Raw genomic sequence first — 288,358 nt, 5'->3', positions numbered from 1 at the left:
CAGGAGACTCTCTTCAGAATATTGTATATGTTGCTAAAACAAAGTAATGCAGCTAATATAGCTACAAAGGAGAAACAGTTATTCTTAAATGTCATCTATTTGCTGGACCTGAACTGGGTAAGGATTCAGACTTGATTCATTCAATTACCGTTCCCAGCAGTGTTCCCACCAACATATTGCTTTTTTGGCTGCTCACGATAACTGAAATAAGATTGGGCTGTATGCAAAAAGGACTGCAAGGAAAGAAAAAGGAGGTTACTGGCTTTAAAAACTACTGACAGTCCATTTTATAACTCATTTATTTGAACGAATTCAGATATAAAGTTTTTTTTTCAATTTCAGAAAACAAAGCTTATAGAAAGCCATAAATTTGATATTAAATCCAAAACATGAGTCTAAAATGTTGTCTTTTGTGGATTTCAAAACAACACTCTAGTTTTATGATATATTTATATATTTTATATCATGCAGTGTAGAAAAAATGCGTAAGTTAAAAACTAGTAGAATTAGGTAAACATGTTTTCCATCACTATTACGCCCATTTGCTCTTTATAAGTCAAATATTGGTAAAGATGTCTCATGCATCAAAATTATTTTACTGTATTTGAAACAGTTTGCTGTGTTCCTAGAAAATTTCTAGGAACTTGTTTATTTCCTAAAGGCATTTTGTTTATTAATTTTTGTAGTAAGCCTTGTCTAGTATAGTTCTAACTACATAGTAAGTTTTCAATAAATTTGCACCAAACTGGACAAATTTGAAAGCTTTCTGACTTTAGACATCTAGACATAAGTTAAGTATAAAATGAGCACCATTTTATAGTGAAATAAAATTTTATAGTAAAATTTACTTGAGCATTACTTGCAAATTTAAGGAATTACCTATTAGGAAATTATTGACTGTGGATTCATTAAAGTTACCCAGACAAATAATTATTTGGCATCTTTTCTCCTTAATGTGCTGAGATGTATATTTTAAAAGAGTTATTTATCTCTAATCTTAGAGCTGTACTTAGAATATTTGTCACCAAGTGGATCTCACTGATAGTGCAGTATTATAGCTGATTGATTATTGAAGTTATTGTACTGGTTCAAGACTGTGCCAAAATCACAGAAAGTATATTTTGAGGGAATCTGAGCCACTTTATGATGAGAAAATTCCTCCTGTGAGTCATTTCCTATTATATTCTCCTGTAGTGAGTTTTAGAATTTTATAATTTTAATGAAGTTTGTAGGAGAGTATTTCCTTAGAGGGCCATTAGTCACATATAAGAATTCTGTCATGTTTGACAAATGAGTTTAACAAATAAATAAATGTGAGTGAAATGTGGTATTATTTATAGCTGTTTTTCTGCTCGGTGATTTTTATTTTCTAATTCAGTAATACAGAGTTCCTTAGCACCTAGAGAATGGAGATTTGAACCTTGTTCTTGTTTGTCTTATTGTACATCTCTGACGGATTACAGTTAGAATTACATCCATTAAAACATAACATTAATACAAAACTAGGTTTCGTAAAAGCCCTTACAAATCACAGGTGGATTATGAAGCGAATATTAATCTTCCTCCACAGCCATTTTTTCTTTTTTTTTCTTTTTTAAAGATTTTATTTATTTATTTGAGAGAGAGAGAATGAGAGAGAACACATGAGAGGGGGGAGGGTCAGAGGGAGAAGCAGACTCCCTGCTGAGCAGGGAGCCCGATGCAGGACTCGATCCTGGGACTCCAGGATCATGACCTGAGCCGAAGGCAGTCGCTCAACCAACTGAGCCACCCAGGCGCCCTCACAGCCATTTTTTCAAGGTGTTTCTCTGGTCTGGGAGTTAGGTAGAAAAGGTTGATAACATGACTGGTGGTATTTTCCCCATGAGGTTCTTGGGAAAGAAGCCTGATGACCTTCAGGGAGTACCCATTACCAGCCCTAATGGAGCCTAGCGCTCTTTGAGCCACTGCTTCTTTGCCTTGTGGCCCCAAATTAACCAGCCATCACTGATTATTTTCATTGGTAATTTCCCAACATCCCACAAGTGTATTACACTAACTCAATTTAATAGACTAGAAGAAAACAGGTTCTATTTATCTGAAAGAGTTAATGAGGCTCCATAGTAAGTCACTATGATGCCCAAAGTAAGCCACCTTTAGGAGCCTGGGGAGTTGCTTCAACACTTTAAGATCAGTGTCCTAGAATTTGATATAAAAACAATTTAAAGTCTTGATTAATTCTGTATCTTTCCAGGGACACCTGCCACACTCATAGAACAGTTATAAGTCCCTATTAATAACCACAGTGACTTTATAAGTGATTTTATAAGACAAGGATGATTGCAAATATTTGATTCTTATAAATATATTCCAGATGTGTTCTGAAGTAAAAATGCTAAATAGGATTCCGAGGTCAAATAATATGTTGTTGTTGGTTGTGTGAATATTTAATCAGAAATCTGAGAGCTTTATTATGCTCATATACATTGTGATTCTCCAGGCCTTATTTGACTATAGATCTTTATTTTTTATTTTTTTAATTAAGATCATCCATTTACTTAGGAAGTTCATCTGTAAATATTCTTTTCTACTTCTGATGCGGGCAGTAGGTTGGCTGTATACATAGCACATTTTCTCAGCTACAGATTTCCAAGGCATGGAAAATAAAGAATTCATGATCTCACGTATTGACAAAAGCAGAGTTTGCGCATTTGTGGTTTAAGCACTACAAACCACAATGTTAGCAATAGATTTTCCATGTTAAAGTGTTCTTGTAATGAACTATGTGGTACAAAATATTGCTACAAAGCTGTCTTTAATTCTCTTACTGCTTTGGCTTCATTCTTTCCTTAAGGCCAAATATTCAACTTGAGATTTGGAAAATGTCTTCATTATGCTAGAATGTAACTGTTCTTTCAGTTATACAAGGAGGCAATAAACATTGCCAAAGATCAGGATAACTATTTTATAGTATATACCAGTCCAACAGAGGTCATCTGAAGTTGATAAAATAGCTCCTGTGGGAACAGAGACCTTTGACTTAAATAATGAAAACAGCTATAATGTCTCCAGTGAATTGACCCACACTATAAAGTTGTTTTAAAATAAAAAGCATATATATATATTTTCTGCTTGGGATGATCTTTTTTACCAAGTACTGCCTTAAAATTTTAAGTGAGCTTAGACCCAAAGCCTTATAAAACAAATGATTTTGTTGTACCTTTGACTCACTGGCTAGTAGTTCACCTTTGCAGAAACTGCTAGAAAAGCACATTTGCTGCATCTGCAACAGGCCTGGGGCTGCCACTCTGTCAGATTGCAAGTGAAGCTTCTCTTCCACTCCTCAGTGTGCCTACTTCCTTCTGTCCTATACCATCCTCTTAAAACTCCAACTAATGGTAGCATTTCAGGCACATTAAAAGTCAGGGATGGAAATTCTTGGGAGCTGGAGCCCTGACCAATGTTCTGAATATGAACACCTTTTCAGTCTGCTGTGAGGTGGGACCGAACAAGGAGGCTCTCTTAAGCCCACTTTAAATGGATGGCCATACTGCTGTCTACAAGCACCATTTTAGCATCAGCCTTACTATTCAAGTAACTCTTATGCTAGTGGCAGCTAATTTACTTTATTAGATGAATGCACTAATGAAACTATTTAAGGTGTCCCACATGAATTCTGTAAGTCTGTTAGTCTTTAGTCTGGTCTGCCAGGTGAAGTGAAGGTAAATGGTGAAAGGAGGAATATGAAGATAACGTCATGTCAGAAAAAGGCCCTGCAGAAAAAGCCATAATCTCCCCTCTTGTGTCTTTGGCTACTATTTATGCTGCTTGTATTTATAGGGGATCTAGAGCTCTGTGCTGCTTCTTTTTTTTTTTTTTTAAAGATTTTATTTATTTACTTGGCAGAGAGAGAGAGACGGCGAGAGAGAGTTAACACAAGCAGGGGGAGTGGGAGAGGGAGAAGCAGGCTTCCCGCCGAGCAGGGAGCCCAATGCGGGGCTCGATGCCAGGACCCTGGGATCATGACCTGAGCTGAAGGCAGACGCTTAACCAACTGAGCCACCCAGGAGCCCCTCTCTGCTGCTTCTTTCCATGGAATCCAACATGAGTGTCAGAAGATGATGTGTTAGGGGCGCCTGGGTGGCTCAGATAGTTAAGCGTCTGCCTTCGGCTCAGGTCATGATCTCAGGGTCCTGGGATCGAGTCCCGCATCGGGTCCCCTGCTCAGTGCAGAGCCTGCTTCTCCCTCTCCCTCTGCCACTCCCTCTGCTTGTGCTCTTCTGTCTATCTCTCTGTCAAATAAATAAATAAAATCTTAAAAAAAAAAAAAAGAAGAAGATGATGTGTTAAGGTGACTCACAGTCCTTGTTTGCCCAGGATTGAGGAACTTCCTGGGATGCAGGAAACCTGGGTGTTAAATCAGGATAGTCTGGGGCAAGCTGGCCATCCTGGTTAGTAAGCAGCTAAATATTCTTTGGCCTCACCTCCCTCACCCTGCAACTTAGAGCTATGATAGTTCAGTGGAACGAAAAGATCATGGAATGAAGAGATCATGGCTCATGATTTTAAAAACATCAGTGCATCATCACTTACTTTGTGACTAACCGAGACAGGGAACATTTCTGACCCTCAGTTTTTATCTTTGTAAAATGAGGATGATAAAGTTTATTTCACAGGATTAAAGGAGTCAACCCTTGGGAAAAGCTTAATACCAGAGAGCACTAAATAAATGTGAACTTCTTCTCATTTTCACAAGTGTTGTGATCCTTGAAGCTGTAAGACACATTTTTTTTTTTTTTCAGCTAATTTTGGTTTGGTTAGCCCAGTAGCAATAAGTCAACTACTGCTTAAATTCCCAGTAGGAAAAAGTCACCTACAGCTTTCTTGATTTTAACGTGTAAGTTTTGTCAAAGTGGTAGATCTGGTCACTCTAGGATGAATCCTTATGAATTTATAGAGCAGCTCTGGGTTATATATGGCACATTTCAATAAAGACATACCATTTTATCTTACTTGCATCTGCCCCCGCTAGTCTAGTGGACTAGACTCACTAAGTCAAAAAATATAACACCTTTCTGGTATAGAAAACACACTTGCTCTGTGACTTTTAACGATATTTGGTCACATATTTATATTTCTGAAATTTATGGACTTCTTTTCCCCACATACTTTTGTTGATCATGGACTTTAAGGCATGTAATTTTTGCACATAATTAGACATCTTTAAGAAGAAAAAATAGAGCTTAAGCTTTTATCACTAAAAATCAATGGACTTTTTCATTCTTTAAACATCTTTTTTGTTCCTTTTTGGTTCTAAGCATGTATTTACTTTTAAAAAGTCAGCAGAAGTCTTATTATCCTCTGAAAGCTGGCAATATTAAACATTTTGTATATATATATGTGATACAGGGAGTCATTGTGGGGACTCCTCATATGCTCCACTGACTCCATCACCCTGTGCTCCATCTACTCTAAAACTGTAACTGTCTCATGCTCATCACTGCCTCTATGCTTTTGCACATGCTGCGCTCCCTTCCTGGAATGCCCACACTACACTCTTAATTACTTAGCACATTTTTATTCATCAGTCAGTACCTAGCTCCAGTGATCTCCCAATATAGAGCTTTCTCCAGGGAAATTTAATGTAGTGACTTTCTGGAATTACACAAGGCTACGAATACCAGGAGATAGGGATTATTGGACATCAATTTTTGGGCCCGCCCGCCATAACAGGTGCGTGCCAAGAGTTGTGTTAGAACATCGATGGTGAGTTTCTATTGTCTAAATGTATTTAAAATACCTGAGCAGTGGGGCACCTGGGTGAACTTAGGACCTATGTGAGGCAACCTCAATTCATAGGGGTATGTCTTCTAATCAGTTTGTCATTGAACTTTTAGACCAGCCTGAGCCACCCATACACATACACTTGACAGCCAATAGAAACTCATCATAAATGTTCTAGCACAACTCTTGGCACACCTGTTATGGTATTCATAGCCTTGTGTAATTCCATTTCCTAGGGTAATTTGCTTCTAACCAGCACTGTATCTCAACCTTGAGGGGATGCCACTTCTGCTATTAGATTTCAGAAGATTCTCACTTTTGTTTTGGTAGCAGACCCTCTCCTTTGCTAGCTTTGATGAATCAGCAAGCTATATGGAGAGCTTCTACATGGCAAGTAACTGAGTCTGACCGTCCAACAACCTGCAAGAAATTGAATCTTGCCAACAGCCATGTGATTTTAGAAGCAGATACATCCCAGTCAGGCTTTCAGATGAAATGGCAGTCCTGGCTGCCACCTTGACTGGAGCTGTGGGAGAGAGATCCTGAAGAAGCAAACCCAATGTGGCTCCTGACCCACAGAAGCTGTGAAATAATAAATGTGTGTTGTTTTAATCCTCTAAGTTTGTAATTTTTTACACAGAAATAGTTACCTAAAATACCTCTGATTTATTCATTCAACCATCTGTTTATCCACTCCACAAATGTTGATGGACTGTTTATTATATGCTAGGAACCATGTTGGCACTGAGGATATAACAGTGAACAAAGCAGACATGGTTATTGCCTTTTTGGAGCTTATTATTTAGTGAAGACATACTGCCAGGTAGTATGATAAAAAGGTACAGAATGGGGATCGTGGGACACTTTGTGTATATATGGCAGAAAAACCTGACTAGTAATGTTGACATTGGGAGGCTTTATATAAGAAACTGACCTTTCATTTGAGGTTTGAAGAATAAGAAATACATCAAATGATAAATGAAGGAAATGCTCCAGGGAAGAGGAAGGCATGTTTGATGACCTAGAGATGAGAGAGTTTGAGGAAAGGGTAGAAATTCTCTACCTTTGGATTTGAGAGAGATAAGCCTATTAAAATAGGTTGAGGTCAACTTTTTGAGGAACGAAATAAGTCAAACAGAGAAAGACATGTATCATATGACCTCACTGATATGAGGAATTCTTAATCTCAGGAAACAAACTGAGGGTTGCTGGAGTGGGGGGTGGGGTGGGAGGGATGGGGTGACTGGGTGATGGACACTGGGGAGGGTATGTGCTCTGGTAAGCGCTGTGAATTGTGCAAGACTGTTGAATCTCAGATCTGTACCTCTGAAACAAATAATGCAATATATGTTAAGAAAGAAAAAAAGAAGAAGAATGTAGCAGGAGGGGAAGAATGAAGGGGGGGAAATCAGAGGGGGAGAAGAACCATGAGAGATGATGGACTCTGAAAAACAAACTGAGGGTTCTAGAGGGGAGGGGGGTGGGAGGATGGGTTAGCCTGGTGATGGGTATTGAGGAGGGCACGTTCTGCATGGAGCACTGGGTGTTATGCACAAACAATGAATCATGGAACACTATATCTAAAACTAATGATGTAATGTATGGGGATTAACATAACAATAAAAAAATTAAAAAAAAAATAGGTTGAGGTCACACCCTGAAGGCCTGATAAGCCCATTTTTCAAAAAGAGGACTTTATCCTGAAGGAAATGGGGCATCATAGACTGCTTTTAACACTTAAAGAACATGATCACACTTTGTCCTTAGAACATTTTGATTGCACTGTGAAGAATGGTTTGTTTATTGGTCAGAGTTCAATTGAGGAAGCAGTGCTATGATGATTTTATAGGATTAGAGATTTGCTATAGGAAATGAGCCTTATACAAATGTGGGCGAACCAGGGACAAAAAGATCTGGAAAGGGAGCTCTGTGAGGAAATCTGAGAAACCAAGCACACCCAACCACTGGGGGGAACCTGAAGGGGTTGTTCATGGAAAACTCTAAGGAAAGTGATTGTCTCTGTGTGGCGATTTCCAGTGGGGTCCATAGAAAAGAATCTGATGGTGGACCTCGGGTGAGAAGATGAGCTGGACATTCTCGTGTTCTTTTCCACTTTTTCTTTTGTCCATAGCACTTATCACCTGCTAACCTACTATATAATTTCTTTCTTTATGATCTTTGTCTCCCAGTTAGAAATATAAGCTCCATGAGCATAGGGATATTTGATTGTTTTGTTTATCCTTCTGTCCTAAGTAGCCTAGATCTAGCCTAAAATAGTACCTGGCTCATAAGAGACACATAAATAATACATTTATGTAATTTGCTATCAAGGTGTATTTGGGGTTTTTTTGGGGGGGGTGATAATTCTCCAGATTCATTAATTGGCTCTATTTTGCTTATGTAAAAATGATAAAATGTTATCTCAAACACAGAATTTTTTTAATGTTTGTATACCAGGATTACAAGCATTTTATTTTAATTCTTTACGTCTTACTCTAGAGTTGAAAATCAACCTAATTTGTCAAAAAAGAATTTTTTTTAACTTCACAAATTCATATGGTGATGATACATGTATTAAAATGAAAGGAAGTTGTGCTCCTGAGTTAATAGTCATATAGGAACAAAGATCATTTTTCTTTTTCTGTAATATTTATTTTCAGTTTATATCTGATCAATCTATTTTGGATGATTCACTTTCCAAAAATGAAGCACTCTTTGTGGTTCTGCATTTCCATATTATTAAACTCTTCCAGCAATGGTAATTTTCCTAATCTCTAATCCTTGTAAAGTTCTTACGCTTGTTCTGCATATTGGGACTTAGATCAGGAAGTAGACGTTTTCTGTTTCCATTAGAGATGATGTCTTGCTAAAATAGAATCGATTTCAATAACTTGTTCTCTGAGATAAAGCCACTTTGAAGTTTCTTGAATAACTTGCCATCACATTTCTCATTCTTGGTAGTCAACAATTTCTTCTGCCTTGGAAGTCTTAATACATATTAATGTTGTGAAGATATGCCTAGTTTTGATTCATAGATTCAGGTGCGTTGGTTCATTCCTTGCCTCCTGGGAAGCCCAAAGAAGGGGTCTTTTTGAACATGAGCTTGTTTTCATACATATACAGTGACTTCCTGGGGCTGTATTTGTGAAAATTTTGCTGGAAGTGAATGCAGGGATCATGGAGTGGGGGTGGGGTATCATTAGGAATGAGGATTCTACTTATATTTTATATCTTCTTTGCTTTGCTCTTTCTCCTTTACCTCTACCTTCATCCTAATTCATCAAGTCCTGTGCCACAACCTAGAGCTCTAGACTGGCACTGTAAGATGAGGCATTGTGATGAGATAGAGTTTGGGTTGAATTACAGCTTTGCCAGCTTTGCCATTTTCAAACCACATGGCTTTGGGCATTTTACTTGGTTTTGTTGACTTTGAGTTTTGTCATCTGTAATAGAAATGATATCTGTTTCAGTGTTATATGAGAGTGTGTGTACATACCTGCAGTAGGTGCTCAAAAAATGGTGGTTACTAATATTAAAATAGGATTGAAAACTAAAAAACTTGCATGTACACTGAAACCAGCTTATTTACTAACTGTAGAAAATCCACAAAGGATGGAATTTAAAAATGTGGGCTTTTTTACCCCTCCCTTTTATTGTAATTTTTAAGGAAGCATCTCTCATTGGATTATGTGGTGTACTTAGGCCAAACTTGTTTTATTTTTTAAAAGCTGTTATGGAGCAATCTTCTCTCAATTTTATTGTTTTTTTTCCCTCTCAAAGATTTGGACCTTCTCCCCCTGCCCAGCAATCACCTAGTTACTAAGCATTGAGGTATCCTTTACAATGTGCCTAGAATTGTTTTTACCAAAAAAGTTGGCACTGATTTCTTATCAAAAAGACAGTTTTATATGCTGATAAACATTGAACTCAGGAGAACTAGGGAGGCAGATGAACTCAAACATCTAGTTTACAGAGTGATGTTGCGCCTATAACATATGTTTGATGTTGACTACATTCACTTTTAAAAAATATCCATCCCCTTCATCGCCCAGTTTTCCAAAAGTGCTGCCTATACAGTTGTTTGGATTTTATGTAAATTCAAAACAGGCAAATTTTAATGGTGTGGCATGACTTATTACTAACATATCTATGTGCACAAAATTTGAAATAATGCAAATCACTACAAATGAAATATTAGTCAGGAATCACTTTAATCCAGAGTTGGTGTGTGGAGTTAGTTGTAAAATCTGTGTTGCTAAGAGAATAGATCTTAAAAGTTCTCATCACAAGGAAAAAAATTTGAACCATGTGAGGTGATGGAGGTTGACTAAACTTATTGTGGAATCATTTTGCAATATATGCATATATCAAATCATTATAATGTACACTTTAAACTAATGCAATGTTTCATGCCCATTACATTTCAATAAAACTGCAAAAAAGTTTCTTCTATTATTCATGTGTCAATACCACTTTTGCTATATACATAAATGTCTATCATGCTTTATCAGAATCTGTCTTGAGTTACAGCAGTCTTGAGTTATGCAAGTCTTTCAAGAAAGTTTTCTTCCCATGATGATCAACTGTGCTATCTTCTTTGTCTCCTTGTCTTTATCATCTCTCATCACATTCTCTCCACATCACATTGCTGAACCAGCTCTTTTGATGAATTCTGTACCATTAAATCTACTGGATATTTAGTGTTGTTAAATGTCCTCTCCTTCTTGAAACACTATCTTTCCCAGGCTTGGAGTTCTTCCTCCCTCTCTGGCTAATTTCTGTTTTCTTTTGCAGGCTCATCCTATGAAATATTACAACCATAATTTAGCCAACTGTGAAATATTACAGTTCTTTTGGGCTTCATCTTTGGCTCTCACTAAACCTTGCCGTGGGCAGTCTCATTCATGTGTATGACTTTGGTTATAACAGGCAGGCAGAAGAGTTAGAAATACCAATCTGGTCCTCATCTGACATGATATCTTCTCATCTTCACTGATGAATTTGTTCACTTCTTTCTAATTCTAGTGCCACCATACTTGTCTAAGTTACCATGAACTCTCACCTGGATCATGCAGTAGGTTTTGGATTGGTCTTCTACACTTATCCTTGCCCTTTTTCCAATTCAAAACATGGAAGCCAGCATAATGTTTTTGAAATGCGAATCTGATTTCTTCTCACCCCTGTCCCATTAAATCACTTTTTAATTCCATAGCTGTTAGGATGAAGAACAGAATTCTCAACATTTTCTATACAGCCTGGCATGGTATGTCATTTAAGTATATCTCCAGACCATTTTGGTACTACATTTCCTCCTATTATATTTGGAACAGCTACACTAGCCTTAAAATCTTTTTTTTTTTTTTTTTTTTTTTTCTTTTCTTCTTAGTGCAGATTTTCTTCTTCTATATTCTGTTCCCTCTGCCTGGTATACTTGCCTCACCCTACTCAACCTTAGCCTACCTAACTTCTTTTCTTCAGTTTTTTGTTGGAAAAGTAATTCCTGATCTACTTGGCCAGATCAATTGTCCCTGTTGAAAGTTCTTATAGTACAGTGTACATCTCTGTCAGCATTGGTGGCTGTTGTCAACCAACAGTTATGCCACTTGAATCCTTGACAAAGTTTCTCTCTAATTGGTAAGGTCCAGAAGAATAGAAACCCTGTTCAATTTCTTATTGCTGTCTAGCTTCACCACCTAGCACAGCATCTAGCACAAAGTTGCCCCCCCCCAAAAAATAGCATTTGAATGAGTGACTGAATGCATTAAGTGAGCACATTTCAGATTCCATTCTTTAATTTCTAGAATAGTAAGTGTAAACTCCAGCTATCCCTTTACGGCCAAAGCACATGAAAGAATAGAAGTGTTGGGAGAAAGTGCTAAAAAGAAAATAATGAACTGGCTAGATGTCAGGTGATGCAAGTTTGGGCATTGAATCTTCAATCTGATACTTATACCACTTTAAGTAAGAGTCTGCCATAATGTCATCTTTAAAATGGAAATAGTAATAATGACAATAACAAGAGACTAACCTTTATGAAAAATTTACTATACGTGGCACACATCAGACTAAATGATGTAAAGATATCATCTAAATTCATCCTCAGAGTCTCTATGAGCTACATATTAATATAAAAATAAAAACAGTAGCATCTAACATTCATATAGTACTGTGTGCTCAGCCCCCTTTTAAGTATGTTGCATATATTACTTAATCTTACTTAACAGTGTTGTTAGAATCAGATTTGTGCAAGACTGTTGAATCACAGACCTGTACCTCTGAAACAAATAATACATTATATGTTAAAAAAAAAAAAAAAGAAGAAGTAGAAGATAGCAGGAGTGGAAGAATGAAGGGGGGGAAATCGGAGGGGGAGACGAACCATGAGAGACGATGGACTCTGAGAAACAAACTGAGGGTTCTAGAGGGGTGGGGGGTGGGAGGATGGGTTAGCCTGGTGATGGGCGTTAAAGAGGGCATGTTCTGCATGGAGCACTGGGTGTTATATGCAAACAATGAATCATGGAACACTAAAAAAAATTAAAAAAAAATTGTAATCAAAAAAAAAGTTTAAAGGGAAAGTGATAAAAAAAATTTATGAAAAACACTCATAAAATGTACATCAGAATATAGGTGTCAGATAATTGTGTTTAATCTGATTAAAAAGTACATTTTATATAATATAGGGATTAGTGATGCTATATTATACCTGGTATTATACTATTTGCTTCTTTTTGATTTAGAAATTTAGAACAAATTCTGTAGGGTTAAAAGTTTTTTGACTAAAACTATTTTTCTTTTATGCCCTCTTTTACAATGATCCATTGCTACTCAATTTTCACTTGTGAGAATTTTGGCATATTCGACATTGCGTATTTAGTATTCACTACTCTTTAATGCTGCATGGCTAGAGGGAAATACTATTTTACATTCTTACCATGTGAGATAACTGCAGAGAGTCGATAAATTATTTTTATACCCTTGAGGCCTATAAAATTAAATTTTAAATATGTTCACAGGCTTAAAAATCAGAGCTATTGGCATATCATAAACAGGTTTCTCTTACATGTATTCTTGAGATATTTCATTAAATTAAAAATAATTACTCATTCATTTCACCAAACCATTTGAGATAAAAGAGACAAATGACCTATGGTCATTTTCAACTATTGCAGAAAATACTTTCAGTAGTAGCATCTTTTCTTAGACTACATAGAATCCTATATTTAAGTTGAATATATTTTACAGTTATGCACTAAATTGCCTTCTGTATGAAACCTTATGGGAAATAAGAAGCATGGAGGAAAAGTATTAAAATGTTAACTTATTTATTGCATGAAGACTGCTCTTCTATTTTTCTTTAAATTAAAAAGGTATAGTTTAGAGCTTTCTTCAAAGCACAAGTTCTTTATTTACCATATTTGTGTCAGCCAATCAGTGCTTTAGTAGTTACCTCTAAGTATTTCTTCATCTTTGTTTGTTAAAATTTATTTTCCTAGCAAATTTTTCATACTCCCAAATAGTGTGTAAAATTACATTGAGTTTACTTCCCCAATAAGGGCAATCCGGGAACAGAAAGACTTGGTTTTAGTTTTGCTGTATGAATAATTGAGTTTTTTTATATTTCATCATGTGTAAAACAAGGAAATTGTATTAGAATTTCATTTACTCATCAGTTAAACAAACACAGGATTAGTGAATGTTACTGTGTACTAGGTACTGTTCTAGATCCTGGGAAAGACAAAGTTCTTCATGAAGCTTATATTCTAGTAGAAAGATAATGAATGATAATAATAATAATAATAATAATAGTCAATGATGGAATAGCATTGTTATTCCCTGTTTTTTTGTGGAAATATTTTTCGCCTTCTTAATCTGAATAGGACTTCGTGTTTACATTTATAATTTCACTTAAGTTTTGTCATATCACTTGTTTATAAAGAGTTTCTTTTTGTGACTTCCTCAAAAATTAGAATCATGTTCTAAGAATTTTTTTTTTATAAATTGCAATACTTAGAGTTATTGGACTATAATCCCTAATGAAAGTTTGTTGAATAAATGAATGCATGGATGAATGAATTGATTAATGGAAGAAGAGAAACGAGTAAGATTTTTTTGGCATCATCTCTGGGCCATAAACTCTGTGTGTAGAGTCTTCATGAGTTTCTGAAGTCAAAGATACATTCCTTTATCTTAGTCCCTTAAGAAAGTGGAATAGTGCACCCCACAGATGTTCTCCCTTTAGTATTTCACTAACATTCTCAGCGAGGTTAAAGAATTTTGGTAGGCAGTGAGGATACATATACATATACCTATATATAAAAGTTTATACAAAGTTCTATATATATGCACATATACACATTTGTAAAAAAAAATATATAGATAGATAGATAAAATTTAAATTAGATAATTTCCAAAAAATAAATATGGACAAAAGGCTCAAAGTCCTTATCTATGAAATTTCTTAATTTCAGATGCTTTTTAAACTTCTTAAATAATTCCTATCTATATGCTATATGCTTCCTCAAAATCTCATAAACCACCATTTTTCATATGACTAAGTTAATTATTCTATTTTCCTATATTCATTGATCATAATCACTTATTTGGCAGTATGATGAATTTAAAAGACTAAGATATTATATAACCATGATAAATACAATTAAGGACCATTTAAAAATATATGAATTAGAAGTGGGCTTGAAGAACTTGCTTGTGGACAAAGATAATCAACATTATTAATAGCCATTCTCTTGATCTGGTGCAACAGGAATTGAAACCTGGCATCATGTTATCAGCCAGGCAAGAAGGCATGGTCATGCTGGGTTTCCCATTGGCAAGAAAAAGGATTGTAATAAGGAAACATCAAATGAAATGCCAGAAGACCTGGCAATCCTCTCCAATGGACAGTGAGTCCTAAAACATTTTAGAAGGACTCTATTTAACATTTCCCTCTCCCTTACGTAGAGGAAGACTCTACTTCTCTTTCTGTTACTGTTCTCTGCACAGTAGTCAGTTCTGCCTAGGAGCAAGGCTACTCTTTCAATACTGTTAAACATAAGAGGGAAAAAATTTTTAAGGAGTAATTACCACTAATTATATTGGTTTTATGAATATACCTTTTATTGTTTTTAAAAATGGCATTACTTATTTTTCATCTCTTTTTGAAAAAATTTTTAAAAAGATTTTACCCCTTTGAGAGAGAGAGAGAGAGAGCATGAACAGGGGGAGGGGCAGAAGGAGAAGCAGACTCTCCGCTGAGTAGGGAGCCCCATGTGGGCCTTGATTCCAGGACCCTGGGATTATGACCTGAGCCGAAGGCAGATGCTTCACCGACTGAGCTACCCAGGTGCCCCTATTTTCCATCTCTTAAATGCATTTGGATTAATAATTTTATAAGACACCTATTTTGGTATGAACCTTTTATTCCAAGTAACTTTTATATGTGTATAGATATGTATACATACAATAGGTGTTATATTCCTAAATATTCTGAATTATTTTCTCAAGTAGAGCAATTTAATTTGGATATGTTTTATATCAACTTTTTCAGACTGTGATAATCATTAAAACAACCCAGTAACACAATATTAAATTCTTATAGAAAAACAACTGTTTATCTAAATGTGAATTCCTCTTAGTACAGATTTAGCTTTTCTGTATTTGCAAACCATCTCTAAAGGTAAAGGAGAATAAAAAATTCTTCCATGTTCTAGCATTATTTAAATTTTTGCCTGAATACCTTCCCTGAAATATAGACTTTGGTTTATCAAAAAGTGAAATCAGTAAATCACCCGGGCATTCGTAGAATCATTCTCCCAGAACTAAGTTCAAAGTGTCAGATTTGAATGGCATTATGCACAAGTCATGATGAAAGATTTGTGCTTTGCTGGTGCTAGTGGGATGGGGTTTTATCTAAGGGATAGAGTCATATAACAAATTCAAATACCAAATGGTAAAATCTAATGTCATTTTACGGTGAAATTGGGCTTGATTCAAGCCTTGAGAGACAACTTAAAGGATTTCTCTAGTTGAAGGGTATGGCAGCAGGAGATCCAAATGCCAGTATTTGTTTTAGCAAACTCTGGGTTTTTTTATATTGGTTTGGCATAGGACTTTTGTAGGTAGTTAGGATATGGTAGATAATGGTTCATTATCTCCACAACGTGAGCCATCAACAACTAAACAGACATCCTGGGCTTTAATCTAGTGAGCTGGGTATTTTTCTTAGGTTGGTTTGTATTGTCAGTATCACATCATACTTAACTACACATTTACTCATTCTGTTACTCTATTCTTTCTGATGTCTCCAGGATTATTTTGATACTTTCCTAGTAACCTCCCTTTAATATTCTTTTCTGTGCAGGTCTACTTGGTGGCATTCTCTCAGTTTTCTTTGATTGTTTTGTTACATTTGAAAATATCTTTATATCATCTTCATATTTGAAGGATATTTTGTATGTGTGCAGAAATGTAAATTGACGACCTTTTTAGTGCTTTAAAGATCTTGTTCAATTGTCAATTGAGTTCCATCATTTCTATTAAGAAATCATCTGTAAAAATCTTCTATCTTATTTTCAGATTTTCCCATTTGGCTTCATCAGGTTTTCTATGATGAGACTAAATGTGACTTTCTTTGTTTTTATTGTGCTTAAATTTTGCAGTGCTTCCTGAATATGTGGATTACTATCTTTTCTAGGTTCTGGAAAATTCTCACTCATTTTCTCTTGAAATTTCTCTCTCTCTCTTTTTTTTTTCTGATTTGTTTTTGGACCTCTGACTACATTTACTCTAGAAAACTGGCCACATTCCACATCTCCTATGTTTTTTCTCATTTTTTTCATTTTTTAAAAATATATACTTTTGTTTATATATTTTGACTATCTGCTATTAAGGTCTCTCTGTTTAAAGTCTTACCATTTCTTTTTTCAACACCTTTTCTTTTCAAGAACATTTTCTTTCTTCATGAAACAAAGTTTTAAAATATATTTAGTAATTTTTTTGATGGTATATTTTACAGTTTTTGTCTTTTGAAAAATACTTTAAAATTTATCTTCATTCTTAAATGATTGTATTTGGTATAAAATGAAATATTGGCAATTATCTTCTCTCAAGACTTTGAAAATATTATTTCACTGTCCTATCTTCCCTTGTTGCTGAGTATTCTTTTAATCCCATTGGAATTCCTTTACATATACTCAGTTTTTGTTTATTTCTCTTGGATATTTTTAAGAACTTCTCTTTATCTTTTTCTTCTGAAGTTTTGATATGAGGTTTCTAGATGAGAATTTTACTTCCTATACTTGATGATTTGTATATTCATTAATTCTGAGAAAGCCTAAACCTTTTTAAGCATTTTATTGAAGTATAATATGGAGGCAGAAAAGTGCTTTTAGCTGTATAGTTTGATGACTTTTTGTAAACCATGCATATTGATCTCTAATCAGCCCACAAATCAAGAAATACATCATTTATAGAACTCGACATGCACCTTTCAAGTTCCTTTCAGTCACTATCCATTATGCAAATCCTGCCATTATCTTTTCAAATATTCTCTCTCTCATATTTTCTTATCAAAATCCAATTACATGTATGTTAGACTTTCTTATTTTGGCTTCCATATATTCTATCTTACAACTCATTGTTTTTCTAGCCTGTGTTATCAGTAATTTCTTACATATTTTTCAATTCACTAATTTTTCTTTGAGCTATTTATAATCTGTTTAATGTGAACATTTATTTTAATCTATATCTTTAATTTTAGCCATAACATTTTTATTTCTAGAATTAATATTCACTTATTTTAAAATATGCCTTTTTTTAAATATTTTTTTTAAAATTATTTATTTGCGAGAGAGAGAATGAGAGACAGAGAGCATGAGAGGGAGGAGGGTCAGAGGGAGAAGCAGACTCCCTGCTGAGCAGGGAGCCTGATGTGGGACTCGATCCCGGGACTCCAGGATCATGACCTGAGCCGAAGGCAGTCGCTTAACCAACTGAGCCACCAGGCGCCCTTAAAATATGCCTTTTGAAAAACAATTTTCTTGGGGTGCTTGGGTAGCTCAGTCAGTTAAGTATCCAACCCTTGTTCTTGGCTCAGCTCTTGATCTCAGGGGCGTGAGTTCAACCCCTGCATTGGGCTCCACAGTGGTCATGGAGCCTACTTAAAACAACAACAACAACAACAACAACAAACCCAAGCAAGCCAGTTATCTTATTGCTCTCAATTATTATTCCATTTTAATCTGTTTAAATATTTAAAAATACTTCTTTTACATTCTGAATCTTATAATTACATTATATGATGTTATAGGATATTTAATTCTGCTATTGGTTGTTTCTGCTGACTCTAACTGATGGTATTTATTTTACTAAAGTGTATGTAGTCTTATGTGTTTACTTCATATGTAGCATGGATATTTTTCCTCCAAGAATCTAAGGAGTTCTTGGTATTTTTGTGCTTCTTTCTTGGGAAAATTTGCCTTTGATTCTTCAGAATGCCACCATTTTAATTTTCTCTTAGATCTTGCAGATAGAATGAAATAGAGTTACAAGCTTAGATGTGATTGAAAAGATTTCTTTTGCATCTAGATTCTACAAAAAAGCTAAAATTTCCTTTTTTTTTTTTTTTTCTGATAGTATTTCCCCCCCCACCTCAGTTTTACTAAGACTATACATTTCTGAGTCTTCCACCTTTTTGTAAGGATCTCATTTCTAACACTCCACCTTATGAGATCCAAGATTCTCCTACTTGTACCATAAATGGCCTAAAAACCAAAGACTGTTTTACTGAGATGAATAAATCATCCTTACTCATGACTTTGCAGTAAGTGTATATTCTTGCATATCCTTGTATTCTTCCTGTTTTTGCCCTCTTTCTTAAGAATTCAGCCATGTCTTTATATGACATTTGTTACACTTACAGATCATTTCTAAATTTTTTGTGTTGGGAATTTGTATAGGTATCTATTTTGCCATATAGAAATAGAGGTTTTCTTATATATTTTATTGAATATACTCTTTTACCAGCTAGCTCCTCCAGCAATTAACTGTGTGATTGTGGGGAAGTTATTTAACATTTTTGTACTTTGTTGTTTTTTTGTCAGTAAAATAAAGATGATTAACTTGTCTATTTCTTATGTTCTAAGGGTCTAATGGTATAATACGTACATGTAACATGCTCTGAATAGTGCCAGACACATACTAAGTTGTCAGTAATTGTTAGCTATTACTACTATCTGTACCATTACTGTTATTGACCTTTTGAAGAGATTGATTTCCAGGTATTTAATTATTATATTGATAATATATTGATAAATATTGATAATAATTACTGATAGCTTTTCTATGCCACACTTTTCACAAGTGCCTCAATCCATGCTGCTAACTTTTCTTTGTTATTTTCAAAATTTGAAAATGTCATCTATTCCAAATTCCAACCCTTTATAATAATGTCAGACAGATTACCATCTAGTCTGTCTTAACACATCCCTGGATGTGGAACTAAAGGAATGTATTTGGTTTGTAGTTATCTCTTATAATCTACTATCACCTGTCCTTCTGTTTCTGACTTATGGAAGTGATACATACAATAATATAATGAGCCATATGTAAAGAAAAAGGATGTGATTTCTAATAGTAACCATTGGACCCTGACACATCATTCCCTAGGAAGAGAGAGAAGAGCACTCAGTGAAGAAATAAACAGTGAGTGTGTTGTTTCTCTCATTTATCTTTGGACTTTCTCAGGCAGCAGTTCAGAATGGTTTCTAGATCCAGTGAGACTGTATGCTTGCAGCTCATGTGCTTATAAAAGGTCAAATAAGAAGAAAGTCTGCTCGAGAGTGTTTCTGTTGATTCATTTAAGATTCTTTTTTGATTTAATGCTATAGAGACCAGGATTTTTATTTTTTTATTTTTTTATTTTTTTAAAGATTTTATTTATTTTTTTGACAGAGACACAGAGAGAGAGGGAACACAAGCAGGGGGAGTGGGAGAGGGAGAAGCAGGCTCTCCGCTGAGCAGGGAGGCCGATGCGGGGCTCGATCCCAGGACCCTGGGATCATGACCCGAGCCGAAGGCAGACGCTTAACGACTGAGCCACCCAGGCGCCCCGAGACCAGGATTAAATATCCTTTGGAATTATGCTCATGAATATGACGTGTTTTATTGATTTATGCTTCCCAGGCTAACACAGTAAAACAGGTGTAGTTTTAAGCCTGGTAAGTTTAGGCCAGTCATAACATCTAATATTTTTGTTTCTTGTTGTGTTACCCTTACAGTGGCATTTTCACTGCTTTGCTTGAAAATATGAGAACGAGGAGAATAGATTCGATTTTGTTTCTCTGCTTCTGGCATAGTTTTAAAACTCTCATAAAATAATCAGGGAAATTGTCTCCATGAACAATTATGAAAAAAGCTATTCAAGCTGAATGCCTCTAAGTTAAGTGTCAAGAATGTTGCTAATTTGCTGTAAGATACATTTCTGATGAGAATTATTATAAAGGAAGACAAGAAGACAAACCAGAACTCTAGAAGCCCTAAAGAAGTAGAAGAGCACTCATACCAACAACTTCCTTTTCCTCCTTCAAAATTTTGAATGGAAAATATATGTCTCATTTTCACTTATTGTGTGTGAAATAGGCATTCTCAGATGAAGCCTGGCTCTTTTAAACTGTAAGCTCTCTCCTTAACTGTTACAGCAGAGATGAAGCCTGCCACTTTCCTGGCAATTCCAGCACGTGGAGAGAATCTAAGTTTTCACATCAGCACTTCAAAAGCTCCATTTTCTGGTACAATAGTATATGATTTTTCAAGGACTAGAAACACTTCTGGTCGTGTTAAAAAAAAAAAAAAGACTTTTTTTTTTCTTTCCTTCAAGGAGTACATCTCTAGTAGGTACCTTTTTTTTTTCTTTTTGAGAAATCCCATTTATTCATGAATGATTTAAAAATCTTTTAATTTTGGAAATGCAGACCTGTGTATACAGAGGTTTTCTTTTGAATGTCACATGGATGGGTCTAAATTTGAATTCCTTGTCTTTCCCCAACCTCTGCTCTTCTCATATTGAATGAGTATTTCAAAGCTGGACACACTTCCACCTGCCACATCTACTAAATCCTTTCTGCTTTTACCTCCAACATAGATCTTAATCTTCTCTCCATGCTGATCTACCTGCAGTTCCTTCTACAGGACGTGGCTTCACAACTCACTACCTTTTCACACTACTCCCTTTGCCTGGAATACAAGTCTCCTTCTGGGCCCCTTTATGTGTCCTACTCATCCTTTTGGATTCCTAACTTTTTTAGGAAATGATGATAATTTAAGTTGCTCTTAGTCCAGAAAGAGAGACAGGCAGATAAAAGAATATTTTAATATAGAAAAATGTAGAAACTCTTTTACGATAATTTGCTTATATGATCCTTTCCCCTTTGAATTTTGAACTTTTTGAACTCATGGGCTGTGTCTAATTTATTTTTGTATGTTTGGAGTTTCACCTAATAATAAATATCATTATATGTTTATTGCTGAATAGATATTCAGTGTTTACTGAATCACTGTAATTCTCATGACTGAAAAAAAAAACTGTTAGAGGGAATCTGTAAGGGATGATATACTTTCCCCTCAAAATCTTCCCCTGAGGCATTTCTTTCTGTATGTTTCTTAAATCAGGAAGTTCCATGCATTATCTTCCCTCTTACTCAAATAAGAACCATTGGGATTATTATTTAATTTTTCTCTCCCTCATTCCTACTTTTGGTCCTTATTCCATTCAGTCAGTTACTGTGTCCTGCTCTTCTACCTCGAACATACTGCTTGATTCAGTTTTCTTCTCTTCATCTCCTTTTCACTCCATTAGTCCAAGCCAAAACAATGCTTTGCTTATAACATAGCAAACATCTTTGAATTGGTTCCATTGAATCGACTTTTCATTCCTTTTAATTCATTCTTTTACAGCTAGATTGAACTTTTTACATTACAGATTAGATCATGCTGTACCTTTGCTTCAAAGTTTGCGGATTCCAGTTATTCTTTGAATAAAGTTCAAATGCCTTCACATAAGCTTTGAGGCTCTGTATGATCCAGTTTGCTGAATCTCCTATCATACTATTTTTCTCTCATTGTATGCCTTTTAGTCACATTGGCCTTATTTCAGTTTAGCCAATGCCCATGCTTCTTCCAGCATTGGAAACATATGCAAGAAAATTGCTCTGCTTGGAATGCTTTGTCACCCCCGTCATGTCATCTGGCAGATATTCACTTGTTCTATAGGCTGCACTTTACGTGTCAATTCATAAGGGAGGCATTCTTTGATCACCCTAGATTAGATTAGACCCCTCCATTAGTTGCTCTCACAGCATGCTGTGTTTTTCTTTTTTAGTAGCCTAGATCACAATAGTTTTTAATTATTGGAGAAATTATCTGTGTAACTAAAGTAAAACCCAAACATTTTGTTTTCCTTATATCCTTATCCTTACAACTGGGCTGTGTGAAAATAGAATTGATTCCCCTCAGAAGGTGAAATAGATTATACATAACCATGCTCCAAAGTTTCCTCTGTCATTCCTATTTAGTATGTGTTAGTCAGGATTTTGTTTATTGCTGTGTTGTATGACTGTAGCAGAGTGCCTGGCACAGAGTGGGTGCACAGGGACCATTTAGTAACTGTGAGTACATCAAGTTTCTCTATGAATCGTCTAGCGCTCTTGAATTCTCCCTAGGATAGAATAAAATATCATGCAGGTATTCCTACTTACATGAAGGGAAACTATCCCTTATTAATTTTTCTAAGAATCAAGGGCTTTTCTAGCCACTTATATTTGTCATTTTCTCTTATCCTTGATAATTAATGTATTTGTTGATTTTTATCGTTTAATTCTAGAGACACAGTCTGAGTTGGATGTTATTTTTACAAATGAAGAAAACTAAGTATGGCAGAGACTTCTATCCACTCTCCATAGCCTTTCTCTTTTTCCATAAAAATAGAATTCTGGTGGGCACATGGCTAGACTACATTTCTTTGACTCTCTTGCATTGAGGTTTGGCTGTATGGCCAGTTCTCTCCAATGTCTTGTAAGAGAAGCACCGTGTGCCACCACAGCCTGGAGCTCTTCAGAGAATGGTTATGCTTCCTGCATCCCTGTAAACAGGAAAAAAACTTCCAGTATACTTGAGCTGTGGCAATTTGGGGTTCAGTTTTGCAGCAGTATGGAACTCCAGTAGACTCAGGAGCTTGTTACTCCCTGAGGCCACCAGGTGGCAACCAACCTCAAGACTGCTTGGCTCGAAGACCATCCCTCTCTTCCAAGGACCTCTGTGCTGTGGACGTAATTTGGAAATGTCTCTAGTTTGTGCACCTGTTTAACCCTGGTCATCTATCCTAGCTTTTATGTGATTTTTTTTTCCTCCAGTGTACTTTTTAGGTGTTAGCATGTTTCAGTTATTCATTCAGTTTCTTCAATTTACTTTTAATGAATGACCTTCTGGAATAGAAATAAAGACCAGTTAAATAGAGTCCCTACTCTCCAGGAACTCATACCTGTTGGTGGCCAGGAGGAGAGGTAGAGATTGTTAAATAATGAGAACACAATTTAAAAAATAGTGCATGTAGTAGAAATGTGAATACAGGTTTAAATGCTACAAGAAGGAAGTGCCTGTCATGTTTCTAATAATATTAGCTGATGATTAATTAACCAATATCCTGCTTAATTTATTTTCTGCCTTACAACTCAGTAAGGGCAGAGCACTTCTGACATCTCTATTAGGACTAGAGCAGATTTAAGCTTAAAAGAGGGGGCCTCTGATGAGATTCTAGCCCTTCATCTCCTTGTAACAACCCTTATACACCGAGCTCTACAGGCTATTAATGAGATCTAAATTGTGTCATTAGGCAGGTAGTTTGGTTTCATTATCACCAATTCTTTCAATGTGGCACAGCTAATCTTTCCAATTAACTAAGGAGAATCACTGCCAACCAATCATATAACTGGACTAATGAGAATGGTTACTCAGAAATGATTGGTTTAAACCATAATAGTTTGTTCAAAAGACTTTAGAGGAAATAACAATTCGAGGGGCATGTCTAGATATCAGTAGTTTTAAAAATAGATCTGAATGTTGCCTTCATTTTGGAAAACTCACAAAATAAAATATTTTCAAAGGTATGATGAAGTATCTTACTTTTTGAACTCTTGCATCTTTTCTCTGATTACATAGGTATTCTTAACCATAGAGTGTTATCTCCCCACACACATTGAGTTCACATGTTCACAATACACTTTTGTTTTATATATAGTATTGTCTATATTATCAAGAGAGAATTACTATATTCGTTACTATAATGAATTCATTACTTACTACTACCTTTTTTTTTTTTTAAAGTAGGCTCTATGCCCAGTATGAGGTGTGAAATCATGACCCTGATATCAAGAGTCACATGCTCTCCTGACTGAGGCAGCCAGGTGCCCCTCCATACTACTATTTAAGATGTTTCTTATGTAATAATCCTCATTCTTCACATGTTCTTCTACTGCAATTATAGGATATAATAGTTGTAAACTAAATCTCACATGCCTATATAGTGTTAAAATTATTTTCTCTAGAAAGAAGTGTTTTTATTTATTTTTTAAAAGATTTATGTTTAGGTAATCTCTACACCCAGGGTGGGGCTCGAATTCACAACCCTGAGATCAAGAGTCACATGCTCTACTGACTGAGCCCCTGGAAAGAGATATTTTATTTTATTTTATTTTAAAGATTTTATTTATTTATTTGAGAGAGAGAGTGTGTGAGCGTGAGAGAGAGAGAGAGATCATGAACAGGGGAGAAGGGTAGAGGGAGAAGCAAACTCCCTGTTAAGCAGGGAGCCTGATGTGAGACTCCATCCTAGGACCCTGGGTTCATGACCTGAGCCGAAGGCAGTTGCTTAACTGACTGAGCCACCCAGGCACCCGAAAGAGATGTTTTAGAGTGAGGTCTTCAGTACTATCTTAGACTCATTTGGGACTAACTTCTTGAGAATCAGCAATTTGTTTTTTTGGAACAAAACAAACCAAACGGCATGGATTACTTACCTAGTATTAAATGCAGTCTCTTTGGTCTTACCTATCTGTTCATGCAAAGATTCTGTCTGTCATATATGTTTAGGCAGAGAGTTAGAGATGATTGAGAGAAAACAGAATTTAATGGTATTAAGTGACAATTTGAATGAGGAGCCTGAAGACAGACCAAGAGGTCTGATGGGAATTCCTTCCAAGAGATGTATTTAATTGGGATTTGAACATGTTTTAAGAGCTGAGATGAATAATTCTCCTAGGAAAAATGCATCTAATAAGTAAAATTACTAATTGAACTGTAACGCTGACCTTTAAAGTAACACAGATGATTAAGTGCGTATTGTCAGAGTGGCTTTCTTGTCTAGATGTAAGGCTTTTAAGTGTTTCATTCTTTGCTTATTGACTTCGGTTAATATATTCTGTGGATTTATACTTGATGTATTCAGGAAAGTAGAAAATAATTAACCACTACTTAGGTTAGTGTCAAGAATGATGAAGTAACAAAGATCACAAGGCTTTCATGGACCACTGGTTTCACAACATTTTAAATCTTTGGGATCTCATCAGTATTACCTCCAGTGCAGCATCTTTGAGATGAGTCTTACTTCTGCTTTATGAAAGGGACACATGATGTCTTGTACTTTTTACCTAATAGGAACAAATTTCAACAAAAGTAAGATTTGATTGACAGGTACCAGCTAGCACTTGAGAGATACAAGTGATTGAACTCTAAGAAGTGAATGATTGCTAGGATATTACAATTTTGGAAAACCGATAGGTGTAGGAGGGGAGAAAGAGAATCTCAGGAGTTAAGATGGCAGAGTGGTAGGGGGACCCTGAGCTTGCCTTGTCCCTTGAACACAGCTAGATCAACATCAAATCATTTTGAACAACTAGGAAATCAGTCTGAGGATTAAGAAAACAGTCTGCACAATCGGAGAGAGAGAACATGGCAGATGGGAGATTCAGAGCTGTGAAATGGGGGAGAGAAAAGCTGTGGTGCCGCAAACGGGAGGGAACCCCTTTCACAGGACAAAGCCAGGGAGACAGCAATGCGTAGGGTTCACACAATAGGCTGCATTGAGGGGGTCCCCTGGGTCGCACTGGGAGAGATTGCTCCCCTTCCTGGAGTACATTTGGAAGAGGGTTTTTGCCTCTCCAAGGACAAAAGGCCCAGCGGGAGCCATTGAGCTCAACAGCAGGGGACAGAGGCCCATGCAGAGGGCAGATAACCTGGTCGCAGCTTTTCCCTGTGCATCACAATAGACTCCAGCCACCCTGTGCACACCATGCAACTGCTTTTCTGGGACAGAATATGCCAGATGCACTGTGAATCTATCCTCCAAGGGGAGAGGAGCAGGTCCATGCTTTGTTGTGCCCTTTAAGATTTAAAGTTTTGAATCCCAGCCACCTGCCGGAAAAATACCACAGAACTGTGCCGGGTGTGCTGATGGCCAGGCACAGACAGGTTGGGGGCAGGGATCTGACGAAAGCCTGGGACACAGTAGAGGAGATTGTTTTCTTTTCTGTGAGGACCTCATGAACAGTGGTGGCCTCGAATTCCCCTCCCTGGGGACAGAAGGGCAGGGTGGTGCCATTGACATCTCCCACCCCTGCCTACCAGCACAGTTGGACTTCAGAGAGAAACACAGTGCCTCCAGTGGAGTGGAGGCTGGAGTCCCTTACACCAAACCCTGCCCCACTGGGCCCGGCAAGGGCATCTGACAACGGCAGGTCTGACTGAGCCAGTGCAGCAGGCCTCTCCCTCAGAAGATCAACACAGGACCTCATCATGGACCAAGTCTACCGATCATGTAGTGCTCTAAAGCCTCAGCTTCAGTTCTGGCAGAAATAGGACCAGACTTTTTTTTTTTTTCTTTTTTCTTTTAATTTTTAAATTTTTAAGTTTTTTAACTTATTTAATTGTATTTTTTATATATTTTAATTTAATTTAATTTTTTCTTTTTTTTTTCCCCTTTGGTATCAGACTTAACAGTTTTTTTGTTCATTTTTTGGTTTGTTTGTTTCCTTTTCTTATATTTTGGATCAGGCTTCTTTTTTTTTTCTTGTCTTTTTTCCTTCTTTTTTTCCTTTCTTATTCTTTGGAATTGGGCTTATAGTTTTTTGTTTGTTTGTTTGCTTTTTTGTTCCTTTTTTTTTTTTCTTGGATCAGGTTTTTAAAAAAAAATTTTTTTTTATCAGGCTTATCTTAACAAACAAATCAAAGCACCTCTAGTTAAAGGTCCAGCCACTCCCCAACTGCAAGTAAGGAGGAACTCTGTAGAGGACTGACTTGTGAGAAAGAGCAGCCAAAACACAGAGCAGAGTGCACACAGCATATGCCAGAAACATTTCCTGAAACGCCAGGCCCTGGACAGTGTATGACCCATTCTTAATATAGTATTACTCTCAGGAGCGGGAAACATAACAAGCTTTCATAATACACAAAAGACAGGAACCTAGATGTTATGACAAGATAGGAATTCTCCCCAAAAGAAAGATCAAGAAGAAATCACAGGTAGGGATTTGCTCAAAACAGATATAAGCAATATGTCTGAATAAGAATTTAGAACAGCAGTCATAAAAGTACTAGCTGGGCTTGAAAGAAGCAAAAAAGACACCAGAGAAACCTGACTACAGAGAGGAAATACCTAAAAGCTAGTCAGGCCGAAATAAAAAGATTTTATAACTAAGATGCAAAACTATCTGGAAGTAATCACAGTGAGGATGGAAGAAGCAGAGGATCTAATAGGTGCTATAGAAGATGCAATTATAGAAAATAATGAAGCTGAAAAGAAGAAGGAAAGAAAACTTTTAGATCATGAATAAAGACTTAGGGAACTCAATGATTCCACAAAGTGCAATAATATCCGTATCATAGGAGTCTGAGAAGAGTGGGAAAAGGGGTAGAAGGTTTATTTGAAAAATTATAGCTGAGAACTTCTCTAATCTGGGGAAGGAAACAGGCATTCAAGTCCAAGAGGCACAGAGAGCTCCCCTTAAAATCCACAAAAACAGGTCAGCACAAAAACATATCATAGTGAAACTTACAAAATACAAAGATAAAGAGACAATTCTGAAAGCAGCTAGGGACAGAAGGTCCTTAACCTACGAGGGTAGGCACACAAGGTTAGCAGCAGATCTGTCCACAGAAACGTGGCAGGCCAGAAAAGAGTGGCATGATATATTTAACCTGCTAAATGGGAAAAATATGCAGCCAAGAATACTTTATCCAACAAGGCTGTCACTGAGAATAGAAGGAGAGATAAAGAGTTTCCAAGACAAGCAAAAACTAAAGGAGTTTGTGATCACTAAACCAGCTCTGCAAGAAATATTAAAGGGGACCCTTTGAGCGGGAAAGAGAGACCAAAAGCAACAAAGAATAGAAAGGAACGGAGACAATCTATAGGAACAGCGACCTTACAGGTAATACAATGACATTACATTCATATCTGTTAATAATTACTCTGAATGTAAATGGACTCAGTACTCCAATCAAAAGACATAGGATATCAGAATGGATTAAAAAAACAAGACCCATCAATATGCTGCTTACAAGAGACTTATTTTAGACCCAAAGATACCTCCAGATTGAAAGTGAGGGGATGGAGATGGAGATAGATGGAGAACCATCTATCATGCTAATGGACATTAAAAAAAAAAAATCAGATAAACTAGATTTTAAACCAAAGACTGTAATAAGAGATGAGGAAGGGAACTATATCATAGTAAAGGTGTCTATTTAACAAGAAGATCTAACAATTATAAATATTTATGCCCTCAATTTGGGAGTAGCAAAATATATAAAACAGTAACAAACATAAAGAAACTCATTGATAATTATGCAAAAATAGTAGAGGACTTTAACACCCCACTCACAGCAATGGACAGATTAAGCAGAAGATCATAAGGAAACAAGGGCTTTGAATGACACGCTGGACTAGATGGACTTACAAACAGATTCAGAGCATTTCATCCTAAAGCAGCAGAATACACATTCTTTTCGAGTGCACATGGAATATTCTCCAGAAAGATCACATACTGGGTCACAAATCAGGCCTCAACCAGTACAAAAAGATTGAGATAATACCATGAATATTTTCAGACCCCAGTGCTATGAAACTTGAAGTCAACCACAAGAAAAAATTTGGAAAGACCACAAATACATGGAGGTTAAAAAACATCCTACTGAAGAATAAGTGGGTTAACCAGGAAATTGAAGAAGAAATAAAAAATACATGGAAGCAAATGAAAATGAAAACATGACAGTCCAAAATCTTTGTGACACAGCAAAGGTGGTCCTAAGAGGGAAGTACAGAGCAATACAGGCCTTCCTCAAGAAGTAAGAAAAGTCTCAAATACTCAACCTAACCTTACACATAAAAGAGTGGAAAAAGAACAGCAAATAAAGCCTAAGACCAGCAGAAGAAGGGAAATAATAAAGATTAGAGCAGAAATTAGTGATATGGAAATGAAACAAAACAAAACAACCAAAAACAATAGAACAGATCAACGAAACTAGTAACTGGTTCTTAACAGCTCTTAATTGACAAAATTGATAAACCTCTAACCAGACTTATCAAAAAGAAAAGAGAAAGGACCCAAATAAATAAAATCATGAATGAAAGAGAATTCACAACGAAGACCGCAGAAATATAATCTATAAGAGGATATTATGAGCAATAATATGCCAACAATTGGGCAATCTGGAAGAAATGGATAAATTCCTAGAAACATAAACTACCAAAACTGAAACAGGAAGAAATAGAAAATTTGAACAGACCAATAACCAGCAAATATATTGAATTAGTAATCAAAAATCTCCCACAAAGAGTCTAGGGCTAGGTAGCTTCCTAGGGGAATTCTACCAAACATTTAAGGAAGAATTAATACCTATTCTTCTGAAACTGTTCCACAAAATAGAAATGGAAGGAAGACTTCCAAACTCATTCTGTGAGGCCAGTATTATCTTGATTCCAAAACCAGGCAAAGACCCCACTTAAAAGGAGAATTACAGACCAATATCCCTGATGAACATAGATGCAGAAATTGTCAACAAGATACTAACTAATCGAATCCAACAGTACATTAAAAGGATTATTCACCGTGATCAAGTGGGATTTATTCCTGGGCTGCAGGCATGGTTCAATATTTTCAAATCAATCAGTGTGATACACCACATTAATAAAAGAAAGGGTAAGAATCATATGATCCTCTCAATAGATACAGAAAAAGCATTTGACAAAATACAGCATTCTTTTTTTTTAAAAGATTTTATTTATTTATTTGACAGAGAGAGAGTGAGAGAGCACAAGCAGGAGCAGCAGAGGGAGAGGGAGAAGCAGGCTCCTTGCTGAGCTGGGAGCCTGATGCAGGGCTCGATCCCAGGACCCTGGGATCATGACCTAAGCCAAAGGCAGACGCTTAACCTACTGAGCCACCCAGCTGTCCCTATTCCCATCCTTTTTTTATTTAAACCCTCAAGAAAGTAGGGATAGAAGGAACATACTGCAACATCATAAAGGCCATATACAAAAGACCCACAGCTGGTATCATCCTCAGTGGGGAAAAACTGAGAGCTTTTCCCTTAAGGTCAGGAACATGAAAGGGATCCCTTAAGGTCAGGAACATGAAAGGGATGTCCACACTCACCACTGTCATTCAACATAGTACTGGAAATCCTAGCCTCAGGAATCAGACAACAAAAAGAAATAAAAGGCATCTAAATCATCAAGGAAGAAGTCAAGGTTTCACTATTTGCAGATGGCATGATACTCTATGTAGAAAACCTGAAAGACTCCACCAAAAAATGGCTAGAACTGATACATGAATTTAGCAAAGTCACAGGATATAAAATCAATGTACAGTAATCTGTTGCATTTCTATACACCATAATGAAGCAGCAGAAAGAGAAATCAAGGAATCAGTCTCATTTACAATTGTACCAAAACCCATAAGATATCTAGGAATCAACTTAACCAAAGAAGTAAAAGGTCTGTACTCTGAAAACTATAGAACACTGATGAAAGACAATGAAGATGACACAAAGAAATGGAAAAACATTCCATGCTCATGGATTGGAAAAACAAATACTGTTAAAATGTCTATACTATCCAAAGCAATCTACACATTAACTGCAATTCCTATCAAAATACCACCAGCATTTTTCACAGAGCTAGAACAAACAATTCTAAAATTTGTTTGGAACCAGAAAAGATCCTGAATAGCCTAATTAATGCGGAAAAAGAAAAGCAAAGCAGGAGGCATCACAATCCCAGTCTTCAAGCTGTATTAGACAGTATGGTACTGGCACAAAAACAGACACATAGATCAGTGGAACATAATAGAGAACCCAGAAATGGACTCACAACTGTATGGCCAACTAATCTCTGACAAAAGAGGAAAGAATATCCAATGGAGAAAAGACAGTCTCTTCAACAAATGGTGTTGGGAAAACTGGACTGCAATATGCAGAATGAAACTGGACCACTTTCTTACACCATACGCAAAAATAAATTCAAAATGGATGAAAGACCTAAATGTAAGACCAAACCATCAAAATCCTAGAGAAGAAAACAGGAAGCAACCTCTTTGACCTCAGCCAAAGCAACGTCTTACTAGACACATCTCCAGAGGCAAGGGAAACAAAAGCAAATATGAACTATAAGGACCTCTCAAGATAAAAAGCTTCTGCACAGCGAAGGAAAACAACAAAACTAAAAGGCAACCTACAGAATGGGAGAAGATATTTGCAAATGACATATTTGATAAAGGGTTAGTATCCACAAAAGTCTGTAAAGAAGTTACCAAACTCAACACCCCAAAAAACAAATAATCCAGTTAAGAAATGGGTAGAAGACATGAATAAGCACTTTTCTAAGGAAGACATCCAGATGGCTAAGAGTCACATGAAAAGATGCTCAACATCACTCATCAGGGAAATACAAATCAAAACTTCAGTGAGATACCACCTCACACTTGTCAGATTGGCTAAAATTAACAACACAGGAAACAAGAGACATTGGTGAAGATGCAGAGAAAGGGGAACCCTTTTGCACTGTTTGTGGAAATGCAAAGTGGTGCAGCCACTCTGGAAAATAGTATGGCGGTTCCTTAAAAAGTTAAAGATAGAATTACTCTACACTCAGCAATTATAGTACTAGCTATTTATCCAAAGGATACAAAAATGCTGATTCAAAGGGGCACATGCACCCCGATGTTTATAGCAGCACTATCAACAGTAGCCAAATTATGGAAAGAGCCCACATGTTCATCTATTGATGAATGGATAAAGAAGATGCGGTGTGTGTGTGTATATATAGATACACTATATATATATATATATGTATATATATATATATATATATATATACACTCACATATATATATGTGTGTGTGTGTATATATATATATATATATACATACACACTCACATACATACATACATACATACATACACACAATGGAATATTACTCACCCATCAAAAATAATGAAATTTTGCCATTTGCCACAATGTGGATGGACCTAGAGTTTTTTATGCTAAGCAAAATAAGTTAGATAAAGACAAATACATGATTTCATTCATATGTGGAATTTAAGAAACAAAACAGATGAACATAGAGAAGGGAAGGAAAAATAAAGTAAGATTAAAACAGAGAGGGAGGTAAAACCATAAGAGACTTCTAACTATGGATGAGAAACTGAGGGTTGCCTGAGGTGGGTGGGTAGGTGGGGGATGGGCTAAATTGGTGATGTATTAAGGAAGGTACTTGTTGGGATGAGCACTGGGTGTTGTATGTAAGTGATGAATCACTAAATTCTCCTCTTGATACTATACACTATATGTTAACTAACTTGAACTTAAATTAAAAAAAAAAATCTCACTGCTCTTCTATGGAAAGCAAATTAACTAATGATGTTTGTAAGGATATGCTGTATGCCAGAGATATACATTTAGCAAATAGAGTTTTCACAACATTATGAAGTAACACTTGTTATTTTATTTTTTTTGACAGATGTAGAATCATTGGCTTGCTGGGTGAGGTTAAATAACTTCCCTGAAGTCATAGTGCTGGAAATCGAATACAGGTCCATATGGCTCCAAACTGACGCTCAGTTCAACATTGGTTAGAAAAGAAGGCAATAGATTTTAATCAGTGAAAAAGAGTGGAGATTGTCACTTGAACAGAAAGCTTAGGGATTAAAGGGAAGACAAAAAGGAACAACTTTCACAAGGGTAAGGTGAAGTAGGAAGGCTTTACCACCTGAGATACTTTGAGCCTCAGAGTGCGGGCTATTTCATAAAGAATGAAAGACACAAATTTTACATTTTCTGCTATGCTTCATTTACAAAAATGCAGAAAATTTGAATAGCTGCTCTCATTTTTTACTTTGTTCTAAGAAGAGACGCACTTAAAGTCAGGTGTCAAGTCAGATATGAACCAGCTTATAATTGTTTTACATATATTGCCTACTTAACATTCTTTAAGTTATTTCATACTCATATGATTTAGCATTGTTCTTTTTTACATAATTAAAATAGGATTCGCTATGGAGCTCCTACAGCTACCACCTTCAGCTCTTAATTAAGAAGTCATGCAAGTCAGAGTGGTGAAATTTTGATGCTGAGTCATTTCTCATTTCTCATTTTGTAAAGATCATCAGAATCACCCATAAAGCAAATAGTGAATTATTTCAAGTTGTACAATAAAATTATTTGGAATATAATGACAGTTTGGTATTTCAAGTCAGTCTTTGTCCATGTATGTGCTGAAAATTGGCTTGGGGTGACAATAGTAATTCACATGGTGCTTTTCTGATGGTTTGAACATCAGAATGATTTACCACGAATCCGTCGTTTTGTTCGCGCTGATACTTTTTTTTTTTTAAAAAAGATTTTATTTATATATTTGAGAGAGAGAATGAGATAGAGTATGAGAGGGGGGAGGGTCAGAGGGAGAAGCAGACTCCCCGCTGAGCAGGGAGCCCTATGCAGGACTTGGTCCCGGGACTCCAGGATCATCACGTGAGCCAAAGGCAGTTGCTTAACCAACTGAGCCACCCAGGCGCCCCTCTGATGCTTATGTTTTAAGAGTAGAACATATAATTGTGAACACTGCCTCAGCCATAACTTTCATGCATGGGCTCTCAATTTACTCATATTTGGAGACCCTACTGGCATGAGAAATAGATGAGAAAGCAAAAAAAAAATCCATTTACTTTCACTTAGCTCAGAAAACAGCAAACTTTTGTTGTTAAAGGCCATAGGGTAAATGCTTTCCACTTTCCTGTGGTTTGTCTTTGTCATAGTCACTGGACTCTCACTGGGGAGAGGCAGCCATAGATAGGACATAAACAAATGGGTATGGTCATATTTCAATAAAACTTTATCTATAAAAATAAGTGGCAGGAGCATTTAGCCTCTTACTGTAATTTGCCATCCTTAAATTACATAAACAGCTAATCTACTGGATAGATGAGGCTAATAGGAATCAGAATTTAGAAACAAGAAATTGTAGAGGTTTTCTGGCATTCCTTATTCATTTTTAAATGAGAAGACTAAGGCCTGCAGAGGATGGAGTTGCCTACAACAGCACAGGTACTCAGTCACAAAAAGAAAGGAGGAGAATGCTCCTGCATCATTCCTGCTTTGGTTGCCCAGACAGCCACAGAGAAAGACGACCTACCTGAATGTGTGGAAGAACACCTTTTGGTAGTCTGGTAGTGTATTTTTCCTGCATGTCAACATATGCAAATATATGCTAATTTAAATGGGATATTTGGCAGGCATTAGGGAACCCCATTTAGCTGCTACTAAGGAAGTTATCCCCCAAGAATACAAACTAGAATAAAATTGTTCCAAAGTCTGATTAATTTTTTTTTTGTGGTCTGCATAGAGCTGCCTGCTCATTTATCCAATTCCCCAAGCTGGGCCTCCTCTGTGGTCCTTTCTTCATTTTTGCAAAGATCACACAGCAAACATGCTCAGACTCATCCTTTTCATTCAAGCACGCAGCCACAATGGCTCACTCAGGCTTTGTGGTCCCGGGTGTGGAGGCAGATGCTGTAGCTCCTTTCAAGCTGAAACTTTTTATGTTTGGAGTTGAGTGATTTTTTTTATCTTGGAGTGAGTTCTGTGGATTAAAGGAGGTGGTTGACTTTGGAAATTAGACTTATCTTAGAGTAGGAGACCAAAAGTGGCAGCAATTTCCTTGCAGTCTGTTTCTGCAAAGACAATGCCTTGAAAATACTAAAGGCAAACTCAATAGTTTAGACATTTGAATATGAACATGAGTAAATCAGAACAAACTGAAATACAAATTCTTATAAAAGGAACAATAAATATGGGTCTGATAAAGATGATGATGACAATAAATACTACTTACAATGCCTCTACTTACTATAATAAATACTGCTCACTATATAGCAGACACAGTTCTAAGCGCTTTCATATATATTAAATAATTTGTTATATTTTGTATAAAAACCCTCAAGGCTCTTCATTATATACCGAATAAATCCAAAATCCTTAGTATGTAGAACAATATTCTTCTGCATACATTTTTAGTACTTTTATTATTCTCTTGCATATTCCATATGCCCAGACATTTGGGCAAGTTGCTATTTTTAAAAAGCTTTTTATTATCTCCATTGGGGCAGACATTGCTTAGGTATTCCAAATACAAAAAAAACAGAAACTACTTTTTACTTTTGAAGAGCTTACTGTCTAGTTGGGGAAATAACTCTCTGCTATTTCTAGACCCTATAAACTCAACTGGAAGGAATGGAGGTTGATAAGGCCTATGTTGTACCCTCAAATAGTTAACTAGTGAATCAGAGCAACTATATTGTACATTTTGATCTTTTCATTCAAATCTTAGCTTCTACTTATTGCCTGAATGCTATCCAAGGTACTATTAAATAGAAGAATACACATTAAAAATATTAGTTTTTTAATGCTTGTTCACATGTAGGGAAACAGAGGAATAAGCATATGGAGAAGCTATTCCAAATGTAGATGGAAACAGCACATATGGAGAAGCTATTCCAAATGTAGATGGAAACCAGAATTGAGTGTTTGCATAAGAGAAAGAACTACCAGAATAAAAAAATATAGTTTTTTAAAAAAAGGGATATTGAAAAGGGTCAAAAAGAACGAAGACTGAGAAAAGACCCTTTGATTAATAAAGAGATCTTCAGGAAAGCATTTTTAGTAGATTAGTAGTAATAGAAGACAGATGTCTAATAACTACCAAGGAAATGAATAAGCAGGTTCTAAGAGGTAGTCATTTAAGTAGTTTCACTGAATGGAATTAGCCATTTGTAGCTAATTCAGAATCTTCAGAATCTCCATCAGTTACCTGTGTTATCCATAGGAGGATCAATAGGCTCTGTTTAGATTGGTGTTTCTACATGACGTTTGCATTTTTAAAATTTCTTATTTTAATATTGTGAAGACACTTGTAAACAGATAGAGTATATTTTTGAGGAAATGAACCCTACTGGACCTTTCAAATCAGTTTGATAATCCAAAGCCAGCTATCTTTGGGGCTATGCAAGAGCTTGAAGCAGTCTATAGAAAACATAGACAAAATGGTGGGATTATTTTGAAGGACAATCTTGGCTCCTTTTTCAATGGTTAATATACCAATAAATTCTTTGCACCAATTTCCAGTTACAAATACAATTTTTAATAAGAAAGTGTTCCCACTCAATTCTTTTTTTTTTTTTTAAGATTTTATTTATTTGAGAGAGAGAGAATGAGAGAGAATGGGGGGAGGGGCAGAGAGGGAGAGGAGAGAGAGAAAATCCCAAGCGGACTACATGCTGAGTGCGGAGCCCTATGCACTGAGACTATGACCTGAGCTGAAACCAAGAGTTGGACACTTAACCCACTGGACCACCCCGGTGCCCAATTCTCACTCAGTTCTTAAAGAATATCATAACATTAACACTTTTTTACTTATCAAACACAGAGAACATTCAGGTTTCAGACAATACCAGGTCTCTAATTGGGGCTTCTTTGCTCAATTTAAGCATAGTCTGATTTAGGAGCGGAGCTAGCATAATGGTTGGACATTTCTTTTTCCTTTATTCTTTCAATTTTGATAGAAGTAAATTAAAATTTTATTCGTAGACAACATTTTTAGTATCTGGTTTGCCTTTGTATTCTAAAATTTGGGAGGGGGAGTTTAATGGGCATGTTTGGATATTAGCGAAGAAAAGTTGGATTTTGAGATTTGTAAATAGCTGAGAAAAAAGGAGGCAGCATTACACAATACTTAGAAAATTATTATACTTTGCTTAGACTTCCAAAGATTTTTATGTTACTACTCAGTAGTAATCATGAAATTTTACGCATTATTAGGGCATGTAGTCTAACAGCAACTTCTAGCTTTGGGGATTTGAGGGAGTTGCAACTTTTTTTCAAAGTTAGGAAACTGATACAGCATTATCAAGGCATTATTTCGGCAAGACTAGTGGATTGCTGATGTTTCTATTTAACTCAGAATTATTTACCTTCTCTCTGGAACCTGCACCCTGGTTTTCTTAGGGGGTCATCTCTTTCTTTTGATTACTGCGTTTTTTTTTTTTAAGATTTATTTATTTATTTCAGAGACAGAGAGAGAGAGCATGAGAGGGGGGAGGGTCAGAGGATGAAGGAGACTCCCTACTGAGCAGGGAGCCCAAGGTGGGACTCAGTCCCAGAACCCTGGGATCATGACCTGAGCCGAAGGCAGATGCTTAACCAACTGAGCCACCTAGGTGCCCTACTCTGACTCTACCTTGGGGCTTATGAATGGACAATTAGACCATTGCATCTCTGGTTAAATGACTGGTTCCGGGTTAGTCATGTGACTTAAGCACGCCCAGTAGGATTTTCTGGAACTAGTGGGAAGGACAGAAGTTTTCTTCCTACTGGTAGGGTTAACAGTAAGGATGATGTAAGCGTGAATCTTCTTCTTCTTCTTCTTTTTTTTTTTTTTTTAAGATTTATTTATTTATTTGAGAGAGAGAGACAGAATGAGCACACACAAGCGGGAAGAGGGGCAGAGGGAGAGGGAGGGAATCCTTAAGCAGACTTTCCACTGATTGCAGATCCCTTCGGGGTTCCCCATGTCAGGACCCTGAGATCATGACCTGAGCTGAAATCAAGAGTTGGATGCTTAACTCAGGCTCCTAGGCTCCCTTGAGTATGAATCCTCTGAGGCTGTCCTGTGAAATCTGAGAACACAGCCTTTAAAAAATAAAGCAGAACCAAGAGATGGAAAGAGAACAAGTCCTGAAAACATCAGTTGAATCCTGGATCCAGCTACATCTGAACCTATGATCATGGATTTTATATATATATATATATATATATATATATATATATATTTTTTTTTTTTATTCCATGTGCCAATAAATTCTCCATTCAGCTTAAACTAGTTTGAGTTAGGTTTTAAATATGTGCAACAGAGGGAGTTCAAATAGGAAGAAAGACCATCTATAATCATTTTTATAACCATCATTTAATTTTTAAAAACATTTTTCACAAAAAGATAGGACAAATAAAAGTCAGTCCTTCAAAATAATAATTATTTACTTTTGTAAAATTATTGCCCCTTAATATTTGTATTTCTTAGCGGACAAGTGAAAATCTTACTGCAGGGCACTAGGAATGGCTGGTCCAGTAGGATAGTAACAGATCTGAAACTCCAAAGAGAAGGTTTAAATTTCACTTTTGTGAGTAAGTGTTGTATTTTATCAGGGAGTTATTTAAATTATCTACATCTTGACCCCTCAGTTTTTAACGGGAACGAATGATTTCTGTACAGCTACCCCATATGCTATTTACGAGGAGAAAAGAAGGCTAATTTGTGTAAGAATGTGCACAGTTATTACTTACCTATTATTATGACTTGTGAGCTGGAGAAGTTTTAATTTAATCTCTACTGACTTTGGCAAACCAAGCTGTTCCTCTGCATTCATGCAGAATTTTTCAAATATTAAACCATTCATAGCAGTCACTACAATATACGGTTTCAATTTTTTGCTAACGTTTTTGGGTGCAATTTTATTTTGATGTTATAAAATGCACATCCATTGAGGATGTTAGAGTTAAATGAAGTAAAATGATATTTTTCAAGAATGCTCACATTGTGTGAAGAAATGAACATCTGTTTTATAGGCTAATTATGTGATGTAGAAGGCTTTTTGTTGTTCATACTATGTTTTGAAGGATTGGTCAACGAGCCATATCATAAACACTGTTGAAATGGGGTTTTGGTGCATGAATAAATCAAGTTCTGTTCTATATTCTCAGCAGATTTTTTAAAAAGACTTGTTTTATAATGCATTTTGTAACCAGAATAAAACAATTGACTTTAAATAATTTCAACAGATAAAAAGTCCGAGTTAGTGAAGCGCAGTGCTTCTTTACCAGGTGACTATTTTTTTGGTTTTGCTATTTTCGAAGGTCTGGACAATAAACTGAGTTTCTGTGAATTTGGGGCCAGTGGAGAGAGATGCAGAGTGTTTTCTGTGAAAGAAAACTTGCTTCATCATGGAGGATTTGCATCACATCCAATCACATTTGGCAGAAGAAAGAGGAAAAATAGGAAAACACATAAAGTAATTGCTCTGACTGCTCTTGAGGCCCCCAAACCTCCTCCTCCCCGGATCAGCACAGTGTGTCAGTTTACATTGTCTGCTTACTGGCAGCTTGCCATTCGGATGACTGTTTCCCCTTCTGCTCTCAGCTTGCCTTTGAAGTTTCCTTTTGCAGGGACCAGAGGTGATGTGCCATTTTGCGCAGTTTATAGGAGCAAAGTGAAAGCAGCAATTTCTCCTTCAGAAAGCTACTGAAATGTCACCTGCAGTGAGCATATGTTTGGCAACAACAAGGTCATGTACTTGGCCATTTAAACAGTTTGATCAGAATAAGAGTCCCAGTTTTTTGGAAGGGCTACAACTTTCCCAGAGGTATTATGATGTGGCCCAAATATGTCAGCACCTTTTTTTTAGGCTGGCGATCTGGTGGGTGCTATTTCAATATTTTTCTGAATTGAGCTGATCCACTAATTCTACCTATGCTGAATGTCTTCCATCACTGTGAGTTTGCTAGATAACATGGATTTAGCTGCTTTTCAGCTTCTAAGGTAAATAATGTGGTTGATAAAGCACACGGACTCTGAAGCCAGACTGTCTTGAGGTCCAAGTCCTGGTTCTGTCACTAGTTAGCTGTATGACTTTGGGAATCTAAACTAATCTCCTTGTGCCTCAGTTTCCTTACATGTAAAATGGAGGCAAAGTTTGGTTGTGAGGATTAAATAAATTAATGCATGTGTAAATGCCTGGCATGTTGTAAGCACTTGATCAGTGTAATTATTATTATTTTAAATTATGATTAAACTTTGATACTTTACTCAATCCTTTTTTTTTTTTTTTTTTTTTGGCAGATCCAGGAAAAATCACGATATTGCAAAATTGATTCTGGAATATTTATTGGCTTCATATACATATATATGTAATGTCCTTATCATTGTGATATGTGCTGTTGAAGATAGTAAATCAGATTATTAGCTCTTGAATATCTGTGGTGATTTTTGACAGAGGGATATATGTGACACAGAATAAACATTGGCAGTTTTTAAGAGACCTTTGCAATTTGTTTTGACGGAATCAGTTAAGCAAGCAAAACATCTTTAGCACTAAATGCTATATTGAAGGCACTGGGCAAGGCATTGGAAGGTCAGAAAAATAAGTTGAGTCCTTTTGGGTTGATTGAAGCACCTTGAATCTTAGGGCCTCATCTCTGTGCATTAGGTTTAAAATAAGAACATCTGGTTTGTAAGACAATGCCTGACACATAATAAACATTTGTTGAATTACTGTCCTTTAAATTTACAAAGCAATTTCACATATACCATCTTATCCAGAATTTCTCAAGCTTGGCACTATGGACTCTCCTGGGCCAGATAATTCCTTGTTGTGGAGGATGGTCCTGTGCATATAGGATGTTTAATAGAACCCCTGGTCTCTGTCCACTTGATCCACCCTCCCCCTTAGTTGTGATAATCAAAAATATCTCCAGACTTTGTAAAACATCCTCTGGGGGGGGTCAAAATTAACTTCATTTGAGAACCACTGGGTCTCATTTTATCCTCAGACTTTCTTGTGGGAGTGATGGTCATACCAGGTTTCTAGTTTACAGCTGAGAAAACTAAATTCTGGTGTTTAAGTGGCTTATGCAGTGTCCTTTGGCTAGTGACCTGTAGAGCTGACAAGTACAGCTTGAACTTGGCAGGGCTTTTGACTGAACCCTATGCCCTTCTGACTGAAGTGACCACACACAGCATAAAGGTAAATTCAGTGGAAGCAGGCAGAGTTTCCATGACTCAGTGGCATGCCAAGGACACCCGGCTGATTCAGCTGGGCTTTCTGGAGTCATGACCACACAGCAACTCCTCAGCTCTGTTTCCATTCTCAGGGTCATCTTCGGAAAGAATAAAGAATGGCCATAGTGATAGTTTCTGGGGATACTCCCAAAGGGAACATTCTGTCTACTTATATGATAGGGCAGCAAACTGTCTGTCTTACTGAGAGAGATGGGAAGATTAGCTTCCTTAAGTTTTCTTTTTTTTTTTTTAAGATTTTATTTATTTGACAGAGAGAGACACAGCGAGAGAGGGAACACAAGCAGGGGGAGTGGGAGAGGGAGAAGCAGGCTTCCCGCTGAGCAGGGAGCCCGATGTGGGGCTCGATCCCAGGACCCTGGAATCATGACCTGAGCCGAAGGCAGATGCTTAACGACTGAGCCACCCAGGCACCCTTCCTTAAGTTTTCTTGGTGATGGACACAGCTTGTTGATATGGAAGAACATTCTGATTTTATTTATATTTGCAATAGTCTAATTTTCTTTCCTTTCTCTTAGAGAACAAAATATTCAAATCTTTCCTGGGGGGAAGGGTGAGGAAAAGAGTGCCTGCTGCCTAGAGTCTGGTCTAAATCACTTGTGCAGACCAGCCTGTGAAATACAATTGCTGTGGCTTCCAGGAGGCTTTACAGACACAAGAGATCTAAATTTTACAGAACTGTGAAAATAAATTAGGGCTTCTCCAGGTGATGCTCCCTGAACGATAAATCTCCTTTGCAGTTTCAAATTCTATCTAAACAACTTGGCATTAAAATTCATTCACTAAGATAAGCTGGGCTAGAGCAGGTGTAAGCAATGATCACGATTAATATAAAGAGGCCGGAGAGAAAGAGATAAAGTGGAAACAACAGACACAGAATGAGGAAGCTGAAGAGTTAGAGGACACCATGAAAATGAATTCGTAAGAATGATTTATATGAAGAATTTGGTTAAAAAAGAGAGAGAGATCAGAACTCTCAGTTTTTAAAATCAGATCTCTTTATGTGCATCAGAGTGAACATAAAGGCACTCAGGACAGATTTTAGCTAAGACAGCAGACGCTGACAGAAGATAATTCAGCAGAGGTTTATCATTATTTCCAAAGTTATTAACATCCTCAATAAGACATTCATTTATTACATCAACACCAAAACCAAGGTACTTGAAGAAAAGATGGCACTCAAAGCATGGAAACCAAGGCTTTACCATCAATATAACTCTATGAACTTAGACCAACGGTTCTCAGGTTTTAGCCTAACTTGAATCATACGGAGGCCTTGAATATAATCTGTTTATAGGCCTCAACCCAGAATTTCTGATTCAGTAGGTCTGGGGTGAGGGCACAGGATTTGCCTTTATGACAAGCTCTCCTGTGATGTAGATGACAAGAGGCCGTACTTTGTGAACCGAGGGCTTAGGTCATCATTGGACCCTACAAGACATTGTTTTCCTTGGGCATAGAATGTGCCTGAGGACTATCTACTACCACATCATTTATGTGTGAGAAGTCTTTTAGAAGTATAAATTAAAATTAAAATTCTTTTAGCTGCAATCTAGGGCTGTTCCACTGATTTGGCTTATTTTATTGGGAATATAATCAGATTATTCTAGCACACCAAGACTATCATTGCTAAATTCCAGTGTCTTCCTGATTATTTTTTATTATCAAAAAATGGACATAAATTTTATTTATTTTCGAGGGACAGAATATTGGCTCTCAGACCTTTTAAGATGGCCCATCTCTGGCTATGCTTTCCTTTTGCTTTCTGACTGCTTTTGACAGAAAATGGGAAACACTCTTGTAACAGACAAATCATGGAAATAACCCTTCCACAGATTATTGATAATCCATTTCTCAACTTCTCAGAATTCTAGATCACCGGTAAGTACTATCCCTCTATGTAGTGTTATCTTTTATACTCACGCACTAACTTATAAGCCCACTTTATAAATGACCCACGGAGACCCCTAATTTAGAGAGTGGCTAACCTGAATTGTATGGATTTCTAAAAGACAAAAATGTTATTAATTAAAAAATAATGATGATTTGAGTATTTTACAATCCATTCCTCAATCATTTATGTAGTTACATAAACAAAAAGAGACACTTCAGACATCTGGGAAGTCAAATTATTATTCACAAATTTGGAGCAATCTTCTACATGTTTAACCAAACATATTGAGTCATGCTATGTTCTAGGCACTATGCCAGTTGCTGGGGAAACACATTTAAATGAATAATTGATCCTAGTTTTTAAGAAGCTCACAGTATATGAGGCAGACAACTTACAAATAACTAATTATGTATAATAAATACAAAGTGGAAGCTGCTGCAATGGGAGTATGTACAAAATAGTGTGAGAACAGATAAAAGGGAGTAGAAAATACAGTGTAAATGGGAAACTGTTATTAGAAAAAAATACGTCAGGGACGCCTGGGTGGCTCAGTCGTTAAGCGTCTGCCTTTGGCTCAGGTCATGATCCCAGGGTCCTGGGATCGAGCCCCGCATCGGGCTCCCTGCTCCGCGGGAAGCCTGCTTCTCCCTCTCCCACTCCCCCCGCTTGTGTTCCCTCTCTCGCTGTCTCTCTCTCTCAAAAAATAAAATCTTAAAAAAAAAAAAAAAGAAAAAATACCTCATAAGTTACCAAATAAGCTTCCCGAACTACTTAGGTTATTTAAAAACATAAAGACTATTATCTTTGATGGGGCTAAGCCGCAGAAATAAGAAACTGCCAGGAATTTCTAAGAGATTCTTGTTTTGCATACTCTTAAGGCCCAAATAAGTATATTCATGCTTTATTCCATATCTTTCTATACATCCTTACATACTTCTAAGTGGTTCTAAATGGTTCATTGTATTTGAAATAATGACCATTTGCTGATGAGTAAAAGAAGTATATCCTGATGCTGACTATAATTTACCATTATGTGTTACTATTATTCCTCAAACACATATATTGAACTGCTTGTAGTCTTTCTTTTTTTTTAAAGATTTTATTTATTTATTTGACAGAGAGAGACACAGCGAGAGAGGGAACACAAGCAGGGGGAATGGAGGAGGGAGAAACAGGCTTCCTGCTGAGCAGGTACCCTGACGTGGGGCTCTATCCCAGGACTCTGGGATCATGACCTGAGCCGAAGGCAGACGCTTAACTAACTGAGCCACCCAGGCGCCCCATGCTTGTAGTCTTTTAATCACAGATATTTTTGAATCTGGATTTAATAATAAAAAATTGCAGCTGAAGAGGAAAGAGGTTATATAGTGTCACTGAATGTCAGAGCTAGGACTCAGTTTCAGATCTCTTGATTTATAATATGAATGAAATATCTGCTACATGATATTTCTCCCTTTTGAAAGTTGAAACTGAGTGTGTTTTGAACCTACTAAAGGAGGAATAAGCTTCAAATGAGGAGTTTTCTAGGGTTGGAGTGGCAGTTGTGTTGGTGCGTAGGTCTGGGTAGGGGTACATTGTTTGAAAAGTGGAACTTCAATTAAAATTGAACAGTGAACCACAGAATTAACCTCATTTTAAGGAAATAAAGATTTTTTTAAAAGATTTTATTTATTTGAGAGAGAGAGTGTGTGAGAGAGAGAAAGCATGAACAGGGGGAGCAGCAGAGGGAGAAGCAGGCTCCCCTCTGACCAGGTGACACAACGTGGGGCTCAGTCCCAGGACCCTGAGGTCATGACCTGAGCTGAAGGCAGATGCTTAACCGACTGAGTCACCCAGGTGCCCTAAGGAAATAAAGATTAAAAAAAATTTTTACATGTGTATATATGTCATGTCCTTCCTGATCAGGATCATCTCTGTGTGTGGCTTCCTGGACATAGCAATAGGTCTTTCCTTCTGTTTTATTAACAAAGATGGAAATTACTTGTTATTGACTGAATTGTAGCCTCTCGAAATTCATAGTTGAAGCCTTCACCTCCAATGTGACTGTATTTGGAGATGGGGTCTTGAAGGTTAAATGAGGTCCTAAGGGATGGGTCCTAATTTGAAAAGACTGATGTCCTTATAAGGAGAGGAAGAGACATCAGATATCTCTGTGTGCATGTAGAGAAAAGTCCATGTGAGGACATAGCAGGAGAGCAGCCATGTGCAAGCTAAGGAGAGAGGCGTCACTAAAACAACCCTGTTGGCACCTTGTTCTTGGACTCCTAGCCTCCAGAACTGTGGGAAAATAAATTTCTGTTACTTAAGCTACCCAATCTGTGCTCTTCTATTATGGTAGCTGAAGCTCATACCTTACTTAACAGTGAGAAATAGCATAACTTGAGGCGTCTGGGTGGCTCAGTTGGTTAAGTGTCTGACTCTTGATTTTGGCTCAGGTCATGATCTTGGGATTGTGAGAACAAGCCCCACACCAGGCTTTACACTGGGCATGGAGCCTGCTTGAGATTCTCTCTCTCTCCCTCTCTGCCTACCCCGTGTATGTGTGCTTTCTCTCTCTCTTTCTCCTCCTCTCTCCCTCTTTCTTTCTCTCTCTCTAAAAAAAATATATATATATATATATATATATATATAGCATATCTTGATTCTATCCCTTTGACCTTATTGATCTCAAAATCTACACATTATGGGCCTAGATGAGACTGGCAGTTACTTTTTTCCAAATGGATTTTTCTAAAAATATTATTTTTGAAAGGGCTTAAAGGCTCATTGTTTGAAAGGTTAGAAAGCAATGGTAAGAAAAACTGCCTTGCGACAAAGATGGGATGATTCTATATAGTAATTTAATATGATGATGGACTTTTTGCCCTTGAAGATGTCTAAATATTCATCCCTTGGATAATGACTACTTCCTGGTATATTTTAACTTTGTTTGCTCAATACACTTCTTAAATTCATGTATGGCATGTACTGTGACTAATGCAAACAGAGCAACCATCAGATCCATTTCATTAAGAGAAGATTAGGTGGAGATTCTGAAAATTTCCCATGAAACTTTGATGCACAATTCATTCCTTAATTAAAAGCAAACAGTGTTGCTTTCTGGGATTAGACCACCTAATTATGTAAAAAGAAAAAAAAGAGAGAGAGTATGTTGATAAAGAGTGTTTGAGTAAAAATGAAAGAAAATGCAACCAAACTTTGCCCTAAATGAATGCCATCCCAGAAAGTATGAGGCAAGAATGAAAATCAAAAACATTTTTTTAATAATCTGTGGATCAGATTCTTCTAACTCATGAAGAATAAAAATCACCAATGCTCCAGCAACAGGCTGGAGTTGAGCTGATAAGCTGACCTAAGGAAAAGTGCAGAGGCTGAGAGACTCTTGCTTCAGACTATAAAGAACAGTCTGCCCAAGATTTCCGGGTTTATTCTGACCTCCACTGCTAACTCGCTGTGTAACCACAGGCAAGTGAGTTAATCTTTCTGTGACTTCATTTGTGTCTTTGTCAAATGGAAATAATAACACCTACTTCATGGGAGTATTTGGGAGTTTAATTAAATTAGTGCTTTCAGCTTCTTAGATGAAAGTTGCTATAGAAATGCAAAGCTCAATTATTGAAGTCATTTTTTTTTCCTTTTCTTGTAGGGAACATGATGATTGAAACACATTTATTTTAATTGGAAACTTGACTAATTGCCTAAAGAAACCTTTCCTCATGGCATGTAATACATGTGACAATAGGTCAGACCTCTTTATAATAAATTGGATCATAATCTAATTCTTAATTTAACAAAAAAATCTAATCTGTGTCAAAAACCAGTTATTTCAGAAATCATTCAATATGTAAAAATTGTTATACTTTGAGGTAATAGCAGTGGAATCTGGCTTATAGTCTGGTCTAGGAACGTGGTGTCTCCCACACCACTATTTATAGGGTTGATTGAATTTGCCAGCAATTTTTGTGGTGAATTGGTTAGTTTTTGCTTTCTGGTTTAAACAAACAAAAAACCAGTGCCGTTTAAGAGAGGAGGGTGCCAACTCTTTGAAGAGAGGACATTTCCACCAGAAAAACAATTTGATAAATATAGTCTTGTCTGGGGTGTGACCATGTGAGCAAGTAGCTCACTGGTAGAAAAGAGGTCAAGGAATCGAGAGGCTCTGGTATTGGAAGATTATCTAGAGTGGTAGTGTTGGAGAGAGTGGTGATGAGCCAGGGTGCAAAATTCTGAAAACAAGGAGTGAGAGAGATCTGAGGGTCTATAGATGATTCTATAAAGTAAGGTCTGATGACAAGAGATTCAAAACTGAGTCATGGCACCATTAGGATCAATGGCAAATGAGTAGTAACGAAGAGCAGAGAGTACCCAAACTCACCTCCACGCTTGGGCATTTGAGGGTCTCTGGGAGAGGAAATAGCCCTCTGTTGAAAGGGGTAGTGGTATTCTTCAGGGAGAGCTAGGTTTCCATTAGACTCAGCAGAGGTTCTCAGCTGAGAGCACTGATCATATAGTAGAATCTTCTCTGGAACTTTAAAATCAATACTGCTGCTGGGCCCCATTGCCAGACCAATCAAATCAAAATCTATGGGGATGGATCCCAGAGAACAGACTGAAAAATCAAACAAAACCCCAAATACCTCTCTAAGATATTGAGCTGGGTTTAAGAACTAGTACTGGAGGCAGGTTTCAGTTAGATCAAGAAGGGGAATGGCACATTGAGAGGAGAGGTTAGAAGGGTAGGGGATTTTGGGGCGCCTGGGTGGCTCAGATAGTTAGGCATCTGCCTTTGGTTCAGGTCATGATCCTGGGGTCCTGGGATCAAGCCCCACGTCCGGCTCTCTGCTCAGTGGGGAGCCTGCTTCTCCCTCTCCCCTGCTCATGCTCTCTTTCTCTTTGTATCTCTTTAATCTTTTAATCTTTTTAATCTTAATCTTTTAAAGATTAAAAAAATCTTTAATAAAAAAAAAGAAAGGTAGGGGATTTTGCTTAGATGGATTTTGAATTCTAGAAGAGGCTCAGTGGGAGTGAGAAGTCTGAAAGTCCTGGGATTCCTGGACCGTATCAATGACCACAGGCTGTGAATGTTGGACAGTGGGGTGGCAGGCAGGAAGTGAGTCCTTGCCAGGTGCATGCAGAGTAGTCTGGCTTCCCTTTGACTCTTCACCATTAGGCACAAGGAGAATAGGGGAGAGAAAAACTTTATTCTTAGCAAGCAAAGCCCCTTTTGACCACTGCCAATGGGACTAGTGATGAGTACAAACACAATCCAGACTATCTTTTTATTTACTTTGCTTTATTTCTAATTCTTTTTGGATAGATACCCAAATATCAGCCTTGTTATCTATCTCTGTTTTCCTTAAATTAGCATTGATTAATATGCCTTATAAACATTGTGAATTCTTGTTTCATGGTCATTTTTTTAGGCTTAGAAAACCTGTGTCTCATGCAGGTGGGCACCTTAGGCGTTAATGAATGAGGACTCAGTAGTAGCCAGTTTATGGATGGCATTCAATAAAAGTGAAATCATCCTGACACAGCCTGTTGTGTTAATGATAGAAAGGTAGAAGCAGGTGTCTCTGCGGGGGACTATAACTCAGCATGATTCTTCTGAGGATTAAATTCTGCAGTCTGGCCACTTGAATTATCGGTAAGTTGCTGGTAATATGAGACTACAACTTCTGTGGCTCTGAAAGAGTAAGTTATAGAAAGAAAAATCTACATCAACATCAACTGAAGACTCTACATGGTTTGATTTAAGAATCTGGGAAGTCAGTAAAGTGAACATAGCATTTACATGTAGAGGATAACTTTTTGGAACTTAACTTTTCTTATCCCCTTTTTATGCTCTAGTACTTTTGTGGCATTTAAGGAAAACAGAACTTACACAGAATGGAAACATCAGCAAATGGCCCAGTACATCCAATTTAATCAGAATAAATGCCTATGTCATATACACCACTGTAAACTTTATGCCTTTTTTAAAAAAAAAGATTTTATTTATTTGACAGAGAGAGAGAGAGCACAAGTAGGCAGAGAGGCAGGCAGAGGGAGAGGGAGAAGCAGGCTCCCCACCAAGCAGGTATCCTGATGTGGGGCTCGATTCCAGGATGCTGGGATCATGACCTGAGCCGAAGGCAGCTGCTTAACCAACTGAGCCACCCAGGCACCCCAACTTTATGCCTTCTTTACCTGACTGTATTCTGTTCCTTCAGACCATCACATCACTCTCACAAGGCATTTATCTTCCTTTTTTTTTTGGTTGAAACAGTGGGTATAGGCAAAGCTCTGCAGGATGTTCTGGGGAGACTCTAAAGGCAAGTTACTTATGACTGCAACAGATGTTGCTGATTTTTAGGGAAATGCTGACTTTATATTGTGAATCTCTATCTCTCTTAGGGAAAAATAAGGAATTTCCAATTGCCTGCTAGCTATAAGAACAGAAGGGCTAAACAGCCTAGCTATAAAAACGGAACACTAAAATTCTGACAAGGAAAAAAAAATGACGACATCTCTGTTCTTATTAGGAAGCAAATTTCTCTCTCAATAGTTCATTATTTGGTTATGGCTTTGCAGATATTAAAGGAAGAGGTAGAAATTTAATCCTTAATTCAAAATGCTTGTTATTTAAAACAAAACAAAAAGGCTGATCCCAAAAGTGGGAACAAACACAATCTTCCCTACTATTGTCAGTCTAGCATTGTTATTAGTAGTAGGAGTTGTTGCGGGAATTGTTATAGGAAGTCTAATAAGCATAGTGTTCCACTGTTACCTCTTACCGGTAAAAACCTGAGATATTTGGCTTTGTGTTATTGCAGACATAAGACTTGAAATTTCTCTTAACCTAGTTAATCAGTGTGTTTAAACAAACATATTTAATCCTATTATGAATATAAATATAAAAAAATTGAAAGCAATTCAAAAGTTATTGAGGAAATAAGCAACTAACATCAGATGTTGAGATATACAACCTGGAGTTTTGAGCGAGATAAATGTTGATTTTTTAATTTATTTATTAAAGATTTTATTTACTTATTTTAGAGAGAGAGAGAGGAAGTGTGTGCGCATGACAGCAGGGCAGGGGGGCGTCGGGGAGGAGCAGAGGGAGAGGGACAAGCAGACTCCACACTGAGTACAAGCCCAAGATCATGCCCGAGCCAAAACCAAGAGTCGGACGCCTAACTGACTGAGCCACCCAGGCACCCCTAAATGTTGAGTTTTTAACAATTGATTGCTTCATTCAGTCACTGAACAGTTACTTATTGGGAAACTACTTTATTCCAGGCACTAATTTAGGCACTGCAGATAAAAAGAGGAGTAAGACAACCGTGATCCCAGCCATGATGGAGTTTACTTGCTGTTGGGCACTGTATGAGAATTAGATAAAATAAGCAGATTCAAGGACATGAAATGGAATCTTGCAGCTGAGTCAGAAGAAGCATTTAACAATGTGCTGAATATCTACTTCCTGTTCTTATGAAATTCAAAGCACACCTAGTCAAGTACTATGTACTGCAAAGTTCATAATAGGGCCTAAGTCTGCCTTTAAGTAATTTCTGCATCCATAGTTTATTTAATAGATACACTGTAAATACTACTGAACAGAAGGAATGCATTGTCTCAGCTGAGAATCAACTTGTGTATAACCTAAATTTCTCCTATTGCCTGTTTTTTTTCCCCTTCCTTTCTTTATTACACATTCTGATTTGAACTGGCCTCCTCTGTTTTGGGGGAGCTGAAATATAGGGTTCCAGGAAGCTCTCACTGGATGCTTTGAAATCAGTCGAAAGGACAGCCTAGGGAGGTTAAGGTCCTTAAGTAGGAATTTCAGTGTAGTCCACACCTGTTTATGCTATAATAAATATGTCAATTTCTTTTCCTGCTGTTTCTCAGGACCATTAGAAGTTATATCATTCCTCCAGAGTAACATACCCAGTAGGAGTTCATGCAGTGAAATGTTGGTTCAGATATGGGGTTTATTTGAGGAGACTTTATAGCATCATTAGTCAGCTTCTACAGAGGTTGGTCTAACAGAACAGCTTACACATATTTGGGAAAGTGATTTATTGGACTGCAGAGTCAGGGGCAAGATTTTAAGTCTGTTTGTTTTATAAACATGTGAGCTGGTACTTCCCTGAAAATCATTTCACCAATACCACTATATACTTCTGCAGAGAAAAATCACATGTTTCCTTGCAAATTTCTCTGACTCCTATTCTCAATTACTTTTTTAGTTGTAGTTAACATACAATATTACATTAGTTTCAGGTGTACGACATAGTGATTTGACAAGTCTATATATGTTATGCTGTGCTCATCACAAGTGTAGTTACCATCTGTCACCATACAACACTATTGTAATACCACTGACTATATTCTCTATGTTGTACCTTTAATCACGGCGTCTTATTCCATAAGAGAAAGTCTGTATCTCCTACTCCCCTTCACACGTTTTGCCCGTTCCCCTCCCCCTCTTCTGGCAGCTACTAGTTTTCTGTATTTATGGGTCCGTTTCTGCTTTTTGTTTCTTTGTTTTGTTTTTTAGGTTTCACATATAAGTGAAATCATGTGGTATTTGTCTTTGTCTGATTCATTTCCCTTAGCATTATACCCTCTAGGTCCATCCATGTTGTTGCAAATGGCAATATCTCATTCTTTTTTATGACTGAGTAGTGTTTCATTGTATTTGTATGTACGCACACACACACACACGCACACACTCCACATCTTCTTTATTTGTTTATCGATGGACACTTGGGTTGCTTCCAATATATATAGGGGTGAATATATTGTAACTATATTGGCTATTGTAAATAATGCTGCAAAATATATAGGGGTGCATATATTTTTTTGAATTAGTGTTTTCATTTTCTTTTTATAAAAGATCTTATTTATTTATTTGACACAGAGAGAGAGAGAGAGCGCACAAGCAGGGGGAGCAGCAGAGGGAGAGGGAGAAGCAGGCTTCCTGCCGAGCAAGGAGCCTAATGTGGGGCCGATCCCAGGACCATGGGATCATGACCTGACCCGAAGACAGATGTTTAACTGACTGAGCCACCCAAGTGCCCCAGTGTTTTCATTTTCTTTGGGTATATGCCCAGTAGTGGAATTATTGGATCATATGGTATTTATATTTTTAATGTTTGAGGAGCCTCTGTACTGTTTTTTTTTACAGTGGCTGCAATAATTTATATTCCACCAACAATGCATGAGGGTTCCCTTTTCTCCACATCCTCATCAACACTTGAACACTTGTTATTTCTTATCTTTTTGATTCTTGCCATTCTGACAGGTGTAAGGTGATAGCTCATCATGGTTTTGATTTGCCTTTTGCTGATGATTAGTGATGTTGAGCATTTTTTCACCTGTCTGTTGGCCATCTGTATGTCTTCTTTGGGGAAATGCCTTTTCAGGTCCTCTGTCCCTTTTTTCAACAGATTATTTGGATTTTTTTTGGTGTTGAATTGTAATAAGTTCTTTATATATTTTGGATATTAACCCCTTATCAGATATATCATTTGCAAGTATCTTCTCTCATTCAGTAGGTTGCCTTTTCATTTTGTTGACTGTTCATTTTGCTGTGCAGAAGCTTTTAATTTTGCTATAGTCCCAACAGTTTATTTTTACTTTTGTTTCCCTTGCCTTAGGAGACATATCTAGAAAAATATTTCTATGGCCGATTTCAAAGAAATTATTGCCTATGTTTTCTTCTAGGAGTTTTATGGTTTCATGTCTCACATTTAGGTTTTTAACCTATTTTGAGTTAATTTGTTATTTTTTTAAAGATTTATTTATTTATTTTTTAGAGAGAGAGCTAGTGTACCCAGAGGGGCAGAGGGAGAGGGAGTTGGGGAGAGAGAATCTCAAGCAGACTCCACACTGAGCATGGAGCCCTATATGGGGCCCAGTCTCATGATCCTGAGATCATGTCCTGAGCCAAAATCAAGAGTTGGACGCTTAACTTACTGAGCCACCCAGGCGCCCCTTGAGTTTATTTTTGAATATGGTATAAGAAAGTGGTCCAGTTTCATCCTCTTGCATGTGACTGTATAGTTTTCCCAGCACCATGTTTTTTTTTTTTAAATATTTTATCTATTTGACAGAGAGAGACACAGCGAGAGAAGGAACACAAACAGGGGGAGTGGGAGAGGGAGAAGCAGGCCCCCTCCTGAGCAGGGAGCCCAATGTGGGGCTCAATCCCAGGACCCTGGGATCATGACCTGAGCCAAAGGCGGGTGCCTAATGACTGAGCCACCCAGGGGCCCCTTCCCAGCACCATTTATTGAAGAGACTTTTTTTTCATTGTATATTCTTGCCTCCTTTGTTGTAAATTAATTGACCATATAAGTGTACATTTATTTCTGGGCTCTCTATCCTGTTCCACTCATCCATGTGTCTGTTTTTGTGTCCATGCCATACTGTTTTGATTACTACAGCTTTGTAGTATAGCTTGAAGCCTGTGTTCTCCCTTACTTTTTAATATTGATGATTCTCTTTATGGAATTATTTGGACTGAGTGGGCTCTACATTTGGCCTAGAAACATAAGCAAAGATTCTGAAGGTAAGAGAGGAAAGAGGACATTCAAAATGTGGATATAAACTTGGAGGAAAGAAAAGTAATATTATGTATGTGGATAAGGAGGAGGGCTTTATGACTGGATTAGAGGGAGTATGTTGGGTATTAATAGAAAATAAAGTTATAAACATCAGGTGTATTCAGTCAGAACAGCCTGAAATTGATGTAATGGGAAGCAGAAAACTACGGTTTGCTAAAGAACAGGGAATGTCATAATGTTTCATCAAGATGAACCTGACAGAAGAATGCAGATTAGATTTTGTGAGGACGGTCGGAGACAGAGATACCTGACAGCAGAATTTTGTAGTACCTTTTGTAGGTAGAAGATGGGGAGACCTTGTATCACTTGTGGCACGGGGGTGAGTCAGGAAGGTGAGGAAAAAATCTCTTGAAAGAAGAAACAACAGATTTTTATATTTTAGTAAGGGTTTGAATATAGGGAATGAAGGTAATGGAAGAATTAATGATGTCTAAAACAGTGCTATTGGTGAAATGTAATGGTTTGACTGGTCAAGCCAGCAACATAGAGAACCTAGAGTTTACCAGAGAATACTATGCTAATATAGATGACATTTATGACCTCAAGAGCTCATAGTCCAGGGTGGAAGGCAGAAAAGAAAATGAACACTTATTTGTAGGAAAAGTACTATAATTGAGGCAAGTATAAGATAATATGACAGTACAAAAAGAGATCAGGGAGCATAGTTGAGGGAACAATTAGGAAAACTTTCTAGAAGAAGCAAGTTCTTAAGCTCATCTTTGAAACACAGGCGGGAATTAATCACATAAGAAAGACACTACGTATATTGCTATAGGTAAAAGGAATAGCAGGAGAGGAATGATGAGGAGTGAAACCTAAGTGTTTATTTGTTGAGCTAAATTATGGGTGGTTGTATTGTGTTAAGGAGAGTAGACTTAAGTAGAGTTATCCTCTAGGGAAACTAAGGTAGGAAAGATTAGCTCACTTATGGTTATGCTATCTTTAAGTTAATGGAGTATTTGTGTATAGGTATCACTTAGATAGCTAGAAATTCTCAACTTGGAGATATGAAATGGATTTAGAAGTCATTCAGTAAGCTGAAACCATGTGAGAGGGTGAGTTCTTAAAAGAAGTGTGAAGAGGAAAAACCCATGGATTTCAAACTGAGTTGTGTAAGTGGGGGGATATCCTGAGATAGGTGGCAAGTTTTAGTCTTAATTGGCTATATAAACAATATGAAATGTTTGTCTTAGCTTTTATATAATATAGGTAATTCTCTAGAAACTACTTGAAAACTTTGGAAACTGAATTAGTAAACTTTCATTTTTTGTCTTTCCTTTCCTTCTTGTATTTTACCTTTCAATCTGAGCTATACAAGGATCTGAGTCCCAGTTCATGCATAGCTTTATTGATCATTTAGAATAACAGATAGGAGAAAGAGCTTGTGGACCATCTAGTTAAGTGGTTTTCAACTTCTTTTTTTAAACAACAAAAAATGTTTTCCGACAATAAAACCTAAACGTAGGAACATTTTAAAAGGTAGATAAAAGTGAGGTTCTTTATTGGAAGTGGTGAGTGAGGGTTGTGGTTCATTTTCCCACCTCAATTAAATTTGTCTGTTTTTTCGTGGTAGATTCGGAAGGATCCCTATAAAAACCTCAAGCTCTAAAGGGCAGCTTTTGAAAACTGCTGATAAAGCCTCCTGCTTTCATTTACAGAAACCAAGAAATTTTCTCAAAGGCATATACTTAAACCTAACTTCAGAACTAATATTCTGCCTCTGCAAGAGTTGCTTGCAGTAGATGAATAACCCATCTTCACTAATGCTACTTAGAAGGCATTACAAGTTGCATTTACTTAGACTCACAGGCAAATTAATGACCATCAGATTTCTTATTGGTGCGTCCTTTGAAAATACAGGATAAGGAAGGAGGGGGTAACACGTGAAGAGGGGAGGAATGGCTCCTTTACTTTTCCCTGGCCTGGTAGCACATGCCCTTTTGAGAAAACCCTGTTGTGCCAAAGACAAAGTCTTTACTTATAGGAAAAATAAAGGCAAAATAAGAAATAAAGAAGTTGAGTGGGTGAAAACTTAAATGTTTTTTCCTTTTAAAAATGAGTGTGAAGGGGAGAAATAAGGCAAATAATGAGGGTAGCCCTTTTAAGGTATTTTGTCCTGTAATAAAATTCTATATCATGGAGAGAAAATTCACCCAAGAGAGTAAATTAAGCCATTTTTATCTTCTTTACACTTCCTGTATTTAAAATCTTACTTTAGTAAGAGATGGGGATTTGTTTCCAATAAAACAAATTTGGAAAAGTTAATTTCTCATGATGTTCTCAGAATGGAACAAAGTTTTTAGTGTTTTTAGATAATGAGAAGATACTCCATCTTATACTTCTTTGGTTATTAACATTTACTGTGGGATTATTCTGTGTTAGAAACTGCCAGGATATATAAGGAAAATAATTAATTGCCCCTACTCTTGAGAAGTCCATACTAACTTGGAGGAAACAAATAATGTGATGTGATAATTTCAGTAATACAAGATTAATACTTTGGGAGCACAAAAGAATGACTTTTTTGTAGACTTCAGAAATAAGGTAATATTTTAAGTGAATTCTAAATGACGAACAGGAATTTAATGAAAGGGAGTAAGAAGTCAGTCTTGACTGTGGATTATGAAGGAAGGTATAAACTTTACCCTTTAATCCGACTTGCAAAATGAGGGGCTTGCTTGGCCAGGGAGCATTTCATAAAGCCATAGCTGATGGAGGTAGCCCTTGGCCAAAGCAAAAGGTAAAACTGATTATATAGTAGAGGAATCAGGTCAATATTCATAAGAAACGTTTCCAAATAGGGCACCCAATTCTGAGTATAGAAATGGAGATGAGAGGGTTGATTGAAGAGAGCTAGGAAACACTGAGTGAACCGAACAAATTGGAAGGTAATTGTTGAGAACAAACATCTGAAATAGGCATTGATTGAGATTTTAGACATGTTTAAATTATGTCGTATTTTATTTGTCATAGAAATCCCATAATGTGAGGGAAGGTGCATTTAAAGAGCCAAAGGCGTGGTAGGAAGCAAGGCTGAGGATGGGATGATATTTTTGTTAAGTGAAGTAAGAAGGAAAAGCGGTGGGGGCAGAGGGCAGGTGAGGGAACGATAAGTACTTTGGTTTGGAACATATTAAGTGTTAAGTGCCGTGGAACATCTATGGAGAAGTATAGACATTGAAACATAAATATTCTTTCTTTTTAGGGATAAAAACGTTTGCCCTCCCTATTCCATAGGGCTGTTCTAAAGCCTTACATGAAAGAATAGAAATGAAATAGCCTTGAAAAATAGAAAGCCATGTACAATGGAAAGAGTTCTTTTGGTTATGTTTGTTCAGTGCACATACTCTAAGGAAGAATGGCAAGAAAAGCTAATCACAAATTAAGTATGCATATTAGCCACTTTGCTGGGCCAAACTTTACCTGAAGGGCAGGAATATCACTTATATAGAAATTTATTACTTATATAAAGACATGTTCTGTTTCTTTTTCAATGCATACTGCATATTACAAGAGTAGTTTCTAACAGAGTTTAATAAAGACACTGGAGGAGAGAGAATAAAAATACTTCTTTTTATTATTTTTGGTTCACATTGAAGTAGAAGCTAATGGATGTCTTCTCGAGTTCTTTGGTTGGGAGGGGGGGAAGAAAGCATCACTGACAGAAGCAGATTCAATACTTTACTGACTGGAGGTTTTTTTTTTTTAATAAAAATCTTTTTATTTTCTGTAGCTGTAGATTGCATACATATCAAAACCAAGGCAAGTGTTATAACCTTTCTTTTTTTGCTGTTTCTGTGTTGCCACAGTTGCTAATTTCAGAAGAGGAGTTTGCAGTTGAATTTGATGAAGCACACACCACATCTAGTCAATTTCAGTCAGATTCTAATGCGGCTGCCAAAAGGCTATGCTAGAATTGTAAGAAAATGTTCTCGAGATTCAAATAGTTATAGGAGCCTTTTAATAGAGACCCTGGGTCACTGAATCTGGCAAGAAGGTGCCCTGAAGACTGGATCACAGAAAAATAATTAGATTTGGACAAAATATTAAATCCCTTTAAAGTTTTTATAGGGAACAACTTAATCTTGAGTTCTTCTGAGGAAAAAAATTACCAATAATATTAGGGTGTTGATTTTTTTTCCTCTCCGAAGCAAGCTGAAATTCTTGGATTGCAAGACAGATAACAGACATTCAGTGCTTATCATAAAGATGTTCAGTAAATTTGTGATTAAATTAGGTTGCATTGACAGAGTGATGATCTTTTGGTCATGGTTCTTTGGGAATGTGATGAAAGCTGTGAATCTTCTACATGAAAGAATGTACAACCACATATATACACTAAATTTAGCACATATTTTCAGGGTTCAGCCATGCCCAGAAGTATATCCTCAAACTCCAAGTCAAAAAAATAACTTCTGCAATAGAGACATATTAAGAAATATTTGATCCATGGATTCTAGCAACATAAAGGAAGATGTTCAGTTTTGTATGTGGATTGGACTTGTGACAGTCCATTCTTTGACTGAATTTACCATGGCAGGCTGCTTCTAAAAGAAATCGCCCTTTACTGTTCTCTCTTATACATCACTTTCTACCCCAATCCTGCCCCTAGCAAACATCCACTCACTTTTTATGACTTAAGGTATTTATTTCCTTCACAACAATTAGTACAATTAGAACTTTTTTTTTCATTAATATTTTCGTTGCAGCCTGTTCTTACTAAAATGTAAGCACATGAAGAAAATCTTATCTGTTGACAGCTGTATCCTTAGCATCTAGAAATTGTCTAGACACATAGTTTGCTCAGGGATTATTTTTCAAATAAATGAATAAGTAATGCAGTATTACCTAGCTGGAAAGCCCAGAAACTACATATTGGTAACATATATGAATTCATGAAGTTAAGAATTACAATATAGACAAAGAGCTTAGCTGGATATGTATTACCAAGTTCAGTATGATAAATTTCTATAACATGCTTGAATTTAAAATGGCTGATGCTTCTTTTTGCTCATTTTTTTGAGGTCTTTTCAAGGCCTTTGTCATACAATATTTATTTTCTGGAAATGTCTGCTGATAATATGATATTTCTAGGTCTGATTGTGGTAGGCAATGATATATTATGGCGATATTTTGGTTGGTTATTTATTTATTTATTTATTTATTTATTTATTTATTTATTTTAGAATATGGGTGTGAGCTCTTAGAGGCAGACTATACCTTTGGTAGGGATGCAACTTTGTACTGAACTGCATTGATGTGTCTGGTATCAGCAAATTTCTTGTAGCACTAAGGTATTCCTGAGAAGTTCTCCTTATTTACCACATTGCTCCACATCTCTAAATAGGAATAATGTTTTAAGATAGTTATAGTTATGAAAGGTACTAAGTACTCTTGGCAAGGTACAGTTCTAGGTCCTTATATCATTTTCAGGACATGTTTAATAATAACTTATACTTGTAAAACTTATTTGGCAATCAATGAACTGAGCTTCAAAGGGGATAAGTTTTCTGCCAACCAGTTTGACATTTTGGAGGCAAAGCAGAATCCAAACAGGATTAAAATTGCTCTAAGCGTAATGGAACAGGTCACCCAAAAGGGATAAATTAACATAATTTTAAGATGTGAATCTGATAAATCAGCTTGGTAAAGTAAGTTTGGGAGACTTTCTTTCTGATTGGTTAAAGGGTAGAGCAGTTTTCTATTAAAGAGACTGTCATCAGTTGAATTCATTATTTCATAGAAAAATAGCTAAAAGATTTTGAGGTTGGTTTTCCTTCCATAAACTGTTTTCATTGTATTTTTTCTAGTATAAGTTAAATTCAAAACAATATATTTTACAAAGCCCCAGACCTTCTCTGAAGAGTCACTGATTATGAAAAATTATTAGCTAAGAGATTTATTTATGCTAAGCTTACTTAATTTTAGAACCAGAAACCATTCCATGATCTCAATTTCAGTATGGATATAGCCTACTGAACTGAGTGATATTTAGTTCCTCTGAGACTTTCTAGAAATCAGTGTTTCTCGCTATGAGCAGTCAGAGATGAAGGTTTTGTGTCATCCTGTAACAGCTAAATTTTTTTAATTTAATGCTCCCTGCCTATAGGGCTAGGTAGACCACTTTATAGTAGTTCTTCTTGTGATCCACTTATCGTGTGATGACGGAGAAGGCTAAGTAAGATTTGTCTGTGAATGCCCATTCTTTTATAATGCCATAGGGTCTCAAGGTGTTCATAAAGGATATGATGGTACCTTCCTGGTCAAGTCAGCAAGGTGCCATTTTTAAATTCTGTCTTCAAAAGAAGACAGAATTCAGCTTTTAGAACTCTGCAATGTCTATTTTTTCATATTTGCTCTAATTCGAAGGAATGGTTTTAATTTTGCTATCAGTTGCATTCAAATTTAGCATTTGGAGAAATGAGTTGGTAATCCTGAGTGCTAAGGAGACCAGTAGGGTTTTCTTTTCTTCTTCTTCTTCTTTTTTAACCTACTCTTTAAGGAGAATAAAGCTAAAGGATTATTACATGTAAAACTTACCTTCGGAGGAAAATAACTTTTATTTTTAGGAGAACATAAGAACAATTTTGTATAGTTACATTTAAAAAATAATTCTTCTGTGTGAAAAATTTATACTTGTAAGTTTGGTAGTGATTTGAAAGACCATTTTCTTATTAGGAATAAATTGTTTCTGAAGACCAGATTTCATTAGAAGGAGTACTATGGATTACAAAGGATGAAATGACTCTGAGTATGGTGATAAAAACCAGAAATTCTGAATTTATGATAAATCTTATCTAATCACTTGTAATGTTATTTAGGCATATCATTATTTTCTCTTTTATCCTACATATTAGTAATGTACTGAAACACTATCATTTTGTGAACTAATAGATATAAGTGTAGATAATAAGTATTGTGATTCAAGTGCCACAAATACAAATGTCACACAAACACAATCAGACCATAATCATGTTATTATTTGAATGACATGGAAGTTTGTTAATGATCTGGTTAATTCAGAAAATACCAGTTGCACAGTTCATTTAGGATCAAGCTTGGATATCTTTACTGATAAGATTATGTAAATGATTTTAAAGTAGTAAATTATTTCCCTCATAAAATTTATTTGAGATTTAAAAAAACCCCAGTGATTAGAGTAAGTTATTATTTCAAGCACAAAACTGATGATAATTTATTAAGAAAAATGCTTTTAAACTGTAAATCTTTAATGCAAATCACATTTTTAAACTCATGTTACCCCCACTTCTATGACAATAATAAAATCTGTGCTTGCCCTAGCAGCACGTACAAAGAAATTGGAAATGGTGATGATACCTTACAAAGAAAACAATAAAGTGCTTTACAAGCTGCACATCTCACAAAAAAGCCGTGATCATCCAGGTTTTGAATGTATGTGATACTATATTACATAATTCTTTTAAAAAACAAGTAATGAAGACCCAGATATCCATCAGAGGCCATCTACTTAAAAATTCATTCATTTTTGAAATTAACTTTCTTTCTTCATACAAACTCTTGATATACAAAGTATTGGCTGATTATTTTTGTGGTGTGTGTACAATGACAAGTGAATCCCCTAAGTTTTCTAACTCTCAAAAGCAGAGGAGAACTTATATAAACATTTAAGAAGAGAAGACAACATTGCAAAAGGACCCAGAGTGGTCACCAAGTCATGCTAACTTCTTGTAGGCAAAAAAGAAAAGAAGTCCTTGTTTAACAATCTCAAGATTGAGCTATTTAATTCTATGACTTTGACAGTGAGATATTTGAGAATTATGTTTTGTGACATTTGAAATGAATTACTCTTAAGTGTTAGCATTTCTTTACACAATGCTTTATCTGAATTATTATATCCTTACTTTACAAAGGAAATTGTTATTATGTATGTGTGAAACTAAACATTTACCACAATTTAAGTTATACATTATTTGTTATAGAATATACTTTTTAAACTGTAAAGCCAACCCACACTAGTTTCTGTAAAACTGCCTTAGGTAAGTATTCTTAACATATGGAAAGGACATCCAAACTCAACGACATGTTTGATAAATATTGATTATGTGTTTTTGGAGTTATTAAAATAAAATATTCTTAAAGCTTTCTTTTTTGGTTACATTATTTCTGTGCACATTATGAATCACGGTAACAAGGGGTTGCCTTCCCATCTTGTTTTCTGAATTGGCTTTTGCACATTTAAACTGCACAGACAACTTCCAAATCTTCCCATCATTTTCTTTTGCACTAATATTGCCAGTAACTCTCCAGAGCTCATAATGTAAATCTAGATGACCTCACAGAAATTTTCTTTTTAAGAGTTTCTATATGTGCTTCATGTACCTTCAGAGTCCTGACACAAGTAATTACATTATTGCAAGTTGTGTGTAAAATTTAAGTTAAAACACTAACATATTTATTTATGAAGAGCAAAATTTGGTTGGTTGTATGATAAATGAGTTAAGTCAACTCAAATCCAAAATTTTCTGACTCAGTTGCATCTTTGCAAGCAACAATACGGGTTGCTTTCAGTGGCGTGAACAGAGTAACTCATCTGTAGTGAATCAGTTTTAGCATTCAGTGTCAGTGATCCAATAAACTTGGGGTAAAAGAAATATTCTATGTAAGGGATTTAGTTTGATTTTTCCTTCTAGCTTATAAATTTAAGGGGTAAGCCGAGAAGATATTTCCTTCTTGACCATACTTGAAAATTGTCCCGTAATAATTACTGAGATTAAACTTCAGTGTATTTTATAAAAAATATTACTTACTTTCACAGAAGTGAAGAGATACAATTGCACAATGGTGGTTACAATGGTAGAAATACATATTGCCAATAAAATGTTAGCAAGAGATTTAAAAATGACTGTACAGCACCGCATCAGAGAATTCTATAACAGCAAAATGAGTAATATATTTTTTCCATATAAATAAAATCCTTAAATCTTTTTTTAGAAATAAATGGGAGGAAAGTGCTTTTTTTTCTAATTCCTACCAAAATACTTCCTGATGTAGAGCAAAAGACAGTAAAAAATGACAGAATTAAAAAAAAAGACATTCATGCATTTAAGCCATCATTAGTCTCTGACTCTAATATAAGGCAGATCATTAATCTTTTGCAAAACTATAACTTTAGCCACTTAAGCTCTTTTTAGTGCTTTTCATGACAAGGACATGATAGGCCCTGCAAATTTAGGAGTTAAGATGTGTTTCCAACAGGTTAATTTAGACAGGCTTGGCTGATTTTTGACAAACCAACTTTATAATAAAAAATGCTTTGGAAAAATGATGAAAAGTTATAATAAGGGGAAAACAGAAGGGGTTCTATGGAGTTTATCACAAATGACGCGGTTATGATCAATGAAAACAAATTACATTTGCTTATGTGTCATCCTCTGTCTTAATAATGTGGAAAAGGGTGACATTGAATAGGACCTGGTGACCATTGTTCCAGGCATAAAGAGCTCTATCTCTTGCGTTGTAGTCAAGCATGGATATGTGAAAGTATTGGTTATGAAAGGGAATGTCCGTGTACTCATATGTGGAGGTTTTGGTGGAATATGAATAATACACCTTGGCTCCCGTTAAGTGGGAATTGGTGACATACAGTGTCCCACAAATCATGAAAGATTCCCCTGCACTTCTCTTGGGATAGCCAGTGCTCCAGCTCTTCATCACCTCCAGGGTATCTTGGTTAAGTTGGCTGATGACAATATTGCCAGCATTTTGGTTAGTTGCATACACAGCCCACAGCCCAATCTCATCAGCCATTAGGTCGATGTCAGAGAATCCACCCCACGTATAGGGGTAAACGTTGTGAAAACCAGCATACTCGAGGCTTCGTTGGGCAAGCACTCTCCCCATATCAAAGCTGTATTTGATGATGATGTTACTCTGATATTTGTTAAAATAGAGTGAACCGTTGTAGACAACATGGTTGGTTCCTGCCCATTTGAAAGGGAGGTTGTATGTCCTTGATTCAGCCCCACTGACAAAGTCTGCGATTGATTTGTACTCACGAACAATTTTATTGTTAGTATAACTGTCCATGTACCAGACCTGAGGAAAAGGGAAAAAAAATAGGAGTGACTAAATTCTGTACTTTTCTGAGAATTCCAAAGTAAAGACAGACTCAGCACATTTTAATATCACCATTCTCAGGATCTGGAAGCCACATTATTTTACTGCTGACCTCCCGCAATGTGATAGCACTGCAGGCAAAAATAGTGGCATTTTCTATGTGGAAAGCAAAAACTCAATTACTGCCTTGAAGTTGATGTGCTTTCTGTTCTTTTTATGATTTATTTATTTCTTTGACTATTCAGTGCATATCACTGAGTGAACTAAACATGTATCAATGCAAATCACATCACTTTGTTCAGCTGATAGATCAGTGCAATCAATGATAACTGCAAACAAATATCACCTTCAGCAAATATGTTCTTTTGCTCTGAAAATTATCGTCTAATTTTATTCATTTATTTCTCCTTTATGGATATCATAGAAACTTATAGTAACTCTTGTTCATTGGATCAGCTTATAGGTGCAGCTGCTTTTTAGTGTAACCATTTTATTAATTTGCCACTAGTCTCATTTGCATGTAACCCTTGAGAATCTTAATGTAAACTGAGTTTTGTAATAGATCATAAATAGCTCTATGTTAAGTTTCCAGTATATTGATTTACATAATACAGGCATTGCCAACTTATGAAAATATACTCCAAAAGTTTCAGTACTATTTACTTTAAAATTACCTCTAGATTCCAGGGATATTTCAACTTGTTAGTGAATTGGTTGCTCTTGAGTTTTTCACTTAGTGGTTTTTTTTTTTTTTTCCTCACACTAAGGAGCAGATTTTAGAAGGAGTATGTAGAGAATTTTGTATACTTGTAATTAGCTCTTTATTAGCATAAAACAAGACTAAAACTAATAAAAATAGGACTTGCTTTACTGGTGAGTTATAGTATGGAATATTTAATAAAATAAGGTTGCTATAGCTATGTTAATATTATCAAATTGAGAATACTTGCAAACAACGTAATACTTTTAAAGTTGAAACTAATATTCCTAAAGAAAATAAATAATTCAATAGACGTAAAGTGCAAATAAAATATGATTCTAAGCAAAGGTGTTTGTGGAAGCAACATACTCTATTATTTTTTTCAGATGCTAAAGGGTCTGTCATCCAAGCGCCAAATCGGGTTCCAGATGTCTTGACTGTAATTGGGCCTGTGATTTTCATCAATTTGCCACATGCTGAAATTGGAGAAACATAAACATGTTGGGTGAACATGACCAATGATTGCAACACACAGACTTATACCAAAGTCAAACTAATACCATACTCTTACCATACTCAAGAGCAAAGAAAGGGATCCTGAAATAAAGCAAATCCATGAGATTAATATCACATATTCTGAATGAATGATCATTCATATTGGGTGCTGTGCATTTAACTATAATTTGAACCATGAGTAGCTGCTTTTTCAATGCTCTAAATCTAAAGAGTGGGAGTTTTAAAATAGGAAATGATTTGTACAGTCTGGAAAGAAATAGTGAGGGAAGTCATTATTATTATACCAATTTAGCAGCTGCTTCATTTAAGTAAAGAAGTCAGAGAAATTAAACAAATTGACCATGGGCCTGTTTACCTGATCACCAGCTCTCCTACCTTTCCCCCTCCCCTATGGCTTGAGACTTTGGACAACTTATACTAAGCCAGAAAGATCTCTATAAGCTGATTTTAAGTATTGGTGAATGAGCCGCTCCTGTGAAAGATATCTTTATAGAAGATAGCAATAAAAATTCAATCACAGTCTACCTGAAAGAGGTAGAGTTTTGAAGGGTAAATGCCTTGTGCAGGGCCTGATATGGTAGCCGTTGAAGGTGCAAACAAAAAAATTCCAAAAAACTCAAGCCCTCAAGACCCTGTAGACACATGCAGTGAAAGATACAGAGTATCAGTCAATGCAGTACATGATGAAAAATTAATGACTTTCTTGAAAAATTGTAATATTCTTATCACCATAGCTGCAAGATTTTAGGAAAAGCTCAGACTTCATAAATGCCAAAACCTAGGCCAAACAGAAACCCAGGCATTTTCTAAGATTTTAAACAGCAAAAATTAAAAGTGACTTATACATATTGTGAAAGGCAATATGAGTACCTATAAATGTTGACCTTTAGTCTATACAAAGGAATACCTTTCCCATCCATTTATGCACCCTACTTTCCCCCTTATGTTCTTTTTTCTTCCTTTGCTTAAATTTTTTTTTTGTTCTGTTTGTTCAGTGTTTCTTCCATTTTCTGCCTATCCTTAGAGTTTATAAATTTCCAGTTAGTTCCTGTTCCCGTGTATTTGGAAGATAAAGAACAGATTCCGCAAAGCAAATCAAGGACATTACTAACTGTAGTTTGAAGCTTATTTTGACTCCTTTTTCTTGATATGTGTTCCTCATAAGAATAATTTGTAACTGGTAAAATACTAAGCTGTTCAGTTAGGAAGATGATGGATGATAACGTTATATTTTGTACTATTATTTCAGTGATAACTACAAATTTAGTAATCTCTAGCACTTCATGAAACCTGAATGGAATACATTTTTCTCCTTTCGTGAAAGAAATCAGATATGATGGCATTTTTATATATTTTATATAAATGAATTACTTTATAATTTCCTCATACCTGATAAACTACGCAAATAATTAAAAAGACTTTATGGCATTATCTGAATTGAATAGCAAAACACTGGGCTAAACCTATTTAGAATATGTCAACTCAACTTGGTATAAACATATGGACAATACAGGGGTAAGTACTATCAATTTGAAATAGGCAAAAGCAAATACATTCTGAATGAATCTCATTGAGTATATTCTTTGCACAATAAGTGAAAGTAATATGATCCTTAATGATGTCCTACATAAATATTTCTAAGTTCATAGATTATAAATGCATGAAAATTTCAAGAGAATTGAAACAAATAGGAAGATATCCCATCCCCTGAAAAAACACCACAAAACATGTTTCCCCCTTAGGCATGAATAATAAATTCTTTTGTTAAAATACAAATAGCAAAATAAGGTAAAATATGAAAAAGTAACTCTGGCTTAATATGATGGACTAATACATGTGTTTATCTCCTTTTTTCCTAAGATCTAATTAAAATGATAGTAAAGGAGTAAAACATGGGTGAAAAAGCCTAAAGCAAAGAGAGTGACATGAGAGTCATCAGTAGAGAAGAAAGTTTAAACAATTTTTAGAAGGCAGAAGGTAGTAGAGTGGTAATTAAAGATGTAGGATAAGATAAGATGCATCAGTGTGTCTAAGCAGAAGAGGCAATTGCTAAGGAGGGAGCTGCTTTGAAGAAGAGAAGGGACTCACAAACATAGTTACTGTAAGGGTTCTGGGAGTGATATAGCGCATTGAAAGCATGCCTGAAAAGCAGTCAGTCCTGTCTTCATCCCTAGATCCAGGACCCCAGGAGGCAGCTTTAAAAAAAATCTACAAATCTGTGTTAAATACTTGAAAAGGATTAGGGCAACTAATGTCGGCATTGGAGCTCCAGAACAAAGGCTCCTGCATTCTGACATGGGTAGCCTCCTGCCCTACTCATTAGGGAAAAAAGTGGCAAGCCCTACCTAAATACACAGTTTCCAAGCAGATTTATTGTTCAGATCTTTAAAAATGAATGGATAACCAAGGATTAGCATGTGTTTTCAAAAAGCTTACAATGAGGGGCGCCTGGGTGGCTCATTCGTTAAGCGTCTGCCTTCGGCTCGGGTCATGATCCCAGGGTCCTGGGATCGAGCCCCACATCGGGCTCCCTGCTTGGCGGGAAGCCTGCTTCTCCCTCTCCCACTCCCCCTGCTTGTGTTCCTGCTCTCGCTATCTCTCTGTGAAATAAATTAAAAAATCTTAAAAAAAAAAAAAGCTTACAATGAGAATGACTAAAGTAAAAGTGCAGAGAAAACAGATCCCATAAGAAGAGAGAGAATACAGAGCAGAAGAGATACTAAGATACTAAGATCTTTAGAGAGTTTTGTATATTGTAGACCGTTCACTGTAAAAGGAAAACACAAAAGAGCTACTAGAAGTTAAAAATATGATTACATTTTTAAAAATAGGTTGGAAGATAAGGAGCTATCCCAAAAATTAAAACAAAAAGATAGACATGAATATAGAAGAAATATAGATGCATGTAGGATCAACAACAAAAGGAGAGGAAAAGAATAAATTATCAAAGAAATTCTGCAGGATTCTTTCCCCAGTTACAAAACCTAAATACAGGTATCCTCTGCCCTTCAAAAGTCTGTGTTACCCTGAGCAGTGAGAGTGGTGCCACCAAGCTCCTTTCCTGGAACTATACTCAGAATCTCAGCGCCGAGCAGCTGTAGCTTTGAACTCTGACTATGAGCACCAGTACTTTATCTGGATTTATTTTGTGTATCTGTTAGCTAGATGTGTCCTAAGGTATCAGAAAAGCCTGAAAGAGGTTATTTTTTGGGTCTGGAAATGCTCAAGAAATTTTCTATACAAAGTAATGGTTACTGCTTCTTTAATTTGCGCCATTTCGGCTTCTTAAAGTTTTCATAAGAATGCTCTACTCTCATATAATGGGGGAAACCTGTGTTCATACTAAAAGGGCATGCCATAATGAATGAAAAAAGATTTAGTCTTAGAAAATTACTGTGAAGTTTTAGAAGATTAATAATAAAGGGAAGAAAATGGAACTTTTCAGAGAAAGAATGTGAGTTGGCCACATGCAAACAGGTAAGAATTAGACTGGCATTGGGCTTATCAATACTGGATTCTGGAAGACAATAATCAGTGCCTTTATATTTAGGGGGGAAAATCAGAGGAAGCTATACTAGGAATATTGTCTCACATGTAAACTTTCCAAAGTTTACCTACAATGTACTTTTTCTTAAGAAGTTACCTGAGCATATATTGTAGCAAAATAAACAGTAAACCAAGACAGGGGAAGACATGAAATCAGGAAAACAGTAACTTCTTGTCCCAGAATGACAACTGCACAGTAGACCTTGAGAGCAGTTAGTCCAGAATGGACAGACATGTGCAGGAGGGAGGTCTCAGAAATAAGAGGAATTGATCTATGGAAATACTATATGAGATCCTCTAAGAAAAACTGGGTATGGCAAAGTCAATTATTGAAGTACAAACATAAGAGGAAAATTCATTTCAACTTAACTCTAGAAATTTTCCCTTTTGAATGTCACAGATGATATGAAGTTGGACTCAGAGAAAAGGAATACTCAGAGTCCAGCACTTAGCTGCTGAAGAACAACATGAGCATTGTCACAATCATGAAACATTTATGTTTAACTTGGAGAAGCAGCCCGTAAACTAATTAGAGAATACTTAACAGGTATTTAATCTACTCTGTGATTATGGAAACAACAAAATGTTTCCAACCATGATAACATAGAAGAATAGGTAAAATCCACACTATGAAAGAATTAAAAATTAGGAGAAGAGAAGAAAGAAAGATGGAGGTGTAACTGACATCATATTTAAAAATAGGGTGTTAAGAGAGTTTCCTGTAGTTGATGAAAAAAATAATAAAGACTTAAATCTGAGGTGTGAAATTACAAAGTTGATAAGGGTTGAGCTGTATTATGAGGAGACAAGGAAGTGCCTTTGGCTAAGTGACTTAAGTCTGCATTTTGCTGAGCAGAAAGTCAGTAAACAATGTCCAAAATTGATACCCCCCAAAAACGTGGAAAAATAAGCATATTATTAGAGATACAGATTTAACCACCTGAAGCCCCAACATTGAACTTAAATGTGGTTGCCTCTGGAGAAGGAGACTTCCTTTTTAGCAAGAGAGAGAGCGCACAAGCAGGGGGAGCGGCAGGCAGAGGGAGAAGCAGGTTCACCACTGAGCAAGGAGCCCAATGTGGGACTCAATGCCAGGACCCTGGGATCATGACCTGAGCCGAAGGCAGATGCTTAACCGACTGAGCCACCCAGGTGTCCCTAAATTATAATTTTAAAAGCTAAAATAGTTGCAAAAATTTAATCTTAGCCATTAAATTTAAAAAGCAAAAATCACATTTGTGAATTGCCTATTGAAAAATAATTTCCACGTTTTTAAATGCTGTGCTTCCTTGCAGGTCTAGGAAGTAGGTGGAAATTAAAGATTGAAAGAGTCTCCAGAAATGAAAGCTGGGAGTATTCTGAATTTTAATTTGGCTTCAGTCCTGTAAGGACTAGATTGAAATTATGTTCTTTAAACTTCCATCTCTGTCCTACAGTTGACATGGCAATCTCTTTCTCTTTAATTATTTCAACCTTAAAACAATTAGAATCCTTACTATGAATTACATTTATCGGTTATTTCATAGAGATGTTAAGAACAGCTAATAGGTGATTACATTTGTTAGTACATGTGTAGGAGCTATACTAAGAGATATTATGCATGTGATTCAAGTAGAAATGCTGTGCATTTTATTTCAAAATAGTGACTATGACCTAGGAAAAATATGACCCACTTTGCATAGGATGAAAAATTAGCCTAAAATTTCTTGAAAAATACCTTATTTTTATTTTTTAACAGTTTTTATTGAAAGTTTTATATAACATTACTTTATTCCTGCATCTTCTCAATTGTTTCTTCCTTATATTTGCCCTTTTCTTTTTTTACTTGGTGAGATTTGGCTTTATGTTCAAGGATCTTTTGGTGGTCTTTATCCAGTTTTAGTTTACTGATAACCATCTTGCTAGGGTGAATGCCCACATGGGTAGTTGTGCCATTTGCCTTCTCCCACTGTACTCATTCAATGTCGGTGACATCTTTTGTCCTGTAAACCTGGGCTACTTTGCAAATTTGCTGACCTTTGTAGTGTCCTCACCCAACCTGCGCTTTATCATCTTTTTGTATGGGCTTGCACTAAACATTGTACTTCTGTCTGAGCTTTTGGAAAGAGAAGAAGACATACTCTTCCTGTAGATGTGAGAAGGTGCATGAAAATGCCTTTTATGGTTCTTGCTCTAGTCAGAAATCACAAAGGGACTGAATTTCATTTTGGCCACTGGCACTTCAATGATGGCCACAAAAGGAAAGAGTGAACATGTCTTTTAAAGATGAATGAGCTTTTGGAAAAAAGATACCTGGAATCTCAGAAGTCAGTTAAAACTAGTTCTGGATATAGATCAATATAACGTCTCAATATGAAACATAAACACAATGGAATGTTCATTTCCGTAACACTTTATATTCAGAGGAAATGACGAAATGGAAACACAGGAAGAAATTATAGTGACCTCAAGTTGTTTTGGTACTGAAAGTGAACGGAGATTTTGTAGTTATGGAGTTAACACTTTAGACGGCCAGACTCTACAATTAAAACTCAAAATGAGATTTTTAACCTTCTTTATCAGCAAAGTCAGATCCTCTAACATAGGTAGCCTCTATTGCCTCAAGACCAAAGCACAGTTTGGACAAAGCAAGAAGACACAAAGCCCATATTTGCCTCAGATAAGTGCATATTTCATGTGTTGATTCATTTTATGGGTGTGAATGAGTTTCTGGACTCAGTTTATGTAACATAACTTTAATATGAATTGAGTTGGATGGATTAGTTAAAACCTGTACAAGAACTATATTTAGGACTAGGAATTGTGCCTTGAATCTCATATAATCAACATTTCCAAAAACTGACAGCACATCAGTCACTTGAGGTGTCTTGGCTTCTGTGGTGTTTGGATATAACCCACCTTTTTATCCATATGGCAAAGGGATACTGCTGAGCTTAGATCACCTAGACCAGGAATTAAGATAGAATTTACACCAGTACTTAAAAGCTTCTGACACCTAAACTAAAAATGACTTTGCTTTCTTCTTGTAGCAATGGACATTTTCTTTGAAATACCCTCTAACCAGTTCTTAGTATTTAAATGTAAAATACTTAATTTATTCATTTAACAACCATTTACTGAGAACTTATGTGCCAATATTGTGCTAGGTGCTGGGAATATAAGGGGAACAGAGAGACAAAATAGGTCCATGTGTTGTAGCTTCTCAAAATACCATCGCTTATCCTTTCCATATCTTATTTTCTTCTTCTTTTTCCTTTTTGAATCAATTGAGAAGGAAAGTTAAATGAAGAAGTGATTTCAGACCAAAACTATATATAGAGAAAAAGGATGTAGCATTGAGTGCACTGAATATCTCTTGATATTAAATAAAAATTATAGAAAGTCAGCCCTGAGTACTAAAATATATAAGTACCATGAGAGACTATGGACTCTGAGAAACAAACTGAGGGTTCTAGAGGGGAGGGGGGTGGGGGGATGGGTTAGCCTGGTGATGTGTATTAAAGAGGGCACGTACTGAATGGAGCACTGGGTGTTATACACAACAATGAATCATGGAACACTACATCAAAAACTAATGATGCAATGTATGGTGATTAACATAACATGATAATAAAAAAAATAAAAAAAATATAAGCACCTCTTCCATTAAGACAGCCTACTTAGGTAACTTGAAATTTATCTCATTTTAAACCACATTTACCTTTATTCTTCTACAAAACATACTTAAATTGTCAAACAGAAAGAAACAAGCAAGTTCAGCTAGTTTCTCGTTTAATTTTCTATAAAAAATGAATGTGAGGGAGTGCCTAGGTGACTCAGTCAGTTAAGCGTCTGCCTTCAGCTCAGGTCATGATCCTGGGGTCCTGGTATAAAGCCCTCCTTCAGGCTTCCTGCTCAGCAGGGAGTCTGCTTCTCCCTCTCTCTCTGCCTTTCCCTCACCTCCTTCCCCGCTCCTGCTCTCTCTCTCAAATAAATAAATAAATAAAATCTTAAAAGAAAAAATGAACATGAGGGCCAAGAAAGGACATATTTAGCAATTGTATTTCTTATTAGGTCTCACTGATTTGGTCTTGCATATGTGTCTTAATGGTAGTTGTGTGAAGTCCTGAGTGTGTGAAGGAAACCTATCTCTGTAATCTAGCAAGTCAATATAATTTTGCAAACTTTAACTCTGTGAGATTTCAATGAATGTTTTTGTTTTTGTTTTTGTTTTGTGAATGGATTTTTAAGTTAGATGTAAACCAGTTTTAAAATAAGCATGTGGGGCGCCTGGGTGGCTCAGTTAGTTGAGCGTCCAACTCTTGATTTAGGCTCAGGTCATGATTTCAGGGTTGTCAGATTGAGCCCTGTGTCACGTTCTGCACTGGACATGGAGTCTGCTTGAGATTCTCTCTCACTCCCCTGCCTCTCCCCACCCCCCCCCACCAAACTGCTCATACTCGCTAGCTCTCTCTCTCTAAAAAAATTTTAAAAAGATGCATGTGAAACTATGTGAGCTCTGGTTCCAAATAAAGATATTTTATATGTAGTCTCTGGCCAGAGAGATTCCTGTGAACATTTATGAACTTTGTGTTTTGCATTCTTTGATTCTTCTATGTGATTCCGCTCCATCATTTTCCTCCATGTCTGTCACCCATTAGCTATCTCCCATCTGCCCAGTGACTCACAATGTGCAGTGCCAGTCTTTGTCTTCTTGGCACCACCCTGGGTTTGATCTTGATCCACTATAACTTTCCACCCCACAGTGACATTCTCTGAGTAAACCAAAATTTATAGCATTAATCTACAAAGTGCACCTGAAGTGAAAAATTATAATGGCTCAAAGTATCAACAATTTTAAAATAATAACATCTTAAATGAGTCATTTATTCATTGACTCATTTATTCATTTCATTACTCATTAATTCATCAAGCTAAGATTTAATGAGCATCAAGCACTGTTCCATATACTAGAATTACAATGGTAAGCAAAACATGACACCTTTTTTCTGGTGAAGCTTCCATTTTGAAGAAAGGGAATAAAAGAAAGAAGCAAACAAGGAAATATATCAGGTAGGAAAAATTTTAATGCAGATATTTAAGTAGAATAATTTGATAGTGACTTGGGGGGTCTGCTTTAGATTGGGTGAGTAGGGAGGACCTCTCAGAAAGGGTAATATTTAATCTGAGATCTAATTGACAAGAAGTTAGCCATGGAACCATAAGTTGAAGGGACGGACATTCAGGCAGTGGATCAGCTAGATGGCAGCATCTTAAATTGGGGGGGGGAGGTTCCTTATGTCTGGATATGGATACTGATTCTATTATTTACTCTCTGGGGATCTTGAACAGTTTTTAACCTTCCAGTGTGTCATGGATAACAACAGTAATAATATCTATTTCACAGGGTTATTGGGAAGATTAAGAAATATATATAACTTAATAAATATTAGCTAGTCTCACTGTTCTTACAAAGGTCCTATATCTGGATATGCTTGGTGAGTTAAGAGACACAGAAATTTAGAGAAAAAAAAGAAGGCCAGTGTGTCTAGAGCACACTTGGAAAAGTAGAGGAGGTTAGAGAGGTGGTCCAGAAGAGGAAGCTATGTAAAGTCAGAGTACTTGGATTTTATTCTAGGTATGATGGAAAGCTATCAGAGAATTTTAAGAAGATGGGGGAGTGACAGAATGTGAGCACTACATTTTAAAAAGGTCACTTTAGGTAGCATATGGAAATTAATTACAGAGGGTATACAGTAAAGGCAGAAAGACCAGTTAAGAGATTATCACATTGGTCCAGGTGAGAGATGATGGAAGTGGTGATGGGGATGGAAAATAGTAGATGGTTTGGGTTATGTTTTTTGGGATAAAGTTGATAGGACTGGCTTCAGAATAGATGTTAGGATGGAAAGGAAAAAGAGGAATTGAAGAAAACCTTAAATTAAAAAAAATAGTCCATGATAATACAAATTTTGGCTTGTTCAGCTGGGACGATTGTATTGCCATTTACTCACAGGAAGTGACTGAAGAAGGAATGGGTTTGGGAGAAAAGATCAAGAATTCAGTACAGATTATTTTAAGTTGTTCATGACTGGTATGCATGCCAGTGGAGGTGTAAAGAAGATAGTATAAAAATCTAGGGAGCATTGACACCCTTTTGAGACACAGTTTTAACAGTCTAGGGAAAGCCAGAGGCTAAAATTGCCTTAGAGAGAGGACATATACAGAAAAGAGAAAATCATTTAGAACAGAGCTGTGGGGCGTTGTGACCCAGCAAAAGAGCTCAAAAGAAGCTACAAATGGGACCTAAAAATAGTGTAGTGTTAAGAAAAAAAACAAAAACAAAAACACAGCCTTTTAAGAAAGATGAAGTACTGGCTTGTGGGGAATACCACTGAGATATCTAATAAGCTCCCAGAAATGATCATGGAAGTGAGCAGCAAGAGTCACTGGTGATCACAAGAATCAAATGAAGACAGTGTTAAGAACAGAAGCTGGATCACAGTTGGTTTTGAAGACTGTAAATTAAAGCAGCAGCTATAGAAGATTCTTTCAAAGGAGAAAAAGCAAGGGTCATGGGAACTTTTTATTATTGTGCTGATGTTATTAAGAAAAGTTTGTTTGCCTTTAGGGATAACCTAGTAGAGAGGGGAGATGGAAAAGAGAATAATTAAATAAATGAACTCCAGCAGTAGATGGGAATCTATTTAGGAACCATGAGTAACTATGTCTCTAGGTATCTGTTTATACTTTTTTGGGGGAATGGGGGAATATACTTTATTTTTATTCCCACAAATTCCCAGAAATTTTCCAAGGAAATGTTTGTATGGTATATTCCATCCAGGTTAGAATGCTGAGGTGGGTGTTAGGAGATCTGGTTCCTAATCTAAGCTGCAGCATTAAATTATCGTGTAAAATTGGATAATGCACTTACTCTCTGGGATGGAGTTTCCTCATCTCAAAGATGGAAGTTCTGAAGCTTGTCATTTTCTTATTCTAATTAAGGAAACATTGAGTGGATAGGGGATCAACAAACTTTTATATGTTGCTGGGAAGAAGGTGGTATTTGTGGTTGTGGTAAAACACAGGGTGATCATGGTCACCATCATCATCATCTGCTCATATTCTTGGGAAGCAAAAAAACAGGGCTGTCAATGTTGCTTTCTTCCCAGTTGAAGTTTATCTTCTAAATACTTATTTGATTCTGAGCTAAAATTCATCTTGGTAAATGAAATTGGTAAAATAAAGATGCAGGAATATAAACAACTGGCTGCTTTTTTAGTTATAATTTTATGGATATTAGTGTTAAGTAAACACAGGTATTTTCAGATTCTGAAGGAATGCAGAAATTGTAGAAATAAAGTAAAATAAACAATAGAAGTCATTTCTGTTTCTTGGCTCCCCAAAGCTAGTTTTTGTTCAAATAAATCATTATCTTTCTTACTTCACTCTCACTTTCTGTGAGGACAAAGCCAGACGGAAAGGATAATTTCCCCAAATGCCTGGAAGACAAATGTTCTTGCAAAAGAGGATGGCAAAGAAGGAAGTTAAGAGTCTTGCTTCAGTGATTTTCTTCTGCTATGCGCCTCTGTCTACAGTGAGACACATGAAAATATTAGCATTTTATAATATATTGCATGTGTATGATTGTATATATCCAGAAAATATACTGAATAGATAGTTTAGGAAACTGACTATTTTATTTTCTGATGACTTTTAGACATTAAACTTCTTATGATTAGTTGCAATCCATATTTATCAATCAGTAGCTCAGGAAAATATATCATTTGGGATTCAGCAGATCTGTTGTTTGGATCAATGAAGCAAAAAAAACCATCTGTCTTTTGTTTATTTCTTCAATATATAATTGTATCTTGTAATATCCTGGACTAACAGCTTCTGGATTTAAATCCTAAAGCCATGCCCATATAAGTAAATTAAATGGAGTTGTGAATATCTTTATGACAGAATGTTATTTCTTTTTACTTAAGGCCATTGGAGAACTCATGTAGCAAGAAGTAGATATGATTTGATCTTTAAAGTCTATTAAAGCTACTGAAAATAAGTTTGTCTCTGCCATACATAGTGAATTCTAGTGAAGTATAGTAAAATCTATGTATATTACTTAAAATTTTATTTGTATATTTAATCTTGGCACTTCCACTACTGAGACAGAGGTGGTGAAAATGATGGACCTAATTGATTATTGGATAGGGCACTAGAATGAGTTTTTAGTGGGTGTCTGGTAAATAAGGCCAAGAATAATATGTTTCTAAATACCTGTGTCTTTCCAAAATTAAGTTTTAAATTTATTAATTTATTGTAATTAGCATTTTATAATGTATTGCATGTGTAGAGTTCTGTATATTCAAAAATACAATGAATAGGTAGTTGAGGAAAGTGACCATTTTCTTTCTCTTGATTTATGCAACTATTCTTAAAATTATCTCAACTTTTTCTGGGATAGAGCTTATATTATGAGCATATGTTTCAGAAGAAGCCTAGTTAACATCCAGATTGAAAGGAGCAAAATTGTATTATGAAATCCCAAATAATTTGGCAATTCATGCTTGCTTCTGAAAGCACAATTTTTATATCCTTGGAAGTCTTACCATTTAGTTGTAATCTAGGAAAATGTAGGACATAAAAAGAAAGATAAATAATAAATCAATTTATGGTAAGATATCCCAATTACCCAAAAGTGTGCTAAAATAATGAAGGTTCCAGGATTCTGGAAGAATGAGTCATCACCAAGTACTTGGATACTGGAGCAATTGCATTCTGTATTACAATCTAGAATTTTAGGGAAAGTAGGACTGTCCTTGCTAAATAACTCATTTGAAGATCTTCTCAATTTAATTTTTGGGATTATTCTTGTAAATTTCCCCTATTAAATTTCCAAGTTAAATCTCACTCCACTTCACTCCAGGCACACAGTTTGACTTTTCTATTAATTCCCGCTTTCACTGAGATTTTCAGCGTCTCTTGTTTTAAGTGCTAGGTAGAACCAAATATCATGTGTTTTGTAATGAAATGTTGCATTGCCATTGAAGAAAGGACAGATGGCAACAGAAACAAAGGTTAAAGAAGGCTGCGCTTTTGTTGTCTTTTTTTTCCCAAAAGAATTTTGGCTTTGTAAAAGATACAGATGTTTTATATTTGACATATACTGATTTATTTCTAGAATGCAACATAAAGCTTTTTATTTTAAAGATATTTGCTCTCGGGGCACTTGGGTGGTGCAGTCAGTTAAGCGACCAACTCTTGGTTTTGGCTCAGGTATGATCTCAGGGTCATGAGATCGAGCCCCGCGTCAGGCTCCTTGCTCAGTGCAGAGTCTGCTTAAGACTCTCTTTCCCTTTCCCTCTGCCCCTCCCCACCCCTCTTTCAAATAAATAAAATAAATCTTTTAAAAAAAATATTTGCTCTCAAATCCTCTGTTGACACTAATTTTTACCTTCTATGTTTCAGGTGTTTTATGATGGTCTAAAAGAATTCAACTGGAATAAGACATAGATGGCCCCTGATCTCTCAGAGGAGGGGAAACTTGTCTTTAAGGGGGTAAAGATTAAAAAAATATAAAAAAAGGTGTGCCAAGTTTCACGGGGAGTGGGATGGGGGACTCTGGGAGACTGTGCGGGGTAGCCAACCACATACAGGAGCAATCAGAGAAGGCTCCATAGGAAACTTGGTGTCCGGGGTGTAAAATGCAAAATCATTAGAATTTGGATAGGTCAGGTGGAAGGATCTTCTATGACAGGGTAGAAGAAGGTCCGTGTCCAGCCAAGAAAGCATGCATGACTGAGGAACTGAAAGATTAGAATGGCTAAAGCTTATAGTGAGTACATGATGAGAACTTGTGAAAAAAGGGCTGGAGAATTAGGCAGAATCCATGTCATCAAGACAGACCATGAAAAGCTATTTGGATTTAATTTTAAAAGAAAATCATTTAAACGTAGGTGTAATATGATTAGATTTGCATTTGGAAAAGACTACTCTAAACACCTCATGTGGTGGAGAGGGAATGACTTCCGGTAAAGGGGAGTGGGTAGGAGGCCTCCTGCAGTAACCCAAATGAGGGATGATGAATGACGGTCTGGGTTAGGGTGGTGGAAATGAGGAAGCAGGAGAGAGGTGGTTTTAAGAGATTGGTTGGAGAGAGGAATGATGTGAGTGCATGTGAATGAGGCTTAGGAAAGGATAAAAATGTCTCTCTAGCTCCTTTCTTTCTACAGCAACAAAGAAAGAAATCTGGGGATGAAATCTGCCTTTAAATTCAGAAGGAACTTGGGTTTAAAGATGCTGCCTCCATCATGTACCTTTGGTACATTAATTTAAACTGTCTGAGCATAAATTGCCCATAAGAGTGCCTAACCCAGAGTTCTTGCAGTGGCTAGAACTGACACAGGTACAATAGCTGGCCAAGTGCTTGTCAAACAGTAGGCTGTCAGTACTGATGTAGTGGTCTCCTTTTGTGCGTATTGCAACTTCTTAACAGTAGAGGGAGACAGGGTGCTACTCATCTTTGTATCACCCAGTACTTACCAGAGTGCCAGTACATTCTGGAGAGCCAATAAATATTTGTGGAATGAGCAAATAAGACTATTACCACATAGACAATTTGCTTTCCCTTTTAAAATCTAATTTGGCATAAACATGCCAGTAACCCAAATTTCATACCTGTGACCTAAAGTTTTTTTTTTTTTTTTAAGATTTTATTTATATATTTGACAGAGAGAGAAAGCGCAGAAGCAGGGGGAGAAGCAGAGGCAGAGGGAGAAGGGGGCTCCCCGCTGAGCAGGGAGCCTGATAGATATACGATATATAGATATATACAGGACTCCATCCCAGGGCCCTGGGATTATGACCTGAGTCAAAGGCAGATGCTTAACCGACTGAGCCACCCAGGCGCCCTGACCTAAAGTTTTGAGTGCTCCTGCTACTTCTCTCTATTGAACATGAAGCCTCAAAACTGTTAATAGAAAGATGCATCCTGTGGTTCACTAGATGGCACCACACCATTGCCCTGAAGTAGAATTAACTTGAGGGAGTGGGGGTGTGTGTGTGCACAGGACTGGAAAGACTGATTATTATCTACATTAAACATCTATTGATGCTCTCAGGGTGTGTGAGAGCTTTAACTGTGCTTTTTTCAGCAAATTCTCACATGCATATAATTATATTTTGCATGTCTAGGAATGGGATATTTAATTAAGCACACGGGACTTTATTCTGTCTCTCATAGGAGAAAATTAAGCAGTTAGGAAAGAGCATTACTGTACCTCATTCAGGCCCACTAGGGTGCATTACTGTTGAAGCTTTTTTTCCCCCTTAATTTCTATTTTCTCCAAAACCTTAATTCTCTAGTAGAAATAAGCTGAATGGTGCCCTAGTGCTCTCAATGACTTGTGATTCCTTTAGCGCCTTGTTTACTATTTGGGAGTAACTTAGACCTTGCAGGCAATGAGGTTAGTTTGTTTTTTAGTATCTTAAAATTTATGTGATGTATAGTGTGACATTTTCCCTAAAAGCAAATTCACTGAAAAGGTGAGTGGGAATGCATTCATCATTGTTGCAATTTTATTCTCTTGCCCCAATCCATTTCTGCCTTCTGCTAATTGGTTGTGTGCATTGAGAAGCTTTTGTAAAGAGTGAAGATGCCATTGATGGATGAACCTTCTTGTTCCTGTTACTATACGGAGGATACCATGATTATCCAATGTCCCACTATAGATCCAGACAGCAGAGCAACTGGATTTTAGATGCTTTGGAACATTGAACCTCTCATGTTTTTTTCCTGTACATCTCCTGTTAATGATCCTGATGTTGATAACATCTGTTTTCTGAGTCCATGTGTTCTGATATTTTGATAATTGGGCAGTTGATAGAAGGCATGGAGTTAAAAGAGTTCTCAGAGATAATTTCATCCAATCTTTATTTAAAGTCCCAGGAAATAGAAATACAAAGTGGTATTAGACTATTAACTTAAGGCACCACTCTCAATTATGTGTTTGTGTTTTCTTCTGCAAATATATGTTTCAGATACTTCCTTTCAAACTGGAGTAATTTTTAAAAGGACAATATGAAGATTCTGTTATTTATTTTTTCAGGGACCATGTAACTTCATACTCACAGCATTAAGGTTGTCTGTCTCTACCTGGATATGTTCTTTACATTGTAATTAATGGTTGTGATCCATTTGATAAATATTTTTTCTGCTTAGGAGACTCTCAGTAAGTAGTTCTGATTGTTCTGTAGATCTGTTCTGATGGAGAAAAGTACCCAGTTCTTGGGACAAAAAGCATAAATGAGTTAGAGTCATTGCGGCACCGCCTCTCTGCTAAGTAAATAGGGATCTCAGGACTACTAATAACCTAGGAAAGAGTTTATAACATGTGAGAATTAGTTCTAATCTCTTGTGTAAGGAAGGTCATATCAATTAACTCAAATAGCAGACATCTCATTAAATAAGAAAGTTGAATACTATTTTATTGCTGTTAGATATTTGCATTGGTAGCTAGGTTTTGTTTTTGATTAGTTAAGATAAAATTAAACATTAACTAGTTAATGCAGTTAATTTGACAGTTACATTCTTTCAAACTTTGTTGTCCGTGAGGACAAATTAATAAAAAGAGGCTTTGATGTTAAAATATATATATATTGTGGATCACAGTCCTAAGGCCTGAGGACATCATGGAAACATTATCCATGGTTCAGTAAAAAGGAGTAGGATGAATTTACGTCCACTTAAATTTATCCCCTTTGTCCCAGATATCATTTTCAATATTGAAGGAGGCTGTGTGTGGGAGAGTTATATGTGAACTGAAAAAAACAAAACAAAACAAAATGGGATTGTGAAAGAGCTGAAAGGAGTGTCGATTTCATTTCCTAACTGCAACATTATTTCTTGCTGAGTCAACTCTGAGAGAATATATGTTAGAAGTGAAATTCATTTCTAAAGTTAAGCAAATTCAAAGAATTTCCCATGACAGTCCCTCAAAAACCTGACTGGCACACTTTAAGGTCCAAGGTGTTTACTAGCTAGAACTATTCTATTGCCTATCCTTCCTTTAGTAGAGTGCAGGTGTACTTAGCAGATATCTGGTCTTAGTGTACAAAGCCTGTGGCTTGAGTTTATTGTGAGCTGGTAGGAATGACCAAATGAATTGATTCTCAGAATCTGGAGTGATTCATCTGTAACAAAGAGACCTCTTCCAAAATAAGTCAAAGTCCTACACAGACCAATCCTATGCACTGTCATTTACAGAAAATCTGTAATCAAATATTTTATGAGCTAATAAAAATGCATCTGGATATTTCTTTGTAACCCCCAAAGTAATTTAGATAGTGAAGGCACTCAGTTCTTGGACTGAGATTTTCTCCTCATCTGGTTTGGTGGAGACATCATCTGGCAAGCTATGTAATATGTGCATCAAACTAAAGGTATTTTTTTTATTTAAAAATAAAATATAACAGAATTCAAATATGTCAGTAATATTTACCTATTGGATATTAACAATAAACTTCATAACATTAATTATAAAAGAACAGCATATAAGGAGGTTATCTAAGTGCTATATCAGATAAATAATTCCTCCTTTGCTTAGTCTTAGTCAATCCTGTGCCACCTGACTCAAATAGGTTTTTTTTTTTAAGTAAGACTTGAAATAGCTTTTACTGTGTTGAAAGTTAGAAATTGTTACTATATGGCTCCTTATAGAATTAACTTATTTGGCAAATATTTATTAACTTTTCTTTGTCAGGCAGTTTTCCAGGCATTGGGGGAATACAAGGTTTAAAGGGAGGATCATAGACATTGGAACAAAATCTAGAAGATAGCTATCCAATTACACATGCAATGATAATGAAGCATGAAAAGTCCAGTCATTGGTGAAATATCAGTGTTTGGGAGCACCTAGCTGGGACACATAGTATACACAGGGAGAGCAAGGAAGGATTCTGGCAAGACATGACATTTAAACTGAGACCTGAAGAATGAATGGGAGTTTGTCTCATGTGGCAAGTAAACATGTGTTGACACAGAAGGGATAAACAGGAAAGAGCACTGTTAGGGGACAGGCATCTCACACTGCCCTGTGATAAAGTGTGGAACACACATGACTGGGATGTAGCATGTGAGGGGAAGAGTGGCAGGACCTAAGATGGGAGAAGTAAGGTGGGCTACATATGGAGGGCCTCATAAGCTGTGGACTATATCCTAGGATTTTCAGCAGTGCAAACTAATTTCAGATTTATGGTTCAAATAAATCCTTTTGGCCATAATGTGGACAATGGATGAAAAGTGCAAGAATAGGAGTCACAGAATCTACTGGAGTCATGACTGTTAGGAGAAGAGTTATAGGTGAAAAAGTGTGGGCCTTGACTGATGAGGAATAAGGAACTGGGGGTGCCTGTACAAGCATTTAGCTTTAGGGTTTGTGTTAATTGCCTTCTGAGTCATTTTGTCAGAATCTCTAGGAAATCCTGGGTTGACTGCAGTGGGGCCTCTAATGTGATTCCCCACATTGTTTTGAACTGTACTAAATGCAACGTTTTGTATATTCACTCTCTTTTTTCATTTGGATTGCATTTGTAAAATAGTCTTTAAGGTATTCATCAGCCATTCAAATTTTAAGTGTTTACATTTATTCTCTGAAGTTGTCTGTACTAGAAATTATCTTTTCCAAATTCTTTATTTCTCTTTTTAGTTTATTTTCAATTTCAGAAAAGTTTTTCTTTCCGTTGAGGGAACACTTTTCTGTGGTTATTGACTTGACCTCCCTGGCATGTCACTTCATGTCAACAACCAAAATACTGTTCCTAAATGGACTAACAACCCCTCTTTAATTCAATTTGTGACCACATATTTATTTTGCATTAAATTACAGACTAATGCCAGGATGATTTCAGTTGAATAATTAGCTCATGGGTGAAGTGGAAGAGTTTGGAAACTTAGACCAGGTTGAACCACACATTTTAGGAGTCAAGATCTAGAGTCCATATCCCATGTCATATGCTTGACCCCTTGCAGAGTAGTGAATATATATTTGAGTAGGTGCCTCCTTTTTATTTCTTGAGTGGATCAGAATAGCTAGCTGATGGCAATTCTCTGTAGTAGAGGAATTGTTTTTATTTGATTTAATCACTGCATAAATCACTTCATATTTGGTCCCAAGGTAACTACCTTTTTCCTAGCCTCTGACTTTCTCCACTACTAAAAATGCCTCTCCTCCCTTTTAGCCAAGTAATGACTGACCATCACATATTATCTGTCTGGAGTAACTTATTGCCATTAGTGTAGCCAATAGAATTGTCTGTATTATTTCAAGCCACCAAATGGTAACAGGGTGTTCTGAAAATTAGGCAACTGTTAATCAAATAACACTGATTACACAGGTGTGCTTAAGGCGTTAAGGAATACTTAGAAAGCAGGCTTTGGTTTCTCTGTAATTAGGTATTCGTGACTATCTGCAAAATGTAAGAATGCAGTTTTCATTGAAACCACTTAAAAGCACAACTTAAACAAATGAAATTGTTCTACTTACTCAGCTTTTTCATGCAGTCACGAAGCCTGGTTTCCAGGCTCAGCACCCTTTGATGCAGTTCCTCATAGTCATAGGCACCGATTTCCTCTTGAATCCCAGTGAGGACGGCAGACAGATTGCGGATTTCCTCCTTGAACTGGGTGATTAACTTGGCATCTGTTTTGTACTGTTCCAGCACGGGGATCAAGGGCAGGAGTTCATCCATCTTCTCTTTCAACTCCTGTGAAAACCAGCCAATTGTTCCTGAGAGTCATTGAAACAGATCAAGCCGCTATGTTCTTTTTAATATGATATCTAAAGGAGATTATTAAAACAAATTCAAAATTCCTTTTTTTGAAAATTAAAAGAAAAATTTTATTAATTTATAATCAGGATACAACATTATATTAGTTTCAGGTTTACAGCATATTGATTCAATATTTGTATATGAAAATTCTTATTGATTTTGGGTTAAAATTAGGTACTTTGTGAGAATGTAAGTGGCTACATGATCATTAGTAGTAAATCCATTTATCTCAATACAAGAACCTCTCTTTAAATGGTTATGTGCTTTTCTTTTTTTTTTTTTCCTTAAAGATTTTATTTATTTATTCATGAGAAGCAGAGGCAGAGGGAGAAGCAGGATCCTTGCAGGGAGCCTGATGCAGTACTGGATCCCAGGATCCCGGGATCACCACCTGAGCCGAAGGCAGATGCTTAACCGACTGAGCCACCCAGGTGCCCCTGTGCTTTTCTATAAAACAAATTGATCTTTATCATAATTATAAAAACTTTTTATGATCGCAATTAAGGGTTAATGTATTATTTCACTTTCTGGTAGCATTTTATAATGTGAACAATGCATTATTTAGGAAATATAATCAGGGTCCATCTTCTAATTGTGAATTACTAGAAATAGCTCACTGACTAATTGTCTATGTTATGGGGGTACTTACAAGAAATTTTGTATCCTGGAACAGCTTTTCTGTAACACTTAGAATTGTTCCAGCTATGGCTTTCTCCCATTCTATCCCTTCCATTATGCTCAGGTAGTCCTCATTCTTTTTAACATCCATCTTAGCACAACATCATTAGGAAGGTAAGTTCAGTAAGCATAATAAATCATGCAAAGCTCCTTAAAGCTCAAAGAAATACATGTTGCTGTTTACTATTTTGAATTATTACCCACACTCTGACTCCATTTGCTTTAGCATAGATAATTTAGAGCTCTTTAAGTAAGGCAGAGTTGCTCACCCATGTAGTGAATTAACTCTTTTAACTCTTTCAGGGACCAATGTGCTCACAGTTTATGTAACAAAGGAACTAGTTGTACAGAGTTGTTCGAAACTGCAAAGTTGATTTTCATCTGGAGAACACGAAGCATATTTTGCCAACACAGTGTCTCTTATTCCTAGCATCATGGGACTAAGCCTCACCTGCAGTTTCACTTTCAGTTTCTAGGTGTGTCACCCTTTCTTCTTTTCCTTTAATTTGGTGGTAGTGGTCAGTGAAAATATTTCATGAGTGTGAGTCAGTTGTGTGTGTGTGTGTTTTTTTTACAGATGATCTCATTTGTGCAAAGAGCTGTCACTGTTATGATCATTTGAGAATAATCCATAGGTGCTGTCAGAAACCATGCTGTATACTAACTAATTAAAGGAGCTGAAAATTGCATTTTAAAATTACATTTGGAAGATGTTATTACTATAAATGCATTAAAATAGCAGGAGCTCCCATTGCTGCCTTGATTTATGGGCTTATGTTTCTTGTGGGGAAATTTCCACTTGCTCTGTAAGCTCAGAATTCTTCAATTTTGTCTATATGTCCATGTTGAGTGGGAGGGGACAGAGTCTTCATAATGAGAAAGATTCATAAATATCACAGTGAAAAGGTGGAATTGCATAGCTCTACTCATTTTGGTGGCTCATTTGGAAATAAACTTATTAGTCTGAGCATCTTATGGCATCCCAAAAGGAAGACACAATTGCTTCATTATGATTTTAATAAGAGTTCTGTTGGTAGCATTTGCTGCATATTATAGCAACAGTTACAATGAAGAGTTTTATGTTACACTATGGGAATACTGAAAAGAGAGCAATTCAGTGTCACAATTTTGGGGACTTTTTTTCCCTGAACTAAAAAAAAAAAAAAGTAATTATATTTTAGGATCTTTTCAAAAATTCATAATTTGATTATTGGTAATCAATTTTGAAACTCTTGATGCTAGTCAGAGAGCAGTGGAACGTTCGACCAATATACATATCAAATACTTAAAAGGTTAAAGTAGAATAGCACAGATCTGTACTTACTAATTTCTTCTAGAATTTCACTTTCTACTATGTCGCTCTTACAGCAAAGGTTGTAGCTAGACTACCTTGCCCAACCATGATCTTTTCATATAAGAATGATAGTCTCAAGTATGATAACTAGAATAAGATATTCATCCTAAAAAGTACAGAAGACAGAACGTACTTAGCGTTTTTGATAAGTTGAAAACGGTGTACCAGAGTAGGATTTTCTTCCAATGTAAAAGTATTCTTTGATGTAAACTTACTTTTGGAATGTTCCAGTTCTTTGTCTCAAATATGGCATCTCAGCACCTAGGTGCCGAGTCACCATTGGACTCACGCTCAGACTCAGTGAATACATAAATTCAACAAACATATTTAGCATGTTATTATTATAATTAAATTTCAGAGAGCTATAGTCTACTTGGAGAGGCAGTATAGAACTGGTAATATTAGGCTCACTTCTAGAGCTGGATGTTGTGGTTCTGATGTATATTAGGTATTTAGTGCTGAACAAATTGCATCAATTTCTTCATCTCAACGTTGGAGATAGATATGGTGCCTACTTTATAGTATTGTTGAGAGGATTAAATTAGCTAATATATATTTAAAGTTGTCAGAACTGTGTGTTGAATATGTGTAATTCTTCAGAAAAATATTATTGCTGTTTGGATTTTTACATATAACTGAAGTATCTACTTGGATTATGTGAATTAGTAAAATCAAAATCATTAGGTCATGTGGTGCTACCTGAAAATTAAGTTTTCTTACTGGTAGCCTGGCTGCTGCTAGGCACACTTCTAGAAAAGGTAAATCATTTCCTTGAGTTTCTCTCAGCTTTGTATCTCTTTGTTTACTTCTGATCTTCTCCCAACAGTTCCCACAGATGGACATGCTTCATCATGTGTCCCCAGGCAGGCCAGGCCTGGCACCCTCAAACTATCCCTTGGCATCGCGGAGTTCTGCATTGTCCATCTGAGCTTGAACAATTTTCACTCTGTGCCAGACACCCTGAGCACCTCTCCTTCTGTCCTCCTTCCTTTCTGGGAATGCTCTCCCTGTAAGTGCCAGCTTACCATTGCCTACCTTGTTGATGGTCTCAGCATCCAGCTCACGTTACTCCTCTACAGCCTACATCCTAACCCGGAACATTGCAAATGTTCTGGTTTTCTCCAAGTCCTCTGTGATTGTGTGTTTGTGTGTGTGTGTGTGTGTGTGTGTGTGTGTGTGTGTTGGGGGGGACTAGTCTAAAACTACTTTCTTGAAAATTGCCAAATCTTGTAACTCTTCCCCTGATCTTCTCTGAATGAAATTAAATAACATTACTCTTCCCTTTGTGCTGTTAAATAATATTTATGCATCTATTTACTATCAATTTTACCTGCCTGTTTTAGTTGTCTTTCATAGAAGAGAGATCATTATATATCCAGCAGTGGGCCCAACTCTGCCTTGCACACAGTTCATGCTCTAATGTTGGTTGACGTTAACTCATTTCCTCCTCAGCCTTATATTTTTCGTGGTTTACCATTCCCCCATAAATTCTCTATTCATCCAGTTCACTCATTCTCTCATTTCCAATAATATTTACATTTATTGTATCTTCTAAGCCTTGTGTTAATTTGTTCTAATTTCTTAACCTCCTGGCTTTGTGTCCTTTTCTCTTCAACTTAAACTTCATGATTCATCCCTTCAGCCTCATCTCTTGTCAATACCCTCAATTTTCTTACCCTCTCTTCCTTCTGTTGTACCTCTCTGGTAAAACTTTAAAACTGGTTCAGTGTGAAACTGTTTTCTGTACCTACCTACTCGGCTCCTGACCACCACTAAAGAAAATTACAAAACCATGAAAATTTCTGCCAGATCAAAATGTGCTATGTGGAGATCCTATCACGTGTCCCTGACTAGCACTGTGTCCATCATCATTATGTGTGAAAAGCACTTCTGATGCTTAAATTCAGGCCCATTCCCTTATCATCAGCAGTGACTTTCACTAGAGAAGGGAAGGAAAAAAGAAACTATTATGCTTATAAAACCACAGAATGTTTTATAAACTATGTGCTATCCCTTTGGAGGCAGATTATTTCTTTTTAATAGAGGCTCAAGTGGTATTATCATAGTCAGATTTTTAAAAATATGGCACTGTCATACATAGGTACTGAACATCCACATAGCATGCTTAAAAGCACTATTTCTCCATTTTCAGTGTTTCTGGATAATAGCCAAAAACAACTTAAAGTCTAAGAAAAGACTTTGTATCAAATTATGAAACATCCATCTTTTTATTTTTGTATGCTATTATTAATGGTATTATTGCCTCTTTTAATAATAAATATTCTCTATATGTCTCTTGCTATTAGCAGGGCATAAAGTCATCAGAACAAACTTTGATAAATTTAATTATTAATTTTCCTTGAGATTTCCCCTTGTCTTAGATACTGAATTGCCTGTAAATATATCCAGAAACTCCACCAAGCTCTAGGAGGATTAGGCTCTTTTTATAGCAAGTCTGCTATGCATTCCTACCAGCTAATGGTCAGTTTCAGTGGAGAGATGATTGACATCCCCAGTGAGTCTTTAACCTTGCTCGTATGGGCCAATGCACAGTTATTTCTAGCTGATTGCCATGCTGGCTGTCCATTACACTCAGTGTCTGATTTGGATTGACAATATTGCAGAAGTCAAACCTACTTGAAAATGCTTGGTCATTAGTGTCTTCCGATCATCTTCAATCTGCCGAAACTTGGCTTTCAGCCCTTTCATTTGGGTTTCCATTTTTAGAACATATTGGAAATCTCTCTGAGTTCTCAAGTTTAAGACTTCAATAGACTGGGACATGTTCTGAACCTGTTAAATAAGAACATTGGCTATACATTATTTTCTGTGTACAGGAGCATGCAATCACTACTGAAGTAGCAAAAATGACATTAACATAAGGAACTGCCAAATATCAAATCCATATTTGCATCCCCACACGATATGTTTTCAGAGAACAATTCTTTGTGATAAACAATCAAAAAATTCAGCAAAGGAAAATTAAACCTAGGCGGGAAATAATAAAATTTGCCATTTAGCATTAGAAATAAATAAATATAAATACGAATTTAATAAATCAGAAAAGTAAATTTTAAAAACAGAAATTTCATTCCAGGGATTTGTAAGCTTATAATGCCCCAAGCTGTTGAATGTTAAAATGAGTTGTTTCTGTAAGTACGAACTCTGATTTCTTCAAGATCGGGATGTTTAGCAATTGTGGATGGTAGTGACGTGTCCAACAGAATTAGAATGCATTCATGCCAGTACAGTTATTTCAACATCTTAAGTTCTCCCAGGGGTGAGACTGAATTGACCAAGATGCATGTGGCCATGCTGGGACACCCCCAAACATAGTGTTTAAGAGACCTGGAAAATGGCGCCGTATCAAGTGTTTGGTAGGTAGGCAGTAAACGCCGATTAAGCTCACGGTAACTTCTTAGGTTCCTAGGGCCCCAGGCTATGTAGAAGTAGGAAATAGGTGACTCATAAAACATTTAGAAATGAGGAAAGAAAGGCTGCTCTAATTTTTTGTGGTAGCAAAAACCTAAAAATAAAGTGAAAATGTCTAAGAGTTGGAGAGCTAGTAAATGAATTGGGGAATGGAGGACAAATACACTGTTCTAAAGGGTAAGCTAGGTTTCTGTACCTTGGTACTCCAAGTATTGTCTACAGAGCAACAAGTTTGGCATCACTTGGGAGCCTGTTAGAAATGCAGACTCTTGGGACCTACCCCAGAGCTACTGAGTCAGAATCTGCATTTAGAATCCCCGAGTGATCCCCGTGTTTATTAAATTTTGCTCAACATGGAGGAATTTCCATGAGAAAAGCAAATGAAAGGAGCGAATGTAACAGCCTTTATATAATTTGATCTTTTATTCTAAATCAAATTCTCTGTGTGTGTGTGTATGTGTCTCTCTCTCTCTCTCTCACACACACATACCCACAAAAGAAAATGGGGCATATGAGCAAAAAATCATGGTGGAGAGAGGTATGTAAGGATTAGAAGAATACATATTGGGATGTTAGTTTTTTGGCAGGAGGTGAGATGTGGGTGAGAAGAGAAGTAACAAATATTCTAGAAAGGAGTCCCTGCTAAATAGAATATATGTAAATTTGCATAGAATTATATGTTTTATTTGCATGAAATGAATACATGAAAGCACCAAAAAAACATTGTGGTGGAATTTCAAGTGAATTTTACTTTGTTTCATACATTTTTATGCATTGTTCTTTTTATTTTTAAATAAACACGCATTATTTATGTGTAAGTGAAAAGTTATTTTCATTGCAACAATTGTGAGTTACAAATAAGGAAGGAGTAATTTATTCAATTTTTGTCATCACATATGTCACAAAGCTCAGTGGGCCAGCTAGTTATAAAGAGCCCATTGTTGGTGCATTCCTCAGAACTGGAACATTCCGAAAAGGCAGTGCGTTCTGCAACCTTGGCTTGCCTACTTCTACTTATTAAAGAAGGTTATATTTTCCTGTTTTGTTTTTTTTTTCCTGCTGTTTCACCCATAGTGCTGCCTTTTATGAATGCTATCTTTTCAGGTGTTATTATAGTCTAGCTTATATTAAAACTGATTGTGTATTGTGTGTGTTGGGTCGGAGCACAGAAGCAGCTGCCCTTCTGTGAGCTCTGTGAGCTTCAAACCTGCATCTTATTAAAATCTTTTATTTCCAAGATCTTACACAGAACCAGGCACAGACTAATTGCTCAATAAATACCTGTTGGGTAAAATTATCTTAGGCTTCCAATAGCACTAATAGGTAATTAGTCTTTTACTATTTTAAGGAAAGTTCCCTCCTTCTGTCACTGTTACACTATACCATTACATCACTCTCAAATATTTCTTAATTTACTATCATTCCTACTTAGGCAGCTTCATTTTTTTTTTTTTAATCTTTATTGCAGCACAAAATTACCGAGACAGCATTGAAAGATGGAGATGGTAAATGCATCTTGGATAAATTTGATGCTCTCAAAATAATTTTCAGCTCCATTATGGTTAAGCATGAATAAAGAAAAGCCATTTGTATTAAAGAAACTGTTTACACATTTGAATATAGCATTTGTCTCCGAAGATACCCATCATTGGCATGACCAATATTTTCCTAGGAATTCCATGTACCTAGGCAGAGGCTGTACAGTTAGAAAATGATAGGCAAATGAGATATTCGGGATATAGTTAAAATAGCCTCTCTTTTATTTCACCTCCGACTAACCCTATGGAGTTAATTTTCAACTTTATTTGTGTTGTGAGAAAATGCGCTGAGAGAGTTTTTGCTGAGGCTTGATTGTGACCATCTATATTGTAGAACTATGCATAATTATAAGAGCTACCTTGGGGGTAATATATATATATATATTAAATATTTTATTTATTTATTTGACAGAGAGAGAGACAGCGAGAGCAGGAACACAAGCAGGGGGAGTGGGAGAGGGAGAAGCAGGCCTCCCGCGGAGCAGAGAGCTGGATGCGGGGGTCGATTCCAGGACACTGGGGTCATGACCTGAGCCGAAGGCAGACGCTTAACGACTGAGCCACCCAGGCGCCCCTACCTTGGGGATAATAGATAGAGGTAGAGCTGGGTAGTTGAAAAGGATTTGGCTCTGGTCTGTCTTTTGCTTTTCCTGCTAGCTATATCTAAGAATGTTTACTTTCCCACTGTTTACAGAGACCCCCTGAGTATGTTTCCTGACGATACCTGAGACTGGATTCCCACAGTTACACCTGTAAGAAGGAGACCCATCTGCTGTGGTTCCTCTTTTAGTCTGTTTATCTCTCATGTTCTACAGCTTAGTTTTTCATGTGTGTCCCTGTGTTTAGACCCTCTCTACATCATCTGGCAAGCTCACTGTCTCCCTGATAATTTTTTAAACTATTTATCTTGGTTCTTTGTATAAATAAAATGTCTGAGGCCTTTCTGACCTTAAACACAAATTAACTTAGATTTTCACTGTAATTCATAATTATTGTGGAGGCTAACTTGGAAAAAACACAGCCTACAGTTCAATATGTTTGGAGAGTGTTGGCATTAACAAAACTAAACAGATTCTTTGCTGTAGGTCTTCACAGAACCTTTAGTATTAAAGTGTGGTGGTGTAGTGGAAATCATCAAGAGTGAAGTATCATGTACAGTGTTTCTTAAAATCATTTTCTTGGGTGGATGTCACTGGCATCCTCTTCCAAAAATCACACTTTAGGAGATATTGTCCTAGACAATGCAGGACATCTTCAACTGTACAGAGAAGCTACACAGCTAACAAACATTTTTTAAGTGAACAGTTTTAGTTTGGGTGTATGAAGACCTGAAATATTGTGAAACCAATTGTAATTCTTTAAATATTAAGTAATATAGATACTGATTAAAAATGTCTGACAGTACATCAGTTAAGTGTGGGTACCACCGGTGACATTCTGGTTGATACTAGCATGATGCTGAGAAAATGCCAAGCTTATCTGGTAAAGCCCCACAGCCTACTGGTTGAGTGACATCGGTAGGTTCTTCAACCTTAAAGAGCAGTTTCTTTTTATGTACACTTAGAAGGGCAGGACCTCAGCTGTGAGGACTGAATGGACAGGGTACAGATATGATGACATATGGGACATACTATTATCAGCATCATTCTTCTTAAAAATATTTCCTTATTATACGACTAAGTCAGTTCTTTGGTTGATAGTGAATGGGCTGCTTAAACTCATGGCTACTGTTTTTACATCTGGTGCCCGTAGGTAGACGGGAAGCTATAGAGAAGTCAGGAAGGAACTGGCTCAGTCTGAGTAAGGAGTGCTCGTTTCACAAGGCTTTTCTTCGGGTCAGTGCAGCAAACTAGTGCTACTTGCTTCTTTCAAGCCACTCTGTGTACACAATTGACTATTCCTCTTGGCCTATAATACTCTCCAGTGAGGAATTTAATACGCTTAACTTGTAGAGACCTAGATTCTGTTAGTAAATTTTGTGGGTTTTTGGGTCACTGAAATATGATGATTTTTTTGAAAGTGTGATTTCCTAAAATTTCTTTAAAACATTAAACATGTTGCATATTAGATGGAGTGATCATAGACATTTCAGTGATTGCTTTCAGCCAACCTCCTGGGTTGTATTTTTCTTTGCCTTATTCATCCTGCACTAATTCCTGGTTTTATCATAGTTCTGGAATACATTTCACTTTAGACCTGTAGAGGGTATTATCCACTTCCTGACACTTTATTTGAATTTTTTGACTGATTTTTGAGGAAATGTCTGAATCTCTATAGAGGTGTGTATATGTAATGCTATACTGAAAAACAGTGACACAAATAAGATTATAGTGTTTAAGAATATGTTTCTCACCATAGCTGATATAGAAAAAAGATGCTTTTGCACAGAAAAGAATATAGGAGCAGAAAGTCTGTAATTTGAGGAGAAATACAGTTTAATAGAAAAGAAAAAATTGGATTTAAAAAATTAAATCTTTTTACCAATGTAATTAATTTCCCTAGTAACCAAACAATATGAAACTATGTATTTGGATTTTTTTCATAGAAATAAAGAAAATCAAGATTGGTAAGCAATATCCAAGACAAATCACAGTTCATATGTCATGATTTCTAATAGCTAAGAGGCACATTAGCTACGGTCATTAACTTAAATGAAAATGACATTTGCTCTTGTCTGGGAGTCAGATATTGAAGGAACAAGGGAAGATGGGATCTTATAAAAAGAGACTTAGGGAGAGAGAGCCAATAGATTAATGATATCTCTAAGGAGAGGGGGAGGAAAAACAGGACTAATCAGTGTATAAAAACAAGAAAAAAACTTTCTTAAAATCTTAGCGCATCAATAGACTTCCAAGTAATGTACACGGAGGGAATTTATTTTCATTATATGGTAGTAGAAGGAAGTTATTGTTGCTAGGCTTGCAATTGCATAAAGTCAGCATGTCTCTATTAACAAATTTGATGCTTTCGTTTTCCTAGCTCCTCTTAATTTTCCGTAAAAAGTTCCTATTCACTGCCATCATTGTGTGAATGATCATGAAAATGATATTGCACAGAGTGAATTGTTGAGTATGGCGTCCTCTAAAAGCACATATTACCTTATTTATCTTATTATCCCTGAAGGTATTTAAAATTCCAACATGTTGCCATCCTTCTATCAGTCTGGCCACCCAGCTGTCCTACTATATTCAGAGCCCAACACAGTGAAATTCTGAATGAGAATAATTGAAAGAACCATTCATTGTTTTTTTTTTTTCTCAAACTAAACGTAAATAACCTTTCATGAGCTGACTTTTATCTGTAAAAAAAGAATAAATCAAGGGCATTCTGCATTTGATTGTTATGGATCTGGCTTAAGTAAATTATATGGAGAAAATGCTATTGAATGAAATTGAAGAGCTTAATGTTCAGGAAGGACTTAGAGAATGATGATAAATACTTGAAATTACTCATTATCTGTTCAGATAGCTTGCATATTGCATTCCATTATTTTAACTTCCTTGCAAGGTTGTTAATGGGATTCAAATGCATGAGCTCAAAGAGCCTAGAGTGATCCTGGGAGTTGAGGATAAATTTCTGGCATAGGAGTAAGACTGCTTGCTTTTTTTTTTCTTAGGGATAGACCAACTGGATATTAAGATACATGATAACCAGTCTTAAGAAGGTAAGATTGAGAAAAGTAAAAAGTAATATAAGTAGAACAGTAGAGCAGGAAGCTTGAGGAAAAAAAAAAAGTTTATTTGAGAAGGGGGACAAAAATTGGAAGGACCTTCCTCACCATTGCCTGCTTTCCCACATTTCCTTTTCAAGGAATGGTAGATTAAAAAAAAAAAAAAGTTCACGGAGGATGGGGATACCTACCTTTTCCAGAAGCTGGCGAAGTTGCCTGCTTTTGGCATCCCGGGAACACAAGTTTTGTTCTGGAGCCACCACTGTGCATATGCATCGTCCATCGGGATCCTGTGCTGAACTGTAGACTTGCCACCCTTCTTTGGGACTAATCTGAGTCTGAGGAAACCAATGGCAAACACACAACACAGACCTCCATTACAGGACAAAGAGAATGTGGGTTTGTAACATTTTAAGCAAAGCATCTTTTTTGATAATTAAAGTTTCTGTTTTTATTCTTTAAAGTTAGAAAGAGATTAAATAACTTCTATAGGTAGCCTAGCTTCATTCAGTTACACCTTCTTTATCAGTCCCCCAGAAGGAGAATTTTTCTTTCTATACGCTCATATTATTAACTACTTATTGACCCTACAGCACTCCCTAATGCTTTTTGTCATATTTGGACATTTTAGTGCAACTTTAGAAGCATCTGATAACCACTGAATCACATATCACTAGTCTTTCTACATAAGATCTGTTACCTTGTCTTTCTCAACAGTAAGTGGTAGTTAGTAGTATATATATATATTTTTCTGATTATTATTCATGTGTGATATTCTGAAGCAAAGCCCTATCTTAAGGACCTTCCTCTGTATTGAAGGGGCAGTTATTAATAAAGTTAGAAAAGTAGCATATAAGAATATAGGGTAAAAAGAATTAGATCAGTATGGTTTTGCAAAGGAAGCAGAGTCCCAGAGAGGTTAAGGAGAGTATTTTGACATAGTCCGCCAAATTCATCTTCTCAAATTACTTCTGTGCACTTAATCACCACCCTACCTCTCTAGAATGCTAGCTTAAAGTGGCTTTCCTATCTATGAAGGAGGCAGCTTAAAGTCAGCCTCCTATATCTTCCTATAGGAAACTTCTTTCCAACCAAATTGGTCTGTGTGTGTCCTGAAAGCATGCCACCTTGATTCATATCTTTGTATGTTACTCATTTTGTTTCTCCTGCTTGGAATACCTGTTTTATAAACAGGTTTACTAAGCCGTTATGGTTTCTACTTATTCTGAAAGATTGTCTGTATTATTCATTAGGCATTTAATGTGTATTGTCTAGTGTTCTATTTGCCTTTCATATGTCTTATTTCAACACTTAGTTTATATCCAACTACTAGATAGTTCCTCTCATATCAAATACATTCTATCAGGTACAAAGATAAGTACCCTCATCTTTTATCTAGTTACTTTGCAGAAAGAACTGTGCTTTAAACGTATACTCTCCATTGTACAAACAGAAGTCACTGCGGATGCCATGATATACTGCCCAGAGAGGCCCTCATTCATTCCTCCAGCTGCTGAGATTATCAGTAGCTTGACTCTCCATTGGGTTTCTCCTTGGGGATTGCCTAGGCTGAAGAATGCAGCCTGTTCAAGGTCAGGCCCTATTCCAAGGGACACATCACATGCATTAACTTTGATGATGCAGTAGTACAAAGAAGCACCCTAAGAAGCAGGAATTATTATTTCCATTTCACAGAAGACGAAATTGCCTGGGAATGCTCAGCTTGGATGTAGTAGAGCTCGTATGAAACCAGGCAGTATGCTCCAGAGCAGCTGTCAAATGGAAATATAATAATTTTAACTTTTCTAATAGGCTTGAAAAAGGAAAAAGAAATAATCTTAATGTATTTTATTTAACTCAGTATATCCCAAATATTTCAACATGTAATCAATATAAAAATTATTCATGAGATACTTTACATTATTTTTCCTCTTTTTTTTGTACTGTCTTTGAAACTGTGCATTTTATACTTACGACTTACCTCAATTTAGATTAGCCACATCTCAAATGCTCAATAGCTACATGTGGCCTCCTTATTGGACAGTGCAGCTCTAGAGCCCTGCTTTTAATTACAATGCCATATCAGTCTGATGTTGAACAGCCAGATAATTGTTTTTAAAGGTCAGTCATGGATATTGAAAAAACTACCTAACAGATGTTACATAGACAAACCATCCAATTTTATCTGAATTTGTTTTTCCTGTGGAAATATCAGATAAATCAGTGGGCCTCTTTCTAGCTAAGATCTGGCTTACTTCTATAGCTAGGATCAGAAATTCATCAGCCTTTCTATGGTTTCCAGGGATTCAGCAGGTAGGTATTTCTTGTATGATCAGGAGAAGAGGGAGATGAATTTAGTCTAGAAAATAAGGTATTTAATGAATCAGATTGGAGGGTCAAGGCTGAGGAAGAGTGAGAGAAGGGCTAAGGGTTGGGAACTGAGATGCTGTTAGGAACCAGGAGGCGAAGAGAGGCCAGCAGAGGATTGTCTTGCAAAATGCCCGGTGTTACTGGACTCAGCTGCTGTTTGCCTATAGACCTGGAGTGTTTTGCCAGGTTAAAAGCAGACTCTTTAAAGAACTAACGCAGGCTGACTTCCCTCTCCACAGATCTGCTATCGCCTGTGAGTCACAGCGGATACCGATACAGTTTCCTACCTATCCCGTCCCAGGTCCCAGATCACTGCATACCATCACCCAACACACAGTTCTTTTTCGTTTCAAGGGCTTCAGCAATAATCACTAGAGGGAGCTGATAGGCATTTTGACAAGAATCATGAACAAATATCAGAGAAGCTATAAGTTATAAACTCAGGAAACTCTTGAAGATGTCATAGTCCTTGTCCTTGATCTAGAATGAGAAGCAAATGGTGCCAGTGCTCTTTTTAATCTACCTTTTCAGATAATTCATGGAGGCTTCCTATGCCGCCTTTTATTTCTGAAGCATTGGATTCATTATTATTCCTTTCTTTTTCATTCTCTCATCCCTTCTAGCATTTATGCCTGAATATCCAGTTAGGATAGAAAGATGTACTTAAAATTATATATTATTAGAGTCAACATCTTTTTTATTTTTTTAAATGTTTTATTTATTTATTTGACAGAGAGAGAGAGAGATGGCGAGGGAGGGAACACAAGCAGGGGGAGTGGGAGAGGGAGAAGCAGGCTTCCCGCTGAGCAGGGAACCCGATGAAGGGCTCGATCCCAAGACCCTGGGATCATGACCTGAGCCGAAGGCAGACGCTTAACGACTGAGCCACCCCGGCGTGCCTTAGAGTCAGATAGCATCTTAAAGATTATTGTGTTACCCTTTTTGTATTAAAGAAGAAAAATGCAGAGATTACAGAATGGAGATAGGAATGGTTTAGCAGAGTAGTTTCAGTAATACAATTAGAGGTTTAAACTAAGTAACAGTATGAGGCTTAAATATCTAGACATAGGTCTTATAGTTTCAGTTAGACCTCACCTAACATTGGACACAAATCTCCAGTATGTTAGAAAATTAAATCTTGTCACTAGGATAAATTTAGCTTTTGGATAAAGGAGCTCAGGTCACCCAATTATAATATTAAAATATCTTTAACAGCAGTGCAAACACTGATAATTAAACCTGGCAGCATTAATATTGGTGTTCACTTCCCAAGTGTTTGGCCAACTAGTGAGGAGCTTATCATGACAGGGCAAGGTGTCAGTTGCTCTCTAGAATGACGGAAACAGGAAAGGTGAATAGGGTTTGATGTTCATTTAGCATTCTCCCTCAAGTGTCAGCTTAATAAAAGTAGACTCCAGCCTTGTTTGTACTTCCAGTTGTCTTCTTGTAAGACTCATTGAAAAGAGCCATGACCTTATCTACTACAGAGTTAGTCTGAATGATCTCAACTATAACAAGTTACCTCTTTGGCAAGAAAAAGGTAACTCAAAAGAGAAAAACGCTGATATAAAAGATGAGTGCCTGACAGTCCTGTGGGTTTTGATAGAGACCTCTTTGTCAGGGTCAGTGATAAATAAAGGAAGCTTTATGAGCATCTCTAGTGCTCTCTTTTAGGGTATCTATAACTGGCATTGAAAAGAGGGTCAAAATAAAACCAACTAAGACCTCAGGTGGAAGGAAATATTTAGACAATTTTTGGATACCAATGAAAAAAGACCTGCCATTTTAACTTACAAGAGCAATTATTCAGGTGTCTGTAGAACTCAAAGTAATAGCAAACATTTATGGAGCTCTAGCCATTACTTGGCAGTTCACATGTACTATTGCCTTTGAATATCACACTAACCTTATGGACGAGGTTATGTTATTCTACCCATTTTATAGATGAGGGAAGTGAGACTTAAAGACCGTAAGGAACTTGCTCAAGGTCATGCAGGGGGTAGTCAGCAGAGCTGGGATTTGTGGTTTGATGTCAGTTTGATGTCAGAGTCTGAAAGTTTAACCACTACATTGCACCACCAGTTATCCGAAATTCCCTTTTATAAATGCTAAAGATAACCCAGAAAGCATTTTGGGAACTGCTGTGAAGGCCAGTACTTGGACCCGGAGGGTGCATGTGGTTTATTACTATCCAAAGCATTGCTAATCATAGTGGTTACTGATTCAGTTCTCTTTGAACCTTTTGTGTTAATTAGAAGAACTAAATGAACTATTTAGCAGTTTTTAATATTGCAGAACTCATGAAATATTTAAGAATGCTCTAAATAGGAGAATTAAAATGATAATTTTAACAATTAGATTTCAAGTCTGGATTCTTTCCTTATAATTTAATTACCAAGCTATGCTTTGGTAGCTACTGTGTGAGAGTTTTCCCAAAACTCCAGCGGCTTTGTACCAGAAAAGAAAGATACCGAGGTAAGAGTAAAAATAAATAAAAATATCTTGCATTTCAGTTTGTTTTTCTGTTTATAAAATCCCACCCTTTGTATTAATCTCACTTTTTTTGAAACAACTACCCTTCCTTTGACATAGACATTATCTTAGTTATGAGGAAATTGAAAATCAACATAAGCAATTTTTTTCAAGTCATCCATTTAGTAAATGTTGTGTATAGGACCTTAGACCCAGTTTTCTTCAACTGTCAGCCCAGAGTCTTTACTCCCATCCTCTGCAGATAAATGCGGACAGATAGTCTATGTCCACTCACCAATAGCCAAAAAATTTTCTTTGGAGGAGGTGCACGCAGGCAGATGGAGGGCATTATCTAAACAGTATGGAAATAAGTAGTGATTGGTACCCCAGAGGAGCTGTTAGCAGTAAAGGCTCAGCAAGACAACTGGATGTTCCTGTGGTGGGCTCTGCAATCATTTATCAGGGCCCAGGTGGAGGGGCGGGCGAAGGACAGAATTCTGATCCTTCCAAGGGAACCGGATCAGCTAGTTGAACGTTGCTAGGTCTTATGTTTTATCTTGAGTTTCTAGGCATTTCATAGAAGTACAGACTGAGGCAAAAAAGAATAAGGAATCTACCTGTTGGAAGTGGTGTACAAGGTATACAAAATAAAGCAGAGAAAAATCCATTTATTAGCCCCTATTTGATTTAGAGTGGAGATACCTAACTGATGATGAAACCCCTTATAAATTTTTTGTCTGAGGACATGTTTGGTCTCAGAGAGTGAAATGTGGTTTAGCATGCTAATGGCTTTAGTTGTGAAGAGAGGAGGAATGTGAGGAAAGGAATGGGAGAGATGTTGACAGACCGTGCTGAACGAAGTTGTGTTCCAGAGGATGTGTTAATAAAGATGTCACTGCATAACAGTTTTCTTCCTATTTCTTATGAGACTAGTTGGAACTGAAATAAATGCATATTTTCACTCAGGAAAGCCTCAAGGCTCTAAGAAAAACGACTATTAAAACAACAACAACAACAAAAACAAATGACAAACAAAAAAACCAAAGATCTAAGATTTAGGTTGGTTGAACAGCTGTATTCATGTTCTGGAAATCACAAAGGTTTAGAGTTGGGAAAGACTCAGAGGTCAGACCTGGTCCTGTGTCTTTCCACTCAGTCACGCTTCTGTCTGTTCTTGTGTTTCCACTCGAACTCTGCATGATAAGAATTGCGCTGCCTTATAGGCAGCGCCTTCCACTGGTGGAAAGCTGAGGGGCTTGATCTGAGCTTCTGTCTTTGTAATTTTCCCCTTTTGGCCCTACTTCTGCTTTAAGTACTTAAACAGGAATACAGCTACTCCTGTTCACTTTTCTTCTCTAAAAAGGCAATTATCACTTTCTCTGTGGCTCTCAAGATTTGCAGTTACTTTTCTCATCCATCTCCCACTCCTTAATTTGTTTAGTTGCCCTTTCACAAAAAGAAATATTGCCTAAGGATTTGAGGAAGAAAAACTGTAAAACACAGAAGTCAGGTGTCTTCATGCAGACTGAAAAAAAGTTGGTGAGTTGAGAATAGAAATTTAGAAAGTATGGAGAGTTTGCGTCAGGGTATTCTACTCATTTTACAGAACTTAAAACTGACTAACTCAGTGAAGAAGTTATTTATGAGGAGAAGTCAGATAGATGTTCGAAACTGTAGCAAAACAAATCACGTATGCCCACAGGTTCCCTTTGAGGCCTCTTCCCACCACAGCAGTCGGGCTGACTGGGGAACAGCTGGTGTCTGCTGAACGTCCTCTGCTTATTTAATTGCTCTTTTCCAGGTTCTTCCTGGTGTGGAGTCCACAGCGTGGGGGATTTCTCAGAAGCTCAACCTCAAGGGGCAGTTACCCTGTGTCAGAGAGAAGCGCCAGAGGGAGTCTGAGCGTTCTGAGAGCCAAGGCTTCACCTCTGCAGACACCAGCTTCTCCAAAGGCTGATGGGCCCAGTGATAAATTGGAAAGAAAAAAGAAAGGAAAGAAGAAAGAAAATAGGGCCAAAGAGGAGAGTAAAGAAATGTTTCTAGATTTTAACAAAAACGAGAGGGAGCATAGTTCCCTAATAAGGAGCTGTATTTAACTGCTTACTAACAAAAATATCCTGGAAATTTAAAAACCTCTTTCAGCTTTTGAGACAATCAAATGCACACTGCCTATTTCAGAGACACTTGCTATAAACAGATTTAATTGCATTTAATCATTGAAACTCTTTTTTTTTTCAGGTTACTTGAAACTACCCTTCTAAAGAAAGACTTCGTATTTGTGTAAATCTGTACTTTTTGCCATCTGCACATCCCATAAACACTCATAAAACAAATTTTAAGACCTACTCTTTTTTTGTTGTTTGTTTTTGTTTTTGATGTTTACACAATTGCAGGCTCATCCCATTCATACTGTCTAAAGTGAGGACATACAGCAAGAATGTTAAAAAGGGCAGGATATCCTAACTAAATCTACTAGGAAGGGCACTCTTAACCCTTCCATTGAAGGGAAGTGGAGTCCAGGGTGATAGGAAACCATCTGATCAGGGCAAAACGAACCTACTGTGGCACCAGGGCCAGACGGGGTAAGGACTAGTAAGGGATGAGACCACTCCTCTGATCAGGACTGTGGTCAGGTGATTTTCTTCTTCCCTTGGCTCTCTCATTCACCAGCTGTTTAGTCACTTACACATTTTGGGTCATTCCTCCCACTTGCAGCATGAGGAGGTTGGATTAGATCATTCATATTTCCATTTGAGCTCGAGTGCTAGAAGGTTTCTCTGGAGGAATCTTGTCTAGGGCAAGGGGTTGATTGTGTGGGGAGGGAGCAGATGGTGGAGGCCTGATAAATGCCCCCCCATCATTTATTATTTGACCCATGATCTGTTTTACAGATCGAATTTCCACTTCAAGTTTCACTCAACAAATATTTATTCATTGTGTATTACATAAGATTTAATTTGGGGGGGGGGGTAAAAAAGTCACCACTGCCAAAAATAGCGTGAAGATAACTGGCCTGGATGGTTTCAGAAATCCTTTCCATCATTAACATTTTATGATCTTAATCTAGGAAATACAGATTCATTCATTTTTCACCATGGGAATCATAAGGTATGAGCAATTATCTTGAATAATTAAGGTAGGGAAATGTCATAGCCATTGTTCTTCTGTAAAGTATGCCACTTTTGTAAAACATTAAAAAAAAAAAAAAGCTTTTGCAAGCTGGTTGCTCCTTTCTAGTGAAGAATACCATAGTGTAAACTTCCCTGAAGTTTTTTTTTTTTTTTTTGTCACCCAAAGGAGGATTTGGCTGTATCAGAACCTTCACAGACCATAGCAATGCTTTATATTTTTCAACCAACAGATTACTAATCAGGAAGTAAAGAAAATGAATTTACTTTAACCTTATAAGATAACTAGAAGTCCTAAAAGGATCATGCATAATTTTGGAAATTTGATTCTCCTCCTTCAGCAACAATAGGAAATAAGAAAACCGATGTCTACATACACAAAAAAATACACATATCAGAACCAAGCTATGAAGTTTGGAGTATAACTCATTCATAAATTTCTTAGTTTAGATTCATTTTCTGAAAGAGTTAATTCAACAACTAAGTTGTTGAGAACTATCAGGTTCTTGAACATTGAGAAAATTTGGCTCAGTGTATATTAATGTAAATTGATTTGATTTTATAATTGTTTACTGATGACATATCATGCTTTCTTTATAGCTAGAAATCTCTTTTACATCCCTCTTGCCATACATACATCATGCAGGTAAGGAGGGGAATTTCAACAGTAGGCGATTTAAGGTGACTTAAATGACCTAAGGGAGGTAAACGTAAAAGTGGGTCAAAGTGTGCTTCACATGTGCTCTGCCCACGCCCTAAGCATTGGCTGAATCTAGCAAATTATGTAATTCATTTGATTTGGCTCTATTCAGTTAATTACACATTGATAGATTAATTATTAGTAGTACCTGCAAATAAGTCTTGAAAATGGAAGGTTGCTTTTCTTTTAGTATCGGACTTTTCGATCTACTGGCATAATCCAGCGATAAAAGATAAAAGATAGGATAAAAAGGTAAGATAAAGATAAGGTAAAGAGCTCCAAATACTAATTCTTTCTCTATCTTTTTATCTGAGAGCAGGGAAATGATTTTTCGAGGATATTCCTTCTGTTTGAATTTGTAACTTTTGTCTGAAAAACCAGTAGTTTTCATTTTTATTTGAAAGGTTTTAGAGTATTGCTAACTAAACCATGGTTCAAACTACCAGAAAAGACTTCGTTATAATGTGGGAAGGGTTAAAAAGACATTAATTTTAGGTGAGTGAAGGCTATAGGAGCAAGACTTGTGATAGGAGAGTCTTTATAAAAAATTAAACAATTAAAGGGAGATGATTTATCAAGTAAGTTTTATATTGCTTATGCTTCTTAGCTCTCTTAAAGTCTTTTTGGCAGGCTTCAAATTGCTGAGGTTTTTTAATTTGTGTTTAAAAGAGGTTGGTTTCTCGGACTGAAGGCATTGCAAACGGTCCTAAGAATTGAATTCCAAGGAAGAACCTGCTATAGGCAAACTAGGTTAGACAGAATATACTCGATAGCATACTCTGTAGGAAAAATCACGGGAATTTTACAGACATTAAAAGAAGTAAAATGAAAAAAAAACAAAACACATTTCTTAAAGAATCCTTCCAAACCTCAAGTTAATATAGTTAAGTTAAGGCTTATCAGTTTTAAGTATTTAACGAGTCAAGTATTTCCTTTCACAGCTAATTTCTCAGACAGTCCATTTATTTTTTGGTGTAGCTTTAAAGTGTTCACAAAGAAATATCCATGACTAAAGTTAGCCCATAAATATTGTATCACTGAAGCCGCCCTGTAAACAGAGAAGCAAAATCTCAGCCTTTGCAGTTTACAAAATCAAGCCCACTGGTTTAATGCACTTACTTCCCAAGATGGCCAAACCCACCGGAGTGACTTACTAGGGTATCTGGCGTCGACAGCCTCGTGGTGTTCAGTCCTACCAAGGATGGGAGAGTTTGGGACATCCAGTTCGAGATCATTGCCATGGTACTAAGCACAGCGCCAAGCTTCAGCAGTGGAGGACTCATTGCTGTGGAGCTAATGAGTTTTCATAGTGACTGATTAAGATCCCGGTGCTGGGCTAGCAGCGGGAGGCGTGACTGCAGCACGCCTCATCCACAGCATGAAAAGAGATCAACTTGCCCAGCTCTAATCGCTGGGGAAAGCTCACAGAACCTCTTTCCCCCCACCCTCATGGGAAGTGCCTTGCTCTTCCTTTCCCTTCCTTTCCCGACACTTTGCTGGTTCATTAAAGGAAATATTCTTGATAGGGCTTGGTTGGTAATTATGAGAGCGAAGGTTGGAGGGAGAGGGAAAGTTGAGCTCTTCCTGCTCCCCTGTAGTCAGTTTCCATCAACAGAATCTATTTCCTCTGGGGTTTCTGTGAGTATAATCAGCTGCTCTTTATTGTTCATAAAAAATACACCTTTAGATGGAGGTCTGCCAAAGTGCACATTTCAAACATCAAACTTAATATCTACAGATTTCTCCCAGCGTAGACAGAGTACTTTTAGGCAGAGCATGAAAACAAAGTTTGCAAAGAATTTCCAAGATGATCAGATATTGAGAGTAAGAGATTTTAAATTTTTTTTAACGGTAACCTAAAATTAACATTGTTGCCTCTAAAAAAAAAAAAAAAAGTCAAAGATTAATAGCTACTGCCTGTGGAGAACATTACCCTAGGCAACTTACTTGTGAATAGACAGAAAAGGCAGCCTTAGAGGAAAGCTTTTGTTATGGAAATTTCATGTTTCCAGTTTTGCTTTTAAGAATGAATGCTTCTTCAAAAAAAAAAAAAGAAGAGTGAATGCTTCCTAGTTGGTCAGACAAAAGACAAACTCCCTTAACTGTATTTTCACCTTGTGAAGAATGACAGACCGATACCAGAAGTCTGTCGTGAGAAAACATGTGACTTATTAAAAAAGAGCACAGAACTTGGTTTTAGGGAGCCTGAGGGTCCAGTCCTATTCTCCTCTGGTTAGTTGAGTGACTGGCCAGTGACTTAACATTCTTCGGCTTTCATTTTTCAGGTTTGGACTCCATGCTCTCCAAGGCCCCTTTCAGCTTTAAAATTCAATGATCTGTTTATCAGAGTTCCGTTGGCAAATGTGTATTTTGAATTTGGGGTTTATGGATAGTATTATTATATTCTTTTTACAAATACTATGAATTGCCCATATCCAAATCTCAGGTCCCGAATGGAATAAATCAGAGGCCCTTGTCTTGTACAATATATGTGTTCTAAAATGAAAAAAATGTAGAGAAGAAGACATGAAGGGAAATATGGCTGAATGAAAATTAAATGAAAAGGAACCTGTTATAAGAAGGAAACATACTATTTTGATTCCTTAGGAGAATTCTGGAATTGTTTGTAGCTCGAATTCTCAGCCAAAGATATATATATTTCATAAACAGTTTGGCAGGAGAAATAAAGGAAATGTCTTTAATAAAATTGAAAAAGATACATATTTATAGAGGTGTGTATGCCCTTTATTCTCAAAAAGAGCTTTAAGAGACTCCTCAGGTCTTTCTTGCTTCTATTACCTAGGAATTTAGGCTTTTTTTTTTTTTTTTCCTCCAAATGATTTTAGTTGACTCTTATTTTTTTTTTTAACCACAGGCTTAGAAAACCTAATATTACTTATTTGTGCCTTTCAGAAATCATATGATATGAGAGATCAATAAGGATAAAAGCACAATAGTTTATATATTAAAGTTAGCCTTGAATAAGAGTATTCATAGAAAGGACTGTGAAATTTTGCATTAGTATTACAATGTGGCAATAACAGAAAGCAAAGTGGATTTACAAATCTAATTATTTGAAAAGTACACCTGGAACTTTACCTGATTTAGGAGGGGGAAGTGTCTTTTCAAGAGCTTAATTTCCAGAATTGAAAACTAATATACATGCAATTGCTAGATAATTTAAGATGCAACATGGCAGATGGTAATTATAGTTATTAATGAACTATCAGTCAACAAAATAATAGTATCTTTAGAAGAATATAGGATTGAATGTCAGGGGAACCAGTGCTCTTATTTGCAAATTAAAAAAAAAGAAGAGGGGCACCTGGGTGGCTCAGTTGGTTAAGTGTCCAACTCTTGATTTCCACTCAGGTCATGATCTCAGGGTTGTGAAATCGAGCCCCTCATCAGGCTCAGTGCTGGGTGCAGAGTCTGCTTCTCCCTTACCCTCTGCTCCTCCTCTCTCTCTCTCTCTCAAATGAATAAATAAATAAATCTTTAAAAAAAAAGAAAAATGCATACTTTAAAAAGAAAGAGAAAAAGAAAAACAACACAAATGGAATGCTTGTAATTTCTCAGAGATTCAAGTAACTGAAGAATGGAAAGAGAACGGCAGTGAAAGTTTATAATTCAGTGGTGTTTATCAATAACATCAAATCTATAATGTGTTGTTTTTAGAATAGGTTTAAATGGCACACATTGAAATAAAAAAGCTTAAATTATAATGATTATTAGCTGTGGGAAATAAAAATAGCTACTATTTGTAAAGAGCTAAATAGTTTGCTGTGCTCTCATAATCCAGTGAAGTGATTATCATTATAATTTCCATTTTAGAAGTTGAGTTCTAGTTTGCAGATGGGGGAGGTGATTATTCTATGTAGAAGTAACAACCTGTTTTCAGGGCAAGAAACCCTGTGGTTACAGAAGTTCCATAAGAATAGTGTGAATGGTGGTGATGGAGTAAGTAGCAAGAGATGAAGTTGGAAATACTGGCAGTGACCAGCTCCCAGACCTTCAGGATCACCCAAAGATGTTCGGAAATTATCTTGTATGTAATTCAAGAATTTAGAGTAAAGCAGTGAAGTCATTAGTCATTGAGATTTATATCTCAAATTATTATTACTTTGGCGTTTTTGTGATAGAGGATAGACAGATGGGTATTGCAGGAGCAGCAAAGCAAATCCGAAACAAAAAGGTCACTTAAGGGCATGTTCTCCTAGTTTAGGCAAAAAAGGATGAGGTCCGGGACTAAGAAACTTCGTGAACTTCAAAAGGATGGATTCCATGAAGATTTGAGGTGAATTGATAGCACTTAGTGATTGAATAGATGTAAGAAGTGAGGGAGAGGAAGTTACGTGGGTGAATTTCAGATTTGGGGTTTGGGTGGTGAATATTCATCAGGATAAGAAATACAATTGTCACATACCAGATAAGAGTCACCTATGGTAGAGGAAATCCCTGAATGGTAATGTACCATACATATGGAGTTCAGAAAAGAGTTAATTTCACTAGATCACAAGGGCCTAGTAAAAATAATGCGTCCTACATAGATGACAAAAGTGGTTAATTTAGCCACACACTGTCTTGTTAAACTACCAATGATTTTATTTAGACTTTAAGATAATATCTAGATTTGACTACCTGTACATGATTACCTATACGCTTTTCTTGAAAAATAATAAGAAAAGTTCTATCACTAGAAAATAGTGAAAAAACTACTATATCTAGTAATCTAACAGAAAACGTGACCTGACTACACACTTATTTTTTTTTTTAAATCTCAATTAGGTCAATAACTATAAAACCCACAACAGTGCATTATTGCTCATGGACTGTTGAAAGATATTGATTAATGAATACATTCATTAGATTTTTTTTATGGTAGCCTGTCTTTTATTACCTAGAAAATGTTTCATGGTAAACCTATATGATAATTAATAAGCAAATATTGACCAAGAAAAACTTACAGGTGATCTTATATAATACTGGCATATTCTGTCATTGGAATTTTTTCCGCTTGATTTAGAGCACAAATGTTTAACAATGTTTTAAAGCTCAAAACACTTTCTAGTTTGGGGGCTATTTGTGTAGTAGGTATGTGTGGGTTTTTGGTGAACCCAGCTTAGGCAGTAAATACATGAAAAGCCCTGATGGCCACATAAAATATGATAGAAAACCAAAAAGTTTGACTTTAGGCAAAATGAGAGACTCATATTACTTGTTCAATAATAAAAAATTTAAGAAGGAATAGGCTACTCATACTTTATTTTTGTAATTTAAAAAATTTAAACTTTGTGGATGGTTTGAGAAAGAGAGGAAAATGGCATATTAGATGTAGTTGTAAAGATACAACTGTAGGGAGTAAAGAAATGATTGATGAAGAAGGAGAAGGAGGAGGAGGGAGGAAAGAAGGGGGAGGGGGAGGAGAATCCGGGGAGGAGGAGAGAGTAGTAATTGGGTAGAATACTGAAAGATGAATTGTATTGATTGGCTAAAAGAACAGTTAAACTAAAGTAACCTCTGGAAAAACAAAGTGGACTCCTGTTAGCAACTTAAGTAGGAGAAGTAGGAGGAGTGGCATAAAATTGAGGAAAACAGAGTGCTTGTGTTGAAATCACTTTGGTGATGCTGTATTCCCTGGAGAGCGTGGTTTGTGAATGATTAGGTAAATAAACAGTTCCATTTATGAGTATCCCGTGTTCTCATCTGTAAAATAATGGATAAATGAATCAATGTGGAAGGACTGAATGAGAGAATATATTTAAAAGTGCCTGTAGCATGGCGGATGCTCCATAAATGGTAGCCTTATTTTTTGGTAAGAAATGGCATGATTGAGGCAGGGCCAGAAAATGTAGATCAGTTTAAGGAACATTAGGCCCTGAAAAGGTGGGAAGTTTGTCTTTTCAAGGGGTAATTGAGTTGGGCTTGGAGGATATGAGGACATTAATACAACTCTGCTATGCAACACAGTGTCACTCTGGGTTTCTGGAACTAATAGTCCAACTCAAAGCAGAAAAAGGGACTAGTATTCATGCTTCCTCCTTCATTGAGAAGTCAGAGTAATTACTAGAAAATTTTCCGTAAGGTCCCACTACCATATCTACTTACCCACCTCACCTAAGCCCACATACACCACTTTTCTCCTGTTGTTACGGATGAATTGTCTGTGTTCCTAGGTAAGATTGATCCCTCCCCTTTGCACTAGGTCAATACCTTTCAGAGTATCATGCATAGGAATTACCTGAAAAGTTTGTTAAGACCTACAACCTTAGGTCCCACCCTTAGGTCTTATTTATTGGCTCTGACATCGGGTCAAATAATTTGCATTTCTGACAGTCTCCTAGTCATTTTTGGACCACCCTTTGAGTAGTCTGCCCTACATCACATCCATCTGACCTATTCAAAGACAGCTCTCTTAATTCTTTCTGACATTGAGAAATCGTCCCTCTTTAATGGATCACTCCCTTATATCTCTTATTTTACATTCAAACAGTACTTTCTTGATCCTACTTTATATCTATTTATTCCCCTATTTCTCACATCTTTATAGCATACATTCTTGAAAGAGTTGTCTATACTCACCATCTTTAGTTTATTTCTTTCTAATCAGGTTTTTGTCCACACTTCTCTACTCCACTGGTATTATTTTTATCAGAGCTACCGATGATCCCCACATTGCTAAATGATCCCACATCTTGTAGTCAAATCTCAGACCTCAACTTTCTTGACCTATGAGCAGCATTCATTAGACTTTTACTTTCTCCTCCTTGAAGTAATTTCTTCACTTGGCGTCAAGGATATCACACTCAACCTAGTTTTCCTCCTACTTTCTGACCTATCTTTTTCAGTCTCTTTGTTGAATCTTCCTCATCTATATGCTAATGACTCCCAAATTCATTTCTTCCTAGCAGACCTCTCCTATCAATTCAGACCTGTATATCCAATTATCTACTTGACATCTCCACTGGGATGTTTAATAGACATCTTAAATTGAACATGTTAAAAAATGAGCTTCTTCCCCATCTCCAGCAGACAAAACAAAACCAATAAATAAATAAATAAAATAAAATAAAATAAAATAAAACACATACATGCAGGCATTCCTATAGTTTTCCCATTTCAAATCCATGGTTAAGTTGGTCAGGCCAGAAAGTTAGGTTTCAAATTTAACTTTTTTTTTTTCCCCATATCTCTTATCAATTCCATCAGCATGTCTTCTAGTCTCTACTTTGAAAAATATATCCAGCATTTTACACCATACCACAGTGCCACCATGCTGCTCCAAGTCATCATCATCTCTCATTTAGTTTATTATAAAAGCTACCAGTTGTTGACCTTGTACTACTTCAGTCCCTTTTTAACTTCCTGAACCAGAATGATTCTATTAAAATATGTCAGATTATGTTATCTCTCTGCTTAAAACTCTTTGATAGATCCTGTCTTGCACATGGTAAAAGTCAAAATGTTGAACTGTAAGGTTCTACATAATCTGGTTTCCTTTTATCTTTCTGATCTCATTCCTTACAACTCTTCTCTTTTTTCATGTCACTGGAGCTACTCTGCTCTCCTGGGCATTTTTCTCAGAGATACAAAATAATCTTCCAACTCAGGACCTTGGACTTGTTCTTCTCTGGTGGAATTCTAATCTCTTAAATCCTTTTTGTTCTTTTTAAAAAATTACCTTCTCAAATTAAAAAGATAAAAAAAATAAAAATAAATAAAAATAAAAACTTACCTTCTCATGAGGTCTTTGCTGATCATACCATCTCAGATTTCTATTCTTCTCATTTAGTTACTTCTACTGTCTTTTGATATTTACTTTTTTTCTCCTTAGAACTTATCACAAGTTAGCATCCCAATATATTTTATTTATTCATCCTGTTTATTATTTGGCTTTTTTCCACTAGAAATTAAGCTTCATGAAGGTAGGAATGTTGCCCGTTTTGTTCACTGGGGTATTGTCAATGCTTAGGAGAGTGCCTAGAACATAGTAGGTTCCCAATAAATATTTATTAAATGAATGACTAAATGAATATGTTACTGTTTTCTTCCTGACTTGCCCTTGGTTTTAAAAGGAGATAATTTTCAATGTGGAATTACAATAGAGCCTATTTTTTGCAAAATGAATCAGTGTAATATATTGCATTTTGCATGTGTGTTTTATGTGTGTGTAATGGATATATATATGTGAGTAAAGTAATAGCATAAAATATTGAAACATTATGCTTAAAGTTAAGCATGCTTTTTCTGTCCAGATTTCAGATTTAGAATGCAAGCACTTTTGGTCTAAGCCAGGAAATACTGTTTCTAACTCTTGTTATGTCTTCTCTTGATAAAGGGCTCAAATCACTGGAACCCAAAATAAATATGGAAGCAATCTTTTCTTCCTCTTGCCTTTGTCTCTAATAACATAGGGAAGGTGGAAGAGACTGCAGGCTATGGAAAGGATGAGTTTAAACAAAATGAGTTAGAGAAGATAGAGACCTGAGTGTCCATTCACCCAACTCCCCTTCATTTGGCCCTTGGCAATCAATTAGGGACCACTTGTAGCTCCCAGAATTCAGTGCTTTGCTACTCTTGCCTTGAGCTTTCAGGGTTGTCTTAAAAGTGTTCACTAATGAAAGAGTGAATTTAGAGTGAAAAACATTAGCAAAATTCTTTAAAGGAAGGATTTCTGTCTTTTCATCTTTGCCTTCATCTGCGAAGCCGACTGATGCTCTTTAAGCCCGAGGGATCGTTGTTTGGCAGCTGTTGTTGCTACTTCAAAGGAGAAAAAATGGATGTGTGGGGGGAGGAATATATTCAGGGCAAACATGTTTTTTCCCCTGACTTTCTACTCAACATTGAAGAAGTGGGAAAATATAAATCCAGGATTAGACTAAAGGAAAGGAGGATGCAGTGTGGTGTGACAGAGAGACCCTCAGACTAAGGCAAGAGACTTAGATTTTGCATCAGCTTAGTCACTGTCTTGCTGTAGGTTCTTCAACTGGGAAATGAAGATATTAAACTGAATTTCCTGTGTAGCCCCTTCCATAATTAAGTGCCATCCCTAAGAACTCAGCTTCTATCCCTGTAGTCACACAGACACCTCCTCATTCTCTGCTCTGACACTTCTAGCTAGCTCTGTGATCTCCCAGAGCCTTGATTTCCCTGTGTGTAAATTGGTGATAATAAGAGAACCTGATTCCTTAGGCATTTGTGAGGATAAAATAAACTACATATAAAGCACTTACTATAGGACCTGGTAAACAAGGAACTTTCAACTGATGTTAGTCATCATCTAGTGCAAAAGATAGTTATGTATGTTTTCTCCATCTTTGTGGAAGAAACAATAGAGATAAAAATTATTAGTGAGAAGTAGTGAGATCATCAAACTTTGTGGTGAATTACCAATATAGAGGCTTATCTTTAAGAGTTTTAAAAATGCAAAATAGGGCACCTGGGTGGCTCAGCCGGTTAAGCGTCTGCCTTTGGCTCAGGTCATGATCCCAGGGTCCTGGGATCGAGTCCCACATTGGGCTCCCTGCTCAGCAGGGAGCCTGCTTCTCTCTCTCCCTCTGCTGCTCCCCCTGCTTGTGTGCTCTCTCTCTCTGTCAAATAAATAAATAAAAATCTTTTAAAAAAATAAAAATGCAAAATATTTTTTGATTCATATGGTTGATTCATAGGGACTGACGGCTAACAGTATTCTAGAAAGGTTCAAAAACATGCCCATCCTACAGGCAGCCTTGAGGAGATGCCTGTGTAAGTCTGCCTGCCTGGCACTGTTCTAAGAACTTCACTTGTATGAACTTGTTTAATTCTCACAAAAATCCTATGAAGTTGGTATTGTTACTAAAACCAGTTATAGATGAGAAACTGAGGCACCGAGATGTTAAATAAGCTAGCTGAGGTCACACAGTTAATAAATGGAAAGGCCAACATTTGAACCCAAAGGTCAAATTCTAAGTATGTTCTTGACTATTATGCAGATACACACACACATTATAGCAAATGCTGATGTCAAATCTCGTCTTTTAAAAAAATAATTGGTATTATTTAGGAGAAGCACTGAAGTTTAGTCATTGGCATGTCCTTGGTAAATGAGTTCTTTTTTTTTTTTTTAAAGATTTTATTTATTTACCTGAGAGAGAGAATGGGAAAGAGAGAGCGCATGAGAGGGGGGAGGGTCAGAGGGAGAAGCAGACTCCCCGCTGAGCCGGGAGCCCGATGTGGGACTCGATCCCGGGACTCCAGAATCACAACCTGAGCCGAAGGCAGTTGCTTAACCAACTGAGCCACCCAGGCACCCGGTAAATGAATTTGTAAAGCTAAGCACACAAAAGGAAAATAACGTGTCTTCACTTATTGAGTTTCTATTTAAGTGTGACAGAGCAAGGCTCTCACCAGGGAGACACTGACTCTCAGGTAAGTTGAGCCCCCGCTTCATTTCACTAGAATCTATTTTCAGATTTTTAAAATTCACCTAAATCACCAGGGCTGACTAAAGTGTTAAATTATTGCCAAAAGCTTTTCTGGAAGAAATTGTTTAGGAAGAGAAATCTCAAAGAGGTTGAAAAATTGCCTGGTGATCAGAAGGAAGGCTGATTTCAGTGGTAGCATGAAAGAATGAAATTGGATCCTCAAATGTGCAATTTTCTGAGAAGTTGTTATAAGTTGTCTCATAGAGTTTATATCTGTCATGAAATTTGAAGTGTATGTTTAGCAGGAATCAAAAATCTGGTGGTAGTAAATAACCCCAAACATCAAAGTATGAAAGAAGATTACGTTTGTAGCCTGCTTTTTAACAAATTCGCATCATAGCAGGAGTTCTGCAGAGCTAATTCTTATGTAACAGCATTAGCTAAATTATTTGTCAGCGTTGCCCCCTCATCAGTATGTGTACACAAGGTTGTTTTGTGATTTGAAAGCTCTGGGCAGACAAACATAAACATAAATGTCTAAAGATCCGGACTTGAAACAAATCAGGCATGCTTTGTCACTGAAAGTGTTGTGAGAGTTATTCAGTTTTATAAAAGGGGGTCAGAAAAACAGAGAAGGCCAGATCATTAAAACAACCACCACATAGGTGATGGTTGTACAAACTCATTACTTCATTCCTTGTCCTTTTTTGTCTCAATGCAGTTAAGAACTATTAACCTTAAAAACAGTTTTAGGAGGACATAAGTAGTAACTTAGAAACAGCTCCCTTTGTGAACACCCATCTAAAAAGGGGTAATTGACTTATATAAAGTGTGAACTTGACAATAGATAAGTAAAGGAAAACAGTGTTGACAAAAGTTGTCTCTTGTTATTGAAATTAAATAGATATTTTTTTCTGCTTTGTAATATTCTTCACTGCACATTTTCTAGCTTAATATTAGTTTCTGCCGTTAGAAAAACATAAGCAGAAGTATGTTATTACTTTCATAGACTTTTAAAGGCATTGATGTATTAAATATTTATTAAGTGCATTCTTTGGGCCAAGAACTGAACTAAACTGAAAAATGCAAGATTAGTATGATATAGCCTCATCTTTTGAGTAATTTATAAATCTGGGAATGTAACAGAACATAGACAATTATGCTCATTTGAGTTGAATAGGAATCTTATAAGTATAGAGATACAGTGGAGTAAAAAGAAGGAAGAGTCAGTACCATGTAGTGAAATGGTCAGGAAAAATTGGTCAGGAAAAATGTCACTGGAAAAAGATAGTGCTTGAGCTAGTTTTAAAAGTCCAGTTCTTGGGCGCCTGGGTGGCTCAGTCGGTTAAGCGACTGCCTTCGGCTCAGGTCATGATCCCAGGGTCCTGGGATCGAGTCCCACATCGGGCTCCCTGCTCTGCGGGGAGCCTGCTTCTCCCTCTCCCACTCCCCCTGCTTGTGTTCCCTCTCTCGCTGTGTCTCTCTGTCAAATAAATAATAAAAATAAAATCTTTAAAAAAAAAAAAAAGTCCAGTTCTTAATTTCTTAATTTCTAACTCACTCAGTGAAATGGACTGTCATTTATTATGGATCCTTTAATAAGATAAAATTTAAGTCATAAGAAATTTGGTTCTGTGCTTCAAATAGTAGAGATTTATGTACTTCAGCCCTTCCTTTGTCAGTATGTGTCTTCTGTCACAGTATTTTACATTTGACCTCTCTTTTGATTAATAAAATAAAATCATGGTATTTACACAAACTATAATATTGGGCTACCAAGTGTAAAGAGACTATGAAAAGAAAATGGACATTATTATGAAAACAACATTTTTCTTGAGAAGGGAGACAAATAGAAATACCGGAGCTCCTGAAGGACCTTGCATTATTAAGAAAATGGTTTTCAAAATTTTATGCACATGTCAGCGAGGGGTAGTTTGAATTCTAATATTTACACATAATCTGAGTGGTAAAGTATCCAGCCAAAAATTTAAATCTAGTGTAGAGGCTTCTTGTCAGGTCTCTGCAGAAAGCTATGCAGGTACATTACCCACATGAGGAGTGCTGAAATATTTGCCATTATTGGAAGTGGATTGTCTTTGTAATGCATTCTCTCTCTCTCTTTCTTTCTCACTCTTCTTTTCTTCCCTCCTCCCTTCCATCTTCCTATCTTCTTTCTCAGCCCCCCTCTTTCCCTTTTTCTCTTTCTTTTTGCTATTTTTCTCTTTCACCTTTACTGAACTTGATTGAGCCTTCCAGGTGTCCTGCACTGAAGTAGGATCTGAGTATGGTTTTCAAAGGCTCTCTTGGTGATGCTGATGTGTTCTCTATTTTTTAACTATTGCCTAGGTTGTATGTCTGCAATTTAAGCTTGGATAACTCTAATATTTTGTACTTCAAATTGGAAGTTTTATGTTTTACCTCTCTACTCCTTCAACAGTATTTGAAACAAAACAAAATAAACAAAAGTTCTCTTAACATTCAAGCATGCATGCTTAGGCTGTAATCTACCTCTGACTGCAGTTCATAAAGTTTTCGAGAAGGTATCGAATTTGAAACTGGGGACTGCTCATAACTACTGTTCGGTAATGGTGGTACATCATTCATGTGAACCTCATTAATAACTTTTTCTTCCAAGAGTGATTAATAAATATGTCAGTGATAAAATATAAGTTTCTTCTCATATATTTTTGCTTTCAATAATATATTTATTAATATCTATCACAATACACATATAAGATACTCAATATTTTTCTACAAAATTACGTTTAAAATTATTTGAGGAGCAAGGTTTGTTTCACTGTGAATCATTTATGCATTTAACAGGGATTCATTGATCATCCTCTATATGCTAGACACTAAATGCTAGAGATCAAAAATATATAAAATTCACTCTCATTCAAGATCTCATATTCTGGTTGGGTTCTGATAAGAACAAGGAACAAATACATCTATAAAAATTGTTTCAATATAATGTGATAGGGAGTGTGTACAAAATGCAATGGAACATAAACAGGTCAGCAATTTCTGTTTGGGTGGGATAGAAAAGGCTTCAGGGGAGAGTGGGTTTAGGTGGGTTCAGTAGAATTTCCTAAGTAGATCAGGAAGGAAAGGCCATTCTCCCCTGGAGAGGAGAATGTGAAAATGTACCACTGAGGTCACATATTATTTAGGGAACTCTAAATGGCTTGGAGTGAGGGCAATATAGAGTGAGTGATGGGGAGGAGGAGGGTGGAGATAAGGTTGGAGAGCAGGAACCAGCAGATGCTTGCGGTTCTCTCAGGAGATTAGATCTCATTACAGCTAGTCTTTCAAGAATTGCAGAAGGGGGAATGATACCAGGCTCCTTTCATATTTAGAGGAAGATCACTCAGAAAAGATGCAATAAATATTGGGGAGAGGGGTGAGAAGGAAAATGACAGCTGGGAAAGCAGGATATTGGTGCCCTGGTAAGAATTAAAGAGAAAGACAGAGAATGGGGGCCCTTGATGTAGAACTTTGTGAATTATTAGATGTGGGGACAAGACTGACCTCTAGATTCCACAAAATTGCGTTAAATGTGCTTGAGAATCTTCTAGGACAGGGCTACTTAAACATTAAGGTGCATATGAATCACTTGTGGGTCTTGTTAAAATGTGGATTTTGCTTGAGAAGTGGGGAGCAGGGCCTGAGGTTCTGTTTTTTTTTTTCTTTTTCTTTTTTTAACGAGAGAGAGAGGGGGAGAGAGAGAGAGAGCATGCAGAGGGAGAGGGAGAAGCAGACTCCCTGCTGAGCATAGAGCCTGACACAGGGCTCGATCCCAGGACCCTGAGATCATGACCTGAGCCAAAGTCAGACGCTTAACCGACTGAGCCACCCAGGTGCCCCAATGACTATGAATATTGTGCCTTACACAACTTCAAAATGGCAAGATTTGGGTAATTATCCTTGGATAACTATGACTTAGGCTTGACTAGAGACTTAAGCAGAGTAAGCAGGCAGCCATGTAGTCTGATTTTGGGCTGGGGTGGCAAAGGAAGAAAAGGATGACAATTTCACATAATTCACTTATTTTAGGAAATTAGTATATTAACTATATCTAAGAGGTTGATGCATTGCATGTCAGCACCTATGGAAACTTGAAAGACATTAGTTTGCTTTGGTTAAACTTTCATCTGTCATAACTGGGAAATATCTGGAGTTCTGGGTACTGCCTGAAGTTACAAGTGTTAGAGTCTTAGTGAAGGCTTGCACTGTCCCAAAAGCCCCACGAAAATACTGGGTCCACACAAGGTGCAAACAAACAGGAAAGCCTGAAAAGTTCCCGATTGGCAAATGAATAAAAACAAAACTACCCATGTGATGAGGGTTAGGAGTTCAGGATATCTGGATTCCAGTCCTAATTCTTTGTTTAAAGTTAGCAGGATGAAATGCCTTAGTTCCCTTCAGTTCCAACATTTTCTGATTTTATGTGCATTGTGTTAAGAGCATGAAGAGTTTGAAACTAGATATACCTGGGTTGGAATTCCAGTTCTGTCACTTACCATGTGATCCTGTGTAAGTTCTTTTCTGAATATTATTCTACTGATCTTTAAATTAAGGACTATAATAGCTACTGATAAAGCCCATCTGATAAAGAATTCTAAGGATATACCTATACACCAATAAAGTTAGGCTTATCAACTTGTTGCAACAGTAAAGATTGTACATCAGAGGAGACATGGGACATCTCACCAAGCAAAGGAAAATGCAGGGTTAAAAATAAGTCTTGGGAGAGACCAGAGTTTAGACACTATTTAAAGAGAGCAGAATTTTGATAATGCCAAAAAAGAGCAAGGCTGTAATGTAAAAGAGTTAATATCAGACTTGTATTGAGAAGGGGACTCTGGATTCTGTTTCCTTGGAAACTACAAAGTTAAGATAAATGTTGAACATTATGTCTGAAAAACCCTTATCTGAAGTTTTGCACCTGGGTTGAAAATTGAGGCTGCTTCTCAGTGTCAATGTGACTTGAATCCTCCAGGCAAGAGTGGACTGTTCCATTTTAACTGATCTGATTTCAAACAGCTAAGTCTCTGAGCCTGTGATTTTAGAGAACAAAGTGTCTCAGCACTACATCCTTCAGCAAAGTAACAAAATAGTATTTAGAAGTTGACCTTACAGGCTCATACTAATAAAATTAGACCAGGCATATGAAATGCTGAGCACAGTGCCTGTTTTACAAGCAATTATTACTATTATTAGTAGTAGTACTACTGTTTGGCTGTCCTTTCACAAATATACCTCCCCATAATGGAATTGGCTGTTGAGTTAAAGTGGCACGTTAGTCACTAAAAAGCACAATTTTGAAAAGCTACCCAGCCAATAAAAGGGCGGCCTCCATTGTTTAGCCCTTAGGAGCCCCATGCTTTGAACAGCAATCTGGAGGCAGCACAATTGCCTGTTGCTTTTGAAAATACAGATTTCTGGCCCCACTTCACCAGAAATGCTATTCAGAGGGCTTGAAATGGAACATGTATTTGCACTTTCCAAAAGCTTCTGATTTTGATGTACAGCCAAATTTCAGAAATACTCATATAACCAAATGAGCATGGGGAAGGATCATCACAGTATATATGTCCCTCCCCAATGGTTAGGAGTAGAAGTTTAGAAGATCAAAGAATGTGGTTTAAAGATCATCTAGTCCAGATTTCACTCAGTCTTGAAATGCATTTTGCAGCATCCCCGATACATTGATTTTTCAACTTGGATATCTTCAGTGTTGGTAAAATCAATTCTGTGCAGCTAGATGCTTTGGTATCAGACGTTTCTAATCATGAGTAAGTCCTTGGTATCCTTCATTCCATTCACTGTCTTAGTTTTGCCTTCTCAGTACCAACTGGAAGGTCTTGTTACTGTTACTAACAGCCCTTTAAAATATCAAGATTTCTAAACTTGTCTTTTTTCAAGAAGAATATACTCCACCTTTTTGACTATTCCTCTTACGGCATACTTTAAGGGCTTCTACCTTCCCGGCTATTCTCATCTGGGCACACTCTTGCTGGTCAATATTACTATGCTAAGAACAGAATGAAATTCTGTGAAATACTCCAGGTTGGTCGGATCAACCTAGATTGGAGAAAAGTAAAAAGCCTTATTCATAAAAATGACGATATATTTTTCCTCTGTAGGATTAATGAAGCATATCACAATTTAAGTATATTATCCTTTCCTTAAAAGAAGGGTGATTATGATTCTAAGAATTATAAAGAAAACATTTTTCACTCTAACGCAACAACTGCTGTCTGTTAAAGTCAAGTCCAGTTTCAGAGAACATGGTAATTTTGCACTTATGATAATATATATCTTACTGATGAGTCAGTCAGGTTAAAATTTTCTCATCAGTCCACAGGATGATCTAAGATACATTGTATTTTTAAATCCTAGTAAGGAGTGAGTAGGTTAGGGTTTCCCAAGTAGCTGTTTATACCTACAGAGAAGTTCAGAGTCTTAGAGTTTGGATCTCCAAGCATCCTGTGGCTTTAGAAGTGGACTGAGACTCATATCAGCTCAAAGGCCACAAGTCCTCTTCTCTTCTATTTTACGGCTTTGAACTTTAGATTCAAATTCAACACTCCCCCCCATTCCCTTACTTCCCTAACAAACTCAAACATATTGGATTAGCTGATACCCAATTGGTTAATTCAGGAATGATGTCAATATAATGTGAATTTACATCGGTTCATACATATTTTTTTCTAGATCGTTAATATTTTGCACCACAAATAACAGAAGCAAAGTATAGTAAAACAGGTGAACATAGCAAGCTCTAGTTATATAGTTCTTTGTATGATGATACTTCACCTAATGTCATTTTTCCTGAATTGATGTGGAGAGGCACTTTGTCTCTTCTGCTCGTGGTACTCCCAGATTGTGCCTTTTACTTTTTTCTGTGTAGCTCAGCAGCCTCAGTAGATCCTTACATCTCCTTCTATCAGGTTGCTTTCAAATTTTCTTGAAAAGTTAAAATCCTATATTTACTGAAATATTTCCTTATTTATTACAAACTAAGATTTTTTCTTAACTGTGTTAGTATGTTAACACTGTTATTGTTTTTGTTCTCTAACCAAATTATATAGATTTGAGTGGTCTGATACAACCTATTATCCCATAACCCTTCTTGTTTTTGATGCATGATTTCAGAAAACGTGATGTTTTCTTCAGGAATGTATATTTTGCATTTTATTTGCAGATTTATCAGGAGACTCGCAACCAGAACCGGTTGAGGAACTGTGTGGTTTGAAGGGTTTTATGGGGCGGGGGTCCTTGGAACTTTACCCTGCTTAATGCCTGTCCTTCCTCTAACTTAGACATTTGGGGTCACCCTCAATATCAGTGCTAATATATATGCCTTACTAAATGTGAAAAATTAATGGCTCAAACGATGACACTTTTCTCTCTCAGGAATTGTAAACCACCTCATACCACTATACACAGAGGCTGGCCCATAAAAACAATTTCTTAGGATTCCCACATTTCTCTTCCATCTCAAAGAACTTTAGCCCATTCTGTCCAGTCTTATCCAATATGATTGTGCTTCATCTTTACTGCTTGGCTTCAATCTCTTGTGTCAGACGCCCTTAGTTGATCAGTATCTCTGTCCCCTCCATATGTGGAATTCACTATGCCTTTCTTCAGGTGTTTACACCATGGACTTTCTGCATGGTTTCTTGTTTATTTCATCTTCCTTGCTCCAGTTCTAAGCACTTTGGAGCCTGCTCAACCAGGCTGAGTTTTCAGCAGTGTCTCTGGTTGGAACAGCCCTGATCAAGCCTTAAGACGAAGTTGATTTAGAGAGGTTCTGTCCTGGGAGCATATAATGACATTTTTGATCCTGCAGGCTTACTTTCACAGTCACTCTTACTTGCCAAAAAGGCTATGCCTTTTCAGTCTTTATATCTGCGGAAGTAATCTATCAGCGCAAGCCCAGAGTGGAATTCAGTCTACTGTAGGCCCCTAGGCCTTTGGTTTTTCTTTCATAACGTTTTTTTAAAGTTATTTTATATTCTGGTAGACTCTGAGTACGTGATATTATTCTTCATATGGGAGGATATTTGAATAGAAGAATCATTAGTTCTTTTAGATCAGTGGCAGGTCATTCAGGAGTGTTTTGTGCCAATGTACCATATAACAACTTCTTAATCTAAAATCATTAGTATTTATCCTAGCATATCTAACAGCCCTATAAAGTCACAGCCTAGACAGACCCTGGGAGACACTGACTGTGGTGCCATCAGTCCAGGGCTGGTAAGGTTCACATTAACTCAAGAGTTGGCAAGTTCAAGGACTACTGGGTGAAACATGAAACTCTGAAACATTTATCTCTACTAGATTTACTCTTAAAAAGAAAATAAGGAGTTTTTATTAAATTCTTAAAGAATTCACACAACATTTCTAGTTGGTTGAATATTCATTTGTTTGGTCAGAATCTTTCTCAAAGAGAAAGTCCAGTGATTTGCCATTATATGTAACAAAGCTGTTTGCGTTTCCAAATGCACACAAAAGAGAAAATAGCAATCATATTTCGTCAGCTGAAGGAATCTATCAATATGTAGAACACTAATGACCATTCATTTGTATATTTAAAATATAGCCAGATGAAATAAAATGTCTCTGATTCCCAGAAAATTGTTTCATCAGCCAAATATATTTAAGGAAACATTATTTATGTTTGGTAAATATAAATGAATATGATACAATTATCTCTACTTTGAAAACATAATTGCTCTTTTGGAAGTAGAAGCTCAGTACTTTTTTGTTTTAGTCAATAGAATCATCCATTTGGATTAAAATGTATTTTTGAGCTGGTATTACATTGAATAAAACTTTGACTATATCTATTCCATTTGTATTTTATCAAAATTAAATACTTTCAGTATCATTGTTCAAATACTGTAATTTGCTTATTGAATCAATAGATAATAAAATTTTAAAACTTATATTGTCATATCTTTTTAGCTTATAGTGATTAGTACCTTAATTTAAATCCTTGGCTTCGCAAAATCTTAAGTAGTAGTTAAATGTCATAGTGTATTAGGAATGCAGTCTGCACTTCGAAATCTGGTTAATGTTAATTTAAGAAATAGCTAAAAAAGAACGTGGGGAATTAAATAACATTTAGTAGTACTTAATGTAAATTCAGTAAATTATGCAAATAAACATTCATCTATTCATATTAATGTTTTTATATATGCATTCCGTATAAAAACTTTGCAAGTTAGGTAATCATTGAAATGCAACATGTAATGATCACTTATCATTTATTCAAATATTTGAAGTATGTGGGTTTTTTTTATAAATAGTAAGCATGGCTCAGTACTGGAATATAGCTTCACTAATTTTAAATTTTGTGTTCGTGTATGATTTAAAATATCTATTTGGCTTTACTATGTGTTGTGTCAGAGAGAAAGCAAGCAAGAACATTACATTTTGATGATGTTGGGGGAAGATGATACCATTCTTTCAAATTGAAGCTCTTGACTCTCTTTGCTGATGTGGACGGTAGTGACTTACAGGTCTGCTTTTCCTGTGGTCATGGGGACAGCAGTATGACAATACGTTCAAAGTAGCACTTATGTTTACACGCGCCTTACTAGCAGTTGCATTGCTGATACTTTACAACACGCTTTTGTGGTAAGTTTGTATTGTTAAACCCGTCTTAATAATGAACAGTTGGAGGCCCAGCGAAGTTAAAAAAAACTGTCACAGAGCAAAGTAGCAGAAAAAAAATCAAACCTCTGATTCTTTGATTTGGAGATTATAGGTATTGGTAATTTTATTCTTTGTGACCTTCTATGACTAAAGTTTTTTGGTTTTTTGGTTTTTGTTTTGTTTTGTTTTGTTTTTGCTATCAGAACATCATCACAAACCTAAAAAATGGGCAGACTGCCATTTCAATCTTACCAAGATGGCAATGTTCTGAATTTCTATGGAGAGTGCTACTGAAGGATTGTGGCACTCTGCAGCCACATAGTGCTTATAAAGGGAATCTACACTAAAATATTATTCTGAAACCAGTTGTTTTCATGTTAGGCAGTATTCTGTTCTTTGAAGAAGAGTGACGTTCATAATTATTTAACCTATCAGGTCAGTATAACTCAGTGATAAAGAGCTTGTAGTCTGGTGTCAGCCAGACCTGGGGTGTGAATTCTGGCTCTCTTACCTAACAACTGTGTACTCTAAAGAAGTTATTTAACTTATAAGTACCTCAGTCACCTTATCTTTATAATAGGAATAAATACTGGTGCTTAGCTGATAAAGTTACTGTGAGAATTATTGTAGAATAACTGACCAGCTAAAATGCTTAGTGTAGTGTCTGAAATATATTAATATTAAAAATATTAGCTGTTATCAAAATGGAAAAGAGAAAGACAAGAAAGGATCAGAGAAAATCTTCAGAAACAACCACAAAACAAGTAATAAAATGGAAATAAATACAAAGCTATCAATAGTTAATTTGAATGTAAATGGACTAAATGTTCCAATCAAAAGACGTAGGGTGACAAAATGGATGGAAAAATCAGACCCATTATGTGCCGCCTACAAGAGACTCATTTTAGACCTAAAAACACCTGGAAATTGAAAGTGACGGGATGGATCATGTAAATGGATGTCAAAAGAAAGCTGGAGTAGATATACTCATGTTGGACAAAATAGACTTTAAGACTGCAACAAGGGACAAGGAAGGATACTATATAATAATAAAGGGGGCAGTCCAGCAAGAAGATACAATAATTGTAAATATTTATGCACTCAGCCTAGCACCCAAATACATAAAGCAGTTAATAACAAACATAAAGAAACTGATCAATAATAATACAATAATAGTAAGGGACCTTAATACCCCATTTACATCAATGGACAAATCATCTAAACAGAAAGTCAATAAGGAAACAATGGCTTTAAATGACACACTGGAACATACGGATTTAACAGATATATTCAGAACATTCCATCCTAAAACAGGATACACATTCTTTTTAAGTGTACACGGAACATTCTCCAGAATAGATTACATATCAGCCGACAAAACCAGCCTCAACAAATTGAAGAAGATCAAAGTCATACCATGCAATTTTTCTGACCACAACACTATGAAACTAAAAGTCAACCATAAAAAAAAGTCTGGAAAGACCAGAAATATATGGAGGTTAAGTAACATGCTACTAAATAATGAATGGGACAACCAGGAACTAAAAGAAGAAATTTAAAAAGTCCATGCAAACAAATGAAAACGTAAACGCAATGGTCTAAAACCTTTGGGATGCAGCAAAAGCTATTCTAAGAGGGAAGCTTATAGCAATACAGGCCTATCTCAAGAAGGAAGAAAAATCTCAAACAACCTAACCTTATACCTACATGAGCTAGAAAAAGAACAACAAACAAAACTTCAGACCAGCAACATGAAGGAAATACTAAAGATTAGAGCAGAAATAAATGATATAGAAAGTAAAAAAAAAAAAAAAAAAGAACAGATCAATGAAACCAGGAGCTGGTTCTTTGAAAAAATCAATAAAATTTATAAACCTCTAGGGGTGCCTGGGTGGCTCAGTTGGTTATGCATCTGCCTTTGGTTCAGATCATGATCCCAGAGTCCTGGGATCAAACCCTGTGTCTGGCTCCCTGCTCAGCGGGGTGCCTTCTTCTCCCTCCCTCTCTCTCCCCCTCTTCCCCACTTGTGCGCTCTCTCTCTCTCTCTCTGTCAAATAAATAAAATAAAATCTTTTTAAAAAATTGGTAAACCTCTAGACAGACTTATCAAGAAAAACAGAGAAAGGACTCAAATGAGTAAAATCACAAATGAGAGAGGAGACACAACAACTAACACCACAGAAATATAAATAATTATAAGAGAATATCATGAAAAATATATGCCAATAAATGTACAGCCTAGAAGAAATGGATAAATTCCTAGAAACATATAAACTGCCAAAACTGAAACAGGAAGAAATAGAAAATTTGAACAGACCAATAACCAGCAAAGAAATTGAATCAATACTCAAAAAACTCCCAAGAAACAAAAGTCCAGGACCAGATAGCTTCACAGGCAAATTCTACCAAACATTTAAAGAAGAGGTATTTAATTTCCTATTCTTCTCAAACTATTCCAAAATATAGAAAAGGAAGGAAAACTTCCAAATTCATTCTATGAGGCCATTATCCTGATACCAAAACCAGACAAAGACTTCACCAAATAAGAGAACTACAGGCCAATATCCCTGATGAATATAGATGCAAAAATTCTCAATAAAATACCGGCAAACAGAATCCAACAGTACATTAAAAAAATCATTCACAATGATCAAGTGGGATTTATTCCTGGGTTCCGAGAGTGGTTCAGTATTTGCAAATCAATCAAGGTGATACATCACATCAATAAGAGAAAGGATAAGAACCATCTGGTCATTTCAATAGACACGAAAAAGCATATGACAAAGTACAACACCTATTTATGATAAAAATCCTCAATAAAGTAGGGTTAGAGGGAATATTCCCCAACATAAAAAGGCCGTATGTGAAAAACTCACAGCTAACATCATCCCCAATGGGGAAAAACAGAGCTTTTCCCCTAAGGTCAGGAACAAAACGAAGATGTCCACTCTCACCACTTGTATTTAACATCATACTGGAAGTCCTAGCCATACTAATCAGACAACAAAAAGATATAAAAGGCATCCAAGTCAGCAAAGAAGAAGTAAAACTTTCACTGTTTGCAGATGATGTAATACTCTGTATAGAACACCCAAAAGACTCCACCAAAAAACTGCTAGAACTGATACAGGAATTCAGTAAAGTCACAGGATACAAAATCAATGTACAGAAATCTGTTGTATTTTCATGCACCAATAATGAAGCAGCAGAAAGAGAAATTAAGAAAACAATTGCATTTATAATTGTACCCAAAACAGTAAGATACCTAGGAATAAATCTAACCAAAGAGGTGAAAGACCTGTACTCTGAAAACTATAGAACACTGATTAAAGAAATTGAAGATGACACAAAGAAATGGACAAACATTGATGGATTGGAAAAATGAATAATGTTAAAATGTCTGTACTACCCAAAGAAATCTACACATTTAATGCAATCCCTACTAAGATACCACCAGTATTTTTCACAGAACTAGAACGAACAATCTTAAAATGTGTATGGAACTACGAAAGACCCCAAATAGCCAAAGCAATCTTAAAAAAAAAAAAAAAAAAAAAGTAAAGCTGGAGGCATCACAATTCCAGACCTCAAGTTATATTACAAAGCTGTAAACTGCATGTAAACAGCATGTTACTGGCACAAAAATAGACATATAGATCAACGGAACAGAATAGAAAACCCAGAAATGAACCCACAACTATATGGTCAATTAATCTTTGACAAAGCAGGAAAGAATATACAATGGGAAAAGGACAGTCTCTTCAACAAAAGGTGTTTGGAAAACTGGACCACTGTCCTATATTCTATACACAAAAATAAATTCAAAATGGATTAAAGACCTAAATATGAGACCTGAAACCACAAAAATCCTTGGAGAAAACACAGGCAGCAACCTCTTTGACATCGACTGTAACATTTTTCTTGATATGTTTCCTGAGGCAAGGGAAACAAAAGCAAGAATAAACTATTGAAGACTACATCAAAATAAAAAGCTTTTGCACAGGGAAGGAAACAATCAACAAAAGTAAAGGCAGCTTTTGAAATGGGAGAAGATATTTTCAAATTACATATCTGATAAAGGGTTAGTAGCCAAAATATATAAAGAACTTATAAAACTCAGGACTCAAAAAACAAATAGTACAATTTAAAGATGGGCAGAAGACATGAATACACATCTCTCCAAAGACGACATGCAGATGTCCAAGAGACACATGAAAATTTGCTCAACATCACTTACCATCAGGGAAATGCAAATCAAAACCACAGTAAGATATGACCTCACACCTGTCAGAATGGCTAAAATCAACAACACAAGAAACAACAGGTGTTGGTGAGGATGTGGAGTAAAAGGAACCCTTATGCATTGTTGGTGGGAATGCAAACTGGTGCAGCCAATCTGGAAAACAGTATGGAGGTTCCTCAAAAAGTTAAAAATAGAACTATCTTATAATCCAGCAATTGCACTACTGGGTATTTACCCAAAGAATACAGCAACACGAATTCAAAGTAATATATGCTCCCCTATGTTTATAGCAGTATTATTTACAATAGCCAAGATATGGAATCACTATATTGTACACGTGAAACTAATATAATACTGTATTTAACTAACTGGAATTAAAATAAAAACTTAAAATATTAGCTGTTACTAATATTAATATTCCTGTTATAATTTTTGGACAAATATTTCCAATAAATAGCATCTAGTCAGTGAATACTTGTGAAATTTTACTTAGTCAATTACAAGACAATTGCTTCATCTTCCCCACATAGTATGGATATTATCTCTTTGAACCTGGACATTTAAATGATCTCTGACATGTCAGTTGCTCCAGGGATATTGCTCATTGCCTTAAAAATCTTCTATAATCAAGAGCATTGTGCTCACCTTTGCCTTTCCCAGTCTTCAGTGACACCTGGTTTCAGCTACAGTGCACAACAATGACCTCATTTGTTTTGCCCTATTGATATCACTGAGAATGGTGAAATAGAAATTATGCTTGAATTAGCTACAAACAACACACTCGGCTTGTCATTTACCAGTGTGGGATTTCCAGTTGTTGACAAAGTATATGTAGTTCCTGTCTAGCTTTCTAATTGCGTGTTCTACCTTGTCCTCACACATCCAGTATGAGGCTTGCCCCAATTACTGTTTCTAGTTCATCTGTATCCTTACATGCTATTTACCTCTTCTAGAATGTTAGTGGACTTCTTACCCTTAAAAATTGAACTGAAAAGTTGTTTCTCCTCTGAAGGTTTTCTCAACTCTTGTCCTCCAGCAAACTTAGATGTGGGAGAGGAGTGTCTTTTCTTTCTCACAGTAGTCCCAGTGGAGGTAGAAAAAGTCAGAATTATGTTCAATTAGCCAACATCTAATACATCACTAGTTTTTGATGTAGTGTTCAACAATTCATCAGCTTTTCTTAATAAGAAAAGAATTAAAATAAAACTTAAAGTTTTATTAAAAAAAAAGAAAAAGTCAACATTACCTAGGGACTAGGGAGGTTTTGTTTTGTTTTGTTTGTTTTTTGTATGTATAGACTGGGGTTTTTCTTCCCCCAAATGCCATGATTATGAGTACAAGAATATGTAATATAAAAATTTTCCCAGGTCCTTCTAATAAAGCATCTACTGTTTCATCTTCTTGTTGCCCCATAGAGATACACCGAGTCTTGAGTTTGTGCCTCTTATGTACCTGGCGAGGGTGCAGTCACATTATTCTATAATTTCTTATTTCTGTATTTGTCACCTTACCAAATTTTTGAGGGTTTTTTACCTTTTTTATTCCAAGAAAGTATAATGCTAAGCACTTGATGGAAATTAATCAGTAGATTTTTATTCTGATATACGAATGAATATATTTTAGGGCCATATTACATATTTCATTGTCATGTAAGTAGATACCTCAAATAGAATAAAGAAATCCATATATATATTTTTAGATCCAAACAGAAAGAACAGTCTAAGCATTAAAGTGCAAACATTTTGGGAGGCCTGGGTGGCTCAGTCGGTTAAGCGTCTGTCTTTGGCTCAGGTCATGATCCTAGGGTCCTGGAATTGAGTCCCACGCTTCTCCCTCTCCCTGCTCCCCCCCTTTGTTCCTACTCTCTCTCGCTATCTCTCTCTCTCAAATAAATAAATAAAATCTTAAAAAAATAAAGTGCAAACATTTTGTTTCTTAAAAAAGCCACCATGCCATCATTAACTTTTATTGTATACAGAATTATAATAAGGTTGGTTTGCTAGCATTCTAGCTCACAGTAAATTGAGTAAAAATTTTGAATGGATTTGGTTGGAATTTTTTGCAGAAAGATGCACTATCAAAGCAAGAATTGATAGTCTAACAAGCTATCAAGAGATAAACCCTAAAATAGACACCTACAAATAGCTGAAAAGTTTTTCTATTTCAACAACAAACATCTCAATAGATATGTCATTCAGGAATAACAAAAATAAAACAAATGCATATATATAATGACTCTCAGTTGTATTAAAATTTGAAATGGTTTATAATACATTGAAAATAGAACAGACATAGATATTCATTGATACACATTGAATATACATCAAATATACATATAATACATTGAAAATAGAATTTACATTAAATGAGAAAAAGTACATATCTTAGCTCTCTGCATTAGAACCTGAGTAGCACACAGAGAAGTGAGGTAGATATGTATGCATCACATAATGTAATGAATGTTGCCATAGAAGAATGGTTTGTTACTGTGGGATCACAAGAAGAGCTACTCACTTTGAATTGAAGAGTTATCAGATGCATTAGAGAGATGATAATTAAACTGGATCTTTAAGAATGGGTGGCTTTCATTATTGTTTAACATAGTACTGGAAGTCATAGCCTCAGCAATCAGACAACAACAAGAAGTGAAAGGCACCCAAATCATCAAGGAAGAAGTCAAACTTTCACTATCCGCAGATGACACGATACTCTATGCAGAAAACCTGAAAGACTCCACCAAAAAATTGCTAGAACTGATACATGAATTCAGCAAAGTTGTAGGATATAAAATCAATGTACAGAAATCTGTTGCATTTCTATACACCAATAATGAAGTGGCAGAAAGAGAAATCAAGGAATCAGTCCCATTTACAATTGGATCAAAAACCGTAAGATACCTAGGAATCAATCTAACCAAAGAAGTAAAAGATCTGTACTATGAAAACTAGAGAACACTGATGAAAGAAAATGAAGATGATACAAAGAAATGGAAAAACATTCCATGCTCATGGATTGGAAGAACAAATATTGTTAAAATGTCTATACTACCCAAAGCAGTTTACACATTTAAGGCAGTCCCTATGAAAATACCACCAGCATTTTTCACAGAGCTAGAACAAACAATCCTAAAATTTGTATGGAGCCACAAAAGATCTTGAATAGCCAAAGTAATGTTGAAAAAGCAAAGCAAAGCTGAAGGCATCGCAATTCTGGACTTCAAGCTATATTACAAAGCTGTAGTCATCAAGAGAGTACTGGCACAGAGACAGACACATAGATCTTGGAACAGAATAGAGAGCCCAGAAATGGACCCACGACTATATGGTCAAGTAATTTTCAACAAAGCAGGAAAGAATATCCAATGGGAAAAAGACAGTCTCTTCAACAAATTTTGGTTGGAAAACTGGACAGCCAAATGCAGAAGAATGAAATTCGACCACTTTCTTACACCACACACAAAAATAAATTCAAAATGGATGAAAGGCCTAAATGTAAGACATGAAACCATCAAAATCCTAGAGGAGAACACAGGCAGCAACCTCTTTGATGTCAGCCGTAGCAATTTCTTACTAGACACATCGCCAGAGGCAAGGGAAACAAAAGCAAACATGAACTATTGGGACTTGATCAAGATAAAAAGCTTCTGTACAGTGAAGGAAATAATCAACAAAACTAAAAGGTAACCTCTGGAATGGGAGAAGATATTTGTAAGTGACATATCTGATAAAGGGTTAGTATCCAAAATCTATAGAGAACTTACCAAACTCAATACCCAAAAAACAAATAATCCAGTTAAGAAATGGGCAGAAGAGATGAATGGACATTTTTCCAAAGAAGACATCCAGATGGCTAACAGACATGAAAAGATACTCAACATCACTCATCATCAGGGAAATACAAATCAAAACCACAATGAGATATCACCTCCCATCTGTCAGAATGGCTAAAATTAGCAACACAGGAAAGAACAGACATTGGCAAGGATGTGGAGAAAGGGGAAACCTCTTACACTGTTGGTGGAAATGCAAAGTCATGCAGCCACTTTGGAAAACAGTATGGAGCTTCCGCAAAAGGTAAAAATAGAGCTACCCTAGGACTTAGCAATTGCACTACTCGGTAATTTATCCAAAGGATACAAAAATACTGATTTGAAGGGACACATGCACCCTTATGTTTATAGCAGCATTATCAACATTAGCCAAATTATGGAAAAAACTCAAATATCCATAGACTGATGAAAGGATAAAGAAGTGGTATATATATGCAATATTACTCAGCCATCAAAAGAATGAAATCTTGCCATTTGCAAAACATGCATGGAACTAGAATGTATTATGCTAAGCAAAATAAGTCAGAGAAAGACAAATATATGATTTCACTCATATGTGGAATTTAAGAAACAAAACAGATGAACATAGGGGAAGGGGGAAACAAGAGAGGAGGCAAACCATAAGAGACTTAACTATACAGAATGAACTAAGGGTTGATGGAGGGAAGGTGGGTGGGGGATGGGCTAAATCGGTGATGGGTATTAAGGAAGACACTTGTGATAAGCACTGGGTGTTATATGTAAGTGATGAATCACCAAATTCTACTCTTGAAACCAATGTTACAGTATCTGTTAACTAACTAGAATTTAAAAAGTTGGAAAAAAAAAGAATGGGTGTCTTTCTGGATAGTATTTCACAGGAGTAAAATCAGAAGCTCAAAAGGAGAGCCTGGAGTGTGTGGAGTTCAGTGTAGTTCAATCTTAGGTGAGGATTAGAGATGGGCTGGGAGAAGTTGAAAAGAGAAAGACTCAGACCATCCTGAGGAGGTCTGAATTAACACTAATGTTAATGGAGAGGTAGCAAAGGTTTTTTAGCAAGGTGAAGATGTGATTAGATATATTTCTTTGTGTGTTTTGTTAAAATTAAATACAAAATGGAGACCGCATTTGAAAATTTCCTGAACAGACAAAACCAGTTAAGCCACATGAACAAAACCTAATTTAGCTTATCCTGTAACACAAGCAAAACTTAGGTCATTTCTTGAAAAAGCCTCTGATAATCATAAAGAAAATGTAAATTGTTTTCCAAAAACAGTGTGAGACAACCACTTTTAACCAATCCCCTGTCACTTGTAGAAACTCCAATGCTACAACCATTCATTAAAAAATCGAATAAACAGCTCTGTATTTTCATTATATAACCTGTCCTGTAACAACACGCTTCTGAGCTGTAATAAATATATATCTGCTCGAAGTTAGTGCTATACTTTTTCTTAGAGAGGATTTGGCTTTAAAAATGAAAATTTCAGCTTACTTTTCACCTTTTAAAAATAGTAAGTGTCTGCAGAAGCTATTTATCTCTCTTCTCTGGAAAGATCTCACTTATTCTAGTTTAATATCATTTTCTTCAGAAGTTAGATTTTCCAAGTTAAATGATAATGAATGATAATTATTCTTAATGAAACCTCAATGTAGCTTCAATAAGTCAGGCAGCGTAGGATGTGGGTAAAATTGATGTATCTGATTACTGTATTTTAGTAATTAAGATTAGCACTTTGCTACTTCTTAGAATTCAAAAGCCGTGTTCTATCATTTTTGCTTTTGTGTCAATTCTGTTGAAGATTGTCTCTCACTCTATATCCTAATAAGTACATTGTGAGAAAGAAAGAAATTACAGAAAATTTGGAAAACAGTGATTTTCAGAATCTTTTAATTTCCAGTAAGGCTAATTTTAATGACCACAGAGCCATAGGTTCAACAGCTGAATGAGTATATGGGTTACATGGTCATAGGACACTTAAAAAAAAAAAAAGCTGATAGCTAAAAAGTTATGTTTCAGTGAATATTGTTAATTTTTTAGATTTTTTTCAGAAAGAATTACTAAAATAAGATCAAGTCTGTCAAAATAACTCTATAAAATAGATTTCTTTCAGTATGAGTAATCTTGGAAGTAGGACCAAATAATACAAATGCGATAATAGAAATATTAGCAAAAGAAGAGTGTCCAATGTCTCCTCACATCTCCTGCAGGCTCACCTCCAGATGCTTTTCCTTCTGAGAACGTGTATTCATTCAGGGAACGTGAGGGGGAAACATCAGACTCAAGAAAAATCTCTGAAGTATCTTAACATTGTGTTCCTGTTGTTTTATACATCACGGTTTATTTTGTATGGGGGAAATTGTCTTTGATATTTCAAGTTCAGGGCTGTAAAATGATAGGCTAATCACAAACTTTTATGTTAAAGATAAAATAAAAATATAAGTATATATAACTCATTTGTGGAAGTTTTTACACAGCAAGATATTTTAATGATGAATGTCAAATTAGAAACTTTCCTAGCTTTTTCTAGACACATGTCAGACTAGCCTAGAAGGAAACCAGGAAAAGTTCTACAACAACGCATTTGGTTCCTGATATATGTTTAAAAATAATGCTAATAACTTATATTTCCTCTTGCAGCTTTCAAAGTCCTCTCATTTGATCCTCAGAGCAATTCTGTGAGATCTATAGGACCCCACTTAAAAAAAAAAAAGTGTTTCAGGAGGGTTGCCATTTTTCCATGGTAATGAATAGTATGTGCTAGCTCTTAGTATTCCATTTAATTCTTCTGAATCCGAATGTATTTTTCTACCTTGGAATGAAGGATAAGTGAGTGCAGGATCTTTGTAACCAGATGTCCTGGGTTCAAATTCTGCTTCCACCATCACTAGCATTGTAGGTTACTAGTAGATCTTTTTCTGTTTTCTCTGATGTAGAATGGAGAAAATAATGGTACTCAGAAAGTTACTGTTTGGATTAAATGATATAACACTTGTTCAGCATTTTAATTTGGCCAGATCAATTAACTTGTAAATATTAACTATTATTATTCCCAAGTAATTTAAATTTTACTTATTAAAATAAGTTGTCTCCAAATTCATGATCTGGAAAAGAAAATATCTTGACTTTTGAAATGTAATATGTCTTCTCCACTCTAGTTTTTCATTTCTTCCTCTCACCTACCTTGATTAGTATGTGTAGGTGTCTTAGAAAGAGGGATAATCACCACACCTTTGTAATTCTCTAATTCTTAAAGACTTGGAACGTTAAAAATATAGTTTTACTATCAATGGTTATTTTTGAAAATGTCTTCTTGGTTATTTTTGAAAATGTCTTCTTTTCTGCCTCTTTACCATGTGATTTTTAAAAACTAATCATAACTAATTGTAGTAGAATAACTATTAGATAGTAAATAGACACATGTCTAATTAGCCTAGAAGGAAGCCAAGAGAAATTCTAATAAATATTTCTTGAATTTAATGCTATCCCCACCACTCATATGCTGTATTATGTTGGCGGTACAGCTAATACTATTCATATCTGGGATGGAAGTTCTAATATATCTTTTGATCATTTTTGCCTGCACTTTAGGCAGCTATTGCTATACTTTCTTTCTTGGACCTCCACTGTATAGTAAAAATTCTAATAACATAATAATGATGATAACAGTGACCAATATGAATTGAGTGTTAGTTAAATATCAGGCACTATATTAGGAATTTTGAATATTCTAAGTAATTTGATCATTGTAGAAATTAAGTGAAGTGTTATTATGATATTTTACAAATAGGAAACTTGAGGCTCTGCAATATCAAGTACCTCACCCAGAGTCACACTGTAGAATTGGTACTATTCCACCTCCAGTGTTAGAACTGCTGTTTTAACTGCCTTGTGAAACTGGATGAGATACGATTGGAAGGAGAAGGCAGATTTTCCATAAGTCTTATTTTAAGAAATAGGGATAGGGATCCAGTCTTACCTACCCAACTGCCTACATAGTTTCTGATTGGCTGGTCAGCCTGTAAATTTTTTCATCCTGATTTAAGTCATAAACAGACATTATACTGAAAGTCACTGCAGAGGTCTAAATCCCAAATTTTCTTATTTGTGGATTAGACTTTCTGAGTCACAATGATTGTGAATCACCTTATGACTAACAATTTCATTAAGTGGAATTATTTCTGAACTCATAGTTCTGGGTGAAAACTATTTAAAGAAAGAAATTAGTTTATGAAACAAAGTAATTAAATTCAGTATTAATGAAGAAAAATGGAAGGTTTCTGTATACACCAGAATTTTTTAAATCTTTTTTTATTATGTTCTGTTATCCAGCATATAGTACATCATAAGTTTTTGTTGTGGTGTTCAACGATTCATTAGTTGCGTATAACACCCAGTGCTCAACCTACACCAGAATTTTAAAATAATCTTCCCTAGGGGCCACCTGGGTGGCTCAGTTGGTTAAGGTCCACCTCTTGATCTCACTTCAGGTCTTGATTTCAGGGCCATGAATTCAAGCCCTGTGTTGGGCTCCATGCTAAGTGAGAAGCCTACTTAAACAAAAATAACCCCTATGCTGGGAAGAAAAGTACTGGGATGTAAATTGGTGAGCAATCTGAAAATGCAATTAGAATGCATACTATATTAGGGCAGTGACATTGTTCTGAACAATACCTTAATGGTGGATACATGTTGTTATACTTTTGTCAAAACCCATAGAATGTACAACAGAGATAGTGAAGTATAATGTAAACTACTGACTTTGGTTAATAATAATGTATCAATATTGGTTCATCAATTGTAAGATATGTACTACACTGTATTAGTTAACTTGGGCTGTTGTAACAAAATACCATACTGGGCATCTTAAATAACAAAGATTTATTTTTTCACAGTTCTCGAAACAAAGTCAGAAATCAGGGTGCCAGCATAGTAAGGTTCTGATGAGAGCCCTTGTTCCAGTTTGCAGATGGCTGCCTTCTCACTGTATCCTTTCTGACAGAGAAAGAATTTTAGTATCTCTTCCTTTTCTTATAAGGGCGCTAATCCCATCCTTAGGGCACCACCCCCCATCATCTCATCTATCTAAACCTAATTATCTCCCAAATGCCCCATCTTCAAATATCATCACATTGAAGGTTAGGGCTTCAACACATGAAATTTGAGAGGGATGCAATTCAGTCCATAGCATATATTAATGCAAGATGTCAGTAATAAGGGCAGCTATGCATGTGTGTGTGGCAAAGAGATGTATATGGAAACACTCTGTATTATCTGCTCAATTTTTCTGCAGGTCTAAAACTTCTCTAAAAACTTAATCTATTAATTTTAAAAATTTAAATTCATATTCTAGGACACAAGAAGAATTAAAGGAAGAAATGTAAAGTGCATACAAGATGTGGCAGTTTATAATCCCTATAAATAAATTTTATAAAACCGTATTATTTCAAACATGCTGGGTTTTTTTTTTTCCTATCCTTAGACCACTTGTTCCATTTTGAAGCTATGAGGAACCCCCAAAATGTTCACATGAAAGGGAGTTGGAAAAATATCATCGATTCTCATATGTGACTTCTATTAATCTAGTGAAAATGGCCTGGCCAATTTTGAAATAACTTAAAGCAAAGGCTTCAACACCATCATTTAAGTGAGTGTCACAAACTAGATTTTAGATGACTAGCAAAATGATTGAATTTTGCTTGAAAAATAATTGGCTCAAAAATGAGTAAACTATTTACATAAATGAATGGTTTGCTCATGCTAAAGAAAATCTATCAGAATCTTCTGGCAGATTCAATGTTACTTTCCTAATTTATTTACTGTACTTCAGATTAAAGGATTTCAGAATTAACACAAGGGGGTTGTAAATATTTAAAAGATGATGCCTTAGATCAGCAATTCCTAAGTTTCCCTCTGTTCAAAATTTATTTTTCCCTTATACTTAAAATGAAGATTGGGATTGTTCATAAATATTCATTTCATGAATATCTTTCCACAACTCTCTTCCTACAGCGGAAGCCACCTGCTCCGAGCAGCCTTCTTGTGCAAAGTGTATTAGAGGGAATTGGCAAATGCCAGAAGGCAGTGTACCAAATGTTGGATGGCTTCTCCTTCCTCCATACAGCAACTCCCAAGGCACCTGGGCAATGAACAGAGAAATGGTGGCTTCTGGGCCACTATATAATAGTATACCCTCTAAAATACTTCTGCAAACTTACATTTACTAAAGCATCTCTATATCTCCTGGGATAAAGAGTGGCTAAAGGAAAATGTTACCTTCAGGACAGGGCAATCAGTTACATAGCTCTACCTCTGCTGTTTTGGTTGTATTTGTTTTAGGATGAAAACAAGTTTAAGTCTGGCCAAAGTAAAAGACAATTTAATGTTAAAATTCCAAATCAAATATGCCACTTATCTAGTTTGTTAAGCTTTTTATATTTCGATTTTCTTTCTTTTTTTTTCTATAATAACCATTCTATCTTAATTCTATATGTCAAAATCTTTTAGGAGACTGCACGGTTTGTCTAAGTTTTCAGTATAGGCTGTGATAAATCTTTGCATTACATAATGTTTTTTATATTGTCTTGTGGGTCATAATATCCTGTAGTGGGACGGACACAGGATAGAATCACCATATTAGCATCTCATATCTAACTAGACCTGTCAGTCTCTCAGGTATGTGACTTGGGTTAAAATTTCAGTTTGTTAGCAAACCTAATTACAGGATATCAGATACATATTTGTTGGTGTTGGATCCTTCATTGAGCCATTTTATTTTATTTTATTTATTTTTTAAGATTTTATCATTTGTCAGTTAGAGAACGTGTGCACAAGCAGGGGGAGTGGCAGGCAGAGGGAGAAGCTCCCGCTGAGCAAGGAGCCCAATGTGGGACTTGATCCCAGGACCCTGGGATCATGACCTGAGCCGAAGGCAGATGCTTAACCGACTGAGCCACCCGGGCATCCTATCATTAAGCCATTTTAAAGAACAAATGAGCTTACATGTGAACGTTCTTTGTGAAGAATAATGTAGTATGCAAAGATTAGTTATTAAATATTTTAGCTAATCTCAATATTTAGTTATCAATGGTATGAGCCATGGTTATTTTTAATTCATTGATAATTTGAAACAGCCTAGAGTCAAGTCAAAACCTTGAAAATATTAACCCTTCTGTTCATTTAAGATAAACCCACAAGAGTGGCATAATCAGAACTCTTTAGGGAAAAACTAGATCCCTCTTTTCCATCCACTTTCCTCCTCAGTCTTGACACACTTCCTGACATTGGGTATGGTGCCTTGACCTCTATTTTATAGGCTGGAGAGCAGTAGATCAAGATACAGAACAATGTGTTTTGTTCTGGTTAACGATGTTCATATTTTATTGATGCCATTATTATATCCTAAAAACTAGTTTTTCAAAGAGCTGTATTTCCAAAATACCATTAATAAATAAAACAAAAACCATCATCTGAAGTTACCTTTTTATATTTTAGTATTTGTGAGAAGATATGAGGAGAGAATGACAAATAGGTAAAACCTATTCCAGACTTGTAGTTTTCAGTACTACTTTCTCTTTTAAAAAATTTTATTTTATTATGTTATGTTAATCACCATACATTACATCATTAGTTTTTGATGTAGTGTTCCATGATTCATTGTTTGCGTATAACACCCAGTGCTCCATTCAATACATGCCCTCTTTAATACCCATCACCAGGCTAACCCATCCCCCCACCCCCCTCCCCTCTAGAACCCTCAGTTTGTTTCTCAGAGTCCATAGTCTCTCATGGTTCATCTCCCCCTCTGATTTCCCCCCCTTCATTTTTCCCTTCAGTACTACTTTCAATATCAGTCTATTTTTTTAAATTAAGCCAAAGATAAATTGTTATAGGAACAATCTTACTAAAACATGATCTTAATTTAAGTATTTTAAGGTAAATTAGTTGGTTGCATGTATTTAAACATTTAGACTTTAATGAAACACATTTCTTTCAGATTTTATATGACACATTTTTCATTAAAGCTTAGTTGTGATTTTAGTTGCGATTTTAATATTGTTACAAAGTCTTAGGACTGTTCAGATTTCTTCAGAGTTTTCTGAATAAGTTTTCTCTATTTGATAATTATGAAACTGGTTATGATGTGTATGGCAGCTGACATCACTTTAAATGCCGCCAACGAATTGAGAAGACCTCATCAGCATGCTCAGGAAGCACAATGGGAATTTAAGTGCCTTTCTCAGTAAATGTCCCAAAGAAGCGACAACTGAACACCAAGGCTTAAAAACTAGTTTTTTGACAAGTCTTTGGAGAGACTCAAAGCTGGATTTTATACTTTAATAAAAGAGAGATAATATAATATTACCTAAAAGGAGAAGCCTCCACCATGTTTTTAATTAAGGGGCTGTTATAGAGGATTGTTTATTCCAAGTCATTGGGTCAATGTTTATATGCTTCCTTAGGGGATATTGGCTGGTATGGAATGATAATGCAACATTCCTGAGCTAAGCTCTGCCCAGATTGTTCAGCTATGGATCTCATCATTGCCAGAGGAAGCAGATACACAGTTAGCATGTAGAGCCCACAACTCACATAGGCATTCGTACATGTTGGTCAGCCCATTAAATTATCATACCAGAGGGAAATAGACTACCCAAAGTTGATAAATTTGTATCCAGCATCAACTATAATGATGAATAATGGTGCCATCTGCAGCAATGAGGCCTTTATCTGGCTTGAGTTTGGTGATTGTAGGTAACAGCAGGGGTGGAAATAATAGAGGCAAGATTTCAGTATCAAACTGGGCTTATGCCAGAAGCCATTACCTGTGAGCTATCAGTGTCCTTAGTAGCAACGCATCTTCTGGATCAATCTTCTGAGCAATGGCAGCAGAGTTATAGGAAGCAAGCTCATGATGGTAGCAGAAAATCTTACACAGAACCTTAGAAAACAAAGGCAACCAGAATCCTTGAAAACTGATTCTGAATTAGCTTCATTACATATTGGTTTGTGCTTTTAGGATCTGGTGTAGTTCAATTAGCAGAAAGCAGTTATGCAAATAGCATTTAAATAGACCTTATTGTGGATTTTTAATCAATAATCATTTTGCCTCAGAGAAATGATATCAGCTGCAAATATATACATGGTTTAATCATATTTGTTGGCATATTGACCAGCAATGATTGTGAAAGTTCTGAGGAATGTCACTAAGGGAGGGAAATGTAAAGGGGTAATTTGGAATGAGCTGAATTATCCCCTCAACAAAGTGAAAGGAGAGCTATAAAACTTATTCAGAGGATGTGATGGGTCTTGGTAGACTTGTGGTAACATTCTTTTGTCAAGGACTAATGAGAATCCATTTTTGTCTGAAACAGAAAGTATGGTTTAGGGTTTGTTTATTAATCACTATATATTCCTTTCAATCAGTTTTCATGGTGTTGTTTATGTGTGCTGCTGACTCTACCACATAGTTGAATGGTAACCTTCTGAATTTACACATATTTCTTCCTGTTCTTGATGGTATCTCTATCTTACACAAATGAGAATCTATTCTTTAAAATAATAACCTTTTTTTTCAATTCAATATTTTAGCTGTTTTGCTGTATCTTAAATTATTTGATGCTATGCTCTGTATCATTTCATCTTCTCTTTGTAAAAATTTTGTTTGGCATTTGTTAGATATTTTATATGTCTGTCTTGGATTTAATGAGCTGTTTTGCTTTTTGATGCAATACATTGGGTTTGGTTCCAAAATATTTTTCTCCTATCTTTTATCATGGCTGGGATGTTATTAATTCACACAATAAAAGTGGATTTATATAGAAGCCTAGATTTAACTATGGATTGATTGAATGCCATTTTGATAAATATAATTTTGAATACCAAATAGCCAGGTATCTTCTATTCTGTATTCAGAAATTTTTATATAGAACATGGATACAAAGGCCATTTGGTAAATGCATTTTCTGAATTTCTTAAATATTCAGAGTCAGCACTAGGATGAACTTGTAAGAGGCAAAACTTCAGTATCATGTTTTCCCTAACTTACATTCTTATTGTAAGGAAAAATTGTTTGTAGTAGATGAAAAAACTCCCATTTTAGGGAATGTCCTTCATCCCCTAAAATCTGGGATTACAAAAAGAGCAGTTGATTCAACAAACATTCAGTCCTTTTCTGTCTGAAATCCCATGTTTTTCTGTACTCTTGCCTAAATATTTCAATATTGTATATAGCCTTCTTATGAAAACATGTTGAGATCATTAACTATTTCTTCACTAATTAATAGTTTCATTTTATATACAGTCCGTGGAAATTTAGTTCTACGAAGTATATATATATAATTGATTTTATTTTATTTATTTATTTTTTAAGATTTTGTTTATTTATTTGACAGAGAGAGACACAGCGAGAGAGGGAACACAAGCAGGGGGAGTGGGAGAAGAAGAAGCAGGCTTCCCAGGGATCAAGGAGCCCGATGCGGGGCTCGATCCCAGGACCCTGGGATCATGACCTGAGCCGAAGGCAGATGCTTAACAACTGAGCCACCCAGGCACCCCATATAATTGATTTTAAGATACCATTGAGTATAAGATGCAGCATAAAAATTAATAGTGTTTTTGAAGAAAACTATATTAAATAAATATTGATTGTGAAATAATCAAATTTTCGGAAATGTTATATCAAGAAAAATAGACTCAACAAAAATAGCACTATGTTATTTCTACTCAGTATTAGTACACATATATATTTCCTGCTAGTTCTGATATTGTTATGTAATCATATATTCAGTATCCATATATATAGTGGATTAGGGTAACCCTGAAAAATATCAGGCAAGCTTTAAACCAAACCCCTTTTTATGTCTGTGCCATCCCTAGTCAGCGCAGCCTTCCAATCCTGCAGTTGTGGCTCCCTACAAGATAGTACTCATTCTGGCACCATCAGAGCTTTTGGAATCTGGAGAACTACTTTAGCTGCAGGAACAACACTGATGTAGCCTGGAAGGGCATGAGGAGGTAAAGTATGAGATTCTGTCTACGAGTTTGACATCTGCTACATCTTTGTATGAAAAAAAAAACAACAACCAGTAATCTAGACCCTCTAGATAGTTCTGGATGTCACTGATCAATTACAGTTGCCAGTAGTGAGCAAGTTATGAAGGTCTAATCAGTCTCAACAAAGAAGGAATAGTTGCCACGGATGGTAAAGTTCAGGAAAATATCTGGAGATTTTATAAAGTCCACCTTCCTGTAAAGGAGTCCAATCACTCCTTCTACAGCAACTCCGGTAAGAATGATTCCTATATAGATTACACTGAGGACCAGCTACCACCCTTCAGTGAGAGTCTAAATAATACTAATGCCTGGTCTTACCATTTTAGAATGAATAAATAGTTTACCGATCAAGACGGTGAAACTGGCACTGATTGCAGACTATGACAAAAGTCTTCAGGAAATTGTCATATATCTGTAGTGTCTCTTTGTAGAAAACACCATGGGGATGTAGAATACCCATTGGTATTCTAGTTGCCTGTGAATTAGACAAGAGCTTGAAATATACCAAACCCATGCACTTCCTGGGGACCGAGAGTCTGTGTATAGCCACAGAAACTATAGCTGCTCAGGACAAAGTCAAGAAGTTAAGAGACCAGAAAAATGACTAGCACAAAGAAATTTCTTCCTATGTACTGCCCCATTGCTATCATGCATCTCCCTTTACATGTCCCATTGATCACATCTGTCAGAATCTGAAGTTGGAGCTGCCAGTGGGAGAGTAGACACTCCCATTCTTATTTATTTCCTATTGTATTTTTAAATTTATTTTATTTTAATACCAGTGTAGATAACATACAGTGTTATATTAGTTTCAGGTGTATAATATAATGATTCAATAATTCCATATATTACCCAGTGCTCATCAGATATGGAAATGCAATTCACGGAATAAATACATGATAATGTATTTGATTCATTTAATGTACATAATGTATTTAAATTTACTAATAGGAAGAAGAAAATTTGAAAAAAAATTCCTCTAACCTTATTAAAATGATAAGATCTAAAACATCTCTTAAGTTAGTTTAATGTGGGAAACTGGCAGTCTCTTACCCAGCTTGGTTTGCAAGGATAGAGACAGGAAGGCATGTAAATTGCTAAAATCTCCTGTAAATTCAGCAGTGTCTGTTAAAATTCTACTAATCCCACAGTTCAAACTATTACAGAGGCAAATCATCAGTACATAAGGATATACGTACCATGCTTACTACTGTCAAGGAATATGAATACCAATTAATAAGGTAGTAATTACATAAATTATCATATATTTGTATTGTATGGCAGTATGCAGCTATTAACATGAATGTGTTTTATATACAGTTATTGACTTGGAAAGATTCTTATGTTTTATTTTTTAATAGGTAAAATCAAATTGCAGGGTAATTATGGCATCATTCATTTTTATTGGTTAAAAAGAAATAAAGAAGAAATATATATGTAATAAATTTGTATAAATACTTGTGTATACTGATCTAGCAGAGGAAACATGTAAAAATATACATAAAATTGTTAGTATTAATTAACTAAGGGTAACATTTGAGGGAATAGAAAGATGCTTACCTTTTTCTTTGTATATTTGTAATATTTAAATGTATTATTTTTGTAATTTTAAATATCTTTTAATATCATTTGAACCAATAATTCTACTTCTCACAAGTCATCCTAAGAAAATAATTGAAAATCCAGGAAAAAATACAGAGCAAATATCTTCATCTATATTCAAATAACTACTAAATTGGGAACATCCCCCAAATCCAAAGAGGACTGATTAAATCACATTGCAGTCCTAAGTATGATATTCATGGGCATTAAAATTGTGCCTTTCAAAAAGCTTTTAATGATCTGGGAAAATGGTTATGATATATTTTAAAGATTTATTTATTTATTTGGGAGAGAGAGAGTGTTTGTATGCATGAGCAGGGGGAGGGGCAGAGGAAGAGGGAGGGAGAAAATCTCAAGCAGACTCTCCGCTGAGTGTGAAGCCCAATTCTGGGCTCTCAGGACCCTGAGATCATGACCTGAGCTGAAACCAAGAGTCAGATTCTCAATCATCTGAGCCACCCAGGTGCCCCAGTTATGATATATTAAGTAGAAAAACAAGAACAACCACTGCACACAGGTAATAATCTTAATGCTTTTATAAAAGCATCTAGTGATTTTTTAATTTCTCAAAAGAAAATATAGCCAACATGAAAACACCAGAATGATCAGACATCTTGTGAATTGTTTAAATGGGAGTTGATTATTCTTCCACTCAATGTAAAGTTCCTGATATCTGTATAAAAGAGTTAATTATTTCACATGCTTATGCACTATGGTCCTTATGCAGAAAACAAAATGGAACACACAGACAAAACCCAGTAATGTTTGTTTTCGGTGTGCTGAATATAGAGAAAATCCTGAATTCTAAAACTCAGTGAAGAAAGAACCACTTGGTTCATGCTTAAATCATTATAAAAATATAATTCATGAAATAATTTGGAAAGATAGAAGTTCTGTACTAATGAAGAGAGGTCGTGGCTCAGCAAATCTGAGACAACGGATAGGTTATTACCATTGAAATACATTAATCTTCAAGCAGCAAATATTTCCACTTTATAGCCAATAGTGTGAATCTTTCAGTCCTTATTTAATACACAGCATAATTGTAATCTAACCAAATATTTGGATAATCTGAGAATTTGATTTAATAAAACAGCCTCTCGTCCAATAAGTATTAGTAATACATTAGTTTTCACAGTGGTGTAGCACATTTATCTTCCTAATGATTCTGGTTGAACTAATGTCAGAACCCTGCAGTTAGGTTTTGGTGGGAGAGCATATTACCTCTCCCCAGCTCTTAGAGTTAAGAAGGATTTAGCTAGAGATTTTAAATTTGCACATAATCCACCCCATGAATCAGTAACTTAGTATGTAAAATGTATAGTGCCTTCTTGTTTGGGTTAGGCAGGGCAATCTAAATCTTTTGCAGATATTCAAAGAGAAAATTTTAAAATGGTCATTAATTCTGAAAGAAATAATAACATACTTTGTCAAGTATTCCATACAAGGAAGATAGACACAGTATGAATAACATGCTAATTATTGCTAGATGAATGTATTAAAATAAAAGCAATAAAAATAAAATGTAAGCAGTAGAGGAAACGAACAAAAATATTGATGATCCACTGACCACTATTACTCATAGGAAGCACAGTTTTTTATATTTGGATCAGTTTCTCACATGATATTCCCATTTTAAATGGATTTGTCTTTTTTTTCACTTACATTCAGAAGTACTTTTAATACTTTCATGATGTGATAAATAATAGTGATCAGTATTTATATGCATTAGATCATCTATATTAATGCCAGTTTCATTTTTGTAAAGCTAAGTATGGTGCTTAGCTATTAAAGAGAACAGATGTTAGTGGCAAAATTTCTGATGAGCATATGCAAAGCTATCTACACTTAATGTTCATGACTAGGATTTAACATTTCAGATTTGGCACGGACATTATTTACTGTGACAATCATGAGATGTAGTGATATTTCACTATGTAATAGAATCATACGAAACTGTCATCTTTTAAAGATAAAAATGTTGAATGTGGTCAACTTTATATGGTTTAACATAATCTTTATTTCTCACAAATTCTCAAATTTGCCTTCAGTACACCCTGGATAGTAAAATTAGGCACACTTAGGGCAACACTTTTTGTTTTTTCTAATGAGTGACTAATTTAATCATATATAAAGCTCACAGTCCTTATTAGCTCAAACTTTATATTTTCTATGTCTTTACTGGATAAGAATAAGAGTGTATCCTGAATGAAACTTTATTCTTGGTAATAAGTGACTCTGCAATTTATTTTTCCTGCCTAAAATACACTGGTGTGCCAAGCCAGAGAGGCGTTAAGTCTGGCCTCAGTTCTGCACCAGAATGCCTGAAGAAATCTGGGGAGGTGGTAAAAGTTTTTATATTCCCTGCCTCCCCAACTCTTTTACTAACATGCTGGTTAATATAAGAGACCTGCAGCAGATAATTGGTCAGATTTATTGTTCTATTCAAAGGTTTCGTCCTCAGAAGCTTGTGAACAATAGCAGTTGAACAATAGATTCAATAATTCATTGAATAATAAATTAAAAGTTGCACAGTTATCTGACATTTACCCTTTCCTGAATTTCTTTTTCAAAATACAACCTTTGTAGGAAAAAAAAAACCTTTTTAATCTAGAAAATTGAAAATTTTTACTTGGAAAAGTTTAGTTTACAGTATGTTCACATATTTTGCCTCTTCCCTTCCTTTTTCCTACCCTCTTCTGTCTCTCTCTGTGTCTCTTCATTTTAATGTCCAAGACTATTGAAGTGGGCCAAATAATCTTGCCTTCTCATGTTTTTAAAATGGTGAAAAAAATTACATTACGTGCAAAATGTAGTAGCTATTTCATTGATGTCCAAACCTACTTGCCTAACACCCATGCGTTGCTCTCCACCATTATCCTCGCCTCAGTAAAGAAATCACAGAGTCTGATAGAACCCTACCAAAGATAGTCTGTTTATAGCAAATATTTGTCCTTCTTATTCACCTTCTAATTATTTAACAAATTAAAGACAATTGTATTCATAATTAACTATTATTTTCACCCTTAATATATTTGGTGAAGAATAATAGAGAAACAGGACTTGAGTTTTTCCAAGTAGATTGTATGGTAGATCGTTCATTCTTTCATTCTTTCATTCATTCATTCTACTGAGGAACCTCAATCCCTACATGCTTGATCTCTCTTGTAGGTGAAAAGATCTTTAAAGATCTGTGTGAGCCAATTTGTGGTGACTAAGAAAGCTGTCAAACTGACAAGGATGAGCACGGCCAACAAAGCTAACTTCACTTGTGCATCAATTGGTTTAAATTTGGTTTCCAGTCAGTTAATAGAAGATAGTCTAGAGAACCAGAAATATAAACTAAGTGGCAGACTAGTGAGATGTCAGAAGGGACATGATTATTACAATTTGATATTTTGTAAAACAATCTCTTTTGAGATATTAACAATATATATACTGAGACCTACAAAATGGAATGTATATAAATTATCTGGTTAATTATTAAATCAGTGTTGAGATTTAGTCCAGATAATTTAAACCCTTAGAATAATTTTTCAGGTAGATTGACTTTTATTCATTTTATGCTGTGTAAACTCAGAAGAGAATTGCACTTTCTCAGAATGTGTCACTTAATATTTTTTGTTTTAAAAAAGAAATAGAGTTTATAGCATAAGAATGACTATTTTAATATTTGCCTCTGTGTCACATTTAAATTATCCTTTTAAAATTCATTTTAAATATGTTTCTCAGTGCAGTGGATGTAACAATAACACAAATTGTAACTGTATTTCAACAACTTAAACTATTTGTTCTTTAAGCATCTTTAACACAAATCACATGCATTAAAAGGACATTTGCCTTCTTTGAGTGTGTCATTAGCCCACTTGGAAATGTTTTCCCCAAGTGGAGCTGGAAATACATTTATGATGTAGAAGCACCTGAGAGATTTATTTTATTCAGAACTCTCGGGATGTAGAAGTCATGACCCCAGTATTGAGCTGTTTACCTTTTACAGAGAGAATAAATACGAATACCAATAGATGTAAACACTGCTTGCTTTCAGGTGAGCTAGGAGTGGAGTGACTAAATAAGATGAATGTGTTCAGGGTTTTAACATGTTTATCTGTAAACCCTTTCCTAGGAGTCTTTATGTCCTTGCACATGCTTTTTTCCAACTTCAATTAATGGGATTGATTTCTTCATCAATTTTGCCATGACCCTAGACTAAATTCTTTTATTATTGGCTTATTCGTTTGCAATCTGTTGTCTTGTTTCCAGTGGATTCTGCTACAGCCCCAAGCCTCCAATTCAGTCACTAGAGATAAATTACGCATATCAGTACACTCTGACCAAAGTGCTTTTTATTAAGCCATGATTTTGACCTTAGACTCATGTGTTACTCCATCTTGGTAAGCCTCAAGGAGATTTTTGTGTGTGTGTGTGCTTAAAATAGGCCTAAATTCCGTGCTTCATTCATCATTTTCCAAGAGTCTTATACTAATGTTATATATTAATGAGAACTTTTAATGATTTTTTCTTCTTTCTTGAAAACTCTGTCCCCTCCTTTTGGGCCTAATTCTGGACCTTTGATCCACACAGACACCTCCTGAGAGGATGTTGAACTGTTTTGCAAGGTCCCTGAAAGAGTGCTTTACAAATTGTATGGTTTCACTATTATGTCATTACATTAATGTAATAGGCCATGAATACCTTTTGAAATTGAAATGTAAAAGAATATCAGATTAATTTCATAATTTTTACATTTATGGAATAGGTGTAGGAACTGAGAAATTTTTAGTATGATGTGTGCTTGCTTGTGTATATTACTTATTCTGCTTTGTGTTTGTGAAGCTTTAAAGCATAGAGCAAGGTTTCTCAGGTTAGAATCATCAAATGGCTCCATCTAAAAGATAGATGATGATGATGATGGTAATAATAATAGTAATAATAATAATAATAATAATAAAATTGTGGGTAGCATTATTTGCCTAGATTGGCTTTTGTAATATAACATATTTACAAACACATATGCCATCCATGTGTATAAAGGTTAGGAATAAATTTATTATTCATTTCATTCTTAGATAACTAAAAAACTAAACAATTGCAAGTAAGACTTTAAAATAATAAAGTTTAAATTAATAACATTAATGTGGCATACACAACTGCTTTCTTGAATTTAATCTGATCAGGCTGCGTTTAATAATATAAAGATATATTAGCATTTTAAAATTTTCATTTGCTATTGATTTTATCTTTTAATTTTAAGAATGTTGTATCATCCTGGAATCACTGTCCTGGTCATTGTAGTTAGTATGCCCACTTGCTGTGACTCTGACTACTAATGAACTGCCGTAAGTTGGTATGTTCTAGGAAGAGTGGCTGCAGTTCTTACACTCACAATTTGCACATGGTACTTACTGCGGTTCTGCAGGTCTCTCTTTTTTTGGATTTAGCATGCTTATACCCTCTGCACACATATATCTCCATTTTCTGATCATTTTTTTCTATTTGAACTGAAAAAATCTTTGTTTTATATCATTCCTTGACCTCATTTGGCCCTCCCTAAGTGCAAATGCAGTAAAAAGCAAAAACAAAGGTAAATGCAAGCAATAAAATCCTACTGCAAAACTAGGGTAGAAGATGCTCATAAATAATCCAGAACATGATTGGATTTAACTCCTTTTTAGCTTATATTTGAAAGAAAGAACACAAAATTTAAAACCTGTCATTAGAATCTTTCAGAATATATTCATGGACTCAAGAAGTTCACAGACCTCAATGTGGAAAACTTGCCCTAGAGAATTCCTCTAACTTTTTTTATTGCAGGTGTGTGTGTGTGTGTATGTGTGTGTCTATGAGTGATGTATCTCAGTTACCTATAGAAAAATATCTGTGATAGCAAAAATATTGAAAGAAACAAAATGGTAATGATGTATGAATTTATAAGTTCAAAACTGGCACTATCAGTTTCCCTAAAAATAGATTAATCACTACAAAAATATTTAAAAGAACAGATACCATTACCAGCACAAGATAGCAGTTATGACCTCCTGATAACAAAATGTTCTATGACTTAGTAGAATTCCAATAATTTGTATTTGCATATGTACATTTTAAACTTTATACAATGTTTAAGTATTATATGGCAGAACCCTAAATTACAATACTAAGTAAACGCCCCAGTTTTAATTTGTGAATCCTAAATTGTATTAATTCTTTTAGCAAGTAACTAGTGTAGTCCTCAAGTGAATATGAAAATGAAAACCAATGGAAAATGTATGAAACTAAAGTGTGTATTTTAAAAAATCCATTTACATTCAAAAGAGTCCATGTGGGTAGTGAATTATACACTAGGAAATCCTGCACTAAGAGTTTAAATATAAAATTAGAAATAGTTATACATTTACCAACCTTTAGGGAGGTAAAGATTACTTTAAAACATAAAATTGACCTATATGTAACTAACTAATCAGTTCTGTAATTAGTACAGCCAATAATAGATTAACCTAATTTAAGTGACCCATCTGATGCAAGCAGGAAAATCATTATTTTTAAAGTAAGTACAACTTTTAAGATTATAATTAGGAATATAGTTTGTAAGATCATAAAAGGAAAAGAAACCTCTGTTTCTAAGGCAACTTTCTGAAATATCTTTTGAGATAAATCATATTAACAGTTAATACATTTCTATTAAGTATCTACTCAGCTTGAAAAACTGTGTTTAAAAGCAATATGTATATTATATTTATATATGGCTTTCTTTTATCTATCTTTTAGGCACTTATTTATTTGTTAGTTTTGGGATAGAAAGAATTTTTGAAGGAATTGAGTCATCCTCCCCTAATGTTTACCCATATTGGAAATATCCATAGCTTACTAAAAAATATTTTAGAGAGGTCATTCCACATATTGTTTTATAGAGGATGATTTTAAAATATTAATATTTTTGAGCAAGTATTGTGTAGGAGATAACATTGGGTAGAATATCTCATTTCCATATTGTCACAGATTTTAATATTGAATCACATTGCATTTCTTCCTTGATGTGACTTTACTTGGAAAAGAGTATATTTACTTCACAAATAGGATTTTCCCCTTAGGTTTATCATTTCAAAGTAAATAACTGTATTCCAAGAGAAAAACATTTCTTAACTATGTAATATGCTTTCAGACTATGACAGGATATAGGAAAAAATAACAGAAAAGTTAAAGTATAGTTGTTTGGCATTTTCAGATTGCATCACAATTTCAAAATGATATTTAAGGAAAGAACTTAAAGAACTTGATGGATAAGGACGTTGCAGTTGGGAAAATTAATGGCAATTCTGTGTCTTTTGGTATTTATGCATGCTAGACAAAAACAAATCTGTTTTTCCATTTAGTAAAGCTTCAAGGACCATAAACAAATGATTTTAAAATATTTCATGACAATTCAACCTCTAAATTCTAGCCTAAGTTAGAGATTCTTAGGTCATATAATGGATTAACAGATTAACATGACCTGGGTCACAGACACTTCAGAGTGCAGTATAAATTGAAACATTCAGTCTAGGTTTCAAAGTTTTGCAAAAAGGATTTTTTTTTTTTCCAGGATATTTTGTTTGGGGCCTAATTATGACAGCTACGTTTTTGCTTACTATTGGTCAAACACATTACTGAATTTAATCTTTATAAAAACTTTCTAAGGTGGGTAATATAATCTTTTTTGATAGGTTAGGAAACTGAAGGAGTTTAATAAGATTAAACTACTTACCGTAGGTCACATAACTAGTAGGTAGCAGATCCAGGGTTTGCTTTTTTACTGATTTTATTTTATTTTATTTTTTTAAAGATTTTATTTATTTATTTGACAGAGAGAGAGAAAGCACAAGTAGGCAGAGAGGCAGGCAGAGGGAGAGGGAGAAGCAGGCTCCCCGCTGAGCAGGGAGCCCGATGCAGGGCTCGATCCCAGGACCCTGGGATCATGACCTGAGCCGAAGGCAGCCGCTTAACTGACTGAGCCACCCAGGCGCCCCTGATTTTTTACTGATTTTAAACACTTAACAATAACAGCACTTTTACTTGTGAAGTGATTAGAAATTTTGAAACTGCAGTGGGTGATTAAATGTAATTCTAAACGATGTTTCAATCTGACTTCTTGATGTTTAAGTGATTGTATTGAATACTGGGTGATTTGGGGAACTATTTTATATCAGAAAGTATGAATTTCTAGTAAAAGAAAAAAAAAACAGAATTGGATGATACAATTAGAAAATCCTGAACATTTATTTAGTTCATTCCACAAGCATTTATATGGATACCCTAGAGTTGGAAAAACGCAGTTATATTAGGTATCTATTGCTGTGTAACAAAGCAACCCAAAACTTACTTGCTTTAAAGAGCAAACATTTATTATCTCACAGTTTCTCTATGTCAGGAATCTGGGTACAGTTCAACTGTATGCTTGCCTCAAGGTCTCTCACAAGGCCATAATCAAGGCTGGAGTTGTGATCATATCTGAAGGCTCAATTGGGGGAAGATCTGCTTCCGAGTTCACTTTGTTGTTGTCAGGACAGCCTCACAGGTTGTTGAACTGATGGTGCATTTCCTCACTGACTATGAGCCTGAGGCTGCCCTTAGTTCCTTGCTATGTAGACCTATCTCTATGGCAGCTCACAAGTTGATAGAATAAGAACAGGTGAAAAAGAGAGGCTGGGGGAGCAAGACTGCAATCGAAGTCTCTTTGTAACCTCAAAATGAAAGTGTAATTTTATCACTTTTGCATATTCTGTTCATTAGAAGGGAGTCACTAGATAGGGCCCATAGGATTACAATAATAACAGGCAGGGATCTTTGGGGACAATGTAGAAACTTCCTACCAAAGCAAGCAATATTTGTTAGTTGCTGGTTAACATTTGGCATATGAATTAAGAGTCTTACAAATTAGCCTACCTTTTATCTCATGAGTTTAATCTATAGGAGTCTCCCCAAAGGAAATGATTCTTATCCAAAAATAATTTTTAAGTGCAAAAAAAAAGGAATTTTCAATAAAAATAGATTGAATAAATACAAAATGGATTGAACAATACATTTATATGTGTTCAATATGTAAATAAATAGTTTAAATGTGGAAATTTATATATATTTTACTTAACATTTAATATATACAGTTTTATTTACTAAACTTCATTCCAGTTTTTGTTCTCATGTTAGCTCCTGAGAGAGGACTTCTCTACCATATTATGGCCCTAGAATCTTAGGTTGGATGATAGAAGTTGAATTGTCATAAGAAATTTTAAAATCCTTATTTGAAATAGGATATTACCTTACTACGCTTTATTTTTTTTCCTATTGCTTATCATAGTCTGATATTATATTATCCATGAACTTACTTATGTGTATAATATTTCCCTCATTAGAATGTAAGTTTCAGGATGGCAGGAAGTTTATCTACTTTGTTTATTCCTGTGTACCAAACATCTAGATGGACATAGACTTAAGAAATATTTACGCAAGAAACAAATAAAATGCATGCACAGATTGGAACATAGGAGAAAATACCTAACTAGCCTGCAAGCCCATGTCATATTTGATAAGGAAACTTCCCATAGGAAATGATACTTGAGCTAAAACAAACTGGAGTTAAAAGAAGGGAAGATCCTGAATTCATAGTCATGGCAGTCTGTATATTTATTTGATCTTGCCTAGAAGTTCACGATCTGGATGACATGAAGAAAGCATTCGGGGGTTGCAGTTTGGCTGTGGGAAATAAAGATGGGGAAGCAAGCAAATTGGATGTTACAGCAAGAAAGTATTTGGAGTGGGGAAATCATGCGGTCAAAGCTAGATAGTGAAGGAAGTGAAGCCAAGAAGGGGTTCATAATGTAGAAGAAAATTGTAGAGTCAGTGGATTGAGAAGCTCAGTGAGGTCAAAAACAGGTAAGAGAGTTTAATTTTGGAGATTATGATTGAAACATGAAGCATATTTGTGGTGAAAAAGGCAGAGTGGGTCATGGATGTGGGTAGATACAGTAGGTTGGATTTGAAAGTTAATGGAATCTATTTTGAGGTCGTTCTAAAATATTAACTTTATAGATTTAATGAAAATTTAGAAATTTCTTTCAGAAGTGGATGCCTATATTTAAACAAATTGCTAAACATATTTCAAAAATAAGGTGAAATGTAATGGGTATTCATGATGTTTTTTGATTCTCTATGTCCTTTTACTTCTATTTATCTTTACCATATTGCTATACATAAGTCCATGTCAACAATTCAATTTATTACTATTCTTCAGTCTTTTATATGGTATGAGAGATACAAAGAAAAATACCATGAAATCTCTTCTTTTAATAAACTGGTTAAGACTAATACTAGTTAAGACAGGCAAACAACATTGTAAAACGTTTACATTATTTTGGACATGCAAAATAAACCGACGTCATACCAGTTGGGAGAATCAAGGAAGACTATAGGAAAATTATATTTGAGCAACATTTTGAAGAATGCATAGAATTTTATCAATCACGTAGGATGAAGTGGAATTTCAGAAGGAGACAAATACCTGGGAGAAAGCAGTGGAGATAATCAGGTGTGGCAGGCATATGGAAAAAAGTGAGCAGTCTGTATGGAGATAGGATGCTTTTATATATGGGGTATAGAGACATAGAGCTGGAAAGATAAGGTAGATAGAGGATGAGGCTACAGGAATGAGTTTAGACTTAATGGAGTCTCTGATGGTTTTCAGGATGGCTAGTGGTATGATCAGCAAAATGTAAAATGGATAAGGAAGCAGATTGGAAGCAGGAAAACCAACTAAAGGATTATTGTAACCACAAAGGAAGAATAAAATCCTGAACTAGCATAATGGAATTATGAGTGGAGGAAAGTATATAAGTGAGGAATATATGGTGATCTGTAGACCTGATAAATACTGAGTTGTGAGAGCAACTGGAGAGCAGGACAATAAAGACAACGCCTTGATTTGAACAGAGACGGTGGTGGTCCTTTAACAGAAATAGGAAAATTAATGGAGAAGTAATAGGGAGAATGAGTTTGATTTTGCCTGATTTAATTTAAAATGTTACAGGTAAATGAAAGTGGGTACAGTGCACAATTGGGAATGGAGAAGTAAGGCCATACTTAGAGTTTCAGATTCATGAACCATTTCAACAGAGAGGAGAGTCAAAAAACTTGAGAATGAATGAAGTCAATTGGTAGAGAGCAGAAAGGGCTAAAAACAGAACACATCTTTGATAAGAGAGATTACTGTTGAAGATTGAAAGAGGAAGAGGAACCAGTACCAGAGACAACCAGGGAGTGTTTGGAAAGAAGAGGTGAATGATGATGATACTCTATAACCTGGAAGACAAATGAGGAGAGATTTCAAGAAGGAGGGATTGTTGATTAGAAGGTCAGTAGTAGTTAGGAGAGAATAATTTCAATATAATATTCAATATACCCATTCAGTAGAAGAGGTTCACATTGAATCCTGATTACAAGGGATAAATTTGAGGAGTCAGTGAATTTTGAGTAAGTGGAGGCATCAAGATGTGCTCTAGTTCCATAGTTTTGGCAGCAAAATAAAGGGGACAGATGGTGTGGAAACTTGAAATATTTGCATCACAAAAATGAAATGAAAAAAAATGATCATGTTTGTCACCCAAAGCGGAAAGAGCTATGAAGTATAGAGGAAAAGATTGAAGATGGAAATGAAACTAAAAGGAACTAGGAAGTTTAGAAAGACAGAGGTCAGGAGTCCAGATTAAAAGAGAAATAGTTGCAAGAAGGAAAATCATGGTCATCAGATTATACAAAAAGTGAAGTGGAAATGCCAGAAATAACTGTTATGTTAAGGAAACACCAGTTGGGGGCGCTTGGGTGGCTCAGTCGTTAAGCGTCTGCCTTTGGCTCAGGTTATGATCCCAGGGTCCTGGAATCAAGCCCCGCATCGGGCTCCCTGCTCAGCGGGAAGCCTGCTTCTCCCTCTCCCACTCCCCCTTGCTTGTGTTCCCTCTCTCGTTGTCTCTCTCTCTCTCTCTGTCAAAAAATAAATAAAATCTTAAAAAAAAAAAAGGAAACACCAGTTGTTTGGTCCTAATTATAGTAATCAGTAAAAAAATAATATCTACTATTTGTTTAGGGGTTACTGTTTACCAGGAACCATACTCAGTAGTTTACATGCACTAACTCATTTAATCTTTCCAAAAGCTCTGTGCAGTATGTGCTGTAAATACTCTCATTTTAAATGTAGGAAACTGAATCTTTAGTGAATGTAACTTGTTCAAGGCTCTCAGTGAGAAATAGGACTGCGAATCAAACTCAAGACTCTCTGGCTCCAAAGCCTTTACCCTTGATCACCATCCTCAGTAGGTGGATGGAGAACTTGAGAATACAAGGGATTTCTCAGCAGCTGTGGTAATTCACTCAGACAGCATGGCTTGAAATGTATTGTATTTAGGCTGGTTTTGTGATTTCTTCCAGCAGAATTTGGCAGCCTTAAGACAGAGAAGATAGTAGAGAATTTCAGGAATTGCAGGATAAATATTGCAAAAGGACAAAGGAGAAGAAAAGCTGACATGAGAGTTGACACTTACTTGAAATGGCTGGCATTAGAATCCAATCTGTGAGTAAAAGAAAAGAGGTCAAAAGAGAGTAGATAGTTGGAAGCACAGGGAATAATCAAGCTTCTGGACTTTAACACGAAGGACAAGGACAGAGTGAATAGGTATGAGCGAATGAACAAGTATTTTTTTTTTTTTTAAGATTTTATTTATTTATTTGACAGAGAGAGACACAGAGAGAGAGGGAACACAAGCAGGGGGAGTGGGAGAGGGAGAAGCAGGCTTCCCACTGAGCAGGGAGCCAGATGCGGGGCTTGATCCCAGGACCCTGGGATCATGACCTGAGCCGAGGGCAGACGCTTAACGACTGAGCCACCCAGGTGCCCCATGAATGAACAAGTGTATTAAGAGAGAAGTCTCATTCTTTCAAAAATATTTTGTGCCAAATAGGGGCCACTGTGATAAGCCCTGTGTATATGAAGGTTAATTAGACATAGTTCTGTCTGAGAGAAAAAAAAAAGTTTAATGTGGCTGAAGTAGAGTGGAAATGGGGTTGCTGCAGTTATGGAGTTAAGGAGTGTGAGACCAAGGATAGGCGAGGATTGTAGTCAATGCATGATGTTAATTACTGAGTTGGTGAGATTGATAATATTGGCTTTAGATAGGTTAGACACAATATAGTTCCTTAATTTTGCTATTTTATACTTTATGATTAGTGATGATTAAGAACCGTTAAAATCTATGCATTCTCTCATGTCCTATCAAAGAAAAACAATTCTTGAAATGATATTGTGAACTTATCGTTTTATGTATTTGGATATATGCCTTTCTTAAGGGAATTTGAAATCTGAAAAACTCTTTGAAACAAAATATATTTTTAAAAAGATAAAAAGTTTTGGGGTGCGTGGGTGGCTCAGTCGTTAAGCGTCTGCCTTCGGCTCAGGTCATGATCCCAGGGTCCTGGGATCGAGCCCCGCATCGGGCTCCCTGCTCCGCGGGAAGCCTGCTTCTCCCTCTCCCACTCCCTCTGCTTGTGTTCCCTCTTTCGCTGTGTCTCTCTGTCAAATAAATAAAATCTTTAAAAAAAAAAAAAGATAAGTTTTTCTTACAATAATAATCATTACGTGTCACAAATTATTTCTAGTTTATTTTGAAATGATTCTCTGATTACAGCAAGGTAACATGATTGTGTTTTATTTATTAATATGCTGCTGGAAATATCTACACTGCATTCTACTTTTCTGGATTTAAATTCCTATGTTGTTGTTCAGATAGCCTTGTATACAAAAACAAGGTATCATTTCAATTTCCATAAAACCAAGCTTTTGCAAACCTTACTGTTATTTACTATAACTATATATTATATATGTGTGTGTATATATATATATATATATATATATATACTATAGCAACTATTATTTACTAGAGAATATGGACAATTGTGGAATATTTTTTTCTGTTGATTCAGTTATCATTATAGTTTGCCAGGTTATAGTTCTTTATATTATATAGTCCACCATCATATGTTTCCTTGAAGAAACTATTTAGTATCATCAAAAAATAAATGGAAGAAGTTTAAGAAGTAATATTCTTGAGTGACTGAAGATGGCAAAGGATATGGTCAGGGTAATTGGAGCAGAGCTTCAAAACTAATCATGTCAAGTAGGAGGAAAAAATCTTGACTTTATTTTAGGAACCAGTCAGAAGTTATTTGTAACATTTAGCGGGATGGGGGAAGGAAAGGATGTTCCATTCTTCATTTCTGAAGCTGCAGCTGCTGGCTGCAAGTCCTAGACTGAAACATGGTCTCCAGTTCTATAAAAAGAGTACACGAGAATGAATTTGTCAATTTCTAATTTTTAAGTAACTTGGGATATATTGTTTATTCTTTAATATGTGGATGAAAGCTAATTCTGTTTTAACACTTCAATAAATGGCTAATACATATATGAAAACTATGTATGGACAGAATTGCCAAAAGCTGGTAGCCAGCAATACAATTCAGTAATGACAAATGACTCTTTTCCAAAGAGATTTTCTTCTTGGAAGGTGAAAATGGATGGTAAACAAATCAAGGCAAATAACTTTCTATCATTGAAAATAACTTACAGTTATGGAAATCAGCCATCCAGAAAAAATGAAACTGCTGACATCAATTGTCTTCCCATCTGTTTATCTCTACTCCCCACAAACTCCCCAATGACCACCACCACCAGCACCCAGCTGATATATTAAATAACTTACTGTCAGCACGTGGTGAACACAGACATAACTTGTTGTCTTTGGACACAAAAGAATGTTTAAAAAAATGTGAGAAGGCCTGAGGAAGTATTTGTTAAAAATTTTTTTATTATGGTAAGATAAAAGGAAACTTTCCAAAGATTCCCAAGACAAGGTTTTGGTAGGGATGTTATGGCAACAGGGGTTTGATGGGTGTACATGTGTCACAAATATTTTGCATATTTCAGGGTTTTTGTTTTTCACTAGTAAGCTTTCAATCAGCTACTCTTAATCCTAGCATACATTCTCCACTCTCTATGCCACCTCTCCTTCCATATTGCAACACTTCAGTGCAACCACGGAGGAAAACGCCTCCCCCTGTTTTTAAAACAGTGAAAGTCATCTCAAGACAACCAGATATTCATTGGATTGCAACTGACTCCAACTGAACTTCCTGGAACATCAAAATCTCATTAAAACCAATCATTGAATAAGAATATCACTTACGATACACTCATTGATGGACTCAGGCCAAATGTTATTTAATACTCAGTATCCAGACTGGATATGGGAAACTGTTAACTCGCACAGGTGTTAGATTGCCAAAAGAGTTATTTTACTTTTGATCTGTTTACTTCTTGGGGTAAGCCTGCAGTTTGCTCTGTAAGGGTTCCCCTGCTGATTTAAGAAAGTTGTAAAGTAAATTTCTCAGTGGGGTGTGATCATCAAGCTAACAGTTGGTTTCCAGGGAGTAAATAAAGCTGCCGAAACTTACGATTGACTGCATCACAAGGAGGAGGCACTATAAAAATTGTGATCACTAGCTTTCAGAATTGGGATTGGCCATTAATGCTTAAAATCACAGCTGCAGTCAGTGTTTTCAAGACAGAGTTACTGGCAGCAGCTAGGATCTATGAGAACACTCAACGACTGGCTAAAAACTGCCTTTAAGGTTTAATGAATAATTCAGAACCAGAAATAATCTGCCTCTGACTTGGAGCAGAGGACCACAGTTCTAGCAGTGCAAGCAGGGAATGATCTGTTCTCATCATATTAACTTTATAAGGGCTTTTTTCCCCCTTTAGTCTCTGGTTAAATCACTAGTAACCAGTGAGGATCAGGGGAAAACTCTTCCCTCCACATCTCATTTATTTTCTAAAATGAGTGGGAATAGAGCTGAATTTAGAATGCCTTCTCCCTGAGGAGCCAGGGGAGGAATAGCTACACCCTCCCCACACCCCCAGTAAAACTGGAGATGTTTCCTTGACTGGTAAAACAATTCCACGGAAGCTAGGGTCTAGAGTCTCTTGGAGAAATGACTTATAGCAATAGTTCCTCTTAATGATTTGGTGTTAAATATATTTATAAAATGCACCTGATTTCTTATATCATTGCTAAATTACTGAATTAAAACATATATACAGTTATAAATGACATGGGCCTAAGTTTAACCCAAAGCCTAGCAATAGTGAAATAATTTTAAGTATTTGAATACAAATCGTAGATTTCAATATTTCCAACTGTGCATTGCCTAGATGCACATGTATGTTTTATATTACCAAGTATATCATCTTAGAGGTAATTTACCTTAATGCTCTCATTACATATGTAAGAAAACTGGGGTCCAATGAAGTTAAATAATTTCCTGTGATGAGATAGTAAATGGAAAGCTGGGTCCAGGATGTAGGATCTGTTGATTCTAGCCTAATCTTTCCGTAATTATGTGACTGCCGTATTTTACGTTATTTTATTTTTTATTTATTTTTTTTAGATCTCAAGATATTTTTTTAATTTTAAAACATTATTATAAAAGTAATACAAATAAAGAAAAATATACTAAATACTAAAGAAAGACAAAGTCATCCATTTATTGCTCTGCCACCCTATTATAAGAACAGTTAGTAATTTATTTTGTCACCCTTTTATTATATGCTTGGTGTGTTATTTACAGCCATGATCTTACCCATTCACACACTTTCATATCTTGCTTTTTTAATTAAATATTTTCTCATGTTTTTCATTTATTCATTACTAATTTTTAATGAGTACATAATGTTCCATTCATTGGCTATCTATATCTGTTTATTAACTATTTCCCTATACCAGGGATTGGCAAACTATGGCCCTGCATTTGTAAATAAACTTTTATTAGAACACAGCCATGCCCATTTATTTACATATTGTCTTTGGTTATTTTTGTACTACAAACGGCACATTTGAGAAGTTTTTTTTTTTTTTTTTTTTTTTATTTTATTTTTATTTTTTTTTTTAAAGATTTTATTTATTTATTTGAGACAGAATGAGAGAGAGAGAGAGAGCACATGAGAGGGGGGAGGGTCAGAGGGAGAAGCAGGCTCCCTGCCGAGCAGGGAGCCCGATACATTTGAGAAGTTTTAAGAGAGACTGTATGGTTTGCGAAGCCTAAAATATTTCTTTTCTGCCCTTTACAGAAAAAGTTTGCTGACCCCTTCCTAAAACTTTTAAGTGATTATTATTTTGGCTATTATAATTAATGTCACTTGGAATCTTTGTGCATATAATTTTTTATGCTTAAGGCAACATAATTGGGAGGTATTAACAAAAGTGGAATAACTGGGTCTACTTAATAAAGATGTCTTTAAAGCTGACACCGTTTCTCACTATCTCACATAATATTCTAACTATGATATAATAAGGGTGGTGGTAATAATGGAAAGGAAGGCCCAGTACTTCCTTTATTCAGGTAGGAAGTAACTAATCGGTAGCACTTCTCTGGTCCCTATTAATCTAGACATGTATGTAATTTTATACTCTGGATGAGTGTATCTTTACTTTTGACTTAAAGTCAACCGTAAATGCCACATAAAAACCAATAGAAAGGAAACTGTTACTTTCTATTAGGGATTTAAAAGGAGACTGAGTAAACTCTCCAAGTGTCCAGGTGTCCATGAAACGCAACTGCAGGCTAGCTGTAGTGGCCAAAAGGCACTGAGAGGGTTGAATTAGAGAAAGGGGGGGTCTCAACAATGTGTTAGCAGTGGCAGTAATGAACAATGAGGCAGCTATGAGTGGCCGATGACAGAAGAAACACACGTGTTCCACCCCTCTGAACACATCCTAAGCATCAACTTGTATATAATTGTAATTAAACTGTCTCCAGGTAAGAAAGTTCTAGAGCAACTACCCTATACTTATGAACAAAAAAATTCTTCTATCTGGGAAAGTTTTATTCTTCAAAAAGAAAAACTTACGGAATAGGACCAGCTAAGTCAACCCTAACTATCTCTGAGATAAAAGATGAACCAGGCTGACGGATCTCGAATCCACTCTCACAGTAAGCATCAGGAAGTATAGGTGTCATCTTCTAAGGGAAATACTCTGAGGGTCTGGCAGCATAAATCCATCAGTAAGTTTATAATAGACTATTGTGGAATCGGACTCCACTAAGGCCAAAGTAAAGGACATTGGCAAATCTGGATCACCTTGCAATTTTCGAGATGCCTTCAAGATCTCCCTTATCCTGTTATGGCGGAGGGAAGCACTGGTGGGTGTAGGCACCACAGTCTGTAATCCTTCTCCTTCTATCTCAGTACCGACAAGGCAGATGAGCTGGAGATCTGGTAATCCAACACAATTTACTTCATACCAACTTTTACTCTCCATGAGGTCCAGGTAAACCAAGAATGCTATGTAAACTTGGCTGGCATCTCCTATATCTAATTCCATCATTTCTAAATACTTTGGGTGGGTGCCCATCCAGGCGTCCTCCGGGGCCCATGAGTGGGCGCCGCCGCCGCCGCGGAGAACGCCGCCCGCGCCCAGACCGCTGCAGCCCGGGGTGGGCTCGGAATCGCCGCGCTCCGCAGTGCCGGGCAGGGCGGCGAGCCGGGGGTGCACCGCCCTGACTGCCGTATTTTAAAACACAATGATAAGATCAGGGAAAAACCTCATACTTTCCAGGTCCCGCAAAACTAGATCAAGAATGAATTTCGTATCCTAAGCAATGGCAGCCTGTAGATGGAGATTACACAGTGTTTTTGACAAAAGCTAAGCTTTTGACGGAAGAAATGGAAATCGACTTCAATCATTTGGAAATCTGACAGCTAGATTCACTCACCTGACCTTCAGTCATCTTCACTACCATCAGTGACCAGATTTGAATATGACATACATATACATACTCACATATATATGACCAAATATACACATGCATTTAGAATATGATATATATGAATGCATATATGCATACACATATGCAAATGTCACGCATACATATACATCTATATGTTTTCAAACTAAACTAGTAGAGGTCTTTGGGGTGCTCGTTGATTATTTTTCTTATTCACATTTAATTTTTTTCATGCTTTAAGCTCTTCATTTTAGAAATAAAAACGTTCAGTTTTCCAGCCATTCTCTGTGGCAAAAAAAAGGACTACAATTGAGCTAAAAGATAAAAGTGACTATTTGACATGTAATCTTGAACTAGGTTCCCACTATAATAGCAATATTTTTTGTACTTTTCAAAAATTTTGCCATGGGATCCAGATAAAATCATAAGCTGATGGAGACATTTAAACACAGTCACTTAAACATGGTAAAAGGGGGAAGGTCAAAGGAATTTAAAATTTTTCATCTCTGCAAAGAATATAGTTAAAATATACCTGCCTATATACACACATACCAATCACATGTCAATTATTAGGTTTAATTATTAGGACTATTTCTGTATATCTTCAAAGCAAAATCATCATAGTGACAATGCCATTCTCCGCCCAGGTGGTATTAAATGCAGACAATGGAATGTGGTTTCAAAATTTGCCTTACTCCTGCTGACTGCTTGACCTTACTTGATCTTATCTGTGCAGACAATAAAAGAAAATAACCCAGGTTACCCTGACTTTGATAGTTGTTTATGAGGTTTTAATTGGGAGAATTGCAGAAGGGACCCAGCCCACCCAGCAAGGCTAGCAAAGGGAGGTCTCCAGGTGGGTTCCAAATAACATGTTTAAAATATTCATTTTAAAGTTTTGTTTTTTTTTTTAACATGCGTCATTGGCATTACTGCAATGCCAAAGCTTTTTTGGAACTTGTACCCTTGTCTGCTCTAAGGCTAACTTCTAATGAAGAGGGACAAAAGTCCCCGATCAGTCTGGGGCAACTCTGGTTCTCTATTTTGAGCTCACAAGATTCTTTTTGCAAAAGGAAGAAGGTCCTTGGGATCTTTAGAAAGTTTCATTTCTCTTCAGAGAGACCCTTGGAATACTAAGTTACTTAAAATTTTGATCCATGTCAAATGAAATTTTCTACATGCCCATCAGCCTCCACTCACATATTGTTACTTTACCTGTATGCAGCATCCACATATATTAACTGTGAAGAAATGTTAGAGGGAGATATTTATTATTTGCAAAATTAATCTACTTAGAATTTATTTTCCTCATTAAATATTTTCCTCATTAAATATGGAGATATTCAAAATTTAACACTCAAATACCATTTATTTTTCCATTGTGTTCTAGATATTAAAATTTGATTTATCTGTCTAACTTCATTTAATCATCACACAAGCCTTTGAGGGAAAATATTTTAACCTCATGTTACAGGTGCAAAAAATGAGTCTTAGTTTAAGTGATTTGATCACAAAAAGTGGTAAACACCTCACGAGGCAGAACTAAATCTTTTCTCAGTGGCCTTGATGTTCTTGACTGTGCTACGTGTTGGCACCAGAAAAACATCTGGAACTAAATCAGTGGAGGCGGATATTGTGAATAACAGTCCAGACTAAATCAGTAAATAGTGGGAGAGGGTAAGTGATATGTGCTCAGAGTTCTTGAATAGCTTTATACCTTTTGTTGGAAGAAGAAGACACAGACAGAAAAACTAGCTAGCCCAGGTGTTTCTCAGGGCGACAATACTGCACACATGGATCTCTTTTGGATATCCTTAGAGGCGTTTTTGGTTGACACAATGAGGCATGCTAGAACTGCACTGGAATGGAAGGAGGTTTTGGTGAGTTGAATGGTGGCTCCCAAAAAGGTGTGTCCATGTTCTAAACCCTGGAACCTGTCAATACTACCTTATTCGGAAAAAGGATCTTTGCAGATGTAATTGAGGTAAGGCTCTTAGATGAGGTCATCGCAAATTATCCAGGTGAACCCGAAGTCTGATGACAAGCATCCTTGTAAGAGACACACGGAGGGACACAGACACACACAGAAGAGGAGGAGGTAATGTGACCACAGAAGCAGAGATTGGAGTGATGGCACCAGGAGCTGGAAGAGCCCAGGAATGGTTTCCCCGAGAGGCTTCAAAGGTCCTGTGGCCCCACTGATTCCTTGATTTCAGACTTTTACCTTCCAGAACTATAAGAAAATGCATTTCTGTTATTTTAAGCCACAAAGTTTGTGGTAATTTGTCATAGCAGCCCCCAAAAACTAATATAGAAGTGTGTCAGACATTTTTGGGTCCCATTTCCACTTTTCCTGTACCTTCTTTTTTCAGCTCTTCCTGTAGATTTACTGTCTCCATTCAGCTACACAATCTCTCTCTCACTCTTTGTCCTCGGGCTTCTTTGTTGCCATTTGTGGGACCTCTGTGAGAACCCCCTCATAACGCTGACAGCTTTAAGCGGCTAACTGACAGGCCACATGTCTTGCAGATTGAAGGACATTCCCAAATTTAAAAAAAAAAAAATTCCTGGATGCCTCAGGGCATTCAAATATTCGAATAGACACTAACATAGGCAAAAATCCTGTTTGTAATTATTTGATCCTGGAAATAACACAATTTTTTTTTTTTTGTATAAATGGGAAAATATTTTGACATGCTTCTACTCTAAACTGAGTTTTCTGGGAATATATTCACCATGTAAATTGAAGGAAGAATGTATTTTGTTTAGTCTGGAATTCTACCAAGACTATTTTACCATTTTTTAAATTTCCCACTAACTAATCCGATGTGCTTCATTGGCAACAATATGTGAGTTGTCCATACCACACATTTGATTAATCTTCATTTGTAACCCTCACATTTCTATACATATAGGTGTAAGCATTTGGTTACCTGATTATGTCTTTCAGTGTTCAAAGGCATAGTGTTCCATTACTATTACTTGTCTTATATATCTCAGTTATATTATAAGTAGGTCATTATATTAAGTTTTTAAATTTGAGTGCCAGTAGGTTATGTTGTCTTGTGTGAGGGTTGATAGTTTTTTTTTTTTTTTTCTTCAAAGAATTGTTTTGGAGCATTAAAAATGTTTCTAATAAAAGGGTTTATGTTGGTTGGGAAGATGTTACTATCCCCTGAGCTAGATGGATGTCTTTAAAGGCAGATTTGATTCCAAGTAAAACATAGAGTCATCATCCCCTGAGCTAGATAGATGTCTTTAAAGGCAGATTGGATTCCAAGTAAAACATAGAGTCATCCACTAAGGTTCTATGCACCATAGAAGCATAGTACTTTTTGAGGAAGACCAGACCATGTTTTATGATTTTCATGCATAACGTTAAGATTTTTTTTCTTATTTGTTGTTCTAAAGAAGCTTCAACTCTACAGTTAAATAATCCTCTTCATCATCACAAGATGTTTAAGTGTGCCTACCATGTAAAAATACATTCTGAATGGGCTATAAAAAGTGTAAGTTCAGACTTCTGTCCTGAAAAATTTATCAACAGCATGAACTGCAAAACATATATACATGAACTAGACTTAAAATCATGGTTAACTGTGTCACTTTCCTAGCTTTGTTCTCTGGTTAGTATTTGTGTGTCCTTTTAAGTTTTTTTTTTTTTTTTTTTTTTGGCCAGTATTTTCTTAGATTGTGAAGTCCTGGGGGTTTGGGACCATATTTAAATAATTCTCTTTGTAGGAACCTTGAAATAACACAATGCAGAATTAGTACTTTAAAATTCTTTTTGATGAAGGAATGAAATTATGCCTCAATCCCTGATAGAAATCACCACTATTTCCAAATTACATAACTGCTATATTTAAAGCTTCTGAAATGGAGTAATTAGTAAAAACTAAGATTCAGTGATGCCTTTGGGGAACTTGGAGTTCTAGTGAGCAGTTTTTTTTCAGTCACAATCCAGAAAAGATGTTCACTCTATAGACTTACTGGCATTGTAGTGTTAAAATATTTGAAAGGAAAACAGCACAATGGCATAGCAAGTCATAATGGTAATATTTTATGAATCTCGTTATTATTTCATGCATAGCTGCCCTGAGAATAGAGGAATTATAAATACAGTTAATGATTTACTAGGGAACTCAGTGGGTATCCTTTGAACAAAATGGAAGCAAAATCTGCCAGGGCAGAAGCATAATCTCCTGAAACTTAAATAAGGTGATATTTGGTGAGTGGCAAAGAAGATAAGGGGAAGGGGTGGTAGCGTATTAGAACGGGACATTTTAATTTAACCGAAGAAAATTAATATTGAAAACAGGGTAGTCAATACTAGAAGACCAACATTCAAATCCACAACTGTGAGTTGAGGCCTCATGGCAAATTCAGAGGCTTCTGTGATAAAACAGATAAAGGTCTGGAATCATGTGGATGTCTTACTTGCTCTTGGTAGAGAGAAAAAAGGATTTACTTTAAGAACTCTGATGACATGTCTACCTACTTAACTATAATACAGTGGAAGGAGAAGAAGCAAAATGAATAGGCTATGGGTTTTTATTTTTTTGCTTGTTGCCCAGTTTGAACCTTAAAACAGCCCTCCAAGGTTGTCAAGTAGGTACCAAATACTAATTGAGCACTTACTGTAAAGAGACAGTAATGAGCTACACAGACCCAGTTAATGTGTTAAGGAATTAATGCAAAAAAAAAAAAAAAAAAAAAAAGTAACTGCCCAGTTCTTAGGGAAGAGGAAATCCTAAGTCAGATTAAGGAGCCCGCACAAAACCACCAGTGTGTGAATTACTGGGGGAGAATTTTAACTTGAGTCTAGAGATTTATTTGAGTCTTACACTTAAAATTGTAAGATTTCAAATGACTTCTTTGAACTCGCTCCTGTATTTTGAATCTCTAACCTTAACTGGATAATTTCAAAACATTTTATTTAAAAGTTCAAGTTGTATTGTTAATTTCATATGGAATGCATCAGTTATTAATATTAAAAATATCACAAGTAGTGAAATTTTGGCAATGAGGCATGACAGACACTCGGCCAGGAGGGAAAGAGGGTTTATCAAACACCTCTTGTCCTGCCTGACATTTTCTTGATCCACATATTTATTCTAGTTATTACTCTGGCAGTGAACTGAAAGCATCTATTTCTTGGCTGCATCAAATGACTTTTTTCAGATTTCTCTGCTTTAGGGCTTCTCTACTGCTATCTTTTGGAATGCCTGCCAGAACCCACTCAGACATTTGAACTCATATATGTGCAAATTTGGAAGTGCGAGGAGTTTAACACTGCGAATCTTAACCAATAGGAGACCTTACCCAAAGGATAAATACTCTTCTATCCATCCTTTGTGTAAGCGGTTTGAGGTGCATTCAACATGGTTTTTCAGAGGGTCTTCAGCAAGTTTGAGCCCCGGCTGCCATCCATTTAATCTTTACAACAATCTTATGAAATGAGTTTTACTATTATCCGTACTTTAAAGATGAGGGAACCAAAGTTTAGAGATGTAAAGCAAAATGCCCAAAGTCAGAGTTTCTTAATGGAGGTCTTGGGGTTTTGAACTTATATCTATGTGATTTCACAGACTACACTCATTCACTGAAGCAATACAGTATGACTGCATCTGTTGGCTATAGGGATTTAAGGCAGAGGTGGAGAAAGCCATGAGGATGCCTACAGTGAAAGAGAGAAAACCATATAATTAAGGTACATCAAACCTTGTATCTTTTTTTAAGATTTTATTTGTTTATTTTAGAGGGGGAGAGAGAAAGAGGGGGAGCGCGCGAGTACGAGGGGAGGGACAGAAGGGGAGGGAGGGGGAGAGAATCTCGAGCAGACTCCACACAGAGCGTGGAGCCCCACATGGGGCTTGATCTCATGACTTGGAGATCATGACGTGAGCTGAAACCAAGGGTTGGGTGCTTAACTGACTGAGTCACCCAGGCGCCCCAAATCTTGTATCTTCCAATATGGTATAATTTGAATAAAATCCACATGCTAGATTCTACCCATCACCTTGCATCTGCTACCTTCCTTGATAATCCCGATTTCCTCCATTAAATATTTATCAGATCTTCAAGATATGTTAAGACGCAAGTACTTTTTGGAAAGTTATAAATCAAACTCCGAGAGGCTAGTTGTCAGTCAGCTGACAGCAATAGCTTTGAGAGAGTGGAATCCATTACCAGGATACCAAAAACACAGGGAAGGAACTGACACAAAAGAGGTAAAGGAACCACAAGGTCAGATTTCACTCATTTATTGTCTTTAAGGTTGGTCCTACCAGTAATTGTAAGGAGTATGAGATTTCAAAGCAGAGATTACTTTAAAAGTGCTACTCTCTCCCTCCTAACACACTATAATGCCAACCGAAGATTAATTAGTGGGAAAGCCTCCTGATGCGAACAGTCCTGAAAGTGTTTAAGGAGCAAAGCAATTTCTAAAGCAGTGTTCCAAGTTTAGCTTTCTAACTTTAGTTAGGATATAAAGAAATAATTATATATCTGGCTTAGTCATAATTGCACCATCTTCCCTCTCATGAAAAGCTGCAGATTATGTAACTGCAGCTATTGATTTTCCACATCAGATATTTTAATTGAAAGGTTAAAAGGAAGCTGGATCAGCAAAGTTTGAGGTTACTAATTCTGCATTAAATAATTTGGGACTTAAACTCCCTCAACAGACCAGAGGCCAAGAAATTTATAAGAACAATTTCACTTCTTGGGAAAGGAGTATTACTATTACCAATCAATGGAAGATATTTAAAGCCTGGACTGAAATAAAAGACATGAACTCTATGTAATCTTAGCTTTTGAATGGAATGTTTTGGCATTATTTGTTTTTTTGCTGATTGTGATAAAGACTGTGAAAGACCCTATTGCCACTTTACAGCTGACATTGTGTTTCACTGACATTGACATTTAGGGCACTCAGGTGAAGAAGATGATGTTAGAATGATCATGTAGTAGTTATTGGCATCCAGAGTTCAATCCTTAATCTTAAAAATCCTACAGGAAAAAAAAATCAATACCCACTAGTCAACTGTCAGAAATACTGATATGCAAAACCATGAAGTAGCAATAGAAAGCAATAACTTCCATCACCATTAGGAGTGGAGATCATCTGAAAATTTAGCACCACAATAAAATGATTAAAATGCTTCAGGAAAAGAAATGAATTGAATGAAAAAATATAAAAAGGGCGAGGAAAGAGCAAAGCATTACTAAATTTAGACATTGCTCATAGGACTCATTGTGAAACTCCAAATATATTCCCTGTATATTGAATTAATTAATGCTATACTTGAGGCACAGAACTGAAAATTAAATATAAAGAACTAAATATTTACACTGAGAACCTTATAAAGAATTTCAATTAATTTTTTGTCAGTATTTTTCAAGTAGGCTGTACATTACCTATATCATCTCCTTTTCATAAAACATTGAGACATACATAAATAATTAAATCAATTGCTTATTGAACATTATGGTGAATCGACGTCTACCAGCTCTTACTCATCCTGCAAGTCGGCCTCACTGATGCATCATCATGAAGCCATTCTTGATGCTTTTGTCTGATTTGGGTTTTGCATCTCTTGCTTCCATAGCATGCTGCCATACCCAATTTTTATTAGGATTTGCCACATTATTTTTGAATTTAAATGTCAGTCTCTTCCAGTATACTAGATGTATAACTGAGGTGAGTGACCGTATTCTATACAACTTGGTAATACACTGCTGTCTCGGTATTGCTTGGTGGATGGCAACGTCTGGTATCCAACAGTAATTGTTAAACTGGACTGAGTCACAAATTTGGGATTTAACCCATCCAATTCTTCATCCCTGACATCCTAGTTTTTAGAATACTGTTTCAATAGAATTGGGTTAACTCGTTACTTTGGAGTAATGTTCCAGTGACCTGTACCGCCACAGATATCCCTTTAATAATGCCGTGATGTCAGAAATCACTCAGGGGTGAGAATATGCTAAAGCAGGGATCAAACAACGGGATTTAATGCTGCGTAGATGGAGCTGAGGGGTGAAAGCCTGCATGGGGCTCCTTCCAGGCTTTAATATACGGTAGTGGTCAAAACAATAAAAGAGTGTTTCCAAATGGTCTGAAGCAGAAGCATTGAAGGTATATACACATATACTCATGGAATTCAGATGTGAAAATATATTTGACAGAAAGAAGAGATTGGGAAATTTCTTTGTGGAATAGTAATTTAAGTGTTTGACAGTCTGGGTAATGTTTGCATTATTCATCACTATGTACTCAATGAGGACACTTGTTTTTTATCATGGTTTTATTATGCACTCGGCCTGCTAAAGCATATATATATTTCAAGTAAAATCAGCAAACATTAATAATTTTAAGAGCTCCAGAAATTAGGTACATACCAACATTACAGGTTCATAGTACATAGTATATCGTGTGCATTTTATTATACATGTTGTTGATGAATTAATAGAATGTATTAGAATACCAAGCACAAAGTTGCATGAAAGAAAATCAATTTGATTTTTAAGTGACAATAAATGTAAGTGAATGTCAGTATTTTATTGACAGTTGGGCCAATATGCTATCAAGGTACGTAAAATACTTAAAAACTTTATTTGGTGTCCTTATTTAACTAGCTAGAATTATTATCTCTTAGTTTAGTTTAATTTAGTTTTTTTGAGAATTTGCTTTGAATAATTTTTATATTGTGATTCTCTTAGGATTTGAACTGTACAAAGAAAAAAAAAGAAAGCATCTTTAAAACAAGTAAAAGGCACTGATAAAGAGGGTTCTGTTATCTTGGGTAAATGATGAAAGTATACCATCGAAACAGTGAAGCAATTTATCTTAAAATTCCTGCTTATTTCTCTACTCTTGAAGAACTTAATGATCATAATCATTGGATATAGCTAAAAATACAATAACTTTCCTCTCTTAGAAATAGCTCAAAACCCTTCCTAGAAAATAAGTTGGCAAATATTCAAAACATGGAAAAATTGATGTACGTTAAAATAAAGTAATAATCGTCTTTGCAAGGTAGAATGGTTTCATTTCCTATTGCTGGAAACTGCATAGAGTTGAGGATATTCCAGGTTTGGCATCCTTTCAAAAGTATATTTCTATGCACTTGCCAATTCATTGGGAACTTTTATCCTGAAAATAGATCATTGTAATGTTCTCAGTAAGACAAACCCATTGTTGTGAGTTAATGCCAGATTTATCTGTGCTATTAAAATTATTATGAGTATTAGCACAGCTATTAATAACACCACTTTGTGGTTTTCAAAGAGCTTTTCATTTGTATTGCCTCATTTGATTCTTTCAGCAACTCTGAGAGGTACAAAGTACTGGTTATTATTATCCTCATTGTATTTGTGGGAAACTGAGTCATAAAGATTGAATTGACCTAGGCAGTCATACAAATGGAACTGTGATTCATTGATTAAGAATATTTCTAACTTTAAAAGTAGTAGAAATATTTATTAAACATTTATTCTGGGCAGTTCTCTGACCTCCTAAAATAGTTACTGTGTATTGCATGTTTACTTTGTGTCCAATACTTTGACAGACCTTATCTTTTTTTTTGTTTTTTAAAGATTTTATTTATTTATTTGACAGAGAGAGAGACAGTGAGAGAGGGAACACAAGCAGGGGGAGTGGGAGAGGGAGAAGCAGGCTTCCCGCGGAGCAGGGAGCCCGAAGTGGGGCTCGATCCCAGGACCCTGGGATCATGACTTGAGCCGAAGGCAGCCACCCACCCAACGACTGAGCCACCCAGGCGCCCCTGACAGACCTTATCTTTAAGAGTGCAAACTAACTTTCAAAGATAGATATTCCTATCCTCTTCTTTCAAGTGAGAACGCAGATAAAGGTGACATAATAGGTTTTCAATTTCGGTCTGTTTGACTTCCAAGTTCAAGCTCTTCCTCCTGAGATATTACTTCATTTCATTCTCACTCTGTCCTTCTGAGATAAGTTATAGTGGTCCTCTCTTTTTATAATTCTGGAGGTACTCTCAAGAGAGTTAATATAGGAGAGAGACATATATATATATATATAAGGAATTGGCATTCTGGCTGGCTGAATTTTCAGTTTTCATGATTGTTAACAATATTTTTGAAATAGATAGTTAAAATTCCTGCCTTCCTAAAAATAATAAGAGTAATTGGAATTTTTGCTGATGATGGTTACCTTTCAATTCCTATGAAAAATTATTTTTATTTATATTTTACGTTATTTTTGTAAAGTTATCGAAGGTAGCAAATTGGTTCTAATCTGAACTGACATATATGACTGAATGTTTTTAAAAATAAATCATTAAATGTTGAGGGGTTTTTATGACTGAAACACCTGGGTGATTTGTTTATTATTAAGCACCTACTATGAGCCAGATATTAAGGTATATGCTGAGTATACCTACCCCTATTTACTGAGAATGTCCTAATTATACCTATATACTGAGTGTGTACTCACTACACCCGTAGCAAAGGAGACACATGAGCAAACCAAACACATAAACTAGATGTTACAACGGCAGGGGCATTACAGAGTTCTGGAAAAGAGCAAATGAAATCTTTAATACATTTTAAGTTTAGTATGAGGAAAATGCTTCACTGAGCCACAAGCAATATAATATTGAGTAATATGTCTAAAGGAATCATGAGCAGGAAAGCAGTTAAATAGACTTATATTACTTGTTAAATAAAATATAATCATCCAGACAATTTTATTTTCAGACAATTTTATTTTTATTTTATTTATTTTATTTTCAAGTTTATGTATGATTTGATAGTACAATATTTTATATGTGTTGAGAGGTTAGTATATTTCATAGTTAAATCAAGAGTTAAGATCTCAGTGATTTTTATACTAAGCCTAAATTGCAGTATCATCTGTTGTAGTGACAGGGCTGTGACAGTGTAGGGTTGAAATAGAATACAGAGTTGTTTATAAAGATAGTCACAGACTGTTTTGTATAATAGGAAAGTTGTTTTCAGAAAACACTTCTTTAAAAAAGATAAATTATTATTGCACATATTTTTTGGACATCATGCCAAAATAAAAATAAAAGCAATCAACATAGTTTACAAATCACAATAACATTGCTGAAATTTTAAAGAAATATTGAATTATGTTATTACTTCTCTGATTAAAAATATACAAAAACCATACAAATCCTGGCATGCAATTATATTAAAAATCTGTGGAAATCAAACAATGTATTTATTCTAATGTTTAGGAATTATAGTAGTATCCTCCTGAGTAGGAAAAGGTCACATAATTTATAATCATTCAAGGTGTCTTTTATTTATGTTGATAAATTCATTTTTCCTTGAAAAAACATTAAAGATAAATACCACATTTTATCGTTTTCTCCTTTGGGAACTCCTTCTTCACAGACATTTTTATAATTACTGGTCTAGTTTTGATACAATACTTAAATATTGATTAATTTTCCAAAGAAATTCAACATTTATTGAATACCTCCTGTAGGCAAGGCATTATAGAGATCTATAAGAAATAAAGAGATAATCAAGACCAGAGCATGACTTCAAAGAGTTCACAGTTTCCTGAGGGATATAGACAAATACAGATCCCTAATGGTGCTTTAGTTATCTATTGCTACTATAACAAATTACCACAAACTTAGTGACTTATGACAACAGAAATTTATTATCCTACAGTTTTCTAGGCCAGTGGTCTGAAATGGATCTCCCAGAGCTAAAGTTAAGGTGTTAACAGAGCTGTGTTCCTTCTCAAGGTTCCAGGAAAGAAACTGCTTCCCTGCCTTTTCTACCTTCTGAAGTCTCCCTGCATTCCTGTACTCATGGCGGCTCCCTTCCGTCTTCAAATCACATGACTCCAGTCTCTACTTCTATCATTATATTTTCTCTGTGTTTCCTGACTTCTTCTTTATTCTTTTCGTTTATAGAGACCTTCGAGATTAAGTTCAGCCCACCTGGATAATCTAGGATAATCTCAAAATCTTTAACTTAATCACATCTGCAAAGGCCCTTTTTCCATGTGAGGTAACATATTCACAGGTTCTGGGGATTAGAATCTAATCACGTCTGCCTACTAGAAATGGTGATATGCTAAATAGATTAATACTTATATCTTATATTTTAGATGTAGACATGGACACAAATTCAGTGTTTAGGTTGTCTTAATCTATTCATATAGAAAATATTTAAATATTAATAAAGAAGATGATAAGACCCAAAGTTTAACATATTCAATTAAATAGGCAAAGGGAGGAAGGAAATTTGTTGATAATGTATAGATTTAGTTAATGGACTTACATATATATTTTCAATTCACTGTCACATGTCAGCTAACTGACCTTAATTTTATTTACAAAGTCTTATTATCAGAGGACAAACACAACCAGATAATGGAACCTAATTTGGTCTTTATTTAATTCCTTGTGTTGAATTGTAAAACAATGAATCAGTAGGTTTGAAAGAAATTTTAATATGTGTAATTATCTAATCATAAATCTTTAAATATCTTTATAGACATCTTTTGGCTCCACATACAACCCTACCAGCCCATTTCTCTGTTCCTCTTAAAAGTAAAATGCCTTGCGTTTTCTGAACTATCTCCGATTCTTTTCTTCCCATTCTACTTTTAACCTATGCCAGTCATGTTCTCTCCCCTCTACTCTACAGAAACTTTCCTAGTCTGGCCCCAGTGAGCACTACACTGCTAAAGCAGAGGTAATCTCAGGCCTCACTTTACTTGCTCTTTCAGGGATGTTTGACACAGATGCTCATTCTTTTTTCCTTGAACTATTTTCTTCATTTGACAACTAGAATTCTTCCTTACTTCTCCTATTCTCTCACCATCCTTTCTCAAATGTCACTCTTAATATAAGCTCTTTGCTGGCAATCCTATTTAAATGGTAATGTTTCCCTATTAATTCAGTATTTCCTGTTCTTTTGTGCTTCAGTTTTCCTCATAGTAATTAACACAGTATAGTATTCATCTTTTGCACTTATTTGTTTTTTCTATTGTTTCTCTCAATAGAAGATGGATTCCATGAGGTTTATTTACTTGTTTTAGAGAGAGTGCGTGTGAGTGGGGCGAGGGGCAGAGGGAGATAATCTTCAAGCAGACTCCCCATCTTGGGGCTCAGTCCCACAACCCATTAGATCATGACCTGAGCTGAAACCAAGAGTTGGAGGCTCAACCAACTGAGCCACCCAGGTGCCCCTATCTGTTTTATATTTCCAGTTTCAAGAATAAACTGGCACAGTGAAGGCATTCAGTGAATGTTTATTAAGTGGATTAATATATGTAGTCCAAAGCTTAATGCGAAATAAAATGTTTACTCCCCACTCTTCCACTTAGAAAATCTAATAACGAAAACAAGCATACAGATTTTTTTTTCCTGCTGTGTTTAGGATCTGATTCCAAAGGAATTTACAGTCTGGGCATTGGTAGGTAGTTAGTGACTTGCTTGTATTTTTTCAGTCAGGGTCCACTTGCCAGGTGATGTAGGTATGAGGGTAAGTGCATTTCCGCTCCTGTCAGGGCGCTTGCATCAGCCAACCTTAGAGTTGCTTATGGTGCTGTAATATAAATAACAGAGACCCATAACCAGTTTCTTCCTCACTGTCAGTCAGGCTGTTGCTGACAGAAACCAGGTGGATCCTGTTTTTTGATTGTATGTTTTATATGTATATGTAAACATCCCAAACCATTACAATTTCTTTGTTTTTCTCAAAAATTTGTTCTTCCTTTGTGTTTTCATTACTTCTATTATCTGTATAATATTCTATTAATCAGTCTGTTCATGCTATTCACTTTCTTTTGTCCTCATTGAGAATTCTTCACATGCCCAGATAGGAATGCTTTTACTGCTTTTCTTGTTCTCAGCATGAAACTTAGCATTTACAGATGTTCAGTGTTGAGTGAAAAATACAAGATAAAATTTGGTAATAATGCATAATTATAAAATGTTTGATAAACTCTTAAATTAGAGATATGATAATTAAAATATCAAATAATTGGGGGTGCCTGGGTGGCTCAGTTGGTTAAGCGACTGCCTTCGGCTCAGGTCATGATCCTGGAGTCCCAGGATAGAGTCCCGCATTGGGCTCCCTGCTCAGCAGGGAGTCTGCTTCTCCTTCTGACCCTCCCCCCTCTCATGCTCTCTCTATCTCATTCTCTCTCTCAAATAAATAAATAAATAAAATCTTTAAAAAAAATAAAATATCAAATAATTGATAATATATTTTTAGTAGGTTAAAATCTTGAAACTAATAAACTTCTGTTAAGGCTGGTGGGCCTGATGATCTCTTGATTCAGAGCAATTTTCCTATAGGACAATGAGACTAAAGGGGTCAGATGCTCGACTCTTGATATATAGACTCTAAATCCCAGGTGCAAAGGAAACATTTGGAAGAACAGAGGCTGCTGCAAGGGTCTTTGTCTCCTTCCAGTGTAGAGCTTCACTGGGCTGGAGAGAGAGGAACCACAGTAGGGAAGTGTGGTTACAACTGGTGTCATTGAGAAGGGGCTCACACTTGGCCCCTTGTGGGGTAGAATATGTTAGAATCCCCAGAGAGGCATGGAGCAGAGGGCGATTGGGCTCATTTCCATCTGGGACCAATGACTCAATAAGCCTTAGAGTTCTACCTTTCAGCGACAGTGGGGTAAATCCTTCATAAGGAATAATAATGCAATTTGCTGAGCATGACAGATGCAGTAAAGACATTATCTAATTTTATCTTTGCAACAGGTGTGTATGAACTGATGAGGAAACTGACATTCTGAGAGTGTAAGTAACTTGCCTAAAATTGTACTGCACAAGAGGCTGTGATCTCCACAGTCAGATTCCCTGGGTGTGAATTCAGGCTCTACCTCCTAGCATTGTGTTCCTGGGGAAAGTTACTTAATGCTTCTATGCCTCATTATTTTAATGCTAATAATTATATCTGTTTTATAAAGTTCTTATTAAGATTAAATGAGTCAATATATGTAAAGTGCTTCAGTCTTAGTAGGTGTTAATAAACGTTGACTCTTATATAGCAGAGTTAGGACTCAAACTGAGGCTCATCTTACTCTAGCCCATGCTTTGAAGAACATATGTATGGTTCCCAGATTGCCTTCTTATTTTAAGAATTGAAGAGGAATGGGATGAGTTGACTTTCAAGAACAGCAGCTCCCTGATTCTGGCTAAGTAGGGCTGGTTGAGGTCCAAGCTGACTGGTTAGGCTTTTCTTTTATGAGGATATTCTGCTTGACTTTACCTCCTCATTTCTTCATCCTTTCTATGGCTAGTCCTGGAGCCATTCAGAACCATTTTTTTTCCCTGTGAATATCTGTCAGGGATCGCTTGTATTTGTCTTCTGTAGAGTAAGAGGTATTAAAATTCGTACAGGGAAAGCCCCACCCGTCTCTAAAAATGGGTTGTTTCCTGGGATGTTTTTCTCTCAGAGATAGCAAACGTGCCTATGGATACGTAAACCATTCTTTTGAATCAGGACCTGCGGAAATGTGAAGAGCAATTTGTGAGATGAAATAAAAAACAATAGCTAACATATATAGCGTTTATGAACTGGGAGGCACTGTTCCAAGCACCTGGCATTCAATAACTCAGTTAGCCCTCACAGAAACCGTGTGACTCTTTGCTGTCTTTTCTCCCAGCATACAGATGATTAAACTGCAGCTCTGAAAGTAACTGACCCAAACTAGTAAAGTTATAAAATCTGCAGTCTGACTACAGGGCCCCTTGGCTAAACCATGAAACTCAGAGGCTTCTGTCCACATATTTTCTGGATGTCAGTTAGTCTTGTGCAGCCACCAGTGCCCCTTATTTCTTAGGCATGTTTCTCTAGAATGACTGACTTTAACCTGATTGCCCCAGTGAATGCTCATTTTAAAATTTACACAAGGATATTGTCCTTCCTGTGTGGCTTTTCCTTTGCTTTTGAATATTTGCTTCTGAATATAGTATAAGGAGATTTGGCAGGATTTATAAATATTTTAAAATTCTCCTGCGGCCATGTCCTTTTAAATCTGTGCATATATAATCTCAATCAAATTACTTATTTTTAACTTTATTTTCGCACTAAATTCTACAGGAGAATTTCAAAACACTTCAGCATTTCTGAATTTGAACAACCTGGAAATAGGGATGTCTGAAATATATTCTTAGCTTCATCTAAGAGTGGAGTAATTAAAGCATGGGTAAAATCTGTTTTAAACTTTATGTAATTAGCAAAGTTTGGGGGAAAAGTTCTCTTTAAGTCTAACAAATGAAATGTATATATTTTTAGTTAGGCACAAAAGTAAAAAGAGAAATTGAGTCAATAATCAGAAAGATCTAGACTCTAAAAGGTCTTTACTTATCTGAATCTTCTCTACTCATAACTCTCTTGATAGTTTCTTTTTCTAATTCAGTTTTCTGAATTAGAGTTTCTAATTCGGTTTATGTACATAAATATAGCACTGAATCAGCTATGGTTACAGTGGTTCCCTTTCAATGTGATATTGGGACTGTGTTATCTGGTGGTTGTACTCTATGATATTTTATCTCTAACATTTTTGTACATATTTAAAAAATCTACAAGTTTGTTTTTTCCTTTTCTTTAAAGATAAAACTGTAATAATAGAAATTTTGAAAAATAACAGTTGAGTTTAATTTATTAGGAATCAAAATTTCCCACTTGATGTCTTTAATGTTAACACTACCTGTGAGGCCTGAGCATGGTCCCAAGTAGAGTAAACGAGGGTTTGGAACTGAAAATTATTTTCATTACCTAAGAAACAAAACCAGAGGCAAAACACAATCTTTGATGAGAATGTTTTTATTGAGCATATTTAACTTAGAAAGTCAACCAGCTTTGTTAAATTTAAACATAAAAGGACATGAATCTATCAAATTTGCATCGATTATCAAAATGTTTATAGTAAAGTCTTTGCACAGTAGTGGCTATAAATCACCTTTGTTGACTTTTCAGTAGACACAAAGGGAAGCAAAAACCTGCTATCAAAACCAAAGAGGAATTCACAATTCTAATAGCCTTTCTTTCTACAAATAAGAAAGCAAGTGTATATTACTTTGGTTTCCACATCCAATTCGTAGTAACAAAGAAATGATGAAGCAAGAGTGACATGGAGCTTAATAGGAATCTAAGCTGTGTTATGCACATTCAATACATCATTACTACAGTTTGAGATCTGGAAAACTAACTGCATTGTATCAGATTCCATTTGTATGATACAGTATATCTTTGCAAAGTATATTTGCTTTTCTCATTAACCCTTATTTGACATATCGACAATTCTGTGTAGCACTGTCATTCACGGTGAATCAAATGAAGTAGCTCTACTTGCACCCTCCAAGTTACACTCAAAAGGCTACTTCTTGGGCTCTTTAATATTTATGGAAGTTTATTTTAAACTCTTGTATTTATTTAATCTAGCGCTACAGTTCTATAAATGTATCTCTAATCAGATCAAAGCCCTTTAAGAACAGGAATTAATTATTCCAAATTCAGTGAGTATTTATTTAGTTCCTGGTATAGGTCAAGTAATGCATTCAGGAGCTGAGAATTCATAGATGTGTAAGATATGCAAGAAGTTTGAAGTAAATTTGTGTACTGCAGTGTGAGATCACTGTAGTCTAGATGTATACGGAATACAGGGGGATCACAGCAGAATGGACAAACATCTTAGGACAGAAAGAAGTGAAGAGATGTGAAATGGAGTATGAAACATTCAGCTTTTGCTCTAGTGGATGAACAGATGCATTTCTGCTGAGTAAGGAGGTGATAAGAAGTAAGACCAGGTTATGGGTTTTTGAAGAGCATGGTCTGCTCAGGAGGAAGAGTGAATAGTGGTATATGGTGACAGGGTGCAGGAGAAGAAATGGTGGAAGATAATGTTACATAGATGGCATGCACTCAGGTAGTGAAGGACCTAAATATTTGTTTTTATTTTTTTCTTAAATATTTATATTTACCTTGTAGGAAACAGGTGGGCATTAATCTATATTAAGTAGGAGTGTTTACGTGAAAAAGTGCTCAACATCACTCAGGATCAGGGAAATCCAAATCAAAACCTCAAAGAGATACCACCTCACACCAGTCAGAATGGCTAAAATGAACAAGTCAGGAAATGACGGGATGCTGGTGAGGATGCAGAGAGAGGGGAACCCTCCTACACTGTTGGTGGGAATGCAAGCTGGTGCAGCCACTCTGGAAAACAGTATGGAGGTTCCTCAAAAAGTTGAAAGTAGAGCTACCCTATGACCCAGCAATTGCACTACTGGGTATTTACCCCAAAGATACAAATGTAGTGATCTGAAGGGGCACGTGCACCCCAATGTTTATAGCATCAATGTCCACAATAGCCAAACTCTGGAAGGAGCCAAGATGTCCACCAACAGATGAATGGATAAAGAAGACAGTGTATATATATACAATGGAATATTATGCAGCCATCAAAAAAAAACCCCGAAATCTTACCATTTGCAGCGACGTGGATGGAACTAGAGGGTATTATGCTAAGCGAAATAAATCAATCAGAGAAAGACAAGTATCATATGATCTCACTGATATGAGGAATTCTTAATCTCAGGAAACAAACTGAGGGTTGCTAGAGTGGTGGGGGGTGGGAGGGATGGGGTGGCTGGGTGATGGACATAGGGGAGGGTATTGCTATGGTGAGCGCTGTGAATTGTGTAAGACTGATGAATCACAGATTTGTACCTCTGAAACAAATAATACATTATATGTTAAAAAAAAAAAAGAAGAAGAAGAAGGTAGTAGGAAGGGAAAAATGAAGGGGGGGTATCAGAGGGGGAGATGAACCATGAGAGACTATGGACTCTGAGAAACAAACTGAGGGTTCTAGAGGGGAGGGGGTGGGGGGATTGGTTAGCCCAGTGATGGGTATTAAGGAGGGCACGTATTGAATGGAGCACTGGGTGTTATACGCAAACAATGAATCATGGAACACTACGTCAAAAACTAATGATATAATTTATGGTGACTAACATAACATAATAAAATAAAATTAAAAAAAAAAGTAGGAGTGTTTGAAACTAAGTATCAGTTTCTGTAAGAAGCCCTATTATACTCTCCACCTCTATATTAGGTAACTTCTCATGTATTCTCATATTCCATAGTATGTTGTACTTAGTCCTACCAGAGTAGTACCTACCCCAGAAGTTTTTTTTTAATTTTATTTTAGCCTTTTAGTTTTTTATTTTGTTAAGACTTTATTATTTTAGAGCAGTTTCAGGTTCACAGCAAAATTGAGAGTAAGGTACAAGGAGTTCCTCTATACCCCTCTCCCCACACATAGACAGCCTCCCGTGTTATCAACATCCCCCACCAGTGCGGTATATTTGTTAAAATTGATGAACCTATATTGAGACATTATCATCCAAAGTCCATAGTTTACATTAGCATGTATTTTATGGGTTTGGACAAGTGTATAATGACATGCATCCACTATTATAGTATTATATAAAGTATTTTCACTGTTCTAACAATTCCCTGTGCTCCAACTGTTTATTTCTCCCTACCCTTCTTACCGAGTTTTGTAATTGTTTGCATATGTCTGTATTCTATGCTCAACTATAAGCTCCTAAAGGACTCTGACAAATCTTAATCCCTGTTATATTCTCAGTACCCAGCACTTGGCTTAGCCTATGGTGGATTCTTAGTTAAGTATTTGATGAATATATTATTTAATCACATTCTTTAAGAGAATAACTCTGACCCAAGTGTCAAGGATGAAGAGAAGTAAGGCAAGATAGTTGAAGAAGTGGCAAAGTCTAGATTTGAACCTGAGTGATTATTTTAAAGTATAGAACAGTGAATATGCTGTATTCTTGCTCATAATAAATAGCTCAATATTTAAAGCCTTAGGTTAGTTTAATTGAACTAGAACATAAAAATATTAGAATTTTCTAGCTATAAGTTTAAGCCAATTAAGCCATATATTCAAACACATTGAACTATTTGGTCATAAACCTCTCTATGGCAATAGAGATGGTACTAAAATAGGGATGATATCTAATCTATATCTAATAGGGTAGTCTATATCACAGACAAAATCATGTTTATAGTATTTAGTCTTAAATCTCTTTTCTTTGATAGCATGATTCAGTTCTCCAAACTGTTTCTACTCAGTCTGTCACAGTATTCATGTAAGCCTCTGATCAGTCAATGGTACAAGGCGGACTAGTATAATATAAAGAGCTCTGTATTAAGATAGAAGTCTCCATTGGGACGCCTGGTGGCTCAGTCAGTTAAGCATTCAACTCTTGATTTTGGCTCAGGTCATGAGGTCAGGATTGTGAGATCAGCATCATGTTGGGCTCCAGGCTTGGTGCAGAGCCTGGTTAAGATTCTCTCTCTCCCTCTCCCTCTGCACACTTCCCCACTAATTTTTTTTTTTTTTTTTAAAGATAGAGGTCTTCAGGAAAACTCTCAATTCTGCAATTAAATCACCTTGTGACTTTGGACAAGTCATCATGACTTGAATTGGGCCTAATGACTCTGATTTCAAGTTGGTTATCAGATTTAAATGAAGTAAAATAGATAAAGCACTTAGCAGAATAACTGGCACATTGGAGGTAATTGGTTTTTTCTCTGGTCCCCTCCCTAAGTTTCTTTACTTACTTAGGAGGATTAGTTGCAACCATTTCTGGTGTTTTTATGAGTCTATAAATCTATAAAGATGGGCATTCAAATTAGCTGTTTACATTTCATCTATGGTAGACAGTTGTCTCTCAAATATGGTAGAACATAAAAAATAGGAGCTGAATAAAGTTTTCCAACTTCGGATTAAAAGAAGTTTACTGTTTTTATCGCATTTTTAAAAAGAAGCCTTTTAATTCTAGCATTGCCTATTGACAAGTGAAGGCCAGAGCATTCCTTGGAATTGAAAAGCTTCTGAGAGCCACACTTAGCTTGAATTCTTTTAAAAATTATTTAGCTTATTTCAAAGGAAGGATGGCTTTCATTTTTTACATATAACCACTTTTGCTTTTTAAAAAATAGATAGAAGGACTGAAAATGACAGCCATCTGTAACCCTGTGCTGCAAAGGCCTAGAGATGAATTGTGAGAAAAGAGGTAAAAACTGCCTGAAATGGTCTGATATAAAATGGCAATTTTTTTCTAAAATGATTTTGACTTGTTATTCAAATTTTTTTGAATGAAACAGAAAGGAAGCAACTTTCTATTAATCGAGAATGGGTTTTTAAAAAATCCTTTTTTGAAAAATAATCCATTCAAACATTTCTTGGCAAAATGGAGGAAGATTTATCACATCACCGGAAATTTTCTTTAAGAAGCCCTATCTGATAAAGTCAGTCCATGTTTTAAGATTTTGGGAATAATGACCATCTGGTAAGAGGACAATCAGGTTAAAGCTGGCAGCTCTGTGGAAAATTTCCTTTCATGACTTTACAAGGACTATTTGGTTTTTTAAAACCTGAATGCTTATTCCCAACCCCCTTTGTTTTAAATTTAAGTTAATTCAGAGCCTGCAAACTTAATAAAAGGAAATATACTGAGTAACTACTATGACTTGGTCATTATGCTAAATATTAAAGATTGTATAATATAATGCTGTTTTTGAAAAAGTAATGGTATGTAAATATATAGAGAGGTTAGAAAAAGTAGAAAAATACATGCCAGACTGTTGAAGGTATCCATTTTGCAGAGAATGAGATGATAAAGTTTTCATTCTATGCTCTATCTTTTGAATTTCCTATGAGAATATAAATATCGTCAGTAATTAGACAAAGACGTCATTGAAAAATTAATAGTAGGCCAACGTAAAGAGAGAGTGAGAGGGTGTAAACTGCATAAAGGCAGGCCCTGTTTCTACCTTATTCACTCCTGCATTTCACCTGCCTCACACAAGGCACTTAATAAATAAAGATTTAGTAAATATCTTGGAATGAATGAATGACGAACAAGTGAATGAAAACATTAAAGAAAGCTGCCACAACTAATTTTGAGGCTGTCTTTAGAGACCAGATGAAATCTTAGCTCATATGGGAGAAGTTGCATTGTTAGACTAGAATAAGCATTTTTCCACTCTTTAACACAGAAGGCTGGAGAAAAATCCATTGAGTTTGAGAATTTCACAGTCATTCCTGACGTCTTCTTCTGGCACAGGGCCCTAACGGCGTAATAAAGGGTAACTCTTTGTTTAGGTATATCTGCAACGACGGGAGGTAGCAGCATAATGCCATGTTCTGAGGGCCTATTGTATGCCTGTCACGACAGTCATTTTCATATTTAGTTTTTCTGAAAAAAAAAAAAAAAAACCCTACAGGTGGGTATTACTGTATCCATTTTTAGATGGTAAGATTGAGGCTCAGAGTTATTAAATTTACCCACACAAGACCTGTATGGAAATGACTGACCTGAGATTAAAATTCTAATAGATCTGGATCTACGCTTGAGTGCTTTTGTTGTTATTTTGTTTTGCATTTTAATTATAATCTATTGCTCTTATGTCTTCACTTGCCAGCTGCCCCTTCTCTTATAAAGATCATGCACATCCTGAGAAATTCTGGTGGAAATTAGTGTACAATCCTGAAACGCCGGGACTTGGATTGTACTCAAACTGTCACACGCTTTCTAGCTATGATATATGGGCCTGAACTCATTAGTGATGGATTCCTAGTGGCAGCGCTATGCAGGTAAAACTTCTTAACTAAGCAGATATTCCATCATCCTGGCACTGCCAAATGTCGTAAGTGCTCTCAGTGTAATCATCTTTTTTGTTTCTTTGCTACATTTGGATGAGCAAAATCAGGAAGCGTTGGAGTAATACCACACCCTACCAAAAGTATAGTCCAAACATCAAGGCATCTTGGGAAACCCACCTCTTGGCGTTCCACTAAGCTTTCCCGGACCTGATTATTTAATGCCAAAAGTACTAGTTGAGTTGCAGTCTTGTTAATTGGAATGCAGATGAGTAAGTGGGCTGAGCTCTTAGTGGAGGTTCACCTTTACTTCCGGTCTCTCCACTCTGGCAGGCCCTCATCTATCTCCACCCCTCAAGCCCCAGGAGCTTGGCACCTTGCCAGCATTCAGCTCCTGAGACCGCCTAATGAAAGTTAATGGACCTCCAATTTAGGTAATTCACATGAATTAAAAATAACTTTGGAAACCATTTAAGGCTCTGTAAAATCAAATTTAAAATTCTACATGCAGAGGTCGTAATAGTACAGTTCGAACTTTCTGCCGTACAAAAATAAATGAAGTTTATTTGAAATTCATCTGAAATGTCAAAAAATTATCAGAAAGTTAGAATAGATTTTCCCCAGGTCTTATGAAAAATAAATAATCCCAATAATGCTTTCTTACTTGGTTTGTTCTAAATGTTCTAAGATCATATTTCAAGATTGCTTACAAATTATAAGGTACGTGTAGAAAAGACTTTCAGCAGAGGATACACTTATGAGAGAGTATGTCACAGTTTCTAATAATTCTGCAAAATAGAATATATTGACTATGGAGGAGAAAAAAGTCATATTTGTACAGAAACCACATAAAATTCAATAATGGATGTAAGAGAATTGAAGGGACCTTGAATTTGCTATAAAAGAGGCATAATAATCTTACTGCTGAAAATCATTTAATCCTTTTTTTTTTTTTTTTCTGCCAGTTAGAGCCACAGTTAAAACAACCCAGAGGGATTGCTGGAATCTCTTTAGAAAGCTACATTTCTCAATTCCACAAATATTTGTTAAGTTAGGCATTATGAATTCAAACACAAGATCAGTAATGTGTGGTTTTGTCCTTAAGGAATCTTGAATTTAGTTAATGGATGAGGCAAGTACTGTCACCTCACAGTGCAAGGAAGAATATGACAGTGACCACAGGCAAAGCATAAAACGCTCTGTGAGCTTTCTGTAGGGAAACTGTATCATACTGAAGTCTGCAAGGTAGAGTGAGAAGATACAAGATTGAGGTTTAAATCCTGGCTTTTCCATCTTTTAGTTCTGGATCCTAGGCAGATGATTTAACATTTGGAACTTTAGCTTCGTTTTCTGTAAAATGGTGATAATAGGAATGTACTTCATAAGTGTTTGTACGAGATTTTTCCCATTCATTCATTCATTCATTCATTCCTACACAAGTATGTACTAGGTGTCCACTCTGCCTGCTTGCACAGCTGTGCAGTATATAGTGTGGGTAGAAGCAAAAAGTATGATAGGTACTACAGATGAAAAGGAATTTTAGGTTACAGCAAGGCTTTAAAGAGAAGTGTGATCAATTCCACAAAAGGAAGATCCAGAATCTCTTCATAGAGGAGGCTGCTATTAAAATCCTTACTTTACAGATGAGAAAATGAAATCTTAGGACATTTAAATAATTATCCCAGGAGTGTATAGTTAGTAAATGACTGAGCTAGGAGCCAGGTTTTCTGCATTCTTACACAAAGCAATCAATTCTGTGTTTGAAAGTGATTACCAAAACAATGGGCCTGAAAGGAATCATTTATGTCAATAGGAATGTGCCTTCTGCAATATCTCAGAGGATTTCAGAAGCATTGATATTTGTTTTGTAATTACTTATGGTAAGTCTTACCAAATAAAATAACTGCCATGCAAAGTAGGCTTTTAAATAATATATGGAAATATTTCAGGGGTCTTCTGGTTTTACCTTACTTTCAAGGAGATTTTGTCTACAAACTAGATCAGCAAAAATGAAATCAACTGTCTCTGTATTTCATTAATAAGCTCTTCATGACCTCCACCAAATACACATTTTTGTCTGACACTAAAGCACTGGGCTCTAATAAAGATGCATAAGGCCAAAAAAGAGTTTTTTTTTCCTTCTTATTGCTTAAGAGGACCGTCATATAAATCAACCCTTCCAATGGGGAGAAATCTACTCCCTGCTCCTCCTCTCTCTCTGCCCTTTCCCTTTGCTCTCACACAGTTTTGAAAAGTATCCCTTGGTGAGTTCTTCTGTCCTTGCATCCCTTCCCTTGCCTCCATTGTCAATGCAATGATGTTGCTGTGCTAGCAGTCACAAATAGAATACACAATAGAGTCCAAGTTAGAGTTCGCAGAGAAAATGAGATAAAGGTGCCCATAGCCATATCGAGCAGATGCCTGGTTCTTAATGAGAAGTGGGAAAAGATCAAAAGCTGCTCACGCTCACCAAAATCCACAGGTGTTTTGACTTGTGCCCCTAATGTAGCTTGTGGGGAGCTCATCAGTATCCTCTCATAATAATAACTGTCAATCTACTGGGAGTACCCGAGTTTGGCCTGACTGGGGAAAGTAGGCAAAGAAACTTCTGCAGATCTGTGGGCAGCCATATAAACAGATTCAAAATACTTAACGGCACTTGCGAGCATAGCATAGTAAAGAGAAGTTGAATCACTATGTTGTACGCCTGAAACTATTGTAACATTGTATGTCAACTATACTCACATCAAAAAAATTTTAAAAACATGGCAATTTATCCTTGCCAAAAAGCAACAGGGCAACCTATCACTTGGGGATAAGCTCATCATCTTGTTCTCACGTAGTCAACTAAGGAAACTGTTGTTTTTTTTACAGGGCATGATTGTATTAAAGTACTTGGGGATCTCATGGCAAAATCTGCATGGCATGGATTATTTTACTTAATGAAAAGTGCAGAGAGTGACTTTTTTCCTGCCGTAAAGCTTTCAAAAAGAAAAACTGATTTTTAAATTTTCTTTTATGGAAATCTTACATTTTGTATATTGACTATATATGGGGGGGTTCAGACTTTCCAGTGCATAAGAACCTTCTAGAATAATTTAAATTTTTAAAAATTAGATTAGTGGACTACTCCTGCATTTTGATTCAGTAAGACTGTTGTGAGACCCAAGAGTATGCATTTTAAAATAGGATCTGGAGTCACAAGACTGAGATTTGATTTCCAGCTTTGCTACCTCTTAGCTACATGTCTGGACAAAACATGCATCTTCTTGAGCTTCAATTTCTTACCTATAAAGTTGGAATAATATTCACATTTAATTTCACAGTATTGTTGAGCAAATCAAAGAATATAATAATAGCAGCTAACATTCAGTGAGTTTATAAGTGCTTACTGTATGCCAGTCAAGTTGTAAGGGCTTTTCATGTGCCTACCCTATTTTCATCCAAACCCTCGAGGTTGGCACGATTTTTATCCCAATTATATAGATGAAGAAATAGACATACAGTGGTTAATTAATTCTTTTAAAGTCATACAACTGGTGTCTAGCAAGCAAGAACCTAGGTAGTCAGACTCCAGATTTGGAGCTTGTAGGAACTATATTATATTCCTTGAAATGAAAAAAACAGATGTGACTTCTGTAAGTGCTATATAAATAAAATCATATGATAGATAGTTTGTAGATATGGTGATCACCTGGATTTCTTGATTAGTCCTGATTGTAAATATTTAATTACATTGTCCTGGTTATTCTGATTACATCACAAGTTACCCTAGAAATTAATGGCTTAAGACAATCACATCCTACATCTTTCATGGTTGCTGTGGGTCAGACATTGAGACAGGTTACTGGGAGGATGGACTGTTTGTTTCATAATATTTGGGATCTCATCTAGAAGACTCAAAGATCTAGGTAGAATGGAATCATCTGAAGGCTCTTTTACTCATAGTATAAGAGAAAATTCCTTTCCTTCTTTTTTTTTTTTTTTTTTTGAGATTTATTCATTTATTTGAGAGCCTAAGGGCGGTAGACGGGGGAGCGGAGCAGAAGGGGAGGGGGAGGGACAAGTAGCCTCTGTGCTGAGCATGGAGCCCAGCATGGGGCTCCATCCCATGACTCTGAGATCATGACCTGAACCCAAACCAAGAGTCAGACGCTCAACTGACTGAGCCACCCAGGCACCCCAGAAACTTCCTTTTAATAGGCATGGAAATAATTTAGAAATAGCATAATCCAATGCCCCCAGGCACATTGTTTTCTAAATATTTTTCTATATGTAATCTATATTTATAAATTTCTAATAACAGTATATCTATATTCTAATTTTCCCATAAAGTGAATAGGAATCATGTGTTAGGATAAGCTGTTTATGTGAAGCATAACCTTCACAATCTTTTATGCTGTCATGTTTCTGAGTCTTTGTTCATGTTATTTACATGGTATAAATATCCTATTTTTTCCCAAAGTAATTCCTACCTATCTCCCAAAATATTTCAAATGTCATTGTGTCTTAGGGCATATTATCTGAGACTCACCCTACCTTCTCCAAAGTTAAGAATATTTCCTCTGTATCCTCACCTCCATATGAGAACTTACAAAAATGTCCATCAAACTCACTTTGGTGGATGCTTATGAATGGCCCTTTTTCTCTATTATTCCAGCTGTGTGGGAAAACCCTACCTAATAAAAATGGCTTGATTGCACTACTCAGAGTAGAAATTCCAAAAACTTCTCAGAGGTTCTGCAAATTATCCAGCATGTAGTGTTCACTCCAGTTTTCTGTTATTGCTCAAATCTGACTCTCTTTATATTTTGTCTCCATCATTACATTCTCCTTTCTGTGCCATATTGGTCCAAGCATGGAACAGAGTCTATCTTCTTCAGTTACCCCAAGCAACACTAATACAAAGCTGTGTTGATTAGAGGCAAGGATGAAGTTTGTGGAGTGTGCATTCTGCAGAGCACAAAAAATAAAACTGAATATTAAATAATTTGCTATTATTATCTAAACTCCCATCAACCATGTCCTCTCCTGAGAGAATTTGTTTTACATGCTCTTTGGTTTCAGATTACTATTATCTTCTTGGGCCTTGCTCTCAAGAACCGTCACTTCTTATAGTTTCTCAAGCCTCTCTCTCATGCTACTTGCGTTCAGGTGACAGCTCTTAAATATATGCCACCTTTCTGTATAGAGCAGTTGGTCTCCTCTTTGTTTTGTTTTCATTCCATACTGGTCTAAGAAGGTGGGAGAGTTGGAGCGAAAAATCCAAGTTTCTTTTATTTAAGGAACATTATGACAAAATTTTAAGCAATGATGATATAAACAGCTATTCAATATAAAAAATGGGTTCACAGATGGAAGAATGGACATTTCCTCATTTTCTATTATATGTATAATTTAATGGCTGCTTATTATTACAGTGGATTGCTTAACCATTTTTTACTCAGTCTCACCCCTTTAAGAGAATATTTGGGTTGTTTTTACATTATGATAATAATATTAATAGTAGGTAACATTTATTGAGTGCTCACTATAGTCAAGACACTTTAAATGAATATATTTGGTACTCACAACAAAACTACGATATAGATGCTATTATTATCCCAGTTTACACATAAAGAAAATGAAGAGCAGAGAGGTTAAAATGTTATCCAGTTGTTACCCAGCTAGTAAGTGGTTAATGATTTGAACTTAGTACATCTGATCATGGACTCCATATTTGTAATTTCATATACTCATTTTCATATACCTATTTCATATACCTCTTTTCATTTTGGTTATCGTTGCTCTATTTCCTGATGGCTGGCTTTGTGACTCAGCCTTTACCTGGCCACTGAGTGGGAACTTGGCTGTTGCTAGTCCCATCAAGATCATCAGCACAAACTTTCCTTAGTGTTATACACATCACAGCACATGCTGCTTTTGCTAAAGAGGAAGAGAGGCTTTGGCCCACTTGTGTTAAAGGTTATTGGGGTCCCTGCTGAGTTTTCCCATTCACTCAGTTTCTTATATTGCTCTCTGGAACATATTAGAGGAAACTCTTGTTAGACTCACTCTCTCAGTTTCTTACAGCTGCATCTCTCAAGGTATTTGTAACATGTTTCCCTGAGGCTGGAGAGAATTGGAGTGTCTCTGTCAAGTATTCATCCAAATCATCCTCCCATTCTAAGAATCAGTGTCTTTGCCAGGATAAATCCAGATGCTTTGTCTCTCTCTATCTAGGGTAAATTTCCTACCCACCTGGAGTCCTTGTGGAGAGACTGATACTAGAAAGAGGGGTGGTTCTTTCTGTCCTTGTTTTATTGTATAGTCCTAATTTCAGTATTTCTTATACATTATAGTGCCAAGGTAGGCCTCATTTTGTAAAATCCCTTCAATGCCTTGAAAAAACAAAAAACCAAAACTGTCTTTAAAAATTAAGCCCGTTCACAACTGGCACAAACACCATCCGGTATTATAGCCGGGTAAAGAGAAAGATGGCAGCTCATCTACTAAGTCTCCTAGAATTTTTATTCCCAAGAAACTAACTCACTTGCTGCTTTGTTTGTTAGTTTACAGACATTTTTCAAAGCTAAAATTGGATGAAGAAATCATATAGGGAAGTAAATAGTTAATGGTAGTTTATATTAGAAGTATGTTTTGAAAGTAGCTTCTCTTATTCATTTGTTCATCCAACAGATGTGTTCATTGCTCCTTAGTGATAAGACATGTTGGACTTGCAGAGACGATTATACACAGTCCATGCCCTCCAGGACTTACAATTGTAGATATAAATCTAAATCACACTCTTTAAGAACCTAATTTGCAAATTTGAGTGTATCTTCATGAAGGCAATGATGCTGGTAAGGCTCTTTGGAACAGTTGAGGGAGAAAATAAAATTCACGAGGTGCAGGATATCTGTCTCTAAATATTTGAAAGGCTACTATCATAAACAAGTTGGACTCAGTGTGTGTTGCTTCAGAAGGTAAAGTTAAAGAGAAGCAGACTTGGGACCATTGCAAAGATATTTATATCAACTAGACTATTAAGAAAAGATGGGGGGGCGCCTGGGTGGCTCAGTCGTTAAGCGTCTGCCTTTGGCTCAGGTCATGATCTCAGGGTCCTGGGATCAAGCCCCACATCAGGTTCTCCCTCTCCCACTCCCCTGGCTTGTGTTCCTGCTCTTGCTATGTCTCTCTCTGTCAAATAAATAAATAAAATCTTAAAAAAAAAAAGAAAAGAAAAGAAAAGATGGGGAAAAGTATGGAGGCTAAAAAAAAAATCAATGATTGTCAAATGGTGTTGGGGTGGGAGAGAGATAAAGAGATAAATAGGCAGAGCACAGAGGATTTTTAAGGCAGTGAAAATACTCTGTATATTATAATGATGGACCTCTGTCATTGCTCATTTGTTCAGTCCCATGGAATATACAATACCAAGAGTGAACTCTAAGGTAAACTATGGACTTTGAGTGATTATGGTGTGTTAATGTAGGGTCATCCTTGGTAAAAAGTGTACCACTGTAGTAAGTGATTTTGATAATGGAGGAGGCTATGCATGTTTTTGGAATGGGGGAGTATAGGAAATCTCTGTACCTTCCTTTCAACTTTACTGTAAACCTAAAGCTGCTCTTAAAAAATAAAGTCTTCGGGGTGCCTCAGTTGGTTAAGGGTCCAACTCTTGATTTTGGCCCAGGTCATGATCTCAGGGTTGTGAGATCCGAGCCCCACATCAGGCTCCCTGCTCAGCGGGGAGCCTGCTTCTCCCTCTCCTCCCCGTTCATGCTCTCTCTCACTGTCTCTGTCAATCTCTCTGTCTCTCTCTCTCAAGTAAATAAATAAAATCTTAAAAAAAAAGTCTTCAAAAAAAGAAAAAAAGAAAAGATGGTATTCCTCAAGAAGAAAGCTCCCTGTGGTGAAAGTTTTCAAACAAGGTTGTAATAGAAGTCTTTTGTTGTTGCTATTGTGTTTTGTTTTGTTTTGTTTTGTTATTGGTGGGAGGTTACACTTAAATTACTTTTAGAGCATTTTGGATGATCAAACTTTATAATAACCAGGTGTTATCACAGCCTCCATCCCTATAGTGATTATCTTTTCTGTTATATAATTTTCATCTAATCCTTAAATCAGTCATAAAAAGAGTACTAATCCATAATCTATAAAAATTATGGTAAAATTAGAATCAGGTGACTGAATCAGTGAAAGTATACAATCTACTTTATATTTCCATCTTAATTTGATCTAAACTTCATAAGCATATACACATGGGTACGGGAATTCATATGGGTTGAAAGGAGTGTAGAAGTGCTCTGAATGTATTTGTGATAGGCAAGTACATGTCTTTTCCCTAAGGCTCAGAAACAAGTTATAGAAAGACATTTTCAGACAATAGCATAAAACAGCAAGATCTGGGCCAATAAAAGACCAACAGCAAAACATGGGACTTTGGGGTTTACTTCTGTTCTTAGCTTTTACTCATTTTTCAGAACTATGATAGAGCTGTGCTAACTTCAGGATTTATAGCATGTTGATATGTCTTTCAAAAGAACATTATTTTTTAGCTCTGCACTCAGGGCCTTCTCACATTCCCTCTCTTGAGCTTTGAAAAAATCTGAGTCTTGATTTAAAATTTTTTCACCCATATATGTGTCACTTTTGTTCAATAGTGAGTCTCAGTAATGATGGAGGCAAATGCAGATGTTCTTGGTGGTACACATCCCTTGACATTCCCCAAATACCACTGAACACTAGATATGTATATGTATGTCTGTATCTATATAACGATAGCCATATCCATACCTAGATCTAATCTACCTTATATCTATCTAAATACATCCATCTAGCTATCCAAGCCTTGGAAATGAACAATCAAAAATGGTGGTTACAGGGGCACCTGGGTGACTCAGTCGGTTGAGTGTCCCACTCTTGGTTTAGGCTCAGGTCATGATCTCAGGGTCGTGGGATTGAGCCCCATATCGGGGGCTCTGTGCTCAGGAGGGAGTCTGCTTGGGGTTTTCTACCTCTCCCTCTGTTCCTCCCCCCCTCCAAATAAATAAGTGAATTTAAAAAAAAAATGGTGCCTACAATACAGTGCGGTGTTTGTTCTGAATCTGTGTCGGTGGGCACATCTGTACCCTGGAGAACAAGGGGCTATAGGTCAAACTCAAAGAGTTGACTCATTAAATCCTGCAACATTGGGGGGCCCAAGGAACACTACTGTGAGACCATCTTAATAGAAGGAAGTGTGCCTTTTCCCATTTCACGTTAAAGAAAATTGTGAAGGCAAGATGAAAGCCCCAGCAGGTTGAAAGCCCAGATCCCATGGGTTTGACTGGAGTCTGTCTCTGCAGTGGAGATCAGCCACAGCAAGGGCAGAGTTACTGGTGGAATGGTGACTCTGGATGTTTGAGGCAGAGCTCAACGCATAGGGTCATAGTAGGGAGAGTGAAAAGCAGCGGCATGGTTGCAGCAAATGGTGGTGTGGCTGTATGGCTTAGCAGGGAGCGGTGGGGCAGATGGTTGTCCAGATGGAACCACAGACTGAATCACAGACTGTGAGAATCTCACTTGAGTCTCCTAGAAATATGCCAGTGGGGAGAGAATTTTATAGGTAGAGCTGAAAGATTGTAGTCAAATTGTTTGGCAATAACAAGTTCACGAATGTGGCCTCATTCGGGTCCACGAATGGAGCTGGTGAGGCCAGTGTGACCTTATCTCCGGTACCCCACTTATTTATGCTATGACCTAATGATGGCATTGACGGCATTCAGGGCATGCTGCCCCACAAGATGGCATCACGGGATATTGAATATTTTAAGCTGAAGAAATTTGAGAAATGGCAAGTGCAGGAAGGACTTTCTGACCTTCACCTGAAGCAGGTCATTAACCCTCATGTGAGAGGTGCCCTCCCTATATCCAGAAGAAAGGAGCCTTATCTCCGAAGGTGGAGGGACCCAGAAAGGAATCTGAAGGAACAGGCCTTGCTAAGTTTCTCCCAGTTTATTACACTTAGCTCACACTCCTTGTCCTCTCACATCTTTTCAAGATTCTGTACTATTCATTGACCCTAGCAGAAAAACACTCAGGTTTAACTGTTTCTTGAAGTTTTCAATCTCTTCATTTCCTTTCCATGTAACATAAAGCATGTAGTAAATAAATGTGTAGGCTTTTCTCTTGTTAATCTGTCTTTTGTTACAGGGGTTCCAGTCTAGAACTTAGAAAAGTAGAGATAAAAGATATTTTTTCCCCTCTACAGGGTTATAAAAGGAAGGAAAAAAACAGCAACAATGAAAAAGTTAAAATCCTATTTATTTTTAAAGATTTTATTTATTTATTTGAGAGAGAGCATGAGAGTGAGAGCACAAGTGGAGGTGGAGGAGGAGGGGCAGAGGGAGAGGGAGAAGCAGGCTCCCCACTGAGCAGGGAGCCCAACATGGGGCTTGATCCCAGGACTCTGGGATCATGACCTGAGCCAAAGGCAGATGCTTAACCAACTAGCCACCCAGGCACCCCACCCATGGACATTTAAAAAAACTTTGAAGTATATGATATTTCAGAAGTTATAATCTCTGAAAGGGTAAAGAAATACCTAAATTAAAACATAATTAACACTTGCTGAAACTAAAGTATAGCTTTGGTTCAAAGTAGGGCGTTTATATAAGCTGCTTCTTCAAAGCAGCTGGGTAACATTTTCAAGCTGTTAGAGCTCTCAGAGTAGAAGACCAGAAGTATACTCTCTTACCCTTAAAAAGATACCAATAAAAATAACTTATGTGTGTAAAGCACTTCATAATTTACCACATTCATATTCATCATCTCATTTATAATTCACAATAGGCCTTTCAAGGAAATGTTTTCACCCCAATTTTATAGATAAAGAAATCAAAGTTAAGAAAGACAAAATCACCCAGGGTCACAAGAATTTTAAATTTAAGTATTTGGATTCCAATTATAACTGCCTAGTTATGAGTATGGGCTTATGCCCAGAGTGTGTCTTAATCATTTTAGGGTAGTAGACTATTTGGGAAGCTAAAGAAAGTGGTAAGTCCCCTTCTCAGGAAACTACACAGACATGCATGTATACAAAATTGGAATATTCCTTCAGAAACAATTCTGAAATGTATTTAGGAATACCTTACATATCTAAACACCCCAGGATAAGAAACCCAGGCTGAGTCAGTGATTTATTGTGGTGCTGTAACAATTAGTTTTAATAAGTGGAAAGTTTATGTGAAAAAGCAAAGCAAAGCAACAACAAAAAGATTTAAAACCTTTTCCATCCCTGCCCCTACCCCCATAATCACTGAAAGTCAGGAGATTTAATTTTACAACTGAAGTCTCACATCTTGAGTTCTAGGGCGATATTACCAAGTGTTTCCTCCTAGTGTAATTTATATATTCATACTGGGGCAAGGAGTTTCCTATGTAGTTCTTGTTTCCCTTCTATGTATCCTCATGTCACATCTTTCATCTTTCTCTGCTCCTATTGCAGTAATCCACATGATCACTATATGGAGCAGTCATTTGCAGTTTCATTATTTTATGGACCTGCTATGATTTTTCCAATTACTATTAGACAATTGCCTGTCACAATTGGTAGCCATAGGGTAAACCGGTCTTTGATGCATGTGGTATAGTACAAGGACTCTTAAATTATTTTCTTCCAGCAGCCAATGAATAAATTCCTGGAGAGGGATCTTTGAATAATAGCATTGCACTAAAAGAATATACACTTCCATTCTCGCTTTGTTCTTGGAAAAACAGAAGAAAAATAATTAAGACTGACCTTTAGTCTTTTAGCAGTTAGACCATAATTTCCTCTGTGGTTAATAACAGTGACTGCTGCAAGCAACTATTTACAACTCTGACTCTTATAGCACCTTAGGATGGAAATGGTCTATGGATGTCTGAGCTCAGAAACATACAGAACTGACAAAACCCTCAGCTTTCTAGTCCCATGTCCCCTAACAGGACATGAGCATTATGATGGTCTTTTGCATGTGTCAGCTCAGCTGGGCTGCAGTCCCCAGTTTTCAAGGAGACATGAATCTAGGTGAAAGTATTTTGTAGATGTGATTATAGTTCATAATACTGACTACAAATAAAAAGGGATGCTATTCCAGATAATCCAGCGGGCCTGAATGAACCAGTTGAAAAACCTGAAAATTGAGCTGAGGCTTACCTTAGAGAAGAAATTCCACCTGTGAATAGCAGCTTCAGCCCATGCTGTGAGTTTCAGCCTGCTCTTTCTGAAAACCGGTCCTACAGATTTTGGACTTGCCTAACCAGCAATGATTGTATATAAGAGAATTACTTGTAATAAATTTCTTATATACCTCCTATTGGTCTGTTTCTCTGGTTAAACATTGACTGACACTACTTAGCCCTCAGGAAATATATAAACTCAACATAAGGAATGACCCTGAGTTAGAGAAAAATGATTTCCTTGTAGTTTTCAAAACATTGAACAGTTCTGTATCAGAAAGCTGCTATTGTAGATACACTGTTTTTTTTTTTTTTTAAGATTTTATTTATTTATTTGACAGAGAGAGAGTGAGAGCAGGAGCACAAGCAGCGGGTGTGGGAGAGGGAGAAGCAAGCTTCCCGCTGAGCAGGGAGCCCGATGCCGGGCTCGATCCCAGGACCCTGGGACCATGACCTGAGCCAAAGGCAGACGCCCAACGACTGAGCCACCCAGGCGCCCCTGTAGATACACTGTTTTCTCTTATTCTCAATTTGCAAATATACTTTCAGTCTTAGTTATAATATTTTCTTAAGTAAAAAATATATAGATGCACATATCTATATCTGTCTTTATATATCATCTATTGTACATCTCTTGCTATATATCTAATACCCCTCAAAATGTATTTGCATAGGAATAGCCAAAGAAGAATCACTGCTATTTCATAGTGGTATATTTAATGACATTATATCAGGTTAAAGTCATAAAACTCTAGAAATCAAATTTATTTACATCATATTACTACCCTAATCTCCTGATTAAGATAAAAGCTTTGCTTCTTGCAGTATTGCCTTATAATTTATGGTAAAGTAATCCTGACACAATATTTCATTAAAAGTTATGTCCCTACTAATTTTATTATTAAAGCAATGGCTAGATTTTTGATATGTCAGTGTCTTAAAAGAATCTGTCCTTACATCTATTTTATATTTCATTTTTGAAGATGAATTATATGTATACATTAATTTCGTCTTTTAAGATTTTATTTTGAAGTAATCTCTACACCCAGTGTGGGGCTTGAACTCACAGCCCTGAGCATAAGATCATGAGTTCTACCAACTAAGCCAGCCAGGCACCCCGTAACATGAATTATATTTAATTATTGCCAATACCTAGAAAAATAAGCTCTGAGAATGAAACATTGTATCAATTTATCACATATCAAAACATACACATGGAAATTTACACATAAAGGTTCTTAATTTTATAAGAATTGCCTGTCACTTACTATATTAATAATCTAAAGAAAGATGAAGAAATTAAAAGGAGCAGGTGCTGGAGGTGGTCAGAAGAGATAAAGAAAAGAATCAGAGAAAAACTTAGTACCTGTTCAAGCATTGTTTAAAGGAGAAGGAGGTCCATTGAGAAAACTGTTTCTAATCTAGAGGTAAATGAATATAACTCTCCTTATTTGATTCCACATGTACATCTGCCCATCTTCTCTATTCCCCATTCTGACACAACCTGACATACCATTAAAAGTACCTGGGGCAGATGCTATTGATCATCATGCACTAGAATATATGATAATTGATTGTTAACTGTGTTCCAGTCACTATGCAAAACACATATGCACTATCAAATTTAAAGTTGACCATAACTGACTCTCATCATCATGTAATTATATATCATATATAATACTAAATGTGATTATCTTAATTTTATAGTTAAAAAGTAGTGATTCATAGAAGTAAAGTTACTTGCCTAAGATTACATAAATAGATTATCAGGTATTATACCTTTATCTGAATTCATTGCTCATAATGAAAAGACACAAATACATACAATAATGAAAGTCTGATTGTACTATAGAATCTAATAGTATGTAATTGGACCATATGAGCATACAGGGGACTTCCGATTCTAATAAAGTTGGAGTCACACAGAACATACTTACTCTCCCTTCTGATAAATTGTAAAATTGGATAAAATATGTACAGCAATGATTTTTAACAACATTGGATACCAGGCAACAAAGAATAATGATTCCAGAGAGATAGGAAAAAATCAGAATGAAGACTAAAATCACCCCTATTTATTGCTATGAAAGAGTTTCCAGATTGCAGGGCAGCAGAAACCTAGAAGTCCAGTGGACTCCTTGAGCTGAGTAGAGGGAACGGAGAATTTTGGAAGACTAGAGTTCACAGGGCTGAGTTCCACAGAGGAGAGAGTTGAACAGAGAGATATCTATAGATTTGCAAAGTGTGATTTTCATGTATTTGGTAGATATTGATTAACACATACATGTGAGGAAACTATCAGAGGCCTGAGAAGATGCTCAGCATCATAAGTCATTGAGAAATGTAAATGTAAAAAGATACTACTATACATCTATTAGGATGCCTAAAATTATAAAGGTTGACCATACCAATTATTGGCAAGAATGTGGAAGAACTGAAACTCTCACGCACAGCTAGTGAAAATCTAAAATGGCAAAACCACTATGAAAAACAAAACAAAACATTCACATACCATGTTATCTAGTCATTCCACTTCTAGGTATTTATTTAACAGGAATGAAAACATATGTACAATACAAAGATTTGTATGTGGATGTTCATAATTTTTATTTGCTTTGTTTGCAAATCGCCAATAATTGTAAACAACTCAAATGTTCATCAAAAGGTGAGTGGATATTCCTTCAAAAACTAATGAAGTACTGTATGGTAACTAACATAACGTAATAAAAAATATAAGGTGAGTAGATAAAGAAATTGTAGTATCTCCTTACACTGGAGTACCACTCAGCTACAAGAAGGAATGAACTATTGATACACATAACATGAATGAATCTAAGAATAATAATGCTGAGTGAAAAAAGCCAGACAAGAGAGTACATATGGTATGATTCCATTTATATATGATTCTAGAAAATACAAACTAATCTATAGTTAAAGGAAGCAGATCAGTGGTTTTTGCAATGGAGTGTCGGGAAGGGATGTGAAGAAGGGATGACTAAGGAGCTCAAGGACATTTTGCAAGATGATATATTCTTTATCTTGATTGTGGTGATAGTTTTATATATGAATACATATGTCTACACTTATACAACTTGTAAAACTGTACACTTAAAATATGTATTATTTTATGTCAATATTATACCAATGAAATTATTTAAAAATCAAAAACAGTAAACACAACAACAAACAAATTTTTAAAAACAGCATAAGGAAATATTGATTGTGATTATAATGGAATAGATTATAATGGAATATGCTTCCTATTGATAGGTTTGAGTCAGGGGCATGGCAAGAGTCTGAAATTACTAAAAATGGAACCTGCCAAAAATTTATGGTGATACTCACCTTCTTTCAGAAAATGCCTGAGGCTAGTGTATTCCTGGTACCATCATCCAGTCTCAATTTAGTACCTTAGCACTGTTCTCAAACTTTGCAGATTGCCAAAGTATTGTGGAAGGTAGAAGAGGAAAGTCGTGCATGAATGTGAGCAAGAATCTAATTTAATCTGATATATATTAAATGTCTGTCATGTGGAAACAAATTAACTGATGTCCTTGGCACAAATAATACTATTGTGTAGGGCACAATTTTAACTGCTTAATGTAGATTAATTATTTGATTCTCACAACAATCCCAGGACATAAATACTACTACTATCACCTCAGTTTTACAAATGAGGAAACCAAAAGGTAGAAAAGTTAGGTAACCGTCGATGTTCCCAAAGCTAATAAAGGTTAGGAATTGAACTTAGGCAGTCACATTCATATTCATTGTTTTTAATCACCAAGGTTTTTGTTTTCTAGTGCATACAACTTAATCATTTGGTGGTGTTATTTTGAGCATCCAGCAGTTTTCCAAAAAAGAAGAAGAAAAAAAAGAAAAAGAAAAATGGGATGAGAGGATGTGATTCTTAAAATAAATGTGTGTTCGAGAGAGGGAATTTAGTGAATGTGGTGAGTGTAAGGGAGATGTACCTTTTTTTTTGTGAAAATCCCAGAGCCAAGGAAATTTAACTTGAACAATGGAAGCAATTTGAAAAGGTGTTAAGTGAGTCAGTAATGTTAGGACTTCATTTGGTGCTATCCCTTTAAATGTGACTCCTGATCTCAGGGTTGTGAGTTCAAGCCCCATGTTGGGTGTAGAGCTTACTTAAAAATAATAATAATAGGGCGCCTGGGTGGCTCAGTCATTAAGCGTCTGCCTTTGGCTCAGGTCATGATCCCAGGGTCCTGGGATCGAGCCCCGCATCGGGCTCCCTGCTCAGCCAGGAGACTGCTTCTCCCTCTCCCACTCCCCCTGCTTGTGTTCCCTCTCTAGCTGTCTCTCTCTCTCTCTGTCAAATAAATAAAATAGAATCTTAAAAAAAAATAATAATAAAAAACCTCATTATTAAAAAAAAGTGGCACTCCTTTACTCAATTATATATTCTTAGTTATGATGTTGGCTCTACCTTCAAAATATCTCCAAAATCAGAACCTTTCTCACACTTTGACTGCTATCCATCTAGAGAGATCTATATTAACACACATTTCTATTTTTTAACTCCCATAGTCCTCTTATACTCTATTCTCTATGAAGTAAAAAGAGTAATCTTTTTGGAATAAAAGTTTGGATCAAGTCACTCCTCTGTTGAAAATCTCCAATGACTGCAGTTTTACTGAGAATTTTATCTAAAATCTCTTACTGTATTTAGGATTCTTTGGGATCTTGTCCCAGTGACTTTCCTTGTATCATCTCTGGTCACTTTCCAATCCTCTCCAAGCATGCTGGTCTTTTTGGTGTTCCTTGAATGCGTCAACAAGATTCACCATCAAACCCCTTTATCTCTTCTTTTGTCTTGAAACACAACCCCTTGCTTACTTTACATTTCTGTTCAAATGTCATTTTAACAGAGAGGCCTGACATGACCTCAGTGTATAAAATTGCAGACCAGGTGAAACCTTTACCCTTCACCTAGATGGATTTCTCGTCTTCCACCCCCTATTGTTGGTGATAATATTTAATTGTATTTCTCTTTAATTGACAACCTCCATCTACTAGAGTGCCCTCTGTAAGAACAAAGGCTTTGTCTGGTTTGTTCATTGCTATGTCACTTAGAATAGGGCCAAGCTCAGAAAAGTAACTCAAATAAATATTTATTGATTGAATAAATAAATGAATTCCACATCTGCCACTTATTGTAACTTGGGCAAGTTAGGTAAAAGTTCTGTGTTCCAGTTTCTTTATTTGCCCAACAAGACGATAGACAATTTAACTTGTAGGTTCTATTTTAGGTTAAATGACAGTATATGCTATGGGGATACTTTAGCATATAGTAAATCTTAAGACATGGTTTATATTACTGTAACAGTCCAGGATAGGCCAGGAACTATTTGAATTAGCATAGATTTTTAGCACCTTAATTTTCCTATTCTAAGTTGCATAAGAGTCAGTTTTACCTGATAAAAATCCGTAACGACCACCACAACATATATTTTGGAAGATCAAATGAGACAAGGGAATAAATTTTGAATTAGTAATTGTGAATGCTCTATGAGAATTTATAACTTATTTTCTACTGAAGTTTATGTGGTAAGAATACACAAAGACAGAGAGGTATTCATTTCCTTTTTTTGGGGGGGGGGGCAAAATAATTATTTTAAATGAAACACAATGGTTTCTTTCCTATCTTAATATTCCAGGTGTATGCAGCTTAGACCTTATAATAAACTAGAGATTGACTTAATGAATCATTCATGATTAGTTTGAACTAATCGTCAGAATGATCAGACGTTGGCAGGGGTTCCTGCAATGAAAGGAAATGATCTACTATTGTAAGTGCCTCAGGATTCGGAAGGTTCTTAGCTTCTTTTTTCTCCCCAACACTTAGTCATTCTCTGCAGCCATTTATCTTGAACAAACCAAAAGAAGGAAAGGTCAGCCAGATTCAAGACATCAAAGGTGCCATTTCTTTAACAAACATGCTCTGTTCTTGATATATTTTGAAATATTCTGCATTTATAAAGGGTTCATTCAGAACTGTAAATTATAAGATATTCCATTCTTAGAGGGTGTTTTGAGCTTGAGTCAGCAAAACCATTCAAACTCGACTTTCTTTGTCTAGCAGTAAAAGGATTGTCTTTGCTGTGATAGATATCCAAATTTTATGGGGACAATAGTTTTTCATTTTTCTAACCCTATGGTAAAGGCATATTGTAAATTGAAAGGTATTGATTGGGATAATTGTTTTTTTTTGGATAATTTTTTTTTTTTGAAATAAAACTAAAACACGCAGATGCCTAAATTTCTTCAAATGACCTAGATGTGGTCACCTAACATGAAGATAACTAAGTGATAGGTAAAAAATGGTGTTTCTAAAGTTTAGTCAGTAGATAATAATTGACTCTTTCTCAATGAGGAAGTCCACCTTTTTTTTATTCCATCTAAAGGAGGAAGAGTGGTGATCTGGATTAGTCGAAATTAAAATATCTTATTAGATACTTTGCTAATAAGTGACATTTTCATGTACTCTCTGATAGCTAAGTATGACATTTTCTAGGTTGTTCCATTTTTTTTTATTTTTTAAAAATTTTATTTATTTATTTGATGGAGAGAGAGATAACGAGAGCAGGAACACAGCAGGGGGAGTGGGAGAGGGAGAAGCAGGCTTCCCGCCGAGCAGGGAGCCCGATGTGGAGCTTGATCCCAGGGCCCCGGGATCATGACCTGAGCTGAAGGCAGACGCTTAACAACTGAGCCACCCAGGCGCCCCTCTAGGTTGCTCCTTTAATGGATGTTGCTCTTTCCTGTCATGTTTTGAATCAGAATACGCTGTGTTGTGGTGATGTGTGATCATTCAGTATATCAAACTCTGAATGCTGGAAGTAGGGGAGAAATAAGGAAGACTGAGCTGACCATATGGGTTGCTTCATTATGAGGCTGTTTCAGCAGACCAGATATTATACAGAGTAAGTTCTCTATAGGGTTCCTTTGGCATGCTAAAATTCTAAAATTCTGAGATTGAAATCTTAGCTTATAAGAAAAATGTTAAATTGTTTTGCTGCTGTGGTACCTAAATCTCCTTTGGGGATTCAATGGGAAAAGTAAGTGGTTGGATCAAGGCAGGATTCATGCATTCCTGGATTTGCTGAGAATCATCCAGATGCTACTTCAGCTATTTTGGAATTGGGAAATGGAGATTAACCCAGTTTATAAAAAAATTCATCTAAAACACTATTATCCTTGGATGTTTCTTATTCAAGTTAGGACGCTCTATATCTCATTCCTTGTCAGACCTACTTGACATCCATTTTTTATTTAACCTGCCTCTGGTGCTTTATGGAAACACTAAAGTTTCTAACAGACTCATGATTACCAACTGTGAAAACTTGACTTCAGCACTATTCGACTTGTATGTACAGTTTTTACTTGCCCATCCTCTATTTTTTTTCACTCTTGGTTTCTAAGACAATTCTCCCTTATGACTTTTTCCCTAGATCTCTAACCATTTTTGCTGTGTTCTCCCTGATGGAGCCTTCTCCTTACCTGTTGAAGTTCTATAGGTTTTGGTCCTTTATGTTTCATTTCTAACTATGAATATATGTCAAGGTAATCTCATTTATTCAGTGCTTTCACCTACCTTCAGTGTGTTGATGCCTCTCAAATTTCTATTTTCAGTCTTGAGATCTTTTTTTTTTTTAAAGATTTTATTTATTTTTTGACAGAGAGAGACACAGTGAGAGAGGGAACACAAGCAAGGGGAGTGGTAGAGGGAGAAGCAGGCTTCCCATGGAGCAAGGAGCCTGATGCGGGGCTCCATCCCAGGACCCTGGGATCATGACCTGAGCCGAAGGCAGACGCTTAATGACTGAGCCACCCAGGCGCCCCTTGAGATCTTTATACGCTTTCCATCTATTTGCTTCTGAATATACTTCAGTTTCTTCAAATACTACAGGTACCAAATTGAAGCATCATGATTTCCCATTACCACCACCTCTAAAGTCTATTCCTGTTCTTGTATTCTTTATCCCAGTAAAGGACATCACCATCCACCATTAAGCTACAAAGCACAGTTACTAAGCTTTTGTATTTCTCATATCAGTCACCAAATTCTGTCAATTTTACTTCATAGTTCTTTCTTACATCTACCATCACTCAATCCAACACAATACAGTTTTACAAAACACCTTTTCAGGATTTTTCTTGGAAAATTTCTGTTACTAGTCCTTTCCCTTCCAGTCTGAATTCTACGTGCTACCATGGTAATCTTACTAAACCAAATCTTCTTAAAGTCCTCTTTTAGCTCTTTGATTACAAGATGAAATTAAGACTTTCTTATATGCCATATAAATCTTTACAATCTGGTCCCGACCTACTGAGCTAGTCCAATCCCATCTCTTATCACTCACTTGAATCCATAGAGCCATTTGTCTTTAGTTCTTTTTTTAAAATTTTTTATTGTTATGTTAATCACCATACATTACATCATTAATTTTTGATGTAGTGTTCCATGATTCGTTGTTTGCGTATAACACCCAGTGCTCCATTCAGTACGTGCCCTCTTTAATACCCATCACCAGGCTAACCCATCCCCCACCCCCCTCGCCTCTAGAACTCTCTGTTTCTCAGAGCCTATAGTCTCTCATGGTTCATCTCCCCCCTCTGATTGTCTTTAGTTCTAACTACACCACACTTTCCACTGGGTCCTCAAACATCATTTGTTTTAAAACTCCATGCCTTTTTCCATATTGTTCTCTTGCTGTTAATACTCTACCCTTGCCTTCTTTTCTTAGGAATTATCTATTTGCTTTCTAATAGTCAAACATTCTGTTTTTTTCCTTGCAACTCCTGCCAGAGCTCTACCTTCTTTGGGCCAATGAACACATTCAACATTAAATATAAATTTGCCTTTGGAAATTTTGAGTGTGCTGGTGATAGCTTATTTATTTTACCTAGCCTAACTAATATCAAGGGAAAGCCCTGATATTTTGAATGGCCCTTTGCAATTCTTCAAATGTCTGTTTTGCATAGACTTCATAGGAAATGGAGGGAAGAGAGAAGGCTTTTTTTTTTTTTTCCATCTTTTTGGTCTTTAACTATTTTTGGTCTTTTTGGGCTTTAAGTATTGCCCATACATAAGACTATCATACTGTGTTTTAGCGAATACTTTATATCTCTCTCTTCCCTATTGGATAGTGAGCTACAAGACAGAGATTACCCATCCTAGAACCTCCAGCTAACAAAGAAAAAGGTGGCTACAGTTTAAACTACAGATATGAGAATTTAATAATATCAAAGAAAACTTAGAGAAAAAAACTCAGAAATGCTAGTCTCAACTTTCCTTTTGATTCCACAAAACCTCTTTTGCCATGATACATATAAGAATCCTTCTTTCCTTCTAAACAATAGTCCAGTACACGGTTAGTGTTCGGTGTTTGTTGATAGGTCAAATAAACTCAATTGCATGGCTATCCTTCTAAAGACATTCTTTGGGAAGGGCTATCATAAGGGATACACTTTTGGAAGCCAGCCTCATATCTTTATAGATTAATTCTAATACGTGGGGATTCTTGTGATTGGCATCTTATCTTTTTAATTTTTAAATTTTTTTTTCATCAGCCAAACCCTACAAACCTAGTCATATTATACTTTTTAATTATTGCCTTTAGCTAGCTTACTTCTCTTAAGCCCACTTTTGGTGCTGGTGTTTTGGATTAGGGTGGAATGGTTGAAATGGCAAAAAGTGGGTGTAGCAGGCAAAATCAAGAGGAATGGAAATGGAATGGGAAAAGAGAGTAAAAGGAGGAGGTGTCAAGGGTGACTTCTAGGTTTCTGGCTTGCACAAGTGGATGGATGGTAACATTCACTGGGGCAGAAAATATTAGAGTTCATGTTAGGTTCTGGGAGTCGATTAATTTGTTTTTGTACATATTAAATTTGAGGTACTTCTGAGACATCTACAAGGAGATGTCAAGAAGCTGTTGTAAATGTTGGGTTAGACCTCAGAGTAGGGTCCATAAATACGACTAATTAATTAGCTAGCTAGCTAACTAAAAATACCATTAATGCCTTTGAGTTAACTTATTGATAAATGGTTGATGTTGATAATTTATGAGACCTTACCAGCATTGGGGATTCAATAATGGCTAAAATAATTTCATCTTTCTAAGAGTTGACACTCTATTCAGAAAGACAGGCATATATATGCAAAATATATAAGTAGTTACTTAGCCATACCATGGGTAAACCAAGTGCCATGAGGCCATATGGAAGAAAGCAAATAATCCTGTTGAGTGGATGAATCTGGAGTATAAGGAGAGAAAATGTAACAGAAATTAGGTAATTTTAGCTGGATCTTGATAGAATATTGAGCATTGTCATTCTTAACCGAGTGAACAGAGTAAGTACATTCTCAGAGGCATTAAATTCATGGTATACTTAAGGACAGCAAATGTTCCTTTTGGAAAGGATATAGTCAGGTGAGGGATGCTTTTCCTGCATCTCTAATTGCTGGGAAGAGGAACCCTTGAAAGCACCACTCATCAATTTTTCTCTTTCCGATAAGCTTACATTTTGCAATTCAACCAATTTTCTCATCATAACAAAATTAGGTTGATAAACTTCTAGACTCAATTATTTCCTTTCGTATGTGCATTTATGTCTTTGTAAATATTCTGTGGTTTTAGGCATTCTGATTGTATCTGATACAAAGTGCCCATGTAGTGCTTTGAAAGGCTTATTATTATCGTGCATGATTTCCAGTAGGGAATCCATGTATGCCTGATAATATAAAATATATAGGTATGTATTCATAAGACGATTCCAGAAGTAATTACTGTCTGATAAGTACAAGATAATTTTACAGCTGGAGTTTCTACTCAAAGTGTAGTAAGTAAAGCCTTTTAGCTGGTGTTTTGATTGCTGCAAAATGGAAGATGTTTGAAGAACACTTAGACTGAATGCTCATATAAGGTACTCCATCACAGTACCAGAGGGAGTGAAGATCAGAAGGCAAGTAGGTTAAGAAGCACAAAGGGACAGTATGAAAGTTATGTAGCAGCAAACTCTGAATACAAATGAAAATTATCTTCACCTTCACACTAAACCATACAGAGGAATTCGTAGATTAAAAATTTAAAAATCCAATCTAATTTTCTGTTAAAGCATAGTCTAACAATCTAATTGTTACTATTTTGTCACCAAATAGGACTGAAATAATAATATGTATGACTAGTTATTGCACCAAAGAATAGCTATAGAAATCAAATAACGGGGCGCCTGGGTGGCTCAGTCGTTAAGCGTCTGCCTTCGGCTCAGGTCATGATCTCAGGGTCCTGGGATCGAGCCCCGCATCGGGCTCCCTGCTCAGCGGGAAGCCTGCTTCTCCCTCTGCAGCTCCCCCCGTTTGTGTTCCCTCTCTCGCTGTCTCTCTCTCTCTCTCTCTGTCAAATAAATAAATAAAATCTTTAAAAAAAAAAAAAGAAATCAAATAATAGTACTTAATTTACATGTACTTTCTCTTTCCTCTCTTAAAATTAAAACAAAAAAAGATAAACACTACATGTTACAGAAATGAAGTCTTTCTGGGAAGAAACTGAAAAATTAGGAAGTGAAAGGATAATACCTAAGCCTGTAGGTTCTTCAAAGGCTACAAACTATTAAAATTGACAAATCACCATGTCCAAGCATCATATATCTAGGAATGGTAAGGAAGTGAGAATGGGGAAACTTTAGACAATACTTTCTTCTTAAGTGTGTTTAATTAAGGAAATATCCCAGCGGAGAGAAAGATGGTAATACAGTGCTTGCATTTAGCCGACAACCAGAGCAAAATGTGAGTGCATAGCAGAAAGGGATGCAGCAACTATGGATTAAGCAATGAATTGATATGGCTAACTGAATGAACTTTAGGGTTGCAATTGCATTCAGGAAGTGGCACTGGTGAGTGAATGGTTTAGATGACCTGTTCTGCCTCTAATTTTGAGCCCTCAGTAGACAACCCAATTTCCCTGAAACATTTAAACTTTTAAAAGTATGACGGGAAAACAGATTTTATGCTTCATTTAATACCGACAATTTGAATTACATGTTAATTGTTTCTACTGTTTTTATTAGCTTGGAATTTTTTTATTGAATTTCCCATTTAAAAATCATTGCAATTTTGGACGCCTGGGTGGCTCAGTCGTTAAGCGTCTGCCTTCGGCTCAGGTCATGATCCCAGGGTCCTGGGATCGAGCCCCGCGTCGGGCTCCCTGCTCTGCGGGGAGCCTGCTTCTCCCTCACCCTCTGCTTGCCTCTCTGCCTACTTGTGCTCTCCCTCTCTCTCTCTTTGTCAAATAAATAAAGAAAATCTTAAAAAAAAAAAAAATCATTGCAATTTTAGTAAGTGATACACTCTTTCATTTATCTAACCCACCATAATTGATTAAATTTTTCTTAGTGGTTCTTTACTACACCATGAAGTAGTAGGCATGACTGACATTATCGGTCCCATTTTACTCAGAGAAAGTAGGCTCAGAGATGTCTGATGGTTTTTCCAACTCAGACAATTTATTAGCAGTAAGGTCAAGATTATTCCACTAATTCAGAGTCCTTTTTAAAATACTACATTGTAGATTTTGGGGTCAGAAGAGCATAAAGATTACAATACATCTTAAGTTTTCTTCAGGACATGAGTAAGCTTTTCATCATAATTTTAGAATGTGGTCAGATTTGCTCTCTCTGAGTAGGCAATGAAGATTAGATATGGAGAAGACATAGGAAGAATTTCCTAGCTAAAATGTATGAGCCTGAGAGTAAATTCTTGAGGAAAAGTGATTCCCACCCACCCCCGAAATAGAGCATGTATGGCCTTTAATTGACTAGAAAATGCAATTTTGGGTGAGATAGTTATAAAGCTTTCTACCAATAAGATACCCCAGGAAGTGCTTTGGAACCCCTAAGAACCGCATCTATCTGAAGTTACAATGTACATAGACATTTATACTGCTTTCTTTTTAAGCAATACTATAGAAATATCTTTATGTGTGTGTGTTTGTGTGCTATATGCTAGGGGTTGGAAATATAAAGCTGAACTAGATAGGTCCCAGACCTCAAAACCACATACTTCTGCATCCCAATGCATTCTTCTTTGCCTCTCCCCTTCTTTCCCCCTTTTACTTTTTAAAGTAAAAATTGAACTTAGAAGCATAACAGTGGGAAAGGACTAGCACAAATGGGATGTATTACTTACCATGAGTTATAACAATAATGCATATACTTTATCAAGCACTTCAATATTTCAAGCACTGTGCTAGGCTTATGAAACATTCACAGCAACCCTATGCAATAGGTATGTAAATATAATTTAATGCAGAAAATTAGGCTTAGATAGGTTAACTGATTTATCTAGAGTTGGGAGTTTGAATCAAGATTAGTCTCTCTTGGGTGCCTGGGTGGCTCAGTTGGTTAAGTGACTGCCTTCGGCTCAGGTCATGATCCTGGAGTCCCAGGATCGAGTCCTGCATCGGGCTCCCTGCTCAGCAGGGAGTCTGCTTCTCCCTCTGGCCCTCCCCCCCCCCCATGCTCTCTCTCTCTCTCATTCTGTCTTTCTCAAATAAATAAATAAAATCTTAAAAAAAATATTAGTCTCTTGTGTTGCAATACAGAAATTAGACATTTAAAAAGATTGCACAGCAATATCAATCTTGAATGGCGTATCAATCTTGAATGAGGCTAGATGAGTGCTAGGTCAAGACCTAACTGGGTGGTATTAATCTCTCTTTAGTTTCTTTGAGTTCAGAATCTGGTCTTCAGAAACTTAATCTCATTTGTGTCTAAAACTTGACTAAATTGTTGTTTGCTGATATATGTTAACCAAATTCACAAAAGATTGACATATGTGATAAAAATGCACATTTATAATTTCCCACGAGAAAGATAACAAGTGGATTGGATATTTGCATTTGACTGACGCGTAATTATCAGAAGTTGCTTCAAGCAAAGGAAATCAAAGTAAGAAGACTTAGTTATATAATTCAAATAACACCAGTGTCTGATACCTTTCAGTTTCTCTGCGGATGGTAACATTGACAGGTGTTTCTGTTATAATACGACACTTGGATTCTTGAAAAACTCTGTATTCTGTAAAACTGTGTACCAAATATCACAGGGCTTATGGAGAAAATGGAGTTGGGACAAACCACCCAAAACCTGTGTAACTGTATATCCAGAACACTAACAAAAATAATAATTGGTACCTTGAGAATTTGCTTGGATAACCGGGGGAGAGAGCTTACAATAGTTGGAATTTGTACCATGACATACTATAAATGCCCCAAAACACTGAGTGTAAATGCTGACTTGTGGGCCTGGGGCAATGCATATGGAAGCATAACTCAGGGTCATTGTCGCTGCTTTTTAGCCGGGCACAGTGGTAAGTGCAACCTTCCACAACCCAGAGCAAGGCTGGGACTACACCTTACTGGGAAGGTGACCTGTATACAGGGAATCATTATCATTCTACTCTCATGATTCCAGCTCTACATGCCTAGAAAAAACATTTATAAAGCAACATATTTGTGTTATATTAACATTACTCCTATATTGTCCAATCATATAAGAGCTACTTGGTCTTACAGAAGATGTGTTGTAGCAGAATGGTCTGCTTGCGTTTGTCCCCTCTCTCTGGGTAGTTCTCATAGGGGCATTGTCAAATTGCCTCAGTGATTCTTTTTTTTTATTTATGACTGGTCAGTTCTCCATTTTGATTGATACATTCTCAAGTTCTGGAATAGCCTCTGTCAGGGCATGTCATTGTTACCCTCTACAGATGGAAGAAGATTAGAGTTACCTAGAACCGTAGAGCTCTGCCACTTCACCTGAGGAAATCCTATCACAGCTTCCAGAGCCCACGTTTACCAGTCTTTGCTTGAATTCTTACAAAGATGGGGAGTTCACAGACTCTGAGCTCCAGTTTTTTTTTACCTACTCATAAAAAACACATATTCATGATATTTCTAAACTTTTGAGTGTTTGGAGAAGACATAATATATTTGAAAGAGTCTTTGTTTTAAGAAGAAATTGAATAGAAAGAAAATTCTGATTCTAATAATTGGGATCCTCTGATGAGATTTACCTAGATAATATATGTAGAATGCTCAGTGGCTTCAGGAGACACCTTTTTGGATATGACAGTTGGTCACAGGAAGGCTCATCTATAGAACCAGCAAAAGAGAATGATGGGGGTAACGAAAATGTCCTTGAAGTGTATTTTTATAAGATTAATGACTTTTATAAACTTCTCAAGCAGTTAATGGTATTTTTAAATGAAGAATGTAAAAGAGAAGCTAATTTTATTAGATGTAATTTTACATCTAATTTATAAATAGAGGAAATTTAAATTGGCCAAACCAAATGACCTAAGTCTTTTGTAAATTACTGTAACATATTTAAGATGATACTGTACTCAGTAATCTATTAAATTTTCCTTCAGTACTTGATTCTTGAACCTGTTATATACTATGTGTCAAACCTTGTTAGTCAAAAAGAGCAGAGCCATAAGTAATCATTTTTAACATTAGATGTCTATGCTGAAAAAGAAATCCTTTTAAAATATTTGATTCAGGTAAATAAAATGAAGTTAGAGATAGAAGAAAACAACTATAGAAATATTTTTCCTAATGACATTGGTAGCTGACAGATTAAAGGACTATATAAAAAAAGTCATTAATATTGTTATAATTTATAATCTTGCAGTGTTTCACAAAAGAGGAGATAAAGATTTACTGCAGATAGCAAGGGGAGACCATGCATTAGTAAAAAGCAAATTCCCGCAAAAGACTGGAAGTGATAGAGTAGGCAGTTAGACAGGAGCTGGAGGCAAGAAAGGTGATAAATAGGTTACACATTAGAAGCCTGGGGGCACAACATCCTGCCTTTGTGGCTTCCAAGACCCCTCAACATCCTGACCTTGTGGCTTCCAAGACCCTGGGGCTAATGGACCAGAGGTGCAGAACATATGCTCTCCCTTTCCACCCCTGCTTCAAGGTAACACCTAGACTCATTATAATGCATTTGCATTGCAGTTTTAGTTCCTGCTCTTTGGGGAAGGGCGCCTTGAGAGTTCTGGTACAAACCTTTTAGGGTCAAAACCTCTCCCTCCCAACCTGTGGGAAGAGTTCCCCCAAATGATCGGGAGCAGCCTGCATTAGAGACCACCTTGTCCATGACCCAAGACACCACTCAGATAAAAGGAAAAGACCCCTGTAGCCCCTCAGGGCAGTTGCCACCTCTGGGCCCTCCCACTCTCCCTTCTTGAGAGTGTACTGTCCTTAATAAACTGTTTTGTGCTTGCTACTTTCCTTCTGGCTGTCTATTCTAGCACAGATCCTCACATAAATCTTTTGTGGTGAATCCAAGAACCGAGACCTCCATTCACACAACATAGATTCTCCCACCAATAACAGAAGGTCAATAACCAATATATTTCCATGACTGAAAGATATAATTTATAAAATGATCCAGGAATCTGTACATGAAACATCACAGAAGAGTTCAGCTTTAGACCTAGTCTGTTAAAAAAAAAACAAACTAGAAAGTAAGCAACCATATAGCAATGTCTACGTTAAGAAGAGTGGGAAGTTCTGTGACGACTTCAGGGTTCAACTGCTTAGCTTCCTTTCACGTCTTCTTGGCTTCTTTCCTAACACTCCTAATAGCCTCAATTTCATCTATTCACACTCCTCTTGGTTTTTTCATTTATTCTCTAAGATCCTCGAATTACCCACTTCTCTGTCCTAGAATATATGTTCTAGCAGGTTCCAGGGCTTTTACATTTTGACAAAAGTAACAGAGAGCTCTAACATTACTTCAGGTAACAGTCCTAATTCAGAAATTAGCGTGTCCTTTGTAATGATCGAAGAACAGAAGCTTCTCTGTGTTAAATATTCTCTTGCCCATCTCTAGCTAGTTTTAAACTGGAAGCCTATAGCATGATTAGTAGCTTTTCATCCTTTCAACCTGTTTGTTTCCATACTTCTGGGATAGTTTATTCCCTGCCAAAATCGAAGTTTGGGGGTGGTGCATAGAGAGGGAGCAGCAGTAGGGGATAAGCCCATTCTTACTTAGCTAGGTGTTTTTGTGCTCATTGGGTTGCCAGCTAAATTTGAAATCCCCGTGTGGGGATACGGTTGATGAAAGCTGATGGTCTCATTATGTGACTTGGGATCTTTACAAGGTCCCTGGTGGGCTCTCTTGTAATTCAGTTGAAATTAGTAGATGTGCCATGTGTAGACTGGAGCTCTTTTCTCTGCCCTAGACGGGTAGTAGTATAACTGCAGACTCTTTCTGGTGAAGTCTCCTCATGCTTCTGGGCCAGCATTCAAAAGTTTCCCAATGCATGTCTCTCCCCATTGCCATTCAGTGTGTGGGAAAATTTCATGTATCTTTTTTCCTGACAACCTCTAGGAGTAAAGGCACATTCCATTATCACGCTCAGAAGAAATCTCTCCACCAGTTTTGAACTTTGTTGTTTTCTCATTTCCTCTCTCAAAAACTATATGTCCTTGAGCTTAAGGAGGGGTCCAAGAGATGGGAAGAGATTTTAATTCATTTCTTCTGTAAACTCTTCCTATAGGGTTGGAGGTCTATCTGTCATCTGAATGGTTTCTCAGTGGAAACTGTGGAAAGGAAGAGATTCATTCTGATATGCTTTTGTACTGTCATCACAGCAGTTATTAAATGTTGTAAATATTGATTTACAGATGAGCTTATTCCACTAAGGATAACCATGGGCTCTTCTTACTCATATTTCTATTTCTAGGAACTAGTACAGTGCCTGCAATGTATAGATATTAAAAAACAATAGTAAAAACAAAATTAATGGCCATGTTGCATGGCTTTGACTTTCAATGATATCAACCTGATCACTGATTGTTTCTTCAGTTCAGCTGAAGTTATATTGAGCTAGTTCATAGAGGGATTCCTAAATTAGTCTTGTAGTAGATTGTAGATGGTGGTAGTGGTGGTGGTGGTGGTGGTGGTGGTGGTAAATGTGTGTGAAAGCAGGTTTGGGAGGAGCATGGTATATATTTCAGGCCAACCGAACATCAAGTGCCAAAACATGGAGGTGTGAGGAGGAATGTGTTGGGACCCTTGGATATTGATGGAGTGGGTGGCAGGATAAGAAAGGCAAGGGGTGAGATCAGGCAACAGTATGGGGATTTTCTATGCCACATTGAGAGTTTGCATTTTTATCTTTAGGATAACGAGGGGCTTTTGAAGAATTGGAAGTGGAAAACATGTTAATTAAGAGTAGAATATATTTTCATCAGTTTGGGAGTGGAAGACTTAATGTAGAAAATTCATTAATTGAAAGTACAGTATGTCTTGAAACATTCATCATTAAAGCCTTGTGTTTCTTTTGGCTAAATATATAAAACTTTGAATGGACCTCCACTATTATCAAGCCATTGTAACTTTTTGACCTCCAGTTTTAGAAAAAAAAATGTTTGCTATTTTCACCTCATAATCATGAAGGGAAGGACCTGGGGATTTTGCTCTTCACTCCTTGAAAGCTGATCATTTCCATAAGCACTGATTTAATTCTGAGTAAAAGAAAATAAAATTCAATACAGGGACATCAACATGCCAGTATGCAGGAGACATGCATCTTTAAAAAACAAGTTGGTAGAAGCCGAGGGAGGAAAATGAAAACTGGGTAAGATGAAAGGCAAAGCTACAAGGAGACTGTTATTTAGGCATATCTCCCTGTCATGTATATGAGGGGTGTATCCTGTCATGTAGGTAAAGTATAAAGAGTCATTTCTGAGACAGCAAATTAGACAGTACAAGGAACTCAAATCTGTGTTTGGCTCAAAGCAGGAAGATCATTCAAAACTTGTTTAAATTGTGATGTGATTTAAAAGCTGAGAAAATTGCACAGACAGCAACTCTTTTAGTGGGAGAGCAATATTTGCTTAAAAGCCATTAAAAGACCTTTAAAAATACAGAAATAGTAATTGGAATTTCTTCAGTGATCAGGAAACAGTGCTTTGTTATTTGTGGCAAAAAAGTTCTCCAAATCTCCTGAGTGAATGCACTATAGTGTGTGTATATGCCCAGGCTAATGGGAACTGCCACTCGGGGGCAGAAAAGGATCAAAAGAAGGATGAAGGTTCTAGAATTAAAGTGTGAACTGCTAAACAGAGCAAAGATGTTGAAGGAAGGCAAAAAAAAAAAAAAAAAAGTGGTATTTCTGGAGAATTAGCCATTAAATCATGCACATTTATTATAGCCAGACTTGGCAGTACAATTGCTGGTAAAAGCATGTCAGAGGTTTCAATATAAAACTCCTATTAAAAGCGGTTATTGTGTAAAATTAGCTATCCAGATCTTTGAGCATCCCACACCATCTGGCAGACATGTATAAGCCCAGATGTCCTAAGTCTTTATGCAGAGTTTAGAGTCACTAGGTATCATACCAAAACCCATAGATATCTCATTCTGGGGAATAGCTAAGATTTTGTTCACAGCTTCAATTTATTCTATCATTAGTTTAAATAATATGATGTATTTATTTATAGTAACCACTCCACTAATACCAAAATCTTCAAATACTGAAGAGGCACCTATTTTCAATTTGCATTTCCAGATCCACTGTCTAACCTTCTCCCTCTGCAACATGTTTTAGAGGAAGGCAGCTGATAATTGGGTCCTGGCTGGATTTGGCCAATGGGAGATACTGGTAGGATATCAGAAGGCAGAAGGAAAGTGAAGTTGATATATTCATTCCCTTCTGCCTTTGCCCTAAGTCCTAGTTTATTTTGGTGAACCTTTCTCATGGGTGTGTATCTCTCCAGTTCAGGTAACTGCTAACTCCCTTTCCCTCTTAGGCTTGGGATAGTACTTGCTCACTTCTACTGTTACCCCCAAGGCACTAAACCATCTCTTGTTGGTTCCCTTAACTTTCAAATCCTTTGGTAAATGAATCTTTAAAGTTCCTCATTTGAATCTGCCACCTGTTTCTTTCCAGGATTCTGATTGATAGGTATCCATTTACTAAAAGATAAAAGGCTTCGTTTCTGAGGAAATATTTTCATGTGGTATACTGATCTGTGTGGGGAAAATGTAAAAGATGACTGAAGACCAATTAGTCTGAGCAAGAGAACAGAGAGTAAGTTCTGGCACTCTGTTTTACACTTAACAAAGTGTTTGGAGTTCTTTATTGAGATTTTTGGCTTGGCATTCTCTTATTTTCAGTTAACACACTGATATGAGGGCTTAATTTTAGAAGATGAGCTTCTAAAATTTGAGGGATCTATGTATATTTCAAATACTGTTCCTTTTTTATTGTTAGTCTCATTTTAGTTGAATATATTTCTTATATCTGACAGTTGGATGAAATTCACATATAAAAATGAATATAAGTTCCCAAAGAAAAATGTTCTGAATGTTTACTATAGAGATTAAGGCAAATATGGTAATTTCATTAGCATTTTATTTTTCTACCTCTCTGGCTGTTATTTCTCTGTCCTGTCTGTTAATTAACTTCCACCAGTTCCTATTCTTATTGGAGTTCCTCTAGGCTTACATTGACCTGTCTCTTTTCTATCTGCTATACTATTTCTTTTAGGATCTAATACACATTCAGGATTTCAATAACTACCTATATTCAAACTACTCACTAATTTGCATTTGTTTATATCACCGAGTTCTAATCCACCTTTCTTCTGATGTCTACTTATAAATGTCTTCCCTATATATATGGATACACATATGTATTTATATATGTAATTTATTTATTTATTTATTTGAGATAGAGTGAGAGCAAGCGAACAAGAGAGCAAGCAAGAGAGAAAGCGAGCCAGCAAGAGAGAGAGCATGAGTGTGGGGGGAGGGGCAGAGGGCGAGAGAGAAGCAGGCTCCCCACTGAGCAAGGAGTCTGGCGGGGGGGGGGGGGGGGGGGGAGGGGGGCTCGATCCCAGGAGCCTGGGATCATGAGTCCTGGGATCATGACCTGAGCCGAAGGCAGACGCTTAACCAACTGAACCATCCAGGCGCCCTGTTTTTGTTTTTGTTTTATTTTATGTCTTCCCTATTTATAAAAGTCTGTAACAGTTTCCCATTTAATTTTGACTAATACCCAAGTACCATGACCTCTATGGTTGTATTTGATTTGCCTTCTATTTTCCTTTGTTAGAGTGTAGTCTAAGCTGATGTATAAAAAAGACAAAAAATAGCTTAAGCAAGATAGCAGTTTATTTCTCTCTTATGTAGCAGTCAAAGGCCAGTTGTCCAGGGCTATAGTGATAGAAGGTTCTGCTAATCACTTACATACGGGTTTCATCTTTGGATCCAAGACAGTTGCTCAAGGTCCTACCTTGTCATTTGTACCATAGTTGGTGGGAAAGAGGAAATGACAAGAGGACTAGAGAAATGCATACCATCCCCATTTTAAGGACATGACCTGGGAGTGGAATAACTCATTAGCAGAAAAAGAAGGTGTCTTGGGAATCCTGTTATAAAAGTTACACTAATGGGAGTTCAGATTCTGTTGCCACACCAGACTGTATTTTTCCATCCCGATACATCCTGAGTAATAGTGCTGATCTAAGTAAGCCTAACTCTTTTTCCTTTAGAGGTGTTTGGGTGGTTGCTGTGTGGCAGTCATTCTTCACAGTACCCTTCCTTCAGCTCCCAGGATCCTCTTTTATTCTTTTCACTTTTACCACAGATCCTTTTCATTAAAGGTTAGTTGCCTGTTGCTTTTGGATGAAACATATTTGGAAGCCCCTAAATTGTGTGTTTCAAGTTTCAGGAAGTCAGCTAGCCAATTGGTTTATTTTGTTCATTTAACAGTAGTTGCATAATGCCTTGATTTCAACAAGGTGGAAAAAGGCAACAAAATCAGAGGTTGTCATCCTGTCTAGTTATTATGAGCCTGCATACTGGAAAGGATGACATATAACTTTATGTGATTCCACATATTTTAAGAGCCTCCTATTTTTATGAGTTCATACCTTCTCTGTCTACATAATATGTTTGGCCCCAGCTTCAGTGATCTTATGATTTTTTTTTTTTCACAATTACCTTGCTCATACAGAGGAAGACACCACGTCATAAATAATTATGCTTCAGGAGATTTCCAAGTCATTTAATTGGAATGCAGAGAACATAGCCTTCATAGAAATGATGATCTGAAGGAAGCTTAGGTTTTTCTGACTAACACACAGTATTAATCCACAACATAGCAATATATAGCACTAACTTCAGTTCTGCGTCTTAAGGGTAGGGTGCCATTGAGTAAAAGGAACTTAATGAGAGGAAAGAAGACTTTCTCTCTGATCAGGAAAGAATGGCTTTAGAACTCATTCCCTATTGGCATGTGCATCCCTGCTGTCTTAAGGCTACTGTTTGGAAAAGGCAGAGGTAAAACTAACTACTACTCCACTACTGAGTCCTCTCATTGCCTTCAAATTAGCTACTCCTCCTACATCAAATTGGGCCAATCTCTGAATAACCTCAGTCTGAAAGGGAGAATGCTATATGATTGAATAAACTCCACTAATGTGTGAACAGAAAGCAATAGCTAGCTCTGTAGCATTCTTGGAGATAATTGTAGTTTTCAAAGGATGATGACTTCATCATGAATTTCTTGATTAGTAGAATTATAGTAAGGATAACAAGGAAGTCAAGTGAAATCAGGAAGCAGAGAGACTAGAAATTTAAACTGGCGATACTCCTGCTTGAGGTAACTCCATTGGGGCATTCCCTGCCTTTTTATTGCTTCTCCTGTCTCTCCTTCAAGGTTTACAGATTCTCTGAGGTTTTCAGTTGCTCTCTTGGCAATGGCATTAGTGAAAAAAGAGTGAGCAGCCTTCATGTGGTAGGACTATTTTTATTATTTCATTTACTTGGCTTGTAAACTAGAGAAGCCATGTCTTACATTTTTTATTATTCTCATGAAGGGCCAAGCACAATGACCTATTCAAAGAGGTACCCAATTAAGGGTTATGGAATAGTCAAAGTACTTAAGCTTTTTTCTTCATTTAAAGGATCCATTTCCTTTCTGACTTATTCAGACTTCAATAATATGCAGGCAATTCTAACATCTTAGATGGGATTTTCTATTTCTAGTTCCAGCAATCAGTAATGTCATCTATGAGCATAAATCTTTTTTGGATTTGCCTTCTTATTGATTTTATTCCCCTTTGGGCTGTTTTTTCTCTACATAGAATATGTTGTATAGAAGTCAGAGAGGAGGGTGTCAGTTTCAGAATGATGGTGAAAATAAGTGAGTCAGAGCCATGAAAAAATACTGGGACTAGAATAAAGGAAGTGGTATTTCTAGATGGAGAATTAAATAAAAACAGGAGCTTCTTGGGGCGCCTGGGTGGCTCAGTAGATTAAGCTTCTGACTCTTGATTTTAGCTCAGGTCATGATCTCAGGGTCCTGAGATCGAGCCCCATCTCAGGCTCTGCACTCCATGGGGAGTCTGCTTGAGATTCTTTCCTCTGCCTCTTCCCTCTTCCTCCCCACACATACTCTCTCTCTCTCCCTCTCAAATAAATAAATCTTTTTAAAAAAATGGGAGCTTCTTATCCCTATTAGTAAGTTAGCAAGGGAGGTCTGGGGGATTAGTGGACACCTGAGTTCCCTCAGGGTCCCCTCATGTGCCTTTCAGGCTGCAGGTTGCCATTTTGTCACAATTGACTCTTTATATATATATATATATATTTTTTTTTTCATTTTAAGATTTTTCTTGTTATTTTTTTACTTAAGGTATTACTCTAACAAATACTTGGGGTAAGGGATTGGGGAGAGTGGGGAGAAGACAATGTTTTGTCTAAGCACTATTCCCTACTAAAGAATTACTTCTTTCCTTTCTCTCTTCCATCTGTTGCTCCCGCTTTCCTCTTTTCTCTCTACCTGCTTTCTGTCAGGCATTTTGCCAGGCTCTGAGGATGTAAATAATGAACACAGGACACTGATTCACATCTTTAAGATTCTCACTTTCTAGTGGGGAAGCAAACACAAGCATAGGAAAATTATAATAAAATTAGCTTTTGTATGATTTTCCAAAATACAAAGGAAGAAAAGGAATTCTCCAAATTTTCTGCTAAAGTAAGCTTCACACAGAGGAATAATTTAAGTTGAAGACAGATAGGAATTTGCAAGGTAGAATAATTTGGGGAGGAGGATATTCCCATCAGAAGGAATAACTTATGCATTTAAGTAGAAGGTGGCATTACATAAAATCATGTTTTGAATTTTAAAACACATTACTGCTCTGCATAATATGTGGGGTAGCTGAGTAATGGAGATGAACAATGTATAACCAGATGATGAAAGTTGTATGCAAGCAAAGGAGTTTAGATTTTCTTCTGAGCTAATGAAAAGGTTTTCAAGGCTTTTGAGTAAGATTCTGAAAAAATTACATTTTCAGCCATTGTCAGAAAGATTATGCTGAGAGCAGTGCTGAGGATGTACTAAGAAAACAAGAGTATGGGAGACAAGTAGGCATTGATTGTTCTGGTCCAGGTGAGAGGAAATGAGGTCCTCAGCTAGGGCAGCCATGGAAGAATTGGAGTGGAAGGCCAGATTTAAGTCAGATTAATGGTGCAGATATGACAGGGATTGGTAATCACTTGAATGTGAGATTAGAGAGAGAGGGGGATTTGGGATAACTCCTGCATTAGGATTTAGGATGGCCCTAGGCTTTTCTTTTCAGCTGTATTCAGCCGAATGTGAAATGGTAATTTATACTGAAAGCAGTTGTGAAGACTTCAGAATGCTCATTTTCAAGTCAGCCCCCCACGCACCCCGTTTTGGTAAAATCATTTCCTTGTTGCTAATTAGAGAATAGCCACACTCACTGACAGACCTCTGATGACCCGACTGCATTCTTAATAATTTACAAAGAGACAAAAATTCCAAAGTAAAGTTCTGAAAACTTGAAGTAAAGCAAAACAACTTCTGCATTCAATTTAAATGCTTGTTGTGTAAATGATTTAATTGGAGTATACGGTATTGTTTTCAATATTAAAATTATATTTGAGGTCCAATCAGACAGCCTTTAGCATGACCCAGAGTTGTCCAGGATGATGCTATAGTTTAAGAATAGAGCTAACAGAAAAATCTCAATTTGGTCAGATCATTTTTTATTTTTATTTTTTCATTTATTATAAGGTAAGTTGTTAGGAGCATGAGGAATAGTCCAAAAGGAAATAAAGGAATAGCTTTCTTTTATGTAGTTTATATGCCAGTAGCATGATAATGTTTGCTTTAAGTATTTTAGATGTGTGTTTGTGTGTGCATACACTGTGAATGTGTGTGTGTTTCTAAACTTGACTTTAAGATAAATTTTAAAAAGTCAACTATTGAGTTCATAGTTCAGTAAATATTTTTAAAAGACTTTATTTGAGAGAGAGCAAGAGAACTTGCACACAGGTGCATGCAAACAGGTTGGAGGGTAAGGGCAGAGGGGGAGGGAGAGGAAGAGGGAAAGAATCCCAAGCAGACTCTGTGTTGGGCTGAGCACAGAGCCTGATGCAGGACTCGATCTCACAACCCTGAGATCATGACCTGAACAAAAACCAAGAGTTGGTCGCTTAACTGACAGCCACCCAGGCGCCCCTAGTAAATATTTTTTAAATTGGATTTTTATCTCTGCAGATCTATAACAATGTGGCATAACTAGTATTTTTTAAGTTTATTGTTCAATTTGTTTCAAGTCCCTGACATTTAACTTAACTGCTTTCATAGTCCTTTGAAATGGTACCTATTGTTCCTTGGGCAGATTGGGTGTTACTGTCCCACAGAGGACCGTCCTGTGATATTTCCAGGAGGATATTTAAAACCTCAGTTTATATTGGAGATTGTGCCTTTTTAAATGCCAGACATCTTTATGATAATGTTGTAAGTTCCGCTATTCTTCATGTATTTCAGTGGCAGAAACAGAAAATTAGTGCAATGATCTTGATATACAAAATGTATTCCTTTTTCCATTTGATGAATATTTTTTTCCAGTGGATTATATTTTCCAGTTGAAATGTTTATTATCTTTCATTGGCTAATTCTTGAGATAGACTAAAGTCTGATGTTGGTCTGGATGTTATTCTGGAAAAAATTTTAGAGATGACTGAATCCAACCCCTTTAGTTTCAGATGAAGTCATTGAATTCCAGAGAGTTCATTGAGGGTATATTGTTTAGTCAACACTGGTGACCCAGGACTAGAACTTCAGTGCTCTGGGCCACAATCCAGTACTTTTGCTGTGTTGGGTCCTTGATATGAAGGATCCACAACTGTTAGAAATAGGAAGGTCTACATTTTGTTTTACAAGCTTAATTATTTTCTAAAATCATCTCTATGCTGAAAAGTTGAGATCCCTCTCACTTGGAGAGAGCAAGCTGTTGCTTTACTGAATTTGGACTGTTTGTGTCACAAAAAGTGAATTTATAGATGTATCAGTCTTAGTTCATGCAACAACCACTTATTGAGAAGCTATTGTGTGCCCCTCTGGGGCAATTGCAAAAATAAAGAAGGTCAAATTTCATCTCATGATGTTCATGAGGGAGCCTCACACAAACACAAATGACTTTAAAAGATTAGGCTGTTTAAATGTTATAGCAAAAATAAAAACAAAGTTCTATGGTCCCATGGAAGAAAAAGCAAATTCTTTCCAGGCAGAGTGAAACTCTGAAGGGTCAATAGGTTTTAAGAGTTAAAGAGTAGAAATATTGGTCTTCAAAGCAAAATAAATATCACAAAGCAAAGAAATAGAGACTCTAAAAGCATAGATGGTTTTGAATAGTACATCTTTTGATAAGGCTATGGCAGAAAGTGTCAAGGGACTAGAAAGAGAGATGAGGTGACAGTGTGGAGGGTTTTACATGGACTGCTACATTTTTTTTTTCTGAAGAAAATTTAGGATTATTGAAGGTTTTGGTAAGAGGAGCAGATGGAAAATAAACTTACTTTGATTTAATGTTTTCCCAGGGCTTTTGAAGTCACACAGCCTAAACTTCCCACTCTTACAAAAGACCACTACAGTCTAAGGATTTTTGTTCACTTGCAAAATTCTTTTCTGCTCAGCTTCAAGACCCAGTTAATGTCACAGGTATACAATATTTTCTTGACTCTCTGATAGTGCTTCTCATTTCCGTTAACTCACACAGGTTCTGTACCACTACTAAAGAATTTAGTGCCTGGAACATGACAGGTGCTCAAAAAATATTTGACAAAATTAGCAGTTATTGCTTAGATATTTTCACCTGCTGAGTCTATATTTTATGCTTCCTTATCAATGACTAGTATTTTACTCATTAATGGTTTGTGAAATAAATTAGTGCATGAATGCATGATTTAATAAGTCTTCTAAGGTTTTGGGTATTTCTCTATAAAATATATTTGCTTAAAATCAGCCTATTCATAGTTAACTAATTTTAGAAGCTGTAATTATACTGTAAATATTTCGGTATCATCCCCAGATCTCATGATTTTGGAGTTATAGAGGTAATGCCTAAAGGATTCTGACACCTCAATTGCCCCAGCGGTACCCTTACTTTTTTTAGTTTTGGACATTGCATCAGTGTTACTCCCTCTATAATTTTATCTTTCTGCCACTGTGGAGATATAAACTTCCTCTTACCCACATGAGAAGGACCTATAATGTCCTGTGACTATTACTGTGCTTCTGTTGGGTTTTCTGATGCAGAGATGCTGCTTTAATCTAACCCTGAGGGGTCAACTAATACTACATAACTCTAACATCTCCTTATGTCTGTGCTTTGAGCCAGTCTTCTGATGGGCAATTTGCAAATGTATGTTATTTTGCTATTTATTTATCTATTGTTAATTCAGTCTGTTCCACAACTAGATTGTAAGCCCCATGAATCAGGGACTCTCCTAACGTGCTCTTGAAGCATGTTCTTTGAAATAAAATGGAGGATGAATAGAAAATGAGAAACAATTCTATTTGTTCTACATGGTCCCTCATGGTTCCTTTCAAGAAGAGGAAATTCAGTAACAGAGCTTCATGTTATTGCTCTGGTTCATGTGGTTGATGCCACTGTTGATGATGTCAGAAAAGCTCTTACTCAGTCATCCGTACCGTGGGACTTGTCTACTGAGTTGATTATGACTTTACCATAACTAATGGGAAGCCAGTATGAAGTTATCAATTAATGCTCTGTGGAGGGATGTACTTTAGAGATGAAAGTACTTTACAGATGAAAGCATGTGATTCTCCCTGTTCCACAGAAGCAAATTATTTCAATGATCTAAATTAACTCCATAATCAGGTTTCTTCCAGGCATAGTTACTATTTGGGGACAATGATGTGTGTATGTGTGGATACTGTCACATAATATTTAGATTAACATTTAAAGTGGCACAGCAACATACCTACATAGTCCCATGGCCAGAAAGTAATTGTCAGGCTAAATCACATGTATGCTTTAAATTTTTAAGATGAATTTAAGCTAATTATTTGTGCACTGAGGTTTTTACCTGCATGGAACCACAAGGAATATCCTTTGGACATTAAAGAATGTCCAAAAGTAAACATTTTTTTAAAAAGTTTTATTTTGTTTTTGAACTATGTCATTTTCCTATAGGTAGATGAGTTCACAAAAAGACTGAAATTATTTGCTTTGTTTCCTAAAGGAACCCTTTTTGGGGGGGGGGGTGGCTTTTTGACTTATATATGGCCAGTCTTTTTTTTTTTTCAAAACTATCAATGTTTCTTGAGGGTAAAAATAGCCCCCTTTCAACCAGCAAAATGTCATTTGGAACTGCAAGTGACCATTGTCACGTTGTCACAGAAAATGGAAACCACTTATTAATGCTTGCAACACAAATAACAATGATTTCATAAGTGATTGCTATTTCCATACAGATGGAAATTATCAAAAAGAGATAGTAAAAGTAAGAGAAAAGCAGCAGAATGTGGCTCATTGCATAGAGGATACACCCTTCAGGAAAATATATTTAGGAGAACACAAGAAGCAAATATGCATATACAGACAGTTGACAAAGGAGGGAAAAACAATATATAACAATGAGAGAAAGAGCATAAAAGAAAGCCATGTAGGAAGGAAAGTACAAGAGGAATGAGGAGCAAGATTTAAGAATTTGCTACAAGTTAACAAAAGAATAACTGCAGTTTAGTGAACATTATTTCAATGGGGCATTTTAAACTCTTTGAAAAAGTAATAAGGACAGAAAAAGACATATGATTAAGAGACAGAACTTCCCCAAACACTAGGACACAATGCAATTTGTAATTAGCGATATATGTTTGTTTAGCTTTTTCATTAGTTTTTTAAGATAAATTTACCTAATATATAATTAGATAATTTCTGATTACTTTGTTTTGTGGTTAAATCCCACTTATGGAACTCTGACCTGGTATTATTTGCAGGAGAATTAAATGTATTCAGGTGGATTGTAGTGACCATCTGGGTCACTGGATGGATGCCCAGGAATGGACAGACTACTACTGATTGTTAGCTGTACCCACGCCTTTTCCACTCTGTAAAAAGCTCAAATGGAGAGGGCTTACGTAATGGGTAACCTAAAAAGAGACAGTTACACACATAAAAATACTAATACCAATAATATAATTAGCTATCAGGCTATAACTGGTATTAGTATCTTTATTGTCCTCATCTTATTGTGTTTCAGATACTCCCAGAAAATATTATCTCATATATTTCCCCACAATAATCTTATATGTTTCACTTTACCCTGAATTTATATATCAGTAAAATGAGGTTTGTAGAAGTTAATTTCTCAAGGTTCCATAGATAATAAGTAGAAACTCTTGATCAAATTCAATTCTGTATCATGAATTTTTAACTACCATGCTATATTTCCTAAATTAAAAAAAATTTTTTGAAGGCTTTATTATATGCTGGACTCCAAGAAGGATAACTTTTCCATCCTTCCCCTATTTATTGAGCATCTTAAAATCCTTTATGCACTTGTTAATAGATTTACTTGGCATAATATAAAATATACTTTATTAGGAACTATATAATGAAGAAGAGGGAGCTATTGCAGTATACATCCCTATTTCATGGACAGTCTGGCTTACCATTGATATATTCAAACAACCCTCCCTGAATTATTTGCTCTCAACAATGCTTTCAATAAAAATTGGGTAATAGTAAACTAGAAATTTTCCTCTTTAGAAATCTCAACGGTAGTTATACAAACTATGTATTTTAACAACTGTGCTAGTGGTAGAATTAACATGCTTTAATAAAATGGAAGAGTCTAAAATGATTAGTAATTAAATAATATTCATTTGGGGGTTTCAATCAATCTTTTCCTCATTCTCAACATTCTCACTTTAACAGTTGGGAAAAGTTCTCAGATGATCCAGTGACTGATTTTATTCTATTCTGACATCTTTAATTAATCTTCGAGTTGAGATATTTTATTTTGCTAAAGAGCTGGACCACGGTCAACTGAAATTTAGATCTGTTTGTATTTCTCATTTTCTTGAACACGTACTATGATTCTGGATAAATACCAAATGGGACATGCATACAAAAAAGAGCACAGAAAATTGGAACAAACTAAAATCACAGCATGTGGGGGACCTGAATGAACATGTGCTTAGCAAAGATTTGTTGAATTGAAACACCATACATCCCAGAATTGGAAGAGGCTCTGGGGGCATTTGTTCAATTCTATCTTACTTTCTGCAAAAGAATTTCGACACAACAAACAGTGTTCAAGAGATGAGAGATGATCTGTAAGTGAGTAAAGATCGAACCTATAAAATCGCCACTCCTCATTTGTTAATCCTATGGCAAGTCATTGGTTATCACCTGTTTTTTTTGTTTTTTAATAATTACACTCTTGATTTATTCCCACAGGCATAGCCTTTCCTATTTTGAAGGGTCTTTGTTACTTACTTTTTTTTTTTCTTTTGTTCTCCCAAATATAAACACGTTCACACCACTGTTTGAAAAGATAAAATAAAAAAATTAAACTTTATGAGAATGGGGCCAGGAGCAGGTAGAGTTTCTGAAAAGAATAGATATCTTTCCTTTTTTCATAAGATATGTTTGGAATCATGTAAAATTGGATAAGGTGAACTGAATGAGTAATGCCAGGTTATTACATTAGTTAAGAAGTAGGACATATAGCACAAGCAATGTTTTTGAACACTAATTATTGAAAAATAAGCTGCTATTCAGTTAGCACTTACTAAATGCTAGACAGTGGACTAGGTGCTTCAAAATGCTATTTAATCTTCATGTAGTCCCATGAGAGAGGTATTATTTCCCCATTATATTACCGAGAATTGCGTGATTTAGAGAGAAGTAACATGCTTCAATTAAGGCACATAATTTCTTAAAATTTCAATCAAGAAATGTTATTTACTGCAATTTCCCATCATTTGGACCATATAGTAACTATGATAGAGGTTAAAAATAGTGTTTTCTTTGCATAAAATGAAAAAAAGGCAGAAAAGCAAGGAAGATAGGAAATAAGCTTTTTTATTATAAACAGAATTTTGATGGGGAATTTAAATCACCCATGCTTGTTTAATTGATAGGATAATTTGAAAGTGATCTCATCTATTTTTTTCAGTGAGTTCTAAAGCTCTTTATTAGGCAACAGTTCAAATAAAATTTATAGGACTTAGATTATTATGTGAATTGGAAATAATCAAGCTGCATTTAAAAATATTTTGTAATTCATGCTGTTCACTTACTTCTATAATTAATGTAATAAGTTTTGATTGTTGAGGTTTTACTTTGGTAGTTGCCAGATGAAACTTTCCCTCCTTCACATACAAGTACACATATGCACAAATACATTGGCACATGTTTTAATTTTTCTATTTCCCGATTCTTATTTCAACATTGTTATATTACCTTACAATTCCTTTTACTCTGCTGCAATGTTACCTTGTAGCAAGAAAATGAGAATGTCACATAGATCTTTTTGTTTTGTTTTGCTTGCTTTAGTCACATAAAATTAAACTTAACATTTTTCTTCTGTTATGTTTGTTGGATAATTGAAAGACATTGTATAATAGATTAAAGGACATACGTGAGCCATGTCCCCTTTAGACATATGCTAGAGCAGAAATAAATTGCTAAATATAACAAACTACAGGTTTCTTTCCATTAATGTAGTACATTGAAATAAGATTTTATTTTGGTCTCAGGATTTGTGGAAGAAACAAAAGTGAACCCAGTTTTCCTGTATGTGTTTGTTGGGATTGCTACAGTATGTTCTCATGGATATGGGAAAATTGCTAATTGGAACTGATAGCCTCCATATCAGTCAGCAGTACAACTTTCTTGTATTGCTTTAAAAATGTTCCAAGAAAATTTTCAGGCTAGAGGTTTGGCCCAATATGTTTAAAATATACAATCCCACTGGCTAGCAGCTCTGCCTTGTCTTTCCTGGTTATATCATATCAACTTCTAAGACTCAATGGATGAGTCTTCCCTTGAGTACAATGTGACATCTAAGATAAATCCGGCCCAAAGTGAAGGGGAAAGGACTGATACATCTTTTCACTTTCTATAATACTCTGTGTTGAATGCCCTTCAACTAGTTTATGGCTTTGTACATTTTCCACATCAAGAGAGATTTGGGCTGGCTAAACTTCTTCATAGACTCAGTGAAAAAATAACTAGTTCCTGGGGAAAACTCAGACTTGCCTTTCAATGTACATGAAAGATTCTTTATCGATTTAATGCAGACAGCAACATGTGAGAAACTCACAATCAAATCATTAGTGGCATCCCCTCATGTCTACTCTCTTCTCTGAAAATTTCTTCACCTTTTTACTTTTATTGAAATCTGGTTCTCCCCTGAGAAGACAGCTGCCTCTAAGGCACTCCCAAGCCCTTTGCTACACTCCTCTATCACAGCCTGACATTGGAAAAGCTGTCCTCTTTGCTCCTAATTGCAGTTTTCAGGACATTATTCTTTTCTTCTTTCTACCAATAACCCATCATCACTCTCAGCTGATGAGCATGCTTTCTATTTCACTGAGAAGATGAAAGCAATTACAAGAGAACTTCCATGTGTCTGCACTCCCCTATCTAAACTACAAATAGCATTAGTACACATACTTTGTCTTCCCACCTGTTCCCATAGAAGAATTCTCTGTGATCCTATTTAAAACTATTCATGATTATTTGTGATTATTATCAGCATTATAACGTGGTGTTATTTCTTCCATTTTAGACATCAACAAAACCAAACATGTCTGATGCCATATCCTCCTCTAAGTTTACCCCATTTCTCTTCTCTTCATGCAGAACTCCTCAGAAGTCTTGTTTATATCTATTTGTTATCTATTATTTCTTTTTCCTTTATATTTTATTGAATCCATTAAGATGAGGATTTGCCACAATCAGTGTACTGAATCCACTTATCAATCTCACCAGTGATTCCATTTCTAAAGACGATTCATTTTCAATTTTCATATTACTTGGCCCATTTAGAGCGTATGATAATTTAATAGTTTAATAAATTTTTCTCCTTGAGACATTTCATTCACATTATTTTCAGGACAGTATCTTTTCCAAGTTTTCCTCCTGTCTCATAAATTCTCTCTCAGTCTCTATTATTGGTTTTCCCTCAGCTTTTTGCCTTTCAGTATTTGAAGCATAGTGTTCAGGCCACTTCTCTTGCTGATCCCTTCCAGTTTTATGGGCTTGAGTACTATCTATATACTAATGATTCTCAAAATGATATATTTAGTTCAGACCTCTCCACTGAGCTCTAAATACCAGCTGCCTACTCAACAATACCACTTGGGTGTCTAATAGACATCTCAAACTTAACAACTCTAAAATATAACTCCTGATCTCCTCTCCCAGTGTGTTTTGCATCTTGAGAGACATATTTCCTTCCAAGTTGCTCAAGCCAAAAAACTTCCATTGCCAGTTTTCAACTCATTGAATAAATTCTGTTAGCTACCACCACTAATTTAATTTTTTTATACCACCTGGTGTCTCTACTTCTCTTATCACCAGAAGTAAAATAATATGTCACATCTGTGCTTGAAACACACTCCTAGTATCTTCCCATCCCACAGACTCCTTCAAACCACTTACAGGAATCTACATGATCTTCCCCCCCACTTCAGCTAAATTGTCTCTCATTTCCTGTTAGTTTCCTTATGTTCATTTCACTTGTTCACTAGCCTCCTTGCCTTTTCTCAAACCTGCCACTTGTTTGCTGTTACTTTTTCAATTTGTACTTAAAATTTTCTGTTCTTGGAACTCTCTTTTGCCGGATATCTACATGGCTTACTCCCTCACCTTCATGTCTCTGCTCAAGTATCAGGTTTACTGTGGGACCTGTTCTATTTGTTTCTACCTTTCTTTGTTTTATTTTCCTTCCACATAATGTATTATCATGTGACACACACTTTGCTTATTTGTTTGTTGTTTATTTTAGTTATATTTTAAGAATTATGAGGGCAGAGACTTTTGTTTCATTGGTCATTGCTGTATCCTTAGATTCCAGTTAATGCTAGGTGCATAGCAGACATTCTAAAAATGCACTGAAAATCTTCCACTATAAGTCCCTGGTGATGCAAATGCCATGTTATTGGTGACTGGCTCCAAACTTCCATAGCAGGCTTACCCTAGTTATTTTGGTATTTTGTTGCAACATGGCTATCAGTTTCTCCAACTTTTAACATTATGATGGGGTTTTATTGTATTTTTTTTTGAATGAATAGAAAAAAAGAAAGGAAGAAAATAAGTAAAGAAGGAAGGAAGGAAAAGGAAAAATAAAGGTGAAAGAAATTCCAAGATGAAAAACCTTTGCATGATGAAAAAACCTGGTTAATAGACTTTGAAACAGACTTTGAAATAGACTTTGAAATATATGCGTGCACATGAGCACGCGCACACACACACACACTCCCTACACATACTGTTGGTTTTGTTTCTCTGGATAACTCTAACTAATACAACTACATTGTGTTTTATTTATTTGTTTTGGTTTAAGGTAATTAAAGTCCAGAGATATGTTTAAATTTGGTACAGATCAAATCTTGGACCCTTTAGGTAACCTGACTAAAAGTTTTAGGTGATGTCAAATTGCAAGCCAATTTGACCAAGCCAGAATCATCTTATAACTAGATGAGAATATAGTAGAAGATCATTTGTGTGTGTGGGGGGCTATCTTGACAACAGACTTGTTATAAAAAGATTTACAATAGTTTTAATTATTGAGTAATAACAATTTTCATGTATGATGGTGGTGATGCAATCCACAGTGCACAAGGAATCTCCAGTCACAGTTTATAGGGGAGCCTAATCAGCATGATATGGATGAGGCAGGGACAGACAATCACAATGAAATCATAGTGATCTTGGGGTAAAATGTGTTGGGATTCTTCTCAGTAACTTATGTTTTGATTATTAAAATAGGTAAATGTTACAAAGCTAGCTAGCTAAGTAGATAGAGATGAGATTGGATAGAAAGAGATAAAATAGAGACACCTAGATATATAACCATATAGATAATTTTTTAATGTTATTATTATGTCAGGTAATTTTATGTGTCAACTTGACTGAGCCATGGTATGCCCAGATATTTGGTCAAGCATTACCTTGAGTGTCTCTGTGACAGTGTTTCTGGATGACATTAACAGTTGAATTGGTATACTGAGTAAAGCAGATTCCTCTCCCTAGTGTAGGTGGGCCTCACCCAAACAGTTGGAGTCCTGAATAGAAATAAAAGGCTTAGTAAAAGAAAATTTCTTCTGCCTAACAGCCTTTGAGCTGGGATATTGATTTTTTTCTCCTACCTTTGGACTCCAACTGAAACATTGGCTCTTTCTAGGTCTTGAGCTTGCAGGCTTTTGGATTGGAACTACACCATGGACTCTCCTGGGTCTCCAGCTTGCTGACTACAGATCTGGGGAAATATCCATCATATCAGCCAATTCCTCATAATCAATATTTTTATATATTATGTATGATATATATTCATATATATATGCGTGCACATGAGCACGCGCACACACACACACTCCCTACACATCCTGTTGGTTTTGTTTCTCTGGATAACTCTAACTAATACAACTACATTGTGTTTTATTTATTTGTTTTGGGTTAAGGTAATTAAAGTCCAGAGATATGTTTAAATTTGGTACAGATCAAATCTTGGACCCTTTAGGTAATCATTTTTCTACCATTTTAATGCTACCAATAGCTCTCTTTTTCATCAACTTCTCCTACTTCTCATAAAATTAGTAGTAAAAGAACTCAAGTCATGTTGAAAGCTGTAAAGTGTTTCACATGCTCTTTTATATCTCTGAGACTTCATATGGGCTGTTGCCTTTTAATGGAATACCCCTTTCTTCCTTCATTGTCTTGCTGATCTTCCTTTAAGCATCACTTCCCCCAGGACATTTTCTCTTATGCCTAAGCTGCTGTAGATGTTCATTCTCTATCCCCTGCTAGTGTCCTACGCAAGTGTCTGTTATAGGACATATCATACAATACTATGATTATTAGTATATCTGACTGAGTTCTCCAGTAGAAAATATTGAGGGCTTTTTGAGAGTAGTAACTATATACCTTTTAAAAAATTATTTTATCTCCAATTCCTACAGTATTGCCAGGCATGAGTATTTGTTGAAAAATTATCCTAATATGAATGTAATATGAATGTAACATGTATTAATTAAGATCATTGAGAGTCATTAATTTCTGGACTAATTGTTTTCTTCACTTAGCAAATTTTCCTAAAGCTAAAAACAAATCCCAATTATTTAAAATTAAATAAGCAAACTTAACAACACAATTTTCTTCTTCAACTGCACATAAAAGGGATGGGTCTTGCTTATACTTTGTGGAATATCATTAAGCAATCATCGTGTTTGACCATGCCTTTATTGCATAACATGCATTGGTTCTCTAAACAAAATTGCTTTCATCTGAAGACATGCAGTGCCTTTGTTAGATCAAATTTGACTGATGAAAAGAAGGAGCTGTCTTCATCATTTTACTAAATCATAGGTAGCAAATTTATTTGCATTTTCACTGTAGATGACAAATCCAGTATAAAGAATGTGGCATCAAATGCGTTTAAGATCCTAGGCTGGCAAAGAAATGAAATGACAACCACTTAGTTCTTAGATTGAGAGTGAGATTCTATAGGCAGATTTTACCTAACAACAACAACTGAAAGACTCACTTGTATCTTACAAATGTCAGCTAGGGAACACAGTTACCTACCATGTAATTAAATTAAGGTTATGTATAATCTAATTAGTCTTCTTTAGAAGCAATTTTTCATTTCTGTATTATCTATCTTTAATTTTTAGAACTCACTGTAATTTCACATCTATTGTTTCTCTAACGTTAATATTCACAGTCTATAGTGCTAGACTATGGCATTATTTGGCTGACTTAACGTTTCATGTTTACCTAGTAATTACTGTCATCTAGACTCAGATATTAGTTTCCTGTTGCTGCTATAAGAGATTACCCTAAACTTAGCTATAGGAGATTACCTAAAACACGAGTTTGGTGTCTTACAGTTCTAGAGAGCAGAAATATGAAATAAGTTCTCCGAGGTTAAAATCAAAGTGTTAGCAAGGCTGTATTCCTTGCTGGAGTCTATAGAGAAACATCCATTTTCTTGGCTGTCCAACTTCTAGAGGCAGTACACATTCCTTGGCTGTTGGCCCCTTCTTCCATCTTCAAAGTGACTCCCTCCAATCTCTGTTCTGTCATCCTCTCTTCTTTTTCTAATTCTAAGCATCCAGCCATCCTCTTATAAGGTCCTTTTTTATTACATTGGGTCCATTAGGAAATCTAGGACAATCTTCCCATCTCAAAATTTTTAGTTTAGTCACATTTGGCTGAGTAAGGCATATTCACAGTTTCTGGGGATTAGGATGTGAACACCATTGGGGGGACATTATTCTGTCTACCACAGTCCATATACATTTTTTTCTAATTGTATTTAGCAATAATAAATCATAATTCAGTAGTAGCAAATATCATTGGAAGTCATAACTTGATTTAAAAAGAAACTTTGTGATTATGTTTTGATTAAAAATAATCCAGTCCTTTGAATACTGTCCCACTCCCCAATAATAGAAACATATGGACGGAAGCTAGCTAACCATCCTTCAGTTATGTTACAGAGATGATTCCGTTATGCAAAAATAAAATAGGTGGTCTCTCTATTTCTTGTAACTCTCAGAGTCTCTTTTGTTTTAACTACTGTCAGATAAAGACAGTAGAAACACGATGTCCTTCACTCATTTATTTTTCATTGAATCTTCAAAAGCTAAGAACAAGGAAGGATACAAAATAAAGATTAAATATTCTGTAATGCTTGAGATGTGAAATAAGCTTATATGTTTTACATTTAGTTTTCTGTCACTGTGTATATGACTAAGTTGCCATGATTTTCTTGATGATATGATGATATTAACTTTGATTTTCAGCAGTAAAGTAAAACAGACCTAGGTTTTACCTTTAATTTTAACAATTTGAGAGTCTATGAGCAGAAGGGAGGGTGAAAGAATGATGAGCTACATTTATAAGAGATGAATGTGCCCCATTTTAGGAAGACCTACCCATAAAAAAAAAGCATTTGGCTCAGCATCTTCATTTTGTACATGAGGAAATGGAAACCAAAAAAATTTAATGAGTTGTCCAAAGCCATACAACTAGACAGTTGCAGAACTGATATTAGGCCCCAGCTTTTTAAATTCCTAATTTAGTAATCTGTCTATAACACCAGGAACTTTCCAATTTCCTAATTATTATGTAATTTGCTTTGATTTGGTATGGTTCCTCTCTTCCTTTATTTTCATTTTATATGTTAAATTAATATTAATTATGTTGAGTTCCTTGAGAGGTATCTTTTCCAAAAGAAATGATTACAAATGGACAAAATACAATCACCTTTCTATTGCCTTTCTCTTTGCAAAGGTAAGATGCAAGAAAGAAAAAGGAAATTAAGGATGTTTTCACTGCCTTTTCCTTCCATTTCATTTTACTAAGAGATATTAAAGTTTAGTTGAACTAAATTAGAGACTTCGTTCTGAAAGTGAATGCCAACAGTAAGAAAATGGTAACCAGTTCTCAGATTAATGAATGCAATCATTCTGTGTGTGTGGGGGGGGGGGCAGTAAACCACTTGAAATACTTAAATACATGTTGGCTGAGGAACACATCATCTGTAAAAGCCTCAATCTATGCCAGTGTGTAAATAAATACTTACCTTCTCTCAACCCTTCTTTTTCTTTTAGATTTATATGAATGTATCCACCTCTATGCCACATATAAGCTCATTTATAATTTTATCACTTCTTACAGTCTTATTCCATTTTATTTTAGGCCAAATATTTAGAGTTGGAGTCTTTATTGCTTTGACTGACAGGAAAGTCATGATGCTTTGGTAGTAATAAGGGCACCATGTATAAATTATTGATTGATCTGATCCATTTGATTCCTTACTCTCCCATATCTTATGCCCAGTTTTGAGTCATTACAATAGCTATTTTTTTGGCATGAGCTTCATAAATCTCCACACATTTCCTCCTGCTTATCCCTAGAGTGCTTTAAGGTATATGGCAATCAAGCTAGGGTTATTTTATTCTCTGACTTTGTCTAGCAGTCACCTTGTTGTAAAGAGTAGAATATATCTGTAGCACAATATAAATAATAAATGATAAGTATAATCAAAAGTCTTCAGTGGGTGTTGAGCCAGATAATATTTCTGTTTATTTAGTACTACAATGATATGCACTAAGATGTAATGATTATGCCACAAAACATATGTAGGTGTAAAAATACTTACCATTGGTACTGATTCCAGATAAACAATTCCCTAAGTAGCCATAGACATAGATCATTCCCAGAAGTGGTGATGTCTTTCGTAAGTTAATATTTCACCCATGACATTTTGGTGCCGGTGAATCAACATTTCCAATACTGATTCTCTGTTTGAAGAAATCCTGCCATCTGGAATTGGTCCCTCTAGTAATGCTATTTAAATCATCATGGGATAATGCTTCTTAATCACCTTCAACTTAGTCGGAAAAATAAAAAGGATCATCTATTCAATTTAGACACTCCCTTTGGGGTTATCCAGATAGCTGTTTGTTTGTGCCGTTAGGACAATTTATTACTGACATTTCTTTTCGGAGCATTTTAGTCTACAAAGTTAATCATGAAAATACTGAATTTCTGATGATATTTAGAAGTTACAATTCAGATGATTTTTTAACTCCACTCTACCTATATTTGCTCTTAATCATTTAATATTATTCTGTATCATGGTGTTGTACTCATTTAGTAATGTAGTACAAATATGGAGGCAATATTACTTTTCTTTATATGGTACTATTATAAGAATGTATAGTAAGAGAATAATTTTAAGAGAATATTTTAGATTCTTAAAAAAAATAATGGAGTCCCTAAAAAGAGATGGAGAAATATCAATAATATACTAATTTATCGGCTAAAGCTAAGACGTTACATAAAATAAAGTTAGTCAGGACATAGGTACACATTAATAAACTGTTCAGACTTATAAACATATGCAAATAAAATGGATGCTTATACATACACCAAGGAATAAGAGGACGTACTATCATTACCATCAAGTATCAGGAAACACAGCAGGTTATTCTCAAGTGTATTAAGGTTGTAACATCCCAGAGAGCTATGAAAAGTCAAAAATAGCACTAAGGATGGTGAGGTAGGACAGGAAATTAATCAAAAATTTAAAAAGACATAATATTGCAGCATCCTTTAAGATAAATAACCTGATATAAGAGGTCGAAGCCCTTGAAAAGATTATTAAAATTATCTTACTTCCCTGCGCCTATATTTTCTGGTGAGAGCATGGACCCTAAACACGTATTATATTTAACCCAGGATTTTGTTTTTTTAGGTGTGCCTTGACTTATTTTTTTCTTCATCTATTCATTTGTTCATTCAACAAATACTTGTTAAATATTTTATCTGAATAGATACTGTGCTAGTTGCCAGATGGAAAAAGATAATGACTAAAACACAGCCTGCTCTCAGTTACCTTACAGTTTAGTAGGGGAGACACGATACAATAAATACCCAATTGGGAAAAAAAAAAAAGTGGAAAGTGTAATAAAAGTGATTAGAAATGGAGTGCAATAGAAGAGAGCAAATTTTGGGGGAAAAGAAATCCAACTCAGTGTGTTCATTGAACACGTATTCTGTGTCAGAGACAGTGGACAGTGCTAGTGGCTATAAATGCAAAGATGAATAAAACATGATTCTTTTCTTATAGGAGTTCTTAGTTTATCAGGATCACCTCTTCCTGGGGTATGAGGAGTGTTAGGGAAGGATTTATGGAAGAAGTGACATTTGAGTTGCATCTTAAAATATAGGTAAAATTTTGACATATGGAGAAGAGGGAAAGAGCTTTCCAAGGAGAGGCAAAAGCAGGAACACAACAGCATCTGTGATCCTCTTTCTGAACTTATTTTTATTCTTCTGAAGGCCTGGTATAAGAATGACAGAAGGCATAGCTTTGTGATATATACTTTAGAACACCTTGTTTTTAAAACATAAAAAATAAATGTTTTTAGAAAACTCTATTTTTTTATTCCAAGAATATTTTTGAGTATTTTTATTAGCACCATTCAAATTAGTGGCACTCTTAATAGAGACGGTCTTGCACTGTTCCTATATTTTGGAACTCCCTCTCCCCAAATGGGTCTGCCACCTCTTGTAGCAAGGAACACAAATAAGTTAAATCTCACTATAGAATGGTGTTCAAATATTTCTGAAATAATACATTTCTTAAATATTAGTTTTTTATGGTTAGGGTCTACTCTAAAAGTTATATAGTTGTCCTTACCTATTTTCACCCTTTATATTATTTACATGGGTTGAACTGAGAAAAGAAAGAATCAATTCATGAGTTACTCAGGTGGACTTGCTTTTGGATGAGTAACATTAGAAGAAATATTATTAAGTGGCTAATTACGGGTCAGGTCATTTCAAGCACTTTGTAAAAGTCTCTGTTAAGAAGAGCAGGAAACCCAGTATAAACAGAGGAACGGGAAAACAATCCAAGAGAAAAGAGCAGAGAAATTATGTTCATAAAGTTGTCATTCCTCCATGACTGCTATGTTCTGAATGTTTGTGTCTTCCCTGCCTAAACTGTTGATATCCTAATGCCCAGTGTGATGGTGTTAGGAGGTAGGGGCTTTGGGAAGTGGTTAGGTCATCAGGGGAGAACCTTCATTGAATGAGATTAGTGCCCTTATAAAAAGAGATTCCAGGGACCCCTGGGTGGCTCAGTTGGTTGCGTGTCTGCCTTCGGCTCAGGTCATGATCCTGGGGTCCTGGGATCGAGTTCCGCATCGGGCTCCTTGCTGGGTGGGGAGCCTGCTTCCCCTTCTGCCTGCTCTGCCCCCTGCTCCCCCTGCCTGTGCTCTCTAAATAAAATCTTAAAAAAAAAAAAAGAGAGATTCCAGAGAGCTCCCTAGCCCCTACTACATGTGAAAGCACAGTGAGAAGGAACGAGCTATGAACCAGGAAAAGGACCCTTACCAAAATCTGGCCATGCTGGTGCCTTGATCTTGGACTTCCCATCTTCCAGAACTATGAGCAATAAATTTCTGTTGTTAATAAACTACCCAGTCTGCGGTATTTTGTTATTGCAGCCTGAAAGGACCAAGACAATGACCTTCTGCCCTGAACATTTTTAGACTGAGTAGCTTGAGAAAATCCCTTTCTAAAACTTCATTCTTTAGTATTTTTAAAACATAGAGAGGATTTAAACTACTGTATCATTGGTATACTTTGCAAAGACACAAGAAGCCTACACTTTTTATGCTGGTCAAAAAAGCAGTTTTATCTGTTGATAGATCTTTGTTTAAATATATCCATCCTCTCTGTGATCCACTCTCCATGATTAGTTTAAAAGCTCTTTTCTGGGTGTAGTTTGGCTCTGATATTATGGAACCACTCTGCACGTCTTGTATTTTTTTTTTTTTTTAACAACTTTGTAAGCGGTGCCTTTTGGGATATAAAGATGATGTAAATTTTCAAGGTGATATTTTGAAATTGGAGCTTTGACCAAAACTATGGGCTGATACTGAAAAATTCTGCTGATCATATAAAAATACGACATTCACTTTTCTGAAAGCTGAGAAGGAATGGCAAAGAAAAAAGGGGCACGAGAGGCCCTTTTCTATTATGATCTTAATATATGGTACAAAACAGACTTTAGATCTGGTTATAGATTGATGTTATAAAATATTTCTATAGGAACTTATGGTTTTATATACAAATGATTTATAGATATAAATGATATATATAATTATATATATATAATTAATAATGGTATAAATTCTATTGCTATTCAATCTATTCCATAGTTAAGAAAACTGAGCTTCAGAGGGGTTAAGTGTCTTACTGAAATGTTGCACAGTTAGGCCTTAAAACCATGATTTCATGTCCAGCTTGCCCTTTTACGTTGAATTAATTTGCTATACAACTTAAAACATTATACTGGAAAATTACCATGATAATACTAGTTTCATAGAAAATCTCCTTCAAGGTTTTTAACTGGTAAGTGACATAAACTGAGTAAATGGATGACTAATTTCATGATCATATTTTAGATTTAAACCTGGGATCTAGGTAGCAAATGTTTAGATAATTTTTGATGTTACTTTAATATTTTAATACCACTGTGAAATCATGTGTTCATATATATGCACATATACAAATTCGCACAAATGCACAGATGATCCCAAAGACTCATTGTCATCTCAGCTAACGTACGAAGACAGCTGTCTGGTTTTGTATCTCCTGTACTAATTTCACTGATGCCAATTTATTTAAAGTAAAATGTGACTAATTAATACTTCAGTAAATCAAATGCCAAGTCTTAAGCTTCACCCAGTCTCATTTTTTCTTTATATATTTTGTTAGTACAAAAATTGAGGTTTTTCTAATGATTGCAAGTCTAAAATCCTTAAGGATGTTCCTGCTTGGAAGAGTCAGCAATGAATACGCAGGATCTTTTATAATTAGCCCTCCCAAATACCTCTGACATCTCCTCATCACACTAGCAATTCCCTTCATATGAGAAATAAGTTTTTACTCTGCTTTTCACTAGAGAATTTTTCATTAAATAAAAGACTTAGAGATGAAGCAAGAAACATGTTGGTTTTCAGATCCACTCACGGTCTTGTCAAAGATTGATGGGTAAATGAATAGAAGCCTGAGTACATGGATCATGAATGAGGAGATAGGACGGAAGGAGAGGATGGTATGTGACAAAGTAGAAAACTGAAGGCTTTATTGAATGCCAAACACAGAAGATGAAAACTTCGTGATTATCTAGGCAGGCTGATCCCCAGATCTCACAAAGTTTATGACCTTAGAAGCTATACCCTACAAAATGATTTGCTAATTTTTTTTAAAGATTTTATTTATTTATTCATGAGAGACAGAATGAGAGAAAGAGAGAGAGGCAGAGGGAGAAGCAGGCTCCCCTCTGAGCAGGGAGCCCGCCGTGAGACTCCATCCCAGGGTCCCGGGATTATGACCTGAGCCGAAGGCAGACGCTTAACCGTCTGAGCCACCCAGGCGCCCGATTTGCTGATTTTTAATGAATGACCAAATATGATTAAATAAAGTATCCTGGTCTGTGTGGGCTGCTGTAACAAAGTTCTCCACTGAGTGGCTTATAAACAGATATTTATTTCTCACAATTCTGGAGGCTGGAAGTTTAAGATCTGGGTGCCAGCACGGTCAGGTGGGGGCCCTATTCCAGGTTGTAGGCTTCTTTTTGTATCCTCACATGGTGGAAAGAATAAGCTTTCTCTCTGGGGCCTCTACTATCAGGGCACTAATCTCATTTATGAAGGCTCCATCTTCAGGACCGAGTTACCTCTCCAACGCCTCATACTGTAATACCCTTACCTCCGGCATTAGCTTTCAATATGTGAATAGGGTTGGAGGGTTGGGGGCCTACAAACATGCAAAGTATAGCATGGAGTAATTCTAGAGTTTAACAAAGAAGTTGAAGAACATGTAGGCTTCACATTTTATAGGTGGGAGCACAGCTTCCTCAATGCTATTCTCATATATACATATATATATATATATATATATATATATATATATACACATAAATACACACATATGTATAATGGCAAAGTAGGGATGAAAAATAAAGGACCCTGAATTCTGCCCCTTTTGGTTCTCACTTTTGTGCCCCTTTCCCTCCCAACAGAGAACCTGTCAATCATCACAATAGTCATTTTTGAAGAGAGTGATTGCAAAATTACACGGGATAGAATTTTAAAAGAAAAATAAACAAAAACAGTACAATTTTAACCTTTTTAAATTGCCAAAAGAGTGAGAAAGAATATTTGCTTTCTCTAAAGTAAGAATTTAATTGGGTTAAGGAGGATGGGATAAAATCAGAGTAAGAAAGTAATTTGTTCTTTCAAAACATGGCTGGGCTGCGTTGAACTTTTCACTTTTTGCCGTATCAGGGTTTACAGAAAGGAATTCCAGGTTTTGCCGAATGCCATCGATCCATGCTTTCTGTACTAATTTGAGTTGGTCCTGTTGTATAGGGAGTGTGTCTAGCACCCAGGAGATACAGGAGAAGATAGATTTTTAAGGTGAATTTTACAACAAATTTATCTCAGCTTATTTCTCTTGCTGCTTTTGCTTTCTTTAATTTCATTTAGAAGTTGAAAGAACAAGAACTTTAATTAGATTTATGTACAAAAGGCACCATAGCCCATTTAGGTCCTCGATGATTTTCTTTAGCAATACCAAAAGGCAAAGGCACGTATACCTGGTGTATTACGGTATGAAGTATTAAAAATATAGTGATTGAAATTCTCTTAGTTTTCATCATCTTTTTGTGGCTTTAAAGCAACTGTTTTATTTAATGCAAGAGTTCTAATTGGCTGCATTGTTTTGGACAGAAAGAACAGTTGGGTGTTGAAGATTATTGCTGAATCATTGTTACATTTTTTGTGTGTGGTGTGAGCAAGTACCATGGTGATCAGTTCTTTAACATATTTCTAGGTAAGAAGATAGTGAATGCTTTCTCAATCTAAGTGTGCTAAGGCATTTTTCAGTCTATTTATCACAGAAGTATGACTGCTTTCAAGTTCAACAGTCACTGCAATGTGTGGCTGTGCCTATGTCACCTCTTCTGAACTGTTCCCCAAGTATCTGACTCTGGTATCAATGTTCTGGCTAAAACCTGCACAGCTACATTTATAGTTTCCTTTCTTCCTGTTTCAGCCTAGCAGAGCGGAGAAATTCATGGCTCTGATTCAGAGGAATTACAACTTTGTTATAATGTTCAAATAATGGTCTGCTAAAAATCTTCTTGTAAAAGAAAAAGAGGTTCACTCTCTTACTATCAAGGTCATTACTGAACCCAGTGTGTTTAGTTTAAAAGCACAGAGATGCCATCTAGCAGCCATTCTCAGGAATTTCCTGCACTGAAATATTCCTATCTCCATACAACTAAGCAATAATTGAATTCTTACAAGCTTTCAGGTTTTTAAAAATTTACTTATTAAATGAGTGATGGTTTGGCACATTGCCTCTAATTCAGGCACTCCATTACAAATAAAAGTAATTTCTCTTAAAATAAGTAAGTAATATACCTATGAGTTTTTCTAAATGGAACTAGAAACTTGTTAATAAGATTTTAATTAGGAAAACATAGTTCTCATAATTTTCCTGAGGGGAAAATTGATAACCTGTCTATATAAAAATGCAAATAATTAATTAGTGGTGAATTGCCTTTCTTTGCCGAAAGAAAATACTAATTTTGCCAATTTTCTGATATATCAAATGAGAAAAAAGAAAGTGAGTGCATGCTGAAAGTAAGTCCATCCTATGAATATAAAAGTTTGGGCATTTTTTTTTTTTAATTTAAAAATAAAATTGACTTTCAAGTAACTTATCTTACCATAAGATGGCGATACTTAAGCACTTTATAAAATGTCATATAAGATCTGGAAGTTTCAATCTCAGGAAAAATGATCATAAACATAAACATTATCTAGCCTTCCATGAAATAGAATTGGTACTGTTATTAGAAAGCCTTATTATTTTTAGATAAATTAATATACAGTGATCACTAAGGTTTAGATTTCCAATATTCGATCTATGTGGCAATTGTATACCTGAAAAACCCCATTCAATTTTAAGAGCTCTCCTATTTTGCCAATTTGTGTGTCTCCATGTGTGATGATACATATATATTTACTATAAACATAAAGTGTAACAATATAGAAGAATATTTGAATGCATTTATTTAAAAATGCGATTATGAAATATATCAGTTCTAGCATATTAGTATATTTAAAAACATCAACTGTTTAGAATGTCTGTACATTTAAGTGTCATCACTTAATTATTACTTATTGTCCAAAAACTGTGGTCTTATATGTTTCTATATTATTGGATTTTTATTTCAATTTCGTCATGCATAATTTGCATTATGAATGCTAATTTTATTACCTAAACCCTTAAGTAGGTAATGCAGTAACAAATAAAATTTGAGAAAATTCTTAGTTCATAACCTAATCGACAATTATTTTGAGAATTCAGTGGTACCATTTATGATTTGGTTGGGAGGGATGCTATAGTTTGGTGATCAACAACAGTTTGCTAAAACATACAAAAGTAGCTTTTATTTGCTTTTTAAAAGCAATATTTTGTCTACTAGTCCAGAAAGTTTTTAGACATTAAAATCAGTTGCTATGAACCTTTTAATATTTTCTATAATGTCATATGTATTGTAGAACAAACTATCATCTGTTCTTTACACACTGTATTGCAGTATCTAGAATCTGACAAGGACAATTTGAAAAGTTCATGTATACGTTTTCTTCCCTGGATTTCTCAGCTCACTTGTACTAAACAGCCCCAGTTAAGTATAAAGAAAAGTTATATTTTGTTGAATACACAGAAATAAACTTATCAATACTAGAAAAGATCATATTGACAAAAATGGGTCATTTATTTGGGGGATTTAACAGCTCTTTTGTTTTATTTAACAGCTCTTTTTTTTGTTTGTTTGTTTATACATACCTAATTTGGGAAAGAGTGGGGTTCAAGAATTCATGAAGGTATTTATACACTAAAGATACCAGACAAATCAGGTCACACATGCAGTTGCTGGTAAAGCTCTACATTTCTGAATTCATTTTAAAGAATGACAAAACTCACTTTAAGTGATTTTTTTTTTTCTGCAGTAACTCAGTAGTTGGCTTTGCTTTTAAAAAATGTTTTACCAAGAATATTCCAAAAGAGATATATAATTGAAAATGTTCAAAAGTGGTAACCAACATAATATAATGAGAGTGGCAGTAGAATGTGTCACTATAGATCCAGAGACAAAAAAGAAAAAGATTTAAAAATATAAAAACAAAATCAACACTTTTTACCTGGGTGTAAAGCTACCCCTTAGTATGTAAAATACTCTATTAATATCATTAAGGTGGCATTCACACAGTGTGGAGATTCCACAGTGACAATATCAGCACAATTGTACCTTTAAAATAAAATTATTCTCATCAGGTCTCTCTAAGTATGAAAAGTGCACAGAAATAACCGCAAATATATATGATATGATTCTAAGTTTTCCCTATATACTATATTAGGCCTAGAAATACTCAACCATAATATTAGGTTATGTTGGTTACATATTAGTTCTCTCCAATTATGAAAAGAAACTTCATTTCTCTATACTACACAGATAATGTTAAGCTTTAAAAATCACTTTGCAATATTCCAGAATGCAGCTTTATATGGTTTTGTAACATGGTATCATTTTTTTCTGTTTTGTCAAAGTGCTCTTGACACTTGACAAGCTAACTAAGTAAAATGACTTAAGAAATTGTATCTCTTACTCTTTTTACCAGATGCCTTATCTCTTATTCCAGATAATTGCAATTTTCTTTGAATGCTGAAGCTCTCAAATTACCTCACTTTATTGTCAAGACGTTTCTCGCACACAACTGAAAACATTTCACCATATTTTTCTACCTTTTTATCAAAAGAGCTTAGCGTTCACTTTAATTACCAGTACTGGATAATTTTCAGAGTTCGAGCTATAAGACAACTCATCCTTCCTATTGCCAGTCCTCCCTAGTTTGATAGGGTTCTCACTTTCTGTTTGACACTGGTAATCAGAACTTCCTCAGTGCTTCCTAATTTTCTTAATAAAAAGAGAAGCAGATAAACACAAGCTCCTTTCACGAATGCCTCTCAGCCATGGCAGAGTATAGCTGTGTTACCAGCAGCATCCTAAATGTTTTGGACACAAACCGCAGCACGTCTGCGATGGGAGTATTATATTATTGACCAGGATCAGCTGGAAAACCCTTCTCTGCTTTCAACAAAGAAACAGTGCTCCATCTCCTAATACATGTTTACAAATCGCATTGTTTCAACTGCTAACTCCTTTGCATTGTCCGACTTCAAAAGAGAACATTAAGCACTTGGACACGGAATAAGCTAAATTCCCCCGAGAGCCGCATAGCCCTCTGCCCATACACATTATATTCGCTCTTGGTCCCTACCCACCGCCCCCCCCAGCCCCCCCGCCCCCCCCGCCCCCCGCCTGGACTCTACCTTGAGGAGCTATTCCTCCGGTAGTTCACCTTGTTATCTTACAAACAGTAGGGATAACCAGGCACCACCAAGATAGCTGGAAGAGCTGTCTTTCGTGCCTTTTTTTTTTTTGCGTATTTATTTGCATTTTTGGTCGGTTTGTTACATATTGCACATTTATTTCAAACAAGAGTTAAATATTGCCCATACCTTGGAAGGATCTAATCCAGCAAGCAAAGACAGCAGCAGGAGATTGAGTAGGTTGGACGTCGCCTGCATTCTGATCTAGGTTTTTGCCCTCTCTTTACTCTCTTTTATGTAGCCACTCCACTCTTCACTGCAGAGACCTTTCGCTCGTCAGTTGCACTTTCTGCCCGCCAGTCAGAGCAGAGTAGAGGCAGAGGCGGTGGCTGGAGCAGGAGCAAGAGCCGCAGAAGCGGGAGCAGGAGCAGCGGGAGCAGAAGCAGCGGGAGCAGTAGCGGCAGCCGCCCTGGGGGGCGATCATTCCGCAGGCATTCTCAGAGCTGGGAGTCCGCGCGAGCTCAGGAGGGTGGGTTTGGCTGCAGTGGGCGCTGACCGAGGTGCTGAAGCTCCTCCACCCCGAGCCCTAGCCTAGCCTCTCTCCCGCTGCTGCTATCTAGCCAGCCCACCTCAAAAGTTTTGACCCAAGAAAAAGATACAGGGAGTAACTGCTGAGAGAGGTGTGGAGACCTGGGCAACGGATATGACATCACTACAGCTCCTGAGGGTTTGGGGGTATATGTTGCTGGGAATTTGTTAACCAAACAAGGATTGACTCTCACGCTCCAGTTCAGCATTTGGTGGCAACTTGAGCTGCAAAGGAGAAGAGTCAGCTAGATACAGGATTATGAAACAAATAGTGCCTGGAACCTTCTGCTGTCATTGACAGAGGACTCGATATCGTATTTAGTGCTTTAAACAAAGTTTGCAGTGGAGACTATCAATGTGAATTTTCTGTTCAAGGCACCCAGTCTGTAGCTATTATATATGCATATATGCACTGTCATTTATAAATAGCCTATTGAAATAATATATTTGGTTAGGTATTAATGTATATTTTTCTGTCTAGGACTTTTGGTCATCTAAAAATACTATGCATAAATAAATGAAGAAGCTTTCTTTTTTATCATAAATGGGATATTCCATTAGTGACCTCCCCACCCCCACCGACACACACAGCTGAAATCTCTCTTCCTCACACACAGCTACAGCCATAGCCAGAAATATAATTTCCCTGTCTATCTGACTTGTGTTTATGCCTGAGGAAGAATTCAGTGATGGATGGACAGTGGGATGGGAAAAATGATTATTTCGAAGCTTCCAAATATTTCTGTTTTCCTGAGCTCAAAAGAGGCAGAACAGCTGCCTCACAAGAGCAAGAGAGGGTAAATAACAAACTAACACTCTCATACACCTTATGTTGTTTAACTATACTTAAGTGACTTCTTTTCTTTGAAGGTGGGAAAAAGTGTTTGCCATAAGATAAAAACGTGGAGAGGAGTTCGCAACCACCTTGAAACCTCCCTCCCATACGATTATACCTATAATGCTCCTTGAGTTATGTCTTCTGTTGATTTTTCTAGAAATGTTACTTCTTAAGGATTAAAATATGTGAACTGATGATATGGCCATTGCTTCCACTATAAAAAAGAAGATAAATTGTTTGAGATATTAGACACACACTGTGTACAAAATCTCACCAATCTTTTACTGAAAACTCTTCATATTTTTCAATACAATAAATCTCAATTAGGAATCAAATGTCTTAAAAAGTTATAATCCCCAAGGATTTACATCATATTGCATCTATTTTGTCCTGATATTATGAATATGTATACATGTGTATGTCATTACTTGAGACCTTTTTTTCCTTATGAAACATAAATAACAAGAAGAAAAATAAATATGAAAATTCCTTTTGAAGAAATAGATCACGCATACAAAAGAGATTGAAGAATAAGAGAAAGAAGGTAGAATTATCTGAAGGCTATTAGTTTAATGATAACCCCAGCAATCATAACAACAGTTGGAAATTCCCATTATTACCCAGCAGAAACAGAAAACAGAAATTTTCTTTTGAGGTAATAGATAAAACTGGAGAGTTATGTCTGACAATGTTTGGGATAACTTTCTAGAGCATGTTTGGGGCTCTTCCCCCCCCTCTTTTTACATTTGTTTCTTAACCTAATCCCTGTCTTTATCCATCCATCTAGAATAAATCAGCAAGATTATGTTTTTCAATGATTCATACATGAAAATTGTTGAAAATTTTATTCTGTACCCATTTCTAAACACTTCAAATCATTGCACAATTTGAAAATGAATTTGCAGAGGTGCAGTAGCTGGGTGGCTATAATAGTGCGTTTGTATTACTTATACTAAATACAACATAATTGTTTATTTTTATGCATGCTCTTCTCTCTTCTCAGAATATCTTCTACCATCTTGTTCTACCTCCACCTCTCATCACACAGTGCAGCATGCTTATTTGAATATGAGGAACTGTGCTTAATAGACACACAAAAAAAGTAATATGAAATCATAATCATCATAAACATAAGATCAATAGCTGTTCTTTTAATGACAACAGTGTTTTTTCCTAGGGATAAAAATTATTCTGATCTCGTGCATGGTTCACAATATTAATAATGATTGGACCAAAATGCCTATATGGGTACATTTTTTTTCCCCTTTAAGTCTCCATTTCCCGGGGTGCCTTAGTGGGTCAGTCAGTTAAGTGTCTGCCTTTGGCTCAAGTCATGATCCCAGGGTCCTGGGATGGAGCCCCAAGAGTTGGGCTCCCTGCTTAGTGGAGAATCTGCTTCTCCCTCTTCCCCTGCTCCTGCTGTGTGTGTGTGTGTGTTGTGTGTGTGTGTGTGTGTGTGTGTGTCTATCTCGTGTGCCCAACTCTCTCTCTAATAAATAAATAAAATCTTTTTTAAAAAAGTCTCCATTTCCCTATATTTTGTGGCACTGGATGATCATTTGTAACAAGGAGTTAATAAGAATACAAATTCTGTGGCACTTTGAAAAAAAAAATGTGATGGAAGATGGGAACACTTAAAGTAAGCAATGTATGATGTGATTATGTTACAAATGAAAACAGATGATCTTAGTATACTTTCAACACACTTGCCATAAGAAAAGCTTGGTCATTTGTAGAGAACAATCAAGTTTAGTAACCAAAAACTTTATTAAACATGCTAGTGAAAAACAAAAGCTGTATCTAAACAGCACAAATGCACCAATATCCTACTACTTCTCTCTCTCTCTAAAATAAAACAAACTGAAAAGAGTTTTTCTAAAAAGAATTCTTTAAAAAAAAAAGATTTTTATTTATTTATTTGACAGAGACAGAGATAGTGAGAGCAGGAACACAAGCAGGGTAAGTGGGAGAGGGAGAAGCAGACTCCCCATTGAGCAGGGAGCCCGAAGTGGGGCTCAATCCCAGGACCCTGGGATCATGACCTGAGCCAAAATCAGACGCTTAATGACTGAGCCACCCAGGTGCCCCTAAAAAGAATTCTGATTATTGTTTTTAGTCATTTGTTTTATAATCAAACTCCCTTATAATACATTTTCATAAAATCAATTTGATGACATTGTAGGCCATATCGTATCTTATCTGTGCATAGCAATTTACATATCATTTTTCCTTGTAAGAAAGTCCATGAAGCTCTTCCATTAGCTATTCAAAAAAGTTCTGTAATGGAAAGGAAATGGTATATCTACTTTTGTCTTCACAGTCACTTCATATTGTTACTGTAACTTAAATTGGTAACTGAAATTTAGAACAAAATGATAAAATATGGTGCATAGCATAGATTTAGAAATTTTACATTTTTCACTACATGCATGAGAAAATATTTGATATTTATATATTTAATTAAAGTTATCCCTCTATGCCTACAATGGGTACAAAATTCCTCTGAGATTTATAAAGCACTACACAAATTTTAACCAGTACTATCTATAGAGGCATGCATGAAAATAAGCTTAAATGAAATTGTATACATATATAATATCTAGAACAAAAATGTAACTTTTTTTTAAAAGATTTTATTTATTTATTTGACAGAGAGAGACACAGCGAGAGAGGGAACACAAGCAGGGGGGAGTGGGAGAGGGAGAAGCAGGCTTCCCGTGGAGCAGGGAGCCCGATATGGGGCTCGATCCCAGGACCCTGGGATCATGACCTGAGCCGAAGGCAGACGCTTAACGACTGAGCCACCCAGGCGCCCCCAAAAATGTAGCTTTTTAAAAAATATTTTATTTATTTGTTTGTATGTTTATTTATTTATTTATTTTAGAGAGAGAGCATGAGTGGAGGGGAGGAGTAGAGGGGCAGGGAGAGGAAGAAGGAGAGACTCTCCAGCAGACTCCCTGCTGAGTGCAGAACGTGAAGCAGGGCTCCATCTCTAGACCCTGATATCATGACCTGAGCCGAAACCATAAGTCCCAGGCTTAATCAACTGAGACACCCAGGCACTCTAAAAATGTAGCTTTTAAAACACCTATACCCAATATTACAAAATTAAATTCTTAGTTATATAATAGATTACATTGTTAGATGACTGTTTTGTGTATTAGTCTACTTCTGTATGATATATTTGTATGATATATTGCTTTTGGATGTGTTACACTGCTTCAGCACTACAGAGCTGCTTCATTATGTTAAAAAATTCTGTTACTTATATTGACTTTCACCTATCACTTAACATTGATGGACTTGATTATTTCAGAACAATAAAAAGGATTATCCAACAGGTTATATAAACCCTTGAGAAAATTTTCACCTTTCATTAGATAAATGAAATAATCTTTGATTAATTTTCTAATGTACTTGATCTATGAAAGTACTGCCACACTTTCATTTTTTGCCCTCTTCTCTTCTATTCTCTCTTGAGGTGATTTTTCTACCTTGCTTGTTTTTAAGCCATTTCCATCTAGATCCCCTACCTCTCCTAACTACCCAATCTAAAATATCACCACAATCATTCTCTATTTATGTTATTTTTTATAAGGTAGATTATTTATTGTCTGTCTCTTTTATTATAATATATTTAATAAAGGGTCTTTGTTTGATATTCTGCTCTAATCCAATCATCTAGAGTAGTGCCTGGCACCCGGTAGTCACTTAATCAATAATGATTTAATGAATGAATGAATGAGTGAATTTCTGACCCTAATTCCTTCATGCATGATATTTATATACCCAAGGTTTGCTAGATGTCACTAACTTAGTTTCTTGCAGGCACCTCAAACTCAATATTTCAAATGAATATTTTTCCTCAATCATATTAGTTTGTAACACAATTTTCTCTATATTGCAAAGAAATAAGCATGGAAATCACACTTGATTTCTCCCTCATCTGCATTCAATCCATCAAAAATTCTGTTAATTTTTTCTCCATTTTTTTTCTCCATAATATCTCTACATCCATCCCACTTCTCCGTGCATACCTAGATCAGGACCTCATTTTCTATCATGTGAGTTATTACAATGGTTTCTTTCCCCTGCCTTATCACCAGTATTTCTTTTACTTCTACTTTCAACCTGCAATTTATTATCCACACAGGACCTGAGATAGTTGATTTAAAGACTAATTTGCCGAAGTTACTTCTCAGATTAAAGGCCTTCAGTGTCTCCCTGTCTTCTACATGACCAAGTGTGGACTCTTTAAAATGGCTTATCCATGGCCCTGCATGATATGGCCCTTTGTTTTTCTCCTAAGTCTCAATTCTAACCATTGTCTCAATAATTTGAATCCAGTAAAATTGTAATGCTTGTAGTTCCCTTAATAGTGTTCTCTGTCTTTGATAGCTTTTCTTTTCCCTGAACGATTCTTTTGCTGCTTTTAAGTTTCATTCTAAATGTCATCTCATCTAGAAATTATTTCTTGGGCCCCCAGTACTCTTTCTCAAGGTTTTTCTTAACACTTGATTATAGAGACATTTCAAAAACTAGTATTTTAAAATATCTAGGCAGAAACTTCAAGGATTCTTATGACCTAGACTTAAAAGTCCCAAGAGTCATATTTGCTGCATTTTTGTTTGAGCAAGTAACTAAAGCCAGCCTAGATTTAAAGGGAAGATAATTAGATCACATCTCTCAATGTAAGACATTGTATGTGCTAACAGGGAGGGAAGAAGTTGATGGTATCCATATTTGAAAATATGTAACAGGGGCGCCTGGGTGGCTCAGTCGTTAAGTGTCTGCCTTTGGCTCAGGTCATGATCCCAGGGTCCTGGGATCGAGCCCCGCATTGGGCTCCCTGCTCCGCAGGAAGCCTGCTTCTTCCTCTCCCACTCCCCCTGCTTGTGTTCCCTCTCTCGCTGTGTCTCTCTCTGTCAAATAAATAAATAAAATCTTAAAAAAAAAAGAAAATATGTAACAAAAGGGATTATTTTATATACTCATTTAAAATCTCCATTGTGTCCCTACTAATCACTAATAAGTCTGAGCTAGGATTTTGAAGATGAATTTTGATTTTGATATAATTTAGCAGGGATAAAGAAAAAAAATCCAGTAAGGAATTTTGTAAGGACGGTGAGGAAGTAAGGAAGATCTGCATATTTACAAGTAAACACCAATATTACAAAGGACTTCTACTTCTAGTGATGGAAGTCTAGGTAATTAGGACCAGCTCTCTCACTGAGAATGACTAGAAGAGCCAGGAAAATACTAATGCAACAATTTGAGGGCCTTGGAACACTAAAATGGCAATCACAAAGTATGGGACCAAAATCTGGGAGAGTAAAAAAAAAATAAATAAATAAAACAAGCTTGGCATTTATGGCCAATTTTCCATTAAGAGCACCTGCCACCTTCAGAAGAGGCTACCTTGAGACTAAGAAAATTAGCAGAGCTCTGGTGGCCAGCCTCACAGGGCTAGGGGGACACAAATTGAAATTCCAGATTCTACCATTAAGGTAGTACCCTGTAATGCCTTCCTATACCCCCATCCCCAGCTCTTGTCTTTAGTTTGAACTGAGATACTAAAGTACTGAAACCCTCATAAGAAAGGGTGAAGCCAAAATACAACAGTCTTCTAATCATCTCCATCCCTAACAGTGTATTAAGATGGTCTGGGATTACTAGTGAACATAGACCCCTGACAAAGGTGATGTCTTTTTGGTTCTCATTCTGAATCCAAGTATCTATTTCTTCAATATTTACTTTAAGGATGACTTGAAAGAATTGTGTGCCTAATTGATAAGTGGATAATTGTAAGTTAATTGAAATTTCAATGTTGTGCATAAAGTGATTTATCAGTAATTTAAAAAACTCATAAAGCACATCTGTTATACTCATTTTGGGGAGAGTGGGGAAAATATTTATTGGCTTATTAGTCGGGTTGCCTTTGAGTTAATGAAGGGACATAGAATCAGAAAAATCTACATTATAATTAATTCAAAATGTAATCTTTCAGTATGATAAATACACAACATATGGGTTACATATATGTAGAGAGAAATTCTGTAGTCCATCACTTATAACAGTCAAATTATTCAGCCAAAGGTATCTCACCTTCTTATTATAATTTTCTGTTTACATTATTTAAAATAAAATCTCTTCCTGAAGTACTTAATACCCGTTAGACTGCTTAAAAAAAAAAAAAAAAAAAACTAGAGCAGCAGAAACATTTCATTTGATTATATACTCTGCACTTAAAAAATAAAGATAGATGAAAAGATGTTCAACTTCACTAGTAAACAGAAAAATGAAATTTAAAAAATGAGATAAAATTTCATATTCCTAAATTGAGAAAAAATGTAAGAATCTGAAAATTTTAAGTGTTAGCTGGGATGTGGGAAAAAATGTAGTGGTCATATACTGCTAATGGAATGCAATCTAGAGAATTAATGGGAAAATAATTAGGTAATATAAAGTTAAAAAGGTGCATAGCCTGTGAAACAGAACTTGTAATACTCTGTATTTACTTTAAAGAATGTATCACACATGTGCATAAGGACCATTTAGATGCCTTTTTGCATAATTGATGGTAATAAGGAAATTAGAGAAACTGCCTAAATGTTTCTCAATAGGAAAAGAAGAAATAAAATATTGTAAATCCATTTCTAAAATAAATAAACTTGGTTTAAATACATCAACATAATAAGAGTATAAAAATAAAGTTGAAAATATATGTCAAGATGATGCAATTTATTTAAATAAAACATGCAAAAAATATTACTATCATCTGTAGACACTAATAAATAAGAAAAATATAATAAGGTGGTTTAGAAAATAACAAGCTGTAGTCATGATTTCAGGTGCCTCTGGGAATAGAGGGAAATAATGATTTCAACATGATTAGTAATGTTTGATTTCCTTTATGCATATTATACGTATTTACAAACCATAAACAACCATAATCCATTAACATATTAATACTGGGTGTGAACTTCTCTATATATTTTTTAACATTTTCAAAATAAATGTGTGGAGAAAGCAGAATTAAATTTGTATGCATTAAATAAGGGTAAGTGTCAAGAGCCTTAGGGCATGATCTTCTTAAACAATAATCTTGTGAAATTTTGTAAGTACCACTGGGAAGAATATATAGCGATCATCTAACTTTCAAGTAATTAAAATTTCCAAACATCACACATACCAGTTTTCCATTTAGAAGTAATTTTTTATGTGATAGAATCTCAGGTCATCCAAGTTGCTGAAGGGCAGTACTATGCTAATAACATTATAAGCCACCATATGCAAATAAATAAATACCTTAGGGAAAATACATTCTAAATTCTTTTTTGTACTCTGAAGACCTATTTTCAGGCTGCTGTGTGAAGGAAAATGCTTCCTTTTTTCATCTCAGCCCTGAGTTTAAAGTATCAGGAAGTGGCTTTTTTGTCCAGGACCAGTAACTCCTTCAGGCAAAAAACTAGTTAGAAGGGTAAGAAGGAGGAAGGGGTAAAGGTCTAGTAGTCTAAGGTGGCAGAAAATATGACAGTAATACCTTCTGTTGATATGAATTTCTAATTAGTTATTTTCTTTGGCATCACTTTTTTTTTTTTGTTGAGCTTCTGGAATTTGGCATGTGGCATTCCATTATAACGAGCTATTGCATCTAGTTAAGAGTTTCCTTTCAAGGGCATTGATTAGGGGAAAAAACTGATTTCCAGAAGGAATATTCAAAATATGTAGCAAATGTATGTTGCAAACCTGTTGAACCTTCAGTTACTGGTGCCTGCAGATATCCTAGGGATTGGTGGGAAAGGCGGAGGTCCAAGGGAAGGTACTGAAGCAGTCCTAGCTGTAGAGTGGCCTGTAGGGAAATCCAGGTATTTTTCTCATGATGTTCAGTTATTACTTATGGTTTTGTATATGTAATACTTATATTATTAAATACTAATTGCTTTATAGGCACCATTATTATGTCTTTATACACTATATACTGCCAGCTGGGCAGCTATCAACTAATTGGTAGGGAAGTATAGTAAAACCCAGCCATATTGTAACAAGCAGGGCTCCAAAATTTCAGTTGCAAAGATGCAAGTTTGCATCATTTTGAGGTTTAGAAAATAGCAGATATAAACCTGCTGTAGGGGGCATGTGCCAAGAGCCAGTTTGATTATACTCAAATTTGCATTTTATGTCAACATTTCAACAACTGATGGGCCTTCCCGGTGTATTTGTGGCACATTACCAAGACGAATATTGATTAGTCCTGCTCACTCCCATCTCCTTGCATTTCCATGAAGATGGACTTTAGTAGAGAAACATTTCTGTCCTTTCTGCCTCCCCTTATTCACTTATCATTATGGAAGGAAGAAGGAAATATCTGATGACCGAATTTGGGAGATGTCACTGGTCATAATTATTTAAACCCTTTTCTCTCTTTGTCTTTTTGTTTTTGATGTTTGTCTGTTTGATATATATTATATAAATATAATTTGTATTATATATATGTTTTATATGTATATACACACACACACATTATAAATTGTATGTTTATTTATTTGGTTAAAAATTCAGAGGCTTTAAAGACTTAAGCCCCAAAAAGATCAACTGAGTGCAATATACCGTCTTTGCATTTACCTATACAGTGTGCCAATATAATTATAGGTTTTTGCAGTAACCGAACAGTTTAATAGTGTTACATGACTTAGCTTAATGAAGAAGACACTTTTAACCCTGACTCCACTGAGAAGGTAATCTTCCCACCCCAAAGCCATACCTTTGGCAGAACAAAGAGAGTAGTGAGAGCCACAAGGAGATGCACAGATAGGCAATTAGATAAAGGCAAATTTCTTATAGAATAGTTAACCAGGGATGTCTATTTAGAAGGGGATGTTGGAAGAAAACAGTAGTTAAGATCTCTCCTCTTAAAATTCAAACAGAACAAATATAGAAGAGATTAAGAATTATTTGAAATTAACTCTAACAATCATGATACAGGAACATTTAAAATTCATTCTCACATGGGATTAGAACTTCAGGGAACACAGTGAAGGTGATCTGCAGAACCTGTGGAAAAAAGAAAGAAAAAAATGTGAATCAACTGCTTTTAAGCATTTCCTATATGCCAGACATTGTGCTAAATCTTTAAAGGATTTTTTTACATCATCGTCACAAAACCCATTGAAAGAGGTTCTGTTTTAGTTTCCATTTTATATATGAGGGATCTGAGGCACAGAGAAAGTTTTTGCGTTAACATGATCACACATTCAGTAAGTGAAGGAGTCAATGTTGAAGTCAAGCAATCTAATTCCATAAACTACATGTTTCTATCCTAATAGACAGCCTTAGATTCACATTGCACTAGAATAGTGACACATCTCTTTTTTTTATATTTCTTCAAGTTTAGTCCTTAATACATCAATATCAGAATTATCTAAGACATTTTTTAGAAGAGCAGGTTGCTCAGCTTCAGCCAAGTCCTTCTGACTTGGAATCTCTAGTTTTTAACAAATTTTCCACATATTGAACATGCATACCAGTAACCGAGAAACATTTAAGTGAATTCTGACTAAAGATTCCAATATATCTAATGAAGGTACTCTTATAATTAAAATGCATATTATTAATATTTGGGGAATAATTATTATTAAGTATGCCAAACAACGTGGTGCTATCATAAAATTGAGTTCTGGCAATTTTAGGTAGTCCTATTTTTTTTTTAAAGATTTATTTATTTTGCGGGGAGGGGCAGAGGAAGAGGGAGAGAGAGAATCTTAAGCAAGCTCCATGCCCAGCATGAAGCCCAGCACAGCGCCTGATCCCACAACCCTGAGATGAAACCAAGAGTTGGATGCTTAACCAACTGAGCCACCCACATGCTCCAATTCTAGGTTGTTTTTACAAGCCCTACGTGTGCATGTACAAACATACAAAGTTCTTTTGAAATCTTTTAAATCACATTACTATAAATTATCCATGGGGACACACAGACTGAGAGTAAAAATATGCCCTACTCCTACTAATAGATTTCTTTTTTTATCTCTTTGATCCTATATATAGGGAAAGAAAAAATTACACATGCATTTTAACTGGTTGTCTTTTTACACTTTACATTTACATTACAGTTCTTATATGAAAGTCATCTTCATTTATATTTTAGAAACAAAATCCCAGATTATGTCAAATATTTTATCACAGGTGCTGGGATAAGGAATAGGTTGGAAGCTCTACTTGGAAAAGAGTTAATGGAAGGAGAGGTACTTTGAAATTCAGTTCTTGTTATGTATTCCTAGTACCTGACTCTTTTTTTTTTTTCTTGCAGCTATATTTTTGCTTTTCAAAAATTCTGTCCCCCAGATTAACCTTAGTACAAGAAGAGGACTGAAATGTCTTAAGAGGGGAAGTCATAACAAGCATCAATCAGAAGAAAGTCAAGAGAAAGGAGAGGGAAGGAAAAAAATTCCTCCATTGTGATAGGTGGCTATCTGTGCATTTTAGTGCCCATTCATATGCAAGGAAGCAGATGGGGACAAAAATTTAGGAAACACCTCTAGTTACTGTCACAGGTCTTTCAGGGGTCAGCATGGTGGTACCTAACCCATGGTTTAAAGAATATCTGGGGTCCACTAACATATTCAATCAATGGGACTTACTTAAATAATATAAATAAGTGTATGGGACCAGAAATTGGAGCTTGATGGATGAATGGTACAGAGTTAGAGAACAGGCAGTTCTTACTTTGCTGGGTAGCATGTAAGAGTAAAAATGACATGCAAACTAAATCTGTGCAAAACAATCCCAGTAATCAATGGGGAAATGTACTATTTTCCTGTGGCTTCTAAGCTTTTTTGTCAAACATTAAAACTTTCTTCCTGTTGGCTGTAAACGTATAGAGAAATAAAAATATAGTAAAACTAATACATACTTAGTATACTGTAATTTAAAAAAAACACTGATAATTAAAGGGTCTCATGTCTATAAAAATATTTTAAAAAGTATTGAGAGTACTTTGAATAGTGCCTACTTTTTCTTCTGGTATAACATGGTAGAGAGTGAGCATATTTTGTACACTTTGGAGGATTGTCTTACTCTAAGTTTGAAAAGGTTTCCAAAATTTCTGGGGATATTTGCACATTCAGTGTCCTAAAGTATCTCTCAGAGTTGCTTTAATAAGAAGTTTTCTGATGTCACTTCCTCTGGAAGTCTTTTCCTTTTCATCACAATCATTTTCTCCCCCCCCCCCCTTTTTTTTCTAATTAGAGAAGGAGGGACGGAGGGAGGGAGGGGCAAAGGGAGAGGGAGAGAGAAACTTAAGCAAGCTCCATGCCCAGCATGGAGCCCAACGTGGGGCTCGATCCCACAACCCTGAGATCAATACCTGAGTCAAAATCAGGAGCCAGTCATTTAACGACTGAGCCACCCAGGTGCACCAAACACTTTCTTCCTTCATGTCCCCAGGTTCACTGTTACTAAGTTCCCTTGGCTGCTCTTGAGCCGTGATGGTGTCAACATTGCCACAATCAAGTGTTTCTTATGTCACTTCATTTGAATTTTACTTCTACCATCATCACTTTTCATTTCTTTGCTGTACTTTCATCTTTACTGGCCAATTCCCTTTTTTGATGATTCATTTTATAAAATGTGAGTTTAGGGATGCCTGGGTGGCTCAGTTGGTTGGGCCTCTGCCTTCGGCTCAGGTCGTGATCCAGCGTCCTGGGATCAAGTCCTACATCGGGCTCCTTGCTCAGTGGGGAGCCTGCTTCTCCCTCTCCCACCCCCCCGCCCCGATTGTGTTCCCTCTCTTGCTGTGTCTCTCTCTGTCAAATAAATACATAAAATCTTAAAAAATGAGATTATCACTTGGAAAAAAGGAGGCAGCACAACTACACTTTTTTGCTGAGAACTGAATTGTAGATGGGTGGTGATCAGGCATTGATAGACTTTGGAAAAAATGATGTGATTGATCACTAATGACGTACATATCTTATGTACATAGTGATTTCTGGACTAAAGAGCAGAATCAAATTGAACTTTATGTAACTACTTAGAGGTATCACAACATGGTAAATGAAATTTGAACCATGTTGTTGGACTGGTGTTATTTAGCTAACCCATGGTAATTGAAATCTGTGCACATAGAGCTATGCAAAGTCAGGGCTATTTGGACTGTGCATATTCCTTAAGAATGGAAATTCATAAATAAATAACTCATTTAGAATGTTTAAATATATGTTTAAAACATATAGTGAGAGAATAAAAATAACAATGTTAAAGAACATTTTTTTCCCTTTTTATCTTCTTTCTCTCCCACTTTCACCTCTGTTAGGTTGGAGTGAGGATCCTGATAAGGTAAAGAGGAGAGAGCTTTGTTAACATAATAATGTGTCAAATTTAAGCCATATGATAAAGGTGTATAGTCCACATATACAGCCCACTTTTTAAGAAAAATTAAAGCCACTTTCTGAAATGGGAACTTCCAGCAACCTTGAAAAACATATATAGTGTGTATTCATAATGGAAGTGATATTGTCCCAAGGAGGTAAAAGTTGGCTTTGGGAGGAAGAAAAAAAATTACATATTACAATGTATCATGGCCTTCCAAAGCTCAATCTTAAATGACAAAATCTTATTCCTTATACTTAATTATACTCATTAATTAGTATCTTAAGGTAAATTTTTGTCTTAGGACAACAAAAATAAAAAGTTTGAGCAACTCTGAGCTGCAATAAAGCTTACAACCTGAAGAGTCTTGTAGGCTTTGTAGCATTAGAACTAGAGGAAGGGTAGAGTGGATTTTAAAAAGACTAAGCTAGATTAAGGAAAAACAAGTCAAGAAGGCATCCTTGGTCATCTATTTGAGGTCCACTCCACACAGAACTCACGGGGAGGTAAAAAAATGTTAGTACTATTTTTTGAACACTGGGTTTTACTGTGATTAATTAATAGAAAGATTGTTGGTTTGTCTGATAATGAACTACCTGCTTTTTTAGACATTGTGGGAATTAATTAAATCATCAAATCAAAATTTAAATTTCTATTCTGTATAAAGCCTTATTCTATGGATGATACAAAGTCCCAATATTTATGAACTATGCATTCATGCTGAGAAGACAGACATTAATATCTGAAAAATTAAATAGCATACAAATATATCCCAGTGCTGTGCAAGATCAATTATTGAATAAATTGTTGGTTCATAAGGGCTCCGAGTTCAGAGAAATGAAAAATTTTTAAATTGATTTTGAAAAGACTTGAGCTAGGCTTTGAAAGATGTATTCTGTATGGACAAGAATTTTAAAATGTCATAGAGAAAATTTTAAAGCAAGCTGATTTTTAAAAATACATTTCAGGATCTAATTTTATTATTATTATTTTTATTTATTTTTATTTAATTTTAATTTTTTTAGGATTGTATTTATTTATTTATCAGAGAGAGAGAGATAGCACCAGCAAGGTGAGCGGCAGGCAGAAGCAGAAGCAGGCTCCCCGCTGAGCAAGAAGCCCGATGCGGGACTCGATCCCAGGATGCTGGGATCATGACCTGAGCAGAAGGCAGATGCTTAACCAACTGAAATAGAATAACATAGAAATCCAAAATCTCTCTGGTGGAGGACCAAATGATTTTATCTAAAAATCACCTTGAGTATTTTTCCGAAATAACTATTTTAATGGGGTGCAGGCTATTAAATGATATTTTTGTAAGTGTGCAAAAATCATGGCTTTTATAGAAATGTAAAGTAAATATATGTCAAAATTTTTATTTAACTCATTAATTAATAAGGGAACCAGAAAAATGGTTTGAAGGAGAATCCGCAGAGTAAAACACATGTATAGGCCATTAGAAATCCTGAAATGAATTTGCTTAACAGGTACAAACTGACTTTTTCTACATTGGGGAAAGGTAATCAATTGGACTTCCCCCAGAGAGATTTTGCATTTCTATGGATGAGAATCACTCGCATAGCTATCAGTTTTTCTACAAATTAATTTCTATCTCTCCAGGGTTGTAAAATAGTGTAGTCAAAACAATGAAAAGCAAAGATAACCTGGAAGGTTGACTAGAAATCTTTCCTATGATTCTTTTACAAGACAATTGGAAAGTTGTTTTTTTTGTTTTTTGTTTTTTTTTTTTTTTAAAGATTTTATTTATTTGACAGAGAGAGAGATAGCGAGAGCAGGAACACAAGCAGGGGGAGTGGGAGAGGGAGAAGCAGGCTTCCCGCCGAGCAGGGAGCCCGATGTGGGACTCGATCCCGGTACCCCGGGATCATGACCTGAGCCGAAGGCAGACGCTTAACGACTGAGCCACCCAGGCGCCCTGGAAAGTTGTTTTTTAACTTTATAATGCTTAATCTAAATACTAATTGACTTGTAATTTACAAATGGTTTTTTAAACTTTTAAAATTAGATCCTGAAATACTCCCAGGTATGCCCCGTGAGAGGCAGGGCCTAAAAACTCATAGAGCATACTTCTAGCTATTTACTGTATGAACTGGACATGGAATCTCAAGACACCAAGACCCAAGAGTAATTGAACAATAAATAACTTCAGAAGGCTTATGAAAGTGTACAAGAATTCCAATAAGCTGAACTTACTCTGCTCCTCTGAGAGTATGTGGTTGTACAAGGCTTCTCTCCAAGTAAAACTATTCAGGGAATGACACCAGAAGCATAGGCAACAACAGCAAAATATAGATAAATTGGACTTCATCAAAATTTAAAAATATCCTTCAAAGTACAGTGTCAAGAGAGTGAAAATTCAAACCACACAATGGGAGAAAATATTTGCAAATCATATGGCTGGTAAGAGATTAATATCCAGAATATATAAATAACTTCTACAACTTAAGAACAACAACAACAAAAACCAACCCAATTTAAAAATGGGAAAACTACCTGAATAGATGTTTCTCTAAAGAAGATTGGCTCCAAATGGTCAATAAACACATGAAAAGATGCTCAACATCACTAGTCATTAGGGACATGAAAATCAACCAGTATGGGATATCACTTCCCACACGTTAGGATGGCTATTATAAAGAGAAAAAAATAAGAAAATTACAAACGTTGTGAGGATGTGGAGAATTTGGGAGCCTGGTACATTACTGGCAGGAATGTGAAATGATGCAGCCACTATGGAAAACAGTAGGACAGTTCCTCAAAAAGTTAAACATAGAATTACCATAATGACCAGCAATTCCACTTCTAGCTATGTACCCCAAAGAGTTGAAATCAGGGACTCAAACAGACACTTATACACAAATGTTCTTAGAAGCATTATTTATGATAGCCAAAAGATGAAAACAACCCAAATGTCTATCAACAGATGAATGGATAAATAAAATGTGGTACATACATACAATAGAATATTATTCAGTCTTAAAAAAGAATGAAATTCTGATAAATACTACAACATCTATGAACATTGAGGACATTATGCTAAAGTGAAATAAGCCAGACACAAAAGGACAAATACTATATACGAAGTATATAGGATTGGTAAATTTATAGAGACAGAAATAATAATAGAGATTACTAAGGCTGGGGGAAAGAGGCATGGGCGTGATTGTGTAATGGGTACAGAGTTTGTGCTTGGGATGATGAAAAAGTTCTAGAAAAGGATAGTGCCGATGGTTGAACAGTACTGTGAATGTATTAATGCCACAGAATTGTACACTTAAAAATGGATAAAATGGTACATCTTTTTGTTACATATGTTTATATATATAATATATGTATATTATATATTTATTATGTATTTTATATATTTATATATATATAAAGAGCTGGAAGTTATGTATATATATTTCTAGATGATGGTGTGTCAGTATTCAGGAATGTTATGTTCAAATGAAAGAATGCTCATCAGTAAGTGTATACTTACTTATATACTAGTATATACTAGCATCTAAAAATATTTTCTCAAGAGCGAGTATATTGACCATTCTAAAATACAAAAGAAAAAGGTCATTTCTTTCCCTATCACTTAGACAGTGTTATAGAAATTTTGCAGTTTTTATTTGTAGTGTTCTACTTATTATTTTTTGTAAGGGCTGCCCTCAGCTTTTGAAATCAAATCAGATGGACTTTCATATTCAGTGCTGCAAATTTATATTTGGGGCCCCCAGACAAGGGCAAGCATAACATTCTGTTAATAGTTAGACAAATATTTCTATAGAGTAGTTAAAAGAAGCTTTTCCTTTTATGGACTCTACTTGCCACCTTGGTGGTATTTGCAAATTGTGTTCAGTGCTTAGAGTTTATGATCTTTTAACAGTTTGAGTTTGGAAAGGGGAGTATAAGTTTGGTCACTATGAACAATACTTAATGCATTAGTTTTATTACAAATAAATATGGTAGAAGGAAAAAAATGCAGTTTTTGTAGTTTATTCAAATTCTGCTTTGTAGTGGTAGAAAAGGCTAAAATGCATTTGTAAAAAATAATGATATCTAGCATTTTTAAAGCACTTTTTAATAGCCTTGGCATGTTGGTTTGAAATTATTTTCCATGTTTGGTTGTTATATACTATGACCCAAGGCTTATATCATTTTATTATACCTGGATATTAATTTTTTAAAATAAGGACCTTTTTAAAATTATTATGTTATGTTAATCAGCATACATTACATCATTAGTTTTTGATGTAGTGTTCATGATTCATTGTTTGCATATAACACCCAGTGCTCCATGCAGTAAGTGCCCTCTAATACCCATCACCAGGCTAACCCATCCCCCCACCCCCTCCCCTCTAGAACCCTCAGTTTGTTTCTGGGAGTCCATAGTCTCTCATGGTTCGTCTCCCCCTCCGATTTTTTTTGCAAACAAAAATTTTTAACCAGAAACAAATGCATAAAGAAACAAGAACAGCAAATAGTTATTTTGTGAAAGTTTTAAAAACATGTCCTTTAATAAGTCAAGAATAAGGGCGCCTGGGTGGCTCAGTCATTAAGCATCTGCCTTGGCTCAGATCATGATCCCAGGGTGCTGGGATCCAGCCCCTCATTGCATCCGGCTCCCCGCTCAGCGGGAAGGCTGGTTCTCCCTCCCCCACTCCCCCTGCCTGTGTTCCCTCTCTCACTGTGTCTCTCTCTGTCAAATAAATAAATAATTAGAATTTTTTAAAAAAATAAGTCAAGAATAAGATAATTTGAGGTGAGGTAATGGATGGTGGTTGTTGAAAAGATTGATGCCAGAAGGTACTCAGAAACTAGGCTATTAATACTTACAAATGGTAATTTTAGAAAATAAAGTTCAACTGAAATCAGAGAACCAGATCTGAGCCAGTCTGTGATTAGCTGTCTCTAATCACAGAAAAATCATTCTCTAATAACATAATTTGAATCTTTTCATTTATAGAAACCTTAATCTCATGCATTTTAAGATCCTTAAAATCTGTAGCTATTATCTTTGAGTATTAATTGACGATTACTACAATACAGTCCCACTCCCAAACAAGGAAGAGGCAACAGTGATGTATGACTTTTTTTCTTATTGTAAAAGAACTTTTAAAAATTTTTTGAAAAATTTTTTTGAGGTTACAGAACTGTCATTTTTAATTTGATGCCTGAAAGAATACTTAACAGACCATTAATCAACTTTGACAAGACCTTGATGATCACAGGTACCAGATAATAATCAACATCGTTGTGTGAAGCACAAATCTTATAAAACTAATAAAATTTTAAGATAGTGGACCTGTAAAGGAAGTTAAAAAACAAAAACCAAAACTTTGAGTTAGCAGAGATTTTGATTTGGGCTTGGATGACAAAGTGATCAATTTAGAAAAATAATCTAGATTAGGCTCACTGCATAAAAATAAATCCATGGATTCACCACATGACTTACTTTTTATCCACACACTTTGATACATTCAACATCTATATCTTTCTCCAATCCATGTTAGTGTCTTGATACAGATTTCTTTAAGGAAACTCACAGCTAGATATTTTGGAAGTGTTTAAAGAAGATAAAATTTGCTGAAATTTGGTGTAGATCCTGAAGCTTGCCAGAAGGATGGCATGAAAAATCTTTGATTTTTTTTCCCTCATGGTTCATAGACCTTAATATCCAGTCCCTTAGTACTTAGTCAGACATGACAGAAATGTAAATTTTTAGGCTTATGAGGCTATGCCTCTAATTAGCTTTAATCTTTTGCAACTCCATGAATTCAGGTTCAAAAAAGAGATTATTATTTATATAATCATGATTGAGCATTTAATAAGAATATGGAGATCTTTCCAAAATGTAAATCTGATCCTTCTGAAAATCTTTTAATGGCTCCCCATTAACTCCATGACAAAAATATAAATTCTTCGGCGTGGCAGACAAAAGTTTTAGCATTTGGACCCAACCATCTTCTTTAGAAACAACTTTCCTACTTGTTAGGTACAAATAGTCTAATTACATTGATTTACTACTAACTTCCAAAATGCCACACACTCTCTCACAGTAGTCCTTTACAGATAGCTCCCTCTGCCTTGAATATCTTTTCCCAACTTTTGTTTTTAGTTTTACATCTCAGTTTACTTATTTCCTATTTCCTTCAGAATGAATCTAGCCCTTTTCTAGATTGCTATGATATGCTAAACTTGAGTCTGCCATGGCATTTATCACATTAAATTATAATCATGTATCTGCATCTCTATTTTCCTCACTAGACAATGAACACTTTCAGACTTGCAAATGTATCTTTTACATCTTTTTCCACAACATTTAACATAGTGCTCAAAGTAGGCACTAAATGAAAGATAAATGATTTAATGCTTTTGCATTTATACCCCATAACAATCCTGTAGGGTAGATAGTTTCATTCTTATTTTACATTTGAGGAAACAGATTCAAAAAGAAATAATGAACACTCTCTTTTTGTTACCTAAGGGGACATAGCCAATGAGTGGCAGAATCAGAACTCAACACAAACCCTCTGATTTTAAATAATGCTACCACTCAAATAATTCCTTCAAACATGTACCCAAGAAAAATAGGTTTGTATGAATTTCTCATTACTCAGTTTTTGCCATTCAAAGAACATTGACTATTTTTTTCTTTTTTTTATTATTATGTTATGTTAATCACCATACATTACATCATTAGTTTTTGATGTAGTGTTCCATGATTCATTGTTTTCATATAACACCCAGTGCTCCATGCAGTACGTGCCCTCTTTAATACCCATCACCAGGCTAACCCATCCTCCCACCCCCTCCCCTCTAGAACCCTCAGTTTGTTTCTCAGAGTCCATAGTCTCTCATGGTTGTCTCCCCCTCCGATTTCCCCCCCTTCATTCTTCCCCTCCTGCACAGACCTGTACCTCTGAAACAAATAATACATTATATGTTAAAAAAAAGGGGGGGGGAACATAGACTATTGAAAGAAAAATCAATACCATTGCTTGTGTTTGGTGAGTAAAAACTATTATTTGAAAAAAAAGATTTATGCCTTATAAATATCACCAAACATTGATCATATCTCAGGCAGAGGCTTCACAATTATATATTAATTACTCCTCTCTGCACTAATATATGGATCTCAAGAAATGCTATTTTAAATATTGGCTTCCAATGAACCAATTGTTCAAGGTAAACAACAGAAGAAAAGCCTGTTCTTTTCTTTAGGATATTGTTGAGCTATTTGACTAAGTAAGAGAGGGTCCAGATTAGCCTGATAGGAGAGGGAGAGCTATATTATTTTAAATGAAAAAGAAATAGGAATTTTTGGTTTTTACCTAATGGTTTAGAAGGAGGATATTAGTTGAGTATGGGGATTGAAGTAGAGAGATAAATTTAAGGATGAAAGAAGATGGAAAAAAATGATTTTCTTTAGAGAGGGAACAATACCTCTGCAATATGTCGTAAAGACAACACAGAGGATTATATGGGAAGAAGGTGAATGAGCTGAAGTAAGCATGGGATATAATATTAAATATACATATATATAATACAATGATTCTATATATGCATGTTATATATATATATAATATGTATGTACATGAGGAAGAAATTAAATGTTATAATTTCACTTTATTACACCCCAAACATCAGTAAATTACCTGCTACACTACACAGCATTTGTTAGTGAACGTTTGATAGTAAAAAATTATTTTTTGTGTTTGTAATTTTCTTAATATTTGGGGGCAAAAGTCAATCAGAGAAAACAGCATGCAGGATCATGGACAGCTAAACAACAGAAGATACAAATTGAGCCAAGAGAGTAGGAATTTGGGAGATTATAGGTAGGCACATGATAATGAAAACAACACCTCTCAACTTCACCCCACATCTCATCCCATTTCTAGGGATATGTAGAAATATGGCAAAGGTACTAGACCCAATGAAAAAGTTTGTTGGAGTGACGTTTAAGTGATTTTTTTAGTATCAGTAAGTAGTTTTTGGGTAGAATGAGGTTATTTGTAGCTGAAAAATACTCCCACTGAGAAAACTAAGGCTTAATAATATACAAAAAACCTATCTCATTAAATATATCTAAGAGTTGTATTTAAAGACTAGTTGATAACCTGTAACTCTTTTTCCTTGGGGTTATTTGCTAATTCTGAGAATTAAGAATCTGGGTTTGGACAAATGCGCTGCTGGAACAGAGAAACCAGCAGAGCTTTTGGCAGTTGTATAGAATTGAGGTGACAAAATAGGGAGTTTTAAGTAGAATCAATGAACAGCTGGTTTCCCCTGGCAGACATTTGCCAAATTCTGAAGCTCTGCAAGGTGGTAGGATAATCAGATAAACTGAAGACTTCTGAAAAGCAGAGTGGAATTACCTGCAGTCTAATGGTGCTCAAGAGACAAAGATGTACTAGGATCCAGAAATCTATTGAAAACACTAGTTGAAAGCATGAAGGACATCATCCAAGATCAGGGGAAATTTAGGAATACTCTTAGTTTTAGCAAAGTTGTAGCCTAAACTCAGCTGTTTTTAGATTAAGATGCAACCAACCCATCATTTATCTGCTTAGCAGAAGTAAATGTGAACCCACTCTGATGGAGGATAGCATCATATGGAATTACTAATGTTTGTATTACTATTCCTGGCATTCAATCAAAATTATTAGGCATGCCAAGAGACAAAAAATAGATAATAGAAACATGCATATGACTAAGATAGTAGAAATAACAGGAACTTTAAAATAATTTTTATAAATATGTTAAAATAGATAAAAAAAGAAGATGAGCAAAATGAATTAAAAGATATAGAATTTCATCAATAAAATGGAATCTGTAAAAAAAAATCAGACAGGCTGGAAACAGCAGAAAACACATCAGTAAATTCAAGGGCAGTCCATAGAAAATATACTTGTTGGTGTAGAAAAACAAAAATAAAGGAGTGGAAAAAAAAGAGATCATAAGACACATGTGGGACACAGTCAACTATACGTGTTTTGGAATCCCTAATGTATATATTACTGGAGTCCCAGAAGGGTAGGAAAGAAAACAAAAACTTATATAAAACTTAAGGAAGATAATCAACAGTTTCAAGAAGCTCAGTGAAGCTAAAGCACAACATAATAATACTGCTGGAAACTAAAGACAAAGAAAATAATTTTAAAATTAGCCAAAGGGGGGGAAATTACTTTAAAAGGAACAACACTATTCTCAATACTAAAGATAGAAGCCATATGATAGTGAAATGACACTTTTAAAATGTTAAAAGATAATTCATATCAAACTACAACTTCATACCCAGAAAAAAGACTCAGAAAAGTTGAAAGTAAAAGGATAAATACCATTCAAACCTTAACCACAAGAAGGCTCATGTAGATATATTGCTGTCAGACAGACAAAGCGAATTATAAAATGCATCAGTATAAATTCAAGGAGTTTTTTTTTATTCAACAGTCAACCCATCAGGTAGATAAAACAATTCTGAATCTACATCACCTAGTAACACAGTTCTAAATTGGGTTCTCAACCCATCAGGTAGATAAAACAATTCTGAATCTACATCACCTAGTAACACAGTTCTAAATTGGGTTCTAGACTTTGAAAGAAAATATGTTGTTGAAGTATAAAGCCACAATGTTTCTAAGTGTTAGGCAATATTTATACATTGCTTTCTTTAATTGCATGGTGTGACGGGAAGTCTAAGATAAACCCAGGGCTCAGTTAGTGAGCCTAAGTGGCACATATACAACCTCAGTAGCTCTTCAAAATCTTGTTTCTGCCTGCTGCCCCAATTTTGATTCTTGCCATCTCCATTCTCCTTCTGTGTACAGTCTTATTATTCTACTTCAAATTCCCTGCATTTTTTACATCTCTATGTATTTGTACATTCCTTTTTACACCCTGAACTGTTCCCTGACTTAGTTCATTAATAGTCTTAAAATAAGTACTTACATACTTATCAGTTGACCCTGAACTAAATATGACAATACCCCGAGACTGAGTTAAAACTGATCCTTTCTGCTCATATAATATGCTACCCTTGCATTTATCTTAAGGATTATCACACTTTGAAAATCATATATTTATCATATATGGTGTCATATATTTATTCATTTTGGTGTCCTTATTATCTCAAATTGTACTTGGCAGAGAATAAATACACAGTCTTTTTTTGTGGTTTAATAAAGAGATTAATGAGTATTGTCTTATTTTCCATAACCAAAGATGAGTACATTTTTTTTAAACTACTGGAAGAAAGAAATGCTGAATATTGACCATTTTGATTTTAAGTTTATTATTTGTCAATGTCCTCCAACATTTTATTGAGTTGTAGCTACTAACTCCTTAGAGCAGATTCCCTTTAGATAAATTAATGTGTGTATAATTTGCACCAAAATTATCCTGAAAGTTCATTGAGAAGTTACTTGAGTCAAAATCAGATATTTCATGAGCTCGCTATTCAGATTTCTCAGCTGTGATGGTGCTGTTACTCTTTGTTTGGCACGCTTTAGGGAATAGAAAACGAGTAACTTAATCAAACATGTGTTTGTGTGCTAAAGCAATCTCAGAAATGTTTCCTGTGAAAACTCTTGACTCTGTTTACAATAATATTTGTTTTATTTACTGTTAGTTCCACATATCTGGTAGAAATGTTGAGAGTGTTGAGAGCAGATAGGCTAATGTGGATCCTAATAAATGAGTGCTTAACCAAAGAAGTACTCTTCTACTTCTATCTAGTCTGGGGTGGAGAAACCCTGGGACAGGCTCCAACGGAAGAAACTGATCAACCTTCACGTAAAGAAATCAGTATCGGGAAGAAAATGCTAAGTAACTGTCTTTCAAATATGACTTTTCTATGAAAAATTATTTTACTTTACTATACATCTCACATTAAACACGAGCAGCCTAAACATAAAATTTCAGAAGTTCCTATATGAGAGCAGTAATGTTAACTTGGATGACCTATGCTGCTTTACTGTTGTTCAATTAAGAAAAACATTTGGGTATAACAAATCATATTGAGGTATGTTTCCAAGTTGGATTATAAATAAGAACATATCAATTTTTATGTTGTATTTACTTACAAAAAAGAACATTATAGCCTTATTGCACAATTACTGGCCTCTCTACCTCTTCTTTATACTTTTTACCTTTACACTTTGAACTTTTTCCTTCTTCCTTTGGCTTTACACTTTTTCTTTCTCTCATTATACTCTTTGAGTCTCTCTGCCACATCTTGCTGCTGCTTCTCCTTCCTCCCCACCTCTACCACTTTCAAAGAGCATTTACCTACTTGCTTTACATCTCTGGCTGCCTACTCTTTTAAAGTTTATAAAGTGAAAAATCAAGCACCATAGTTTGTGGAAATGGGTGACAATGTACCTGCTGTTATTTTGGAGAAATAATCAAATTGTAATGGACAGATATGGATGTCTGTCTACTCATTTATTCATTCTCCTTTCCTCTGCAATCTATTCCACCCCTAACTACTAGGGACACTCACACACATGGTTCTGGATGATCAATGAATGTATACTCTGAGGTCTGGTCCCCATGTCATAGTTGTCTAGCCCACATTTGAGCATCTGTCCCAAGCTTTGAGACTCAAATTCATTTTCTAATATTTTTGTTTTAGAACCTGCAAAAGTTAGTTGTGCTCTGTCCAGTTGGCTACAGCAATAAAAAAATTAAATTTTGTGTATTCTTATTGACCATATTTCTTTGTCTTGTGGAAAACCTGGGCCACAGAGAAGAGAAGAATGAAGGCTGAAAATAGAACCAAAAATCCAGATGAAGTGAGAGTCTGATATGTTCTAGACTCTGGCTTGTCATTATTTAGCTCCAATGTTAAATTTGGGTTCATTGAAATTACCTGATATTTCAAAATAATTAATTGGATTTATGTTATGTATAACTAAAAATCTTAGCAGTTTCTTGAATATGGCAGACCATTTTATATTTGTAACATTTGTAAAAATTAATTATCTGCTTAAAATGACCACTTCTAAAGCCTTTACCCAGTTATTTAAAAATAAGCTGAAATTTATTAATCATGTTTACATAGTTGTAGAGATTCTAATTCTTTGACACTTAGAAAATCTAAGATATTTCTAAAAACCAGATTATGAGATCATACAATTAACTTCACTTAATAACCAAACCAAAAGCAAATTTCCACTTTTTCAAAAGATTATTGATCACCAAATTTACACTTTAAGACATAAATTTTTTAACACTTTGATAATACTTCCTATGTGCCAAGTTCTCTTCTAAGTACTTTACAGATAGTAGCCATTTAATCTTGTACCTCATCCTGTGAAATTAGATGCTAATTTCCTATAATTTTATGCATTTTATTTATAAAGAAACTAGAGGATAAGGAGGCTAAGTAATTCATCCAAAATCACAGAACTTATAAGTGGTAGAACTGGATTTGAACCAGGCTGTAGTCTTCCAAAGTTGTTGCTTTTAACCAAATGCTATGTTACTGCCATTAGAGCAATTAGCCTCAAATAAGTAAAGCATAAAGATCAGTTACAGTATTTTGTAAAGCAGAGAAAAGAGTAAGCACAGCTGGAAAAAATAAATTACCTGCCCTTAGTGATTCAGCTAGTTTCTGCTGGACTTACCATGGAGGTGAATTCCTACCTCTAGGTTAGATAATGTTAATCAGTCCTTCTACAGATGGTACTTTGTATGTTCTTATATTCATATCTGTCCTCTGTTCCCTATAATAAGGAATTAGATTAATTGTCATTAAGCTTATTTTAAAGACACAGATATAAGTAACCTACTCTATAACACAGAATATAAAACTTCTTAATCCATGTAGACATTGAGGACCAGAGTTTCCATTGTGAAAATATGGATATTCCACTATTGAATCTTTACTCTTGGCAGAGGTAAATTTTTATCTGATATGGGAGATATTTCACAAAGAAAAAAGATAATCAAGTGACTTGAAATTTTATTTACCTCATTTTGAAGGCATTCTCAAATGTCTGATTCAAGAAAATCATGAACCTCATTTTGTAAATGTAGTCTGGAGTAGCAACAGAATCATTTGAAATTTTACTGACCAAATCACCAATGTACGAATTGCTTACCGATTTCAGATTTGATGTTACTACCTTCCTACCACAGTCCTATAGAAAAACCTGGTCTCCGATGGCAGAAAGAAAGTAATTAACAGAGGTTTTACAGTGGCAGAAAGCAGTCTTTCTTTTCTTCTTTCAGGGAAAACTAATTGAGATACTGTTTGAGAATGAAAATAAGGTCTAAGGCATCTTTTGAGTTCTGTCAGCATTTGATATAATTAACCAAGTAATTGGAAATAAATCATCTAGAATGTAATGAAAGAGTTAAAAAGATAGGCTACAAAAAGAACAGTCTATATACATGTGGTATTGAAATGTTTTAATATAGCTCAAGACCAACAGAATTATATTAATTGGTCTTTCAAAATGGCCATATCTCAAATTTTATTAGGGCAAATATCTTCTTTAAAATTAGAGCGTATAACAAAGATAAACTCAAAATGGATGAAAGACCTAAATGTGAGAGACAGAAATCCATCAAAATCCTAGAGGAGAACACAGGCAGTAACCTCTTCAACCTCGGCCTCAGCAACCTCTTCCAAGACACGTCTCTGAAGGCAAGGGAAACAAAAGCAAAAATGAACTATTGGGACTTCATCAAGATAAAAAGCTTCTGCACAGAAAAGGAAACAGTCAACAAAACTAAAAGGCAACCTACAGGATGGGAGAAGATATTTGCAAATGACATTACAGATAAAGGGCTGGTATCCAAGATCTATAAAGAACTTCTCAAGCTCAACACCCAAAAAACAAATAATCCAGTCAAGAAATGGACAGAAAACATAAACAGACACTTCTCCAAAGAAGACATACAAATGGTTAACAGACACATGAAAAAATACTCCACATCACTCGTCATCATGGAAATACAAATCAAAACCACAATGAGATACCACCTTACACAGTTAGAATGGCTAAAATTAAAAAGTCAAGGAACAACAAATGTTGGTGAAGATGTGGAGAAAGGGTAACCTTCTTACACTGTTGGTGGGAATGCAGGCTGGTAAAGCTATTCTGGAAAACAATATGGAAGTTCCTCAAGAAGTTACAAATAGAGCTGCCCTATGACCCAGCAATTGCGCTACTGGGTATTTACCCCAAAGATACAGATGTAGTGAAAAGTGGAGGCACCTGCACCCCAATGTTCATAGCAGCAATGTCCACAATAGCCAAACTGTGGAAGGAGCTGAGATGCCCTTCTACAGATGAATGGATAAAGAAGATGTGGTTCATATATACAATGGACTATTAGCCATCAGAAAGGATGTATACCTACCATTTACATCAACATGGATGGAACTGGAGGGTATTATGCTAAATGAAATAAGTCATTCAGAGAAAGACAATTATCATATGGTTTCACTCATGTAGAATATAAGAAATAACACAGAGGATCATAGGGGAAGGAGGGAAAGCTGAATGGAAAGAAATCAGAGAGGGAGACAAACCATAAGAGACTCTTGATTCTGGGAAACAAAAGAAGGTTGTGGAAGGGGAGGTTGGTAGGGAGATGGGGTAACTGGGTGAAGGGCATTAAGGAGGGCATGTGATGTGATGAGCACTGGGTGTTATAGGCAACTAATGAATTGTTGAACACTACATCAAAAACTAATGATGTACTATATGTTGGCTAATTGAACTTAAATAAATGTTTAAAAACTAGAGTATATAAAAGTGTTCATATGAATATTTTGTAGGATATTAGAAATGTCTTTTATATTTTCCTATCTTCTAAATGGTTATCTATTAGATTGTCTTCTCTTTGGCTAACATTAGCCATAATCTTCACCTGCTCATGTTAAATGACTGTGAATATGTTGTGATATATGGGGAAAGGAATTTTACTAATGGAATTAAGGTCTAATAAATTGACTTTACAATAGGGAGATTATTCTGGATTATCACATGGGTCCTTAAATATGAAAAAAAGAAGGCAGCAGAGTCAGTCAGAGAGAGATGTGGTAGAAGAGTAGGAGACAGGAGAGATGAGGTATGAGAAGGACTCCAGCCACTGCTGCTAGTTTTGAAGATTAAGGCGGCTGTAAGCCAAGAAATGCGGACAGTCTCAGGGTGCCTGGGGGGCTCAGTCAGTTAAGCGTCTGCCTTCGGCTCAGGTCATGATCCCAAGGTCCTGGGATCAAGCCCCTTAATGGGCTCCTTGCTCAGTGGGAGCCTGCTTCTCCCTCTCCCTCTGCCTGCTGCTCCCCCTGCTTATGTTTTCTCTCTCCTTCTGTGTGTCAAATAAATAAATAAAATCTTAAAAAAAAAAAAAGAAAAGAAATGAGGAGAGTCTCTAGAAATTGCAAATGACCCTAGCCCACAGCCAGCAACAAAACAGGGACCTCAGTCCTATAGTTTCATGGAACTAAATTCTCTTGTCAACCTTCATGAATCTAGAGGTGAATTATCCCCTAGAGCTTTCAGCAAGGAATGTAGCCCTGCCTGTACCTTGATTTGAGTCCAATGGGCCTGTTTTGAATTTTTTTGACTTAAAGAACTATGAGATAATAAATTCGTGTTGTTTAAAATTATTAAGCTTGTGGTAATTTGTTATCATATCAATAGAAAACTAATGCAATTGTCCACTTCATTGTAAGCTTTTTTTTTTTTTTTTTTTTGGACTTCTACAGTTGTCTTCAGGGGAGTTTAGATGGAAATAAGCTTACATTTTCTGCAACAATTTTGTGAAATGTAGAGATTATAGAGAGTATAAAGAGGCCTTAAGGATAATTTACATAGTTGTTATTATTTGGTTGTGGTGAGAGAAAAGAAGAAATATTGAGGACAACTGGTAGATGCAGAAAAATTGCAAAAGAACAGGGAGATCAAATGAATGTAGCAGTGCTGTGTAAACTTTAAAGTGTTAGAGAATTACCAAGAAATATTAGAGTACGTCACAATTATGTTAGATAACATATAATTAGGCAACCATCTTACTATGGTTACTTACTACTACCAGGTTTTTCATTAGAATGTGCATTTATCAAGCAATACATCATAAAGTTTGTGTACTAAGAAAGACATGTGGAAAAGAAATGGTGTCTGATTTGGATCCTCAAAACAATCCAAGTCAGTAGGTGTTCTCTTTATGGACCTATTGTATTGATGATGAAATTAAGACAGAGAGTACAATTGACTTCTCATTGTGATACAGCTATAACCTGAGTTGAGAACTTAAATTTGAATTCAGGTTTTATATGTGAAAGTTGAATTCAGAAATTGAATTCAGGTCTTATGTCTCAAAACATACATTTTTAATAAATACCATGGTATTGTACAATTCTATTGCCACTACTCTTAAAGAGACTCTTGGGGTTGAGGTTGGCAGAAGGGACTATATACAAGATTATGATTTTATTTTTTTCAGGATTATTATTTTAATTTGAAATAAAAAATTAAAAAGGAAGATACTTTTATTATTGGCCATGCAGTTGCCAGGGAAATAAATCATTTGATTAGTACATGAATAACCTGGGTATCAAAGGTCTCAATTTCATATAGAAAGATGCCTTAATGAAATGTTTAAAATTAATTTAGAAAATAAAGAGAATCACATGTTTATTTTTAACTTTCTTGTTTTAAGTTTTTATTTTAGTCTCCTTCATGTAGCTTCTACCATCATGGGCAGCAAATCTGTCAAAGGAAAATGGTGTTTGATATGGACAATTTTGTTTAAGAAAATTAACTTAGAAACTTTACTTTCAGTTCTGCATTATTTTCCTATAGGTATGCAATCAATTTTCTTGGAATTTGTATTATTTGATAATCATAATGGACATTTAGTTAGTCATTATTACTGATCATAAAACTTTGTTACAATTAATGCATTTTAAAGGACTCTGTAATCAAATATAACAATAGATTTGTGAATATTAATTAGAAGCTGAGATTAAATAAAGTTTTAGTAACTTCTGATCTCTACAGAGTTTGATTTTTTTGATTTTTTAATTTTTTGTATCCGAGTACAGTTGACACACAGTGCTACATTAGTTTCAGGTATACAACATAGTAATTCAACTTCTCTCTATGATATGCTATGCTCCCAAGTGTAGTTACTATCTGTCACCATATAGCACTATTACAATATCATTGACTCCATTCTTTATGCTGTGCCTTTTACTCCTAGGACTTACTGATTCCATAACAGGTGGCCTTTATCTCCCATTCCCCTTCACCCATTTTGCCCATTCCCTCCCCTCTGGCAACCCTCAGTTTGTTCTCTATATTTATAGTCTAATTCAGCTTTTTGTTTGTTTGTTTCTTTATTGTGTTTTTAGATTCCACATATGAGTAAAACCATATCACATTTTTCTTTCTCAGTCTGACTTATTTAACTTAACATAATTCCCTTTAGGTCCATCCATGTTGTTGCAAATAGCATTATCTCATCCTTTCTTATGGCTGCATAATGTTCCTGTGTGTGTGTGTGTGTGTATGTGTGTGTGTGTGTTTTCCTTATCTATTCATCTGTCAGTGGACACTTGGTTTGCTTCCATATCTTAGCTAATGCAAATAATGTTGCAGTAAACATAGTGGTGCATATATCTTTTCCGATTAGTGTTTTCATATTCTTTGGGTAAATACCCAGTAGTAGAATTATTGGATCGTATGGTATTTTTATTTTTAATTTTTTGAGGAGCCTCTATACTGCTTTCCATAGGCTGTACCAATTTACATTCCCATCCACAGTGCACAAGGGTTTCTTTTTCTCTACATTCTTGTCTTTTTGATTTTAGCCATTCTGACAGATGTAAGGTGATATCTCATTATGGTTTTGATTTGTATTGCTCTGATGTCCAGTGATGTGGAGCATCTTTTCATGCGTCTGTTGGCCATCTGTATGTCTTTGGAAAAATGTCTATTCAGGTCCTCTGATCATTTTTAAATTTGATTGTTTGTTTGTGAGGTGTTGAGTTGTATATGGTCTTTATATAGTTTTATTAGATGTAATTCAACATCAACCCTACCACAACATGTTTATACTTTTCTTAGGGCATGGTGCCCTACCAAGTCTTCCTTTGGTATAACTTACGTAGTTGTGAGATTTGCTGAGTGCTCAGATCCAAAGCAACTTAGCCAAAATGTAGCTACTTCACTGAAAATGAATATAGAATGTCATCTCTTTTTTTGTCAGCTGGAAATTGTTCTGGTCATTTAGAAATCTTAAGTTGCTAGGTTTTTGTGTAAACTTGGTTTATATATTTTCTCATTCTCCCTCAGTTGGTAAAGATCAAGTTTTTCTCACATGCTGTCCTTGGATACTTTTCATACAAAACCAAGAAATAAATTATTTGAAATGTTGATTTAAGAAACTGGAACAAACCACTCTTAGTTCTCTTATTTTAGGCTAAGCTATATCATAGAAAGCAATAATTAAAAAATGGCTGCTTTATAAGTGATCAATTCTCCACTATTCTTTGAAAGAGAAAAATTAAATAATTCAAAACAATATCTATTCCAAACATCTTGTCTATTTGGATTTGGTATTTTTTCTTGTGTGTGTGTTTACATTGGAAAATAATTATAGACATCTAGTTCAAGATGACAAACTGAACATGTGTGTTTATTGCTTCTCCCTCCAGCGATTGTCTTAAATATATAGGATATGAATTTTTAAGGATGTTGTATAAGGTAAGAAGAGCAGATATATCAAAGGAAAAGAGGTTTCAATAAAAAAGGAGTATTAATGGTAGAGGAAAAAACCCTCAACTTCAAGAGCAGAAACCAGAGAGATTCTCATTTTGACTGATGGAGTATTAATGGTAGAAAACAGAAAAGAGGAAAAAACCCTCCACTTCAAGAGCGGAAACCAGGGAGATTCTCATTTTGACTGACGGGGTTCTGCCTGTTGGAACTCCAGCAGTGGGTTAATACAAGAAGATTAATTAAAGATCTGAATAGAGAATAGCCTGCTTTCTATTCCTGTCACATATCCCTGGCCCACAGAGCAAAGGAGCCCAGTGATTACCCTCAGGACAAAAATAAACAAGATTGTTCTCTTAAACATCCAAGAAGCATCTTGGGAGTAGGAGGGAAGTTAGCGTGAGTGTTGGCAGAGCAATTAAAACCTCCTCAGTTTAGCCCTTCATACCTCCACTCCTCCCCCATACCCCAGAATACAGCTGCCCACATTCTCACTCATACATGGAACTCCCAGTTTTCCTATTTCCTTATTATTTTTTAAAATGATTTTATTTTAATGAGACATTAAAATTCTCACTCATACATGGAACTCCCAGTTTTCCTATTTCCTTATTGTTTTTTAAAATGATTTTATTTTAATGAGACATTTTCTATGTACAAAGCAATAAATACAATACAGATAAATAAGACAACACATAATAACAGAAGCTAAATATACATAGTTACATAGAACATCACAGTCTGTGCTTTTTCTCACTGACATCCTACCCCCTCTACCCTGAGGGTAATCACAATTTCAAATCTTGGTCTGTTATATTTCTGTTTTTCACAGTTGTGTTGGCCAAGAAAAGAGGAAGAACTGAAATAAAGCAAAAGCATTTATTCGAGGTCTTAGAATTTCAATTCAGGGAGCATGGATTTGGGGAACAACCTAAATTGTGTCCCACTGAGGAGTAAAAGCCAGGGGTCTTTATTAGCAAATTGTGAAAATATTAGGAAACTTACACCATTTGTTTTCCAAAAGTTATGATCAGAAGTTTTTATCAAGTTTTTATCCAGTTTTTATCAAGAATGTGGATGCAGGAACACCTGGGTGGCTCTGTTGATTAAGCATCCGACTCTTGATTTCTGCTCAGGTCATGATCTTAGCGTTCCGGGATCAAGGACTCAGGGTCCAGCTCCACACTCAGTGGGGAGTCTGCTTGAAGATTCTCTCCTTCTGCCCCTCTCCACACTCGGGCTTGTGCACTCTCTCTCTCTGTCTCTTTCTAAAATAACTAAATAAATCTTTGGCGGAGGGGAAGAATATGGTTGCAGCAGTCCTTTGTTCAGTCATGTTTTAGCCCAGTTCAGTAGTTCAGTATAGTTCCTGTTTGAAAAACGGGATGAAGTTTTAGTACCAAAATAGAGTCTGTCATGTTCAGAGGTATTACACAGGTTCACAATTGTTTTTGCTACTTTAATAGTAAAACAAATGTATATAGGAATTTTTCTTAATTTTATGTAACTGGCATCATACTGCACGTATTCTTTTGTTACTGCCTCCTTCACTCATCAATATTATACTTCAAGACTTAGCCATACTGCTGCATGGTTCTGTAATAATTCTTTTAATTTGAGTTATAGTATTCCATTGCAGGAATATGTTGTCAAATTGTCATTTACCTATGATAGACATTGGTATAATTTGACGTCTTTCTTATTACAATACTGCTAATGAATGGTTTTGTATGTGTCTCTTGGTATATTTTTACAAGTACAAGATACATGAAATTACTGGCTCATGTGGAATGAGCACTGTCAACCATGCTATATACTGTCAAAATGTACTGATGTATGCTTCATTCATTTGTATTCGTGTTAATATTTTTAAGCATTAATTATGTGTCAGCCACTATTCTAGGACCTAGGAATAAATCAATGCACAGAACAAACAAAAAAATCCATGACCTCATTGCAGCTTATATTCTATTGCCCAACAGAAGTACACAAAAGTTTCTGTTAATAGTGGGGGCACCTGGGTGGCTCAGTCAGTTAAGCATCCGGCTCTTGGTTTTGGCTCAGGGTCATGAGATCCAGCACCCTGTCAGTCCCCATGCTCAGTGGGGAGTCTGCTTGTTCTTCTCCCTCTCTCTTTGTCCCTCTCTCCCCACCCATGCTCTCTCTCTCTCATTCTCTCAAGTAAATAAATCTTTTTTTTTTTTTTTTTTTTTTTAAGATTTTTCATTTATTTGACAGAGAGAGACACAGTGAGAGAGGGAACACAAGCAGGGGGAGTGGGAGAGGGAGAAGCAGGCTTCCTGCGGAGCAGGGAGCCCAGTGCAGAGCTTGATTCCAGGACCCTGAGATCATGACCTAAGCCAAAGGCAGACACTTAACGACTGAGCCACCCAGGCGCCCCAATAAATAAAATCTTTTTTAAAAAGTTTCTGTTATTATAGAATTGTCTATGTTTTATGCTTTGCCAATCTGGTTGGTATAAAATAGTATTAAATTGTATGTTTTAAAATTTTAAAAATAGCATTATTCAGAAACAAGTAACATGCATTGAACTGCAAATATTTAAAGTGTGCAATTTGATAAGTTTTTACATAAATATACACCCATGAAACCATCACCCCAAAAAGATATCTGTCACTCCCCAAATTTTTATTATGCGCCTTTGTAGTCCCTTCAGGGTTTTCCCATAATTTCACATGCAACAGTTGATAAGCTTCACTGCGTATGAATGTACATATCTTGGTAAAATTATATAAATTGGAATCATAGAATGTGTACTCTTTTCTGTCTGTCTTTATTTCACTTGGAATAATTATTTTGAAATTTCTATGTTCTGTAGCATGTTTCAATAGCTCATTACTTTTATTGCTGAATAGTATTCTGTTGTACAGATATAGCACTTTGTTTATCCATTCACTTGATGGACATTTGAATTATAACCAGATTTTATTTATTTACCAGTAAAGTACTAGCACTGGCCCCAACCTCCAGTACAGTGTTGCATAGAAAGGAGAGAGAACAGGCATCGCTGATTTATTCTTGACCTCAGGAGAACAGAATTCAGTCTTTCACCATCAAATACGATGTCAGTGCTAGGTTTTTCCTACATGCCCTTTATAGATGGAGGAAATTTTCCTCCATCCCCACTTTGTTTTGTTTTTATTTTAAGTTAAGGATGGATGTTGAATTTTGCTGAATGCTTTTTCTGTGTTTATTGAGATGATCATGAGTGCTTTCTTTTAGTTTGTTAATCAAGTAAATAGAATTGCATTGATTAATTTTCAAATGTTAAATCAACCTATATTCCTGGGATAAAATCCACTTAGTCAAGATATAGTATCCTTTTTTATTTATTGTTTGACTCCATACGTTAAAATTTATAGTTTTTTTTGCATCAGTGTCCATGAGGGATATTGCTCTGTATTTTTTTTCTTTTAATATCTTTGATTTCGATACCTGGGCTCCAAGAATGAATTTGGAAGTATTCCCTCCTATTGAATTAGATTTGATAGTTTCTTAAAAGTTTGGCAGAATTCATCAGTAGAGCTATCTGAGCCTGTGTTTTCTTTGTAGGAAGGTTTTCGACTCTAAGTTCAAATTATTTAATAGATACAGAATTATCCATGATAATGGTTTCATCTTGAATTTGCATGATAGACAGATTTTTAAAATGCCCACCCCATCCCATACAAATACCTGGGACTGTGAATATGATGAGATATCATGCCTGTGATTATGTTCTGTTATGTGGCGAAACAGTTTGCAGATGTAATTAAGGTTACTTAATTAAGGTTACTTAAGACTTTGAGTCAATTCCTACACTAACCACATAATCTTTTTAAAGGCAGAAAGTTTCTCCAGCTGGCAGTAGAAGGAAAAAAAAAATCAGAGAGATTAAATAAAACATGAATAGTATTCAAAGTGCCACTGCTGAGTCAAAGATGCAGGGGGCCGTTTCCAAGGACCAGAAAGCAGTCTAGAGAAGCTGACAGCCAGAAAGAAAATGGGAGCCTCAGTCCTACAACTACAGGAAACTATATTATGCCAACAGCAAACTAGAAAAAGTAGATTCTTTCCCAGAATCTCCATTTAAGAGCTCAGCCAGGTCAAAACCTTGATTTTGGCTTTGTGAGAACCTCGCTAAGCCTGCCTAGATTTCTGACCTACAGGACTATGAGCTAATAAATGATAAGTAAATAAATTTATGGTAATTTGTTATGCAATAATAGAAAGCCAGTACAGAGAACGTTGGTAGTTTGTGCCTTTCAAGGAATTTGTTAAATGTATTGGCATAATTTTTTTCATAATATTATCTTAATATCATTTTATAACTATAGACATGGTAGTTTCTCATTCCTGATATTGACGATTATGTCTCTTCTCATTTTTCCTGGTCTCGTTAGACGTGGTAGATGGCCCCATTGATCTACACCTCATGATATACACACCCTCGTGTAATTCACTCATTGAGGGTGGGCTGAGCCTAATGATTTCTTTCTCATGAATAGAGTACAGCAAATGTGATGAGATGTCACTTCTAAGGTTAGGTTACAAAATGACACTAGCTTTTATCTTGCTGTCTCTTTCTTCCCATTTCTCTTGCTCCCTCTCTCTTTCTTCTTTCCCTTTTTCTCTCACTTTTTCTTCCTCACTTTTCCTTGCTCTATCAGGCTTCATTCTGGGAGAAGCCAGATATCATATTTGAATAGCCCTCTGGAGAGGACTGCATAGCAAGGAACTAAAGTCTCTGGCCAATAGCCAGTGAGGATCTGAGGCTTGCCAGTAGCCATGTAGGTGACCTTAGAAGCACATTCTGTACACAAATCAAGCTTAAAGAAGCCTGAAGCTCCAGCCAACACCTAGATTGTAACTTTGTAAGTAACCCTGAGCCAGATACCTTTGTTAAGCTATGCCTGGATTCCAACCCACAGAAACTATGTGATGAAAAAAGAAAGAAAGAAAAAGAAAGAAGAAAGAAAGAAAGAAAGGGAGGAAGAAAGAAAAAGAAAGGAAGAAGAAAGAAAAGAAAGAAAGAGAAAAAGAAGAAAAGAAAGAAAGAAAGGGAAAAAAAAAGAAAGAAAAAAAGTTTGTTGTTTTAAACCATTAAGTTTTGGAGAAATTTGTATAGGTAAGTAATATAGTTTTCTGGTACTGAGAGTAGACTGATACTCTAACAAACACCTAAATAGGTGGGGTGACTTAAGAAGCTGGTAGTGAGTAAAAGCTGGAAAGAGTTTCAGGGTAGTGTTAAAGAAATACTAAATTGTCTTACTGAAAGACTTAGTAAAAATTTGGACCTTGAGAACCTTTGCAGGGAGAACTCAAAGGAAATGAGGAAAATGTTATTAAAAAATGGAGGAATGGACATACTTTTTATGGAGTAGCAGAAGCTTAGCAACAGTATCTACTTCAAAAATATGGAAAATAGAATGTGCCTAATGAATTGGGTGATACAGCTAAGGAGGTTGGCAAGCAAAGGGTTGAGGGTGCGTGTTGAACGTTCTGAAGACTAACCTCAGGTTTTATGATTTACTAAAAGGGCTCACATGACTCAGGAACATATACTCATAGTTACAGTTTATTTCAGTGAAAGGAGACAGATGAAAATCAGCAAAGAGAAAAAGCATAGGAACAAAGAAATGGCAAGATCCAGGAGAAACCATGTAGAAGCTTCCATGTGTCTTCTCCCAGTGGTGTGGTATGGATGTGCTTGGTTACACGTGAGGGCTTGAATCTGATTTAGATGATGAGATTCTGGACTTTAAGCTGATGCTATATGTAATAGGATGAGATTTAGGGGATTTAAGGAGAGTGAGTATATTTTGTATGAGGGAGGGATTGAATCATTTAAGGACAGAGAGAGAGAGGAATGTGGCAGACAATCTATAAAATAGCACCCAGTGATCTTAACTTGCTGGTATTCACAGTCTTATGTAATCCCCTTCTCACTCAACTCTGTATGAGCTGAGACTTGTAACTTGATTCTAACAAAGAGAAAATGGTATAAGTGATGGGGTGTTACTTTAGAGACACAAAAATATTCTGGCTTCCATCTTGCTCTCTTGCTCTCATGCTCTCTCTTTCTCTAAGCCCTGGATGAGAGAAAAAAACAAGTAAGATAAATATAATTCAGAAATACTAGGTGCTGGGGCACCTGGGTGGCTCAGTATGTTAAGCATCTGCCTTCAGCTTAGGTCATGGTCTCGGAGTCCTGGGATCTAGCTCCCCACATTGGGCTTCCTGCTCAGTGGGGAGTCCGCTTCTCTCTCTCCCTCTGCCCCTTACCCCTTGCTTGTGTGCGCTCTCTCTCTCTCTCAAATAAATAAATAAAATATATATTTTTTTAAAGAAAGAAATTCTAGGTGCTAAGTGAGCACAAACTAAGGGCCACTAATTCCATTATACAGGGTTTCTCAAACTCAGCACTGTTGATGTTTGAGGCCAGATAGTTCTTTGTCATCTGGAGCTGTCCAGTGTTTTGTAAAATGTTTAACAGCATCTCTGAACTTTACCCTCTAGGTGCCAGTAGTAACCTTCTAGTGGTAGCAACCAAGAATGGCTTCAGATTTTGCCAAATGTCCCCTGGAGCACAAAATAATGCTTGGTTGAAAACCATGGTTTATTAAACATGCAAAACAAACTAATTAAAAGATGAACACAAAATAAAAACAGAAGAGCCAAATTTATCTTAGAAAAAAATTAAAGTACCAAGGGTAAGAATTTTCTGTTTTTTCTGTTTTTTCTTTTTTTCTTTAATTTTTAAGTAATCTCTACACTCAACATGGGGCTCAAACTTACAACCCTGAGATCAAGAGTCCCATGCTCTGCCGACTGAGCCAGTCAGGCGCCCTCTTCTGTTATATTTTAAGATTTATTAAAGTGGAGGGAGCAAGATGGCGGAGGAGTAGGAGACCTGGATTTCGTCTCCTCTCAGGAATTCAGCTGGATAGGGATCAAACCATTCTGAACACCTACAAACTCAACAGGAGATCGAAGAAAAGAATAGCAACAACTCTCTGAACAGAAAAGCGACCACTTTCTGGAAGGTAGGACGTGCGGAGAAGTGAATCCGAGGGGATATTCGGGAGGATAGATGGTGGGGGAGGGGCCTCCGTCGGCCGCTTCTGGCAAGTGATAGAGCCACAGAGCACAAAATCGGAACTTTTAGAAGTCCGCTCCACTGAGGGACGTCACTCTGGTGGCGAAGTGGGGGGTGGAACCCTCGCGGGACAGTGTGGTCTCAGGACCCTCGGGGTCACAGAAAGACCGGGGGTGCCTGAGTGCGGCAGAGCTCCCAGGTATCGGAGCAGGGAAGCCGGCTGCAGAGACGGAGCCCAGGCGCGGGCTCTCAGCTCGGGGTTGCTATGAACCGTGATCCGCGGCACGGATGGGCCACTGCTCCTCCAGCAGGGACCCAACAAGCAGCAGATCCGGGCAGACTCCCCTTCCTCACCAGGTGGCGCAGGAGCGCACCGCAGGGATCTGCTGGATTTGGAGACTCCACACCGGGTCGGGTGCCAGAGATAGAAACGCTGGGTCACAGGCCAGGTGAGCATGGAGTGCAGCCGGAGACCGGGGAGACAGGAGCGATTGACTGCTTTTCTCTGGGGGCTCGCTGAGGAGCGGGGCCCCGAGTTCTCGGCTCCGCCGGGGCGGAGACTGGGAGGCCGCCATTTTCACTCTCCGCCTCCAAAGCTGTACGGAAAGCTTGCAGGGAACAAAAGCTCCGGAGAGCAAACCCAAGCGGATTACTTAGCCCAGACCGGCAAGGGCGGGGCAATTCTGCCTCCGGCAGAGACATTTGGGAACCATGGCAACAGGCCCCTCCCCCAGAAGATCAGAGAGAACAGCCAGCCAAGACCAAGTTTACTGATCAATGAGAACGGCAGAACTCCAGCGCTAGGGGAATACTGCACATAGAATTCATGGCTTTTTTACCATGATTCTTTAGTCT

General features: G+C 36.1%; 1 protein-coding gene and 2 pseudogenes across 3 annotated transcripts; all 3 read right to left on the bottom strand.

Moving 5' to 3' along the window:
* Positions 1-60,682: 60,682 nt before the first annotated feature.
* On the bottom strand, positions 60,683-248,570 carry OLFM3 (olfactomedin 3). 3 transcript variants are annotated; one of them, XM_036103979.2, is made up of 6 exons: positions 248,047-248,570; positions 95,254-95,434; positions 89,060-89,215; positions 84,105-84,324; positions 64,888-64,994; positions 60,683-63,797 (listed from the first exon to the last, which is right to left on the bottom strand). In XM_036103979.2, exons 3-6 carry the CDS (start codon positions 89,204-89,206, stop codon positions 63,120-63,122), a joined length of 1,152 nt encoding a protein of 383 aa, XP_035959872.1. In that variant the 5' UTR covers positions 89,207-89,215; positions 95,254-95,434; positions 248,047-248,570; the 3' UTR covers positions 60,683-63,119. The 3 variants fall into 3 exon arrangements, with proteins under 3 accessions (XP_035959872.1, XP_035959871.1, XP_035959870.1); XM_036103978.2 differs by having other exon boundaries at positions 95,254-95,400; XM_036103977.2 differs by lacking the exon at positions 248,047-248,570 and adding an exon at positions 104,887-105,038 and having other exon boundaries at positions 95,254-95,400.
* Positions 70,349-70,785, bottom strand: LOC118543201 (large ribosomal subunit protein uL24 pseudogene; annotated as a pseudogene).
* LOC118543197 (tRNA-splicing endonuclease subunit Sen15 pseudogene) lies at positions 162,012-165,764 on the bottom strand (annotated as a pseudogene).
* Positions 248,571-288,358: the final 39,788 nt, after the last annotated feature.

This window comes from Halichoerus grypus, chromosome 5 (assembly GCF_964656455.1).
Source record: "Halichoerus grypus chromosome 5, mHalGry1.hap1.1, whole genome shotgun sequence".
NCBI lineage: Eukaryota > Metazoa > Chordata > Mammalia > Carnivora > Phocidae > Halichoerus > Halichoerus grypus.
Note: the sequence above shows the minus strand (reverse complement) of the source record. Positions and strands in the feature narration are given on the sequence as shown.

Coding starts and splice junctions, on each gene's coding strand:
- OLFM3 (XM_036103977.2), bottom strand. CDS start 105,015: ATGAGTCCTCCACTGCTGAAGCTTGGCGCTGTGCTTAGTACCATGGCA. Junction 89,216..95,253: donor TTCGCCAGCTTCTGGAAAAG/GTAGGTATCCCC, acceptor CTTATTTAACAG/GTTCAGAACATGTCCCAGTC. Junction 63,798..64,887: donor CATCTGAAAAAAATAATAGA/GTATGTTGCTTC, acceptor CCTTTTCCTCAG/GTCTGGTACATGGACAGTTA.